This window comes from Calypte anna, chromosome 5A (assembly GCF_003957555.1).
Source record: "Calypte anna isolate BGI_N300 chromosome 5A, bCalAnn1_v1.p, whole genome shotgun sequence".
NCBI lineage: Eukaryota > Metazoa > Chordata > Aves > Apodiformes > Trochilidae > Calypte > Calypte anna.
The window spans coordinates 16,165,406-16,436,474 of NC_044251.1; the positions used below are offsets into that span (position 1 = coordinate 16,165,406).

The 271,069-nt window shown below is 37.2% G+C and overlaps 6 protein-coding genes across 25 annotated transcripts in view; 2 read left to right on the forward strand and 4 right to left on the reverse strand.

Annotated features, from left to right (window-relative positions):
- Positions 1-9,412, forward strand: part of COCH (cochlin) — a 21,135-nt gene extending 11,723 nt beyond the window's left edge. Inside the window, exons 4-11 of the mRNA XM_030452585.1 lie at positions 1,122-1,255; positions 2,196-2,258; positions 3,139-3,183; positions 3,270-3,417; positions 5,244-5,347; positions 6,142-6,368; positions 6,576-7,092; positions 7,808-9,412. Coding sequence (XP_030308445.1) covers positions 1,122-1,255; positions 2,196-2,258; positions 3,139-3,183; positions 3,270-3,417; positions 5,244-5,347; positions 6,142-6,368; positions 6,576-7,092; positions 7,808-7,983 — 1,414 coding nt within the window. The 3' untranslated portion in view covers positions 7,984-9,412. The remainder of the gene's footprint in view (positions 1-1,121; positions 1,256-2,195; positions 2,259-3,138; positions 3,184-3,269; positions 3,418-5,243; positions 5,348-6,141; positions 6,369-6,575; positions 7,093-7,807) is intronic.
- Positions 9,413-17,254: 7,842 nt separating this feature from the next.
- STRN3 (striatin 3) lies at positions 17,255-73,702 on the reverse strand. Of its 3 annotated transcripts, XM_030451612.1 has the most exons (18): positions 73,154-73,702; positions 54,327-54,430; positions 49,384-49,457; positions 48,797-48,878; positions 48,166-48,345; positions 47,593-47,725; positions 45,947-46,088; positions 40,801-40,911; positions 36,535-36,675; positions 31,342-31,475; positions 26,873-27,048; positions 26,695-26,742; positions 25,697-25,818; positions 24,102-24,269; positions 23,709-23,849; positions 22,242-22,349; positions 20,215-20,301; positions 17,255-20,118 (listed from the first exon to the last, which is right to left on the reverse strand). In XM_030451612.1, the coding sequence occupies exons 1-18, from the start codon at positions 73,469-73,471 to the stop codon at positions 19,949-19,951; spliced, it is 2,439 nt and encodes an 812-aa protein (XP_030307472.1). In that variant the 5' UTR covers positions 73,472-73,702; the 3' UTR covers positions 17,255-19,948. The 3 variants fall into 3 exon arrangements, with proteins under 3 accessions (XP_030307472.1, XP_030307470.1, XP_030307471.1); XM_030451610.1 differs by lacking the exon at positions 40,801-40,911; XM_030451611.1 differs by lacking the exons at positions 36,535-36,675; positions 40,801-40,911.
- AP4S1 (adaptor related protein complex 4 subunit sigma 1) lies at positions 72,625-92,378 on the forward strand. Of its 4 annotated transcripts, none has more exons than XM_030451614.1 (6): positions 72,625-72,984; positions 78,118-78,318; positions 79,737-79,823; positions 80,896-80,964; positions 84,050-84,061; positions 91,844-92,378. In XM_030451614.1, exons 2-6 carry the CDS (start codon positions 78,181-78,183, stop codon positions 91,970-91,972), a joined length of 435 nt encoding a protein of 144 aa, XP_030307474.1. In that variant the 5' UTR covers positions 72,625-72,984; positions 78,118-78,180; the 3' UTR covers positions 91,973-92,378. The 4 variants fall into 4 exon arrangements, with proteins under 4 accessions (XP_030307474.1, XP_030307473.1, XP_030307475.1 ...); XM_030451613.1 differs by lacking the exon at positions 72,625-72,984 and adding an exon at positions 73,699-73,808; XM_030451615.1 differs by lacking the exon at positions 72,625-72,984 and adding an exon at positions 73,866-74,271.
- A 1,299-nt stretch (positions 92,379-93,677) lies between these two features.
- On the reverse strand, positions 93,678-156,205 carry HECTD1 (HECT domain E3 ubiquitin protein ligase 1). Of its 10 annotated transcripts, none has more exons than XM_030452738.1 (43): positions 156,121-156,205; positions 153,588-153,874; positions 137,134-137,368; positions 136,021-136,248; positions 132,360-132,641; positions 131,835-132,105; positions 131,410-131,486; positions 131,212-131,310; positions 130,765-130,879; positions 129,981-130,155; positions 128,408-128,546; positions 128,070-128,240; positions 126,786-127,008; positions 126,653-126,697; positions 123,522-123,785; positions 123,327-123,403; positions 121,842-121,976; positions 121,473-121,619; positions 121,035-121,129; positions 120,556-120,661; positions 119,471-119,605; positions 119,246-119,385; positions 118,383-118,706; positions 117,772-117,938; positions 117,430-117,606; positions 113,932-114,768; positions 110,655-110,876; positions 108,857-108,990; positions 106,747-106,903; positions 105,780-106,002; positions 103,260-103,314; positions 102,839-103,021; positions 102,304-102,514; positions 102,136-102,221; positions 100,979-101,106; positions 99,415-99,616; positions 99,133-99,270; positions 98,276-98,883; positions 97,117-97,195; positions 96,912-97,005; positions 96,406-96,556; positions 95,038-95,182; positions 93,843-94,631 (listed from the first exon to the last, which is right to left on the reverse strand). In XM_030452738.1, exons 2-43 carry the CDS (start codon positions 153,725-153,727, stop codon positions 94,494-94,496), a joined length of 7,758 nt encoding a protein of 2,585 aa, XP_030308598.1. In that variant the 5' UTR covers positions 153,728-153,874; positions 156,121-156,205; the 3' UTR covers positions 93,843-94,493. The 10 variants fall into 10 exon arrangements, with proteins under 10 accessions (XP_030308603.1, XP_030308601.1, XP_030308598.1 ...); XM_030452742.1 differs by having other exon boundaries at positions 113,932-114,627; positions 131,835-132,123; XM_030452737.1 differs by having other exon boundaries at positions 131,835-132,123.
- Positions 156,206-170,317: 14,112 nt separating this feature from the next.
- Positions 170,318-232,698, reverse strand: HEATR5A (HEAT repeat containing 5A). 5 transcript variants are annotated; one of them, XM_030452240.1, is made up of 38 exons: positions 232,602-232,698; positions 223,548-223,631; positions 221,596-221,872; positions 220,291-220,502; positions 216,089-216,197; positions 215,399-215,548; positions 214,974-215,145; positions 212,818-212,978; positions 209,984-210,239; positions 208,757-208,912; positions 207,765-208,015; positions 204,723-204,834; positions 203,682-203,834; positions 202,309-202,408; positions 201,448-201,557; positions 197,402-197,565; positions 197,105-197,280; positions 195,835-195,940; positions 194,969-195,159; positions 194,399-194,558; positions 193,458-193,647; positions 192,746-192,915; positions 190,016-190,042; positions 188,052-188,190; positions 187,496-187,675; positions 186,435-186,674; positions 185,517-185,698; positions 183,862-183,930; positions 183,243-183,422; positions 181,628-181,862; positions 180,992-181,240; positions 180,247-180,374; positions 179,250-179,397; positions 178,282-178,554; positions 175,992-176,216; positions 173,950-174,098; positions 172,252-172,465; positions 170,318-171,979 (listed from the first exon to the last, which is right to left on the reverse strand). In XM_030452240.1, the coding sequence occupies exons 3-38, from the start codon at positions 221,719-221,721 to the stop codon at positions 171,678-171,680; spliced, it is 6,165 nt and encodes a 2,054-aa protein (XP_030308100.1). In that variant the 5' UTR covers positions 221,722-221,872; positions 223,548-223,631; positions 232,602-232,698; the 3' UTR covers positions 170,318-171,677. The 5 variants fall into 5 exon arrangements, with proteins under 5 accessions (XP_030308100.1, XP_030308099.1, XP_030308103.1 ...); XM_030452239.1 differs by having other exon boundaries at positions 170,339-171,979; positions 173,950-174,101; positions 221,596-221,743; XM_030452243.1 differs by lacking the exon at positions 190,016-190,042 and having other exon boundaries at positions 170,339-171,979; positions 221,596-221,743.
- Positions 232,699-241,365: 8,667 nt separating this feature from the next.
- On the reverse strand, positions 241,366-250,760 carry DTD2 (D-aminoacyl-tRNA deacylase 2). 2 transcript variants are annotated; one of them, XM_030452020.1, is made up of 3 exons: positions 250,619-250,760; positions 244,751-244,820; positions 241,366-242,678 (listed from the first exon to the last, which is right to left on the reverse strand). In XM_030452020.1, exons 1-3 carry the CDS (start codon positions 250,724-250,726, stop codon positions 242,425-242,427), a joined length of 432 nt encoding a protein of 143 aa, XP_030307880.1. In that variant the 5' UTR covers positions 250,727-250,760; the 3' UTR covers positions 241,366-242,424. The 2 variants fall into 2 exon arrangements, with proteins under 2 accessions (XP_030307880.1, XP_030307878.1); XM_030452018.1 differs by having other exon boundaries at positions 241,366-242,750.
- Positions 250,761-271,069: the final 20,309 nt, after the last annotated feature.

Sequence of the window (271,069 nt, forward strand, 5' to 3'; positions counted from 1 at the left end):
AAGATTTTCACGCTAGCTGGTCCTTCAGATGTTTCAGATGGCAGGACAGATGTGGTAGGCAATCTCAAAACCTCTGGACGCATGCCTAGAGTCTGGGTGTTGTAGGTTCAACACTTTTACTTTTAGAAAACTTCCTCCACAGATTTTGCTACAAGTTCTCTTGTCACTTCTAGATAATATATATGTCTAGATGACAGGTATCTGGACTGACCCTTCTAGTGAGACATTAAGAAGTATAATAGTCTTATGGTACTGAATATGACTTGTTAAGATGTATTAATCTGTAAGCTGCTTTGTATTTGTTCTATTTTTTTTAAAATCCATTTTAATTGTATATTAAGGGTGCATTGCAGGATGCTTAAACTAATGAAGATGACTGACTTGTTATTCCAAATTATGAAGCTGCAGTTTGGTACATTATTCTACATTTCTATCAGTGACAAGTTACACAGTTGAATTTTATCTACCGTTGATACATTTATCTCCAAGTCTAAGCTGAAGGCAACCTGGAATCTTACATGGATTGAATTAGTAACTTGCATTTAGTTATTTCACTCATTTCAGGTTGTGCATTTTAGACTTATTACAGGTCAAGAAGAAGAATAAGATGCCTTAGGCTCTTTCCTTAGAATTACTAGCAACCTGCTGGTTGCTCTCAGCAATGCCTACCATTTTTGACCTGTATAGCAAGATGTCCTGTGAATCCATTAATACTATAAGCAATAGTTTTTCATTTCAGTTTTCTTAGTTTTGGTAAATTTTTAGCTAATCAGACTGAATTTTGTTTCAGTCACAAATATTCCTGAGGTACAATGAGCTCAAAGATGTTTCTCTGGCACTATTTCCTTTAGGAACTGGTATGTCCTTGAACCAATCTGAACACTGCCAGAATTTTAGAATTCCTAACATTTTTTTTCCTGAGTCTATGTGGTGCTCTTCAGAACAGTTTCTTTTAAAAGTCTTTTCAGCAGTTTATAGCTTGTTTTAGCCTGAACACAACTGCCTGCCTATATGGCATCTTTTGGAGGAGGCTGGTGTCCAGTGTACTAATGATGTATAGTTGTATTGCCTTCTCTTGCAAGTAAAATGTCTGATTTATAACAACTCTTTTTGTATCTCAGGGGGGTGATCACCAATGCAGGAGGAGCTGTAAGGGTGCAGACTCTCCCAGGACAGGAAAACTACCCTGCTGTAAATGCCAATGGGATCCAGTCTCAAGTGCTCTCTAGATGGGCTTCATCTTTCTCAGTGACTCGTAGGTGGATCACACTTGGTATTTTGCAAACTACTTTTGAAATACTAACAGAACTCTAAGAAACTTCTTCAGTGCTCCTGTAGGCATTTAAAAAACAAAACAAAATAAAAAAGTAATTCCTATCTGAAGTGTAGTAACAAAAGTTTTCACTTTTAACTCATGCTTTTATCTTCCTTTTTCCACAATTTCCTTAAAATACTACTCCAGCCAGACTAGCTAGTCTGTAGCTATCCTGGCATTGCAGTCCTGTCCGCCTCCTGCTTCCAGCCAGACAGCCTTCTCTCCCCCTGCCTGCCTTCATGCAGGTGATAGGGCTTGTCAGGCCTTAAGCCAGTTATTCCATGTCACCTGGGAGAGGTTAAATCAACCTCATAACTCGTATAAAGCAACCTGCTAGTTAGATATGTTTTGGTAGTTTCAAAAAATATCAAAATGTGTGTGTTTTCTGGTATATTATTTCTAAATTTGGGAAACAGATCTCTCTAATCTCTCTTACTGTTTACATGGGTAAAATTCAGATTCCTGTCTCTAAGATACTAGTAATCCCCGTGTTGTGTCCTTTGCAAATTAGTAGCTAATTAATTGGAATTGCAGTTGGTGAGGGTGTAAGTGAAATTCACTTCTCCAGATCAAGTCCTGAATTTATCTGCTAGAAACAATGGCTGCTACAGCTCAAAACTTCTCATCAATTAGCCATGCTGCAGTTACTCAGCAGCTGCTAGTGTTTCAAATGGAGAAGCTCAGAGGAGAAGTTCATTGTCAGTAGAACAAGGGCTGCAACACTGTGGTACACCAAAGAGCCATCTAAGCCTGGGTCCTGCTCCCAGAGTAGCTAAGGGCAGACAATGAAGCAAGGCTATTAGAACTACAGTATTCTTCAAGAACTTGTAATTTCATCTAAATAGACTAAAATACAATAAAACTTCCAATGTTTTAACAGGCTCCAAGAACACAGCTCTCGAAGCTGTTGGACGGTCGGTGTCAACAGCGCGGCCTTCGACAGGTACCAGATCCCTGCCTCAGGGGAAGCCTCCACTGCTAGGATCTGCTGCAGTCTGTGAATCCCTGGCTAAAATGCCATGTTTCATAGGGTTAATTTGTTTTTAAAGAAGAAAACATATACAGTATTTGGTTTTGTAGTACGTCTTCATTCAGTAAAATGAGGAAACATTTGTAACTGGGCAGATTTATTTGGATTGCAGCAGTGTTCATGGAAGCAAAAAAACCTCCAACCTTGACTGGGTTATAGTTAGTAAAAGTAATTCAGGTAACACAAAGGAAAGAGTTCATGAGCTCTGAGGATAGTCACCCCTATTAAGTGTCAGAGAAGGTAGAGAGGTAAGTTAATACTTCTTACAGAACTACTCAGCTGAACGCTGTCAGGAATAACATAGCAGAAATCTAGAAGTTAATGGGAATTTCTCCACAGAAAATCCTGCCAGTAAAAGGCTAGATCAGTTTTTAAGAGAGTTAGTGCTATGTAAGTACTGGACTTGGATTTATTTTTTTTTAATAGGCCATTTGTTTTACAGTTTAAGTCATGGTTTGCTTCCAAAACATTAAAATTGTGCACTGTACAGCAAATTGATAACTGAAAAGTGGTAGAAGTTGGGATGGTGAGCTACAGCAATCAGGAATCCACCCCACGTTCTATATTTCTAATCAGCTTGGCAGGTGTGGAAAGGAAGGTTAACCTGTTTGGCTTGAAAAACAATGTTCTCTATGGATCAAAGCAACAGTAGTGAAAGTTTAATAATTAAACCAATTAGCAGTTCTTACTGCAGCTAGACTGCAATGTAATTCTTGGAATCTGAGGTTTTTCTGGATCAATTCTGGATGTTCATCTTGTTCTTAAATGAACTATGCTGTTTCCTTCATTGAAGGTAAAAGACCTAAGAAGCCACTTGATAAAAAGGCTGGGAACAAAGGTAGGAACTCACAGATTTAACTTTTGCAAAGTAAAATCCTAAAGCTTACTTGGTGTTAAGTAAGTCAATATTTTGGATATTCACAGACTGTAAAGCTGATATTGCATTTCTCATTGATGGAAGTTACAACATTGGCCAACGTAGATTCAATTTGCAGAAAAACTTTGTTGGAAAAGTGGCTGTGATGTTGGGAATTGGAACAGAAGGGCCTCATGTTGGAGTTGTACAAGCCAGGTAAGAACAGATTTATACAAAATAGAACTGAGTGATAAATAAGAGAAATATCACTTCCTGTTTTGCAGAACACTCAATAATGGTAAAAGAATGAATTGCTGAGAAATGAATAGCAAGAGAAAGGAAACTTTTTCTGGCTATAGCACTGTTTGCTCCATGCTGCATGGAGGTGTATGTCCACGTGAGAAGATCTGAAAAATTTTATTACCTTTTGCCTCTGTGGTACTTGATCTTTGGATAGAGAGAGCAGCAGGACTTCTTGCAGCCAATCTGCTGCTGGTAGTTTTGTAGTTCATCTTCCTAAAACAGCCGAAAGCATTCTGCAAAGGAGAGATTTTTTTCTAAAAAATTGTAGAGAACGATTTGCACAAATACACATGTACAAAATAAAACAAAAAAGAGGTTACTACAGCTAATATTTTCAAACTATAGATAGTCACTTTTTATTCTAAGACTTTTCGTACTGCTGTGTACATTTGCAGGCTGCAAAATAATCTGAAAGCCACTGCAATATCTAACATGTTAGAAGTTTTTTTAAGCCACAGCTCAGTTAGTGCTCAGCAGTAGCAGTTGTCCAAGGCTGAACCACTTTGACTATTGCTTGTGGAATAAAGGAAGTCCAAAGAAGCCTATAATTATCTTATTGCAAGAAGATAAAACATCTGTTAGATTAACACAAGGGTTCTCTATCACATCTGTCATCATTGAAGTCTGTTCCTCTCCCTTGCCTTTAGACAGCTGCAGAGTAGATGTCTGTATCTGACTGAATGCCCTAGGCTTGCTTTATGGTCACTAAACCACATTCATAGCACAAACCATATGAATTGCTTTGGGTGCCTCTTTTAGGATGTGATTGAATTCCACCTGAAAAATTCTGTAGGCATCAAAAGCTAGGGGAAATGAACCCCACTCTTGCTGCCTGGGTTTAAACACTATAAGGTGAGGAACAAGTCATGGAGCAATTCAGTAATCAGCTGAGCACCTTGAACATTCAGCTCCCCATCATTAGAGGAGTCAGTGCATCTTACAAGCAATCTTTAAACCTCAAAGTGTTCCATTTTAACAGTTATTCTACCATGAGATTCAGCACAGCAGACCAGCTCTGCTTGGCCTGGGCATTCATTCCAGTGATTCTGAGGCAGGATTAGACCATTTATTCACAGCAGCAGCTCTGTGCCTGCATATATTTTTCTACTCTCTGCATTGCAAAAAATAATTTCTTTTTGTTTTCCTCTCTAAATCAAGAGTGACATTTGAAAACTTAGCATAAGTACCTTATGCGAGGTACTCTAGGTGGCCCTGCTCTGGCAGGGGGGGTTGGACTAGATGATCTTTCGAGGTCCCTTCCAACCCCTATGATTCTATGATTCTATAACTAAAGGCTTTCGTTTCTTAAATGAAGTAAGTAGCTAATGTATCTTGAAACATCTCCAATTAAATAACTCAAACTGCATTTCATATAATTTTTAATAAAGAAAGCATTTCTCATACCAATAGAAGAAAAGCAGCCAGTTTTTCATTACACGACTAAACTTTATTTAACATGTGGCATGTTCATTTTTTTCTGTATATCTTTTCAACCTCATGTTTTTGGCTGCTTTGATAAGCCTAAAAATCAATCTGTTTGTAATTTACGTACCCAGGTCAATAATTCTTCTTGGTAAGGACTGTTAGAATTATTAAGTAAGGATCATACTTCTATTTTAGTAATTAAAAAACCAGAAAAGTATGTACATGACCAAGAAAAAAGTGATTAAAATTGTATTTTAGCTTGCTAATGCTATAGCAGTATGAAAAGAGACCTGTGTACTTCTATTATTCCACAGTGAACATCCAAAAATTGAATTCTATCTGAAAAACTTCACTGCTACAAAAGATGTTTTGTTTGCCATAAAGGAACTGGGGTTCAGAGGAGGCAATTCTAATACAGGTGAGTTCATGCTTCCATGGAAAGAGAAATTACTTCTTCACATATTTTTATATATATATATGTATATACATATATGTGCGTGTGTGTTTGTATCTACTCTAGTTCTTATCGTTCAGTTAGATTAGTTAACTGTCAACACTGATTTAAGTCAGGTTCAATATTTTTCTGTGAGACCTTTGCCATGTATTGTATTTCATTTCCCTGATATTAGAGTTGGTTATTACACATTTAATTGGAGTAGGACAAATACATCTTCCTGCTTTTAAATGGCAAATTATTTTTCACTAGTAACAGAATGATCTCCTGAGACAAATTCATATAAAAAAGGTTTAACATTTCTGTTGTGTTGAGTGCCTAATGAAGGAGTTAAAATAAACTCAGACTAAGTAGCAATGGTTGTGGAGAGATGTTTGCCGTGGGAGGGAACTGAGTGTTAAAAATGTTACATTTCATAAGCTAAATTTAGGTAGATCCTCAGCTTTCTTTCTTCCAGTACATTTGACAGGCACTTCCTAGTCTACTTCCTAGTAAAAACTAGACCTGTGAGTAAAGAAATTTCTGTGATTTTGTGGAGTTGTTTGATTTTAGTTTTTTGTATTGTTTTTTAACTTACAGGTTATTGTTCTCAGATTTTCTGGGACACTATTTTGCTTTTTACACTGGGTGAGACCTGTAATTGTAACAGAAAAAAATTGAAATCCAGCACAATTTCATACGTGGAACTGATGGCAAAAATTTACGTGCACAAACGTAATCACATTCATTCTTAATATTCTTTTTGTGTTCAAAACTAGGGAAAGCTTTGAAGCACACAGCTCAGAAATTCTTCTCCTTGGAAAATGGAGCACGCAAAGGAATTCCCAAAATCATTGTAGTGTTCCTAGATGGCTGGCCCTCAGATGATATAGAAGAAGCTGGCATAGTGGCCAGAGAATTTGGAGTCAATGTGTTCATTGTATCTGTGGCAAAACCCACAACAGAGGAGCTGGGAATGGTACAAGACATTGGTTTTGTTGACAAAGTAAGAAAAAAATATAATTGTTTTTCAGCCATGGCTATGATTCTGGAGAATTTACTGTTTCTTTAAAAACAAGAAAAACCCACCCCATACTCCTACCATCAGGCTCCATTCCTAACCTGCCTTTGAAAGAAAAATCCCATAGATGTCTGAGTATTATCCATAGAGCCACTCTGTCAGTATTCACCTGATGACTTTCTTTCCAAACAGGCAGTTTGTCGAAACAATGGATTTTTCTCTTACCAAATGCCCAGCTGGTTTGGTACTACCAAATACGTGAAACCTCTTGTGCAAAAGTTGTGTTCACACGAGCAGATGTTGTGTAGCAAGACGTGCTACAACTCTGTCAACATCGGCTTCTTGATAGATGGTTCCAGCAGCGTTGGGGAAAGCAACTTTCGCCTCATGCTTGAATTCATCAGCAATGTTGCAAAGGCCTTTGAGATCTCTGACATTGGTTCCAAGATTGCAGCCGTGCAGTTCACGTATGATCAGCGCACTGAGTTTGGCTTCACAGACTACACCACAAAAGAAAAGGTCCTGTCAGCCATCCGGAACATTCGCTACATGAGTGGTGGCACTGCTACTGGCGATGCCATTTCTTTCACAGTCAGAAATGTGTTTGGGCCAATGAAAGATGGAGCTAACAAAAATTTCCTTGTTGTTTTGACTGATGGCCAGTCTTACGATGATGTCAGAGGACCTTCTGCTGCTGCACAAAAAGCAGGTAAATGACAAAGCTTTAAAGTCAGTGGAAGTGAATTCATCTTGTTTATGATGGATTGTAAAGGTTAAGATTTTAAACAAAGATTGCAAATATAGCCCCAGTGAGTGAAAGAAGTACCCATAACTGTTTTAAACTCAGGAACATGTGAGCTCTAAGGAACTGTTTTCCATAGGATGAAAATCAGCTCTGTGAAGCCAGCTAGGGCTGGACCCACCTGTGGCAGCTTAGTTAGAAAGGTACACCCAGTCTTATTTTCATGGACAGGAAAGAAATAGTAGATTAAAGCTACAACCAATATAGCATTATTCCTGCACTCCATCATCATCTAGGAAGGAAATAAGCAGTTTTGACCAAAAAGCTTACTGGGCTGCTGATGCTTGAAAGCACTAAGCATACACAAAGGATCAAAAGGTATTTTCAAAATAATTGTACAAGATGTTATTTTTGTTTCAAGACTGACATTGTAACAGCTGTGTTCATGTGTGTCACTATAAAAAGACACTAGCCCTTAAGATACACCATTCTTACAAGATTCTTACCAAATCAAATTCCTGATATTTAGTGGCAAAATTTACTCACTGTTGACCAACTGCAGGTATTGAAACATGCTTTTTCCAGTCCAGATTAATAATGGATTTAGAAATGTCTCTTTTCTTGGATCCATAATCAAAATAGTCTTAACCATTTTTTTTCTTACTGTACTATTACATTGTAGGAATAACAGTCTTCTCTGTCGGTATTGCCTGGGCACCTCTGGATGATCTGAAAGACATGGCTTCTGAACCAAGGGAATCTCATACTTTCTTCACTAGGGAGTTCACAGGATTGGAGCAGATGGTTCCTGATGTTATCAGAGGCATCTGTAAAGATTTTTTGGATTCTAAACAATAAATTAAAAGTCTGCTGTTGGGTATTACTAATTTGAAACTGAAAGTCATGAAAGTGAAGTGATCTCTTGAAAGTATGGATGTTTTGTATATACTATCATAATGCAAGGGAAGAAGGGGGAGCTACTTTTTGTTTCTGTAGTCAGTCAAGAATTCTTGTGAGCTTGTTAGAAATTGCACTCAAATGCAGAACTTGGCCAACAGCTATAATTTTCAACACATATATAGTATCCTTAAGTTTAAAGCTATGCATATTGTGCACTTAAGGCTATCAGATATCAGGAAAAGAAACAGTACAGCTCTCTCACTTGCTAGATGTCTTATGATTTAATATTATAATTTTAAATACACTGTACTTATCTCCTATAGGCCTTCTGTAGCTTATGATTCTGTATCTTTTCAAGAAGTTGCAATGGGACGAAGTACTTGCAGTGCTTCAGTTGTGCAACATCCACTATTGACAGGCAGTTTAAAAAAAGGTATCACAGACTGTGGCTGAACAGAATCTTTAGTAGTTTAGGTTTTGCTGTTGTGAATTATACGGAAATTTGTGAATGATACTAAGCACTGGCAAAGTTTACACCAGAAGACATTGAACCCACAGATTTCTATTAATCTATGTTATTTGGAGTTTTAGGCAAAGATTTTGAAAGGTATTTAAGGCACAGCAGTTCTTTTTCAGAATCTGGATCCTAATATAATTAGCTGATACTGCTGCTTCCCACACCACTGAAGTCAAAAGTGATATTCCTAATATATCTGATAACCAGATTTTTTTTTCCTTTCTACTGTTTTGATTTTACAAAGTTGTTACTGGCTAAAAAGTTAAAGACTGGAAACTTGGGCAAAGAGATTGGACCACACACTGAGAACTGAAAATGTTAAAATTCAAAAGTACCTCAGACCTTGAAACATAAATTTATATCAGATTACGTGGTTAGAGAAGAAGAAAGTATGCAGACACTTATGTGGGTTTCAGTAGCTCACAGAATAACAGCTTTTTAATGCTAGTAAAAGCACCTTAAAAATGTGAGGGTCGTGGAAGACAAAAGAATAGTTTTCTTGAGAAATAGGCTTTGATTTGGTTACACACCTAGTAATATGTTGATATTCTTATACCTACATGCATGTGGTTAAAAGGCAATATTTCACTGAATTATTCCAGAATCATGGAGTACTCTTCATTTTTTTGCTAATAAAATATATAGTAGAAAAAACTCTCAGCACTTTCCCCATCAGTCTATGTCGTCCCCTTTTTCATACTGCTATTGATTGTAATTCATAATCGTTTTGGAGTGGCACAGAAGGGATTGTATTCACCAGGCTTTTGTTGTGCATTTTTAAAAAATAACTTATGACTGGCTATATATTACACTAAACATGGATGGCAGAGATGCCTTGTATTTTTCTATTAAATTCATATGCAATATCAACTTTGTGCAAAAGTTTAATTCATTCAGTTTTCTTGAATTCCTTGTAAAAATATATATTGCAAGAAAACTGGGACTGCTTCTATCTGGTTTAATGTCCTGTAATACAAAGGTCTTCTAATGATGAACCTCATGTAGTACAGCTTGAGTAAGTTGCATGTGATGTTTCCCAACTGTATGCATTAACTTAAACCCTAATTTGCAAATCATCTTCAAATAGCAAGGTTATTATTTATACAAATATTTTTTAATTTGAACGAGTCTATATCAAATTCTTAGTCATTGTTCATACTATATATAATGCTAGTTGAATCTTCTGAATATAAATCACACACCAGATACTAGACTCACATTTACTCTCCCACTTTGTTTCTACTATTGGAAAGGAAGGAAGTAGCTTTACTCCTATCATTCATTCATCAAGGAAAAAGCAGGTCTGGGCCTCTGGGACACTGAAATCTGCAGAGCTGAACATCCATGCTTCCATTTCACACAAATGGTGATGACACATTCCTTGCACCCTTCATTGAGTTTATGTGGGAGCCAGCATTTGTGAACACAGTTTGGATATGGAAAAACTGGTGGGTTACAGATAAAAACTTTGAAACCTGGTGAGATACTGAACCAAGGTAGAGAAGACGTGGACTTAGCTGTAACTAGAATGTAATTTTGGAGGAAGAACAGCATGGTAGAGGGTAGCAGACATGATCTGAAGTTCTGCTTTGAGTAAGAAGGTAGGTAAAGCCACAGCACAAGGGGTCAGCTTTATGTTGCTGTACAGCAGCACAAAGAATATGACTGAAGCTGTAGCAACCATTACTGTGTAAACTCCCTTTAGGAACATTGCTACAGATATCAATCAATACAGCCTGCAAGGGATCAGTTCTGGGCTCTAGGGAGACTCATGAAAACCTGTGCATGAAAATCATGTCAGGGAGGCTGGACTAGATGATACTTAAAGGTGCCTTCCAAGTCAAACTGGCCTGTGATTCTCTGTGCTTCCCTGGAAAATACTCACAAGGCTCAGGGCACCTTGAAGTTGCAACCTCACTGCTGATGATATACCAGGGCACTTTAAAAAGATTCCATCACTCAGAAAAGAACACAAGATTCTAAGCTTAGCAGTTTAGGTGATTCCTGCAGCTCCCAGAGCTATTTCTGAATTTTACATTCAATAATACTTAACACAGACCAAAGCTCATCCTTTCTTCCCAGTAGAGCTTCCAGGTCAATCTAAATGTACAAAATACCCTTATTATAATATTCTGAAGAAACTGAAATTACTTTTGTACCATGATAACTTCCAGTAGGACCTGCAACCTACAGCCACACATAGGCTATGAAACAGGCCTGAGCACTGCTATTGTGCACTGCCAGAAGACCAAGGAAGACACTTTTACATTTCTTGGGTGAATCATTTACTCATAGGATATTTTATAACTGGAAGATGGGCACAACTTCCTCTGACATTGGCAGTATGCCCTTCTCAGCCCTTGAATGAAATGCTACAAATGCTTATCTCCAGGATGAGCATCCAAGGCAGGGATTACATACACAGAAGCCATATTAGACAAATTTCCATGTTTGTTATTTTCTGCATCCTACTTCAGCAGGGAAGTGTAAACCTTGTGTATGTATAAAGTAGCTCCCTGTTGAACCTGCAGGTCATTCGTTGGCAATTTTTATCCCAGGGTGCTGGCATGGCCCCAGGGCTCTGCAGAGGATCCCTTGAGACCAGGCCAGGGTCTCATTCCAGATCCAAGGCACCTCACAAAAACCTTATGCATTTCAGTCCTCTCTGGACTACGAATCACCCTGTGTATACATCTCTTGCTTGCGTGATGCTGTCCAGCTGTACGCTTGTCTGACAAGTGCAGTAAAAAGGAAAAGCATGTACACAATCTAGGACTGAAGGTGAGTAAACTGCAGAGAAGTCTTCATACTGCCAGACCTGTGACCTGGTAGCAAAAATCCTTTATATTACCACCTCAGTCAGAGTGCAAGAACAACAACAGGTCTCAGAAGTCAACTTTTACCACTATTCGTGAAACTGCTAATACTGAACCAGCAATGAACAAGAAAAAAAAAAACAAAAAAACAAACTAAAAGTAAAACCATCCTAATATTTAGATAAAATAATAACTTTAAACATGTTTACTTTGCCTTTCAAATTCAGTGGCAATAAAGAAGAGCTCTCTAGTAACCAGCCAAAAAATACTTGCATCAGAAGCCAATGACTGCTCTACTCTACAACTTACAAAGGAATTTTGAGGTGGAAAGAGAGGAGTAAAAATGGGAATGGTTTAGCAAGAATGGAGTAGAATACCTTAATCAGAACAGCTGTTGATTTTAAAACATATTTCAAACGAGGCAACTCTCAATATCACTACCAAGTTCCACTGTTTTTAAATGCTCAGATTCTAGTTTTCTCAGCTCTTTTCTTTCTTCCTTTTATTAGTCTGAAGAGCAAGACAGCTCCAGAAAGCATTAAAACCACACACACAAACACAAAAAAAACCAACCCTACCAACCAAACCAAAACCAAAACCAGACCAAACCAGAAAATTTCTCTGTTGGATTCAAGTGCACAGAAGGCCTGAGCACATTGCTGAAGATGATCACCTTGTATCTATAACAAACTGCCTGGAAACTGGAGGCTTAGATTCACAGTCTAATAAAACAAAACAACACAAAACATCTTTACCTACAGGCTTCTGTTTGGACCTGGGATAGAAAACATAAAGGGTTTTCTTCAGAATCTGAAGCGGAATGTGTTTGAATAGCCATCATTCAAATACAGATATAAATATATGGAAACTTCCACTAAAGTTTGTAATTCAAGTATGAGTAACTTCCCAGTCCTGTGTCTATCAGCCTGAGCACACATTCCTTTGCCTGCTTTAGCTTCAACAGAACTTTTGCCCCTGGCTTAAACTGAAGGAGGAATAGGTCCTGAAAATTTGCAGTCTATGATAAAATCCAAGGGTTTAAGCTCTGCGTTGAAGCACACTGCCCACTTTAAGTTTAATTCATTAGGATTAAGATTGCCTTTCCTTTCAAACAATCAAGTTTGGTTAGTGAAGTATCTGTGATCATAAGCCCCTTTCATCACCTCAAGGGTATTTTATTACTCCAAAATTTCCACATTCAGCTCTGCCTACATACAAATGGATATTGTACCTTTACTATTTTTCTCTACATCCCCCCATGGAAGCAGTCTGCAAATGCTAGCAGGGTCACCTGAACTCTTGGCATCCCAGGATAATGAAAGGAACAGGGAGCATCACTTCCTGCCTGCTGAGAAGCCCCATCTCACCCTGAGGGCAGTGTCCGGGCAGCCAGGGGCTGTCACTCTGATTATACCCTCAGCCTCAGGGTATAACTGGACCTACAGCTGAACTTCTGAACCAGTTCCTAAGAGACCAGCATGAGAATCCTACATAAGTGCTTTTGCTAGCAAATGCTAACTAAACTTTCCTAACCTCTGCCGAGGCCAGATGTGGCCTTTACTTGTGGCCTTAATAGTGATCAGAATGTGGTAGAATGGAAGCAAAGGGATAAGAAATATTTTTCTGCCCTGGTGCATGTGATCAGATTACAAATATGATAAACAAATCACTGCCAAAGAACACAAGTTAGAGACAACAAGAAGTCAAAAGACTGGGAAAAGATTGGCAAGGTTTAGGAAAATAATTAGATAGAAGAGTAAATCATGTACTAAGTTAGTAGTACTTCTATTTTTTTTCTAACTTTCAAATTACACAAACTACCCCATTAATATTGTCTTTTTACATCAAAATCAAAGTCACAGTTGTCTAATTTCCAGAATTCTCTGACACCTACTCTTGGGTATTTTAATAATAGACTACCACTTTAGAAAACAAAGATGGGAAGAAAATGGCTTCTTTCCCTATCTAAATGGTTACAACTTTGTCCTGTTGGAACTAATTCTGACAAGAACTAGGATCCAATTCAGAAACAAAACAGAACTGGTTGGGTCAGCATGCTGATAGCAAATACATCAACAAGAACTTGACTCCTTAACGGTCTTATCTGCTTAAATTAAACAGAGACTAGACTAACACATGTAGCAAGACGAACCTCTTTTAGGGCATGGTGATCTGAAGTCCAACCAGGTGTTCCAGCAGAGACTCACAAATAGTGCTCAGAGCCTATAGCCCTCAGAGTTGACCAGCCTGGATCAGTGCTATTACTCCAAGAGCAGCCAATCTCTCTGCTGGCTTGCTCAGGACTGAGCTGAGCCTGTGTCTCAGGCCTCACCTTTTATTGGCCCCCTAATCCTGCTCATGCGCAGTGGGGGCCCGCCCTAATCAGGCACAGGTGGCCTTAACACAAGCTCATGCCCACTACCTGGTAATTAGTGGCACCTGGTTGCCTCATTTCACTGCAAACACACATAATCAAAAGAAAGTGACCATGATCAGTGGCCTCTGTAAGGCTAAATATCTGAAAAAAAACAGAACAAAACAAAAAAGAAGCTTGTGACAGTATGTAGTACTTATGTGCCATGGAAACTGTCAGGTTCCCTCAGACCGGGGAAAAATGTTTCCAGCCTCCAAGAAACTCTTTTGTACAGGAACTTTGTTAGCTCAATCACCTTAACTGAAAACTATATTTATTCAGACTGGTAGATTCAGTTACCCAGGTTATCAAAGGAAAAAGTAAATCACAGAATAATTAGAATTAGGGTTGGAAGGGACCTCTAAAGATCATCTAGTCCAACCCCCCTGCAGAAAGCAGGGACATCCTCAACCCGATCAGGTTGCTCAGAGCCTCATCAAGCCTCACCTTGAATATCTCCAGAGATGGGGCCTGAACTACCAGACACAGTTGGTGGCTCGCCCTGGGCAGCCTCCAGCCTCACCAGGATTTCTCCAGACTGGTGGCCAGAGGGGAAGCAAGAGTTCCCACCAGTCACATGGCAGTTCAAGATGCAAATGGTGGTGCAGGAGAAGCCCCAGTACATGCCCAAGGTGTGCCTGACCGACAGGGTATAACATGAACTCTCTCCCTCCACTGACATCAAAACAACTGCAAGCAAGAAGGGCAAGGCTCTCGCATCCTGCTTACTCACATCTTGCTGCTAGATTCCTGTGGCCCCACTGTCCCCAGTCCAGAAGCAGCCACCATCACCTTCCCCAGGTGGTACCACCAGGTGAGCCCCAATGGCTCCAACACGCCCACAGCAGGCAGGCCACAAGCCTCTCTGCACCAGTCTTAAAAAGTCATACACTCAAGAGCTCAAACAGACATTATTTCTGTAGATTACACATGGATTCATGACCTAACATTTCTGCTCTTTCCTCCTACAGGTTTCTCAAGGCCTCTAGAGTTTTCAAGAAAGGCCGAGTCTCAAGAAACAGGAGCAGATGGAGAAGGGAGTTAGCAAACCAAGTAGCACTAGTGACTGCTTAAAACTGAGAATTAAAAATTGTTAAAATCTTGTATAAAATGTTCAGCAGAAAAATGTTCCTCTTCACCTTATGTTGGAAAGGTTCTTTAAAAAAGTGGTTGCATAGCTGATCCTGTTTGTCAGAAAGCAACCTGAGGATAGAGCAGCAAATCACTCTCATAGTGATATTCTCTGACAGCCTCCAATACGCACAAGTCAGAGACATTCCAAAAGCACACTCCTTAATTACCAAGTGAAGTATTTATTCCAAGGTATTCAGTACCCTCTGAAGTAGAATGGAGCATTTCACCTTTAGAGGTTGTAAATCTCACCTTGTACCTTTTGTGATAGAAACAAACAATTCTACAAGCATAAAAATAATTAAGCTAACATTATCTTTATTTGAAAGACCACCACCTCTAGAAGGATTAACACTATTTGTAAAGAATGGGGTAGTATCAATACTCCTGAATTTCTAAAACTCTTACCTGTAGCCTCAGTTTTACTACTACACATACAAACTCACAGCACTGGCCTTTTAAGTTCAGGAACATTAAAATTCTGTATTAAATCCATTAACTTGAATCAAGTTAAAATGAGAGTATCAGAACCCTCACAGCACTGTCAAGATTTAAGTGACAGAACACTAAATATTCTGCGATGTAACTGAAGACAGCTCTGGATGTTATTTGTATATGAGGATACTAAAAGGTTAAAGTTGCTGCTTGTTATTTGAGGTCCATGGCACAACTGACATTTAGTGCTATGCAATGTTACATTATAGTACTACCTATCATCAATGCCTGAATTCTTCTCCTGCCAGATCCCAATGTCTCAGCACTGCTCCTAGATGCTCTCTGTGCTCAAATGGCTAAAGTTTGGACACCAGTTGGCTTCCCCAGTTATTTTGCTTCAGGAAAACTAGATCAAATCAGCTGGAACAGGATGTGACCTTCCAGGAGGAAGTATTATCAATAACAAATTCAAGATGTGTGGGAATTAATGGAGAGAAAATTAAAGATCTCCTAATAAGGTTCTAATAACAAAAACAGGTCTCGCTTTCAGCTTGATGTGCATCTAATAAACTAAACCTCAGCTACTCTTAAAGTACACATCAGCAACGTTCAGTTTACTGTCTGCAGCAGAGATTTTTGGTTCAATGTATTTTAATTACACTTATAGTGTTTTATAGATTAAAATAAATAGTTCAAGCTATTACTACAAGCCATTTAGTTTGCATAGGATTCAAGGATGTCCATTCTCTAGCTATCAACAGAGAAAATATTAAATAGGGAGCTTAAACCTTCATTCATGCTTACCTCAGATGCAGCATTTAAAACAATTCCAAAGCCTCCTGGTTTTGGTGGGGTTTTTTTGCTTTTCATATTTTGTATTTTTCTTATTTAAAAGAAAATCTTAAAAAAAGAACATTAAGTACGTATTTATATATACACACACAGACAAACTGTAGCAAAGCCAAACACAACTAAAAGATCAAGTCAGCCATTTTCCTACCATGTACCTTATCTCAGAGGAAAAAAAAGACTCATTTTCCCTGCAGGATTTATGTAGACCACCTTATCTATGTGCTTAGCTTCCCTATAAAAATAGGAATGCACTTTTATATGACATGGTAGTTAGAAGGGAGAGCAGTCAGCACTGTGTGATCAGTAAGCTTTCCAGTCATCTGAGATGGGAAGTGGTAGGGAAGCACATAAAAGTAAGAGCATGCTAGGACAGAGTGCCATCAGTTATAAAATAAATAAAGTAACACAAAACAGAAGAAACATACAGCCTCTGGTAATGTACTCTCACGCCCACAGAGTTTTTTCACTAGGAAGATCAATTATCTCCTGGCAAATAAATTCTTCCTTAGGATTTTTAAATTAGAGATGGTTATCCATCAGGGACTGTTACACCCTTTTGCACATACATTTGATATTTAAGGAGAAAAGATGCTGGACTTCAGTGACCACTCATCTGCTTAAAACAGTTTGTACAATTAAGAGCATGACGGGGAAAAAGTCTCTTAATATAATTAAGATAATAATTAATATAATTAATATAATGTATTATTAAATGCACTTTGATATCTTTCCATTCAGTCCAAGTCCTTTGGGTCTTACTTATAAAAGAGAAGTAAATGAGTTCTTTCTTAAGTTCAGGTGGTTTTGCTAAATGAAAATGTTTATTTCAGCACTATAACTTTTTCCCCATCACCAGCACTACAGCTCTTCTGTTCTAAAACAAAACAAATAAAGGTTTTAATATTATACCCCACAATAAATAAACTAAGACTTTATTAGAGACTAATGTCAGTACTCAATAAATGAAGCCTCACTACAGCATTTGATCCAGTATACATTAGAGAACTGAGATGACCAGTAAGATTTTAATTAAGGAAAATAAACAAGTTTTTTTTTTTGTTTTACCATTTCAATTTTAATACAATTAAAAAAAAAAAAAGGTAAATATTATGCATGGCAATGTTTATTAAACAATCACATTTCATTTAAGCATTAAAAAGCAGCAGTCTGGAAAAGCTGCCAGAAACAATGTTTGGCTTCAGAAAAGGCGATTATGAAATTAGTTCTAACAAAATTCAAATACTCTCTTTTCTGTTGATTAGTTGAATGCTTTAGACTGGAAGGAACAAAAAGTGCAAATCAGCTGAATATTACTTTGTTTAAAAGTAAAGTCTTAGAGTCTTAGTGTCCTACAAGCAGTTACCAAAAGGCCTCACCTCAGTCTTCATGATAAAGGACAAATATCTCCCATTTTTATACAATTATAATTTACTGCAATGTTTCAAACAATGCAACATCATTGAAACAAAACTAATTTCAGAATATAACTGCAGTATTCTGCCTACCATGAGCACCTTTTTTTCCTTTCTTTTTCAAAAACCTAATTTGCTTGACATGAGATCGCATGAGATACATTCTCACTGCAAAACTGGAAACTTACATGGAACAATGCAGTTACAACCACTTATAGGAACATGTTCCAGCTGAAGGTAACTTATACCTAAACTATGCTGCTTTTACATGAAAATCTAAGATACATACTGTGGTATTTTGCTGATACACTTTCAGGAGAGTCACTCGTCACAGAACAGCTTAGCCATTTGCAAAAAGACTGCCCTCTGGCACATCAATCATCTCTATGGGAGGACAAGTGAAGAAATGGATACAGATTAAGAAGTAACATTTGACATATGGGCAAAATTTAATTTTTTTTATTCTTAAATTCAACACAATGATTCAGTGGGCAGGTTGAAATAAAATCTTTCTGGCTCCTAAATCACTTGACATCATTTCATATACAGAGATAGTAAAAAACTTATAGATGCTCTAAGAATACATTTATTTTCAATTTGTAACTATCTTTTGGAAACATGTTCTTATATGTGGGTACTGCTGCCTGAAACTGAACAGTTGGTTGACATCCAGACAACTATTACAATTTTCCAAAAGCAAAGCAGCTTATAAGCATAATAAACAAATGGTCATTTTGCTAGAATTTAGACCTAATTTAGTAATTTGCAGAATGACACTTCCAAACTGTGCAACACAAAATAATGTAGCCAACAGTAACATACAGGTACACCATTTAATATTTATTATATGCATTTTATATACATTTTTTTAACAGCTGTACTTTTGCTATGTGGTACAATCTTAAAAATTTGCTGATTCATAGTTTGTAAAACAGAAACCTTACAAAACTCATCAAAACTCGCAAACTGATCAGAAAAGTTTTGTGGAAGACTAGAAAAAATACTTTATTGTATTAATCATGCATTACACAAACAAAATCTTTAGTTACACCATAAACTGAAGCACATCTGAAAATAAAATAAAAGCAGGGAATAACTAGTCAAAACACAGCAGATTTATGAATCTTGAATCAACTACTTTTGTACTCTATTTGAAACGCAAATAAAAATATTTTTCACTCCAAAAGTTCTGAAACAAGATTGCTTTTTGGAATCAACTCCACTCCAGGTACTTAGCAAGAGGAAAAAGAAATTCTTGTTTTGCAACTTTAGAATTATCAAATGTCCCATTTTTCTCATCTATTTTAGACTGTTCAAAGAGTGCCATAATAGATATACAGGGCCCTTTAACACACTACATAAAAGGATATAAAGACCAACAAAAAGTGAAATAAATAACAATAGGCCATTAGCAAGATGGGTAATCCTTGATAAATAAACTCGTAAATACAGTAAGATGTACAAAATATCACATAGTGATAGGATGCCAAGATTAATTTTTTTTTTTTTAAAGAGTTCATTCGGGGGTGTTAACCCCTCTGTGTTTCATCTGAACACATTTTACAGTCCTTTATTTATGAAGACAGTTATGCGATGATGATGAATTAGCATCCTTATGCAAGGACTTAGCTGAGCTGTATTAGGCAAAAGAAGGGAAGAGTGTGGTTACACGGCAGCGGGTCAGTGAGATCTCTGTGTTTTAGGGTTCTATAATGCAGAAAAACATTATCAATACAATCTTGAGCACTGTTGTGACAGGCTAAATATATAAAAAGACTTATAAAAACTAGAATTTTATCCAAATATTTGTGCAACTAATGCTAAAATATTTTAAGTTAAATTTCCTTTTCTTTAAAGCAAAATAAAAGTTTAAAAGGGGAATCTGTGGCATTCAACTGATAAACAGAAGATTACTAAGAGATGAAAAGAAAGCTACTCTTGGAGCTCACTTCCCCCCACAAGAGCACCACATTCCTAACCCTAAGGCAGCACACAGAGTCCAAAATAAAAGTCTTTTGTAAGATCAGACTCCACGTTTGCTTAAAGACACCTAAAGAACAGACATACGCTCAGTTCATATCCAGTCAAGGCTACAAATACTGGTTCTTTTTTGTATTTCTCCCCACCCCCCAAATACAGTAATTACAGTTAAATGAATGAGCCTGACATTGTTCAAGATGTGGTGACTTTTCACCAACTTATACCTTCCCCACATAAGAGCCTTCACCCAGGCAGATCAGATCAGATGTAGTGTCTTATCGGTAACCTTATCATTGATGGCAGTGACGCATTCCCTCTTTTTTGTCCAGACAGACCTGCTCCTGTGATGCAGGTTTGTTCTGCTGTGTCACACGAACACTTTGGCAAGGGCATCAGCTCCTGCACTGGCAATGTATGCTTTTGATGGATGAAATGCTACATCATAAATTGATTCATCCAGCTTTTTCCTATGAGCTGTTATTTCTTGCACACATGTCTTGCTGTCCAAATTCCATAACCTAATGGAACAATCATGGCCTGTTTAGGAAAAAAAGATAGTGATATTTTTCAGACACTGAAGTGCATCATAAATGCAAAATTTATAGAACATATATAAGATTAAAAATCCCTTACTTCCAGACATTAAATAGATTCCATTAGGATCTACAGCTAGACTTGTGACAGCATCCAAGTGAGCAACCATAGAATGGATCATTTTACCTAAAAGGAAAATAAGCAGTGAATTTCCTCTGAAGTACATTTATTTTAAACTAACGTTTCCACTGAATGCAATACAGAATAACAATTATTTAGATTTCAGTAACATCCAAATAACACAATTCCATTAGAAATTATTACATTCCAACTGCAGTCTCTTGCATATGGGTATGTGTAAATGGCACACAGCTCTCAAAAAGGCATCCCCATTATAAACACTCTTTGTATCTGTCTGGCATCTATATTGATAGCAATCATAATGAAGACAAATCCTAAAATGCCTGGGCAAGAACCCAAATTTTTAGTCCCTGAAATGTCTTAATAGCTGCCTCAGTTAGACAAAGTATTTGTGAAGCTTTGTAAGAAGAGGTTTACTGAGGAGTCATACCAAAGGGCTCTCTAATTTGGTCACTGCTAGGAGGGAGGCTACTGGTGGTAAGCCAGGGAAGAAAATATAACCAATACATGTAAGTGAGAGTTGCCCAGAATACTCTCCTGCTTCTAATAAATAACTGCTCAGTTTCTTCACAAACCAGAGGTTTTATCTCTGCATTTAATTAATCCTAATAAATTTCTTTTCAGTGATCCCCATTCCCAGACTCTTATTAACATCTTTTAGTATCTCATTACACTTTTTGGAAGGAGTTCCTAAATGTTTAACTCTACACTATAAGAACAACCACTTCTTTCTGTTTTGAACTTGTCCCTTGCTAGGGGTTATCAGCTGAACCTTAGTACGTGTATTGGAACAGGCAGAAAATAAATCACTGTAAGTCCATGCCTGACGTGAAGAAGGTATTATCAACTTTGCCCTGCTGTCTTCCTAAAGAATCTCAAGCTATTTAGTGTCTAAGATTCTTCACAAAGAAGTTAAAAGCTACTGAAGGTCTCTGATCATCTTAACCATTTTCTGAAACATTTTGATTTGGCTATATTCCTTCTTGAGATAAGGGAGACTGGAGTAACACAAATTGCACATGTGCATAATTCAAACAAAGGTATTAATTATTCTGGTTTTTATTCATTCCTTTCCCTCCCCTAACATTCATTTTGCTGTTTTGACTGCTAAGTGCCAAACTGATATTTTCATCCTACCTCTTATAATTCCAAGGTTTTACCTTGACGTCGGAGCAGTCAGCTCACTGATTATTATTTTTATAATATAAGGTCTGTTTTTCCTTATATGAATCATTTTGTATTTATACACATGGAATTTCATCTGCCTGCTCTTAAATCTATTAATATCTTCAATTCTTCCTCCTCAACCTTCACCTTGAATTCTTTAATAGTCTGAATTAATATACATCAGTAAACAGCCAACATACTGTACCCTATCCAGAAAATTCATACTATGTTGAACTACTGCTTCCTCCAGGACCTACTGATTTTTTATTTCAGAAAATGACCATTACCTTCTTTTTCCCATCTCTGACTCAACCATCTATTCATGCAATTTTGCTTCTTGTTCTACATTTTTGTTTCTTCACAGTAATAAGTTTTCATTTCAGGACAATCACAGCAACACATTCAATGATCACAATTCAAACACATGTACTCATGGAAGGTGAGAAGGGGAAAAACTTTTTTTTTCTTTTTAAAAACAAAAAACAAGAACACTACCCCCCACCCCACCCAAACCAAGCACACTTAAACCCACTGTATCGCACAGGACTTAAAGTCAGTTGTTTTTTTTTAATTCCAGTTTTATAGGGTAGCAAGCAGGATGTGATGGTTAATATGAATATGACAAATGGAAAATAAATGTTCCTAAATTCTTCCAACTTTGTCATGACAGGCTGTGCAGTTTTTCCCTATACTCTTACATTAAGTTCTCTTACGTAAAACCACATCACTAATAAGTTTTCTACAAACAGATTCTCCCAGATCCCAGATGTACAGATTTTGTGTATATATTCACATACACAAGTTATCTTTATCCTTACCCGTTTTGTTGTCAAAAAATTTGATGTGTCTATCTTCATGTGCTGTAATAGTTACAGGAAGTGTGGGATGACTTACTACCTTGTTAATATGATTATTTGATTGTACACCTGAAAATAAAATGAAAAAAAATTCACCTGCCTAAAGAAATAATTAAAAGGTAAGAATATTTTAGCATTACACTTTAGCTTAATACCTTAATGTTACATAAACATCATTTTAGGCAGAATATCAATGAATCTCCTAGGAAATAAATAACAGCTTCTTGCTTTAAAGATGGGGCTAAGCCAGGTACAATCTAGCCAATGTACTGTAAGGTCAAAACTGTACAAGCGGTCAATACATATGACAGATTCTTGAGAGATAGCAAATAAACCAGTCAAGTACTGTAGGGTAACACTAGCCAAGCAGAAACAAACTTTGGCATGCATAATATGTATTTAGCAGACACCTCTTATACACCACATCAAAAAACATTTAGCTTGGGGGGAAAAAAAAGACAGAATCCAAATAACTGAAGTCAACCTAGCTTACTAGATTGTCAGATACATTTATGACTTATTTCAACTTAAATAAACAAGGAATAGTTTAGAATATTTTTAGAAGCTTTTAGAACACTCTTCAAAGACATTTTCTTATCTTGATATGCCAGGCTTGTTCCCTTCATTTTTGTTCCTAGTTTTTGTTGATTCCATTTAAGATTTCCTCTTCAAACTAGGAAAGGTACTTCTCCAACTTCTGATGTTCTTTCTTGCTGTCAATGTCAGTCTTTGCATAAGCTACCTAGAATATAGCTTTTACATAGGTCTGTAACCTGTGCTGGAGTCTTCATACAAGGTACTTAATATTGCAAGTATAATCACTAAATAAACTGGCCTATCTGGAAGAGAGAAGCAAATTCTCCCCTTCCACTATTCTTTTAGATCTTGTTTCAAAGAAAGAAATGACCAGAAATGGGAAGTTTTCCTTAGGGAACGGTATCATATATTCAAGAAAAGAAAGTGTCTCTAGACAGGATTTATCAGATACATACACTTCTTAAAGAGCACCTTACTTGTAGTGACAGAATTTCTAATATTAAAGCTCCACATTAGATTGCTTAATCATAATCTGTGCAAAATTACACTGAACTAATATTATGCGCCATTCACTGATTTTATCTTATTATTCTCCATGTCAAAGTTACATAGTGAGAACTGTATTTTAATATGCAACTCGGACAACAATCTTCAGAAAACTTACAGAACAAAAAACTGTTTCTTTCACTACCTCTAATTACTTTCAAATCCTGATAGTCCACAAACTTTTCTATCATGTCTCTTCAAGCATCTTTAAGCATCTAACAAACTTTTAAATTGCAAGATGTAGGAGAGGAACAAAACCTTTTCATTTAATTCACCATTTAATAAAAACTTGGCTAAAGGTACTTCATACAATATGCATATTTAATGCAGAAGAGGTTTACTTACCAGATTCTATTTGTGATAAAAGCATTACCACTGACTGCGATGTTTCTAAATCATAGATGACTGTGCTGCCAGTGTTAAAAGATGCCACCATATGAGCAGGGTCACAACCTATGAAGTCAACTGATGTGGGTATACCATGCTCTAGAAAGAGGAAAAAATTGTCTTTTGAAGAATGAAACACCAAAACACTTAACAGTTCAATCTTAACAGTTTAAACATTAGGTTTGTTTTATGCTCATACTTTAAAGAAGGTGGCTTTTTTCTTTAGAGTAACCATAATTAGTCTATTAAAAGATCTCTTCCCCTGAAGTTCCTGTTACCGAGTTTTGATAAATGGATTTCAAGAGCCTGGACGCACCATCAGCTGCCTCATAACAGATTTTTAAAACTTACCTTTCTCTCCATTGTAAGTGCAAATACAGGGCATTTTTTCCGGTGGGTTCCATAATCTAATAGTGCCATCTGCTGAACAAGATAGTAAGTGATTCTTTACACCACTGTAAGCAAGACCCCAGACTGCATCTGTGTGAGCAACTAATGTGCCAGCTAGAACGTTTGGCTCTGGAAAAACAAAAGTTCAGAAAGTAAACCTTTTAGTGAAGAAACATAAGTAAATACTTCTTGTACCTCAATATAAATTAAATTCCACATAAAGCTGTCATATATCCCCCAGCCCCCCAGGGCTGTTTAAACAACAGTTAAAATTCTATATTTGAGCTAATTTTGCAGAACCCTTGCCAGCTTTCTGGAAAAAAAAAAACATCAAAAAACAAAAAACAACCAAACCAGACAAAACCAAAACCACCAAACACACAACAACCAAAATTCACAACCAACCAAGTTCCCTGTTCTAGAATATTACACACTTGTTACCACCTCTCCCCTGAGGTACTGAAAAAGTATTATTTCTGTTGTGGAACACGTAAACACATTCTTATCTTCTTCTCCCTGCTACCCTATAGTTGTCTTTTATAGAGGCTTTTTATTCCGTTCTCTACCAGGTTTTGAGTAGAGAAGTGAGAGAAAAAGATAAATGGAAAGGAGTAGGGCCAAATAAATCACCAAAATTCAGTTTTGAAGTAAATTAAACACAAGCTGGTCTTGCACCACAAAAACCTCCTAAGAAGCTTTAGAGAGGAAAAACATCCTATTAGAGATCTCTCATTTTTAAAAATAACTTTGTCATTTGAGCAGAGGCAGTCTGTCAGAGGCCTATGAAAACTACAGCAACAAGCCTACCTGCAGGAGCAAATTGGATAATTTCTAGTTATTAGACTATTCTGAATAAAGTTCTAGCAGAGAAGTACAATTTCAGCTGTCCCTTAGTTTTAAGCAACTGGGTGCAGTGGTCTTCCTAAACTGGTACAAGATAGCACTGTTTCCCATTTCTCTTCATTGTGCTGCCACAGATGAAGCAGCCTGGGTGCTGTACTGGCTCACTCATCACACTGACACAAGGGAGAGAGGAAAATATTTTTGACTCTGCCCCATTCACACTTCAGACAGCCAGGGACTGCACTCTTAGAAATACACTAAACACCTCCAATTGCAGGAGATTCATGCATAGTTTCCCAAGCAGACATTAGTTAAGGAAACTGAGATGAAAATCAGAAACAAAGGACAAAATTTGAGTGCAGTAATCTTAGTTTTCTGAGAATTTCCTATCGGAATAAATAAATAACCAACAATTAGGAATTTTGGTTCAAAGTAGTAAGCATGCTTCTTTAAAAAATAAGAGTTACGAATAATTTTTTCTTTTTAAACCTCAGAAATTGTCAGTCTTCCTATTACAGTTCCATACAAAGTATCCCACTAAGGGAAGTCAGAAGAAGTAATGTTTACCACACACAAAAAGTTGAAACCACACAACTGAGTTGATAAATGGCAGCTACAGTTCACAAAAGCCTTAGAAAACAGATTAATATCAAGCAGAAAAAATAATGTTGAAGACAATGGTCATGAGTTGTCTATCTTTAATAGGTACTTACCATAGGTATCATATGGATCCACGTTAGGACTAGGCATGTTCCACCACTGGATGGTTGCATCAATACCACCGCTGAAACACTGTTCTCCATTGGAACTAATTGCCAATGACAATACAGGTCCACTAATGGGAGAGATAAAAAGCTTACTGTTAATGCCTACAGGATAGATCTTTCCTTGTTTCAGACTAGTTCGTACAATCTGCTTTCCCAAGACCATGGGGTGAACCACAAGCAGAAATGAGAATATTTGCTAAGGTGTGTAATGAACTACCATCTGCACATGAAGCAGGCAAGCAAGAGACAGCAAAAGAGGAAGAGTTGACACTGCAAGAGAACTGACTGCAGCTATCAGAACTCAAGTATTAATCAACTTTTTGATTACCCCAACTATCTCACTGATTTCCAAGTTCCTGCAGGTGTGAGTGGCACATCTATGTGAATGGCACACCCATGCCCTATCTACTATTTTGGTCTATCCTGACCAGTTCTCTTATTCTTGTCAAGCTCCTAAGAGAATTCAAAACCCTTCTATTCACTTGCCTGATATTCTGAACTGTCCCTCACTAAATCTGCATTCAGTGGGGTGGGGTTTTTTGGGACCTGATGATTACATCTGTACTTTTAATTTCTCAGTCCTGCATCTGAAGATACTAGGCAAGACCAATAAGTTCTACTTTATTTATTTTCTTAACATACTATACATAAACTTCACAGTCAAAGACATGGACATCACTCAGGTGATTTCACTGTCCTCTTCTAGTCTCTCCTTTCCACTGTGACTAACCACCACAGTTCCTACTTCCTATTACTCTTGTTTTAACATTGACAGTGCAATTCCTGACATAGACTCAGTATTTACCAGTTTTTACGGAGGATAACAGACCTTTTCTGTATGATGCAAAACAGAATACATTTGTGGCTTTTGAACTGAAGTGTCTTATGGATTCACGAGTTGATGACAATAAATTTATCAAGCACTAATTGTGTCAAACACTTACATGTGGGCCCTAAATGTGTAGATGGGTTCTACATCTAAAGAGGCACTCCTGAAAGAGAAAGAAAGAGTTATTATGCTACTTGAAATCTCTACTGAAAAAGTGTGAAAACATTTAAGAGTTTAATCAATTTCAAAGGCATTTAAAACAATTGATGTTTTGTGAAAACCCATATACTTGCTTTTTGGCAGGAACCGTTTTCTGCAAATTCCAGAGTTTTAGAGTATGGTCCTCAGAGGCTGTAACCAGCACAGGCTCTACAGGATGAAAAGCTAATGCCCGCACTCCGTCAAAATGACTGCGTAGCGTATACTTCGGGTTCCATGTCTTTCGGAAGGCATCTTTATTAGCTGGCAGCTTAAAAAAAGAAAAAAAAAGAAATTTTATCTTGGGTTTAAAAATATGCATGATATATCTCTCCCTGCATTTTAGGAAAACGTGCTATTTTTGGTTCAGCTACAACATGCTCAATCTTTAGTTTGCATTCATCAACTGATCTTCTGATATGCATCTGTAACTTCCTCTCTGCATGCAAAGAAGCCAGAAAATCGTTTCTATTTTAAGAGTTTCTTTTGTCCCAGAGTGGAATGGAGTACAGTGCTGAATACACAGACAAGAAGCCTCAAATTTAAAAAACTAGTTTTAATACTTTTGTGTGAGGATACTTTCATTCTTCTTCCCGAAAGAAAGATAAAGGGGTTTCATTGCTTATTATGTTCTCTGCACCCAAAAAAGCAATTACAACTGTCAAAAGCTCAGTGAGGCACAACAAAAATGAGCTTCAGGTCTGTAGTGAGTGGTCTTTCTCACACAAGTAACTTGACTGAGAATAACAGCAATATATTAACATATTCTTAAATACTTCTACACAAGAAGGTACATACACAAAGCCAGGTAATATAAATTTCTGTACGTATTTGTAATTATTTTAAGCATACAATTAAATTTTTTTTAAGTCAGTAATGAATTAATATATTTGTAACACAATAACTTAATTACTTTGTGAAGCAATAAATACAAGCTTTACATTTATAAATTGTGAGTATCCAGTTCATATCTTAACCTAAAAAAGGCCTACAGCTGCTTAGCATTATTTATAGGTAACTCAAACATTATCACAAAACCCTCAAACTCGTCTAGTGACTGCAAGACACTGATATAGAGCTTTGAATAAAAATCATACTATGCAGATAGTAGACCCTTAAAAAGCTACATCCCACTTGCCCCAAGCCTCTATCATAAGGAGAAAAATATATGCAGGTACTTCTCTCTTCCTCTCAAGTAATTATAAAGTAAGTTTAGAAAACTGACTTTAGTTAGATAAGTGAAATTATCAAACACAGAATGAATGGAAACTAATCCTATCCTCTGCCCTACACTATCTAAAAAGCAGTTTCTCAACTGCAGGCCAGAATCACTTGGTATCCCAAGAGATACTTTCAGCAACACTATTCAGAGACTAAAATCTCCCATCACTAATAAAACCTTAGTACCTTATATCTGTCAGGACTGAAAGTAAATATATCATAACCTAACATATATTGTAATAATATCCTTGGACCAAACTTATATCCTGGACTGAATTACCTCTACTCTCTCAAACTAAATATGATTCTATATAATAAATACAAAAAGGAAGGCTCATACAATAAAATTTACTGAGTTACAGATGGGCAGACATTTGTTTTTCCTTTATATTAAGTGCAAACTATGCCAAATTCAGATTGCTATACCAGACATTTAACCTAGATTATTCTGATGGGTTGTTTGGTTTTTTTACCATCCAACAAATACATTTCATAACAAAGCATTTTGTTTCTAGTCGTCCTACTTCAGAGTATACTAAATACTGCAATATTTGAGATTTAAATTATTTAGCAGTATATAGCATATTATACACAAGCTTCATAAAATGAATAAACTTTTGTTTCAGGGCAGAGTGGAATTTTAAAGTTCTGCATTAAATGTGATTGATTTCAGCCCAGCCTGTGTTATTCACCTTGCTGATTCTCAAGTGGGTAAGAGAATGTGGGGAAAAAAAAAGAAAAATGAAAAAAAAAGTGTCTTCCTAGACAAGTCCTTCAGTATTCTAATCCTCATTATGTAATGAAATCAGCCAACTGGTTAACTCATGTTGCCTCATCCACCTGTGGTGGTCCTAGGCTTGGAGACATTAAAGCCACACAATTGGAAATGCCTGCTTTGTAACACTTACTCAGTCTAAGCCAATAAAAATCCCTTTTTGCCTTTGTTTTGTTTGCATAGGAACACAGGCAAGCAAACCTTTCACTCTCCTTTGTAAACCACCCAAAAAAAAAGTATACCTGAACTAAACAAACAAAACAAAAAACAAACAAAAAAGAAAACGAGGAGGGAGGAAAAAAGACACCAGGGCAGGAAGCTCTTCCTTGCTCCTGCAGTGAACACAATCCTTACAGCATAGTATGGGACATATTTCCCTATATCAACTATTCACTTATGCAAGCAGAGGAATTAGAAAGCCATAATAAGCAACTGTAGTCAGGCTTTTAATATTTCAATGCTGTTTATTTCTTGATAATGTTATGAGTGATGTGAGATTTCTTCATTTATGAGAGCATCTGAATTTGGACTTTTCATTTTGCAGCACAGAAAATAACCACCATTCCCTGCAGCTATGGAATCCAGGAATATACAATTGGGAGCATTTGATTTGGTAACAACATTACTCCCCCTCAGGGTACAAACAACTACATGCATTGACAGAAATATAAAAAAACAGATACTGACAAAGACAACTTGAGATGACTGTACTGTATTATAGTATCTAATGCTTAGTTGGCTGTGGACAACTTGTGCATTAAATCACTCACATAAAAAAGATTTCATCTATAGTTGAAAATCTTAAGACTTAAAACTTAATTCTCCATCTTGTCCACATGTCCTTTCCTTTTCAAACTACAACACTCATCAAGGAGTGATACATGAAAGATAGTGGAACCTTGCTGTGGCTTTATTTATTCATGTGCTATAATGGCTATTTGAAGAGCATGGACCTACTGGGCACAAAAGGCGAAAAGTGGGAATGTTAAGTCTTCTGGGGGTTTTTTGTTGTTTCACTTAAACATTAACATATTCTTCTTATCTGGAGGTTTACTGGAAAAAGAAGTGGCTGTGGATATGCTCACAGGTACAAGAGATTAAGATGCCCTTCAAGTACTGTTACAGATTCAAGGTTAAAATACTGTCTTATTGCAGTGCAGATTCACAATTATACAGAAACCATTTCAGAAATCAAGAACTACAGAGGAATTTTGAACCTGAAGAGACACTGTGATGGAAAACTAATAGCATCTGAATTTCAGTCTCTTCAGATTCACAACATCCCTTCTTAAATAAAGAAAATCCTTTCCATCTGTGGTGTTTGATGCTTTAAAAGTTATTCAGCCTCATAAATACTGCATTATGTAAAACGAACTCCAAATTCATAATTTCCAGGGGACTACTAGTTTGGAGTACTTGTTAGGCATCCAAGTCCTGGATGTTTCAAATTTAAGTAGGGCTAAACCAGTTACAAATGAAGCTTCTGAAAAAATTATTTGAAGTCTACTTGTTCCTAGATTTCATTGGAATCTTAAAAAAAAATGCTTAATTTTCTAAGCAATTGTACATGATCCTCAAGTCTTACACAAGAGATTCTGCTAGACATAAAACCAAAATCCTGAGGAAGTTAAAATGCAAAGACCTGAAGCTCAACTCTTCATATTATGTTATCTGGTTTCCCAGAAGTATTATGTCAATGAAATGAAACAGACAGCCTTAAAACTAACCTTTCACTATGAACAGGATGATATACAATACAGTTTTAGAAAGTATGCCAAATTAAATATTTTAAAAAGCCCTTTCATTAATTTTTATGCTAGTAATATATGACAGATAATTAACATTTTCATTTGTTATTCAAACAATAGAACTATGTAACTCAACAACTTGCAATAAAGGAGAAATCCAAATATTAAGTCTTATGTCATTACAGCAATTAACAAGAAAAAACAAGAGATGTACCTTAGAAATGACATTTTAAAAAACGCACACACACACACCCGAATCCACAAGACACTTTAAATACAATACAATTGCATTTAAATACATTACACTATGTAAGACTTACCTGAACATTTCCCTAACCAGACATCAGATGTTACCAGCCAATGAAAAATTCATGTAACGCTACTGGTAACAGCTTAATATAGTTAAAGGAATGCAAAAAAAACCCCAAAAAACCCCCAAAACAAAAAAAAACACGTCTGTATCAGTATTTGTAGATTATTCTGTGTTTTCTCAATACTCTGCTCATCAGTGTATAATTGACATTTTTATTCAAACACACTCATTTTAAGATATTAATTTGTATTTTAGGTCATTAAAAGATGTTCTCCCAGTGACAAAATTGCAGTTATCTATGCCAAAACCAAATCATTTCACTTGATTTCAATTACCCACATTACTTAGCCCATTCACAAAGTGCTCCCTCCTCCTTCCAAGTAATGGCTTTTGCTAATGAAACCTCTGGTCTCTTCATCTGTAACCCTCAGGGTGGGAGAAAGGAGACCCAACTATTATTGAGTCACTTTAAATATATAAAGAATATTAAAATGAAATTGAACTTACATCGTAACTGTAGTCTGCATCATTTGTTACTGTCAAGTCTGCAAGGTCTCCAAGGCCCAGTACACTTAGTAACACATCATCAGAACCCATAATAAATGACTTGCCTCCTCCAGGTGGAAATGTTATTGGCTCAGCTACAAAGAACAAAAACAGGTTCTTTAAGTCTCAATGTAATAATTCAAACATGAAAAACTGTATTATTCACCTCTCAAAGGTAAAGCAGAGTTTAAAATTGAACTTGAAGTACTATATACTACTCCAACTGAAGAAAAAAAGAGCATAATGACAACCACACAAATGGGCAAACACACATATATATTAAATTCCCAATTCTTATATCATGCTTTGACACTTCAATTTATTTTACAAAGGTGTTCAATACCACTGACAAGTGATTTCACTGACATTACACTGCAGTATTGAATGTACATCCCAGCTATCCAAATTTTCAGCAAAATATTTCATGTATTACACCATACTATCTGCCTTCTATCAAATTTGCAAATAAGTTTGTGCTTTAGGCTACTCAAGTATCTCTTCTTGCATGGATGAGTATTTCTCTCTCAGGCTTTAGGCCTCCTGCAAAACATCTTGTCTACTTTGATTTTTTAGATTTTAAAAAATGAAAAATCTATTACTTGTTAATTCCCTCTCATACTTTCCCAACAGGATCTTGGATTCTAATTTTAAAATATTCAATTGATACTTAGCAAGCTGTGCCTTCTGCAAGTTAAAACTTTAACAGTTATAATTTAGAATTAATACAAATTATATTTCTGAATTTATTTTATTTATTCTGAATTCACATCTAAATAAATAAGTTGCAAATATCTGGCTATGTTCTTTACACTGTTCAACAAATCTGTGTATCTTCTACCAACATATCAATTTGGCAATGGAGAACAGGAATAAAAATTTAAATATTGTAATACTTCAATGTATTTTAGAGGCTGTTTTTACATATCAGTATTGCTTTCTGTGCAAAAATCAGGACATTAGGTAGATTATTTCATCTTTACCTATGTGTGAATGTGAGCTTAATGCAAACATCTGGAAAAGATGCAAAATCTTATTTCACATCTTCAAAAATATAACTTACTTGACTTTTATATTTCACTAAGTTATGCTCTCACTTTAGCACCAACCTTTGATTCTAATCCTCTCAAAAAAACCTTGATACTCAGAGAAAAAGTTTCAGATCTCAAAAACATCGATATCCTGTTCTTTACCTTATAAAAACAGTTCTAAACAAGACTAATAACACATCCAACCTCAGTGTTCTGTATTGCCACTACATGAATGGCAACCTCATTATATTCCAATCCAGCTGAGGAAAGTCTAAGGCCACATACAAAGATACAGATGCCTGGCACTGCTGCATTTCTGTTATGGCTATGCAAAGAGGAGGCAGCCCAGCTGAATTTAAAAAATCAAGAATAAAACAAGTTCCAATGCTTTAGAACTACTGTACTGTTAAAAAAACCTAACATTATTAGCACAGGCAACACAACTGTACATGAGAATCTAAGACTACCATCCACATAAAAATAAAGACTGTTGTTCATACAGTGGAATAAAATGAGCAAATAATATTCTACCTATCCACAGTTAAATCTAATTAAAAACATTTATGATCTACGCAACATACATTTTTTATATATCCTTAACCTTTTTTAATTTCTGTTCATGTTTTACTAAAATTCTCCATTCAAGCATCTATTCCAAACCATCCATATTTCAGAAAAAAAATCTGTATTCCTAGAATGTACCTAACTATTTTCCCACATTTTTCTTATTATTTTGGGGGCTTTTTAGGAGGTGGTGTCCAGTCATCCATGCTTACTAGATGAACCCAGAATTTCTAAGGATGGGTATCTTAGTGAAAGGACATGAAACTGAGTATAAAAGGTGATACAAACAATATTTTATACTAAGCAAGAAATAAATAACATCACAAATATTCTCTGGGCACGCTTAAACTGTGAAATCCTCAACTGAATACGAATTAGGACCTCAGTTTTTCCTGATTCTTAATTGACAGAGAGTGGTAGGGGGGAAAAAAAGGCTATAAAAAAGACAGATGGTGTTTAAGTTTCGTTGTCATTGTTTGGTTGGTTTTTGCATTAGGTTTTTTTCCTTCTCTTTTGTCTCCCATAGAAAGACTCCCAACACTTTTATTTGTAATTTCCAAAACTGGCTCATCTCTATTGTCCCAGCCTCCTAAATATAAGTATCCATCTACAAACCTGCCAAGTCATTACAGAACAGAGCTGGTGACTGGGAAAAGGAGGCAATATCATAATTTTGAACTAGAGGACACTTCCCATCCCTGTTATGATGCTGGGACCCCTATTTGACCCTAAAGACAGGCACATAAGGTTTAAATAAGCCCTGAAGTTTTCGTACTAATCATTTGTCATCTTTCTGAAACATAAACTTTCATATGCTTTATATTAAAAATGAAACACAACCATAGAAAAACACATTAAGAATATATATTATAAATTTATATTGTGAATCTTAAATTTAGAAGCATATTTCTCAATGCTAAATTTGCCAATATATGTAAATGTGTATTTTCATTTATTTGTGCATCTTATTATTTTAAAATAAGATGTATTCAAATAAGTTTAAAAAATGGCTGCAAGCTGATTAAGCAAGGCAGAAAACTATTTCAATTATACTTGTGTGATGTTATAGCTACTAAAAACATGAGACCCACAACTACACATATCAAAACCAATGTATCAATAGTTATGCAAATGACACTTTTTACTGAATGCTTTTCAGCTTTAAAAAGAAAATCCAAGTTTTTTCTAACACACAGAGTACAATATTACCATCATAGCACTATATATGTTCCAATAAATACCAAGTAAAAATGTGATAGCAGTTTCTTTGTACATGAAACTAGGTGAAAAATGAAAAATGCAATGGCCAATCCTAACCAGAATTTTTCTCACCCTCAAGTTCTTGACATCATACAAAATTAAATCAAATTAAAGTGGTAATATTTGCACAAACTGAAACAGCTTTAATCTCTAATGTAATACCTATGTTCACATATGCTGTTGGTGTTTACTCTATGACAGGGACACTCAGATCTTGCTTTCCAGAAAGTTAGTATGTATGTGGTACACCCAATGCAGCAGTTAATGCCTGAGCAATTAGTAGCTATGGCTGGTTTTTCTGTCAGTCTACTGACTGACACCTCCATAATCTAAAGATATTAGAAAACCCATGGAAGCAGTAATTCTCTGAATACACTGGGTGGAGAATCCTGCTGCAGTTCATTCTGTTTCTGAAAGTCATGCAATATGGTGAAATGGAACCTCCAGTTTGTCATGGCCAAATCTATAAATTTACAGCATAAGAATTTTGTCACCTTACTTAAAAAGGCATAAAAAACCACAAGACCAACAACCACAACTTAAGAGTTACCAGATGATTCCCATATTTTACTTTCTTCCCTGAAACCACTTCTCCCCTCACTAAAAAAGAAAAAGGAGAGGAAAAAAAAAAGGGGGGGGGAGCTTAATAACACTTTGCTCTCTACACAAAGACAAAATAGCTGATGAAATGACAAAATTTACACACAAGTTTAAAAGGTAATGTACACTCAAGTTTAAAAGTTGAAAAGCTGACATTAGCAGATATGATGGTAGAGATATTCATACTACAAATCTTAATGAATAAAGCCCAAACTACACCAATAAATGAAAATATATGAACACATTAAATAACATGAAAATATAGTGCTGAGGGCATATTTTCTTTTAAAATAGTGTGGGCAATATTTATTAGAAGTGTAGCACTATGTTTGTTGTAAAAGAATCAGGCAATATAAGGCAGTGCCTATCAAATTCAAATTTAGCATCCATTAATTCAGAAATACTGTTTTGTCCAGTATTATCTTAGCTGTAAATTCTCTAAAAGAAGCAACGGCTACATGGCCTGTCCTTAACAACGAACATCTGTGTTCCTTTGCACAACATGTATGGCCTAAGAAAAATAGCCTAACAAAGACAGAGGGAACTGTAACTGCAGGGTCACATGTCCTTAATACCTTAACAAGGCTAAAAGGCAACATAAATCATCCGAACATAACACAACCTAAACATATGTCCACAAGTTTTAGCTACTGAATCTTCATCAGTAGGATTTATCAATTGCATTCCACAGCTAAATTTAATATTTGTTCATCTTTAAACCAAAACAAAGATAAAGATAAAAACAAAGATGAAGAAGAAGGTAGTAAAAGAGAAGAGGTGGCAAGAAAAAGCTTTTGTAAAAGAACTGTATGGAAGAGCAACAAAAAAAAAACTCCTAGAAAAACTTCTGTTTCTCTGCTTGCCTTATGACAGGCATTTGTGGGGGCAGGAATGAAGGAAAAATAGGAGAACCAACAGATTATCAGAATCAGTAATAACAAAAATTCCTTTCCCTTTTGATAGAGCTGGAACCCTGACAGGGTTTATGGGTCAAAGACCATAGTAAAGAAGACAAGCTTGAATTCATCTGAGTATTTCCAATAAATAGGTTCTGAGCAGAGGAGAGAATGTACATAGTGGTATTCTAACGTCAAAGTTAGTACAATGAAAATCATTCCTTTAAAGGAAAAAACTTAAAGCTGAATACAAGATTTTGGACTATTTAGGCAACAATTTGATACTAACTTCCATCGCTGAAGATAATCCTGAAATTTAAACCAATACTTCGTAAAGCAATACATAGTGCCTTCGTACACTTGTGTATATAGACCAAGAGAACTATAAAACTCGAACATTAAACTTAAGGCAAAGAGACAAATTAGTCTCACCTTTAAATTTTGTTTTGAAGTGCAAAATGTGCAGATGTTAACACTCACCTTTTTTCCTCCTCACTCAGTACCACCCTATTTGTAAAAGGTTTTGCTATCAGATGGGTCTGCAAACAGGGACTTAATAGTGAATAGTTTCAGAATACACTGCTGTACATCAAGTTGTTTAAAAATACTTATGAAATAACCCTGAGTTACAATATGCCACAAACTCAAACCATATTCTCATAAAACCATCTGGGAAGAACTGCAAATAAAATTGTAACGTGGCAGTCTGCAATTGCATTAAGCTTTATAGAGGGGACAGTGAATTACAGTGAGTGATTTCTGGAAGAAATCTCCTGCAATAAAATAAGTAGCTGAATTTTTTGTACCTTCCTCTGCTCTCGCACCTTCATGATCAGTCATTCTAGAAGAGGGTGACCTAGATTGATTAATGATTCCTGAAGGGATGTGGGGTATCTCATCATCGCCCAGATCAGCTATCATGTCGTGAAGTTTTGTCCTGTTGACTCCTGTAAATTAATGTCAGCAGCAAAGGTTCATTTGATTGCTACCGCTTGACTTGACTGAAGTCTAAAAATCCATTAAACTAATTAAACAAGAATAATTACTGATGGGACCTCCTTTAAAAAAAACAAACACAAGGCTTTGCTTTTGTCTTTGTATATTAATAAAATTGATCTTTTGGAAATCAAAAGGAGTTAATACATCAAATCTGAAAACTACATGCAAACAATTTTAATTCACTAAATTGAAGAATAAATCCTTTGCGTTCTGTAAATCTATTCTATAAGTTCCTGTGGGAGAGAGAAAAAAATATCTTAAAGCCCTACTGACAAGTCAAGCCAGATATTAAAAGAACATTAACTATTAAAACAAAATACAGGTGAATTAAACATTTGCTAATAATACTGCACAACTTTAACTATACTAAACAATTTAACAATGAAAAACAAAGCGCAAATTAAAATAAAGCTTAAAAACAAGGGAAAAAGTACAGACAACTCATAGCGGGGGTGCAACAAACAATTAACTTTCCCTGCTTTTGAATGGCTTTTAAATTGTATGAAGTACTTATTAAACACAAGTGCAAGAATGCTTTCACCACCTCTTAGAGACAATGCATACTGAACTGTATGTGCATTGCCTTCATGATGTAGACACTAACAAACAATAGTAGATTACTGTTTTTTTTTATAATTTCATTCCTGCTTCCACCTTGCAGCTCGCATCTCAAAAAGTCCAGCCTTGATCATAAAGTGAAATTTCAGTGACAGATTCTCTTTTAAAAAAATGACCCATAACAATACAAGACATAACCAGCTTTTAATTGATAAGAGCATCCTTCCTGGGACTGCAGACAGTTATACTGCAGAACATTTAACATGAATAAAACCATCATCCAGCCTCCAAAAACTATGCTTTTAAGTTTGCTAAAATATGTCTTTAGTATCGTTAAAAAGGCTTAAATCTAAGCTAAGCGATCTCAGCTAATGAAGTGAGTATAAAATAACAAAAAATGAGGAATGTCTCTTGCAACAACTCTTTTCTCTAAGAGCCCCCAGACTGACAGGATTTCATTTCAAAGGTACACTACTTTAATTCCATTTGGCTGTCAGCCAGCCACCCATAGCGATGTATTTGTCACAAAGCAGTCTAGAATAGGTTGTGGTTAGTTTATTTTCTAATACTTTTTTTTTTTATTGAAATGTAAGAATTCTTCAATAAATAGGTTTTGGGTTATTTTGCAATTGATATAAGAAGGGCCACTATAGTGTGGGTTATTTTTTGTTCAGTTCTGTTTTCCTTCCATAAAAAGAAAAAACAAACCCAGCCAAAAAAAAAGCCCCACAAACGAAACCCCTAATCAACAACAACAAAACCCCCTAACATGACAGAAGAAAACCAACAATTCCCCAAAACAACTACAACAGACTGTTACATTATGCAAATGTAAGTGCTGACAGAAGACGACTTAAATTAAGGTGTTCCACCCAAAAGAAAATAAGAATGCAAACTAGAGATGTATCAAAACAGAATCAAATCTACTTCTGTTCGCTTATTTATCTCTACATTTGGAAAGAAAGTAACCATACCTGGGCTATAAAGAACTTGTTACAAAGACAACAGCCTAAATGCAGATTATGGTAGTTACCAGATGAATATCCAACAAAAGAATGTCTGTCCTATTATGCTGTCTTCTGTTGTAAGAAGTGAGAGTCAATGCACATTTATTTACTCTTTGTGACTATATATATACTACTATACAGATAAATACTGATATTGGAAGAAATAAATTCTGACAGAGATCACTGCAGAGCAAAGTCAAAGATGAATATTCAGAGTGAAGTTCACAACTGGTAAGACATAAGATGCAGGAATAAACATGGCCCTTGACACTGTTTTCAATCTCAGAATGCTAGAGCTAAGAAAAAAAGTCTATGAATCAAATAAACAGAATTGTCCAGCCTTAAATACATACTTTTACTGATTGTGGAGTTCTCATTCAATTTGCTGATTTAGGGGCCATTTTTAAACCAGAAACTACTTTCATGAATGTGATGTAAACACAGAATTTGACAAACTGCCCTCTGACACTCTGTGTGAGCTCAGGGTTTCCCAAAGGAGAACCTAAAAGTAAAATGCAACAAATGGTGACCCCACAGTATTGTGATATGCAGTTGCTTCCTAAATAATCTGTTCTACGAACACAAGAATGTTTCAAAATTGCTTTAGATGAAGAACATACTCCTTTAAATTTTGATAGTGGAACACACATTGTCCAAAGACAAGATATATATATATATATATGCCAAATAATTGATGGTCAATCTGTCCTGCCATTCAGGGAACAAAACAATGTTACCTTGTTTTCAGCAACTTTAGGAAAGCAGACACGAAAGTTTTGATAATGTTGCAAAATTTTAAATTTTCCAACATTCCAGATAGAATAATTACTATTTTAAATGACGGTGACATCCAATTTAATCATCAGAATAGAACATTAAAATGCCTATTTTTGACAACGTAGTTATCTCTGATGGGTGAGAAATATGCTCCTCTCCTGGAAATTTTAGGACTTATAGATGGACAAAGATTATAGAAATCATTTATTGCTCAGCAGCCAAGGAAGCAACAGGTGCAGGAAAGACAAAATCTTTCTAGACAAGCTAAAATAATGTCAGTTAAAACACGTCTGGAGGCCTGAGAAGAGTTTCCATACAGGTTATAATGCTAGAACAACACTACTTGTCCCTGTTTTATAGCTCCTTAACTTGCACAAGGCAGAAAGTAGAAGCTAACTTGGGTGGTGTGTGTGAAAAGAAAAACAAAAATCCCCTCAAGATTTTATTTTGCCCACAGAATTCAGAACAGTTGTTGCGATTTTGCAGCCACTGTGATACCAGAAGTCTAAAATACTAAGTTTAATTAGAAAATTTCAAACAGAAGTCCACTTTAGTATTAAAAGGAGGATTCTAACCCTACAAAATACTACTTATGATTTTGGCATCAACTGCTGATGCCCATGTTAAATACGGATACCCATAAGCACCCAGATTACTATTCAAGTTCTAATTAAAACAAAGACAAGGTAAAAATCTTTACTTCAAAGATTTTCTATTTGATGTGTGTGTACGTGCAACTCATGCAAAACTGCTGAAAAAACAAACATGCACTGAATTTTCATTTGTTAGTTGTTAAAAAAGAAATTCAAATCTTAAACAATTCTTCATGAAGCATTATATTCTAACTTAGTTAGTACATAGCCACACAATTTCTGAAATCAAGAAAAAAATTTACTAAATTACTGCTAGAAGCTGTTACAATATACTTCCAAAATAGAAACAGGCAACAAGGAGCTTCTCTATGTTGACTTAATAACACTTTGTCAACTAGGAGCTTTGTGTAGTTAATGCTACAAGTTACAAAAGCACTTTTACCAGGTAGTTCTGTATTGAAGTTTGACTTAACTTAACTTACATAGTTCAAACAGGTCAACTGGTTTGAAAACTCTTAGAAAATAAAGAGGTATCAAAAAAAAAAAGTGGTAACTGCACAGAAAAGGGCAGCATAAAACAAAGCTTATATGCTAAACAAAGCCAAAAAAGACTTCGTATTTATTTTATAGTAATTTTTAAGTTCTCATTGCCTTAGATTGCCAAAATAATCACAAGCAATTATAAGTAGCAATTATAGCCTGATTCAAGATCACATAAAAAAAAAAAAAGAAAGAAAAACAACCCAACAGGAACCCCACCTACAATAGTACCTTAGTATTATACTTTCCCTACAAGAAGTTTAAATCTTTCAGAAAATTTCTCAGAGCAGAAGTACCCTCAAAATGCAAATATCTCATTATTTTTGCATTACACTTGAAAACATTTAGTTCTCTTCACCTACTTACCCTTAGATTTTTATGTTTTCAGTATTTCTCATATAGGAAAAGGCTGTCAAAGGTTTTGACATTCACATTCAGCAGGTAGAAAGTTAAAGTTAGTTGCCCCCATTACAGAAATTATGCTTAAAAACAACAAAAACAAACAAAAAAACAAAAAAACAACTTGTGAGAAAAAAATGTCTTCTATATAAGAAAGGCAAAGAAGCGTTGCATTACAAGATTCAGAATCTGCACTTACTCTTTACCCCTTTCTTCCCCTTTCGTTCCTTCTTGTACTGTTCCTTCAGCTTACTTATTAGTCCCTGGTCTACATCCCAAACCTCAGCAGTTGGGGACAGGTCATCTTTGTCTACATGCAGCATATTATTAAAAGAAAAAAAATCAGCAATTGGCAATGCAAGCTGTTGGCGACTTACTATCATAGCTGTATAAGAGCATTAATAAAAGTTCTTAATAAATCTTTACTTTAAAGGTGCAGTCTCAGTTTTAAGTTTACAAAACACTGTCTCGTTTCATAGTTTTGCAAAGTACTGTATAATAGCAGTCATAAATTTGAAAATTTTATGCAATTTTGTTACAAAGGAGCAAACAAATTCTGCTTCATAAGTAACTGTCTCTGTTAGATAATTCAAGATATAAAAAAGATCATTGGTTCAGAATTGATTACTGCATCTTTAGAAAGACAGTGTTAAGAAATTATTCAGCCAGTGTTGAATAAGCAAAAAAAAGTTTTCATGCTATATCTCTCCCAAAAATGCAAGCTGAGTAAGTCAGTGCCAGTTTATTCATGAAGACCACCATGCATCCTCTCACACTCATTCTACATGCACAAGAAGATACCTTGGTCCTACATACAATCAGAGAATTAAGTGTACAAATACAGCTTTTTACATAATGAAGGAAAGTAATTCGTGTAAGTGAATAAATTGACAACCCACTGCATTCCAGCCATAGAATTATAATTAGCAGAAGTACAACATTCAGTTTCAGATGTCTTTTTTTATTTGACAAATATTGCAGTCAATAATTCTCCAAGAAAAGTCAAGTCTGCTTTTCTAAACTGCCCATCTCAAACACTTCTGTAAACAAACAATAAATAAATTAAGACTTGTTTCTGAGACAAGGCAAATTAAATGGGCAGAAACACTTTTGCTAGAAGACAACTAGGCAGCAACCAAACTCGGTTTGTGTGCCAGTTAAGCACATGCTCACCAATTCTTTAGGCATATATAACAATGCCTCAGTATTTTCATAAACAGCAATTTTTGAAGGTATAACCATTACAATCACAAAACTGCACAAAAGGAGCCACAAACAGCAGACACAAAGAAACCCACATTTAGGATGTAAATCAGTAGGAGTTATTCCAAGTATGTGTTACATGACAAAAATATGGCAAACGAGAAGATTTCCTAGGATGCTGATGCATCTGCCAAGAGACCGTGATTTAAATCAGGACAATGACAGAACACAATCTTGATCAAAGAGGTGAAATATAGAAACTGCAAGAGTGCTGAAGGCATGAAATGGGCTACATAATGCCACAGTTCTGAGCTGTCCACTAAGAACTATAGAGAGAGGGATGTAACAACAGCATCCTACAATTAACTGCAGCTACAACTACGAAATTGCAAACACAACAAATTCCATCTTTATGATCACCAAACATCGACAGAGAAGAGTAGTGATTAGTCAGGAAATACAAGAGGCAGAGAAAGATAAGTCAGAGGATATACCCAACCAGAAGAGGAAGGAAATTAGAAAAAAAACAAACACAAAAAAACCACCCCAAAACCTAATGAAAGGCAATTCAGTTAAGAACAAAGTAAAATTAAAAAATCCAAAGCACTATTAATAAAACAAAAATATTCAGCTAGATTGTAGCACTTCAGAAAAGCATTTGGGAATGAAATACACCTAATATAAATGTAATGCTCTTTAAAAAAAGAAGCTACAACAAAACTGTCATTCTGATAATGTCAAAAGCCCACATAATTTACTAATGGTGATGACAAAATGGAAGTAATCTTTCCAGCCTGTGTTCTATACTAGAAGTTTAGAAAATGTCTGTAGATTGCAAAACAAACAAGGCATTTAAATATCATGACAAAGAATTTGAAGGAACTGGGCTCATTCAATCAAGAGAAAACAGGAAAAACGTAAGCCTGCTAACATAAATACTCAAAACAATGCTATCAGCTGCTGAAATGTAGCTCGTAAATAGAAAAATAATAAAATATTACCTAGTTAATCACAGAAGCTATGAAAGTTTCAATGAAGATTTTGAGGAAAACCCAAAATCTCTCAGGTATGCCTGGGCATGCTTAGCTATTTCAGAACACAGCCATAGAATTAGATGACCCTGGTAATTCCCTCCTCGTAGCAAACTTCCTCAAATTGCCTGCAGTGTTTGTAAGCCACACTAAACAGACATTAGGACAGTGCAGAGGATCCAAGATATCCAGTAAAATTTAACTGAGAAAGGAATTTTGTTTTTTTAATAGATACTTATTTATTTAAAAGATGACCTAAGATACACTGAATTCCAGTCACACTCTGCCACATAGAATTCTGGACACAATCTTTCATTCTCTGACTCACTGTCCATCCATAAGCAGAACTTGTGTTTCATGGAGAGGAGAAATTTAGTCATGAGGTCAAAGTTACTCATCGAAATCATAAGTAAAATAAAAAGACTTCATAATATGTTAAATCTGTAATATGAAACGTAATACATAATAATATGGATTTATTCTCATTTTGCTTAAGCAAAGTTCTATGTGCATCTTTTTCCTGATGGTACTCTGTCGTTAGAAGACATTTACAAATATTAAATCTACAACAGTTTTTGAATGCATAATTTTTTTATTTAACACTGTTTGAATTTGCTCATTTTTCATTATTTTGATAAGCTGTCTCTAAGTGAAGCATGTTGCATGACAGGACACTTTAAATCACAATGCCTGAAAAGAAACTAAGACTCAAAGTATATTAAATGAAGCACTTAAATTAAAAAAGGTGCTCATAAAAAGCTGAATTATAGGGAGGGAAAAAAGCAACCCGAACTTCCACATTCAATGACTCATTTCCAGAAGTCTCCAATAGCAAAAATGTAACTATAACTAATTAGCATATTTGAAGTTACATGTGAAGATAATACTCTGATAATCAATTAGATAAAGAAATAAAGAAGGAGTAGGCAATAGGTTTAGATTCTAAATAATAGGAGTTTGTTTCTAGATACTAAACAGAAGCCTTAAAGAAATCCACATGTAAACATACACATTTTTTTCAGAGAGCCTGAATCTTTTCAAGATTACGAAGTGACAAAACGATACCAATGACAGGACAACTAAAACAGGAAGAAAAAAATCTGAGAAGAAAACAGAACACACCAATTATCTACATTATGAAGATAAGAAAAATATAAATTATAATTGAAACGCTGAAGATGATGGATGATTTAGTTATTTAAAAAGTAGTATCAAGTACTAATTTAAGTGAAGTTGCCCATCTAAAGCCATAAAATGGATGGACCTGGAGATTGAGTAATAAGTTTCGTATAGTTCAAAATAATGTGACAGGCTAAACTAAGTTGTTTTAGACAATACATTATTTTATTTTAGAAGGCATTTAAGTGAGACAATACTGAATTGTTGTTTTTGATTGGTAATAAAATAATACTGACTTGAAATGTTTCAGATTTAGACACTGATCTTTAAAGAAATGACACATAACCCCAAGACCTGATAGGCTGCATCTTTAAACATCCATTTAAGAAAACAGCTGCTGTACTAAAATTTGTGACATATTATGAAAAAAGCATTGCTACTAGAGGTGGAAGTATGTCTTTTGACTCATTTAAATAGTGCACTGGTACAAAAGATACAACTTATGAATATTGTCTTGACATGGTAAAACCTAGAACACATCCTTTTAAAGGTGAAATCAGTTTTTTGTTTATTTCTTCCTCCCTGCTTCCTTGACTCTGACATGAACATTTTGCTAACAATGGAGTTACTGCAGTCAAACCAGTTGCAACAAGTGTGTACAAACTCCCAAAATGTTCTGCCTCACTCTTGCCACAGGCTTGCTTAAACTGTATTAAAAGGCTTTCACACTGTTCTCTGAAAAACAGGGGGGGCAAATTTGATTTTTTAAAATTGATTTAAAATTTTATTGTATTTTATTCCTACATTTGGGACAGCAACTCAACTGCTTGAAAACAAGGTTAAAAAAATTAACTTGCAACATCAGCATTGCAATAAATCAGTCTCTTTATTCTGGGTAAACACCTGAGAAGACAACAGAGCTCTAACAGGCTGGACGGTAATCTTGGAAAGCAGTAACTTGGAATTTCAACAGACAAGCTAATACAGCAAGTTTCAGCAGTCTGTTATGAAAAACAGATGAATCTTTGACTGCATGAATTACAGTATCAAGCTGTCTTTCCTCCTATACATGATATTGGTAAGACAGAAGCCAGAACTTCCTGCATGAGAGGATGCATGAAGGGATGCTGCACACTGGAAGTCAAAACCTTGGCTTCAGGGCCTAGGGAACATACCAAGTCACTTGCCTATTTGGTTAAATAGAAAGATGAGAAAGAAACTAACCAAATAACATCACCTTCAGAGAGGAACACCACTGAATAACTTCTAAATGCTTCTAAAAATAGATAGGCATTAGCAAAACTAAAAGTAACAGTTTGTCTGGCTTAGTCTTCCAACTAAAAATAAGTCTGAGTTTTTTTTAAAAACGGTGACTAACCCTTTGATACCAATTTTCAGGACAATGTCTTCTAATCCTTGGTACCTTCAAAATCAAGACTGGATGATTTTCCTGGAAGATGTCACAGTATTTTTACTTCTTTAGATCTTTATATTCTGTTTACTTACTGACATGTTTATCTAAGTATGATAAATTGTCTCAATGACATAAAATGGTCAGACAAGATGATCTAAGTGGCAATTTTTGGCCTTACAATGAAAGATTTACAGTATGCAACCACAAAATTGCTTATGTGTCAGTGCAGAATCATAGATGGTCAATATCTCATTTCAAGGGAGATGGGAGTTACTTGGTTTATTATTCCTTTTCTTGCCAAAATTCTACCCCTCTTTCAATCTCCTCTTTTGAAACATATAGGCTCCAGAAGTTTCTGTTTATTATATTTTGTTTCACATCAAGTTAATAACCTACTTTATTTTATTACAACTCTAAAATATATTGTTTCAGCATCCGATACACTATTATCTAGGTATCAGCATTTAATCATCACAATCATCCCACACATCCACAACCTCTTAGTAGCTATTGCACCTTTTATGTACTACCATGAACAAGTATACACTTATTTCTAAAAGATTTTGCCAGCAACTTACCCCACTCTGTTCCATCTCCTGAACTTCGAGCTTCTCCAGCTCCCTCACCATCTTCAGCTGTCACTAAAAAATCAAATTCTTTCAAAGCTTCTTCAGTATCAGGGTCATCTGTAAGGTCTGCAGCTAAACCTTCATTACCAATCTGCAAGCAGATAAACATTTTTTTTTGCATTTGAATCCAAGTTTTTTCTACTCAAATATTTAGAAGTGACACGGTCAGATCTAGAGCTGCTTATAAGAGAAAAAAAAAAAAGAGAGCAGTGCAGTTTAGTGATCATTAGGAAAAGAACTCTGACATTAGAGTTATCAACAACAAACCCCAAACATCCCATTTCTTATGTGAAGCATCAACTGGAAAATTTTATTAATTTTCTTACAATATCAATAGCTCTACAGAGAAGCTGTACAAACTGTTCTCTCTACTGCCTGCTTTTTTCTTTCTTTTCTTTTCCAGTCTTAAATTGCAAAATACAGCATTTTCAGAAAAGTGATTTTTAAATAGCTCTACCATACCTTCACCTCAAACAGAAACATCCCCCCTAAGCAAGGCACCATGAATAAGTTCACTTTCATTCTACAGGTGAATGAAAATTTCCATATGGCAGCCTTTGTCTATCTTATTTTTATGACTTAAGAATATACCTGCACTTTTGCAGAAAGAGACAGTGTACTATAAATGATCCTTCTGTGTTCTACACGAAAAAAAAAAAAAGTGTTGTCAAGAGTCAGTTAAAAAAAGAGGATAATGTTTTCATATGTGCTTGGAGATTTACAATATTTTTTCTCAGACTATCTGCTGCCTTAGAACACAAAAGATTCAAACAATTGCAATCTCTTTACCAGAAGTACCAGTTAAGGTATGGTGGAAGACTCTTCCTGACAAGTCAAGTCAGGAGATTAAGACTTGGACCAAGCCAAGGTAGTGCTTGTAGCTATTTGAGAAAACTCAGTAGAGCCAAAGGGGACACTATGCTACAGAATACTGAGAGAAAAGTACTGAAACTCTCGGTATGACGTGTGTAAGTCAACCTTTTAACATAAAGAATCCCTAAGGACAGGGAGAGTCTTCCGGTGCAAGACAAAAATAACTAAAAAGGAACAGGTAACAGTCTATCCTACTTAAAAATCAGAGTCTAAATAGAGAAAAATAGGAGCAAAAAACTTAATTGAACTTTAAACAGAAAATTACTGGACATAAGTGTCTTCTAGGTTCTTAACATATTAACTAAAAAGGAAGAATTAAACATATTTGGCATGGAACCCATTTTGTTTCCCATTTTATAATTTTGTTTCTTCTATGAAATCATTTCTACTGCCTCCAGAATTCAGACAGGGCACACATTGTATTGTACTAAATTTGCCTCATAAAGAGACTCAAGGTAGACAAGGAAGCTAAGATGGCTACACTAGTTATATTTTTCAGCACTTAAGTCATATTTGCAATCAGGTTGCTCGGGTTTTCTTAAAGCTTTCAAACAAAAAACTAAACCACCAAATTCACCAATAATGCATCTGCTTACAATCCATTCAAAGGTACAACAACAAGCATTTTAACATGACACAATCATAACCACCTGGGGAAAAAAAGAAATCCTGTTTTAAAGGGGACCTCAGATCTATATAAAAAAAATGAAAAAGTCTTTTACTTTGTGTTTCTTATTTATCCGGTGCTTTTCTTTTCCTTCTGCAATATCTTCTATCATGTCACTTTCTTCTTCTTCATCACTGTCATCTGCATTTTCTAAGAAGTTAAATGTTTCAAGAACATCACCAGAATTCCTACATGAATAAACACATTAACACAGAATGTTTTATTTGATTAAGAGATTTTACAACATTAATCAGATTAAATTGCTACCTAGCAGCTGAGGAGCTTTAAAATGAGCAAAACAAGAAAAAGCTGCATGAAGAAGTTTCTACAGCTTCTGCATTATTTATTAAAAATCTTTCCTTAAAATAACTAGAAAGTGATTCTATGACAAATTCAGCTTCAATACTCTGTGTATTTTCCTGCATATAATATGTCTGGAATATAGATACATATGTTCCTGTGCATAATCAACTTCACTTAAGTCCACAGGCATTTCCAGGCAGCTACACTAACAGGCATTCAGAGACTTAGTTTTGACATTTAGTTTTGAAAGTTCAGTGGGAACTGACCAGTACATATCAATGACTATGTAAAGCCTACTTTGTGCATTTCTTATCTCTTCACTTACCGTTTGATTTCCTGTCCCTTTTGTTTTGATGAAGGAGATTCACCCCCATTGAGGATCTGTTCTAAGTTCTTTGTCTCTACTGAACCATTTGGTTCTGAATTGGAGAGCCCAAGCAAAGACCTTACCCGCTGGGAACGTACATCCAATATTGTATCTGTATAACCTACTTCCTGAAGATACCTAGATGCATTAAGAGAAGAAAGAAAGGGGAAAGCATATTTGAGGGAAAAGGAAAGAAATTAGTATGGACTTCTAAAAATTAATGCCACTACTAAATCATCTATGGAAAATAAGCTCCATTGGTATCCCTCTTGTATAGAAAACTTACTCTCCACTGCTTATAGCTCAAGACTACGAAGTTCTGGAAAATGAACCACTTAGAATCATCATGGTTATAAAGGATCTTTAAGATCAAGTCCAACCATGAGTCCTACACCACCTAAACCACTAAAACCATCTCTCAAAGCACCACATCTACCCGTTTTTTTAAAAACCCCAAGGATAGTGACTCCATCACCTCTCTGGGCAACCAGTCTTCAGGGAAACACTGAATGTTACTTACAAGCCAACATAAATGTTAAAATGAAATGAAATACTGAATGTTACTTACAATATCAACAATGTTACTTACTGTCTTAGTAACTGTCTGCCTTGCTTCCAGGTCAACTGGCTATTCTGAGGTACTGCAGGAACCTCCATATCTTTGGTTTCTTCTGCAAGATACAGTATCACAGTTGAGAGGGGCTTTTTGTTCTGGGGGTTTGTGAGGTTTTTTAAAATTTCTTTTTTACAAGACACCACTGAAACTTAAAGCAAATCTTAACAAAAGCTTCAAATTAGATGCAGTCTTATGCAGCCTTTATTTCTTTCTAATTCTTTGCTGAAGCATCAAGCCAGTAATTTAACAGAATACAAACCGTTAAAAATCCTGACCCTTAACATGCAGCAATGGAATCAGAAAGATATTTAATTTGTACACAAAAAAAAAAATCCTGCCCTTATCAGCTGAAGTGTTACTGTTAATAAAACAGGCTCTCTCTTTCAAGCAGAGATGCTTAGAAAGCAACATAGAACATACAGTTAAAATAAGAGTAGTGACATATATCAGCGTTTTGAGAAAACAAATGTCAAATTTTTAAAAAATCCCATCAGTTTACTAACAATCAAAATCTAGACCCACTGCACTTTCACTGTTGTAGAAACAAAAAAAAAAGTTACCTGATTCAAAAGTTGGCATTTTCAAGTCACCTTGGTTCAGTTCTGTGCCATATTTTAATTTATGGTATTTTGCCCTGAAAAAGCATGCAATTGTTTAACTGTTAATTGTTTAACATTGTTTGTATCAACTCAAAACATGCTACTCTTCCCATATGAAACAACCACACTAACACAATACAATTTATCCAAATAAAATGTATGATAAATATCACATCATAAAATTACTTCTAGTCTTTAAAGAACAGTTTCAAGTAAACCTTCTTAAAATTACTCACAATTATCAAATAACTTATAGATGAGTTTAGTTTGTTCTCTGAGAACATGTTGGTTTTTTTTTTCCAATGTGTCAGCCACTAATAGAACCTTTCAAAAACCACGTGGTTCAATTTTTAGCACGCATTTTTTTTAGTTGTAGCACTGTCATAGTTAGTCAAGATGAATGAATCTCACATTTGGGATTCTTGTCTATATGTTACCTTCAATTTCTGCTTCAGTATCTCTCTTGCTCTTTCTTTGCTTATGATAGAAATCTTCCCCTCTGAAAAGGGAATGTTTGAGCGCTACATTTCCTCTTCGTGTGTTCTCTTACTGATTTTCTGTTCCTCATACTCATTGACTAGAGGTTTAGCATCCAATTACTTCTCAAATCAACTCCACAAACATGCCTCATTTCTTCCTATCTCCTGATCTCTGATGCCCTAACCTCTCCTTCCCTATCAATTTAAATTAAAAAATAAAATTTTAAAAAAATTAGTCTTAGTTTTGCAATTTCCATACACTTATGCATGAGCATTCCAGTCTTATTCTCTACCCAAAATAGCTCTCTTATTCTATATCAAAATATCTTCAGCTGCCTTTAGTTACAGGAATATCACATTAAGTACCTATAACTATATCCTGGAATTTTCTACCTTTATCTACACCTTTCATAATTTGACTTCTGCAGAAATGCCCAAAACCTCCAGGAAAGAACTCTTAGATGCTCTACAATTGATCCAAGGTGAAATATGTTTTAAAAAGTTAGCAGCCACATTTTATATAAGCCTCTATAAAATACAGCCATCTTCATAATTCTAAATCAAGCATTTGACAAAAGTTTTAAGAATAACTGAACCATATTTACCTCCCAATAATTTTAAAGACTATTCCCAAATAAGAAGCTTCTTGAGAAAAGACACATAACAGACCAAGTGCTGGACTAAACCAGGGATTTCCAACAAATCAGCCTGGCTGAGCCACTGCTGTAAGTTTTTTCAAATTGAAGGTAAAAGTTAATCTCAAATGTTGCCTGACAGACTTGGTGGTACAGAATATTTTTTTCTAAATTACCCAAGTTTCTGCTTAAATTACAATTAGGAACAGTCTCACCAACAAACTGTCAGTAGATGGCACTACTGACCCTTTAGATTAAGATAAAATCCTGTATTTCACAGCAATTACATTGTAACTGAAATACTGTCAGGCTCCTGAAGACTAGGTATTTTTGTGACCTGAACAGAACTGCCATTTAAATAGAATCATTATTTTGTAATCACTTATGACTATGTTCGTATTTCATCCGTGCACCAGTAAGGCTGTCTGCCAGTCGTGCTCTCTTTAAAGCAAGAGACAAACCCTTGTTCCACTTTGTAAAAGGTCAGTATTCCACAAAGTTATCCAGATAAAACATAAAAACTATGATTCCATACCCTACAAAGTACTGTACGTTTGTTGCTGTTTTATTTATTTTTTTTTAAAAGAAGAGGAAATCAGAAATGGTGAAGTAAAATAAAGCTGATGAAACATTTTTGGCTCAATTCATAAGTGAATTAAATAAAGCACTACAATTTCAAAGTCAACCCAAATTTGTTTGATGTAGAGTTATGGCAAATATTATTTAGGAGCAGTTGTTCCACTCTGGAGCTACAATTTCAAAACATGAATTATAATTCAGTTTGAATTGTTCATTAGAGAAGATAATGAGGTACCTGATCTAAAATTATACCAATAGCTAGTTACTACAAATAAGCCAAAATATTACTGTATATAATGAGATCAGTTGTCTTTCACATGATGCTCAAATTCAATTTTACAGTAGGAAATTAATCTTCTTAAATTCCAATAAAGTATGTATTTGCATACATATTGTCATACAAACAAGGGTAATCCCTAACAAGCTACATCCTTAATGACAAGTCAGTTACACTACTCCCCCACAGGACATGGTAACTGAATTGCCTACAAGAGTCATCTTTTGAATCCTTTGAGTATTGACTTGCTCTTCTTCTCAGGCTAGGTTTAAGTGAGTGTAAAGGCAGGAGGAGCAACAAAGGCTTCACCCCAAACCCCCTGAAGTCAAAATGTATCCAATATTTTTTAATCTGAGCAAGCTTTATTAATTTAAGCAGAACACTATGCTAATGAAGGTTGGAGTAAAGTGGCTCAGTGTACAGAAGAGAAAAGTCTTGGGTCTGCAAAGGGCCATGAAGGAATATCTAGTTGCTAAAAGCAAAAAATCCCCTAAATAACGACTTAAGACCTGATTTTACAACAAAAAGTCACACACCACTACCAAAATATTTAAGGAAATTAAAATAATAATCTTCTAAAACATCACACCTTTCATGCACATTCTTAGAGACAAACACCTGAAAGATCAATTTTTTTAACTATTACTGTATTTCATTTCATGTCCCATTTCACACCATTTTTCTGAGAAATCACAACAGTCGCCATTATCTGAATGTGTTTGACACCCTCTAATCTGGTATTTCATTGCATGAAACTTTTTGAGAGCATCAAGGAATTAGCAACAGAAGGAGAAAGGGGTGGAGGGAGTCAGGTGCAACACTGAAAACTGCTGTCAATCTGAAATTCTCAGAATTTATTTTGCCTTGGGGCTCGTTTCTTTTAATTAGTTGTCATTTTTCACTTAGAGGAACAACAGAGGAAAAAAAAAAGTCTAATATTCTGAATCCCTCATTCAGTGTAACAGCCAAGAAACTAACTTGCTATTATTCTTGGATGATTTACTGACAAGTCAGTCAGTAAAATGCTTTACTTACCCAATCCATCATACTTTTGTAATTAGATCCCCTCAAACTACTGGGCATTTGTAGAAAAAAAATAACAGAAAGCTTCCTTGTTGCCTCCTACACATTCACCAATCAAAGCCAAAGTTTCAATTCCTGTTTTTAGCAATCTTCATGACAATTCTGGCTGGGACTTAAGCAAGGATTGTCCTCTTGAAAACTATGCAGTGTTGGCTTGTACCCACTATCCACAAGAACTAAAGCAAACTGTTTACTTCTGCTGTTCTGCAGAACTGTACAAGTTCCTTGCCCATCAAATGAATTTCAGAATTTCATGGGAATTCAAACTATGAAGGCAGCTTCAAACTATGAAGTAGCAGGGGAAAGTAGGAATGAGTTTCCATCAATGCTATTCATCTTCAAATTCTGCTTTCTATTATACATCTTTATGCTTCAGCTGTAATTAACTGCCTATGATTTAGTCTCAGTAAGTAGGCAATCCTCACAGCCTCACAGTGTGCATCTGCAGAAAGTCTCTACGTGCAGCACACAGAGCTTATTATTGCCAAAGTAAGCAAAATGTTTTCTTCCAATTTCAGAAAGCTACTTATACACAAAATACCTGGGGGTCTGCCACAACAGCACATTATTCTTTTGGTACATTCAATGTGCTATAAAGTATGAATACAAACACAAAAACACCTCCCATACTTTTCATCTGTCTTGAATTCAGAGGGACTTTCACATTACCTGTGCCATACAACAATGTTACTTTCAGTCTAACACTGGCTGGACACCTGGAGTTTGAAACAGATCCTTTCTGCCTATTACTTCACCAGAAAAAACACAATGTGCTGATGCAGCTTTCTGTATGAACACATTGTTTCTGAAACACCTTTATAATGGACACTTCACACAGAGGGCAGCCATTCTTGCCAAAATGTTAGTTATTAATATGAAAACAGCTAATGTAGTTACTTCTGCACTAGCCAACTTAGTCATATGTACTATTTCAGTGTAAAATCTATTTAGACATACTTACTCGTGGACAACTAACTAAAAAAGCCCAGGGAAAGCCCCACAACCCTGTACTACAAAATTTTATGATTATTGTGTCAAAACTGTTCCCTTCAAAACAAAATAAAAAAGTAAAGGCTACCTATTTTGTTGCTTCATCCTCAAGTTATTTACACTATTGTTAAAGTTACTTTTTAAGTGCAAGAGGAAAGTATATTTAAAAATTGAGTCCACTAATGAAAGTATATGCACATGACAAGATTATTTTCCCAGTGTTTTTGCAAAATTAGCTACTGATTTTAGCAAGTGAAATAGCCAGGCAACAGAAGAGAATGTACATTTGAATTTGCCTGCATGGGCTGAATGGAATTTTAATTTTTAACTTTTAAAGCATTTAAATTACAGAAAGCATAGTTAGTAAGACTGAAAATTCTACCATCTAGCACATTAAAATAATATTTAATAACAACTTCTAAGAGATTCTGTTCTGTCACAAAATACCATGCATGTTTCCATCATGCAAAACAAAAATAGTTGAAGGGCTATCAAGAGAACAATGTATTTTCATTCTTTCACATTTCGTATCACTGCAGAGCAGGTAAAGTTATAGTAATATGGTATAACCATTTTTTGAACATTTGTCCTTGCTTACTATACTATTATCTCAGAAAAGAAAAACTCTGCAATTTGAACTTGGTGTTTAAGAAACTGGTCTGAACAATTCGAAAATTATGAAACTATTTGTTATAGCAGACACCAAAGTTTCAGAAACATAAAGAGGATCAACCATAAAGACAGTTTACATGAAGAAACTTTGGATTCATCCAGTGAGAACAGTTTACACAGTGTGACGAAACTCCTTTTAGTCTGTGAAATTTTCCAGGTTAGATAAAAGCTGAAAAACTGTATACATACCTTTCTTGTTTTAATGCATATTCTAACATTTTTATTCTTCTCACTAAATCTTTCTTCAAATTTTCTTGACCCTTTCTTTCCCCTTGTAAAAATGCTATCCGAGCCTGAAAACACAAAAAAACCCAAACGTAAGACAATGCATTTTATTCCATTCTATTTCCAAAACAAAGCAATGAAGTCTAGGTTGGGTGGAGAATAGGAAAAAAAAAAAGCAACTTATGTGGTAATCACTTCAGTCAGTCATTAACAAGATTACTTCTGCCTTACCATTAACAGATTACTTCTGTCCAAACCAGGACAGAGACCATGTATTGTTTTCTGTTAATAAACACTGGGGCTTTTGCTTTGAAATAAAGGTACTGAAGTTAGCATAGTAACTAAAAGAAGGAACAAACAACAATCACATGCAGATTTTACATACACGCACACATTTTTTCATGGCATTGTTAGCATGTTAAAAATTTTCTCACAGATAAAAAAAAAATTAAAGCAAGCACACAGAATACTTTTAAAAAATTCAGTTTTTAATGCCAGTACATTGAACAGATCAAGAAACTGATACATGAGTTCAAATAATTTAAACACGTCTCACAGTACCTGCCTAACTTACAAATAAGTAATGAAGCTTACCAGTTGCCTGCCAATTTAGTAGGCAACTATAAATTAAATAGAACATACAAGCTGTCTCTTTTAGTACAGAATTCTAGTGGAAAAGTAGTTTAGTTGAAAAATAAAAGTAGTAAGTTTATTGAGAAAAAAAGTAGCCACTTCACTTCTAAGTAAAAGGGCTGCTCATGCAATTTTCTCTCTATTCCTCCCCCAGCTGCCTGGCCTTGCTTCCATCCTCTATAGGCTTCCCTATTACATCTTGAGTTTGTCCTGAGCTCCATGTTCATCCATGCAGACCTCCTGGCCTCACCTGATGCATCCACATGACTATGAGCCCTAAGAATTAACACACAACTTCCCAACACTGACTTCTGAAAATGAGTAAATCTCTGCTTTGATAAAAACAGATAAAGTAAACAGACCAGTCTCCCTCGGGGTTGTTGTTCTGTTCCATTCACAAACACTTATGAAATGCTCTTGACATAACACAATTTTCTCAATCCTTCAGTATTCCTCTCCTTTGAAACAACTCAAGAGCATGAGATTCCATATGATTTGTAAGTATAGTGAAGATTCACTGTCACTAAAATGGGAAACAAATGGCACATAATTTGGTATTCACCTTCCTTCCCTCTCTCCCAGTTCTCACAGAATTCTTTCCACTGTCTTAAAACCAATTTTTAAGTTCCTGTGCTGATACTAAGAGAAGCAATCCTTCTCCTTGTATTTCTGTTCCTTCTACTGTGCTTAGATGCTTATGCTTAAGTCTACTGAGGAAATAATTTTATTTATTTTTTACTCTGTCCTGAATTACATCAGTTTCCTGATCCTACTCTGCATAGCCATTAGAGTACTTGGGCTGGCAGGGGATACAAACAGGAAACTGAAGTAACAGCTCCTTTCAGTGACAACATGGTCTTAGATCAGCCTAAACTGACCACGATATCATAACGTGTGTGTGGAGTGCACAAGAATTGAAGAAGGAAAGAGCAGAGACTAAGAAAGTCAAATACATGACAAATCTTAACCACTTTGAACAACAAATTTAATTAAAATGTATTTTTACAGTGTATTAGTAAGACTAAAAGGGGAAAAAGGTGTTATTTTACAGAGCATATAAAAAATACAAGTTCTTTAAGCAAAAATCTGGCCTCCTGTGGCTTTAAAAAAAAAAAAAAAAAACCATACCTAAATTTATTTAGTTGTAAAAAGATTCTCTTAAAGAGTATTTTTCCCCACAGACAGCACTATGCTTCATATTCTCCAAACAAGCTCAACCAGGAGCCTCCGTTTCAGGGCAGGTTCCTCCTCATCTACCAGTCTGTCCACTTTCATATTTATAGTATTTTCATGGATCTCTGAGATCCACGATCTTTGTACAAAATTCAGTGACACTTGGTGACTTTAAGCTCCCTGTACACCTTGGCCCTTAGCTGTAAATAGTACCACTACGTGAACTTTCCCAGTTTTATTATGAAAGCAAATTCAGGGAGCTCTGTGAAGCAGCAGTTAAAAATGACAGATACTTTGTATTTGTGCAAGGATGCATGACATAATGCCTGAAACTAGGCAAGATAGACTACTACGATAAAAAGAACTACTGAATAGCTACTTAAATAGTATAGATTCCCACGAAAACAAATTGTTCAAGATTAAATAACAAAATTATTAAAAATACTACATTTCACATAGAAGATAAATGAAAATTTAAATTACAAATGTTTTCTGGGAAGTAAACGAGGACTTTCCCCTCCTTTTTAAAGAAGCTTTGAAGGTCCTAAAATTTAGTTATTGCTCTACATTTCATACAGCACTACACCTAATGGCAGCATTCATATTAAAACAGCATTTTATTGCCTCAACTGTGCAGAAAAGCCTGACAAAGACAATGCTTCCGTTGATCAAACATATTTCTCTTACCCATGAAAGAAAAAGACAGGAAGTTTTACAGCATTTCAGACAGGTAAAACTGCATATGCAATTCTAAGGTAATTCAATCCTACATATTGAATTTCATAGTTTTATTTTACTAATAAATCCTGTTATGTAGTATTTGAAATATTCGACCAATGTCTCAAAGCTAGCAAAACATACCGAAGGGAAAAGTTTTGAAACCTGTACTATAAAGCATGTAAGATTAACTTTATCTTGCACTGTTGAAACACTAACACTCTCCTGTATATGTCAGACAATCAAATTCTAATGGATTTACCATGGATGCAGAGAACACACTCAGTAAGCGAGTAAACTTTCTTTCAATTTCAGTTGCAAAGACTGTTAACGCTCTCATTCTAGAAAAAAAAATCAGCTATATGTAAAGCAATGCCAGCTGCAATGCAATGCTTCTGTTGTTTTTTCTTCTCAAGCCCATTCAGCCTTCCAGAAGGAAGGAAGGAAATGTCTGAAGTATTTTTGAGAGAAATGCAATACACTGTAGCAGCTTGAATATATGTACCTAGCACACACAAGTGTGTGCTTATCCTCCTAGGGTGTATCATAAAACTCAGAACAATAGTCAGATTTTAAAAACCAAAATCAGTTTGGTTTAGCCACAAGACCAAACAAGATCACACAAAAAGAATAACAGTCTTCACTTTTAGATGTTTCTTATGCTGAAAATAAGGGGAATACGGGTTTGGAAAATTAAAAAATACTGGGGAAGTGGAAGATTTTACTCAGAACAGTAACTTAAGAGGGGACATACAGGTAGCTCCTAATGTTCTAGTTCCCATTCTCACACACACACACACACACACACACACACAAAAGGAAACTGAACAGAAGAGGAGAAACCTCTACCTTTCGTTTTCAACAAAGACTGAAATTTCATCATATTCAGAGCATCTGAACCACCATGTAAAAGCATTAGGCACTTGCTAATCAAGTAAATCCTTAGAGATCTCATTATGTCTGAATTTATTACAATTACAATTAATCCTTGGACTGTCAATTGAGGACCAAAAAATGATACCCTGACTACTCTAAAGAAATATATATATAAAAATAAAAATCAATATTCTGCAAATTGAAGTCTCAAGCAAGATTGTGTCTCTAATAAGCTGTGCAGTGAGATAGGTGTCACTGGTCATATCAGGAACATACATGTTTCAAAGATAGACCACTTTTTAAAATACTGTAGGATAAAAACAAATATTTGGAAGACTTACATTTAGAAACATCAGTTCTTGTATGTTAGGAGAATACCTTTACTTCATAGAAAACATCCGTGTTAAAAATGTGGAAAAAAAGATTTCTACAACTAATTAACACCAATGTCCATTTGAACAACATTTACAAACAAAGAAGATAATTTTCTGTGGAACCTTATAAGCAGTGAGTTAAATATCAGTTCAGTAACTACTGCACTTAAAGAGCAATGTTACTAAGATGTTTCCTGGAGGTTCCCTTTTTTACAGATCTTTTCCATTTGAGCTGATGATCATTTCTTGCTCCTCAGCTGATACTTTTTTTCAGAGACTCATCTCCCCTGACCACTTTCTTAAAACTTTGCAAAAGCAACTCCTGACCAGTGAATATGGTGTCACTGAAATGTGACTTTCTTGGGCAACTGTGCCACAAGAGTGGTAGAAACAAGAAACTCGGCTATCAGCAACCTGGCAACTTAGTAACACAACTAATAGATAGAAGAGTTTACTCATAGTTCAGTCCTGCAATAGGTATGGCAAAGAGCAGGCTAGCAAAACTTTCTCTTTCCCAAAATCTGTCCTCCCTATTTTCCACTACCACCATATCACCCCCAGTCATTATGATTCAAAAGCTTGCATCTATTTTCTACAAGGCCAAGTACTGTGATCAGCTTATTTGAACAACTTAAAGAAAACCCAGCCAATTTCCTATTTTTCTATGCTAGGGCCAAACTTCAATGCCATAATTTCAACTCAACCTAAGACTGCCTTCATTCTGACACCATTTTGTATAAGAATTTTTAAATGGAATGGTTTTTTTTCCTTGAGCTGGGATTTTTATAGCCACTCTCCTAAACAAAGAAGTATCTAGGAATACTAGAGTAACAAAAGTCATACTAAAGACACTTGTGTTTTAAAAGTCTTACACCCTCTAAATTTTATCATCTGGAAAATAAGTAAACCAACTGTATGTAGAAGACAGCAGCAGGGGGTGTGTGAAAAAGGAGTCAACTGAGAATATGAGAGTCCAAAGAAAGTTAGATGCTAAAAACAACGGATTCAAACAAAGAGCATTCTCTTCAAAGACAGAAATGTACACATCTTAGTACTGGAAACTAAACAAAACCTTTTTCTTTTTTTAATAACAAATGTTATGCCTTGCCTTCTAAGTTTATAATTCATTGGCCATTCTTGCATTCAAGTGCTCTTTATGCAATAGGCTTCTAAAACTTTGTTTCAGATCAAACCTTTTTATTTTTATTTTAGACCCAGAAGTAAGACTTCAGAAAGTAAGCTCCTGCCTAGGAATTTTTAAAAGAATTGTCACCTTCCTGAGAAGAGATTCTACTCTATAAGACTGAATGATGACAATAACTTCAGAAAAAGTGAATCTGGTCATCAACATAAGCATACTGCATAAAATGCTCATGCCACAGCATCAGGTTATCAGCCACTGTACCAATGTGCCAGCTCTGCTCCCCACACACCTGACAATTTCTGCAGGCATTTTATTTTAGCAACATTAAAGACTTCTCCACTAGCAAACTTTTTTTTGGCACCTCACACGCAAATCACCATGAATATCAAACAATCTAAGAAGACCCAAAATCCAGCAAATTTTAGCTGAAAGCCATTAAACAGCCATAATGATTTCTTTAATCAACTGTTTGTTAATAGGAGTGCTTGGAAATACTAAGCCTCATCACCAGACAAAAATGCTCATTCTGACCTCAAAAAATGCTCACTCATTTATAAATCAATAAATCAGTATCAACATAATCCTATTTGAGAAATTACAGTCTTTCCAAACAGTAAATTGAATGTCTTCACTCAAGACAAAAAAACAACTAAAACAGAAGCAGCCAAGAAATTTCTTACTTCTATGAAGAGTCTGGATAGCATACTTCAACTGCATTCCTTTAGCAGGCTGAATAATCTTGCATAGATTATTGTTTGAACACAAGCTCTCAAGACTCAGAGGCAGTCATGTTTCTAATAATGCAAACTAATGTAAATTATACACATAAACTAAGTCGTTTACAATTAGGACTGTTTGAGAAGATAGGCATGCTTCCTCAAGAAAGCATGTACTTCCTGAAGATCAAGTAATGTAAAACAAAACTGAAGAATTCTACATGCTTTCTTAACTTACTTGATATGGGACTTTGTTTCACATCAGCTTTCCAATAAATAAAGTATTAGTGATTACTTGCTTTTACAGATAAAAGACAATACAGCATGCTAAATAGTTCTACATATCAACATAGTTGCTTTCAATGAGACTACAGAAAACTGCCAGCACCTCAGTTACACAGATTAATCTACCATTAAGTAGTTTGGTCAATGCCAAAATTTAAGACAAAATGTATCCTACATTCATTTTCAGTTAGTGTTTCTTTACCTAGCAGGCCTCTGCCACAATATTCCCACTAGCATAATTATCCAAGTTAGCATTTGTTAACAACCAAAACGGATCACTGCTGAAAGCCTATCACAAATGAAGCAAGATTATACAAAGAAAATAAAAACAAAAAACCTCCCAAAGTTCTTTACCATTTAACACAGCAGAATCTGAGAGCACCTACTCAAACAAATCAGTTTCTTTAACACATCTTTCACAGTCTTAGTACCGTTTGTTGCTGTCTTAAAAGTTTTTATGAAGTCACACAATCTTTCACAAAATACTTCTACAAATAGAGGATATGAAAAATGTCCTGTATATTCACAGACTCAACACTACATTCTTTCTTTGCCACACACAGTAGCCAAAAATGAGTATTTTTTCACAGATGAAATAACTTTTTTTTTAGTAGACTACTGTTTGATAAGGATTATTGAAGTTTTACATTCTTAAAATCAATAAATTCACGGTATTTTCCAAATATCTGTGCTGGAAATAAACCACAACAAAATTGCAACACCGACGTCAAAAGCTGAACTCTTGCCAAAAATATCAGCTAGCAACTCTACGTTCTCCCTCCCTCAACTGTATATAGTAATTCCCAGGTAAACTTTTTATTTTGGAAAAATTTGTACCTTATTCCAGTATGAAATGCTTAAGGGAAACAAAGTTTGTGAGCAGTATCTTCTCTTTGGACAAACTAATGGAAACAGATATAGAAAAGCTTGTGGATAAGCAAGAGTCCAATCATGAGGTCTGAAACACAACAGCAAAATAAACTGTAACCACTGTTTAGATTGTATTTTAACCACTTAAGAAATACTTTTGACCATCACAGCTAAGACACCACAGTAGAGCAAGAGTTTTAAAGACATTTAGCATCACCATAGGTGCTAATAATGTAATGTTATATGTATGTAAAGCAATACTAAAATAATCCATAATTAGTCTCTCCCACAACCTTGAAGTCTCTGAAGTACTCTTCTGCCCAGATCTAAACTCTCATACATTCTTACTCATACCACAGTAATAAGAGATGCAAACTATACTGTTGAGATTGCAGAAGCACAGATATGCACATGGGTCGGGGCAGTCCCCAGTATCAAATACAGGCTGGGGGATGAAGGGATTGAGAGCAGCCCTGCTGAGAAGTACTCAGGGGAATGCTGGATGAAAAGCTGGACACTGTGAACAATGTGAACTCAGAGCTCAGAAAGGTTCCTGCATCCAGGAGGTCGAGGGAGGTGATTCTGCCCTTCTGCTCCACTGTTGTGAGACCCCACCTGGAGTACTGCATCCAGGTCTGGTGTCCTCAGCACAAGAAAAGACTGGAGTGGCTCCAGAAGAGGGCTATGAAGATGACCAGAGGGTTGGAGCACCTCTGCTATGGAACTCAGGCTGAGAGTTGGGGTTGTTCAGACTGGAGAAGGATTTGGGGAGACCTTATAGCAGCCTCCTGGTACTTAAAGCAGGCTTCTAAGAAAGACGAGGACAAACTTTTTAGGAGATCCTGTTGCAATAAGGCTTTAAACTAAAACAGGGTAGAGTTTGACTAGATGTAATTAAGAAATTCTCTACACTGAGGGTGGTGAAACACTGGAACGAGTTGCCCAGAGGGATGGCAGATGCCCCATTCCTGGAAACATTCACATTCAGGTTGGACAGAGCTCTGATCAACCTGGTCTAGTTGAAGACATATGTCCCTGCAGACTGAGGGGGGGGATGGACTAGTTGACCTTGAAAGGTCTGTGTCCCTGCCAACCTGAACTATTCTATGACTCTAGGATATACAAATGCTATAGCTAGGGCTGCAATTTACACACAATGCTACTTAGTATTTCTCACAGCACAAACTGATTGCAGATCACAAACTTCAGTGAAGTGCAATCAGAACAATTGTAAGAAAACTTAAGAAAGGTCACAATTATTTTACTATTGGAGGCCTTAGAGTTACACCACAAAGGTTTTTGTACATTTTCTTCTGATTTTAATTTTTCCTGTAAGAGTTTCTAGCCCTGGAAAAGTACAGGGCTCAACAACCCACCAACCCACCAAGCTACTAAACTACTGTACTCCAACACTAGCTACTGGTAATCTGATTAAATCTCTATTTCAATTAATAAATGAAAAGGCTGTGGCCTTTCTTAGCAGAAACCAACTATGCTAAGTACATTTCACCTATTACAGTACAAGTAGAGCTGGCTTCCTTTTCATTTAAGACAGCCACTCAATATTGTGAATATGATTATGAAAGATTAATCTATAGTACTCACATGATCCATTTCCTGCTTACTACTGCAGTTTTCTCCATAGTTGGATTAGAAAACACAAAGCCTAGGGAGTCATACTGAAAATAAGCAACTATGTATTTGTCTGGCTGTATGTATTCACACACACATTTTACTGGAATTTAATTTGGAGAATGTCTTTTCTATCCAAAGCAAGCAAGCAAGCACTTTGGTTTTCAATTATATAATTGAGATTCATGTGTGAACCAAAGTCAAGGTGCTAGAGAATTACGTTGTTTTACACAAGAGCATTCAACTAAAAATAAAATATAAATTTTGTCTTCCAGAACAACAGTCATACAGCTTCTCTAACAGGATAACTGGAGTGGGGGCAGGTAGGAAAGCATGTTTGAAACCAGTAATCATGTAACTAGTATTGATTCAAAAGACAAGAAAATCAATTAAAACAGTCTGACATTTACAAAGACGGTATTTTATTCAGTTACCTTGATACTGAATCAAATATCTGTGGTAAGATTTTTTTTTTTAAATTCTTACCACCAACAGAAAAAAATCCCCTAGTTCCTTCAGTATCTTGTTTCAAGCATCCAGTTCTTTATGACACCTTAAAAAAGGTATGGAAAGAACATATAGGCTTAACAGCAGTAGATTAGACTACAAAGTAGTCTATATGTCTGATTTTTAAGCTATTTAAATAGCTGTTTCATTTAAAATCCATTTAAATAGCTGGCTTATTTGAAATCCATTTATATTTCTGTGTCTTCATAAAGAAAGGATTCATAGTTTCTCACTGTACAAAATTTTTTTAGTATGTTGCCTAATTATTTCTTTAGCTGCTCTACAAAAGAAAAAAAACACCAAACAAAAAACCAGTTACTTAACTCTACATCTATGTCTGTCACACTATCTACACTCCTTTACTAGGAGAATTTTCTTTTTTTATAGTGAAGTTTCAGCCAGCTGCATTCTACCCCTTAAAATATCAGTTTTCTACTTGACACTAAAAAGCACATGAATAAATCTAGAATGCAAGAAAGCACCAAATAAGGCTACTTCTATCAATAAGACTGAACTGTATATGGATCACCCCTCAAGATGTTATTTCCAGCCCTCAAAATTTTATGTCAAATTTTCAGTGTTCTTTTCAATACTACTACTAAAGAGTAGGACTTCATATTGCAATGTTGACCTTGCCAGTTCTGCACAGATCACAAGACAGAAATCACTTCCCAATTTCTATATTTATAGCTCCCACTTACAAAGCCACAGATCATTCAGGGGTTTTACAAATTTCTTTTAGCAGGAAACTCACAGCAGCCCTGGAAGAAAGCAACTCAGAATATTTATTTCAGCACAAGTTTATCCTCAGATGAAGCTTCTCATTCTGTTATTACCATCTATATTTTCTACATTTTCTCCTAAATGCATAAACCTTCCAAGTAACATTTAATAAATATATATATAGTTACACAACTCACCCCATTTCTATCTAAAAAGATTCGTGTACAATTCTGAACTGATGGCTTTTTTGATGAACATAGCTCAATTTGTTAAAAAGTTATCTTTCCAGGAAAACAGGAAGACTAATGATATACTGGTGGTAAAACCAAAACAGAGTATTTGAATTTTATAAAATTTGAAGTATCTTTACTGACAGCATCACAGCAGTGGTTTATTACTCCATTAAGATGAAGTTACTTCGTTAAGTTATACAGCCAGTACTGAAATGCCAGAGTTAGAGCTTCATTAGACAGAATGCTACATAAAATTACAAACATTAAGCTTTTTCTCATTTCTTATTAGTTGTAGTTGTAGTACAAAAGCATAAAAATCAGAATACAGCTGTACACAGAATGAAGCTGTACACTTTGTATTGCAGCTGGTCCTTGGAAATGCTTTGAAGTGGAATGGGAAGAAAAAACTGCAGCATGGCGAACATCCTCAGGAATGTACATTTCCTTTCCAGAACTAGGAACACCTATGTATTATTTAGAAATACATAAGGGAAAAGTATAATCCCCAGCAGACTGTGAACACAGGTGACCTAAACTGGGATATACTGTTCTAGTGATGAACACTTATATCAAGTGTTCATCAGCTGCAGGTCAGTAGCACACATTCCCAAGGAACATACAAAAGAACACAAAAACTATTAAAGTACTAGAACCAGTATATAAGAAGCCATATATATATATTATATATATAAAATATATATAAGAACACAGTATCACAGAGCTGAAAGTGCTTTGCATCATTAAGGCAATGGTGATATTGAACATAAAACTGAATGAAAACCAAGTTCACATAAATAAAAGCTAGGAACAACAAGAGTAAGAGTTAAAATGAAGCTGTGTTTTCAGGAAGGTATCACAGAAAGTTGACAGAGAAATGCATATTTTGCACCTCTTAAATGTTAATCTAGCCTCCTGGCACAGAACAAGGTCAGTGCTCTCTAATTCAAACCACTTTATCAGAGAGTTAACACAGCCAATAGTCCTGCCTTCTGTCAGTTCAACTATATAAATAATCCTGCTAAATCTATGAAACAGAATTGGTCTTATAAAGCCTGTAAACATGTTCACATATCCCTGAATACTTCTGAGACCTATCCAAGAAGGACCTCTTCCTTTCCAAAAGTCTCTAGTGTATACCCAATATTCTGTTCCTGCATCTCAAGATCTGGGAGTCAAAGCACCTTATCTTCACAGAAAACAAACAATTTTAGCTTCACAACTCACAAACTGCTGAGTGCTTTAAAGAATTAAACTCATCTGGCTAGTTACCATGCCTTATTCTCTACTTAGATCTACTGTTGTTCCTGAAATTCACAGAAATGTACTGAAGCTGCTGACTGGTACACTTATTATCCAGCAAGAGATTGTAGTATTCACCCAGAAAGCTTTATTTTCAGAGAAAAAATATTCCACGTGGAAACAAACCACATTTTTTAGTTAAATACTAGAATTGAGCACCCTCTAACTTTTTTATAGAGCCAAGAAGGGGGTTTTGTGGTTTTTTTCTTCCTTCTAAAAGTACTACAGGATCTATAACCTCAAATTTGGTAGCAAATAGGAAGCGACCATTCTTAGAGTGAAGGGAAACCAAGGTAAGAAAATGGAAGATAGATAGATAGATAGATAGATAGATGGATAGATAGATAGATAGATAGATAGATAGATAGATAGATAGATAGATAGATATTCAAGAACAACTTCAAGTATTTGGAATTTCAGTAGTTTGTCCCCTATTTCAAGATCACTTAAATCAGCATTCAGAGAAGCAGTTTTCCAGAATGTTACAGTCAAGGTACACCAGATTTTTCATCACAAATACATACATAAACAAGCACGATGCCTTCAAAAAAGGATAAAAATGCACTCCATGTCTCAGTAACATTAAACAGAATTTGTTCTTAACCCAGAAAAATTTTTTACCCTTAGTAGCTAACAGCTGATTACCTCTAATCAGACAAGTGTAATAAAAATCCTATGGACAGAAAAAATTCACAATTCAGAACTCATCTTGAAGAAAGTCAGCTTCATCACTAGATCTTAATACCCCGTGGGGCTGCACAGATGAAGACAGAAAATACCATTAAACTCAATACCCTGCTGAGCCACTGCTTAGGATAAGTCAAGAACAGCCTGTGTGACAAAAATTAACAAGTGGTTATGCAGACAAAGCTCTTGAAGTTTGTACATTTGTCCTGAACATTTGTTAAATCAATGCAGGACACAACTTCCCTAGCCACTCTCTTCATCTTCAATCAGGATGAGATTATTACCACTTTCTCCCAGCTTCTTAAATGACAAAAGGATGAACACACACCACTACCTCAAAATTTCTTTTAACACTGAAAGTAGGTTATTATAATACCAGATACTTGACCTCTCCTCCCCAAAACATTCCTCAAAGTAAGGTTTCACAGAAAGCCATTAAATATGCATAGCTGTGATGGCAATGAAATTAACACGTCTAGTGTTAAAAAAAAAAAAAGTTATTCTTTACTAAAAAGTATTACATAATTATCTGCCAAATCTTTTCATGATGTGTCTAAAAGAAAAACCCACCAGAGAAATGTTATGAGGTAACAGTTCTGTGCACTGCTTCTAAAATAGTGACTATATTCCAAATAATTATTTATGAGTGATTATTACATAGTAAAAACACTTTCACCCTGACGGTTGATAGAAGGCCAATATTTAGGAACAGAAAAAAATACACAACTACTATACTGATCAATACATACCCATACATAAACCTCATAGCTATTCAAGTACTTCCTGTTCAGTTTCTACATGGATCTTTTTGCAACTCAACATCCTGCATTCTTTTATTGCATTTTGCCTCTATGAGGTGAATACTGCAAGAAAATTATATAGAAATATTAAAAGTCTCGATCAACTGTTTAAAAAATACGATTGGAAGAATGAAGCATAAACAGACAAGTGAAAACACCTAAGTTTTTTTACAATGAACACCCTAATCTTTTAGAGGCACAAACAGTATCTCAATTTTATAGTGAAAGAATTATTACCAATGGAACTACATTTTTTGCAGGAGAAAATCTCCTTATCCCTATTTGTCTTGAAAAATGTCCAGAATTCTCCTTAAAATTTGTGTGTTTATCTTTTAGAGTAAGCTCTGCTATATGGAAGTTGCCTTTTTATTTACAATCAGGTATTTTCTCCATAGGTTATTTATCCACAAAAAGGAAGCAACTCTGCACATTTTCAATTTTGAAGTCTTGCCAAGAAGCCTACGAGGACAGCAAGATCCTCATAGCAAGAACAGACTTTTAACCTTCAGTAAACAGCCACCTAAAGTTCTACCAGAGGCTATCTGTCTCTAATGCAGTTAACTAAACAGCTTATAGAAAACCACAGCAGGGAAACCCTTGATTATGTCTAATTGCCCTCTACACAGAACTCTCAGTTCAGTTCATTAAATTGCAGAGGGGACTTAACTCCACAAAATACATAGCTGTTTCCACCATTAATTTTGGAAAGTTACTAATGAACAAAAATGTCTGGTTTTTAACTTCTATGTGCACGCTACTTTATACTGAAAAATGTTTCATTAAAAAACAAAGGCATTCTTCATTATGTGACGAAACTACTTACTTGTGCAGAGGCATTTCTGCACCCTTGCTACAGCAAGCACCTCAACAGCTTGCACAAACAGAATTTAGTCACTTAAGATGTCCATCCTGTTCACAGACATCATGGCATTTAAAAGTAACACAAATACAAATGTTGATCAACTTTTTACAACCCACTTAATTTTAATTCTGATCAGTGTTGACTAAGTACCCTTTGGGTTTCTTCAAAGGTTTGCTTTAGTACTTAGGTGACCTTAATTTCAGAATAAATATTAAGCTATACCCGTAAGATCCAATGGAACAGCAATTTGTCAATTATTAATATTTTCCATCTTCAACCATCTAGAACTCAATAGATAAAACAATGCATGTGGTTAAAATATACAGTGCGTTTCACTACTGTAGCATCTGCGTTTCTCACCTGGAACCTTTGTGTGTTGTATCACAATTAATGACTCCTGATATAAATCAATGATTTTTGTATTTAAGCAAAACATTATCAACACAGCACTATGTTAATTTTCAGTCAATCACACCAAAACATTTAAAAGCTACCTCTCTGGTCATAAGAGCAAAAGAATGTCTATGTCTGGTCAGACCAACAGACTACTAACCTCAGTATCCCATTTCCAACCACAGGCAAACAGGTAACACCATAGGATTAGTATAAAACCAGAAGAATAAACGTCAGAAAACATTCCAAATCTCAAACTTGTAAATAAAAATTATCCTGAGTGAGAGGTCGTATATTTGAATTTAGGCACTCCCAGGGACTCTTCTCATGTGAAGTTATCTAAACACTTTATGAACTTTTAAAAATACTTCGTTTCCTAGCTGCTGAGACACACTGATTTTTCCCTAAGCAAACTACAGACCATACGACTACTCTCAGAACCACTTTCACTTCTAATCAAAGAAAATTGCCTGCTTGCCAAAAAGCAAAGTGAGGCCTATCAAGAATTGTTCCTCCAACTTTGGGAGAAACATTCCTGACACTATGTCCCTCTTCAAACCTGAAGCGAAGTAAAACAAGCTACATGCAGTCAGATACTTCAACAATTGATTTTTGCTATGCTTTTTAAATCCTGAGGCTTTGAAAAACGCTATGACATGGCACAAGTGTGTCTGCACTCTAAACATGGTCTCACCTAGTTCATAATATCAACATCTTTACACATGTTTACATATTTACATTTAGATGTAAAGTACTTAATTTAGTTTAGATAATAGATAATCACCTCACATCTAAAAGACATGCAAAAACATACACTTTAGGGTTTTGGGGTTTTTGGTGTTGTTTTTTTTAAAAGAATTATGATTGGGATATTAATCTGCAATATTAGATTCCTGAAAGGTTCATAAAACTCCTCTACTGAGGTGCAAAACACTTACATGAAGAACATAAAATGTTAGATAACTAAATAGTCCAAATTTGTCATTAAATAGTTGGGAAAAAGAGCATTCATAAAATTACATAAGCCAGAAACTTTAGTTGTATGCCACTGAAGTGATACTTTACCTGACAGAAAATGCTTTAACAACAATGCTTCATGTATATTTGAGTTACTTAAAAGGATACATATTGTTTATACTGAAATAGTATATCCTTTGTTACGCATATTTTTAATTCCTATTCCTATTTATTAAAATATTTGAAAGTATCATCTACTGTTAGTTTTCTCTCAAAACATTCTTGTGTACTCAATGTCGTTTTTACTAAGTTCAAAAAACATGAAGAAACTGCACAATTGTGAGCTTTAGTCCAGCCAAGCATTATCAGCCTGTACACCACAAAAGAAAGAACTCTATTGATTTTCTTCCAAAAGCTGCAAGCTTTCCTGTGACACTCCTTTTCAACACAACTTCATCTTCCTACTCTGAGTTTCTTTAGTGCATCTCCGAGTATTTTCCCATGCACACACTTTTAGGAGACTATGGACACACTTTCCTCCCAAAGGAAACAATTGTTTCTAACAAATACATAACATCCCACTGTATGGGCTTGTTGTAACTACGCTGAAGTACATAAATGTCTTAGAAAACAGGGACTGAATTTATTTCAGTATAAAAGCTACCAACATCAAGGTCATTACTTTGACAGATTAAAGTTACAGTTACAATTACACAACATTGTTACAGTGAAAATGATTCCTTCAGTTCACAGAATAAAGAACAGAACCAGTCTATCACTTCAGTTGATGGACACTCTGCAAGGCCAAACTATTTCCTTTCAACTCAGCAGTAAGTGCAGTAAGTGCTATAAAAGTTACTGTGGCAGCAAGTATTAACACTGAAATAAAAAAATGTACTACAGTTCAAGTACCACACTCCCAGTATTTGACATTTCTGTACTTGATTGATTGGTATACACAGATTTGGCAAATAACTAGGATGCTTCAATAGTACACACAGACATAACAGCCATGCACCTGAAGAGTTGTAAAATTATTAACATTTAATGTCTCATGGAAAAGAAGACTTAAGTCTACTACTACAGGACTTCTTTGGATCCAATGGGTTGAGACCCTTTGCCTGTCATTATGGCTGTGGTACAAACCCTGAGATGATGAAGTAACATGAATATGTAATCTAAATTAATCATAAAAAAATTTGTCCCATGAACAGGTAAAACAACAGAACAAGAAGTTCTATCATTTTCAAGATCATTTTCCATTGCACCATCATCCTCATAGGCAAAAAGCACTCTTACTAGGGGTGGGAAATTATTCCAATCATTTGAACTACAGAGTGAAAAAAGGGGTGGGTGGGGAAATCAGTCAGGAGTCCCACGAATTTCACATTGCAGGTAAGGATGAATCTTATTCTCTGGAAAAATAAGTCATAAATTCAGAACAAGTAATTAAAATCACACATACTGCTAACTCATTTTGTTTTCTACATATTTATAAAGTATCATTTGCAAAGTTATCTAGTTAACTTAAAAAGAAGTTGGAATTGCCAGCACTTAGAAACAATGTTTAGAGTTCACTACAATGCAGAGGAATGAAGAAAATGCCTGCATGTGGAAAGATGCATCTAAATGATACAACCCTCATACTTCTGTATTAATTACCTATTGTCAGGCTACATGTTGTTTTTTTTCCCTTCCAACCCACGAGGCTTCAATTGTCAAAAAAATCACACTTGCACACAGCATCACACAGATGAATAACACTCTCAGCCATTTCAATAGACAAAACTGTTATTTGGGACCCAAAATGTTGAAGCCTTATCAGTCACAAAACACCCTGGGACTTTACAACTTCAGTTGTAAACCACAGGTCTCATATCTTCCAAAAATATTCTGAACACATTCTCATCAGTCCTCACCACTGTACAGGTTGACATTTAAAATCCAAAGGTAACAAATGCCCTCTTCTCCTTCTATCCTGGGCTTCCCAAGTTATAAAAAAACCCTCCACCCTCATGGCTCTGCACTGTGCAGTCATGGTCACTGTCCCATGACCTAATGCACACACGAGGTAGAGTGAACCAACACATACACAGCCAGGATCAGAACTACTACAGTACCTTCAGCAATAAGCAATAGAAACAGTATGGCCATGGATGACAAACAGCAATTACAAACAAAAGCAGCAGACTTGGCAAGAACACATGATGGTGTCTAGAGGCCACATGAGTTCACAGAAGCACTTTTTCGTCCAGACAGCTTTCAAAGTCTCTGAACTGAGCTTTATGTTAGTGTACAGAATGAAGTATTTAAAGTAACAACTCTATACATAAAACAAATATTTCAGGATGGTTTTGTTTGTTAATGAAAGGCACCAAGTAACTTATTTATATATACAGTGCTATATTACTTAGACACTAGAGAAAACAAGAGAAACAGTCAGTTGCTCTCTGCTAAAAATGCCCACTGATGTCCAGCACAGTGAGTTTAAAAACAGCCATTCCTCAAGGCTTAAAATGATAAAACAGGCGGTAAGCAAAGGAAACAGTGAAACCTCTTTGTTTGTTTCTCTTGCAGTTTCATTTAAATTCTTTCTTTATCATAGCTGTAACAGGAATAGCACAGATTACATGCTTATTATAGAGATGAGAACCATACCAGGCTCAGGTTGGTTCTGAAAGTGAATCCACTGCAAATGTTGGCTGCTCTTGCAGCATGCTATTAAAAACCCTAATTACAGTGCAATTTGATGGAATACTGCTCCAAGGTTGTAAGCATTCGCTCAATACCAAAAAAATCACCAAAAATTCTTCAAAAGCCGTTAACCGTTATTGTCTACATTTCTGTTCATAAAAAGAACTACATGACTACTACACAAATACCTCACATTCCTGTGGATTTTGTAATCTGCACATAAACTTGTAAAAGCCTATGCGTGGTTTTATTTTTACTTGCAAAAGCTATTACTAGATTTATCCCTTCCATTACTAAAAGCAAACACTAATGGCAAGAGATCTAGACTGGAATTCCAACACTTGTTCTTTACTCTGAAAAGTTATTAAATTTTTTTTCCCGAGATGAAGTTCATACTTTCATGTACATTAAAATGACCACGCCGCAGACCCATTAACTCCTCGCTATTCTTCAGGGGTTGTTTCTCCCATCCGGAACCTCCAAAGCTCCATGACAGAAGTGAGCACAGGCTCGACCTGCCTCAAAGCAGAGTGCCTGGCCAAGACCTTTTACTCGAGATTCCTTGTCCTCTCCCGGGTCTGCAGACAGGCAACTCCTGCCTCTTCTCCCCTCAAGCCAACAGCTCGCTGACCTGCGGGGAGGCGCCAATCCTCCCAGGCCCGGGGGGCTCTTGCTCCCCACAACCCGGACCCCGGGCTGAGGAGACGGCCGACCCAGCGAGCCCCGAAGTCATTGTGCTGAGGGAAATGATCGCAGCCGTCAGGGCGCAGCTCGCCCTGCCGTGGGCCGGCAGGGAGGAGGGTCAAACAGCCCCGCGCCGCGGCAGTGCCTTCCCGCCCGCCCTTCCCCTGCCGTCCTCCGGGCCCCGCAGCTCGAGTACGGGCGAGAGGCCTGCGGAGCTGGGGCTGCCTCCGGAGCCAGGAGCCCAAGCGGGCGCCATGCTAAAAACCAAAATGGCTGCCCCAGGGAAAGGAGCCCAGCTCAGGCCGTGAGGGGCTGCGCCTCCGCCGGCCTGCGACGCCGCTTCGCCCGCCGGACCTCGCCCAGGTACCGTCCCCGAGTCACATCGACCGGCTCGGCCTCAGAGGCCCGAAAGGCTCCCCTCGCCCGGGCAGCTCTGCTCCCGCACCTCAAGCGCGGCCCGGTTGCCCGGAGCCCACCGAGCCGGTCCCAGCCCGCGCCTCGCTCCGAAAGGAGCCCGCCCTCGCCCCCGTACCTGAAGCTCGGCCCGCTCCACCTCCCAGTGCGCCCTCTCCATCTCGAAGCGAGCCCACTCGTGCTGGATGTAGTGCAGGATGCCCGGGATGGTGTAGTGCTGGGGCCGGGACAGCTCGGCGGGGCCCGCTGCCTCCTGACCAGCCGGGGCCGCGGGGCCCTGGGGCTGCTGCTGTTGCCCTCCTCCGCCGGCTCCGGCCCCCATGCAGCCCCCACCCGACTGCAGGTTCATGTTCCCACCCGCCTGCGGCAGCGGCTGCTGCGGTCTCGGGGAGGCCGCCATCCCACCGCCTCCTCCGGCTCCGGGGTGCTCGTCCATTGTCTGCGGGGAGCCCTCCTCCTCGTCCCGCGGCGGGGGCCTGGAGCAGGGGCCAGGGAGGGGGTGAGCGGAGCTGGCTGGGGCGGGGAGGAGGGGGGCGGGCCGGGCGCGGAGAGGGGGGTGCTGCGCCGAGCAGTATCCGGGTGTCAGAGCAGCGCCGAGCCGCCGCCAGCCGCCATTACAGCCGCCGAGCCGTCGGCCCACCCACCCGCGGCCGGGCAGGGAGGGGAGGGGGAGTGGCGCGGTGCATGCCGGGAAATCGCTCCCCTCTCCCTCAGGCCTCCTCCTCCCGGACGGGACGGGCCCGGCGGAGGAATGCGCATGTGCAGCAGGGGAGGTGAGAGCCGAACGCCGGGGGCGGCCCGGCAGCCCCCTCTGGGGGGGCGGCGGGGTTGGCGCAGCGCCCTTGGCACCGCCGGGGGCTGCCGCTGTCTGTCTCTTTTTCTGTCGTGCTGCCGACGCCCGCCTAAGGCCACCCCGCAGTCGGCGATCGGCGCCATGAGGAAGGGGCGGGCCCCGCACGGCTCACGGCCCGGCCCCGGCAGGGACGGTGTCGGGTATGGCGCTCCCGGGCCCGCCCGCCACAGGGGAGCGCAGCGCGGCCCGGCCCGGCCCGGCCGTTTCCGTCCGCTCCGAAGTGGAAAGCGGAAGCGGTGGTGTGTGGCGGGGACCCTCGGCTCCGCGCTGTCGGGAGTAGCGGAGGCCCTCGGCAGTCCGTGGGAGTGGTCCCGGGACGGGGTCTGCGAGTCAATACGCGCAGGTTGATAAAACTCTGCGCGGTGTCACGGTGCCTCGAGGAGGTGACTTTAGATTTTTTACAATGTGTAATATGTGGTATGTCTCTGGAAGTCGGCGGGGCCCTTTTCAAATAAATGGTCCTCTCCGTGGTGTCTCCATGGTAAAGGGGGATGCGTAGTGTATCCCCTCCGTGACGGGAAGGGACAGTGCAGGTTGTAAGGAAGGTTTTATTTCGGGTGCCTCGGTTTCATCCGTGACAGCGTTGCTGTGTTTGATTCTGGAGTTTGAATACGGTGACACTGTCTCAGTTGCAAAATGCTGGTCTGAAACGCAGTATTTTCAAATTGCCATCAGATTGTATTTGAAATGATCTGTAGGTCACAGGCTGCAAGTAAGGCAGGAGTTTGGTTTTGTCTCCCCAAATTATTTACATACTGTACTCATTCTTTAAAAACTGGACAGTATCCTAAACATGGATCATTACTGCCAGAACTGGAGTTTTGCTAATTGCTGAAAAAATAAATACTGCTTGTCTCAGTACTTGTGTTCCATTTCTGTACTAATCTCTTCTCAGGTTTCAGTTGTTTTATTTAGTCTTTCCTTTCTTCTCCATTAAATAATTTCCTTCTAAAATGTCATTCTACTTTCTTCCTGATTCCATATACATTAGCGAATCAACCAAATCAACTCCTTTCCACCTCATCTGATTTTTTTTTTTTTTGTTGTCTACTGACAGTATCAAATCATTACTCAAAATTAAAGCTTACCTCATACCCAGCTTAGTCTTTTGTTTAGTTCCAATCTTACAGGACATTCCTCATTCCTGAGTATATGGGAGTTACTGCAATTTAATTCCGTTACTATATTCAGCCAGCATCTTGACTACTCAACAGCAAAGGAAAACTTTTTTACTCTTTACTTCCTCCTTGACTTCCCTAGATTAGTAAGGTTGCTTTTCTAAAATCCTTGATCCTGAAGTTGAACGCTATTTTATTTCAAACCCACATAGAGGTTTTTGTTTCCTCTTCAGACAACTTAGAGTGTGTACAGTAACAAGATTTAGAGTACAAAAATAATTACTATTATGAATAAATATGAATAGCACTACACAGGATTTTTCCTAAAGCCTTGTCCATGATCCAAACAAAAGTAGAAAGAGCCAGGGTATCAGTTATGTGAGCAGTCTTCATTTGCTCCATACTTCTGTACATTAAATTCATAGCTAGGAAGCCCAATAGCCTAAAAATATTTGTCTACATCCTGTCACCAGCTCCTGCCTCTACCATTTTTTCCTTTTTATTAGAGTTTAGAGTTGGACAGTGCAGTAAACTATTGTCTTAAGAGTTCTATCTAACATTTATTTTTAATTCCCGAGAACTAAAAATTAAGCAGTTCTGTAGTAATGTAGCCATGCATTTCTTGCTTGCTGTTTGCTTAATAGCATTTTAGCCGAGAGCCCCACAATATTGCAAAACAGTGCAGCACAATAACTAAAGTGCTTCTAGATCTGTGGATGTTGAATGGAGTGGGTTTAGTGTGAGAGGCACACATCTAATTTGAATAACCAAACTGTAAGACATATCAAACTCAGGTCATATTTCTTTTTTTTATAGTTTATGTGTTAGTATATTATCAATATTGGTGAAATCTGACAAAGTACATTTATGTTGCATGCTTGTATCTCCTGAAAAAGTAATTACGATTTTATTTTAAAATATGTTTTGTATTACTGCATGTGTAATCTGCTGGGTTGGCCACGCTGGAGACTTTTTTTATCTGCAGAACAGGTATTTCAGGCTTTGCCTCTCTAAGAGGTCTCAACCAGTATCTGAAAAGACAGCATTTAGGGGTGTGACTCACAAACAGGGACAACTTCTTTGAGGTATCTTATGTGGTTATGCAGCCTACAGAGCTGGCATGTCCTGCCTGAACCATCATGGTTTCTGTTTCAGCATTTTGAAGCAAACCAAGCAGGTTTCAGTTTGTCTTGAAATACAAGGCTGGAGTTACCTGTACAGGCAGAGGGGATGACTCCGCCTGGGGACAGTAAAATCAAGAAGCATCTCTCTTCATCATCCTGGGTGGTTAGTCTCTTGTGTGTGCTGGTTTAGAATGAGTTAAAGCCATCGTATGGCACTCCCATCAGTCTACCAGTGGAGTAGGGAAGGCAGTCCTGCTACCAGGTTTCTGTCACAGGTACTTCCATGCAAAAGATATTTTAATGAGGGTGAGATACAACACAGCGTACCAGCGCGTATTTCAGTCACACTGTGTCATTAAATTGCATGTAGTTTCTGTGCATGCCAAATTACAGGAGAAATATGTTGTAAAGGAAGTAAAGGAGAGTGCTACGCAGTCACTCCAGAAGGTAATTTCTAGGAATTTCCTTCCTTTTGAAGGAAAGTTTGAAATTTCAAGACTTTTTACAACTCCAAGTGATACCTTCGAGGTTTTTGTTTCTAGGAAGTTTTCCTTCTCTCATGGGGTTCCATAGGTGTTTCGTAGATGGGGTATGCACAGAGCATACACTGTAGGCTATTCTGGACAAGATTTCTAATGCATGGTTGGCTGTGATAGGGAGAGCTGGACTTGACGGTCCATTGGGATCTGGGTAGCTCTTCCAGTCTTCTGTTCCTGGGCACATTTGTAATGCAGATAGTTGTCCAGTGACCTGGAATGAGACAGCCTATTCATTTCTGACAAACAGCCTTCAGAAAGTAATGTCTTTTCATTACTGAAATGAGCAAAATAATGGCAGAGATATGAAAGGCTTGCATCTTGTCACCAGTTCCCTTGAACCATTTGATTCTGTATGCATAAAGCATCGTAATTTGTGTGTTTGTGCATGGATACATGCAGACATGTGCGTGAGAATGCACAGAAAAGCACGTAAGAGTTGTGTCAGAAGAAAAGGACCCATCTTCCTAAGTAGGGTACTGGTAATTGATCATGAAAGGTAGCTTCTTAAGTACATAGAGGTTGGTGAAGGAATGAGTGTTTCCTCACCCATCAACATGCACAGATAGGCTTTTTGTTTATTATACTTCGCAGGATTCTTTACAATATATACATGCAAAACTAATTTTAACATGTTGTCTGTAACTGGAAGCCAAAAGGAAAGGAAAAGAAAGAAGTAACTCAGTAATTTCCTTTTTTTGCCTAAGTTGTGCAAGGAAATGCTTTTCTTTCTACAAGTTATTTCTAAGGGTTATTTTTAAAGGAAATAAAAATACCCATAAGAGGTATTTAACACTTATGTTTTTGTCAATGTCAGATTCCACAACTATGCTTGCATTCTGTCTTGGAGATGGTGGGAAAATACAGAAATGATGAGCAGTACCAGTGAACCTCTTTAGTACTGGTGTTAATCACCTACTCTAAAACTGGAAATAGTTATTGTGTCAGAAATGACAGATAATACATTTGAGTACTACTATGGCTCTACCTCCATTACAACACAATTCATTTTTTAAATATTTATTCTGGATGTGTGAGGATTTAAAAAAAAAAAATTGGTTGAAAGTATTTTCATATGTAAAACAATCCAGGCCACTCATAAGAATACATGTGGATACAATAGTCATAACATCAGAAAGAGATTAACTGAGTGGAAAGATTAGGTTAATAAAGGAATTATTTGGATTAGGGGCGAATCCTGCAATAGGATCTATACGTATTGATTCTTCATCTATTTTTTTTCATTATGCATTGCTTAACAGTAACTTGAAGTACAATAGGTCTGTCAGTGCTCCTGTTCTCAAATCCCACTTGACTATCTGCAGACCTGTCTTTAAGGTCCCTTCCAACCCATTCTATGATTATATGATATTATCATTATTATATGATTGTATTTTAAGCCTTTTGTAACTCCTATGTATATGCCTTTTGGTTTTTTTCTTTCCTACCAGAAATACTCTTCTTGAGTCCTGCACCCCCTATTCAAACTTAACGCTGAGACCAACAAACAAGAAATGATAAAATTTTTTCTTATGGTAAACAAACAAGGTCAAACAAGGCTCTCCAGATACTATGAGCACATTGAAATTAATAAACGGGCAATGCTGGAAGCTGAAGTAATCAAACACTGTCTCTCTCGTTCCAAGGATCAGGTAAGTTTTGTAGTTTTTTTCCCCTAGGCATTTTATTTTACCAACATCTCACAACTTTCATGTTGATAATTCAGAAAAAACATCAGTTTCCATTGTAAGTCATTATTTCATATGTACTCATGAAGAAAAAGGCTGTTTTTCTACCTGATGGGTTCAGTCTGTTGGACTCCTACTCAGCATTGAATAAATATGTTTTCCTGAGGTTTACAGAGATTTTTGAGTTTTGTATATCACTGTCATGATGATTTCTCCTATTTGTTTGAGGAAGCTCAGAAGCCCAGGAAGATTATTTTTTTTAAATCCTATTTTTACTTGTCTGGTAGAGATCAATGGAGAGATATTACTGCAGCTTTGCTGGTAGGTAATAGGGATGGTACTGACAGCTCCAAGTTTAAACAAAAAACTTCTGAGAGAGGCTTCCAAATCCTGAAAATACTGTGTAAAACAAGGGGGTGGGAGAGTTGGAAAGTTGAAACACAGATTGTTAAACCTCTGTATCAGGCATTTTTATTCTAAAAAATGTTCACACTTCTTGCAAGGAAGTCAAAATCTCAGAAGCTGGAAAATTTCTTAGATTAAATTTGAAATTTTCACAGCTCTCTTAATTGAGCCATTGGTTCTATAGCGAAGTACCAAACTTAGCAAAACTTTTGAGTAAAGTGACTTGCATTGGAGGAGAAATCTGTGACTTAGAATGTGAGTGGAGTTTTTTGGTTTGCATTCTGGTCAGCTTCTTTATTTTTCAATGGTTACATGTATTAGTGAACAATAGTCCTCATATATTTGGTTCTAGAAAACCTCAGAAGAAATAGCAGTTCTTATACAGTATCTGAGTACACAGACTTCTCAGTGGTTAAAGAAATTACCATGCCAGAACATCTCCAAACATACTTCCCCTAAAGAACTAACTGTGTACAGCCATTTCAAGGACTGAGCAAAATGATACTCAAAAAAGGAGGCAGCATGGTGTAAAGCACATTATAACAGCACCACCTGCTGGCTCCTGTCTTACTGTGAAAGACATGGGACTGGAAGTCAAATATGCATCATTTTTATTAAAATATCAATAATTTTTTAAATATAAAAATTACCTTCAGGTTGCACTTTTGGAAGTGCTTCAAAATGAAAATTTAAGGGAACTACTGACTGCCTTATAACCCTAAACAAGTAAGTTCAGTTCTCTATGTTCCAATTAAAAGCTGACAGCACGTTTTCTGCCAGGAGATGAAAAGTTCTATGTGGTGGTTACCCTACAAAATTCCTCTCAAGTCAAAATTACTTGGTGGATCTTGGGAAATCCATTTTCCTTTGTTCGCCTTACAAACATGAAAACTTTGTCTCTTTGAGCACTCTGTGCTTAATCGTGTTGTATGCTTAAATGGCAGTTATTATATTTGAGTCATTCTGTTTCTGCCTAGTGCTCTTTCATTGAGTATAAGGACTTCAAGCTGGTGTACAGACAGTATGCAGCCCTTTTTGTAGTTGTTGGAATCAACGAGACAGAGGTAAGGAATTGAATACCCTCTTGAAATGAAAGGTTGTAGTCATTATCACAGGAAAGCTCAAGTCTTCTTCAAGTATGGTATTTTGCAATAGCAATTAAAAAATTTCAAGGAGTCATTGCAAAAAATCCATGGTTTTATTTCTGTGAAGTAAAAAGATGCATAAAAGAAAATGTGTTTTACTTCAGTTTATATCTGTAGACTGAACTGTTATCATAAGGCAGTCTTACTGAGACTTATGCTGATTCTTCTTTATAAATTTATGTCTGATTCAGCATCAGTTTATATGTGGTGGGGTTTTCAACAAACGTTAGCATTACAGCCAGATCAGCTGTCTCATCAGTGGTGACTTCCCAGCTGCCCACTGTTTTTAACATCCTTGGCCAAAGGAAAAAAATCCTATACTGTCAGCTAGGAAGTGCCAATTTATTGTCTTTTTTAAAGAAAGGGAAACAAAAACGGTATCTGAAAAATGTTACTTCATGCACTCAGACTGAGCCTGCAAGGCTTTAGTGTTTGCACTGATTCCCAGTTCTCAGCAGTTAATTCAGAGCTTACTTTTGGAGACCTTAACAGGGTGGTGCAGAAGGTAGCTGCTGATTACCATGGGTTCTTCAAGTCAGGGTTGTAATGACTTGGGGCAAATTCTTCTGGCTTTGAGATTAACACACCCATCTGTACCCCAAAAGCAAAGCCTGGCTCTGTGCTGCAGCTGCCCAGGGTGACTTTAGCATGGGAAGGTGAAACCCAGTTAGCTGCATCAATCTGGCCAGCCTGGGTAATGGTGGAACAAAGGATGCAGTCGGCTGGCAGGAGCCCTGGTGAGACAAATCAATGGGGTACTGCAGTGTTGACTCCTCTGGCTCGCCTGAGGCTTCTGTGTCTGAGCACTCCCCTCCTCTCCCCACTGGATAACCACACCTCCTCTGGCTGGGATGGTCTGAGCCTCTGCACTTTACTGTAGCTCTTACTATGTGTTCTAGTTGGTTTTTGTACACTACATACTGAAATAACACAAAGAATGCTATTACATTTTCTAGCTATTAATTTAATATTAACGTGTTTTTAATTTCAGAATGAGATGGCAGTATATGAACTAATTCATAATTTTGTGGAAGTTTTGGACAAATACTTCAGCAGAGTGGTGAGTGTGATGTTGAATCTATTATGAAGTATTTCTCTTTCAAAACTAGTGAATATGTCATTTCATAGAATAAAGGAAAAATAATTTTTTTTATATTTGTAGGTTTTAATACTTTAGCATTAATATCACTTCTTAAAAAAGGGGAAAAAAAGCAAGGAAAAAAACAGGTTTAGACGTTTTTTTAGAAAAGTGAAAGTATGCATGGGTTATAAATCATCAGAGGAGGAATACTAGAAACATTCTAGAAAAGCATGTTTTTATGTGCTTATACTCAGGGGTTCTTTGAGTTATCTACTCTTAAAATAGCCACTGGCGTCTTATTCATTTTAAAGAAATAAAGAGCTTTTTCTTTACAGTTCTTTTCAGTTCATAGCACTACATCCCCCAGATGCACTTCATTCATGGTAAAGGTGGTGTAAGCATTAACCAGGGAGCTGATATTACTCTCACGGAACAAGAGCACAGGGATGGAGTGCAAATGAAACCTCAAAAACCAGTCTGTACTTGTGCTCCCCATATTGTTGTCATGCAGCAGTTGATATCTGATAAAACAGCTATTACAGGAAGAGATTTTGTTAAGAATTCAACATCAGGCATTGCTCCAGTTAAAATGACAGTGCTCCTTCTGGAGGGAGATTTTATTTGATTGTTTTTACAAAATGTGAAAATGCAGCATTACAGTCCTGGTTAGAACAAATGCCATTTAATATAGGATTTGTAATAGTCCTGTTATAAACAAATTTGCCTGAAATCACACTTCAGCACAATATCAGTTTGTCTATGCTGAAATGTGTTGGATATCCCTCCCAGAAAAGAGGACTGGATACAGTTCCCCCCATAGTCCATGTGCTTGAGGGAATTACACACAGAAGACATCAGTGTGCAGGGTCCACAGCAGACAAGGCAGAGCTCCCTCTGTGAATTCAAGGACATGCTCAAAAAAAGTCAGCTGCACCCTTCACTGTGTAGTGGCTGGCAAATATTATAGACTGTTATCTCAACTAACATTGCACCAGCCTGTTCAAACTTCTAATACTAAGTATATCACTTTCTGACAGTACTAAGTTTTTTTCTGACAGTACTAAGAATTTGTCTCTTAAAATTCTTGTGATTGAAGTTCCAAACCAAGCAGTGATAACCAAGAATGGAATTTGATCCCACGGCACAGGAATGCACAATAAAATTTAGTCACATCTTATTTATGTGATAGAACTAATAGTTGCCAACCCTTTCTCAAGTTTTATTTTCTTTATTTGAGGTGGAGCAAAAATACTATAAATGTAGTATATGTATATTACATATACTATATATATATATACACACATTATATATCTCTAATTCTTTGACCACATATGTAACCCAACCACTGATAATTAGAAATTTGCTGAATTCATCATACCGGAATTTGTTGTATTTTTCATAGCATTTAAGATTTGAAACTAGGGGTATCAAAAAGGGGGGTGGCTAAAGAAATCTCTTGCCATTCTGTGGTTCTGTTTTTAACAGCATATAACATGATAAACGGCACAGCACTGGAGAGCTATAATTCTAGGTGGGGCTTCTGGCAGAGAATACAGAGCAAGAAAGTCTGTACTGTTACAGATTAAAGTTTAGAATTTGAAAAATTCTAGCAGAATCCCAAGTTATGATGATGACAATCAAGACAAAACTCTGGGAAAGAACATCTGTCTTGCTCTAGAGGGAGCATCTGTTTTGTCATCTGTTATTTTTAGGCTTGTGAGCTTTAAACATTCTGACATGATCTATTTTTATCTAATGGGGTTTACAGAGCTTGAATTCAAATGTAAGAACAAACATTAACAGAATCGGGGGCAAAGCTTTCAAAGTTGCATGTGTTATAACTTTGAGTTCCCTTCACTTTTATAATGGCTACCCAGGGAAAACTGCAGACTGGTCAGAGTATATACTCCACTGTTTTCAACTCCTTTGTAATGCTAGGGGAATTTAAGCTGATCAGGCTCTTCAAAAAGTTTTTGTGATGTATAAAAATTTTCTAAATTAAAATCTCAGGGTCACTCAGTGGATGCCTACAGAATAGAACTTGTCCAGCTTAGAGCATCTTTAGACCACAGAAGTTGTAGCAGTTTCACCTGGGGGAAATCTGCCTAAAGCCAGGGGTAGACTGTGAATGGAAACCACATTAACAAACTGAATTCTCTCAGTAGCAGAAAAAGATTCCCTCTTTCAGCAGAGACTGGGGCAGCTCCACCCCATCTGTGCCAGATCTGAGCTGCTGAGGCCATGATTAATGGTTTCTAAGTTTAGACATTTAACTGAGGCACCCAAGTTAGAAGTTTGCTTGTCCTAAGCTCACGTTACTGGCTGTATCTCGAGAAAGTGACTCATGCCTCAAGTGTGTTGAGTCAACTGTTGAAGATACCCATCTCTTCTGATGGCTGCAGAGACCACAAGGGCTCCTCACTCAGATATCTTGCCTAAATGAATAAGATTACTTAGGGTAAATCCAGGCCAAGACTGGAGGGAAATGATGACAATGTGAAGAATTGTGTTGCGGGGGCTGGAGCAATAGTTAGAATTGCAGAGAGTCCAAAGTTTGGAGTTGCCTTCCCTCTCCTAATATATGCAGCTGCTCCTACTTGCAGCATTATACATTATACAGTCTCTAGGTTTTGCTGTGCAGCAGCATTTTAAACTGTGTTTTTATATATATTGTAAACTTGGCATTAACTTCCTGGTTTTGCAGGAGGAGGAAGAGAGAATATTTAGATGGAATTACCATTATTAGAGATGCTGGGTTTCCACCCAGTCATTGAGATGGCACTCCATATGTTCAAATTGTTAGTCGTGGGTGACCTCAGTGGGTAAAAATTTTAAGTAAAAATTTTAGAACATTAGCTTTTGTTATGTGGGCAGGTAACACATCAAAGGCAAAAGAGTGTTCCAGGAAAGAGCATGTAATTGTACAGTCCAGAACAGAAATCTGACTCACCCTAAAATTCTGTATATTTTGAAGCCTGTACCCTCTAAAGGGATGCATAATGTTTTATGACTATGAGACAAAAGATCAAACTGTAACTAATGGTTGTCTCTCTCTTCCTTGCAGAGTGAATTAGATGTATCCTTTCCAGTATCAAAAATCTATTTGGCTGTCTCTTTTCTGGCTATGTTCCAGCTCATACTGTTTTCATAGCACTGACTGTCAAACAGCCAAGAGAATTCAGATGTTTCACAAATTTTGCACTTACAGTAAGTAAGTATTTCTGAATGCATGGCTGAGGTTACTGAGGGTCATCTATTTAAATCCTCACTCATTAAGATAAGCCTGGTACTGTTTAAAGTAAGACAAAGACTGTTTCTAGGCTGTTTAAAGTAAGAGCTTGCATAGAGAGAACTAAGTTATATCAATGGAGAAACTAAATATTACTTTAGGGTTTTACCTTATTCTCTAACTTTACAAAAAAAAGATATTTAAATGACTAACAATAAGAATGGAATTTTACAGCTGTGTCAAGCTAAATAGCAGTGGGTTAGGGTAGGTTTGTGCTGTAATTTTGCTTTTTGAAAGTCTAGGCTAGTTTTACTTTATCAGTGGAAAGAGGGGAAGGCTTAGGAGAAGGAAATTTAGGAATCCAGGCATTGTCACATTCTTCCCTCTCCCCTTACACAGCTATATTTTCATGTAGAGTATTAATTAAAATATAACTTTTAAAATTAACTAAAATTAAATACAAACAAACAATAAATATAAAAATACAGTCCTGAACAATTATACACAAATAGCAAGTAAATGAAGTACAGTACTGAATTAGAAGAAAATTAAACCAGGAAAATGTAGTGCAAACAGTAATTTTCCTCCTCAGGTTTTCTTCCAATCCCACTGACTACTCCCTCTGCTCAAGCAATCATTATGCCTATGTTTGTAGTTGGTTAAATGCACCTCTGGTGCAAAGAGTTTTCAGTTATACACCTGAGATACATTTTCCAACCTGGAATCAAAACTTTAAAGTAATTTAGTTTATTTACCTTATTTAAAAATCAGTACATATGAAGAACATAAAAAGATTATGTATTTTTTCTTCTAATGGTGCTCACTTCACTGGAAAACAAAACACAAAAGGAAATAATTAATTTAACTTTTGTAAATGTTTTAATGCTTGCTCCATGCTGGAACTCTGTCCCATTTACTAAACTTAAAAACACTTGTATGTATATATACTGTCTCTTATGTCCTTTGTCAAATTCACAAAGTGCTGTGGTATTAACACTTCTAAATTAACTTCCATTATAAAAGACCACTAATGACATTTCATTATGAAGGGACTCTTAAGGTCTCTAAGCAATTGTATAGCAACATTTTTTGTATTTAGTTATTATAGTTAAGGGTTAGTTAGAACTGTGGGTACTTGTGTGTGAGCTTTGCTGATTTAGACACTGACCTGACCTATTCAGTAACTATGCATAGGAACAGCTCCACATGTTTCCTTACAGTGTACATAGAATCTACAATTACCTGATTCTTTTTATCTTTGATTGTTGGGAGTGCTGATGGTTCTGCCTGCCTGTGGTCATAGTTTTCATATGGTGAAGAATTTCTTGTAGTTACACACAGTTAGCACCAGTGAATTACTGAATGGCCAAGAAAGGCTCCTGCAAATCCAGGAAGTTTCTGCCCAGAGTACTTGTTAGCAGTGTTTGCAGAAGTTGCATTAGATGCTAACACTAACATTTGCAGTGGGTGCAATGTGGTATTTGAATGACTCCTGTAGAAATCAATCTTCTACATGGGTCTTCTCTGCAGGAGGGTGTGAATATAAATATTTGGAAAATAGGAATATACCTTAGTATCCCATTTGATAATACTGGAAATAATATTGGAAAAGCTCATGTATGATATTTCTCCTTAACACGTATGATATATTCATGATGTGCATAATTTTTCCATTCAAAAATACACTTCTATACATGATACATCTCAGGAACAATTTGTAAAAAAAAACATTTTCTTTCTAGATGTGTTCAAAATAATTCTCCCATTTAGGAGTTGAGTTTTTTGCAAGATGAGAGGGTACTTAAAATAGTTGAAATTCAGTGAGATTCCCTCAATATTAAAGCAGAGGTGTAATGATGAAGTGGACTGCTCAGGATTGTATTTATCTTTTACAATAGCTTGAATAGCAGGCCCAGAAGAACAACAGAAGATCTGGACTACAAGTGTCTTAGACAGATGTTAATGCAGTGTAAGCTGTGATCCATCAGTATGCCTTTCACAGTGTGTAAAGTAATATTCCCACCTGGGTTTAAACAATTTCCTTTGCCAAACAGTCTTAAACTAACTGTTATATTCAATGCAGGTATCTTGGATGCAAAATATCTGATGGAAGAAGTACTGTCTGAAGGTCTGCAACAGTGAGCACCAAGTAGTATTTACTGAGTCTGTATACAGAGTATCTGGTGGGAGACTATCATGATTTCCTGTCTCTGCACTATTATTTTTGTGTACAGATTCACAGGAAGTTTATTCCAAATATGATAGCAGATAGTCCATATAGAAAGTAGTGTTTACTAGAATGGAAAAAAAACTAGAAGATTACATGAAATCAGAAAAACATGAAAAACAGATCATAATCACTGTGTATGAAGTAAGTGGGTGGGATTTTCTGTAGTTCTAAAAACTCCAGATTTTGTGGTGTAGGAGCTACTGTCTTTGTGTGGTAATGACAAATAGGCTATAAAAACACGAGCAGCTTTGTAGGGAATGATATGCTGGTAAGTATGGGACTTTCTAAAGTTACAATAAGTTGACTTTTCTGTTGCTTCAACTGGTAAAGCAAAACAGAAGAAGCAGATATGTTCCACTTGTGAGAGGGGAGGGGGAAGACAGGGTGCTTTAGGACCAAAGCATGTGAAGAATGTTGTCTTGATCCAAAAAAACCATTGCATTCCATTGCAATGAGCTGCTGCTGCTCCTGGGATAGATAAAAAGCTCTGACAGAGGGAATACTTCATGAGAATCAACTGTCTTCTTCTCTCCCCTGTGGAACAGCACTTTCAGAACACAGTGCATTTAAGTAGTAAGAAAGTTGAATGAATAATTTATTCCAAGAATGTATAAGGACACACTTCTGTTTGTACTATGAAGTAAGTTGATGAAATGGAAACCTATAAGGACTAACTTAAAATTGTTCATAAAGGGAAAAGGTTCCTTTCACTTCTGTGATACAGGTTGACATATGTCAGGTAGATCAGCCACCTTACAAAATTTAGCAGAAATTCACCTCAATGTAGGTTTAAATATCCTAGAATATCACAGAGCTTGAAGGCAGCATTTGTTTCCTATTTAATGTCAGCATAGTTTTTTGAGGAAGAAATTGTCAGAAAGCATTAAATGGACTAATGGCATTAAATTCTAATACCATGAGATAGTCTAGAAATAACCTAAAGTAAATGTTAGGAAAGATAAAGTCAGAGTGTGTGTGACATTATATTAAAAAACAAAACAAAACAATTCCAACTCATCTTGAGCTGAAGATGAATGTCCAGGATGGAAATCAAAGTCTTCTAATGCTGTACATTCAGTAGCAAACCATTTGCCCTATAAGTAAGCAGGTTGTAATCTACAAAGCTTTTGTTTGAGCTCCTGGGTGTGTTACCTGATCACAAGGTGTTGGCTGCACTTTATCATCTCTCAAGCCTGTACACACCCTTAATTACTAGCCTGGAAAATCCTGAATGTCTCTACATGAAGAAGTTATTTATCATGTGCAAGTCGGAAATGTACCTTTCCCCCTTTCTTTCTCTTTCCCTTCTCCCCTGCTTAACTCTCTCTCTCTCTAATGTTTTGGAGAAGGAGATACAAGACTGTGTCACATTTACCTCATCTTAGTATGTACATGCCATAAAACCTCTTTGTGAAAGGAGAAAGTATTATCTATGTCTTTAATAAGGGCCAGCCCTTAAGTTACATATAAATACCAATTGGAGTAGGTGCCATTTAACTCTGCTGCTATGTATGCAACATTGACTGAAATCTGTAAACCAGACAGAAAGGGCTCACCTTTAGCTAGTCTTTCCTATCTGGGTACTCTGAAAACTTTTATTACAGACTTTTATCTAAAAATGCACAGATATGTTTTCTTCTGCACAGTTGTTTAAAAATGCCTGTTATCTTCTGCAGGGTTCTGATGAAAGTCCCTTAATCCTCTTTTGTGGGCAGCCAGGATTCTTACTGGAAGTAGGACCTTAAATGACAGCTCTGGGTAGTGCACATGGCAGCACACACACCCAGTGTAGCTTTTTCTCTGTTGCCAGTTGTTCAAACTGGTTTGCTTTGCTGCTTTTCAGCTGGGTGTGGAACTAGGGCTTCAGGGCTTTAAACTTAAAATTTGTGGTCACTTGCCAAATAAGTGACAGGTGGGGAGGATGAACCATGCTGAGGATCTGAGCTACATCTGCCTCATTGGGCAGGGCATTCAGATGTGACTGGATAAGCAGTGTGTGTAGGTCAAGCTGTAACCATGGAGTGTAATCATGAGACTTACAGGAAAGGGGAAAAGCCAAAGTTCCTCCCCGTGCATTGTGCTTGCCAAGATCAGCATAGTAAAGGGAGGTGGGAAGGGAACTGAAACAGGAAGCTGGGATGCTGAGGGTAAAGAATGCTTTTCGTACCTTCCAAAGTCAAGATGTGAGAGCTTTCCAGAGCAGTACTACTCCCCCTTCAAGCTGCAGGTGAATTTAGAGGATCTGGAATGATGACTGAGAGATTAAGAATTACAGATGGACAGAAACCACACCACTAAATTTTCTGGAATGGAGTAGACCAATTTTTACATAACCTGAAATGGCCCTGCAGGGGAACTGATGCCTCATTTAACCATATTGGGTCTGAGTGAAACATCTGCAAGATGCTTACTGGTATGTGTGCCATTTTCCATTGATGTGGTATGAGCTCTTTAGAAAATGCCACAGGGGAGAGAGCAATGATAAATGTTTTAAATGTTTTCTCAAACAAGGTGATGCAGAAGAATAAGGCAGGAGTGGCAAGTTGCTGCATCACACTGATCCTGGATGATCCAGTCTTCTGGATTTTAGATCCTTGAGACTACAGAAAGAGGACAGGAAACCACAGTTTGCTCTGCTGTGAAAACTGGAATGCTGTGAATCAGTGTTGGATAGGTAAAAGCCAGGAGCTGCCTTTATCACTCGGCTGAACCTGAATGCATTGTTATCTATCTCCAATTAAATATCCCCCTACCCTATGTAGAGCAGTGCTAAGGGTGAACTAAGAAGCAACACAAGTTGTCTTCCCAAAAATTCTCACTTCACTGGAATAAAGAAACCCTAACTTCTCAGATTGAAATATTTATGTAGAGACTGATATACTTTACAAGTATACCATAAGAAGAAATTAGTCTTAAGTGTTCAGCCAGCCAAAGCAAAACTTTTGTCTCAGGAACCATAGAGACAGGCTACTGAGGTTTTAAGGATAGGACTGCTCCTCAGTATTGAAAGACACAAGTCTGATCTTTAGGCCTACAGTCAAACCCAGGAAGAAGTCTGGTATTTAAAACACACCTTCAGAATTCAACTCGAGGGCTTAGCTTAGGCCGGCAGATCAGAAGCTATCTGATGAACCACAGACATAGACAAGATCCTGTTGATGGCTGTAGTTTCTCTTCCTCACATAACAGTGACAAGTAGTAAAGTTATCTGGGGGCCAGAATTTTGCTAATAGACCCACCTGGCCATGCTGTGCCCTTGGTAATGCAGAGTGCATTTGTTGGAGCAGAAATAAAAATGCTCACCCTTCTGCACAAATAAACAGTAGCACTGGGTTGAACCCAGTGAGAGCACTCACAGCAACTTGCAATAGCAGAGGAAAGTGATAGCTTCTAGCTGAATTCTTATTAACTTTACTATACAGGTTCATTCAGCAGTTCACCTTGACCACGTCCAAGCTTCCAACTTTTATCCCTTAGAAGGGTGGGCACACACACAAGGCTAACATGACATACTCTTATGCCGCTCTTGCTTTAATGTGTGTAATTTTAAGCTTCTCTTGTTACTGGCTTAGACTGTCATACTTAAGAACTTATACAGACAGCCGGAGAACCTTAAGTAGAAGGCAGCAGGTGCAGCTGCTACCAGCTCAGCTAAGCTTGCCCACAGAGGAAAGTTGGTTTGGAATTCCCCAGGATGAGAAAAAGCTCAGCCTCCTTCCTCTACAGGTTTCAGGTAGGCAGCATCTCTATTGGCTAAAAAACTAGGCATGGATATGTTCAGATTTACTTAAATCCATGTCTGTAATTTGTACCTAAGACTTCACTTTCTTGAACTCTTACCATTAGGACTCTGGTGGTTTAAGGTGTTGTCTCCTCACCACTTGCATTTACCAACTAGGAGGAACAAACAAAATGTTTGTAGAGCAGACTGCTCTAGTGACATCCATTAGAACTTGAAGACAAAGCAGTCCTCTTAAATGCCTGAGTCATGTTCAAAAAATAAGACTTGAGTTTCCATTACACTGAGAAGAAAATGCTGATGCTTTAATAAAACCTGTCTCTTGCAGCCCCACTGTTTAGAATGCCAGTCCACTAACAGAAATACAAGGCCTAGAGCAAAACCAAGCTGTCTTCCTGACCTGAAACCGTAGCATCAAATGTAGCATAATGGGGAGAAAAGGCACTCGAGACTCTCATCAAAGTGGGAAAGAAGTGCTGAAAGATGTATTTAGACTGTATTTTGCTAGCTACAGTGCAGTAGTCCTCAATACACAAGCAAGAACTAGAAGAAGCAAAGCTAAGCTGTTGAGCACAGTGAAAAACACATTTAAAGACCAGCAACAGGTGGAGAGCAAGGCAGATGAAGGGTTGTTCATGCCTGTGTGTGTGTGTGTGTGTGTGTGCGGGTCAGTTACCAGTAACAGATGTACCCAGCAGGCTCTTTGCTGTGAGCTTATTTCAGGTTATGGTGCTAAAGAAAAAAGACTCTGATGTTGCCATTTAAGTAACCCCCCTTTGCAGTTGTCCTGTGGATACAAAAACCACTGGTGTGTGCAGAAGAATGCCCACCACTTAATACCAGAGTAAAGGCTGCCATAATTGTTTTTGAGACAGGTGCTGTTAGGTAACATTAAGGATATGGTTATGGACAAATATAATGTTCTGCAACAGTATAAAATCATATTGCTTCAGATTATTTTCCTTTCGGTGAAAAGTAAAGATTGTAAGTATCTTTTAGAAAGTATTTTAAGTACAAACCATTTGTTTACTTTTACTGTCGTTTATATGATTTGGTTTTGGACCAGAGCCTCAACCGTACATCATCATATTCTCTTAGGAAGCTATTTTAAGGCAGGTCAAATAAATAATGTCAGTGACCTAGGGTAAAAGAAAACTGTATTTGAGCACCAAATTTTTGACTGATTTACAAAACTGACAATTACTTTGCTAAAAAGAAACACAGAATATGTGCATATTCATATACAAGGTTGCTATTCCTTGATAACATTTTATATTTGAGCAATGCAAGATAAAATTAGCCCCCTGTATCTAAGTTCAAGTTGACATTTCTTTTACTACTACATGGTAATTTTCCACGATAGGATCCTGCTGGTTGTTTAAATTCTCTGCTACAAACTTCTGATATGTCTGTAGCCACAAAGGAGTGTCAGTTGAACTGCTTGCTTAGCACTCTTAAAATAGGCAGTCAAATAAACTAGAATAAAATAAGAAATGCCTATTTTTGTAAACTTTTATTAAGGTGCCTAAGATTTTCTCTGAATTATATTCATGTTGTATATTATATTCATATATTATATGAATTATATTCATATTATTCATATATTATATTCATTTATTCATGAAGTATATTCAAAATACTTAACTTGGAATACTTCTAGATCATGTTCAATTTGGATAGAGTGCACATCATTCTAGATGAAATGGTGCTAAATGGCTGCATCGTGGAAACGAACAGGAACAGAATTCTTGCCCCTCTGCTTGTGCTTGACAAAGTGGCAGAAAGCTAGGAAGATGCAAGACTGATTACAGCATTTTACAAGTGGTGAAACCATCAAGAGAATGCCAACAGCACTCATCTGATATCCTAAGATCAACTCATGCAATACTCAAATTAGCTGGAAAGTATTTCCTGTTTCTCCTATACCCTACGTACCTAATGGGAAGATACAGCTAAACAAAGTGGAACCTTTCACTTCAGATGCAGCTTTTCTGACACAGCAGGCAGCTTTCTAGAACAGTCAACATTTCAAAAAAATCAACTGGGGTTAAGTAATGGCAACTTACACATGACCGTGTAGGTATCACTTGGAATCACATAGCTTTGTGCCAGACCCAGAAGAAGACAGAAAATGTGGAAATAAAACTCAGCTCTTCTATATAAAGTACAAAAATAAAGTTGATGCTTAAAAGGAAGCATTGAAACTCAGTTTGAATTTTTAAGTTCTGTAGCTTTAATGACTGTTTTCAAACTAGATTTATCCTGCAGCAAAAAGCTGGTTTCACTCCCTTTTCCATGGTAAGTCCTGGTTACAGAAGAAATGTAACCAACAGAAGGGCAGATGTATTCAGTGCTCCTGCGTAAGGTGCAAGTCATGACTAGGAAGTGTTTGACACTTGAATGTTATAATGATAACAAAAGATGGTAAACCCTTTTTATTTTACTTATCTTTTATCATGTTGGCTTCATAGATTACACAAAATCTCTTCTACTTTGTCACACACCAGTGTATTTTTTTCTCTTGTATATTCTATCCATGCATCATAATTAAAACATGTACAGATGATGAATAACACAAGATACACAAGTTTCTCCATACCAGCCAGGTACCAAATCAAATCTTCCTTCAGGAGTAGGAGGATATAGCTACAATATGCTGTTTCATACATCTATACTACACTTGTAAGTTACTCAAGATTCAGAAATCTAAGCTTACCTTAACTTCAGAATTCACTTACCTTTCCAGAATGACAGTATCTCTCTCCTTCTTCATAATGTGCACACCAGCAGCAGGTATAACTCAATGCTGAAAGAGTATGTACCTTGTGAGAAAGCACCTAACAGTCACATATAAATTGCACCTAGAACCCGGGGTCTAAGGAGCAGAGAGTGAAGTGTGGGAGAACAGTCTGCATGGCTTTAAAATAAAAACACTTCTAGCAAAACAAGCTGACATTGGATCTGGAGCAGACACTTGCACACAAGTTTTGTGCATCTGCGTTGTTGAAGCACAATAGTCACAGCAGGGGGAGGAGGAGGGTGGGAGACTTCCCTTCAGTTTTGAATAGGGGAAATTATTATTAGGCTTTCATTTTATCTTACTGTAAACCACTTTTTAATAATAAATACCCCCCTATGCTGAAAAACCAAGAGAGGCACTCCACATCAGGGAAAGCTAATCTGCCACACCATCTGAACCAATTTTTAGTCGAATTTAATATAAGAAATTAAGAAATATTACCTCAGGTCACGTGTGCCCACCGAAGTGCACCAAAAAGTGGCATGTGCAGTGTTGCTACTGCCAGTTCTTCAGAAGTTCCACTGTGCAATTCTGAAAAGATTTGAGAACAGAGATGAGTTTGTATGATGAATTATTGACATGTAGTTAGTACTTGAAATACTTTTCAACTTGAAAAAGCCATGACAAGTTGTTCAGAACACATACAGAGATTTAATAACAAAAGAAGTATTAATGAAGTACTCAGAGGAGACAGTTTTATATGTTGCAAACATTTTAATGATTACTTTTGAGCTTACACATTGGGTGGTTTTTTTTAAACTCCAAACTGCAACAAGTTAAATAAATGTTTATAATATACAAAGAAAATACAACCAAAAGTAAAACTTGCTTTAAGTGTGCCTTGCACTAGGAACCAGTGTTTAATAGCTTTATTGTTGAGCTGCACAAACACACTTAAGGATTTGATCTTTATAGCTGGGCATTTGAGAAATCAAAATATATTCCCACTTAAAAGAAAAAAAAAAAAGAAAAAAAAAAGGTTGTGCATGATTATATGCAAAAACCCACTAAAATACTCCAATAGTGCAGGCACCATTAAAAAAGAAAAAGCTGGAGATGCCCATTAAGTTTTAAGGAAGCAAGTTTCTGACCAGTTAGCTTAAAGCCAGCAAAACAGGGATCAGTGATGGCAACTGTAGTGTACAAGGTATTAAATGACAAACTTTACACAAATACACTGTTAGAAATTTGTATCAGTGAACACTGAAAATCTGATGATCTGTTCTTTGGAACAGTCAAACAGAACCACCTTAATTTCCAGTTGTGCAAGCCCTTGAAGCATCACACAGTGTTCTGTGCCAATTTCTTGCTGGCTGTGTAGTTACAAGAATTTATTTTGTCATTAGCAGCTAACAAACTTATTCCACATGTTCCTAAAGCCTCACAGGTGAAAAAAAAGGCAAGTCTCATCAGAGCACAGCGTGGAGATCATATTTTTTGCACACAAAACACAAGAGGCTTCGCTAGTATCAAAAAACACTTTCTCATGTCCCATATTGCAGTCAGTGGCTCAGTTGAGGTGGAAGCCTTTCTCCATGGTAGCAGCTAGCAGGCGCTCTCTCATAATCTCCTCAGAAGAATACTCAGGCAGCTTTAGATAATGCACACATGTATTCACAGATGGATAACTTGCATCTGTAGCATCAACCTGAGGAAAAGAATGTTTTTTACTGCAGCTGTTCACAGGGTTTGATGTGGAAGTTAAAACTTGTAAGATCCTTGAATTTGTGACATGCACTACATACATAGCACCAGATGCCAAGAAACAGGAGCATAAGGAGGACCTGCACACTGATTATTTATATATTCAAAAGAGACAGCAGGCCTTGCACAGAGGTTATTACTAAAAGCTTAACCAGTGTCATAAATTAAAAGCAAACAAACAAAATTAAAACAAGCAAAACATCTTCCACAAAACCCAAAACAAGCAACCACCCCCTCCATACACCCCCATCCCCCCTAGAGAAACACCCCCAAAAAAAAAATATCAGTGTTACTTCTTACTGTAGCAACCCAAGCCACCTGGTTTGAGGAACAACCTGAAGAAGCCGTACCTTGCGTACAACAGTGAGCCGGGGGTGCAGGTTTGCCAGTCCTCCTGGTGGGAGTGTTGAACAACCAGTAGTGAACTGGAGAAACGCCTTCCTTTCATCCGAAGACATACCACACAAGACTCTCACAAATCGAAGGAATCCAGGGCTTAAAATAAATTACAGTCATCAATTACAGTGACATTACAAGAGAGTGTTTCTTAGATTTCCCTTGAGATGGTACAATTATGATCTTTAGTTGTATGATACGTACAACCAGTTGTATGACTCTGGTGCCTGTTCAATACAGAGTTAATAATAAAACAACATAAAACACTTAAAAATACTTCATCTCCTTGCTCGGTATTATACAGAAAAATGTTGGTAAATATTGCCTGTTCTCCATACTTTTCTTGGAGTGTTATTCAACTATCTTGTATATGAGTAGAGAATAAGAGCTCAAATCTATAAGAACTCAACTGACTATAATCCTAAGACTTCTTCTGTACCACTTCTGCAGTACAATGCCACTTCACTTTATGTAGTGTTTCATTTCTATCCTGTTAAAAGACCCTCATGAGAAAACAAATAAAAAAACCCCACAAACCAAAACAAAACCAGGACAAATGTAACTGACTACAATAGATTTTCAAGGAATCCTCCAGATAACACTACTTTCATCCACACCAGCCCAGGAAATGACTGGGAAGAGAGGGCATGAAGAAAACACATTTTGCTGAAACACCCTCAGATATCAAGCACTGTAATCTCAGCTGCATCTCTACATGCTGAGCAGGGTCAGTAGAAGAATCACTCCACACAGCATTTTAAGACTGATGAGGACTCTTCAGCATACTTATACTAACACAGTTCCAGAAGTAGGTTGTATGTTATTTCTAACAACACAACAAGCAACGAAAAACCACAAACTGAAACTCCAAAACATCAGAACTACCTCCTGATAATCAGTCACCAGTTTATTTGTTCCTTCCATTTTCTTTTTTAATGACACTTGAAGAAAGAGGTCACGAAATAAAAGACAAATAACAACTATACCAAACTGAACCAAAACTATAATCATCACCAAAGATAAAAGTAAAAACTCTCCCGCACTGTTTTTAAAAGCCTGTACTAGTTACCTGTCATTACATTTCCATGTTCTTCACATTCTCATTTTTTTTAAATCTTCTCTCATCATAAAATCATCAAGCACCTTCTAACCTATCTGTTGTAACACATATGGTTATTTCATGCAGTTTCAGGCAATCACTCGCTCTTCTCTTCAATGACCAATCCCATCCAATTTGGCATCTCCATCTAATGGACATTATGGATATTTTGCCACTTAACATATCTTTTAGCTACTGTTTTAAAATGACAAAAAGTATGTACCTATCTCGTGTATATCCCAGTTTAGGTTCAGTATAATTGATTATATCTTCAGCTGCCCAAGAAGGTGATTGATTTCCACAAAGAATCATCTGAACTTCTTCATGGCTGAAGGAACTCAGTTTCTCCATTGGGAAGACTCTATTGAAGCCATCTATAATTTACACAAGATAAAGTAATAAACGTATGTAAAAAAGAAAATAATTATAAAATAAAGTCAGCATTTCAATTATATTGTTGTTCAATTAATCAAGCCAGAATCAATCAACAGTTTCTTGATTAGGGTAAATGGAACCCCTCCATGGTAAAAAATGGCATAGCTAATGCAAAAGTGTTATGAAATTAGCGTCCTATGTGTTGCATTCATAACCTAAAAGTTTGGTTTTGAAAGCCATGCTACCAACCACTTTAAACCAGCACACCCCAACTGTCAATTAGTCCACCTAACTACATATATTATTACTATTATTTTACTAACAACATACGTATTATGACATATTTAAAATTACCTCTGAATGCCTCCATCTGTTTTTGTATACCAGTATGCATGCAGAAGTCAAACATGAGATCTACATATTCCTCTGCATTATCCATTGTTACAGTCTGCAAAGACAACAGAGAAGTACTGTAAGAATTCACTTTGCATTATAGTCACTGCTGAGACAGTAAAAATTTAACTGCTGTCCAAATTGTAAAGGTAGGTTGTTTCCTTACCTCATCATCACCACCTGGCTTGAGATCCACAGCTGTAAACCCATATACTTTCGACGAAGGGCAAAACTGAAAATTTAGACTTCAAAATAGAAAGACACTTATTAACTGCAAGTCTGCTACTACTCTTGAGAATACAATAGATTTATAAACTAAACTACATGCCCCTGGAAGCATCTCACCCTTGCCTGTGGACTATTGTGTATATATTTTGTATATATATGTGAACAGTGGCACCACAGTATAGAACTACAATTACTAATGCACTGCACAGATAATACATATTTCAGATCTATGGTATTCACATGCATTTACTCCCCCATTATTTATTTGAATTTTGACAACCCTTGAAAATTTCATAGGGTTTGCCTGCTATCTCAAAGTTAATCAGCTTGAAAGCTACTCAAACTGTTTAATCCACCAACCCAGAAAATCCTTTATATCAATTTCCAGCACAAAGTTGCAGAGCCATTTACTATATTAAACATTTTGGCTCTTCAATGGTGCTACTTGCTTCTCTCCATAACAAGTCATGCTAAAGCCTGCAAAGCCATAAGCAATTACAGAAATCTGACTATACAATTCTTGTGGCACAACATAATTTTAACAAACAACTCATATTATTAATAGTAGAAAAACTACTGTTTCAAAAGAAGTAATTTTAAACTACAAAAGATGGCATCCTGACACAAGTTTACACAGACGAGTGCTTTTTAACATTTGCTAAAAGTTTAACACGGATTCAAATATTGCAATGCATTCCCATTATCACAATCTGAAATTTCAGCCCATCCTCTTTAAAAGCTCTCACAAAAATATTTAAATTTCAGTAGTTATCATAGCAATGCAAGGACAGATTCACACTTTTCTAAAGGTCTTTACCAGTATTTGAGTGTTTCTAGAGTCATACAGCATTGCAGTCCAGTCGCATTTATGTTTAAACATTAGGAAACTGAATAAATAAGAAAAGAAAAACCCTCCAACTAAGGTAACAAGAATAGAGGTACAGATGGCAAACTGGATCTTGCTGCATCTCTAATGATTCCTTCTTTCAATTATACTGTTTAAAATTAAGAAATCTTCATTTTTAATTATGTGTGTTAACATTTGTCTGTAACACAACATTGTTTGCATATTTATAAATAAATGCAAAAACGCTTACCCCAAATCCTCTATGCTAAGTGGAGGCCCTGAACCTGATGGATTCTTCAGCATTAGTTCCTGTAACTTTGTGTTCTTTTCATCTTCTGACAGACTTTTGTTGCTTAAAATTTGACGCCTTTTAATTGCAAGGTCCTTAATTTCTTTTAGAAACCTAGCTCTATGTGGATTTACTAACTCGAAGTCTTCCCATGTTAAAATTCCATTAAACCAGGCAGGTGGTTTAGGTTTTGGTGGATCAAGAATAAATTCTGATTTGGAATCTTCTTCCAGACTTCCTACTGACAAGGAATCGTGCCCTTCTTCTGTAGAAGCCTCTGACTGACTTTCAGTGCAGTGCAAGTCTCTGTCACCCCGTGATTCATATATCAACTTACTCATGTTACTTTTAATATCCCCCATACACATGAGTTTAAAGAAAGGCTTAGAAATGGGTAAATCCACAAGTCTATTGTCCTGAATGCATTTAGCCAAGAAAATTCCAAGGAAATGAAAGAGTTTGGTTATTCGTTCGAGTTCATCGCTATCTTGTGGGAATGGTGCTGTGAAGAGTCCACATGATCTCTGCACATAATAGCCAGGGGGTTTCAATCCACCACCAATATCAACCTGATTTAGGTGAGAAACACAAAAAAGTGATATAGTTAAAGGTCAATTTAATTATATATCTGTGCTGTTCAACATACTACACTCTACTTTGTTAAAAAGAGAAATCGGTCAGAAAGCAAGCTGCAGAGCAGCATTATCATTCTTGACCATGAGTACCTGCTCAGTAATCATGTGTTCTTCCCTTGCTGTACACCTAGCTCATTTTTCTTGTATGCAAGTACTCAGTTTTAAAAGCAAATTGAAATATACCTGACGAGACTCATCATCCGGGAAGTCATCATCACAAAGCCAAGCTCCCAAATCTGTCCTCTGAAATTCTGCTGCCACCAATGCATAAAATTCCAAGGTAGGACCTAGACCTGTTCCTTCCTCCCCTAAAAACTCAACCTAGAAAAACACAAGGAATGTTAATGACAAAACAAAATCCTAGTGAGACATTCATTGTTGGTTATGGAACAGGATATTCAATATCCCAGCCAGCGCATTAGAAATAGCTATCTAACCTCGCTCTGCTAGGCAGATATGCTTTACCTCTAGAACAGATTTCCTGTCTGCATGAATCTGCATGACATTTTCTGCCCATTCCATCAAGGATTCACCTCGCGGAACTTTCACTCTTTCATGTTTGAGACGTCCAACTCTAAACTCTCCCGGGTCATCACGTCGCACTGTGCTCGTCGTCCTGGTTCGTTCAACAGTGGCTTCACGCCTGTTCTGCAGCCATACTATTGCTCTGGAAAAAAAACAACAAACAGCTGCTTAAAACATTGGTGTCTACCACCATGAAAACTTGAAAGTAGATGATAAGAAAATTACCTTTTTAACTACTAATTACTTCTATTTTGTTTAAGATTACATACCATAGTATTTCTGAGACAAATGCCCAAATAAGTGTAACTCCTAAAATACAAAGCAGCCCAAGCTAAGTAATTTTTAATTACTATCAAGGGCCAGCCATAACTTTTGATGTAATAAATACTAACAATGAAAGGATACAATTATTGATCTGAATTACTGCAGTTCTCATATTAAAGTGGGATGAACAGAGGACAGCATTTACTGTGGTGCTTTTTAATCGCAGATGTTCAAAACTTTACAGCCACTTACTGCAACTTTCACTGTATACTGCAGTATGAGTTTTAAGAACTGTTTCCAATATTTAAAAAGCTTAAGAATGCTTACCAAGTAAATACCATGCAATGCTTCCTGAATGATCTCTTTACAACACAGTTTTTGTAAAACATTACCTTTTTTCGAAACAAAAACAAAACAACAAACAATACATGATCCAGTTTTCTGGACCATTTTTTCAAAGAACCTCAATTTTTCCATATTATGAAGACTTAAGGTGTCTTCCAAGACAACAGCTTTCCTTCTCTTCCTTTCTTTTTAAATGCCTTATTTTACACCCATACTGAAGCATTTCTACTGCATATTAAACACAAAAATAATTTTTACAAGTCACTGGCTACAGTTTTCTTGTAGCAAACAAAAAAAAGAAACAGCCAAGAAAACCCACAAAAACTTTCTTCATTCTCATTATATAAAAATAAGATGGCAAAAAGGTGTATACTGTCTACTCTCAAGGTAATACTGCTGCAATCAAAATATGAAGGATTTCTGGGTAACCAAACAAGTCAGAGGGTAAGCTTAAACATTTTAATGTCTGGGTTTATTACAGTTCCATTATGCAGCAAATACTAACTTTCAAAATAGCATCTACTTGTTAGCTTATGTCTATGTTGGTGAGATTTCAGTGAATTAAAAATAAACAAACCAAATCAAACAAGCACCAAACCACTGTTGGGACTATAAGATTAAAATATTTATACTTAGTGTGTGTTTTAAAAAAACATTTAATTCGCTTTTTTTTTCAGAATGTTTTAGTCTTGGTTAGTTACTCCTTCTTAGTCCTTTGCAAATCAAATTGCCTGATATGACATCCTATGCTAAAAGTACACAAGAAAGTCTTTAGATGAAGTTGAAAAATGAAATTTCTTCAAAGGAATTTTCCTAAACCATTATATATTTAAAAAAACAATATAAAAAAGAAAGAAAAAAAGGAAGCAGGCTTGAATATTTTATTTTTTTTTACCTTGAAGCTCCAAATGCTGTGCATGTGAAGTACAACTGCCTTGTTTCAAATGGAATTAAGAAAGGACACTTGCTTGTTAGCTGCTCACACCAGTCTGGCAAAGCTCCACTTGCTAGTGCCAAGGGTTCCTGTAGTTTAATGCAAAGAAGTATAAAAAGAGAAGTCTAACATTAGACTCAAATTGTCCCAGCAAATTTGTACCAAAGTACATAGAAACCAAATATATCCAAGCGTAGTTTTCACTTATGCTTGAGCAAGTTTCTTCCTTCTTAGCAATTGCTACTTTCCTTTTATTTTTAGATGCAATGTACATCTATGCAGGTAGCAGACCTCTGGGATATGTACTACCCAAAGGACTGTGGGGAGATCCTAATATACAATTAGCTAGAGAGAATTACTTCTGAGTTCTGCCCTCAGGTTATTAGATACTATCTCCTCAAAGCCCAAAAATTCTTTAAGACACTTAGTTGTAGTAAAGATTTCCCCCACTGATTTATTACTATAGTCTCTTCTATAATACAAATATAATAAAAAATATTGCAGATATTATTATTATTACAAAGATATTCAGGATGTCTGAAGAGGCTTTAAAAGAACATGAAAAACTGAACTTTTTTTTAAATGAATAATTAGGGCAATCTAACTGTAATTTAAAAAAAAAACATGCAAGAGCTGAGCAACTCAAGAATCACCATCTTTAAATCTTTGTTAAAGACAATGTAGTTCTACTGAAGAACTACATCTTAAACTTTTCCTTTCATCGCAGCTAACTGACCTAGTACCAAAATATGGTTTCTAAATGCCATTTTGAAAGCTTTATATAAATGTATAAACAAAGAATTTGTCAACCCTAAACAGAATTGCCATTTTTACAACAACATCAGGCAGACGTCAGTACACTACATGGTAACATTGATGTTTGATGAAGAAAGATACAATCCTATCACAACTTTTTTCTTGGTATATTTTTAGTCTTACTAGCCTCATCTTACAGAATTTACTTATCCAAAATATAAGGAAGTAAATATACAAAACAATTCAAAAGTCAAAGGGCAAAAAAGTAAATTATTTCAAACAGTCAAAGTAAAGAGGAGTTGAAGAGTCTTATAAAAAGAGTATTACATATACGAATTATGTGTAAGACATTTATGTAATACCTCAATCTGCTGCAGAATCTTTGTAGTAATTTTTTTGCTTGTGAATTCATCTGGTGGAAAGTTAAACTGAGGATGCTCATCTCCTTCTGAAAATACCAAAGACAAAATTTTTCCTTATTTTCTTTTTCTTTAAAACATTTAAGAAGTTCTGCTAGATAGCAAACTTACCTTCTTGAGAAGTTCGTGCTGTGTAAGGGTCACTGGCAACTATATACAATATGCGAAGTAACTGCAGAACATCTTCTACTCCACAGGAGTTCTGCCCACTGCCAGCTTTGGCCTGAGGTTGTTCCTTTGCCAAACTAAGGATATCAGAATTTTGAAGAGTAGAAATGGCTCCCTGACTTAATCCAGATTTTGATCCATGTTCACAAAAATCCTGGGGGTGGGGAGAGAAAGTTACTTGGAGTGCACAGTCCAGAAATATAAATTAATTGAAAAATCAGAATGGTTACTGTGATTAACCTCAACAGTTAAATTGTGGATGATTCAAATGCATTTATTTTACCATGGCCATATGTAACAAAAGACACTAAAAAATTTTTTTAAAAAAAAGGAAAAAAAACCACCTCAACTTGCTATCAGCATGTGAATATTTAACTTTCCTATTCATGTCATATCTGTTCTCCACAAGAATCTTTTAAGCTGCAAAACAAAGCACATAGCCATTCATAATAAAAAGAATTTGGATGCAGATGTATACCTTGTATGCAGCTATGAGCTGGGAACAATTTCTGTTTTTCCTAATACTTTTATTAGTGCCGGTTAATTTCCAGTGGCGCAGGAAAGCTGAGTCTGCATTCTTCTGCAGGTAGGTTATCAAGTCATTCTTTGGTAATTCGTCAGTGCCAAGGTACTGCTCCACATGCTCTACTGACCAGCAACCCTACAACAGGAACCACCAAATGTTGGCTTTTCCTGATTGTAAAGTCTTCACGATTTCACATGCATTACAAACTGTCTAGTTTTAAAGGAGCATGCATTTACAAATATACTCACAACCTTGAACTGAAAATGGTTAGTTTTTTTTTTAATGTGGCATTTTCAAAACTGCAGTAAGTTTTGTTTTGCTTTTGTTTAAACAGCCGTAACAACATACACAAAGGCAGAGAAATAAGTCTTACCATTTTTCCACTTTCCTTTTCTTTATCAGAATCCTTCATTTCTCTGTACATGATTCTAGATATCAAAACAATGAGTTAATATTTCATACTCATAGTATATCCTCTAAATTTTGAAGTTATGCATTGACCTGTTAGACAGCAATGACACATAGATGTAAACCAGCAACAGGAGCTGTTCTTTGCTGCACAGAACATCTGGCATACCTTGCTGCAGCAAAGCTCTTAAATGTACATTTAATTTTCATTATGTCAATGTTTACCTAGCAAATTATTTAATTTATGTTTCCGTAAGTGAGGCTTGAGTAATCAAACAACCTCCATTGTGCAAATTTCCCAAACCAATTTCAGGTTCTTTACCTGTACTACCTGTTTGAAATTTTTAAATTTTAGAGTAGTTTGCTGCATAATAACTTAGGAGACATGTACTTTAGCAACTATTTCTCATGTTTTCTAACAAGAAAACATTTTAGTTACAGCCTACAATTTTTGACCCAAGACAACTCAGAAAATAGGTGCAGCAGAGCTGAAATCTGAAATACAAAGTTAAAAAACCTGCAACTACCTTACTGCACTCTTGCTTTCATATAGTTTATTTTCATACATATATTTTCATATAGCTTTCTAGTATGACAGAAGTTACACTGATATAAGTGTATGAAAAATCACAGTCCTATGATTTCTGTCATTATAAAGTAAATAAGGTCAAATTAAGGTAGAGAGAATAGCTGAGTTTGAAAGGGACCTCTGGAGTCCAACACCTCTGCTCAGTGTTATGTTTTAATGGAATTTCCTGTATTATAATTCGAGTAATTTTTTAACATGCTCTATCTTCCTTACTTCCTCCCATCAGGTACTCATACACATTGGAAAGATCCCACAAGCCTTTCCTCCAGGCTAGACTCTCAGATTCCATTTGTATGAGAGGGGCTTCAAGCCCTTCAGTCATCTTAATGTCTCTTTGCTAGGGGCAGTGGAGCACCCCTGTCTCTCTTATACTGAGAAGCCTTGAACTGAACATATCACTAGAGATGTGTCTCACCACAGCAGAGGCTGCTGACCACCTCTGTTGTTAGGGTACATAGCTGGCTTGGATGTCCACCTGCATTCTCCGGGCTTTTTCTTAAAAGCTGTTTTCTAGCTAGCTGGTCCCCAGCCTGCACTGACAGCTTTCTCCCCAGCTGCTGCCCTCTGCATTTCCTTTTGTGAAATTTAATGAAGTTCCTGCGTCCCCATCTCTCCAGCCTGATGAGATTTCTCAGAACGGCAGCACAACTACAGTGCAACAATGACTCCTCCCAGTTTTGCCTTAAGCTTTCTGAGGGCCTGATCTGTCCCATTATACAGCACTGGACCCAGTACTGACCCTTGGAATACACCACTCATGACTGACTCCCAGATGGACTTCATACCAACAATCACAGCCATCTGAGTCTGGCAGTTCAGGCAGTTTTCAGTCAACAGCCTGAATACTTCTAGCTGCTGCCTAGTGCCAGTCTAGTGAAGCACTGACTGCCTAATCAATACTTCATGGGTTTGTCAGCAAGGGAGAAAGTGCTAAAAGCCTTGCTAAAGTTGAAGAAAATTGTATCTGCTGCTTTCTCCTCATTCACTGAGTTAGTCATCATAGAAGGCTATCAGATGGGTTTAGAATAATTTCCTCTTCATAAATACATGCCACCTACTCCCACTCACATTCTTGTCCTTCATTGTTTGGAAATGGTTTCCAGGAAATCATTTGGAAATTATTTCCATCACCTTTGCAGGGATGAAAGAGAGGGTGGCCAGTCTGTAGTTCCCAACATCTTTCTTGTGTTTCTTTCCCTCCCCACCTTCAGTGGTCAGAAATTACTCAAAATCATTATGACCTTTCAAAGACAATCACGAGTGGCCAGATCTTGAGAGTGCAACCCACTGGATCCCATGGACTTGTCTGTGCTCCACAACCTTTTGCTCTTCACTTCCCTCATCAGATTAAACTCCAGATGGGCTTTGGCTTTTCTAACCGCACACCCCAACACTGGATCAATGTCCCTATATTCCCTGCCCCAGTCACTGGACTATTGTTCCACCTCTTTTTATATTGGAAGTTCTGTTGGGAGTTTCTTCTTCACCCATGCAGATCTCCTACTGCCTCTTTCTGACTTTCCACACACTGAGAAAGATTGTTCTTGAGCCTGGCAGAAGTGATCCTTGAAACATCCATCATCTCTCCTGCATGGCTCTTGTCTGAATATTCCTGCATGATTCTTCCAAGTAGATATCACAAAGACCTAATTATGCTCTCTTGATCAATTGCTTGACTTGTGAAATATTAACAAGTCAAAGTTGAGCATCAGAAATTATGACTTTCTGGTTTGTAGTCACAGCACTAGTTTAAAAATGAGTAAGAATATCCAGAAGCAAATGGAAGCAAAACAGACTATAGCATTGCTTCCTACAGAGAAGTAGCAAAAGCAACATTGCTTCACACCAATTTTCTGACACCGCTCTCTACACAGAGCAACAAACTTGTGAGCTTACGTGTATGTTGGCTCCCAGATACGTCTAAGTTTGTCAGATTTCACATTGCCATTACAAGAAAGCTGTAACAATTTCTGTACATAGTAGAAAATGGTGGATCGGAAGTTTGTTAAGGGCAGTTCTACTTCTCGAGTTGTTCCAAGACCCGAAACTTTCAAGGTAAGTGCTAAACGTGGTGAAGGCATGCACTCAACCTCTTCCAAGAGTTCTGAATGAGGTGTACCTGTATTTGAAAAATCATTTGAGAGGCCATTAATACAAAATATATATTGCATGACAAGTTGGCTTAAACATTAATAAAGTGGCTCAATAAGGAAGTCTGAAGACTTTCTGCACACAGGCCAGACATGATACTGAGCCATAACTGTGAGCTATATTCCAAGGTCTTTAACTGCAGCATTTTTCTATGCAAATAAAGCTAACAAGAATTTTTTAAACCCCTATTGATTATGTTGTATTAAGTTGTTTCAGTTCATCAACATCATTCTCTTGTTTCATAACCTAATCCTACATATTCCTTTCTGTAATGGACACTGACTACTTCCACACTGCTAAACAAGAATGAACTTAGAAAGATCAGGTGCTACACTGCTGGTTGTACAGACTGCTCAGTCACTGTAGCAGCTTCTCCTTTGCCTCTGCTTTGGACTGTTTCAACAACCCCTCCCTAATCAAAGCTGTTCCAGGGAGCTCAACACACAGATGATTCCCTGCATGTAGAAACAAATATTGAAAGATATTTTATAACCAATCTACATTAATGATTATGCTTAATTTACACAGCATTTAATTTACTTTTCCTTACTAATGCTTGGACCTGCAGAGGTAGATGAACCTCTAACAGAGAAAGCCACATAGCCAGATAAAGCATGCTGGAATGGTGAATAGTGACAGTACCCTCAGAGCCAAATGGGCCCTTACCAGGGAGTATACAACCTAAAGTGTCACAAATGTCTCAACAGCATACCTGGTGGAGGGATTTCTAGGTCAGTGGTCTGTTGAACATTAGTACGACCAGGTCTTGGGTCAAAAGCAGGAACCAGAGCAGAAAACTGACGTTTCAATACATAATCATCATCCCATGTTCTTCTGCGGCCTCCTTTGGTTTCGTACTCCTCTTCTTCCTACCAAAAAAAAGAAGTAATCATGGTTTAGATTCTGAAAGAATCATTAATTCAATCAAAAAATTAATAATTATTTAGAGCAGTTATGTAAACTAAAATTGACAAAAAGATATCAAAGCTGGCACATAACAGTATTAGTACCATTTAACTGGTCAAGCAGGAATCAAAATTATCAAAACCACAACATTCAGAAATCAACAGGCTACATAAATAAGCTAACCTTACAACAAGTGTATTTAACAGTTTTTGGAAAAAATGGAACTTGCATGAAGCACCAGAACACAAGGAAATACACTGTATTTCACTGTAGACCAGTAAACTTAGTGTGTAGGTATTCTATGTATTCCTCAGACTTTGGAATACCAAAGATTCAAATATTTCAGTGGTGTCAAACTAAACACATTAGCTTTTCTGAAGCCAAGAACAGTTTTTTTTCAAAATGCATATGTATCTTGACAAGTAATGTCTATGTTTTATCCAGAAGTAAATAAATACCAAAATACCAGAACTACTATTGTGGGAAGAAATCTAATTTTCAATAAGCCTTAGCAAGCGTTAACTGCTTATAACTTCACTACAATTTTTTAATCTGTTCAACTCCTCACTGAGATGAACCACACAGTGTGTCAGAGAGTAAAGGACTGAAACCCAAGAAAGGATAATTTCTTTTCCAGATCTGACTCTTGCTGTGTAACTTTAAGCAAAGACTATTTTAACCATTTCTGCTTCTTCCCATGAACAACAGTAGTTCCACTTAATAATATCTGAAAAGTGATAAAAAAACTGCATGCTAAGGTTCCTGTTTGTACTGTAGATCCATTTAAGCAGTACTGGCTTTTCCATACCTAACTTCTTATCTTTGTGCAGAAGGTGGAGTAACACAGTGTTCAGTAATGTATCTAAGTTTCTATCAAAAGTATATCCACACTGTAAAAGAAGTGCTAAGTACTTTGGCTCAAATGACTAAAAGTTGTGTATATTAACTACAAGAGGAAATTTCTGTAATTCCATAAAACAGTATTTACATTTATTAAAAAAAAACAAGCAAACTATCATAAATGAAGTCTTTATTTTTATTTTGACACCTGGCAATAGGCATTCTGATCACTGCAATTGTGGTAAAAAACCCAAGCATTCAGTGTACCACCACTAAAGAAAAAACAAATGAAAAGCCAGAACTCAACCTAGTCAAGACCCATTTGAACCAAGTTGCTGTGTTTAGGTTTTTTCTTGTGTTTTTTGGTTTTGCTTTGTTTTATTTTGAGTTTTGGTTTGGTTTTTTTTTTCTTTTACACAGGTGTTTCCCCAGCATACTGAAATTATTTATTGCAGTTTGCTTCACACAGGTCTACAGTTAAAATGCATCCCAGAACTGTCTCAGTACAAAATTCAGCAGCCAGAGAATTAGTGATCCTTTATTGCTACTGTCTGTCACCCTGTTCCCAGGCTGTTAAGTGGTTAAGTTTGAGCTGCAAGGTCTCTGGGCATGCTGGTGGTCAAGAATATTTTTCTCTAGATTAAATATTGAAGGTGGTACAATCAAATTCATACAGAGAGGGGACTTTTCTGTAAGCAGTCCTATATCATAGGGTCTTGCAATTTTATAACACCCATTTGAATCCCAGAGAACACAGCTTTCTTAATGCTCAAAATACATTCAAGAATGGAAAAAAAGGACAATGAACTGTTTTCATAAAGCAGTATTCAGTTTGCAGCCTCCGAAAAGATAACATGATTGTAACTTTGGCATTTCATTTAGTGTCTTAATGGACAGGTACTCCTAACCAGTAGTCCTAAACCTAAACACATTTGTTTTAATTAATTGAATAGTTATAGCGAGGACCTTGGATTGCAAAAAACCCACCAAAAAAAACCCCAAAAAACCCCAACCCTGTGGATTTTCAATGCATCTGCTAGTCAATTAAGATATCATCTATGCTAATTATACTGTACCATAACTTCCTCGTATTCTTGATCCTCTTGATTATCATCTTCATTTTCATCATCTTCTTCATCTGGTTCAGGTAGATCCTCATCATCATCTAACTCTGCCAATAGAGTACTAGCTCGGCAGCTATCAAGAAAATCTATAATACATAAATATGTATTTACATACAGTATAAAAGAAAAAAAAGATTCTTTTAAAGCAAAATTTTAAAAAATAAAGAACAGGAGCATTGGGAAGAGTGAAATAACAAATCTCAAATAAGAAAGAGAGAATAAAAACATTGCTTATGGCATAATAAGATTAAAAGCTGTAATTAAAAGATACACCTGACAAAAAGTCCAGGGTCTAGTCAATAGCATAACTAGCAAAAAAAGCACTTAACATTTGCATAATTAAAAGTGATAAGCAGGAATGACCAGTTTCTTATTTACTTATATCAAACATTGCACAATTACACTTCTTTTAAATTACAAAAGATTACACAAAAATGCTACACAAATGTATTTTGTCTGATTCTATGTCTAATGAAATTTAGGTTAGTGATGGATTTTCCACTGTATGGCTGAGACCTCAAATTATATTGTAAAGGACATTCAAAATAAACATTTAGGAGTAATATTTTTAAAAGACTACATTCCTAATTAATTTCTGTAACAAGAAGCTGAAGACAGATATAAAGTTCAAGATCTCCCATCTAGTACTGAGACTTAAAAAGCAATTCCCCAAAACCAGAGAATAAGTTCACAGCAATCCAAAGTGGAGTGGGACTGATCTTCAAATTTTTCCATTTCTCTGTACACATATAAACTATGTGTACCACCCTAACAACCTCTGAATTGTTGTCAAGACCCCAAAAGAACCTTTAACATAACTCTGTTTGCCCAGTTCTTTATATTTTAAGACTTGATCACCCAAATAAAATTTCAAATGACTTAAAAATTAAATGAATAAAGGGAGATGGATTTGCAGCTGTCTTAATTGACTGCCTCCAAGCAGCTCAATTCCAATATTCAATTAAATTACCAGATAGTTTTCAAGCAATTTCAATAACCTATAAGAGAGGCAAAACAGAACACAATACAACCGAATTTTAAACAAATCTCTTCTTTCAAGAGTATCTTGCAATCCAATAAACTTTATATTAGGAAATATTTCTGGTTTTTGCCATATCTAGCCCAGATTTTCTTGACTCTGTTTCATCGGCTTAAATCCTAGGATAATAACCTTATAGTTAACTACAATTGGGTTTCAAAGTATTCATATCCTGCAAATCACTTAATGTCTTAGTGTACAGTGCCTATGGAACTCTGAATTTTGTTTTCCAAATCATAATTCCATTCTCCATGTCATTTTCATTTCTGTGTTCTTTTCCATTTTATGTGTATAATGTGCCTCATAGTGGATGCTTTTCAAGCCCTCAGTAATACAAGGTACCTCAGACCGAGCATGTAGCATGCCTATACAACACACTAAGAAATAACATTTTTATTTTAATTAAAGGTTCATATGCAAATGACATTAGATACTAAACATACTTGATTAAGGAAATTAAGTGCCTAAATAAACTATAGCGTGAACAACGTGAGATAGGAACTGCTGAAAATAAGTACTTGAAAAAAAGGAACTACTACTACATTAACATCATTTTACTTACTGCCTTACAAAACTAGTAACAAAAGAATAGCTTAACTTTCAAATGTTTTTCAGTAAATAAAATATTGCATGAAAAAGCGATAACAAGGGGAGAAAAGGAAAAATCATTAATGGGAAGTCTGCTTATGTTCATTTAAAAATGAAACTTACCATATAAAGAATATTCTGCCTCCTGACCTGTATCGCTCTCACTAGATGTTGATGTTAGGCTAGTAGTTAGGGTATTACTAAGCGACTGACCAACAGATAAAACTGTAGTTGCTGTAGCTACATTGCTGCTGCTAGTAACACTGGATGTAGACATGGTCACTGTTGATGTGGTACCAGTTGTAGTCAGATTAGGAAAACTTTGGGCACCCATAAGAGGAGAAGCTATAGATAAAGATATGGTAAGATAAAATAAATGATTTGATGACTTGAAGAGTACAATATACATGCATGAGCCCAGTGCTGAAAAATATATTTCGGGCTGAAAACTTATCAGATGTAAGGCGTTATATTTTACAATAAAAGGCAAACTAAAAGGAGAGGGTTTCCCAGTGTAAAAATGTACCCTACAATGCAGATGCTCACTGCTGAGCATATTCCCTTACATACATTTAAAACAACTTTATTAAATATATCCCCACACCCCTCTGGAAATCTGAAATTACTTAATTTCAAATACATGAAAAGTGTTTCTGAAGTCTGTTATTCCAATATTGTGCCTGTCTTTAAGTCTGAAATGTATTTTAATTTCTAAAAAATAGTATCATTAAGATTATATAGTTTAACTAAATATAAATGAACTGAAACAGAACATAACAAGAAAAATGTGATTTTTGTGCATTTTTCTAATTCTTAAAGCAGCTCTGACTTGCTATCTTTCACAAAACTGCTAACACATACATTCACAATGGGCTACAAAGCCCATCATGTTGGCAGTCCTGCAAAACATGTGACCGAACACCTTACTTATGTTAGATTACTTATATAAGTAACTTTCAGAATAAGCAAACAACAGCTATGAAGTTACCTTACTGCACATTGAAATAAAACACAGTAAAATGCATTTTAGTTAACAACTGAAACAAGACTGAATTCACTGTAAATTAACTGTAAACTCAATAGAAAAATTTCAGGTAATGGACACAGCTGAGAATGAGTTACACCTGTGTGCAAAAACACATTTACATCCCAGTCTTCAAAATATTTTCTCACATACCTATCTTCAAACACTTGAGGTTAATCATGTTTGCATGTGCAAATTCAGTAGGTCATCTATACTTAAATGTAAACCAAATGTTTTTCTATCTAGCTTTCCTAAAATTTATCAAATGCAAATTTTACAGTTTTAAATATTTACTTTATTACAGCTTATGTAAACTGAAGTGCTCCTTACCTAAATTTTAAAAAATAAACAAATAATCTATAGTCTGAATTCCAGACTATTGTTATAAATTTGCAAAGGTTACTACCCTTGAAGGAAGACACAATAGCACCACTCTTCCCCTAAGCTCATTTGGTAGTTTTCTGAGGAAATACAAATGTTACACTTCCTATTTTTCTTTGTCAGATACTCCTTTTTTTCTTTCCTTAGGAACATAGGTAACAGGTTGTAAATTAAAAACACAAAAAGAACCCTCCCCTCACCCACAAAAAACCAAACCAAACCAAACCAAACCAAAAACCCTAACAAACAGGAAATGTGACCTAAGCAGGTATGTATAGTGCTTGAAAGTGTTCCTATGCATGGGGAGGGAGAGAGTGAAATTTAAATTTAGGGTTGTTAATAAGCCTAACCTCATCTCTGAAAAATCATGGAATTCTTCCAATTCAGAGTTTTTCTTGTGTTAGGAACTTCAAGTGTGAGCATTTCATTTGCTCTGAATTCAAGAACACACTTAATTTGTCTACCCTGGACACCGCAACACTGATGGCAAATACTGGTATTTTTAACTGCAACTACTACAGCAAATCCAAGAGAGACTTGTACCATATCATGATTCAGACTTCTTTGAGAACTTCATTATTTATTTTTTTTTAAACCTGGACAGGCTAAACAAAAATTTTAAAAAAAGTTTTTAGAAGTCCAATCGTTTTACACCATAATATAACTTCAGTGAGATCTCTCATATTTAGTCTCTTGTCTCTTTTTGGGACACAAGTTCACAATTACAGTTTATATTTGCATAAAATGTATAAAACAAAATCATTCCTACATGAGGAACAATTTTAAATATATATATATTTTAATATTAAATCCTAATTTTAATTTGCCATATTCTATTTCCAATTTTAGCACTGTATGGGAACAATAAATGGATATCTTCCCTTCAGTATCTTATTTACATTTCCAATGTGGGCTACAAACTCTTCCCCCTAGTATCATAGGGCTAGGTAAAAAAAAAATTAACTCTTCAACAAAGTAGTAAACACTCGCTATTAAAAAAATCTGGAATCCTAAAATCAAGTACTGTTGGGCTTTTTTAAATATAGAAGCACAGAAGTCCTAGAGAAGCATGAAACCTTAACATGAAACTGAGTGCTTCTTTCTGCTTCAAATCATCTGACTTCTTCTAACTTGCCTACCTCATGAAATGAAACTCTGGGGTTAGAATACCACCGCCACCACTAAACAAAATACCTTACAAGGCAGGTTGAGGAACAGCTCTGAAGGGAGCATGCTGAAAATTCAGCAGAGTGAACTCACTCACAACAATCAGGTTTTGAACTCATCTGCTAAAACCTTGCTGCTACATATAATCTGAGAAGATGCAAATGTTAAAGCGTGCAGGTAATCGTATTTAAGTAGCTGTGACCTATAAGTTTCCTTACACTTAATATGCTTTAGCATTTTGCAAAATCTAAGCCTTAATGACCAGACCATCTTTAGAAAACACACACATCATTTAGAATACATTCAGCTATTCAGCCTCATTTAGGAATCTATTCAAGCTCCCTCATACAGCAGGTTATTTTTTCTATTGTACTCTTAGTTCCTAAGCTCAGAGACTTCACAATATGCAAAAAGTGCCTTTCCTCAGGAAACAAAAACAAACAAATAAAAAACAGATAAAGGGAGGTACAAGGTGAGTATGCAAAACCCCACAGAATCAAGAGTATCCCATGCTAGCTACTGCTGCTAGTCTTCCAGCTTATTGATCTAAACCATACTCTCTCTCTTCCCAAGCATGTAATAAACAAATTGGAATTATTTTCTATTTGATGGGTACCATAGTGTATTTTGACACTAAAGGGCAATGTAACATTTTCCAGTTAACAGAAACTCAGTGAGCTCTTCATGAGTTCTACAGGCACACAGAATGCTGAGGCTGTCCTAAGTCCTGTTCTGTATCAGGCCAACAGAATCCAAACTTCATTTACATGTAATGAAAGCCAAAGAAAGAACAAATGCTTTAACTCAGAATAAACATAGCTCACTTACTTGCAGTACTCATGACATTTCTTCCCAAAGTATTAGTATTGTTATCACTACTACTTCGGCTTAAATTCATGTTGTTTGTGGCATTGGTACGTGCTATGTTTGCCACTCTTCGTACAAAAGATTCCAAGCTGGAAGTTTCACGAGATGATAAATTAGGAACACTTGCACTGGAGCTCATCGGTGCCCCAGCAGCCAACAAAGAACTGACTGAGAGTCTGTTACTTGCTGAAGAGCTTAAAGGTCGTTGGGAAGCTGCTTCTTTATTAGTCAGTTCCGACACCGAACTCACATCAGGAGAGCTTACGCTAACAATTCCCATGGATATAGCACTGGACTCTCCAGGAGTACGTATTGAGTTATCAGGACCTAACTTCCTCTCTGCATTTTCGTTTCCCATGTCCGCTGTTAAGGTGCTGGTGCTTGCACTGGAAGAGGACCCTACTTCAGCCTGAGGCACACTATCAGCGGAAGACAGAACAACAATTGGTTCATGGACGTCAGTGCCTGAAACTATATTTTGCTCCATTACACTTTCTGATCTCCGCTCCATTTTGGTCGAACCCAAGCTGATGTCGCTGCTACTGGCCACGCTACACACAGAACTGCTGCTTCCTTTTCTACTTGAGGAGCCTGCAGCAGCAGTCGTCTTGTCTGGACAGTTGTTTTTCACCAAGCTGCTCCATGACTGCGTTGTGCCTGAAACAGTGGATGAAACAGGTTTGGGTGATGCCGCTGAATCAGGGTCGTACCCTGGTGCAAGCTTGAGGTCAAACTTTCCTTCTGCGCCCATACGGTAAGAGTTAGAGCCACCAGCATCCCAGGTGACATCAATCCAGCCTGGAAAGGGACAGGAGTTTGTGAGATCCAGCAGAAAGCAGACAGGAGCGTGTCAGACAGTAGCTCCACAACATGGGATCAGCTTCTCAAAAGGGCTGCGCATCTGAACTAATAAAAATCACTACATAACCCTTAATGCCAATTAAAAAGGAAGTGTTTGTGTCTAACTGATTTGGTATATTAAGCTACTGTTAACATTGAGGCAGTAAGAATGACCAGCCTCCATCTCCAGGGACCCAGAATCTCACCAAAAGTAGCTTCCTTCAGGAAGGAACCTGACCTACAAGGATCTCTCAATTTCGTTATTAGATTCTCTAACAACAGAAATTTATATTGACATGTAGCATTATAACCTTATTATTATTATTTGTCAAGAAACTATTAATTCTTGCAAGGAGATTACAGAATGTTTTCCTTTGTTGGATGCTTGTGGATAAGTATATTTATCCCACAGAAAACATTTAATGAAATTGATTATCCTGGGATTTCTTACTCTTCCCCTATCAAGTGAAATAATTTACTTACTGACTCAGCTTTTCAGTTCAGTAGTTTATGCAGACTCCATTATTTCTTATTACAGAAAGTCTTAGAGCACATGGGTAAGGACTACTTCAACTAAGATTTCAGGGTTCAAAAATAACACATTTCATAGAATGAAATACTATATACTGGGACCAAAATAACACTGAAAAGAGATGCTACTCTTCAATTCCTTTTAAAAATCATATTTAGAGTACCAGTATTTTTTAACAGTTAAGTGTAATAAATCTGCAATAATGAGGGTAACAAGCAAAGTTGACCTAACTAGGCCAGAAACAAGGGTAAAATAATTTATATTTGCTTGTCTGAGTATATGTTATAATCTCAGTCACCTAAAAGGATACCTTGTGGTATTTCTTATTCTATGTCAACTGTAATAAAACTTGGTGTCACTATTTTAATTGTTACACATTTTCTATAAAATGAAATCTCTAAATCTGAGTCATCTTCTGTAGCCTTAGACAGAAATTAAAAGTAAGATGTCAGCTCTAAATGTGCACATATATTTTTCTTTAATAAAATAGAAGAGAGCTAATTTGAACTAAAATATTATTTTCAGTACTCTCAGGTGCACTTTTACCTTACAACTATCCAAAAGTCATAACTTCTAGACCAAAACAGAAGATCACAGGCAATTTTCTAGTTAGAAATATTACTCTGGAGGAAGAGTATTTGAAATTGGGTAAAGTTTTCAGAAATTCTAGGTAGACATCTCATCCCCATATGAGCAGTTCTGGATCACATTTAGATCACTCAGTAGCTTCATGTCACTGAACTTTTGAAGGGTAAAAGCTGTGAAGCAAGTCCAATTTTTCTTTCTACAGTTTACTTGCCTTTCTTATCATACAAAAAGGTCCACGCTGTAGTTAAACTATCATTTCTCCCCTTTATGAGTATCTTAACCGGGTAACTTGTAAAGGCATAACTAAATAACTGTTCTTATTTTGCATAGTTCTTTTCCTAAAATACTAATCACAAACAGTTTTATATGTGCCTAATTTTCTAACGTATTATGTTTATAGACTTACTGCTCCCTCAAACAACTCAAGACTTGCCCAAATTTGTGAAGAATGACAAAAAAGTCAATTACATACTATTTTCAAAATTCTGTTTGAAAGACAAGTGTAGCAGGAATAAGAGTCTGCCAATAAAAATTTTGTATTATTTGGCATCACCATGTGCTTAAATGGGAAATTTTTACTGGAACATAGGAACTGATTCCATAGAATACTACTCACCATTAATACCTAAAGTCTTCAAAGTGAGAGAGTAGCTATGGATACTGTTGCATCTGACAAGAACAATATACAGATGATGGAAGACTACCCTGAAGACTATACTCAGTGGCTTAAGTAAGATTCAAAGATTTCAAAACACTTTAAGATACTGTACTTTGGAATTTTCTCCATTTTTGAGAGCTATTAACTCAACAAACTAAAAGAAATTTTAACATCTGGCTAAGAATGAGCCTAAGAGTGGCTGAAGATGCTTCAGAAATAAGGCAAGTCTTATATACCCCAAAATAGGAGGAGAGACAAGAAAAAGTAGAAAGAAGCATAACCAGCTGACAAGATCATCACCTCTTCTGAAGCATCTTCAACACCTTACCTTCCTGAGCACTGACTTCCCTGGCTTTTGCAGATTTTTATTTTGCTTGATAAGTTAATTACTTTCTATTCTTTTAAGAATATAACTTGATCCCAATGAAGCTAGCAAGGTAGGAAAGGTACAGGATGTAATAAAAGTCAAGAAAAATATTGCAAATGCTAAGCTAGAAGAAATGAAGAAGGTAATTATAGATTTTGCAGGCCCAAAGATTAATTAATCAGTTTGTACCAACCATCTTGATATGTTTTTTTCTTCCTTATAACAGATGTCTAAATAACAATTTGGTATTTTAATTAAGCAAAGCTCTACAAAAGTTTCATTTACAGCAAGATTTTTTTTTTCATGCATTAAAAAAATGGAATTTCACAAATGGACCCCAGCAGTTGTAGTATTTGGGTTCCTCCTCCCCAAAATATTTAAAATTTTACCAACCTCAAGACACTACAAAGTAAATACTTCAGTGCTACCCATTCATGCTACAGACATTAACAGACTCAGGGAATTTGTGCTCACCGTTATGCAATTCTCCTGTAACAGTGCCTTCCCCCTGGGGGCTCCCATCCTGATCTCTCCATTTCCAATCAATACCTCTGATCACACGAGCTCCTGGAACCATATATTTCAACACCTGAGAACGGACTAAACGTCGCTGCCTTCGCAGATTTGCTTCAGCTTCTTTAGCAGCTTTCCCTACAAGATAGGTAAATTGAAATTAAAAACTTAAAAGTATTGAATAGGGAGTAATTTTTAACTTAAGTTTCTAAACAAGTTCCACTGCAGAATTTTTTTTCCCACTATTGATTATTCATTACCATTTTAAGAGAACAAATAAGCTGAACACATTCTTTTCCTTACCCAGTTGATCTTCACATACTCCATTCACAGTGCCATAAAGTTCAAATCCAGACAGGGAGAGGTAGTGTGTTTGCCCACTGGCATTCTTTCCCATCTGTTTTATTCTAACATGTCTCCAACCTTGTTTCTCATCTTTTGGAGGATCTAAGGGCCATGTTGCTGTAGACCTTTAAATTTATTAGAAGGGGGGGAGAGGCCAAAAGAAAAAAGCAAAAGCAAAAAACCTTATTATCAAAGCAAACAAAATGATAATGCTGATCATGTACGGATCAATCAGAAAACTGACAAGGATATAAGATATAAAAAACCCTATTAACATTAGGAACAAACTGATGAGTGGTGGTGTTACTGTTTTCTCCAAAAAAAAAAAAAAAAAAAAAAAAAAAAAAATCAAATGTAAAATTTATATTGGTAAACACAAATGCTATTATGTGAACCACATGTAGAGCTTATTGCTTGTTTTTCAGCCTATCCTTGATAATTTAGATCACTTACTATATCTATAGAGTTTCATCATCACACTGACACTACACATTCTATTAGCCTAGAGCCACATACATTATAAAACTGAACTCAGTTTCATAAAAAAGTGATAAAACACACAGACATACCCTGGTTCATTGAGACTACAGTCATCAACATGAGTATACAAAGTGGTCCAGTTTTGTCCATCCTTAGATACCTGGAAAACCCAATTTCTGAGAGCAGATCGTCCATAGCCTCGAGCATGGCGTAAGGTGTAAGCTGATGGTACAACCCAAAGGCCAAGATCTATGGCAAACCAAGCATTCTTATCATCGTTAGTGTGACAATTGAGAGCTGAACTGTCACGGCTCAGGATGTCTTCTAAACGGCCGTAAGGCAGATTTCTTCCTTCTGAAGACGTAACCACTACTAACCCATAGGCTGCTGGATTTACCCACTCATATGCAGTTCTATATTAAAAAGAGAAATGCACTGTTCAATCACTACTTAATTAAAGAAAAACGTCTCACCTCTACTGTGAATTGTACACTGCAGCTGAGTTTACTACAAAGCAAACAACTAGTTTTACATAATTAGACAACTTTACAGATGTTCCAAACATCACTATACTACAACGTTTTAAAAAAGCAGTAACGTGCACACAAAAAACCCACCAACAAGAAATCCCCACACCAAACAAAACGAAACCACAGAAAACAAACAAACAAACAAAACCAGAAAAGAACCCAAAACCAACTTCCCTTTTCCTTCACTTCTTGCGTAGGCAAGCAAATTCTTAAATAAGACTTCACAATTAATATTTTTCTATTATATAAAATATAGCAAAAATAAACGCAACTCCATTAATCAACAGTAAAAGCAAAGATACCTCCAACTCCTAAAAAATTATAACTGATTTAATTTTGTTATTCTCTCTCTCCCCATTCCGCCGTATGGATCACGGTTTACTGTGTCAGCCTTCAAAATATTTAGCTTTGAAGCAACTTACTTTGCATTTGTCCCAATCCAGTAAATAATTCCATTTTCATCAAAATCATGTTGATGTCTAAATACAAATGTTTGGCCTTCACGTAGTTTTCGTACAAAAACAAACGAAGCCCTGTCGAAGTCGTACCACTGCTTTGCTACCTATAAATGCATGAAAAGAAATCAAGTAGCAGAGATGCAGAATGCAACCATTCCTTGTGAACTGTGTGTGTGGCAGGTTGCTCACCATTTTCAGGAGATATTGTTCTAGAGATTCAACAGTTGCCAGTGGCTCCATCTTCAGCATTCGACCAGTTCGATCTATCAAAGACGTCTCCCCTGAGGCACGTTCCAAACGAAACCTCAAGCGCCTTGTTAATATCTGAAAGAGCAGCTAAACGTTAATATAAGGCTTTTCTGTTTAGGTTTTATGATATTAAGAAAAGCACATGTATTTCACTACAACAGTTTTAGTGGTGTATTAAGCGTTTTTGTTGCAAATCTTCAGCTAACAATATTAAAATTCAGCACTTCAGGTACTCCAATAATTCCAGTTAACAATTCTTCCATGTGACATTCAATGTTTAAGTCAATCATGCATTCATCAAGCTAGTATTTTCCCACTCTTCTTGTCCTTTCATAGCTTTTATTTCCAAACTGTAGACTAGCAACTACAATATAAAAACTGAAAGTGCTTTTTCAATATATTCAATAGCAGCAGTGTATTTGTAACCTTCTGCAATTATTTTCTAATAGTTTTACATCAAAACAGAAATATTCACACACTGCAAAATCCTGAAGTGCACTTTAAAATAAAATTTAAAAAGAGTTCACACAACCTGAACAAAACCAAATAATATTTTTAGCCATATCACAGATTTCCTTCATAAGAAGCTGCTGATCTTGCAGGTGTCTTGTATTACCAAATGAGCACACAGATGTAGAGGGGACTTCTTTTAATCATTACATTAATCCATCCCTAGTCATCACAAATAAAAATGTCTTACAATTGTCCTCAACAAAATGCCAATTCAAGCAGTAAGGATACATACATATTCTCTTTATATGACAACAATACTTGAAGGCAAAAGAATGAAAACGTGATCTCTTCAATCTAAATTTACTTTGACTTTACACTGTAAAAGCAACAGCAGAGAAAACCCCAAACATTTAGTTTCAGTGCAAAAGAATATAACTTGTTCTTGTCTTAATTCTATCCACCTTTAAAATAACATGCTTCACACAGACTTAATGTGTGCAACTTGTCCTGAAAATCACAAAAGATTTCGTTGGCATCACTCACTGTGATACATTGTTATCACTGCATATTACCTGAAGATTATACGTAGATCCTGGTGTATCATACAAGTGGAGAGGTAGACGTTCAATAGATTCTAACACTGCTATCAACTTCCGAATTAATGCAACTGCTGGACGACTGAAAAAATGAAAATTTACTATGTCACCACACAACATCAAGAAAAAAATTCCATGGCATCTCAGAGAATGTAGCAAATATCTCATTGTGCTATCATCTGTTCTAGTGACATGATTACAGCACAGTGAGAAAAATAGTAACCTGCACAGTGATGAACAGGTAACCTTTGTATTTGTCAACACATGTACAGATAAAAGTAGCTCAGCAAAATTTTCGATTGCTATATTTCAATTGCAGGTGCTACTTAAATAGCAATTTTCTACTCCAGAGAAAGTCAAATGTAAACAAAAAGAACATTTCCTCTGTCTTTAAATTACTTTAAACATACTGTTTCACATATCCAAAGATTTTTTTGATTCAGTTTTGTTTTTACCTTTCATCATCTTCATTTTCACTGAATGCTGTTTTGAAAACATTTATTCTCTCTACCAGTTGACTACAGTCTTGTTTCACATCTAAATCGACATTCTAAGAGGAAAAAAATACACATTACTTCTAATAGAAAGCAATACATTCAATCTTTATACTGGCAAAAATATCTGTTTAGTCTTACTGAATTGTCTATTTAAAATCTATATGTGACAAGCTAAATTACATCATCCAATAAAACTGACCAGTGTAGATATAAAAAAGATTTTAATGCCTTATTTGAACTAAAGTCATCTACTGTGGTAGCATATGTTCAATGTGTAGACCAGAAACTGGAGATGGTAAAATCTGCATTTATAATAGATGTTTTGAATTAAAGCACAACTGTACTTTTTTTTTTTAAGAAAGTTTTTCTTCAAAGACTTACGTTCTGTAAACTCACATTATTTAAAACTGTAAGTAACGATTGAACTAAGCCACTACTGCACATTTCGTATGGAGAAATAGTATTCTCATCCTTCAACAGTACAATTAAGTTTTCCAGAGCAGTCTTCATTAAATCTCTCCAAGTATTTTCTCCTTCAATACACTGGAAGACAAAAAGACAATTCTAGTGAAATAAGGTAACAGTTTTTCCATTTCCTTCATTTGAAAAATGACATCGAGTGAAGTATGTAACTAGCAGTTACACAAATTTTGAACCCCCCACATTTCAGACAGACATACTGCAACTTCATGACAGACTAGTCTGAACATTAGCATGTGGTGTCCACTGACACCATACATTACAAATTAAAGGAGGTATACGTACCTGTCTGTTGGTATGAAGTTCCCATGCAGACTCTAACTGCGTTGCTATATTCCTGAGTGTTACAACTACTCCTCGGGGCATGCTTTCAACAGCTTTAAAATGATCATCATACAAATCTCTTGCCATAGTGCGTACCTGCAAATGGATTTTGATAAGCAGAGGGCATACCTTGCTGTCATAAGACTAACTGTTCTCCAGGGAATTAGAAACTTGGGTCATCCTTCTTAAAGGAGTCCCTAACAGATACAGAAAAGAACTGAAACCAATTGTACATCATGAAATGCGAAGGTTGTGAAAGGAGAAATAAATAGAAATACACAGAATCTTAATGAAACTTACAGAAACTAAGTTATCATCATATACTAAGTTAGAGCAGAGGATGGAGAAAATACAGGACTCTTAATCTGTTAATCTTTTTCTTTAGAATTGTATCATGGATCTGATAATATTTTAGAGGCAAGATTAGGTGGGTTTTATATAGTTTCTTACTGCTCTATTCACATTTGTTAGACCAATTCATACAAGTCTACATGTGACCTTAAACTAAGAATTATTTTTTTCCACAAAGTATGAATCGCAGTAGATACAGATTTTATAAAACAAACTATTATTAAAAAACATTTTCTTTATGAGGAATTTCAGAAATAATCTTTACTTTTCATTATCATCACATATCCCACAATAATGTTTCCCAAGCTTTGAAGCTACGCAGTGCAACCTCAGGTATGAAAGAGATTGCCTTCCTTGTATCATTCCATCTGTCTTCATCCATACAGTATTTTAACTTGAAATTCAGTGTCATATTGCCTCAGATGTAAGTTTCTTTACATGCTGCAGATTTTGGTACACAAACTATCAGCTGCACTGACAGAAACGGCAAGAGAGGTCAAGACTGACAATTAGCTTGAACCCTTGGCATCAGTTGGCCACAGAATGTAGTTATTTTATGGTTTTGTAAAAATCTTAATACTTGACTTCCTAGCTCCTCTTCTTTCCCCTCATTTTGAGGAGAAAAAGAAGAATTTTAAAGTCTAAAATAAGAGTATTTACACATTTTACTTCACCACCACTATTCTTCCCATACAGACTATGCACTTCCATCCCCCAATCAGTCAAAATATCCAGTAATCTAAAATTAGTATCTGAATGTAGTGAATATAAGTAACATATACTTCCCATAAAACTGTAGTATTGTTCATAACATCTTTTTCCTAAGAAAAACCTACAGAAATAGATAAATATACATCAGAAGGACTGGATTTGTTTTCCTCTAGAAGAGCAGAGTTTACAAAGGATATCTGGATAAGAGCCCCTGCAGAAGTGCTTTGTTCCACGTGAAGTTTTCCTCTTCAAGCCCAACATAAAATGCAGTTTAGTTGAAACCAGAAATTTTAATCCTTTAATAGGAAACTACAACTCCATAAGCCTGTTATAAAATAAAAAAATCTCAAACTCTAAGTAGAAAATTCACAAATGCTCACAAACCTTTTGCTTCGTCTTCTCCAGTTTGGATTTCAACTTTCTTCCCCTTTTGCCTGTCCAGCCAGTCACAAATTCTGACCCTACAACATATTTTCAGAAAAGTCACAATTTCTCACAGGTGTGGAGAAGCAACAAACAGAAAAACTACCTCATATACCCTTGCTCCTACCTGTCCTTAACACATACCTACATACTTACCCAAAGAGGTTTCAGCTGTAAACGAATGCTTTGTTCCTCTGTTAGATTCAAACACAAAGCCTGGTAGATCTTCTTTCAGTATTGTAGCTTGCTGACCATCAGAATTGTGAATAGCAATTTCTCCTTCTTTCAAACAGGTAAGTGACCAGTTTCCCACAGTAAGTTTAGTTGGCCCTGGTGCTGATAAAATTGGCTGGCTTGTGGTCGATGGTTTTACTTGGCTTCGAGCTCTTTGCAGCTTCTCAAGGAACTCACTTCTACTTTCTATAGAAAAAGAAAAAAAAAATTTTTTTTTCCTTCCAACAACTGAGTCCACCACATCTCAAACAATTTTTTAATTTTTTAAGAGCAAAACAACTCAGCACATTCAATGCAAAATTATATTTGAAATTAAGGGTCTTAAAGTGTTCTAAATTTCTTCCCACTATATATTTCTGTACTTCAACTGTGATTTATTCTATGATGGCATCAAAGTGGACAGACAATGGGACTCTTTCTGAATGGTCATATTGACAGATGTATTAATTCATCTTTATAATTCTAATGGGAAGATAAAAAAAAACTCATTATGAAATTTTAGTCTTGCAAAAATAATTTCTTATTATGGCCAGTATGAACTATTCTCAAAAGTAAGTTTTTAGAAATAGGAAGTTAAATTAATCCTCCAACAGGAAAACAGCAATCAACTTCATGGCTTAAAGCAAATGGAGAAAAGATGTCAAAGCCACATAAAACCATTGAAAAAATCCACAGAACTTTTGCAGAGACTGACAATTAACGTGTTAAAAGTAAATTTGTGCTGAGCTCAGATTAATTGTCACTAAGACACATACACACAAATTTTTAAGCTATACTAAAACTTCTGCTCATCTCCTTTGCAGAATCTCTACATTCAACTCAAAGAAAGTAAAAAAATAACATTTAGATTATTCAATACAGTGACATTATGTTAATTCAAGTGTGGGAATATGTTGGTAAACTAGTATGAAATTATTCCAACTACCTCAGCTTTAGCTAGACTTTGATATTGTACTAACTAAAAGGCTGCACATTATATTAGCATAATTCCAGCAAATTTGATGAGTTTATAATTTTTGTTTTTAAAATTCCATATAAAAATGCAATAATCTCAATGTAAAGATTACATCTCCATTACAAAGTTAACAAGTACCCTCATCTCTCAGCATATTGACTTGATAAATACAGCTTTGGTAGTCCATGCATTTGTAAAATTGCTGTTTTCCTTTTGCTGTAATGACTTGCACCCTATATTTTTCTTATTTGCCATTTTTCTTGTTGTGTAATACAAAATTAAGTAATTTCTATGCAAAAATATCTATTATCGAGGCATAAAATTCTTTATTGCTTAAGATACATAGAGTGAAGATTTATAAAATTAATTATGAAGATTCATATGCAAAACTAAAATTCTGCTAATGAAATCTTCCCAAAATTCCATAATTACATTGTAATAAATGTATTATAGAGCATATTCCACTGACAGCGTGATGATTATACATGGCTAGGAGTAAGTTCAGGTTCCCTTAGACAAAATTTTGAGACTCACGTAAAGCTTCAAAAGTACCATTGAATTTCAATTTTTGCATTGAACTTTATTTTTTTGTAAAAATTCAAACAAAACAAATATTAAGCTAACATGGAGAGGGGTGAGTACAGACCTTCCAGAGATGTTCATAGCATATGTATTTCCCCCCTCCTCCCGGGCCCAGCGTTCCATCATGCAATACACACAAATTCCATTACCCAGCCCTCTATATTCTTGCCAGTTGTGAAGTTACTAAAAAGTACACCACAAGATTATTCAGTAATGATTTAGGAAAGCAGAACATATAGTATAGTTCAGGACTTAAAGATAGTAATCTGAGTCCATACTATACTCTAGAAACTGTAACTGACGTTAACAAATGCTAGTTTCTTGTCTCCTAAATAAGAGAGAGGCTGCTGCACACACTTAGAGCTAATGATTAAAGAATTACACTGCAATGTCAACACTCTTAGATATCTATTTGACACCAATAAGATATGCAAGACTGCTGATTTAATCCTAGTTTAGCTCCTTCCCTCCCATAACATCCATGCTAGGTATTTTGTTCAAAAATGTGGGATTCATTCAATTTTTTTTTTAAAGACTGACATGAAGAGATACGTCTTCATTAATTCCCAATCTGATTTTTTTTTTATAGTTTTCTCAATTCCAAATTTATGTGATCCATTCCCATCTGATCCTTTAGAGAAATGGTCAAGTCCCATCCCCACACCCAGATCACTTGGAAGGAAGAAAGCAGAATTGGCATCAAGGGCCTAAAAGGATTTAAGAAATTGTTCTCACGAATCTTCTTTAAATTATATGAGATGATGAAGAAGAATCTCAGAACAGAAAATATTTATCTAAGGTATTAGCCTTGTTGAAAAGAATGCAAGGATGCATTTTCTGCCAAAAAAAAAACCCCAAAAAAACCAAGTTGTTTCCAGCTGTTATATAAATGTAAAAACACACTGTATCACATCTTATCTTTATTCCACAAAACTGATAGGCAAAATCATTGGCAGGCCATTTCTATCCTGAATCATATGTTCTGTTATTTCAATCTATGGCTTGTTGAAAATACAGTGTTACTGCATAAAATTTTATGTCTGCTAGTTCATAAATGCATGAACTGTTGCAAAAAGGATGAAACAATCATGGAGGGTTATTTCTGCATCCAGAACAAGCTTTGTATTCTGTACAGAAAATTAAATCCACCTGTGCATTGCCAGTGCATAAGGTCTGTTCCCTTATCCTCTCTCCAACAAACAATTAAGACACTGTAATCTGTTTCCCAGTCTCAATGAGAAACTTTCCATTACTTTGTCTTCAAACACATGCAATTTCATTCTGCTAGCTAGAAGCAAACAACAAACTGCCATTTCACCCTGCTTTTCCTGGGACGGCCACTACAAAGTGCTTTTAATGACTGGGGTGAAAAAATTAAGTATGCATGGAGAAGAATCAAAACAAAACAAAGTTAATACACTTTCACTGGCAAGATGTTTACTTAACACAATCCACCAAGGAAGTCAAGTTATGGTCACATGCTATCTGACAAAAAAAAGCATCACAATTAACTGACCACCTTCCACCTGTTTACATCCTTTACTATTTAGTAAGCCAATTCCTGCAAAAGAAAACAGCTCCAATCAAATTATATAAACAAACATAACAGTCTCAAAACTTAACTTGGACTTGAATTGTAAAGAAACTACCTGAACTATCAGATCCTCCCTCAGGGCTGCCACTGGAATACATCGTGGCCAGTTTTCCATCCAAGATAAATCTGAACCATCCATTACTACCATTAGATAGCTCCAGGGCTGCAGCATCACTCCAGATATACAGGCAGTCCCTTCCCCTAATGATTGACCAGTCTCTCCAGTGATACGGTTTACCCTGTTGCAGTTCTTTAGCATCCTCCTGTGGCTCATCCTCCTGTAATAAAATTGCATTAAATAACACAAACAAAAAACCCAAAACAAACAAAACAGCTCCCAAAACAGCTTATAAACCACAGACATTTTACAATTACTCAAACCAGAATTACAGGAACTATATTGCTTCTGTCAGCAAAAAATATCATTAAAAGTATTCTTTAATAGAATAACATACTTTGAAGAAGAAGCTTCCTTTCAGATACAGATTTATCTATTCAACAATAACAACAGATTACTGACTGGGACATCCACCTCTGTTGAATACTTGTATTGTGAGAAAAGAATCACAAAACACTTGAGGCTGGTGGTCACACAGTCCAAACCCCTGTTCAGGTAGAGCCACCCAGAGCCCACTGCTCAGGACCATGTTCAGATGGCTTTTTAAGAACTAAGCACTTTTTAAAAGAATACCAACTGAAAAACCCACCCCTCAAAAAAATCAAAACAACCAAACCAAAACCCACAGTAAAAAAAGCTTAACTATACACTGAAAGCTTAGCTACACAGCTTAACTGTATAGATAACAGGAGCAATCTGTTATCCACTCAGTTAATCTGAGTGGTCTGTAATGCCTAATGGAAACTGGCAAATAACTTCAATATGCACTTAAGGTTTTAATAGTCTAGAAAATAATTATATAAATATGTATTTATATACATATTTATATACATATTACATATATACATTATATTACATATTTATATACATAAAACATTCCCTAAAAATGGTTTTTAAAATTTCAATTCTTTGATGCATGTACATCCAAAGAGATGCACTCTTTTTGGAAAGGATTAATTTTTTTAGGAGTAATTTTGAAAACTGGACCAAAAGAGGTGTCAATCAATTTGACCACAGGTATGAACAGGAAAACTCTACAGATAAGAATGTGCTACCAATAAATGAAATTACAGAAAACAAGAAAAACAATTGCAACAAGTTGTGTACAAGAAGCATTAATTTAATAACCTAACTACCTTGGACATTTTCGTAAGAGTGAAAATAATAGCTGAATTGTTGGTTTTACAGGAACACAGCTATCTATTCCATATCCATACTTACCTTCTCAGGTTTAGACTCCTCTTCATTTTCATCATCAGATGAAGGCCCTGCCAGAGTTGACACTTTACTAATTACACCAAGTCTAGCCAGCTGGTCTAGGAAAAGATCACCACCTTTATCCACCAAATCCCTTATGATTTGCAAGGCTAGCAAATGGCCATCATCATCGTCCTGCAATACATTGGGATGGAAAGGAAATAACTTTATATGCTGAAATTCACACATGGTCACAGATGAATAAACCTTTAAGGATTAGCTGTTAACAAATATGTGGAATCAATAAGCATGACTCCCTTTTTTGCCCTGGTTTCAAAGGACAGTATTCTCTTTCTTCCTACCTCTTGATCAAGAACTGTAGCTGTTATCTCAACCAGTATTGTAGGCAAATTGTGGCCAGCATCAGAGTCACAAACCTCTTTCAGCAGTGCCTCAGAACAAAAGTGTATCATTTTTCTAATGAGGGCAAGACTTGCTTTCCTTTAAAAGAGATTAAAAAAAAACATTATTACAAAGGTAAAGCAAGCAGTAATCAAAGCAACAATTCAAGATAAAACGGCTTTTGCAACACATCTATGCATGCATTCAAAACAAAACAAATTTTTAAAGAATTTCAGCTCCTATTCTTGGAACCAAAACTAGGTACTGTTGATAAGCCCTACATTTACATCAAAGAGTAATTCACCTACTGATCTAGTTTATTTTTCTCTCCTCAATCCTTCTCTAGGTAAGCCTATTCTGCTCTGTCTTTATCCACTCCTAGTGATCACTATCACTTGATCACATACTTGATCTTCCTCCCAGGTATCCAGCCTTCAATAAATACTTCCTGTGTTTTGTTGAGATCCCTATAGTTTTAAAGTCTAAACTTGCTATTAGATCATGTAGCTTTCCACATTAAGAACTACAATTAATCTGGAAGCCAATCCCTTCTGCAGAGTTAAAGCTGAATTTTTTATTTGATAGACTTTTAAAACATTATTTCACAGAATCACACAGAATGACAGACTGTTAGGTTTACCTGATCCACAAAGAAAACTTTAAAATAGAGAGCCAACTACTTCTTCCCACAACCTCCAAACAATCACACACAGATTGTTAATACAGTTTATTTCTTTCATTTAAAATGGTCTAGTTTAAGCTTCCTATAATCAGCTCATGTAGAGTCTCTCTCCATTAAAGTCCATTTTTACTTTATATTTTCAACCCTCAAAGTACCTATAAACACTAGGAAAACAAACAAGAAACTAAGAAAATGTATTTGTAGTATAAAAGGCTGAGAGTTTATTGTCACACACAATTTATCACAACCATTTGCCACCCACAGTATTCCTTTTTACGTATTAAATTATATTACTTTCTTTTAATTCTCTCAGTAAGAAGCATCTTCCCCAGTGAATTAACACTTAAGCTGTCAAGAAGTCTTCTAAAACCTTCAAAAATAGCTTTTTTCCAGTCTTTCTGATATTCAAAGGAATCTTGATACCACTTCAATAGTTTACCTCTCCTAAATTAGTACTTTCATTATAGTGTCTGTAATCAAATATACAGTATACACTGACTATACAATGCACTATATGAAAACAGTGTTCTTTCATCATACTATAGTCAAGAGTAGACTTCTTTCTCCCATTTCTGAATAAGTAAACATATTTTTTAAGACACCACTTCTCCAGAAAGGAAAAAACACTACTTAAATACTAACTAAAAACCACTTGCTCTGAATAGAACCACTGCTACTCAAACAGAAGTATTTTTGTGTCACTTGGATTACTTACACTTCTAGATGTTATTTTTACTTTTAAAAAAACAACAAACCAAGAAACTAAACCAACAAACAAATCACCTTGGATTTTTTATGAGAATGTTTTAAAATTCAAAATATGCAGGGAAACTGACTGCCACAACTATTACCTTATTGAAGGCAACATAGTTTGTTGAAATGTTTGTGCAAACACAGGCAATAATCTTTTCAAGTATATGGGTGCCATTTCTGGGTCTCCTTTGGGTTCATTACATTCTTCCTCATCTTTGTTTGCATCTTTCTTTTTCTTCTCATCTCCTTTGTTGACAGGACACATCCAATCCCCTGGAAAATATTTTTTTCCCCAAAAATGTTCAATGACAAAAAACAACCAAGCAAAGAAGCCCTTTAAATAAATGTAAGAGCTTTCTTTACGAACATCTAAGTACCTGCATCCCTAAAAATATAATATTTAAACGTGCAAGAATTTTCATGAAGAGAACTGCTTCATAACAAGTGCCACCAAATACTGCTCACAAGAGAAGATCCAAATGCTTGAAAAGGCCTATATGAAGTCAGAAACCACCTGTAGCTAGAGTGCTACAAAAGCCTCACAAACAGCTGAAGTGCACTTCTCCCACTGAGAAAGAAAGGGTGTCAGAGAAGATACCAGGGCTGACATCCTCTGAATCCACAGCAAAATCCCAGTTTAGTCCTACTCCACAGCTAAAAAGCAGGACCATTGCCACTGCTCATGCACAGTCAGCTGTTTCTTTGATAAAGACATACAAAATACTATGGTTTTCTTATGTACTTTGCAGGTTAAGGAAGGTTGGCCATAAAATTCTATTTTTTAAAAATTAATCCTAATAGAGTAAGATTTGAATAATTGAATTACACAGTACATATACGCACTTCTACAGGCAAGGGTATGGAACTAAAAGCTGCACTCACCTGGAGACTGAAGAATAGCTACTACTTCACTGTGCCCCCTTTCACGAGCTTTATCTAAAGGGGTTTTCCCATCCTCATCTCTCAAATCAGGGTTTGCACCATGTCGTAAAAGAGTCTGAGAACAAAAATTTTTAAATATGAAAAAACAAAAATTCCTTCTTCCAAGGTGGTAAGCTTGTTTTTCATATATCTTTGCTTTCAAGAATCAGAAAAGTATAGGGAAGTTAACACATTATGCACTTTTTACATCTGTAGAGCTAATATAAATCTACTTTTATTCATATTACTGCCCTGTAACAAAAAAAAATATTGTATTTTGACAAACACTGTAAAGAACACGTAAATATCTGACAGTGCAGATGTTAAACATACTACAAAGACAGTTTGTACAGAACAAGACAAAAGTCAGTATGTGAGGGTTTCTAACATTATTAGTTTAAATCATACCTTTGCTACCTGAGGTCTTCCAAAACATGCTGCATAATGTAATGAGGATGACCTCTGACCTCTGTTAACATCAGCACCCCTTTCACAGAGGAATTCTACCTGTTAAATAAGAAAAAAGAAGCTTGTCTTTTTATCTTTTTTTTTGTTGTTGTTGTTACATAAATAGCCTAAGTTTAAGACTACGTAAAAATAATTTACCATTTCTTGAGTTCCAAAAGCTGAGGCCCAATTTAAAAGAGTTTGTCCTACATCATCCATAAAATTTACTTCAAAAGCTGAAAGATAATGAAATAAGAAAGTTAAAGTTCCCGGAATTATAAATGAAACTTCAATGTTCTTTAAATAAGTGTCAGGTCCTAATAAGAAAGTATGCCTCCTCCAGAAAGTAAGGAAACCAAGCCTCCTAATAAGAAAGTAAGCCTCCAGGGAATACTTTATGTCCCTAATTGCATTTTTTCTTTGAAGTAGCATAATAACAAATACTAACATGATCTGTTGTGTCTGTAACAAAATAAGTAAAATTGTATATCAAGAATTTCAAGTTACTGTCTAAGTATTTGTTACGACACCATAGATTATAAAAAGATAACTGGGTTTATCTCCTTTCAGAGTATTTTTCTTACCTCCTGTGTCAATAGCATCTATTAGTGCATCAGTGTCCTTACTGCGGATGCAGTCTATCAGCTGCCGATGGGAACGTTCCCCAGAACTGTCCAACCTTCTCAGTCCTGGGATCCTGCCCGTGGATCCAGCACTGGATTTTGGCAGAGCTTTTCTCCCTTCGAACAGTAGCACCAAAAGAAGATCTACTAACCGCATGGTATCCAGTACACATCTCTCATCACCCTGCAACGCACTTTCTATAGAATCTGGAAGTTCAGATCTTAGGAGATCCTGGAAATAATTAAAAGTCTGAACAATAAAAAATATACAGGGCTTTAGAAAATACTATCAGAACTGGGTTTCATTTCCATATGAAATGTTTCCTTTTTTTCCCCTCTTTACAAATAACCTATATGTATGTATGTGCATATATATATGTAAATAAAAATCTATATAAAACACTGACACAATCTTGCTTATATTGAAGTTAATGAAGGGAAAAACTTAGTAAGAACAAAAAGCTGTAGCATAAAAGGATTTCTTACATGTGTTACTACTGGAGAGCCTCTACACAGGGTTGACAACAGGCTTACAATAGTTGACACCTGATTACTTAATTTAGAGTCTGCAGCTGTAGATGGTGCTCCAGTGCTACTCCGTCCAGGTTTGCAAGCTGAAGATGGGCCTGATGCTGCCCCACCAGCAGCTGCCATTCGAGATAACAACTCCTCAGTTAATCCATGCTTAGCTAATGGGGCTGGGTCAACTCCACGCCGTGTGAATCTGTCAGCTAATGAAGCAAAACATCTCAGAGCTCCATCTGAAACCTAAGAAAGAAGTTCAAGAGCAAAGATGAAAGAACGGTTACTTAAGATGAGAAGATGCTAAGGGGATATTTACAAGAATACTGGACACACAGGAGAAGCCAATTTCCCCAGGTTCCCTTCAAAGACAAGGAACGCAAGAGACAGGGTTTTAAGTCAAAAACTCTGAGTACTCTGAATTCCTCATTGATGGACTGTACAGTTTGTTGTTGGGTTTCCCTCCCCTCTTTCTGTTGATGATATTTGGCAATCATTGAAGCTATTTTAATTTTGTTTATATCTCAGCATTGTGAAGATCATCTTCACTGTATGAGCAAAAACCCAAACCGATGTAGAAAAACACATTTATTAAATTACCAAATTAATTACCAGTCTAAAAAGTTTTTATTCTAGATACTGTTCCCTCGGTGAACAACTATTTGTAGTCCCCACTAGTAACTGTCCATTCTAAGAATAATATTAGAGAAAAACACAAAACAAAACAACCCATTCAACCAACCAAAAATCCAACAAAAATCCCCATAGCAGGGTACTAAAATATAACTGGTTGTTCTGATGCTAACTGTTAAGGCAGCTTTCTAGTAATAAAGCTTAAAAAAAAAAAAACATTCCAAAGAACCAAGAAAATGCACTATGAGGTTTTACTTCTTAATTTTCACACATTTACTGAATTTCAAATTTGTTCCTGAATGGACAATGAACACAACTTAAAAATTTCTTTACAATTTATTTTCCATATTTATGGGCTCTAAATATTCTAATGTTATAATTTGGTATAAGTAATATTATATGCTAATATTACAATATGTTTTATTAAATCAGTGCTTTTTATTAAACAGGATCAAACAAGGTGAGGCATGAACTCAGAACTACAAAAGCATTAAATTGACAGTGAAGTTTGACAATTAAAGTTGTATTTAAAGGTCTATGTAGGTCTCATAAGTAAAAGAAATTTTTCAACTTGACTGAGCCTAAAAATGGAACTGGGAAAATCCAATTTTACCCTCAGATAACCCAGGCTGTCCACTGAGAGCCTGACCCAGGGATATGTAAATATTTTTGTGACAATAAGATACACACTCCCAAATTTAGGTTTGTCACTTAAAAAAAAACCAAACAACTAACTGTGACACTGGGGAAACAAGGGTTACTGATGATCCTCTTAACAATCCAGCAAATAAGACTGCTGGACAAATGCCCAGGCCAACCTCTTTCTCATGTTGGTGTTGAAAAGAAGGGAGGTTTTGCTTTTAACACCTGTCCCATCTATAAACTAAAAGCATCATCATCTTTCAGATTAGAAGGTTTGCATGGGCATATGAATATGAAATCTTGCACATTTGCCTTTCTAGATGTATAAGAGCAAACCAGACTGGTGTTGAAATAGTTAAAAAACAAAAAGAAAAACAAAAGAAAACACAAAACAAACAAAAAAACACAAATAAAGACACCCCAAAAACCCAACCAAAACCCCAACAATATCTATTCTTTACCAAACTCTAAATCACCATAGTTTTTACCCTCTAAACTACCAGCTTCTATCACAGCTATCAGCTATCACATACCAAGAGACCTCAGAGACATTTACTCATCAACACAGAACAAGACATTTAGCCAGACTTCAAAGTCAAAATCTTAATTCTCCATTAAGTTTGCAAGGACTTGATAAACATTTCTCCTAAAGAAATGCAAACCATGCTGAAGTTCTGGCATGGACCCTGAATTCCAAGAATTCTGATTTATCAGTACAGTTTTGCAACAGTTTTTTCTTTAACTTGTAATAGTCCCTACTGGCATTTTGCTCCACTTCTTTAACAGAATGATGGCTAGACAATTCTGCCAATCTTTATGTAATCTGAATACACTTTATGCATTTTTTTTATCAGAAATACGCAAGTTCAGTGTATTTAACACATTAAATTAGTGGCATCAGTTTACAAAGCAAGAGAGCACTGTGGATGGTATCTACATTTCTTCACACCTACTGCAAGTTTAGTAGAAATGTTAGAAAACCAAACTTTCAGATAAACTGTTCTTGTGGCCACATATATCTTTTATTTTGTTTGACCTCTTCTCAACTGATGTTACTGACCAGCAGCCAAAAGCTGACCAACAGTGTAGAGGTAAGGTGGAGGGGGAAGGGGAAAAACAATACCTTACAAAGAAAGTTACTGGGCCAATCTGTAATACACACCAACATTCCTTGTGTATCCCAAGTCCTGTTTCACACAAAACATGTTTCTCAAGGATACCAGTTGAGATTTACTATCCCACTCATTCCAATCTCAAGCACATTTACCTAAGCCTTAGCTGCTAAATCAGTTTATCTGAACAGTCACTCATTCCATTCAGTTCACCAACAGCCCCACTGAATGTTTTCTTTCAAACATTATAAATTGGTAAACAGTTAAAATATTACAGACTTGTGGTCTAAATTTCAGGATTAGCTGGCCTGAGACGATCAGTGCATTAATAAAGTTACATAATGTCTAAAAAACATAACTTAATTGGTCTGAAATGACTAATGTGACAGTGCCCTGCTGGCTGGGTCTTTCAAAAAAAAATCTAAAAATACATTTAAAAAATTTACATCACAGGCCATAAAGATGTAGCCTCTCAAATACAACATGCTTAATAAATGGGACAAAGGGAAGGTTGGGGAGAAAGGTGGGAGGTGTAGACAGAGGAATGAGAACAAAGGTGGAGGTAAAATGGTATAGACAAGAAGCCTGGCCAGGGTACAGCAAGAATTTAGCTAAATAGCTATTGCAACGCACATTAGTATGACATACACAAAAGGCTATTACTACTAGGAAGATAATTCCTCTTGGATTCATTTTCTAGATTTTACAAGAAGTACCTCATCCCAAATTAATAAAGCTGCAATAAAGAAGTGCTGCTTTTATAGTAGGACCATTTAAACTGGCTTCCAAGATAATACTTCCAAGATAATAGCATTGACTATGGATGTTTTTATTACTTCTCTTATTTTGGAAAAAACAACAAACCAAATTGATTTTTGTTTCTTAATTATGCTCAATTTAATAGTGACTGCAGACATAGAGGTGCAGACATAGAATAATTAATTCCTTCAGGAAGTATTTCAAAACACAAAATGAAATAAGCTACAGGATATTTTTCAATAAAGTTTTCAGTGGTTAAATCAGATCATATTTACACAACAGTGGCTCCAGTAAAATGCTGAGCAGCATTTTTGTCCTTTTTTTTCCTGGACATCTGTAAAACTATAAAAATATCCAAATATATAACAACTACTATGTAAACATATAATTGTGGAGACTATATATAAATATCTAGCCATTCTTTTATTAAACATAATGGAGATACCATTCACAGCGTACAGACCCAACGATTACATTACCTGATGGTCTTCATGTTTTAATAAACTAGACAGTGATTCCACACAGATCTCTAATGAAGAATCCTGAGGCTCCATTTTGCCACAGAGTCTGGATACCACAGCCATAGCTGAATGTAAAGTATCTTTATGAACAAGGTGTCCACTGTCACGAATGAATGTCAGAACACAATTCAACCCTCCAGCTTCAAACACAGCTCCAGACTCACGGGTACAGATTAATTCTAACACCTAGGAAAAAATGAAGTTTCATTATAATGAAGTAAGCATAAAAAGGCATTTATTTGTTTATATCCATCTACAGAAATAACAGAACAAATAAACTCCTCTCTTCCTCATCACACAGAAAGGGCCAAAGCCTCCAGTCCTCTAGTAGCTACAGTTTTCTTCAAAAACACAGGAGTGAATCCAAGGACATCCATCAATAGCATGGCCATAACAGATGTTCATGAGAGACATCTAGGTAATAGTATCTTTTCCTGGGGGAATTAAGTCTTTGGACAAAACACGACTGAGAGCTTGGAAACTTCCAAGAGTACTCGTACTCCAGTGCTGCAGTGGATGTACTTATGAGTAGAGTAGAACTGGTAAATAGGAAATACATTCACTAAGTCTGATGCCAGGCTAATCAAGGTTTCAAACTGTATGTTATCACATAGACATGAGGGATGCTTTACACAAGAGATTTTAAGGGTTTGTAAATTTTTCTTAAGTCTTCACATGGGTGCAGAGGAACTGTATCCAGTGCCACTGAAGAGAGAGCAGACAACTCCCTTGCAGGATAAACATATATAAAAATACACATATGGAGCAGTTATATAAATGTGGAGCAATCATATATATTACATGTATGTATCTGGATATGCATGTATAAATATATATAAAGAGAACAATTCTTCATTTCTCGTTACTTTTTTTTTTTTTTTTTTTTTTTTACAAAATCTTGGCTTTGTAGAGCAGGAAACTGACACTAAAGACAAGTGGCACTTCTGGCATGTACACTTGTATAATACTCTGGTTTTGCTTCACATTCTAATAAAATAAATAGGAAAGTTTTTTTTAAACAGTAAATTTGCAGCTCCTTCATGAAAACAGAAGGTTCTTCAGAGTACATACCTTTACACATTGCTCAGCCAAATCTCTGCTGGTTCTGTTGTTAAGTTCAACAACTACTAAACGATTACAAAGTGCCTTGATAGCTCCATCCACTCCCACGATCCTACGAGTGCATTCGGCTGATACATCCAGATAATATGTTATGGCACGAGCTGTTACTTCTAATACATTGTCTGGAGCACTTTCATCAAGAAAAATTTTGCACAGTGCTGGTAAAAAAGTTCGAGGAGGGCAACTGTAGGAAAAAACCAACATAACAAAGTATTATTAATTGTGTGAGCTTTTCTACATCAAGTAATTTCACACACTTTCACATTAACAGACTGATGTTTTTCATATTGACATGATCTGATCAATTAGTTTATAGTTGGTTCAGAGCACTGAATCAGAATTTAGGCATCTCATACACACCTGTGAAATTCAAACCAGTAACCCAAAAAGATGCTGTAGTACAGGAGGAACTGCGCAGTAACAAATTTCAAAATTTTAAAACCACACAGGGAAAATTTATCCTCTTGAGAAATTATTTTAGGAATTAATATCACACCACCAAATAGAATGCTTTTTTTCTTAACAGAGCTTCAAGATTCAAGATGATAAATAGCTATTTATAATGAAATATTATATTTGATACGGAGACTAAAGATTTTGGTTTTGCTGTAAAACTTTAATTCTCTGAGTGCTGCTTCTTCCCTACATTGTCACTTACCTTTTTATTTTATTTCAGTTTCCTTCCCCTCACTTAATTCTTTTTCCTTAACCACACTGAAACATTTAATTCATTTAGCTTGCTTCTCTTGCAATTTCTCTTCATACCCAAAGCTCTCCTTTTAATTGTTAGCCTCATTTCCATATGCAAGGACATCCAAGAACATCCCCACAGCTTCATAACAGAACAAGCAAGCTGCAACAGTCGTCCTATCCTTCTTACACAATAGGATACAAATCAAAATGGACGGTCATGATAATGCTTTTCACAGTTATGGCAGCTGTGATTAAAACTGGTTTAGATCAAAAGTTCCAGGACACAGAGCCATACTTTAAGATAATTTATCTTCCAATAGTATACTTATCAATGAATAAATTAAAATATGAGTATGTACTACTATAGTGGTAGAAGACTTCCAAAGTGGTTGAGGTGAATTAAGGGAAGGTGATAAATGTTGTCACAGTAGTTGAAATAATTGGATAACTCACCCTTAGATGTAAGGGATCAGAACTACATCTACAAGATGCAAATACTGTAATTTTTTCTTAAACCAGGGTTTTGATTGCAAAAAAAGGCTTACAGCTTAATAATTTGAAACAACAAAACTAATAGCATGCTTTTTGGCCTAGAAGGCAGGTGAAGTATCTGCTGAGCCATCAGTGTGAAGACTAAACCTGAGGTCATTCAGTACCCATCTGCTATGCACAGTGACTCACACAAAGGCAGCAAATCCTGGGACAGGGAAGTGCTAACTGTTTCCTGGAAGATCTGGCAATGCTTCATGGAGTAATTAAATAATGCACTACCCAATGATCCTTAATACATAAATTAACAAGTGAAGCTTCACTAAAGGCTAAATCAAATACTTAATACTTACATTAGCCTATTCAGCCTATACTGTCTGCTGTTCTTAAGAAATTTGCTATTTAACTCCACATCTTGCTTAGGAAGAGTTTACACAGTAACTTTGCATTTTGAAGACATTAACCACTGGAAAAAAAGTCTGAAAACTGTACTCATTATTAGATGATTATCATACAATGATACAACAACCATTTCAGTACATAAAATCTAAATCAGATGGTGCTATCTCTTCAAGTGTTTTGGTATTGGATCTTTTACGCTGCATTTTATGCAACACTAGACAGAATACTAAAACATTGTTATAAGCAGTGTTCTTCAAACCTTATATAGCAAGGAAAAAAAAATACAGATAAGCACAAATCTTATAAAACAAAACCACACAAATAAGCAAGTAGAAGGTAAGGAGCTCCACTGTAATACTAGCAAGTAGCAGTAAACCATTTTTTCTTACATATCCAAAGATAGCAGCAGGAAAATAAAACTCTGGATTTTTGCAAAGAGTTAGAAGCAACACTTAGTAAATGTAACACATTTTTTTCTCTGGTTTAACAGTTTATAAAAACACACAGCACAAATGGAACTTGGCTGTAATTGTTGAAAATGGAAATTTTAAAACTTGGAAAAAATCCTATCCTTAAAACACCTGCCCACACGAGCCAATTACCCAGCAGATACAGCAAAAATACAAAGTTACTAAGAGTCTATAATTTATATTGAATTCTTTGCCAGCACACAAATGCCAGTGCACTGTAGCAGCAATGCTCTTCCTACAAAAGTACAGCTCACTGGCAAAAATTTTAGGGTTTATTTTTAAAAAAAAACTACTTTATTGCCAGAACTTCTAGCAACATTAGTCAGAGAACATACTCTTTCAATTAGGAGGGAAGTAACAACCTCTACTTGCTGTCAGGACATTTGTTTTCTGACTTGGAGGAACTCTTTCCAGTCCCTCAATAAGGAAGCCAAGTTGTATCATAAGGTTTCAGGAAGACACCTGTGTATTTGTCAGACACAGTGTGTGGGAATTACTTGTTTCTCAAAATAAAAAGCTACACGGGCTTTGAATTATTTTTTTTTAAACATGAGCTTTCACAGAAAATTCTTTCAAGCTACTTCAAACTTTGAACTCTATGCACTTGATGTCTGCTTCTTCTAACAGCCCAGTTTTGGGTTTAGTTGGTTTGTGGGGTTTTTTTAGGTGTTTTGGGTATTTTTAGTAACCAGGAAGTTGAGAGCTAGACTACACCATCTACAAGAGGCAGCAGAAACATTTAATAAAGATTTGTTAAAGCCGGTAATGGCAACTGGAGGGGAACAAAGGAAGAAAAAAGCTTAAACTAAAGTGCTACAAGAACTGAAGTTTTTTTCCCCCGCTTTTTCTTGCAGCAATTTAAGAAGCATAACATACAAAATCACAGGCTTGGAAGTAAAATAGATGAAAACACAACAAGCTTTGTGGCATAAACTTTTATGTACTATCCACTCCCAGCCACATGAATTTACTGTAAACTACACAATTGTGCTGTACATTATCTTTAATGTTTTTTCTTTTTAATACACATTTCATTGTGCTTCAATGCAGAAGACATTAAATAATTTTGAACAGCTGTGTGTCACCTAACAATGAAAAAAAGTATAGCCTTCTAACTGAATGCTCCTGACCACCTATATAAGCTAATCAACAAATCATATAATCAGTGTGTAAGAGAAAAATGCTTAGTAAAAAATGTAACAGCCAGGATGGTTTATGAAGAAGCAGTCATATGATGATGCATACAAAGATAACATGGAGTCTGATCATTATTAGAGCTCAAATTTACAAATTTAGAAGTAATAGAAGTGTAAACTTTGTTTTTCTCAGACATTGCTATCAGGAACATAGCCAAAAAAAACAAATAGAAAACCTAACTGGAATTTTTGTCTCAGTCTCCAAAGCAGTACATGAAAGCTGCTTCTAATTAATTTTAGCACGATACGTAAGTTGTGTCACCTTCTCCCTCATGTCTCTCTTAATTCAAACAATTTTGTTCAAGTTCTACACAATACAGTAATACAATTTAAGTTACTTTCCCTCAAGTCATACCAGGCAGTCAGATGCATAAAGAATTCAAAAGTATTTCTGAAAAAAGCAAAACAGACAGACCTGGATTAGATCAGCCCTGAGTCTCTGCCAGTGATACTGTCAAAAAGTATCTTTATTAAATATATTTTATGAACATGGCCTTAACAATCTATTGTAAATGGCTACTACCTTTGCAGAGAGGTCATGGCTTGACTTTCTCAAGCCACAAAGAATGACAGCAACACTGACATCAAATTTGAAAATAAAGTCATCAATTGTACTCTCAGATACCAGAGATACATTTGACAAAGCAGTCCACAATACACCAATTTGCTTAGATAGGGCCTCTACACTATAGAATCACAGAATGCACCCACAGTATGGAAGGGCTGGAAGGGACTCATGGGGGATCATCAAGTCCAGGTCCTGTCCCTCTGTAGGGCCCCCAAAAGAATGACACCATGTGCCTGAAAACACCATCCAAATGCTTCTTGAACTCAAGGCCATCTTGCCCACAGCTCTGTTGTATTATTTCAGGCCAATACATGGCTCTACTTGGCTTTAATTAGCACAGTTCTTTACAACTTTGAACTCATAATGACACCAGCCAAAAAAAAAAAAAAAAAAAAAAAAAAAAAATGCTTGCTATGCCACACAAGTACAAAAGGTTCATCAATGCTCACATGCAACAACAGCTTTTCTGGTAAACTACAAACTTTTTATAGGTCTATAAAAACACAATTATCAAGTTACATTTGTGTGCATTTCTTAAATACACCTCAGTAAACTATGCCCAAGCCTCTTCAGATACTTTTTCATTCTGGGTGTTAAGAGGTTGAGAGAAGACAAAAAGTCAGATTAGCAATATGTAAATTATTTCTTAGAATTAAAAGAGTATTCAAATTGTGCAGACTATGATGAATGAGATGGTATAAGTTTCTGTGTTGAACTAAGTGAAACAATCTAGTAGCAGGGGTTTCTTGTAGATGAATGTAATTGAGAGGCTTCATTAACATCACATAAGCAAGCAGGGAGTAACACATACACACAAGCACAGCCAGATCAAGAGGATCAACAAAGAGCACAACAGATCAAGAGGAGCCTAACTCAGGACTAGCTCTGAACTTCTCATTGCATTTTTTTCTCCTCTCCAGAGATATTCCTTATCAGTGTTTAGCACCTCCATCTCCTAATCTATTGACTGCAACATACCAGCCATTAGTATTTGTCACACTGGAGCAGCTGAGTGCTCCTGTCACAGATCAGGATCTCCCTGCACTCCCTCCACTATCAGAGTAAAACAGCAGATTCCATCCTAGAAAACCCAAACTATAATTGTACACATGAAGAGAACACAAACTAATCATCCTATTATCCTACCTTAATATCTCAACAGTTTTGAAAACTGCGATTTATTGCTTAGCATATCACATAATTACACTGATTCCACTTCCTCATGACTTTCAAAAACATTTTATTGTCAGTTAGCCCATCACCAGAATTTCCTGCTGTTTTAATAAAGATGTTCTAGGAAAGACAATTTTTTCATTCCAGCTTTCCCAAAAGCTATCAAGGGAATGAACTGCACTGCTGTCATTTCATCCACTATTGCTAAATTGCTGCTCTGAACATTCATTCAAAATGACCAGGTAAGAATGATGCTCTGCTTTGCTTTCATTGGAACAGTAATATTCAGAAGAAAAGAAGGATGTACAACCTAAAAGTGCTACTCTTACTGAAGGCTGCAGAAGAACTTTAACCTTGGTTGTGTAAAATCTAAAGATACATCCTTTGGAGAAATACTTGGTCAAGGCATTGGAATTGCCAGAAAGAACAGCAGCAGGTGAATAAAGGAAGAGCAAATTTTCTACACAACTACATAAACCACATGGATTGCTAGAGTTTTAAACAGATAGATAAACACACTCATCCTCGATAAGGTAATATCCTCAAAACAAAGCAAAAAAACCCAAACAAAATTCAATAGTCTGTAATAAAACATCACTGTGTTTATTTCACAGTGAAAACCATAAACTACTGTTCCAGTAGACAACAAATAGTGAGTTTTACAGGAACTCTTACAAGATGCACACAAGATGATGTTCATAAGCACGCACATATCATACAGGTAAATTCAGATTTTTGCCTGCTAAAATCCACTCAGACCTTAGCAGTCCCTGAAGTTCCTGCTAGCAGGGGGACAGAAAGCATCTGTTCTACCATTCACACACAGCCCAGATCAGAGACTGAGCCTCTAACAGCACTGGAGGTACCAACACAGCCCCAGTGCTCCAGCCAGGCTGCTAGAATGTTTACAGCTTAAAATTGTACAGTTGTCATTTTGAAGACTTTCAGTCATTATGTTGAAGTAACTTTACTATGAATAACTGTGTTCCAAACAGAAGTAGGCAGGTTAGCTTCACAGAGATCACCCTCTAATCCCAAAATCTGCACCAAGCAATTACGTGGGTCCCTTGTGGTTGAAACTATGAGCGTCTGCTCCAAAACAAGCATGTGTGAGTAGTGCCAGAGAAAGCACTAGAAGGGGTAGATGGGAACACCTGCACACAATGGAAGATGGAATGCAACACTGTCACAACCACATAGAAGGTGTCCAAAGTACGCCCCTCCCTTCTGTCACACAGCCCCACTCTTGATTTCTGTATGCTGGCTTTTGAACCTTATGAAAACAGGGAAGTCTTGTTGTTACTCAGTAGATTGTCTCTACACCTCAAAATTGTGCAAATGGCCTTTCAAAGTAGTCCTTGAGTATTCACCAGATCCAAGCCGGAGTAAAGGCAACTTGCTACTAAAGCGTAAGCAAAGGCAGTCACTGCTCAGATGGAAGCAATGATAGCAATCAGGTCCTCAGCAGAGCTACTTCTGAGGACCAGCCTCTCTTTTTAATGAAACACCAGACAAACAAACACAATCAAAACCAGCTGGAACCAAAGAGTGAGTCAGACAAATCGTGTTATATACGTGTCACTATTATACCTTAACAACATAGTAAATCCCTATTGGCTTCCTTTGGTCAAAAAAGATCAAAGGGACCAAAAACTGTTCCAAATACTTACCACAGAAGACTAGGTCTCATCAGTAACACAGACTCTAATGCTCTTCCAACCAAGACTATGCTCAGAACAGGTAGTGAAGCAAAGTATTTCAGGAGTGTCTGCAGCACAGTGGCTGCACCAGGGACAATCCTTTAGACAACCATCTTCATGGGAAATACAAGGCTGCCAACACTTCCCAGCTCAGCAGGGAGGCTGAAGGCAGAACTGCAGCACTGAATGAACTGGTATGACAGGACAGCAACTGGTGTGCAGCTTTTAGTGCACTTCCATCTACTAACAGATGATGCCTTTGATTTCCAAGAGAAAAGAACACAAATAAACCTTTCATCACTGCAGGCCTCAGCTCTCATCAAGGGGGAAAAAAAGGCAAAGTGCATAATTTCTAAACTTAAACATCCCAGTATCAAGATCAGTTTCACCATGTTGCTTTTGCCTCGATCATATATTAACTTAAAGAAGTAATATAACTCTCAAACAAAGAAATTACGACAGGAACAAAAACCCTGTTGCTGTATCCTCAGAGTTGGAGGGGTATGGAAATTACTCTGTTCACAATGACCTACTTGCAGTAAAACGAACAAAATACAGTGACTTTCTTTTAATACAGGAAAAAAAAACATCTTTAATGTTTTTTAAGTCTTTCAAAGTATAAAATAATGATTAACAGGAGCTAACAGGTAGTTCCAAAGTTCTAATTTCTATTTAGGCACTTCTAATGAATATGAAAATTAAAGGAAAATATTTTTAGATTTTAATTTCTAAGAAGCTCTATTAGCATCACATTAGGCACTTCCTAAAGTACTTTTAAAAGAGTCTGCTCAAGAAGAGTGATTAGGGACTGACTTAGTGAATTAATGAGGTCACCCTGTGTTACTCTTTAGTGAAAGATCAAGTTCAGTGAGTTAATGAGGTTACTCTGCGATCAATGTTACAGCTCTTGCTAATTACTCTAAGTCTCTCAGTTTTGGATGTCCACTCAACTTCATTTCTGTACTCTCAGAGCTCTGCTATTTATTATCTTGCAACTCTTCCACCCACCATGTTTCAAACGTCTTACAGGAAGATGTGTTTGCATATGATTGACTTTGAAAGGTCTGAAATAAATACTATTCAATATCAAGATTTAACCTTTATATTCTAATTTATTAGGGTTAGGGCAGTAGAGCACTCCCTGTTCCATGTAGAACATCAAGAAAAGAACTACACTGCATTAAAAACACGATTCTGCCCAGTTTCTGTTTTAAAATATTCATGCTTTCAGGTTTAAAATGAGATTTTTAGATTGTAAAGACCGTGATACACAAATTTTCTACTACAAATTCCTCCTCTGCAGATTTAATTGATCTGAAAACATTTGCTAATCATCAAAATCATATTAATGTCAAGAAGGGCTAGGGAAATTTACCAGTATAATTATATTACTAGAGCATTCACAGCATTATAATCAGCATAACAGCACATGCTGACACTCTTCTGAACCTTTCCATTCTCCCTGCTCTCCCTTTAGCAACAGAAGTATCCACAGGGATGCAACGTTCTTAAATAGCTACAGCAGTAAAGCCGCTGTCAGTGCCCTTAAATTCAAATGAAGTGACTCAGCAGATTTTCACAGCCAGTCAGCCTAAAAAGATAGCAAGATAGTAAAAAACAGGCACTGTAAACTCATCTCTGTAATTACACTTCATACTCTCAGTGGACAAAACAGCAACAGTAACAGGAGTTTAAAGGGTAATGTTGAGTTTAAACAACAGCCAAAAGAAGGAAAAGACAACCCCACTTCCTCCCGTGAATGGTGAACACAGTGAGTGCTAGCATTAGGGTGTGTCACTCCGTTCCAGAGGGCGGACCGGACTGGGTCGGTGCAGAGCCCCTGCCGTGTGACAGAGCCTTTGGCCCAAGACATGTGACTTGAGGCAGAAAACCAAGCTCAGCTGTCTGCCAGCACTTGTGCTGGATCTGGAATGCATTCCATCTGCTAGACCGGTTAAAAGTGGGGAAACAAGGAATTGGATGCGCCTACACTATTTAAATAACTACAATTTAAACAACTAATTTTAAAGAACTAAGATTTAAAATGCTGACTTTGAACCACATTAGGAACTCTTTTTCAGGAAAAATATACTAGTTAAATACCTATGTCACAAAATTTTAAGGTTTAAGAGAACATGCATCCTGCACAATTGATTTGTTCTTAAAACAACAGTAATTCAAACTTATTTTTTATTAGTGACTGGTTTTCCTTTCTGTAGTCCTTCCTATGAAAGGAAATCTCAGACTTTTCCTCATAATTTCCTTTGCTGAAATAGTGTTTTATTCCACCTATGAATCAAAAACACCAGCAGAGTAATCGAGATCATCTACAAGAGAACTGCCTGCACACCTGCATTGTCTATCAGTATTCTTCCAAAACATATTGTACAGTTTTCTGCTGCTACAGAATAAAGGTCAGAAAACATCCATTTATACAGAGTGCAAAGATACACCACTGTATTGTAAAGGTACAAAAAAGGTGCTAAAATTTAACCACTAATTTGGAAACTTTTCCACAATTACAAAATATTAAACTTTTACAACTATTAATCTCTACTCTTAACTGCACTCACAGTGCAGCTCAAACCAATAAAATGAGGGTGGTGAATTAAAAATCCATCCTGTAGCTATTCCAGCAGAAACATTGCATTATTACAAGTTGAAAGAAATAAATTTAAATTTTGACATTCAACATTTATAAACACTTGACGTTCCTTTTAGCTAAATAATAATAGACAAAGAGCTGAACCCTTTTCTTGAGAGTTCACTGTCAGAAGGGAACACATCATCTAGAGTAGACAATTCAATAGACATCAGTTGTGCAAAATGAAACAAAAGAAAAAATGCATAAAAAAACAGCCTCTACAGGGTAGGTGATTTCTAAATTTATCAACAAATTATTATTAACTTTGTTCTTGAATTTACAAAGGATGTGTTGGGCTGCCTTTTGCATTTTTTAGTATCTTATAAAAGATACTCAGAGTACTAATTCTACACATATTTGTTGTCCTATCTCCAGCATTTTGTATTTTGCAGAAACTTGGTCCACAAGAGCTGAGTAACTTGAAGTTACAGATATTTCTGCCAATAATTACTTTTCCATTAGTAGCAACCTCAATGGTTTGAGTATGCTTTACATCTGTTAACATTTCCAAATTAAATAAGTAACCAAAAAGTATGATTTTTTAAGTGTGCCTAAATAGGCACATCTCCCCACAAGCTTCTGCTGGGTTTCCAAGTGCTCAAAAAGAGAACCAACTAAAACAAGTAAAATTCCATTTCCCCATTAGCAATCTACTGACCATCCACACTTGATATGTAGTCACTTTGTAAGAGGCTGATATTTTAAATAATTTGACTAGTATTCATTCAAGAAAGGAAGTCTGCTATTTGAAATTCCTGCAGCATTTATTTTATTCATCCCATACAACCTATTATGAGATGGAATATTTGAAAGGTCATTCACTCACTGCCTTAAAATTCCACACCCATGTTTTCTGTGGTATTTGAAAGAATCACTTCAATTTTCTCTCACACAAAGCCCTGAACAAAAGAAAGGGTATTTAACGATACTAATGATAATACTAATAGTACTTTAATGGAAAAAATAACAGACTAACAAATAGTGGCACAGACAGTGTGATGACTTAGGCAGAATCGCCTGGACTACTCAGGAGCATGGGCTCATTTAAACAAAATGTCACACACCAAAAATGCACAGGTGCCAAGTTATAGTTCTTAGTTTAGATAATGCATGAAGCCATGCCTAAGAACTGAGCAATCATATCCTGGAAAGAAACTCTGAAAACAAATAACTAAAACCACACTTCCTGTACAGTGTTTTGGGAACATCTAACTAGATTTGGGATGTGTAACTGGTAACAGTTAAATGTTCTATCTTTAACATGCATGAAGCAAACACCGGAAAAAAATTCTGAAAAACTTGGAAACTGAAGAGTTGGAGAGGGGAAGATGATCAGGAGCTGAAAAGATCCTTGTGTGCAAGTACATTCACAAGTACATTCAAGTACATGGTACTGGCTTTTAATTCAATTGGAACAAGTGCACTGACTGCCCATCACAGAATGCTGAAGTCTGGCCTGTTCAAATAGAAAGGGGCATGCAAATTTCAACAACAAATGCAATGAGGCAGCAGAATAAGGAGCAAAACAGTGAGTAAAATCAGGTGGGATCAGCTATGGGAAGTATTAGCTACACATTATGTATCAAACAAGATGTTCAATCCAGTAATAACCAGGTAAAAGAGGATGTCCTAATCTTCTCTTCCGGCCTTTGCAGTCATTAAGATTCTCAAAACAACTAGAGAAGGCTAGTTAACCTCCAGTATCCCCAGTACAATGAAGCCATAATCCCCATTTCACAAAGAGCAATCAGAAAGACATTAGCGTGTTGAAACTCTTACTACTGCAAAAATCTCAACTGCCCAACAACAAAAAGCCTTAAAAATCAGAAATTGTTCTAAACATGCTTTAAGATAGCTCCTTGAAAAATACATGCACCCCTACTTCTAACTCAGAAACACACTCTATAGGATGCTGAAGTTCTCACTATATTGCTGTCCACAGAGAAAGTAAATGACTCCAGTGCTGACATTTCACTACTGCCACATTTTCTGCCTTCATTGAAAGGCAAAAGAGTTAGTTGGAATCACATGAATATCGTCACTGTAAAGCTTATAAAATTTCATTTGAGAGAGATGTCTGTGTTGTCCAAACCAATAATTTACTAAGAACATATGCTTTGCACGGTCTGAAATAATGAAAACCATAGTCTATTGTTGACAGAAATACCCTAATTTACTCATGGCTGCACTCCAGCACAGAACTGTAATAATGGCCTGGCTTTTTTTTTTCCATTTTCTTTCTTTCTTAAAATAACAAAATGAGCAAATCTGTAGGACTCAAACAGGAAACCACCTCACAGAATCACAGACTGTTAAAGTTTGGAAGGGACCTGGAGAGATCAAGTCCAACTCCTTCCCAGAGCAGGAACACCTGGTATAGGTCCCACAGGGACATGTCCAGGCAGGTTCTGAATGTCTCCAGAGAAGGAGATTCCACAACCCCACTGGGCACCCTGTGCCAGAGCTCTCATCTTCAACACTGACAGAGCTGTGCTCTCAGCCTGTCAGTTCTATCAGGATTGTTGTGTCTGTTAAAGGGCACTTTACCACTGGCTGAATTACAAAGATGCTTTTAAAGCCAGACCAAACTTTCAAAATAGGCCTGAAAACTACCACTTCTTATTCCTATCCCTATCTCTACAATAAAAACTGTTTTTCTATCTATATCTAATTTTGATTTACTGGAGTTATACAATACTGATAGCACAGGAGGCTGTAATTTTAAGCACTGAGGTGGAGGTAAAACTAAACTGTTCCACACTTCAACACAGTCTCTGCTTCACAGAAAAATGCCTTCTTACACTTGTAATTACATGTTAGCAAATCAAGGCACAGATAGAGCAGTGAGTACATATTTGAAAAAAAACAAGATTTAATGTAAATTAAAATAAATATATTTTATGTAAAAAATAAATATGAAGTATTTACCTTTTAAACATCAGAACCCTAAGTTATCATCCTTCCTACAATTTTTGGTTTTATTTTTCAAATAAACTAATAACACTTTGTAATTAATTGCTGAACAAATCTATTAATGCTAAATATACTGAGGTGACTTAGGGCACAACCAAAGAAGATTTGCTTCCTCTTTCTGATCATTAATAAGGCCTTTTCATCTGTATAGTGTATTAAAGATTCCACTCAAGTTTTACTTTACTTGTTACACTACTGCCTCATTCTACAAGTTTTCTTTGCAGTTAAGAAAAAATAATAAATTAAATCTTCCTTGCTAAATACTTTTCCCTCTAGCAAACAGGGTAAGACAATAGCAACACAAAGCCCAGATTTGAGGAGTTCTCATTTTATTTCAACAAAAATGAAGTTGGGGTAATAAAAAGATAAACTGAAACACCTGTGTGGCAAAGGAGTATATTAATGTGAGATTGTAACTAACAGCTCTATTTGTCTTGGAAATTACCTGTATCAATTTTAACACTACAAATATCACGTGTTTATATAATATGCATACTTAAACCTTCAGTTAAAGTTCACTAAATAACACATAGTTTAACTCTGATTTGGGATTAAAAAAAATCAACATGAGTTTATTTTACTCAAATTCAATTACTTAACAGAATGGATTCTACCCACTCATTAAGTTTCTGCAGTTCAAGCTACTGGATTTTGCTGCTGGTTAAATTTTAGCCATTCTTCATGCTAACTGACTAACCAGTCTCTGTGACTCATTATCATCAGGAGATGAATGTGCTGCTGATTTTTTTGAATGCTAACTTATGAGTAACATCAAAAATAATTTCATCATATGTAATAAGTAAATCTGGGGAGAAGTAAAGAAACACCAATTATTTGGCACCAGAACCTGTTATTGGCTGCATATCTGCTGTGATATTGCTACAACTTTGCTGGAACCCTACAAAATACATCACCATACATTTGTGCCTACTTCTGCTTTTCAGACATTACCAAAAACAATAGATTCAATATCCATGACTCTTGTAGAGAAACACGTTAATAGCTTTGAAATACACCATTTCCTTGAGAATATGTTTGCAAAGTAATCCTATTACTTTAATGCAATTATGAAGTACAAGATTCTGAATCCACCATTTCAATGCTTTTGTTGTTTTTCTTCAAGCTTGTGATCTTTCTTTGCTAAGTGAGACTATGTATAGACTTGACCTCCCTAAAAAAACAAAAAAACAAACCAAAACAAAAAAACCCCCCACCAGTCTGGAAACAGTGTTGTGCTTTTAAGGAAAATGCATAGCATTTCTCCCAGCATTTTTCTTTTTTTCATAGCTTTGCAAGTCCCTCATCATAGGCAGCTTTTATTCATCAGATTTACTTCACTAAAATGATACGCTTTTTCTTAGCTTACATCATAAGAGCAAACCATTTCTTATGTAAAAGTGGACTAATAATAATTAAAGTCACCCAAACTGATCCCTGCAAAACACCACATTTCATTTTCCAAGAAATTTACTGCATTAAGATTCCTCAGACAGATTTTCTTAAAGCTTCCTTAGTCAACATAATTAATAACCATAAACAATCCCAATATCTTGAAATAACATCTGCACACCAAACAAAAACTCAGGAATGCACTTCTTGCTTAACAGAGGAAAAATACATTGTTACATCTAGAAGTCAGTTTTCTTACCAACAGAAAAATGTCCACATAATAAATCAGGCATACACTGAAACCATTTTCAAGATGAGTTCCTGAAAAAAGTGTTTGGTAACACTTCTCTCACATACTAAATCTAGTTAAACAAGCAAAATTTCCTTAAAAACATTGCTGGAAAGCAATTTTAAAATATTATCAAAGTTTATTTTAGTTACACTCTCTCGGCATATGACAGTTTTGGCTACTTGGACTGTCATTTAGAAATATTTTAAAAATACTTTTCAAGACATCATTTATTCCTTACAAAGAGTTTCACAATAGTCACCCTAAAACACAGACCATGATATCACAGGCACCCAAGACAAAGAAGCGCCTGAGAAGTTACCCACTAAAGAGTGTATAGCTTTCCCTGCTTCTCCCATATTTCCAGTTATGCAGTTTTATTTCCAGTGCTCATCAGACACCTCTATAATCTCCTATAATTCACTGTAACAGCATAACAGCAGAAAACTAGCTAGTTTGTGACATGGGTTTAAAAAGGAGCTTGCTCATTTAGTGAATAAGGACTCCAGTAAGCCCTGACACTGGCATGAAGCAAGAAAATGGTTGGGAGGAATAAGAAAGAGCGAGTGATAATTTGGAAGAAGCAGCTTTCCCTTTTGAAGGTAATGAGATAACATGTCGGCTCATCAAATACTGCGAAACCAATGAATTCAGAGTGCCAAATAAACAGAAGTTTTAACTTTACAGTAAAATTACTTGAGCAGGCAGGGAACCTTGATAACTTTTCCCAATTTAAACTTAATTTTCTTCTGTTTGTCTCTGAGAGAAGCTTACAAAAGCCAGTAAGATCAGCAATTTGAAAGACCCATAAAATTAAATTACACCAGGGCTCAAAACAAAAAATGTCCAATGGTATTTTAAATGTTACTTGTTTCAGACATAAAAACTAATATTAAAACCACAACACTGCAATAGAGGATCCACTATCTATACTTTAAGAAAAAACAAAGCAGTTGGGCTATTTAATTAATTTCTACTAAGATGAAAGTCTGTCCTAAATAAAATGCATAAGCCCCATAACTGGTTTATATTTTCAAACCTGAACATTTCATTCCTACTTCTCAAATGCCCAGATATCCCTACAAATGTTTATGCCCAAGCCCTACTTCTGTACTAAATATACTGAATCAAGAAATTCACACAGATTTATCAGAAAAACCCCAACATTCTTAATTATCAAATTCTCTTCTATAACAGTAAATTAAGAAGTCAGTAAACCAGCTTTTCTGAGGCTGAGAACATAATGCTGCACCAGTATCATTACCATGAGGGACATATAGGAAAGTCAAATGCATCCCCCTTCAGTATGTTTTTCAAGCCAAAATTTTACCTGTAAGCTCACTGAGGCAAAGATGCAGCAATTCCAAATTCTGAAGTAGTGCACAAAACTCTGCTCACTGTTATGTAACTACTACAAACCCAAATTTTAGATATGTATGAATTTTACACTTCCTGTATTAACAGAAGTCATGAAAGATGAACAGATTTTAAGAGCTAAGTCTGAAAACTGTCCTTCTTTTTCAGGGCTGCAAAACTAACAACTGTAACAAAAATCTACCCTCTTAAATGCTTCTAAAGCCACACTCATAAGAAGCATGATTTGTAATAAAATCTCAAGTTTCAGAGTCACAGGGAGATTAAAAGAAAGGAAGGTGAGTGTAATGAAAAAAGATAAAAGAGTTTCAAAATAAGAAATGGAGAAACAAACAAGAAAAAAAATATACGAGATGTCAGATTTAAAAGTTGTGATTATTTACACTTCTGCTACCTCCTTTCTCATAGGCTCTGGGCCCTCACAGGAAGCATTGTAACACATGCTCAGCAACACTATTAAGTAACTGTTGTGGTTACATCAGCATTTAGTGCTGCAAGAAATACAAAGAGGACTGAGAGCTGGGACTCTACTATATGAATTGTACAAATGCAGCTGAGAAGGAGGGTAGCATGTACAGCAACACTCTTCAAAGGAGGGGCAACATATTTCTATAAACAATGGTTAATATCTATGGGCGTTGTATTTATAGACTCAGAAAAAGCTACTGCATCTCTTGAGAAAATTGTTGCAAGACTATGGACATTTAAATATATCGAGGTGATCATTATAGTTAGAATGTAAAAGAGTTTTCTTTTACTGTTAAACAGCTGGAACACCTCCACACTGCAGCTCTGAATGCAATTCTTTAAATTAAACCATCAGATTGTGTGTCAGAATGAGCACGACAGGTCACTCACATTTTTAATCAGACAACAATACTTCACCCAGCATTAACAAAAATACATTACTTCAGTTATCTACACTCACGTTGTCTGTAAAACCATTTTTGAAAGTTTCTAGTAATGTTAAATGCTATATACAGCTACCAAGAGAGTAAAATAGTAAAAATGACATTCCATAAACAAAACCTAAATCTACTTACGTTTCAAAACAGCGATCCACGTTGTCTGACATCAGCAGTAGCATGCATAGCTGCTCTAGTGCTATTAGCTGCATATCCCTTTCATCTCCCTGCCCCATCTGCAGCCATTCCAGCAACGTGTCTGGGTCCACATCTGCCATGGTGTTTGATTTTTAAAAAAAAAAAAAAAAAAAAAAAAAAGCCGCCTCCACTTAAAAAATACCAAAAATATCCTTTAATCGTTCAAGCCAGACTAACTTGAACACAGTATCTCTCTTCAGACAGCCCCAGGCTTTTGCAGTTTTCACCTGGAAAGAAAAAGGGAAAAAAAAAAGCATCATCATCATGATCACAATCTTGTCTAAACTTGTTAGATTTGCTCCTCCCTAGAATTTATAGCGTATTTTTGGGCTGACATTAAGAAAATTTCTACATACTTGAACAGTAATTTTTTTTTCAAATTTTATATATAAGAAAGCAGCGGTGAGTTTTTTCTGTTTCACTAGAAATAAATCCTTAGGAAAATAAATCTCTAGTTCCAGATGACAGGGCTTACTCTTATTTTAAGAGACACTCAAAATTAAAAGTTAGAGCAACTGTGCTTAACACTTTTCTATATTAAAGCCAATAAGACAAATAGTCCTGTTTTGCCTACCCTCTTTCCTTCAGTATCACTTCAAAATAGCATCCAACTTCCTGAACAATTAATTACCTCCTCACATAACTATTCAAGTATACAGAGACCTCAGATGTCACATTTTAAACACAAACCCACAAACAAAAAAAGAGATACACAACTAAAGACCTGGATAATGTTTTCAAAGATTTTATTAATACTTTGTCTTTTAAAAATAACCTTCAAATGTAAGGAAAATTTTTAAGTCAAAGAGCAAGACAGACAGACATCACTTCCATTTTCAAGAGCTTGTTGGGTTTTGTTTTGTAATTTTTAGGAAAAAAAAGTTATGCAATCCATAGCTTTTAAAACATGCAGTGAATAATTCAAATCATTCATGTACATATAAGGAAAACAACATTATTTGTTGGCCCAGTGCCACAGCTGTACATGTAAGCTGAAGACAAAAAAAGTCCTTTTTAAAGGTTAAAGGATTTTTTTTTTACTTGTGTGCTTGCTTTTTACTTTGTGCTTAAATGACAAATACTCAAATTCAGCTACCATGCCTAAGAACACAACAAAACATGACTATTTTCACATAAAAACTAGAACAAAGGCTACAAATGAGCCTCTCTAAATTCAACATACAACAAAAAATTAACTATTTCTTAAATATAGCTTATTTAAAAAAAAAAAAAAAGAGTTCACCAAACTTGCAAGTAAATATGAAATGCTGGACAGTGTGCCTACAAAGTGGGGGGTGAGGCAGGTAGGGGGAGAAACAGCTCAATCTGGACAAAGTCTGACTACTTGTTTACTTGCTACTTATGTGTTAACAGTTAAAAAATAACTCCACCAAGGACACATCTACAAAAGGGAATAAAAAAGTGGTATTACATAAAGAAATGTATACCTTCGCAGCAGTACTGTTTCACAACAGCTTTGAACTCAAAGATAAAACAAAAGTAGGACAGATATGATTATTTTATAATTTAGGACAATAATGACATTAGAGTTCTACTCAATTACTGCTGGCCACTTACATGGGGTTTTTTGATGGCTTCAGTCTTGCTGTAAAAGCTAATTCAAATGTGACTAAATTAATGATCTGTGCTTTAAACAATGCCTATGATCTTCTGAGCTGTTTACAGACTGTATTTCCTGTTCCAAGACTAAATAAAACTACTTTCAGCCAGCACAAGTGGGATCGTATTGTAAGCATGGTGCCTCTCTTTAACAAGACTAAATTATTAACTTCAGTTGGAGGGGGGGAGGAGCGCCGGAGAAGGGGGGAAGGCAACAGAAACAAAAAAATTGAGAGAGGTGAAAGTGGAGTAAGTTCAACACAGGCACCTGCCGTTCTCCCACCCCAGACAGGCTCTAACCAGACGGAAACGAACCACCGAGCAGAAAACAGAGCAATGCGAGAGGCCGGGGCTCCCAGGAGAGCCGCACCAGAAAAGGGGCCAGGCCACAGCTGAACTCATCCCCCACCGCCCGGGCCTACACACCCAGACACGGCGGAGGGGCCTCAGCACAGTCCGCGGGGATCAGGAGCCCCCTTCACGGCACCCGCCCTACCGGGGAAGGGGAGCCCTGGCACCGCCAGCCCCCTTCTCGCGACCCCCGCGCACAGGAGAGCCGGCGACGCGAGGGGCTCTCCGGCAGCACCGCTCCGCTCTGCCCTCCGTCCCCCACACGGAGGTGTTCCGGCACTCGCCTCCACCACCCCCTTCAGGGCTGCGGCCCGCAGTCGGGCCTCCCGGCCCGCTCCCTCCGGGCCTGGCGACACCGACCCGCCAGGCCCGGGCAGCGACGCTCGAGTTCCTGGCGAGCCGCAGGCCTCGCAGGGTGACCCGGCCTGGCGACTCAGGAAAGGCGCCGTCTCCCAAGCGCCAGCAGAAGCCGCCCCGCACCCTCACCGCCTCCGTCGCTCACCTCGGCCTCCCAGAGCCTCTTCGCCGGAGCCGACCCCTCCTCAGCGCCGCGGGGAGACAGGGGGAAAGGCGAGGAGACGGCGGCGACAACCCGAGCCCCGCAGCAGGCGGCGGCCAGCGGCATCCATGGCGCTCCGCCCGGCACGGGATTGGGTGGGAGGAGGGGGAAGGGAGCCTCGCCGCGGCCTCGGGGGGAGGAGCTGACGGCGGCCAAGCGGCCGCTGGGGGCGCTGCAGGAGCGGAGCGATAGAGGAGGGGCAGAGGAGGAGCAGATGAGGAGCGGGCTTTCGCCTCACGCTCCTCTCTCGCCTACACGGTGAGGGCACAGGAGGGGGAGCGGTGGGGCTCGGGGCGGCCGCGGGTTCCTCTTCTCCTTGGCGCTCCGCTGGCGGCTTCCTGGGGCGAGAGGGAAGCGAGAGGGCTCCGCGCTTCCGCACCCGTCTCGGGAGGGGCCGGAGCCGCCCACCTCAGCTCCGTGTTGGCCGCGCTCCCTTCGGGCGCGCCTTGCTGGCTCCAGCGGGACTCCTTCCGTCTGAGGGGAGCCTCTCTCCGCCCCCCAAGGGCCTCCTCGGGCAGGCAGCAGCCTCGGGAGCGGGCCCCGGCTCCCCAGGGAACCCCAGCCGCCCTCGACCATCAGGAGCGGGAGTTTGGGCTTGCCCAGCGTGTCTGTCGGCTCTCCTCAGACTTGGTGGGGGTCATACCTTGGCCACATCGGGATATTTTTACTGTTACAGTTAATTTTATTTCCTCCCATATTCTGGATATTTACTTCATTACAATAGTCTTTATGTTTAGGAAGAGGGGGTTTATGGCTTGCAGGCCCCACTTGGGTCCACTGCCAGCAGCTCTCGTATTAAAGGGGCGGTGGTGAACGGGTGGAAAGGTCCCATTAAAGGGGTCTCTCAGAGCAGAGGTTTTGCCTTCCCTTTGCCCTCTCCTGAGTTTGAGATACGGCAGCTGTAGTGGGCAGCCTGGGACACGTTTTGCAGGGGAGCAGCGCTCTGCCACCAGGCTGTGAAATACTGTGCGTTCATTTTTCATCTGATGAAAAAACAAAGGAACTAAACATAAATTTAAAACAAAGGACTGAAATTGCTATGAAGTTAAAGCGAAAGACCATCAAAATAATTTCCTCCTTTGTCAAATGACACACGTTTTTCTAAGGAATTTAAGCCTATTAATGTAAGTACAGTAAGTAAGATTATTGCACATTCGAATGTCACTCCTACCTACCTCATAGACATTTCCTGTCATTAGACTAGAACTACACAGAGGACAAAAAGGCAATAGCAGCTTGATCATCAGTTGAAACTCACCAAATGCAGAAATTTTAGTTGTTAGATGCTGTAATATCACCTAGGATAGGTGTGTGATAGGAACTGTTACCTTTACTGTTGTGGGATTTTTTTAGACTACAAGATCAGTAGTTCCTTTGTCTCTATTTCTGATTTCTAATGCAGCTTAGCCCTTCTGTCTAACAGTATTAATGTCTCTCTTAAGGGCTACTTGTTCTCAGCCCTGCTGAGATTTACACATGTATCCTTTGCCTATGCTTGTCCTTCAGAGGTCAGCAAGACTTCTTATATGCTTAAAATTAAGAACATGAAGCAGCAGGAAAACTGAGTCTGCAGTCTTTAAGTTTAGAAGCTTGATCTTCTTTCACTTTCACTGGGGCAGAAGCAGCAGCAGCAGAATTAGGCCAAATGTACAATAACTGCATCTGCTGAGTGACCTCGCACCTGCTGCATGATGCTACAACAGTTTTCTCTGCTTTTTAATGTGGAGAGGTAAGATTATTAATTTCTTTAGAAGGCCAAAACCAAGTGCTAATATTCAGCTGTAAAGACAAAAAAATGTTTCATTCTGTTCACATCAGCTGCAGTTTCAGCTTTGGATATCTTTGGAGAGATCTATGGTTATCCGTGGAGAAGATGAGGTTATCAAAATACAGATAATTTTAGGGTCAGAATCAAAAGTTTAGATATTATACAAGCAAGGAATAAAAATCGTGGATTTTAAATCCTATTAAGTATTCAAACTTAAAACACATTACAACACCTAAAAATACTGGACATAGCTTTCAGTGCTGTACATATTATTTTGAAATGGATAAACAAATAGTTCCATGTCCTCTTGCAATAGTTTCCCAATTTGATATATACTATATATATTTTTTTATATTAAAAGTGTATCAAGTAATCTTACTCATTTTTAAGTAAAGTTCTGTTTTTATACAGATCTCCTGGGCAGTATTCTTACTCTGAGAGTACTGTGCAGAGAATTCCCAAACTTAATCTCGCTGAATGTGTTGTTAAAAGAGAGAGATTAGAGGAGGAGGATTGGGCCCAGGTGCACTTGGGCTCCTCTCTGAAGCTGTTTAGGAAGCAAGGGGGTCCAGTTGGAATCTCCCTAGGCTGACCCCCACTCTGTGGGATGTGGGATATTTGGTTTGGTCCCCACATCTGGGGAGCTGTGCTCACACTGTGAGATGTGACAGTGCAGCACCCACCTTGTGGGTTGTGACACCAGCAAACAAGAGTACAGTTCAGTGATAACAAAGATACAAGAATTGCATCAGCCATTTTTATGGAATTACTTGCTTTAATTTGAATTTTCACATGAACAAAGCTGTGTTCAGAACCCCACATTCCCAGGTGTTGTCTGTCTATCACTTGGTTAGTGCTGGGCCTAAGCATAAGGAGGAAGAAGGACTTTACATGGATTAATGCAGCAAGACAGAGAAGGCACATAATGCCATACACCTGAAGTGTCGAGTAATGGCTCTTGAGGACTGTCATAGTTGCTTTGAAGAAAAGCACACTAAGTATTGAGTGAAACTTGCAAAACCAACTCCAGCTCCCCATAGCCTGTACAATGTACATATTATTCATTCAGTTAGAAAATGACCTAAATTCTAACACCAGCAGACACACACACACTTCATGTCTAACCTTGCCCTAATCCCTTAATCACTGGAAGTCTCCGTTTCCTCCTTTAAAAAAAAAAAAAAAAGTCCTAGCATTTATGCAACTATGAGTTGCTGAGGCATGCTACTATAATAAGTCTTAAACAATACTATAAAAAGGAATTCCTCTTTATGACTATGCTTCAGCAGACCACATGTGTAAGAGTGAGGATGCTCCTGGAAATTAGGTCATAGAGGGTCAACATAGACTGACCTTTGTAACATGTGATATTGCCCAATGATCAGCTTTTTTTCTGTATTTACTTGAAATTAAATCTTGCCTTTAAAAGGGGGAACATCAGTGCAATTCCTGACCTAGTTTCAGGAACACATGGACCACAGAGAAATGTGCTGTGAGGAGTAGCAGGGGTCAGGGGCTGCAGATGCAGAGAGATTCTGGAGACTTGTTAAAAAGGACACCCCACCTGAGACAGCTAGTCTGTAATCAAACATTACAGGTGTTCTCAGATGGGTTGGATTCTGTTTGAAAAGCAGTTATGTTCAAAATGTTCTTGGGACAGAAAAAAACCCCGCAATTTTTATTCACTTATAGCTCAAAAACCAGAATAGTTATTCCTGCTTTAGCATTATGTCCAGGCTTGTGTTTTCTACGTGGTTTCAGCTGACAGCAGAAGGAAAATCTATTCCTCTCTATATTTTTACTCCATACAGAAGCTAGAACCTGGTATAATTGATGCTTTGTTTAGCTGTACTACCCACTTCTGGACACATGCCAAGTTGATGTTTCCAAAAATATCACTCCTCTTGAGTAAATAGATCAGAGGGTGACATAAACAGACCTGAACATCTCCACAGATTTAATTGAGTAGTTTATGCTAGAGGCCAGCGCTGTGCCCAGCCAAACAAAAGATAGGATATTCGTGGATTATTTATCCTTCTGCTTTAACACTTTTTTCTCTGCCACCCACACAACAATGTAGTAGAAAACATTGAGAGTTCCTGCTTCTCCAGCAAGAAGTATGAATAAGTCCATATGTGTTTCATTTTCTTGGTGAATGTTCTAATTTTAAATAAAAGGTAATAAACATTGACTATGCATTTCACAGCAAGTGGTCAGATATTACAGAAACTTTCTTGCTGGATCAGGCAAGGTTTAGTTTTATAGAATTTTTCTGTTTAACCTAACGTACTTCTTAAATATATTGTTAATAAGATTTTATTCTGGAAAAGTTACTTTTTCATAAACAAAATGTAGTTGGCAAAAGCTTTTTTATTTTAATCCTCCTATGTTATCACGGTCTCTGCCACTTTCCTGTTGTCTCAGGGGCACAAACATGATGACAGTGTCCTGACTTCACAAGAGCCTGAGCTGGTTTTGGCGCCCCAGCAGTGACCCAAGAGTTCTGTGCCCGGCCCACAGGTGGAGGCTCAGGGAATCAGTGGAGCAGGTGCTGGGTGAGAAGGATTCTCCCTGGGAGCTGCAATGACACAGGTTGGTGTGGTGAGCACATGACTGATGCTGACGTGTGAGGGACATGCTGGTGGCTGCTGTTTATGGAGGTTCAGGGCTGAGTCACTGCTCTTCTTGGTAAGGCTCCTCCTCAGGAGAGTGACAGCTTCCTGGAAGGTTCTTATCCTCAGAGCTGAGTGAACGAACATGAGAATGTACAAAAGAGTGTGGTTTTCAGACACCTGACGATATTCCAAATGTGCCTTCTTGCTAAAATCATTATTCAGAATCATATAAATTATAGTGCTTTTTACTAAGTCCACTCACCTATATGGGAGATTTTTATTGATTTTTAATTTGTTTTAAGTAGAAGCTTAACTTTTCAGTGTTCCAGGCTGAGGTGTGAGAGGTGGGTAAACTTTATATCACTTCACTTCTTTTAGCTCAGTTAACTTCAGCTACATCACTTTTTTTGGACACTAAAAAGAAATAACTTGTCATCACAGCCTTCCCTCACTCATGTTCCTTACGCCTCTGACTGCCAAAAGGAAAGTGAGGCATGAATTAGGCAGCAGTTATCTACTTCAGGCTCTACTCTTATCTGTAGCCCATCCACCAGTACTACAGGCAAGAGCAGTAAACGTCAATCCAAGAACAAGGAAGGACCAGTAACTTGTAGTATCCGTACTTCTTTAAATGGCACAAATTCAGTTATAACTTTCTGAACAAGAAGATTAACCAAGATTAGGGACTTGTTCCTCCTTGTCTTGTGGGAGTAAACCACATGTAATCCTACCAAGCATCTGCTGTGGCTCCCAAAAATTTAAGTTGAGAATTATAAATTAATTCCCATCATCTGTGCTGATGAGAAGATTTAGAAGGAAGTATCTTGATCAGCAAATTATTATTCTGTACTCTGGAATTTAAAAATTCCAGCTACTTAGTTTTATTGGAAGGAGTGTAATTTTTACAGACTTAAAAGCTTACCAGTGCCTTTTACTGCTCTTGTAATGAAATTATGCCTTATTCAGCACTGCTGAATGTCTTGACATGCAAAAAGAAGAAACAGTCTTGAGCTCCTAAAACCTGAATTTCTGGATTAGTTGCTAGCTGCAGAGAGCCTTCATTCAAACTGAGAAAAATCAACAATAATATGATGGAGTTCAGTGTCAGTCCTGTCCTTGGGCACATGAGACAGACAATAAAAAATGGTGTCATTTACTAATGAAAAAGAAAAAAATTCTTGCCCTATTTGTGGTTCCTAGAAAAAATGGGAAAGTTATGTGATTCACTAATGGTTCTTTCATTCGGAAAATAATCTGTGCTCTCTGCACGCTGAGTTAAGACTTGAATTGTTTGGTTTGTGGGTAAGATGCCACTGAACCAATTTAAATCTTTGTTAGAAGTGATGAAATTACTTTATTTAGAATTGTAGTATAGAGATAAAACCAGTTTTCTGCAGATCCTCAAGTCTATATTTCTGCAAGGGAAGAGTACACATTCTTTAAGGAATATATTGCAAGTAGTAAACTGTTTATCTGATTTTATTTTAATTATTTTATATTAATAAATAAAGACCACTTTGTGCATGTGTTGGGGTTTGCCCTTCACTGTAACCTTTAGACTTATCCCCAGGCTACAAACTACATTAAATAGAACTGGCTGAAAATGGGAAAATGATTTTGCGAAGACAGATGAAGGACTTCTCATTTCAACAAAGCTTATTTTCATTCTTTTCCTGCTGCTAGTGGATGCAGTAAATGAGGTTGAGGGGATTTCTTAAGTTTTCTTAGCTTTTATTTTTATTTTCCCATTCTACTTTTTTATTAACTTTCTTTCAAATATTTTTTTAAAAACAAAACTAACCCCAAGGCTCAGAACCCTGAAATGCATCATTATGCTGAATACATGACACTTTATGCATGTTTACTGACCTGTTTCTGATGTTTCATCACCTGTGTTTTAACTGCATAGGAGTTCACAGATCCACATGATGAGTGAGTAGCACAGGTTAAATTATTCATACACATTTTTCTTTTTGTATTCTACATTTTACCTTTTAGAGACTCACTGACTTATGCCAGAAAGTTGGGATTTCAGTTCTTGGGTACTTGATACCGATAGCTTAAAAAATTAAGTTAGCTGTGAAGTAGTTACAATCGAATTCCAGCCCAAGTTGGTGCTGCTAAGCTTTTAACATTGGTCTCCTATTTGCATTGACTTTTAGTTACCTATGGTTAGACACCAGCAATATTTGGTTATGCAAGTATATTTTACATGATTTTCTGTGTTATAGGGTTTTATTTTTATACTGTAAAACATTAGCTCATGTTTTTTTGCTGTCTGTATAAATTTCTGTGTCAACACTGATCTCAATGGATATAGGTAACATTAAAATAACTTAGTATTGTGTGTCTGAGCCTGCATCAAAGCAAGAATGTACTCTACCCAGGTTCTGTTTTATTTTTTCATACAGTGCCAACCTTAAAATCAGCAAGCCAAATTATCTTTGTAAAGAAATACCATTCTACTGAAGTCAATAAGCCCTCACCAGTTCAGGCCAGCAGGCAATATGGCTCTAATATTAGCACCTTTTGTAAGAGTTTAGTCAAACTGAGTCTCCAGACACATGAAATACTGTACAAGTTTCTTAGCTTGTGTGATACTTAAGGTGAGACCCAAACACTGAAGCACCTGAATTAGAGATTTTGTGTCCAGTCCTATCTCCAACAGAAGTATTCCACGAGAGTCTGCCATATGGTAACTCTTTAATTAAGAATACAGTTCACAGAATCACAGAATTATCAGAGTTGGAAAGGACCTCTAAAGATCATCCAGTCCAACTCTCCCACTAAAGCAGGATCACCTAGAGCACATGACACAGGACTGCATCCAGGCAGGTTTATGTTTTCAGGATACTGTTTTGTTGTAGTCTTAACTACTGAGAATCTGTTTACCAGTTCTAGTCTAGTTAGTAGAATAGGAGTCAGCAGTGATTGATTGGTAGTTCAGCTAAGAAACGGAATGACCTTCAATTAGTAAATGGGAAAAAGTTGAAAAGATCCACTACTTCATAATCATAATTGTGCTGTGAAACAACTCTGTTATCGAGGTCAGTTCACTGATGTTGGTGTAGCTGTGAATTAATTCAAAGGCTTTGATTTCTAGAGAGCATTTACTACTGAGCAATTATTGGAACTTCTTAACCACATAACCTGCCCAACAAGTATCTTATTTGAATTACAATAGTTCAAGTGGCCTCAGTGTTTTTCTATCAAGGTCAACGTGCTCGGCACTTTGCAAATAATTAGACCCGCTCAGGGTAGGGTGGAGGCCCAAAAAAGGGGACAATAATGCCCAGGCTTCACTGAATGTTTCCTCTAGCATCTCCATGATTTGTTTCCATTTCCCCTCTCTTCCTAAAAGGGGGACAAGCACAGTTTTTTGCTTTTGAAAATCAGTTCTCCTCTTAGGCCCTAATTGGTGCCTAAAACCTACTGTTTTATCAGCAGCTTCCATTTCTTCAGAACAGGTAAGAACAAACTATAATTAAAGATTGAATGTATTTGCCCTCTCTTCCCTGCCCTGAGGAAACTGGGCTTTTGCCAGCCATTACAAGCACTGGGATCACAATAACCAGGAGCCAGTAAGTGCACTCTGGTCCATCTACCTGCCCCAGAAAAGCTCACCTGCCACTGTCACCTGCCAGTGACAAACAGTTCCCAACTCTTCCTGCATTCTTTCTGGCCCTTCCAGGAATGGTCTTAATTTCCAAAGACTACTCACACTTGAGGTTAAAATCCTGATCTAATAACAGTGATGAAAATTTTGTAATTTAAGTACCTCCTAATAAGCAATTTCAAATTTTTTTAGTCAAAATGTACACAGCAGGGGTGTTGTAACCATTGTTGAAAAACCAGTGGAAACCAGAGCACGTGTCTGCTCTTGCAGATGATGAGTTACAATCATTTCAGCCTTGTCTTCCTACTTCATGTACTGTTTAACTATTTTCTTCTTTTGAGTGGAACAAACACTGCTTTCTGATGAAGTTTCTGCCATTGTGGTGTTTTAATGATTTACTGCGAGATTGTGATCCAGCTGTGGCTGTTTTGCATATTTTGTTAACAAGTATAGATTTCCAGTATTGCAAGTGAATACCTTTGCTTTATTTTTATAGTAATGTCATTAACTTGTCTCATCCTGTGCTGCTAGAAGGTGTTTTGCTTTGATTTACATGGATGGGTGGCATCTCTTTTTTCCTGGTGATAAATAATGGGCAGTACAAACTGCAAAGCTTTACAAAAACTTTACAAAGCTTTACCAAACTTTACAAATCAGAGTAGTTTCATTTGTAAAATACCTTGTAGGATTCCAGTCAACTGCTAAGGTATGGCATCTCACACAGGCCATTTTGAAGTAAGGACTTAAGCAACTGGGATATCAGCATGAACAGGAACTCTTTTTAAATACTTGCTTGTTTGCCTCCATTCTTGCACTTACTAGAAATATGTAGATATGAAAAAAATGTTTAAAAGATTCAGTAGGTTTGGGAGCATTCTGTGTAGTCTAGGTACAGCTTCACAAGCCTAGAGAGTCAGAACAGAATCCCTCACAGTTCATATACTCAGTGCCCCTCAAAGGAGAAAACTATGGTAGTGAAAGCCATTCCTTAAGCCAGTAAAGAACAGAGCTTTAAATACCAACCACCAGCTGTAAAGTTGATCCAGCCAATAGACACTGCATCTTGGGACAGCTGGTTCCCAGAAGCAGCAGCAGGCATTTTGTGAGCTGCTGTGTCTCCTCTCCAGGATGTATCCAGGCCACTGGTAGTTTTTAGCAAATTTTATGTAATGGAAAAAAAATTCACCCAGCTATACAATGGTGGTGTCTCATATGCAGAGGTGTTGCAGGCATGTAGGGTCACTTCAAGCTTGACAGACCAGGATAGGTCCCTGCTCAGTCTCCCCTCCCCTGCTCATAGCAGCTTTGCAAGTGTTACCCTGTATTCCAAATCTGCTTCCGTGGTCTCTTTGCCCTAGAGCCAGGATGTCCAGCAGCCTTTGCTGTTCTGTCTTGGCCATAAACTACTCCAGGAGTACTTTTGTGATGACTGCTCCTTATCCCACATCATTTCAGTTTGTGGTTGTGAATGTTGCTGTAAGAGCACAGAACCAAGCAGGACACAGGATAAATACACAGGCAATGAGAGGCTGCAGCAGCTGCTGCTCTGAAGGATGTCAAGGACAAACATGCTTGCACTATGGCACAGCCTGGAGTTAAGAAGAGCTCACTTCTCTCTCTCATTTGCATTTAGCCACCAAGTTCACTTGCATTTGACTACCAACAGTCTCAGCACTGATCCAGGCCACCAGTAGTTCCTGAGGAACACAGATACACACAGCTCAGGGGTCCCGAGTGGTGGTAGCTCCATGGTCCAGTGTCATCCCAGAGCAGAGGTCTGTGTGAGCAGGTACTGAAAGAAATGTACTAGAAAATTGCCTACTTGGGAAAAAAAAAATGGTATTCACTCATAGCTTCCCCAGGTTCAGCTGGCCACAGGTGAATGGCTTGGGTAGTTCATACCATGCCCATAGACTGCCTCTCCTCCCTGTAGCTACAAGGTAGGGCTATGGCCTTTTGGCCATGGATCCAGGCAAAAAAACAGGAAAATCAGGATAGAAGGCTACCAGCCATAAAGCACTGAGGGTCTGTGTGTATCTATATTTACTGTTTGGTTTAGAGGGTGCCTGGAACTACAGATGGGTTGTGGTTCCTACTCAAGACTGCTTGTTCTTAAGTACTTCTATCCAACCAGCTTGCAAATTCTCATTTTACAAAAGTAAATTATTCCCAGATTTTTTTGCCTCAAAAGGCAACTAGGAGGAATATGGACTTAAAGAAGCCACCTACCCTCCCACTCTCCCCCAACCATGTCACTTGACTCCCTGACAGCTAAACAAAAGATTGCATTGTACCTCAGACTGGAGGTGAAAAACCATTTATGTGCATTGTCTCCTCTATTACCCCTCTCATTCCAGCCTTGCTCATTTAATAAATGTAGTTGATGAAGTGTCATAGAAGAAATTGTGATTTTTTCTTATAGACAAGTTCTTTTATTCCTCTGACTTGTTCCTGGGGTAAATTTGGTGGCAACAGCTTGAACCAGTTACCCTGGTATCTGTGTTTCCTCTAAAACATCCATACATCTGTGACATTGGTGTTTGCCACAAACCTTACATGAGGGAGGATGAGGTGAAAAGCATTTGCCTTCATAATGATAGGCTGCATTTTCAAATTGCATAACATTTCTACTTTTAGATATAAATCAAAATTGTTTCCAGAATTCCTGAGGTCTGTACTTCCACTTTCCATACAAAACCACCTTTTCTTGCAGAAAAGAATACTGAGAACTGAGGCACTAGGAAGAAAAAAACCCAAAACACAAAAATATAATAATAAAAATATTCCCCAGAGAAGGTTATAATAATAAAAAAAAAAATCCATGACAACAAGAAATCTCGGCAATTCTATACTGTCTCATTGGCAGTGAGACAATTCACATTCATTTTAATACATTATTATTACCATTGGCTTGAAGAACTGAAATAAGGCTGTAGGTTAGAATAGGATATTATTGATCTTTTCCATTCCTAAGTTTTGCTTCTTACCAACAACTTTCAGAAGCAGGGCTTACTTATCTGCAAACTTCTTTACATATATAAACAACACATTTTTCTGTGCAATAACTGGATGAATTGGCATATATACTAACAGGCACACCAGGAACAGGCTGTGCTGTGGCTGATCCCATCATCCCAGTTTGTTTTCAGTTGAGTGCCACCAGGAAACAGCTGGAGTGCAAGCACAGAGGAAGGGGATTTGATGCCTCATCCCACCTCCTAGACTTCTGACATTGCACTTCAGATAGTGGAGACCACAGAGGCAGGAACTGGACCATAAAGCAAAATTGATACTGGGCTGCTGAGTGAGTGGGTTTGGGGTAGTCTCCCACAGATTACTTCAGGAGGTCTTGGAAGCCTGCTATTGCTTTGACCTATTTCTCAAACAAAACCTTCAGCCCTACTTTTGCTACGTTTAGATGTGACTTCCCCCTTCATTAATAAACCATTTATTCTCCAGAGAATCCAAAGAACATTTTTAGAAAAAAAAAAAAAATTAAAAAATCCAGAACAATACATCAAAACCAAACTAAAAAACACACAACATTTTGAAGAGATGGCATAGCTCTGGCATCTTCAGTGGTCTCTTACAGAGAGAACACAATGTACCAAATGCATTTTTTTATTCTTTTCCACATAATCGACTTTCAATACTCATTACAAAAATTACACAAGGGGCAGGAAAATTGTGGCAAATATGCTTTTTAGTTTTACTGTCTTTGAAGCTCTGTCCCCGCAGTCATTAACCAGCTTGAGCAGCATTAGTAAAAGTGAATTCCTTGCTACATACTTCAAATTGAGGTCCTGGGTGAAATGTCTTCTACAGCAACAGCTCCAGTGCTGCTCAAATGAGAGTGCTACAGACAAATCTGAGTGCTGCTTTCAACACTTGGCTGCATTTTTAAGGATCAGAGGTTGGAACTCCACAACTATTTCATTATGTCTGCATTTTAAGAGCAACTTTACTAACCAATGGGTACTGAAGCCACAGGGGTTTCTCATGGGGAATAAGCAATGCCCGGGAATGCCCAAGGGATAAGGGCTGGCCAAGTAGGGATACTTTTAAGACACAAGGGAGTGACTCGTGTGTGTATTTTTACACCAGAGTGCAGAGAAACACAATAATCTACCTAACTCTATTCTTAAAAAGCTGAACACAAAGTACTAATTTTTTGAGAAATTATCTACTGATAATTTATCTACTGATAAAATGGAGTTATATTTCAGGAAGCTGAGAATAAAAAAAATGTATACCTAGCAGTTAAGATAAAGGATGAAGCTTTAGACAGGACTGTCACAGTGACCAGTCACACATTTTTGTTTCCACAGATGCATCCAACTTCATTCAAATTAAAACTATTGAAATGTAATTGAATTTGTTGCTCAATCCCTACTAAGCAGTATTACTGTGACTTCTGATAAACTTGCCAACTATCCTAAATCACTCCACCCCTCCTGCAATTGTCATGAGTCATTGTTACTGCTGTGGGAGTCCAACAGGAAAAATATCCCTTTGGAAATTCCAATTATCAACTGACTGTTACTAATAAAAAACCTGTTATGCTTCCTGTGCATTTGGTAATCCTATTTTATGGTGATACGTGCATCATTTGACTGATGTTTTTCTCAGCCTGAAGAGAGAACTTACAGCACCTTGGAACAAACCAGATCAGTCTCAGACTTACTCCAGCCTACACAAAACTATTAGAAATGCTGCTTACTCAGATGGAGTGCTACAGACTTGTACCCAATTAAAACCATAGTCTAACTGTGTGATGATTTTGCACTGTTTTGACTAATTCTGGTTTGCTGCAGTCAACAGAATGTTGTCTGCAAATCATTATTGCATAGCATGAAATACTGCATTCCATGAGGTACTGGTATTTATATATATATATATATATACACATATATACACACAAGGTTAGGCATAGGCAGGACCTTTTGCCACCCAAAACCATTTAACTTTAAATATAAACAGTGGAAAACACAAAATAAACATGCATGCAGGTCACATGCTTCATTGCAAAGATGTTTTACTGGATGAAAATTTACTGGAGCTTGTAGAGAGACAGCATGGAAAACAATCAGCAAGGAGACAAAGGACACAGAAAGCAGGATTGGTCCAAGCTAGACTTTGGTTTATGGCTAAACATATGTTTGGCTCTTCTTGTTTGGCTAAATGGAAAAGCCTGAATGCCAGGCATGCTTAAAAAAGAAGAATGGAATTAAAACCAGAACTGCTCTGAGGTCTTACTCATTTCTTCAGGAAAAAATACATCTATGCAAGTTCCTTGAAAAAAAAAGCAAGATTGTGTCAAAGATATCTGATATCTAAAAGCCAAATTCTTTTTATAACTGAAACAAGATTATATCTGTAAGACTAATTTAGAAAATATTATATGAATAGATTTACTTACAAGATTCAACTCATTATTTCAAATGTATATAATAAAGCACAATTCAGCACACAGTTATTTTCACTGTGGATAAATTAATTATCTGGATTAATTAAGCTCACACATATGTCTTAATTTACAGTAGTAATTAAGAGTTAGCAATGGTTCTCTTTACTGAGTCGTTTTTACTTCTGTATTTATAATACACAGATATGTTGAAAATAGTGCTTTTCCACATGTGGCTACACGACTTGACCAAGAAATGTCAAATCCCATAATTACAACACTTACCAATGACTCAGCTGGGAGCCAGTAGCCCTCCAAGAAGTCTAGGACTGAACTCTTCTGAACTTTATGTTTTGCCTTGCTTGGTGCTCTTGCAATTTGAGCATTCTTCTTACAAGTTTTTGAGCAAAGTAGGATTTCATCAGATTACATAATAAACACTAAAATATTGTAGTGAAAAAAAGGTTAATGATGTTCTTATATGTAACAGAAAATGGAAAAAGTAGGTCACATATACCTATTTTAACAACTAACTTTCTCAGGATTATTTTTGTGCACTTTGATAGTAAACATGGTATGAATTTCATGGAAAAGTTTCAAATGCTGTAGGAATCTATAATTTTCCAAAAGTAGCCTCAGAGGAAAAAAAAAAACCAAAACCCCACACATTTTCTTTCTGTTATGGAAGTCCTTGGAGCTCCTTTGCTATTTGGTAAAATTACTAAGACAAATCTTAAATGAAGAAAATTAGCTTTATTTATGTATATCAGAAAAATTAATTGTTAGAACTTTGGTCAAATGTTAATTCTGTACAATTTACAATTATATTTATATACAAAACTTATAATAAAATACAGTACATCACATTTTTCCTGAGTCCCGGTGTGTTTCTCAGTTATGTAAATATTTTCTTCTTCTTCTTCTTTCTTTTAAAGTAACTAAATTCAAGAAGTAAATACTATCCACAGTTTCATAGTGTTTGGTTTAGATAATACTGGTATTAAGAATGAAGTTAATACACTATATGTAGAAAATACTTCAGAACCATTGCAATTTTGGTTATCTTTCTATATTAAAATATGTTCCTTGATAAAAATGTTAATTAAATACTCCTTACTATGAGCTTGTTGCACTTTATTTGACACAAGACAAGCTGACTTTAAATATATCCATCTCTCATTCTAGAGATACATAGATTTAGGTGAGTTGCATGTGTAGATATCTGATCATCTAAAGATCAGGAAACATCCACCCAGCTAGAGCAGATGTCTGAATTGAGGCACAGTATCCCAAAACTGCTGTCCTGTCCTAGACAAGGTGTGTAAGCTTCAATTGCCTGCCTAGCACAATACAAAATTCACACAAAATGCATCCTGAAAAGTGGGACTATGCCAAGCAGGAAGGCATCAAGCCTGAGAATCCTTACTTAGGCACAAGAGTCCCACTGTGTAAAGCACTGTGGAGCCCTCAGAGAAGCAGCACTGTGGAGCTGTGTTTCACAGCATGTGCTAACTCCTGGCCAGCTGCAGTAGTTGTTAGGATTAAAGCTATCCATATCACCTTCACTGAGCTGAATTTTTTGTGATCAAAAATAATCTAGTCTAAGGCTTACAAGGATATTTAATCTGTTTACTTAATGATGCAGTGTGCTAAATTAGTAATTAGGATAGATTACAACCTGCAAGTAATTTATGCCCCAGTTAAATCCAAAAAACTATCGGGGTAACTTATTCCTGAAAAACATAGATTTAAAACAAAATTAATTTTATTTAATGGCTAAGTGTGGGCTGCTCCCAAATGCATGATAAAGCTCACTATTTTTTTTTTTTAATATAGCCATGTGCATTTCTGTTAATTTACTCTAAAATGAAGAGATAGAGGCTAGATGACCTGTGATAGATTTATTCATGGTGTTGAGAGGTGTTTAAGAAGCCTAACACCAACAGAAAGGTATATAGAGGTATGCTTTCTCTTAAATCTTTCTATAATTTTTCAGTGCAAACAGAAATCAAGTCATAGTGATCCTATCAGATTAGAAATTAAAAAGGACAATTTTTGCTATTGATACCAAATTGCATAAAGTAAAAATATGAGATTTTAAAGAAAATTTGTCTTTAGCTGAATGCTTGAACTTTTCCCAGGATTCTTTGCATGCTTAGCAGTCTTCACTTTGATGCTTTCTTGATTGCCTTTTACAGCTGACTCAAGCCTGGCTTTCATAGTTGGAGAAGAAGCCATTAGTTTTTTAAAAACTGATGAGTACTGTGGAACAATCTGCATCAGATTTTGCAAAGCAAACTCATGGAGATTTTTTGCTGAGTTTGTAGCAGAAACCAGGGCATTTTCATCCAAAAGAAAGGAAATAAGGATGGGAAGAAGGCAGGCCACCAAATGAGCACCTATAAACATTGAAAGCACAACTTAAACATACACTTTTAAAAACAGAGAAATACTTCTAGTGAGAATTTGAATCTAAGTTAATGTTAACTCAAACTATAAAACTGAAAATGTTATTTGAACTTAACAGTAAAAACCAAAATTCTCATTAGTGATTTTCTTAGCAATTAGTGTTCAGGATTGGATTCCTCGTGGTAGTTTGGTTTTAATTTGTTACCTATGGCAAATTTCAGCAGGTGTAATCCTTTGGATAAATGAAATGGAATTAACTTACGGTGCTCTTCCTCAGCAGTGGCTGTAAGAGCTGTAACCACCTTTATTCCCTCCTGAATGACTTGAAGTTCTGCAGCATTTTCAGGTTTTGCTTTTTCTGTTTCCTGCAATTTTCCTACAATGGATGGTGCTAAAGAATGAATATAAGGATATGACACAGTTTTGTTTGGATGCTGAAAGATGGAGTGCAGCAGCTGGTAGCATTTATACTGTACCTAAAGGGGAAAAAAAATTTCCAGTTACAATGTATTATACTTAAAAATACATGTCAGAGCATTTTAAAACTCATAGCTTGTCAGAAAAAAATTCAGGGAGGGAGAAAAAACATGCCTCACAGCTTGAAAATTCATCAGGATGTAAGCCTCTAATGAATAATACTCTGTACGAGCATTATAACTTGAAATCAAATTCTTAAGATAAACTAGATCATAGATCCTCTTTCTTTCCACAGAGTCCTGCCTCTTTCTACATTTTTGAGTTAAGGAAAAAAAAAAATTATTTTTGTTAAGATCATATCTTAGTACTGTCTTGAAAAATACAGCTGACTGAAAGTAGGAGCTTAAAATATAAGCATTACCTTTGTCAAACTGGAGCCACAATTTAAAAAGAGCCACAAACGCTGCAGTAGCTTCCATGTCACTTGAAGTTAATAGGATCAAAACTGTCAATTTCTTACACTATTTCTGAAAGTCTCTGATGTCAAAACACGTGTACATATGTTACAGATGTGTAAGAGTATATTACCATTTTCTTGCAGTAATATTTGCTGTCCCTATTTCCTATCAGCAGTAACCACTGTTAATAATACTAGAAATGTATTAATATGTTTAAAAGTATTTTTGAAGTATTTTAAAGCAATTTCTCAAGTTAAAGGTAACTTATTTTTTCATTACTACAAGGACATACACAGAGAAGATGCATTTTACAGTGAATTCTCTGTCAAACATGAAAACTATTGCACATAATTTTCAGAGCTGGACTTTGAGAGTAAGAAAGTCTCAACTCATAAAATAGTAACAGATAAGCTGTGGCACTATAATCCAAAGCAACTGTAAAAATACTCATGCTAGGTCAGAACAAAGCTTTTATCTAGTTCAATATGCTGCCTCCAGCAGTGGCCAAGAGCTGATTCATGGGACAGTACAAGTCAAGTACTTGCTCCAGCTCCCCAAGACCCACAGCTGAGGGAATTGTCTATACGACAAGGTAATACCTGTGTATTGAAGATAAAATGTACAAATAAAGTGAAAGAGGTGCCTGAAAAACTAGACATCTGTACTGATGTATAAAGGTCTGAGTCTGATGCAGTAAAAAAAGAAAAAAATTAAATCACAGGAATACAGAATTGTATTCAGAAAAAAAAAAGATGGAATGCAGTACTGGACATGTTCTTGCTAAATAATTCAAACTGTGTTTTAAAATACAACAGGTACAGTGAGTACAGTCTGGAGCCATGCAAAACCTTCCTGGGATGTGACCTGCTGTAGGTGACCCTGCTTTGGAAGGGGGGTTGGACTAGATGATCTTACAAGGTGCCTTACAACCCCTAATTTTCTCTGATTGTGTGACAGAATTAACTGGAATCAACACACAGAACAAGTAAAATGACCAAACCGAAAATAAGCTAAAATCCACTTAAGATAATACTGAAATTACTTACAAGTACTGATAATACTTACAAGAGGATTCTTATACTTACAAGAGGATCTTTTGAGGCAAGTGTTATTTTAAACTTTTCAATACAACGCTTTTGAAGGCACTCTAGTGTAGTAACTTCTGGATTGGTAGACATAATAAATACTGTAATAGCAGTAAGCAGGCTAACTTCATCAAATTCTAGAAGTCCATCTACTGTCAATAAAGTAAAGCAGTCTGTTAGATTTTAATTTAAAAAGTAATTCTATGAATTCAAGTGTTACAAGAGGTGGAATAGAAATACCAATGTCCACATTTTATCAGGAATGTCTTCTTTTAAATACATGACATTCTCTGGTGCACTGATTTGGACTTTTAGTGTAATAAAAGCCAAGGCCAAAGTGGGAATTCAGGAGTGGTTTTATGCATATTTAGAAGTAACAGCATACTCCTGTTCCATTGTTCCTCTGCATTAAGTACAATAAATGTATTTGAAGAGCTAGTATGACATACTAGGAGTGGCCAATAGCTTCATGTACAAATGGAGACTAGGGACAAGTGGAGTTCCTCAAGGGCTGGTACTGGGTCTGGTGCTTTTTAACATCTTTGTTGGAGACATGGACACTGCAACTGAGTGCTCCCTCAACAGTTTTGCTGATGACACCAAGCTGTGTGGTGTGGCTGACACGCTGGAGGGAAGGGACGCAATCCAGAGGGACCTTTACAGGCTTGAGAGTCAGGCCCATGCCAACCTCATGAAGTTCAACAAAGCCAAATGCAAGGTCCTTTACCTGGGTTCGGACAATCCCTAGCACAAATAGAGGATGGGTGGAGAAGGGATTAAGAACACTCTTGAGGAGAAGGATTTGGGGCTGTTGGTTGATGAGGAGCTCAACAGAAGCAGGCAATGTGCACTTGCAACTCAGAAAGCCAACTGTATCCTGGGCTGCATCAAAAGCAGCATATAGTCAGCAGTTTGAAGGAAGTGATTCTCCCTCTCTAGTCTGCTCTTGTGAGACCCAACTGGAGTACTGTGTCCAGTTCTGGAGCCACTGACATAGGATGGTCAAAAATATGATCGTAGGACTGGAGAACCACCTATGAGGACAGGCTAAGAAAGTTGGGGTTGTTCAGCCTGGAGAAGAGAAGGTTCCAAGGAAACCTTATAGTGGCCTTCCTGTATCTTGTGGGGGGCCTACAGGAAACCTGGGGACAAACTTTTTACAAAGGCATGTAATGATAGGATAAGGGGTAGTAGTTATTAAGATGATAGAGAGTAGATTCAGGATAGACACTAGGAAGAAAAATCTTTATTGGTAGAGTGGTGAGACACTGGAACAGGCTGACCAGGGACATAGTGGATGCCACCTCCCTGGAAGTGTTCACGCCCTGGTTGGATGGGGCTTTGAGCAACCTGGCCTAGCAGGAGGTGTCTCTGCCCATGCAGGGGGGTTGGATCTTTAAGATCCCTTCCAACCAAAACCATTCTATGATGATTTAAGTACAGCCTATTTTTAGAATTATATAAAATTTGTATTAGTAACATTTATTCTTTTGCTATAACTTAAAAAACCCAGTACTATAAACAAAAGTTCCTACAACAAATTATGACTTAGAGATTAAGTGTAAGGAATCAAAAGTGCTACACACTTGGGAAGCTGAAGAAGCAGAAACATAGAAAACTCACTTTAAGACAAAAATATTTTATCTTGAATTACTGTTTTAATACCCTTTGCTTCAACACAGACACTAATTCTTTGTGGAGAACCTGCCTGCAGTACAACTGCCTTTTATCCTAAGATGTACACTGAAGCCCTAACTTCTGCTTATTTCATTGTAGCAAGTAACTTCATTATATAATTGAAGAGTAAACTTGCTAACCTACATTTACACCTTTACAGATTATAACTTCTCATATGAACTGTAAGGATAAGACTGCAGTATGTTTTCAACAATGCAGTTCAACAATAGCCAAATAATTCTCCTGTGACTAAGACAAAGGTCTTTTTTTAAGACATGCATGAATTTAATTAAAATTAAAGCCAACATCCTTCCACCCAAGCATTTTTTGTTTTTTAAACACATAAACCCAAAGTTTGTGTTTACCTTGATCCCAACAGTCAAGCACTGTGACCAAAGCACTACGCAGAAGATCAGTCCAAGCAGTCCGACTCTTCTCTGCTCGAGCCATTGGAGAAGACAAGAGCCCTTTAAGAGCTTGTAGAGATGCAGCAACTGCCAGAGGTAACTGCCCATCTTGCAATTTCACAGCAGTTTCTTTAAGTACTCCAATAATTAGGTACAAGATAGTAGGAAGAACTGAAACACTTCCTGTAAAACAAAGCAAATTAATTTCACAGACTTTAAAAAAATTTGAAGCATTTTTTTCTATTACCTTTTTAATTTATGGCTTTTTTTTTTTTAATTGCCTATGTGAATGGAGGCACTGGTCATTGGAGTAAATGATTTGAAATACCATGTGACTTGCTATAGCAAACAAGAAGTCAGACTGCTTAAGTGAAGTTAAAACTTTTCTTCCTTTAAATTAGCACTGCATATCTTTTCCTTGATGATTTTACAATATGAAGTGTGAAATTATTTCATGTTCAGAGAAAAGCAAGAATGGAAAGATAAGAGTGACTGAGAAGTAGAAGAATCTATGGAAGTATACAAAGTACTGAATAGTAGAAAACAATTACAAGCATCTAAGCCTATTTTGCAACAAAGATAACACAGCGAAGGAAGTTAACAGATTGTTCAGCCTACTGAACAGATCTTCATCTCTCCCTGAGAATCTGATAGTTGACCTGTCATAATAAAAGATTACTATAAACATTATTTTTAAAAAATAATGGGAGTAACTTGGCATAGCATTTTTGTGTATCCTTATGTCTTTGAATCTACTAGTAATACAGAATTCACATGTTGGAGACCATCTAGAAACCTGCATACTTATGTGTTGCTCCTGCTTGAAGTTCTGATTTAGCAAAGCAGAGTTAAACTTATGGCTTAATATGCTTATGTCCTTCTCTAATCAGCAAAATGTTTATGTTCTTAAGATTTTAAGACACTGATGTTTTTGAGAGACCTGTTGAATAATGAGAGTCTCTGATATAGGCATAAGTGTCTTCTGAACTTGAGGCCATCTACCTTCTATTTATGAACAGTCAAGTCTCTGAAAATTGACTGTTGGAATTGATTAGAAAGTGCAGTTCATGAGCATCATTTATTTGAAAAATTTATTATGAATATATATCATGACAGGTGCCTGAAGTAAGAGACATGGCAGTCACAGGACTGTAAGTTAAGTTACATATTAAAGGAGAAAAACAATGCAATTCCACAAAAGAATACTCTCCTATTTGATTATATAAGTTGACTTTTGGAGAGGTTTCCTTATTCAACTGACTTTATAAGCAAGCTTAAGCTCCTCATTTTAGTCACCTGACTTAAATGCTTAATTTCTGAGTGCAATCTTCCCATCCTGTCTGACCCTGAAAAGTTAATAGTTTGTGAAATAACTTGAACAGCTAAAGACAAAAAGTACAACAGGGAGAAAAGAAAAATCACAGATTATTTTTAAAAAAAGACAGTTGCCCTTGAGTCTAAATGATGATGTGTTCATTTCCTTTTACTTTGAACTGATAAATAATGAGGTGCAGATTAAAAAAGGAAATCAGACCATCACTCTACAATGACAGCAAGAGCTGCCTGCTATTCCATTTGGTATCTCCAAAAGAAGAATCTTATAACGGAGAACAAGTTAAGAGAACAGAATAAATTTCCCGGGCTTGTAAATGCAAGAATTTGCATAGGGTGTAACACAAATTCCTAAGGTGGGGACAGAGGAGTAGGGCAGAAATGGTTTGTAGGTGTGGCTGTAAAGATCATATATATGACCACAATATTGAGGGGGGGCCAGGACAACCATCTTAAAGACCCAAAATGAATCACAAGTAAAAGTCAACTAATCTCAGAAATCAATCATAATTCTTTACAGTGGTTTCCTGATGTTCAAATGATGGTTTTAGTGAAAGGTAACATGATACATTTCCCTTTTAAATTTAACTTATATCTGCATTAAAAATTCCAGATTAGACAATTCAACTTGAATAGAATCATGTAGTTACTGTACACTTCCCTGTACAAAATGAATTTATTAATTGCACTGCTAGATGAAGGAGGAAAAGAAAAACGACTCCTTTAATTGCTTCAGTTTTGTTACTTGTTTTGTAATCTGACAGTCAGAAACATAATTAGAACAGCAAACTGTCACAAGCAAATCAACTAAACTTGCTGCCAGATTTATTCAGCTGAGAAAATCAGGTAATAACAAGGGGGCTCAGAAGAGCCCAATAATTTTACATTAATCTTTCAGTGTGATGAAACGGCATACCTTCAGGAGAGCAGATTGCAGGAACATCAGAGAGAATAACTAATGCTGCTGCTACTAGTCTGCTTCCATCTTCTGACAATAACAAATGATTTCCAGATTGAACAGCAGGGCTACAAGTTAATTTAGGGTTGAGCTGGGGGAGCTGTCTGACAAGAATACAGACACACAACTCCAGTGTAGCGAAGACCAACGATTTCCCAGGCACCAGCCCTCCTGTATCTTTGCCTTCTCCAAATTCTGGTAACGTTTCCTTTTCTGCAGCACCATCATCAACTAAAATAAAAAGAAGAAATAAGGCTGAAATCTGCAGGCATCCTTGTTTCCAGAAAGTTTACTACTTACGACTGCTTCATTGTCAACTGATAATCTTGGTACACATATCGTGTATGCACGTGTTCAAGTTTCTACTGGCAAACATCCATCCTTCTGAATAAGCAAATTTTGAACCGTCAAAGGAAAAAAGGTATATGCAATAGATTCAGATGTACAACATGCTGAGGCACCATGCCAATATGATTTGTCAGCTAATATAAGTGTTTTGTTTCTTTTCCCAGTTCTTTTCTTTTACAAAAAGAACTGCAGGAAGCTGCAAAGTAACTAGTGGTCTGGCTTGTACCAGCTGTGTGAGCTGAGTCTTTCCATTGCTCTGCCACAGCTGATGACAGCTTTTCACTAAGATTCCTCCATCCCTAACACCACAGAAGACTATGGCAACTGCAGTTTCTCCAGTTTTTCTCCTCATTTCATGCCCTCTAGTCACCACCAAAGCCTCCTGCTATCTACCATACTACCTGAATTTCTTATGTCAGGCACTTGAACTGACTTAGGTAAACTGAGGTGAGTCACTAACTGTTGAAATACTTCAATTAAGATGTATCTTGGAATACCATCTTCAAGAATCCACTTTTCCGAGACAGAATTGCTTTAATGCTGATAATATGTATTCAGCACCTCATACATTACGGTACCTTCTGCACTTCTCCGCTTTTCCTTCACATGTTCCTGAGCTGCAAAAACAATCAGCCGAACCACTTCGAGGGCAGCAAGCTGGATATCAGGTGATTCTCTGGTTAGTATCAGTCGATGTAAAACATTCAGCAGCTCTACACTTAACTCCTAGAGTAAGAAAAATGCTTAGTATATCCCCATTTTAATAACAGAAATTTTAGAAACATGGTAATATTTGTTAAAGCCAATGTATTCCTCTTACAATCTCACTGAACACAGTGTAACTGATACAAGCACACGAGATGGCGTTGCCTCCAACCTCTAGCTCCTAAGCTCCCTGTAGCAGCAGTCCTGCTCAATTCTCCCAGCAAAACATTAATCACACTAACTCAGAGATAAGGCACTTAAAACTACTGAAAACCCCAAGCAATCTTCATCTTATGGCTTTTTAACTCTTGAAGGTGGGGATAGTACATTGTATACCTCCTACATTATATGTATTTTCTTGGACAGAGCAACAGTATTCAGAAGAATTTAGGCAGGTCCACAGATTTTATCACTTTTGCTCCTGTTAGACAATTGCATGGCACAAAGAATGGCATAGAGTTTAATATAAAGGAAAAAAATGTAGGGATTTTTAAATGATTACATTGTTTTAGGATCACTGGGGTGTTGCAATTTTTTTGGTTTTGCTTTTCTTCCTCTACCTAATACCACTTTTATCATCTTCAAGATTTTCAACAGATTTAATTGAACTGTCCCTTGACAGAAAGATTACTCTCTGTAATTAATTCTTCCTGACAAAATGTCCCAAGTTCTGTGCCCCTCATTATCTTCTTACAGGTTCCATGTTGTGCTTTTTTTGCTCTTTTCCCTGTATAGCTTTGGATTTTTATAAAGAATATGATCTACCTACTACTTCTGTGTTATTCCTGGATGTATATTAGAAAGTAAAGGAACTGTTCGAACTAAAATTAGTCCTTAATTCTGGGGGGCTTTAGATCATTCAGACATTACCTGATCACCACCTATTTTTGACCTTGGCCACGGAACATCAAAGAGTGCCTGTAGGGCACGTAAGCAGGCAATAATGTTCTCCATTGCTGCATCGGATCGAGGAGAGCAGAGAAATTCCACGCTAATTCCTGTAAGCATCAGAAGAACAAAACATATACACTTGAAATTTTAAGATGTAGGTTTGTAGTATTTTTGGCTACTAACATAGATTTTAAAATAGAGCAATTTCAAAATAAAAACACAATGGCCAATGAATTGTAATGATTATGTAGCAGAAGATACGCCAAATCATACTGATTCATGTAGTAGAAGGAAATAACGAAGAGAGTAATATTAGTTCACAAACTCAAAGACTAAGGTTTTATCTTCCCGTTTACAAAAATGCTCAAGATCGCAGCTACCACAACTGCATCACCAGCAGGAAGTTATGTAAAACTAAGCTGTGACTGTAGTGCTACAAGCATGATAAAAATCCACCCCTAAACTTGGATTTTTATGAGCAGAGTAGCAAGCACTTGCTTAGGACTTGTTTAGCTCACACCAAGTGTTTTTTTCTGACCACATTTGGTAGAACATAGTACAGTTTTCTGACCAGGACTTAAAATTCTTCTGATTATATATTTTTTCTAAGAGACGCAATATTCAGTGATGCAGTTAAATGTAAATAATTAAATATTTGTTTGCTAACTTTTGTCTATTAATATGACATTTTGGGTTACAGCATCTAGACAGATTATGCACTTACCCAAAAGAAGATGAAATCTGTCAGTATTCACATCCTCAGGAGATTTCACCAAGGGCCTGGTAGAAGAATCTTGACACATTGTAGTTGGGGTGACAGGTCTAGAGAGATTAGTAACTCCCTCATCAGGATCAACAATGATGAAACCTGTGCTAGTAAGCCATAATGCTGTGGCATAAAGAATCAGGGCCCAGGAGTTGTAGTAGTGAGGTCTGGCACTTTCTATTGTCTCTGCTGTACAAAATGTACACCCTACAAGAAGAGAAGTTATAATTTTAAGGATGTAATTTATTTTCAGCTATTATGTTTTCTCATTCTTATAAATTCTCTCTTCATTGAAATTCTATATTTCCTTTATTTTATATATGACTATTTTTTTAAAACATGCAGTATTAAAATTCCAGCTAATGAGACTTCTTTGGATAGTACCTTTTTCTTCTTTCAACCATAAAATTAACCAACAAAGAATACCAAACAAACTACTTTTACACTACAGTGTTCATCTTTAGATAGGTACACAGGTATGCATACTCTCTGTACAATTTAATCTTAACTGTAATCTTAACACAAATCAGCTAGGACATTAATGATGTGTACTTACAAGTGACCTTTGAAAATACAATTGGTTTGCCCTCTTACCTTCAGCAGGAAGTCGTGATGCGTATTCTGAAGGCAAAGTTAAGAGAGCAAAATCTTGAAGTGCAGCAAGCCAGAGCTTGCTCAGTGTTCCAAGATCTGCCTGTACTAAGTCCAGAAGTCCACTGGCTGAAGATGTTACATCTCTGTAGCCTTCCTCTGCGGAGTTTGCAATGTTTAAATGGTGATTGTGTGCATCACTTTGACTTTTCTGCTTTTCAACTGCAACTATGTAAACCTGTTTATATATTTGGAAAAAAAAATTGTAAATATTAACACATAGAAAACTACTGTGACAATTTGCATCACTTTCAGTTGAATGGGCAGGAGGTTTCCTAAAACTTATTCCTCCTTCAAGTCCAGTAGGCATGTGAGAACAAGCATATATTTTCTAAACCTTCTCAATCCACTCCCTCTGCTAATCTTGATGCAAGAGTCCCAGTAAAGAGTCCTTACTAAAATTACAAAAAATAACAGCAGTAAATTTCCCTGCTTGTAAAAATTAATATATTACTTGCCTGGCTTCAGTTTCCAAACAAGCCCTGTTATAGCAAAAAGACTGAAGAACTAATTGACAAATAATATAATAATGGCCCTGAAACAAAAGTCAAATAATTCCTAACTCTTCTGTAAACTGTTATGACACATTACAGTTGCAACCAACTCCTCAAAACTATGTATTACTCTTTGATAGCAGTGAAGAATGAAGAGTACAGTGATGCATCATTTGCAAAATCTGGGTGTTACCATCAGTAGGGTAAGTCCAATGTGGTATTTCCCTAGATGCCTCTCTAGCTATTGAAAAATACAGATTTGAGAATGTTTCAGTCCAGCAGCCCTCTTTGGTCTCTCCAAAATGTCTCTGGAGGGAAGCTCTTCCCCTTAGCTATAAAAAAATCTCCACTTGCTAGCTTTTCTGCACAGGCTTTCCTATTTTGTGAATATCCTTTTTCAGGTATGGAAGCTAGAGTTTGGTACGTTTTTCTACAAATGTTCCCATAAAAGTTAACTATTGCCCACTTTCTTCTTCAAAGTAGCTCCCTAGTTATACGCAGAAATATCATATTAACTACAGAACATGCTCATATTTAGCTGGCTATCAATCAGCAACATGCAAGGTCATCATCAGTGCTTTCTAAGACACATCTTCTAGAGATTATGTATGTTGTTCACATTTTTTATTTTAAAATATCTAACCTTGCATTTACATATGTTAAAACAGGCATTCATGAGAGCTGACTTTAAGGCAGTTAACCAGTGCAGTAATGAACTGAACTTAAAAGAACTACCTATAACAAGTTAACTGCCAACAGACAAGGAGAAAAATTACACCTATTTAAAATGGTATGTTCAGCTGACCATCACCACACCCATTTATACCACACCATTTAAAACTAAATATTGGAATATCAGAACATGCTAAGAAATGAATTTTTCTTAAGTTCAATACAGTCTATCTAGCAGTGCCTTTGCCAAGTTTACAAAGTCCATGTACCGAAAAAAAGCAAAGGGCCAGCAAATTCTGAGTATAAGAAATTCCTGAAACCATTCAGTCTGAAAGGATCTAACTCACCTTCCAGATACCAAGCCTATCATTGCACAGTTGTTGTACACTAACCTCTGCCCATGCTTTAAGCACAGCCAGTATCTCCATAGTCGAGGTGCTTTCATTGTATTGTTGACTTAGTGCTTCTTTCCCAGCCTGCACTTTGACCAAAGATGACACAAGCAACTGGTGAACTCTTCGAAGGTCATTCAGATCACTTACTACCCCACTTGCTATCCAGGCACTACACACCTAATGTTGTAAAGAAGAAATAATGAGAAACAGAGCCAAACACCACTGGATACTCTTTTTGAAGTCCAGATTTAATTTCTACTGAGATACAGTTACTCACAAATAATAATGTTAAATGACATAATAGTAATACATACATATCTATGTATGTATATATATGTAAGTAATGAAATCCAAAAACATTAGAGGAATGTCATAAATAACAGCCAAAGCATCAACTGCTACAAAGTTCTTCAGAAGATTTTAAACTGCAATAAATCTTATAAAACAGAAGTATCATATATGTTCTTAATACAGAAGTAACATAGGTGACATTATTCTGTGTGCACTGAGGATTTGAGGCTAGATGAGTTATTTCATTTTTTTTGTGGGGCGTATCAAGCCAAAATAAAATTTGAGAGGGTCTGTTACCTAAGACTTTCAGACTTTCAACACTTGCCTGACATGCTTTTGCTGTGACATCAGGAGGAGTTTCAGGAGCAAAGGCAGGCCTAAGTGCTGCTCCAACCTACAGAGAAATTATACAAGATTCAATACATAACAAACAATTAACTAAATTATCACTTTTTATAAGCAAGCTCTGTTGCAGTTTTCCTCTATAAAGCATGGGTTCCTTTTCCTACTTCCACAGTTTCTTTCAGTGAAGGTAAAGAGCAGGGAGACAGTTAGAGTCACACTTTTATCGTTTTGTTTTGCTTACACTGGAGACATGATTCTCTTTGAGAGATGTTCAAAATTGATTCTATTTTTTGCAGTCTAAAACTGAAACAGAAGTCTCTCTTTCCTGAACTCTTGACTTGATGAGTAGCCCTCAAAAGAAAGAAAGTTTTCCAAACCAGTTTTCCAAAAGGCTTTCAAGACACCTAATGAGTGACATTTCCTTACTCAGAAAGAGCACAGACTTAAGGAAACAAACAATGGAAGTTGGTCAATTTTGCAAAGTGAATGAAGAGGAGAGCACAAACCCCATTTACCTAATAAAAAACACAAACATATACTTCCCAGGGTCCAGCCTGGAGAGCTAGGGTACCTACTCTCACTACTGAAAGCTATTTCACTAATGTCTAATGAAAATTGCCCTTGTTGCTTTAGCTGATACCCAAAAATGCAGAATTAAGTTTGACACTGTTTGGGATGAAAGTTCTGAGAGTAGCAAAAGTACTACAGGTATAGGTTTGTGAAAATAAGTGAAAAGTAGTTGTTTTCAACAACATTTAATGACAGTTTCTTATGACCCCCAAACCACAGACTTCCTTTAAAGAACTTGCTGGAAAATATATACCAGCTATTTTTGGTTATTGTTGTGGAAAAAAAAATTACAAGAAAAAGCCTAGATTTTAACTGCTTATTATCTCTTCAGCTTCTGTAAAACAGTTGATAAGATCTATGCATAGAATTAACAGAAACATTTTAAGGGTTGTGAAGTTTAAAAGGACAGTTATGAGCTCTACTTGTGACCTTGGTTTTGCACATGAAGGACAGAGGGTGTTATTTTTTTCCCTTGGTAGTTCCTGACTAGGTCAAGGCACTTCTTTTCCACTAAGAATAGAACTCCAATGGCAAAAGCAAGATAAAAGTGGATTAGAATATCTTCAGTGTCAGGATCTCTCAATTTCTATGAGAGAAAGTGATCTGACTTACTCCATGTCTGCTAGAAAGTAAAGAATGGGAGCCGGAGGAGGCTTAACGCAGCTGCCTGTCATATTTAGTGCAAGTGTAATCAAGAGTGCAAAATGATCATGATAACGTTTGTGTAAGTCTCAACCACAGACCTTGTGAGTACAGTCCATATTTTCACCTCCTCTAGTTTATTTATCGACCAAAATCTAGTATGACCTCTGGTGTGCAGACTACTTAATTCTAAATTGAGTTTTAAATGATTGTTGTTTCTAGTAATTCCTGGGGCTAAACCACTATATGCCTACTGAAAAGATGCTTTCTAAGAAAGTTCAGTCTGAAGAAATAAGTTACAGTTTCACTAACAAGCTCACTGAAACCAAACTCTAGCACTAAGCACTGCAAACACCGAATTTCTATCAGTGATTAACTGACTGTAACTCTAAGCTTTTCTGAGTTATTAGCAATGGTGCTTACATTGGCTTGATACTGCTCCAGAATGACATGACCTGGAAACTCTGGCTCTGGAACAGCTGCAAACTTCCGAACAACAATCAGCAATGTTTGAAGCCCAGAAAGACGAAGTTGATCACTGTGATCTGTGGCAGCCATAAAAGCCATACGGATCAAGTCAGCTAAATGCAATACCAAAAAGTCACCTGAAGAGAAAACAGAAATAAAAAAATAAAATAGCTTTATTAAATTCAGATTTAGACATATTACATTTTATAATATACATATATTTTCCAACATTCTCAAAAGGTGTATTGTAAATTTTACCTTACTGCATATCAAGGATTTACTCAAGGTGGATCTTACACATACAAGAACCTTACTGGACACCTTATGCTAGCTGATCTAGGCTCCTTTCCATTTGATTATGAAAAAAAAGTATTTAGAATGAAGTATAAATATATTTATGTGCAAGGTAATTTTCTAAAAAGAACTCTGAGGAAAACACCTCCTGATAAACAGAGCAAGGTACTGAAAATTGACATGGTGGTTCTACTGGGAGTTATGCAAATTATGGAAAGAAAAAAAAGTGGAGTTGTTTAGTCATATTCCCGTATATCAAACTATGATGCTGTAGGCTGATGCCAGCTACCGTTTCTGACTGCCAATGCTTATGCAGAAAAATTGCTTTCCTGTGCATATGCCCTGGTACTATAACCAGGAAGCCAGGAAAAGTGAGTTTAAATGCTGTGATGACACACTAATATTTTGGCAAATAAAAATTGCTAGACCTTAATAAATACAGTTTTCTAAACAGACTTACTAAAGGTTTCAATGTTTACAAACAACAAATTTATGATGGATTTTATTAAGATGCAGAGCTAACATTTATTTTAAGCATACTTTGTATTCTGTGAAATTCTTTCAGTGCTTAACACATACCTCTTGAATCACGTTGTTTTCTTTCCTGAGCCAAAGTTATGTCAAAATGTGCACTGCCTGCATTTTCACACTGGCTTATAATTTTACAAACACACTCTGCAGCAAAAACTCTGGTAGACCATCGTGGATTCCTGAATGGATGGAACCTCTCATCGCTGTCAGATGTTAGTACAGATATATCATCCCCTTTGGCAGTTTCCTCTTCTTGAGTGGTATCTACTGAAGCTACTGCATTGAAATCTGTATTTAGGACACAGGGCAGTGGGGAAGGGGAGAAGAAATAAAAATATTCTTATTGTAACTGAAAACTACAGTAGGTCTCTTGAGAAATTCTTCCCAAAGCCCATCTCTAGCCCCTGGCTCACTGTGATTCCCTTCAATCTCCATGTCTAAAAGTAAATGTTAGAATCAGAAGTAAAATATATTAAAAAAAAAAAATCATATGGTTGATATTACTTGTTGGAAGAAAAGTTCAGTACCATGAAGGTACATGAAGAAGAGGTGCAGTGAAAAAAGTGAAAGGAAAAAAAAACAAACCCAACCTTTAAGATCTAAATTAAAAAAGTTTTCCCCTTGTATTCCAGGCATAAGAAATAATTTTTTCCCACACAGTATTCTGCGTAGTAATTAATTTTATTGCTCAAGAGTTTCATCATGACATAGTGAGACTGCATAATTCCTATCATTAATAGGAGAGTCTAAATATTTTTCTTGTAGGTAATTGCACAGGGTTCACAGCTTAAATATAATCTGCACTTCCACTTCTGATATAGAAATAAGTTAATGTTAGGACTATAAATCAACAAGAATATGAACAGGCAAGCCATACTAAAATGTTTACAAAAGCTTGTTCAGTAGGGAAAAGGCAATAAGAAAGGACAAAATCATATTCTTTCTGAAAGAACTAAATCAGGGTGTCCAGTGTTTCAATATTAAGGATGACAATACACTTTTTAAATGTTAATCATTCAAGAAACAAGAATACTTTCCCTCAGTGACACACTGGACTGCTGCAGGCCTTATTTTCATTGTGATTTCAACTAAAGTGTATTAGGACTTACCAGCTGAGGCAGCAAGAACATCTTTACAAAGCTTCAGCCAGAAGGAGAGCTTTTCGACTGCCATTGAAGTAAGCATATGAGTCAGAGTTTCTTTGATATCTCTGCACAATCTTTGATCCAGCTCTTTGTCCAGCAGGCCCAGCAATGCCCCCTCCAGGCCTATTTCTCTGATGTTAACATCTGCTAAGAACAAAGTTTGTGAGCTGAATGCTGTACACCACAAAACTGCAGTAGCAACCACAGAAACCTCACTGAAGGTTGCATGCAGAGGATCTTGTGAACAATTACCTAGCTCTGAAATACTTTTGCAATAATAGCATTGTTTGCTTTAATACTGTATCTAAATAATCTGAATACAAAACATACTTTGAACTTTCATGGGAACATACTAACAACAGGAAGAAAATTACCCCAGGGGAAAACCAAATCGAATCCTCAAAGCCCCATCCAACCTGGCCTTGAACACTTCCGGGGAGGGTGTAGTTTTTATACCCATAGTAGAGTATGCTGAAAATTCACTACCAAGTTCTCTGATCTCTGAACTTCAATATATTACCTGGAGTAAAATCTTCTCTGCTTTCTTTAACCAATGCAACAGCATATTCCGATACCTCTGCAGCTTCTCTTTGCACCAGCTGACGCAAGCAAGCTACCACTGCACGCCTCAGTAACAAGTATGAGCTACAGAGATTCATCTGAAACATGCAAGAATAAAAAGTGAAAGGGGTAACAAACCTTCATAGTAATACCTCAGTAAGGCTGGTATTCTATGAATAATTGCTGTTATAACAAGTCTGTTAAGTCAGCATTGTGTAAGTGATGAATTGATGTTATTTTTGCTCAGCTTTTTTTTTTTTTTTTTTTCCCCAAGGTTATCAGTACTTTTAACATTTTCCCTCCAAGGGTAACTTATAAGTCTAGTTTGGGGCCAGATCTAGCTCCCATTCATACCAGTAGAAAGAACCCCATTAAGCAACAGCTGAATCTGTGATCCCAGGAAACAATTAACTCTTTTCTTTGACTACAAAGTATATACAATGGGATTGAAAACTCAGTGCAAGAGAAAATTTCTCAAATCACTCTCAGATTTAACTAGAGAAATGCCAGTGTGACCAAGGGTGTGACAGTCACCAGGCTCTAGTAAATCTGAACTCCATACATGAAAAGAAGTTTATAATAAAGGGCAGAGGGAACACTGCTGCAATTGCAATACAAAAAATATTGTAGACTGGGATTACATTAAATGGTATTTTAGGAGAGGTGAGAGGAAGGACTGAGAGCTACTGGTGAATGTATCACACTGAGACAGGTCAGCTCTCCTGAGCAGTTTCTAGCAAAAAAGTCTATAGCAGCACCCAATTTTAACATCACCAGGCCAGTATTTGGTTTTTTCATACTGAAAAATACAAGATAAAAGGCTCATTGCTACAGGAACAAGAAAAACACTTTAAAAATCCAAGATATAGTGGAGCTTTCTGATTTTTTTTTCCTTGCTTTACAATTCTAAGAACATTCTGAAGATGATCCAGAAGATACAGTGAACCAGATATGTAGCCAGGCAAGATGGCTACACCAGAGTTTATGCAGGGTTTGGTTTTTGTGGGTTTTTTTTAAATATATATATTAATCTTAGGCTATCATCAAAAAGATTATTCTCTAAAACTAAGCAATTGTGTATTCTAAGATGTCTCCACCCTTAAAATAGACAGGGCTGAGTGTCTGCTGCTGGGAAACCTTGCAATAAGATCATGCTCCTGATTTGTCAGAGGTCAATATATTTTAGTCAAAATGACTAATATAAATTAGTTTACATTCAGTTAAAAAGCACAACTTAAGGACAAAAAAGTTATTTCAGCTTTGTTACATTAACAAAACTCTTAATCTTCCAAATTTCTATGGATTCACATGAATCAACAATACTTAAAATTACATATTTAATACACATCAAGATTTTATCTCTGCATAATTCTTCTAAAAGAAAAGAAACCTGAATCAATAAGCATGTCTGCAAGACACTTTAATTGAAACTTTTAAAACAAGTGAGGCTTTTAATGCAACAACTATGAAAGCAGGCTACACATCTACTGCAAGTTGGACATGCATCAAATGCGTGCTCATTTTTAATAGGGAAAACCCAGATGATCCAATTCAGGATACTGAATAATGCAAGATGCACATTTTCCATCTCTCTCATTCTCTCATGTTCTAAGCAAGGGACAGGGCTAAACAACAGACAGAAAATGCAAGCATCACATACAAACTTAAAAGAACAAACAGTTCCCTTTCTGTACTCAACATGTTAAAAACAAAATTACACCCCACTAAGCACATAAATGAAATGTATGTCTGCCATCTGCAGATAGTTAGAAAGGTTCTGGTTAAGATGACAATCAAATGTCACTTGACATGCTAAAAGAAATTACATTTAAATGGTTAAAAGGAAAGAATAAAAGATGAAATAAATAAAACACACCACTGCAAGCTGCAGAAGTTTAGGATTAACAAGGCACAAGGACCTACCAACACAGAATAATCCAACAAGATTTCCTGCACAAAAACAAATGACAAACCAGTCATGACAAAACCATATACAGATATCAGTGATATCAACCACACAAAACCACATGTAAATTCACTATATACTTAAATTGAGAATCTTGCATAGTTTACTTATCTTGTATTTAATATTGAACACAGCTAAACTGCAAGCCAGCTGCCTCTAAAATTAGCAATTAAATAGTATTAAGACAACAGCACAGCATAATTACTGACATTGGATACTTATTGTGTTTCAAAATATCTTCAATGTCTTGCAGCTGAAAACTGGTGCTTGCTACATCATAAGCTTATACAGATAAGCTCTTTAGATGTCTGTGCTCACATAAGTTAGTTTTAAATACAATGCTAGGCATAATTAAAAGCATATGATTTCGGTTCTGCAGGAGCCAAGAATGTAACTGACAGGATAAGAATTCCAATGTCAGATGCAAAGCACTGTGAAAAAAAGTCCAGTTGACAAATAAGGAATACTTTCAGAGGATGAAGAAGGGAAGCTAGATATCGGCAGGAAAACGTACACAATTGGAAAAAAAAACACAAAAAAACAAGAGCTAATGAAGCTCTGTACCCATTGCTGGAGTCATGTTTTCTTAGTACTAGCATAGTCACAAACTGAATGGTCTAAATAGTTTGTGGACCTGAACCATACATTGCTCTAGGGGGTGGGAAGACAGGTGGAAGAGGCAGCTTTTGTGTTGGCACCCCTAAAGCTACACTAGTAAAGAGAAAGAAGAAGAGGGAAGAAAACAAGAGAGAAAAAAAATAGGGAGGGAAGAGAGGACAGTCACACTTTGTTTTGCACTTGCAGAAATTTAAATTTGTGGAGCATGACTTGCTAAAGGTCACCTTGCAAGGCAACCCACAGTCAAGAGCAGATTTCAGGTCCAGTCCAATAGTTCACTCTTCTTCCCTGGCAAGATGGTTATTCAGTGGGCAGAAACAATGTGGATGGATGGTGAATTTTACAAATGCAAAAGTCTGCTTGTGCAATGATCTTCTTGGAGACTTACAAAGCACCCTCTCAAAACCTGCTTTGTTTATGACACCTGTGGGAGATTTATAGACGTTTACTGAAATGTCAGTATCAACAAAATTGGCCACAGTTTTGTAACTGTTCATAATAATGAGAAAAGATCATCTATATAAGGCCACTGACTTTGGTGGACTCCTACCCTGTGAAGATCACAATTATTTCTGGAGTAGAGGTGAACATACACATAGAGACAGATGCACAAACATACACGCTCCAGCCATGAGCCATGCTTCCTTTAAATGAATATTATAAAGTTCATAAAGTACTGTTACTATGAGGTAATTTGTAAGACCAATAAAATCAGTAGTATCATATAGACAAGACAACTTTATCACAAGATCCTGTGTTATTAGTAGGCACTTGCTAGAAGGTAGAAAGATCATGTTTTACATGAACTTGTATATGATCCCAAATGCTAATACAGCTTCTAAGTAAGAGAGTGACTTACAGGACTTGTTGTGATTTTATCAGTGCAAGAAAAATTGAGTTTACCCAGAGAACAGAAAATCATAGCTGTTGCGTGTTAAAATAAAGAACATTTCAGATGAGTTTCAGTTCTTCTGCAACTAACACATCCATTCCTAACACATGAAAGATCTTTTCCTTCAATTTTTCTTGTCTCTCTCAGTCATGTTTCCAGTCAAACTGAATAAAATAAAGGAATCTAAACTTTATACAAAATCAATATGTGCTTACTAATATATACAAGTGCTACCTCAAGAAAAATGTGAATAAGAACTGTGTTAACAACAGAGATTAACAAAAAAACCACCATACCTTATTATCTGTTTTTTTGTTTCTCTCTGATTTACAGGGAGACTAGACAGCCTCATGAAAGAAAAAAAGCAAAAAAATGTCCCTCAAAATCCCTAGCTAGCCCTTGAAAACACACAAGGCTGATAACTACCAGAAAAATATTATCCTTTCCTCACAGAATTAAGAACTTTGGAAGAGCAGATAATCAAAGAGAAAGTTTGAGAGGAGGGGAACCAAACCGAAAAAAAAAAACCAACCAAAAACAAGCTCCAGCAAGCAAACACAAGCCCTCAACTCACTGTTGAATATGCTCGAAAGAGAATTTAAATTTTTTACAAAGACCTAGTCTAACTATTACTTACGTGCCAGAAATTTTTATACTGACTGAGAAGTCAATATACTGAAGCAGTCACGCTACTGAAACTTCAGGAGAGAGAAATGGACATTTTTTCACCATCATTAAAAAAGACAAACAATGAAATCAATTATCAGTAACTAGTACAATTTTTTTTTAAATCAATCCTTCACCTAAGGCATAAAAAGCAACAGAGGAAAAATATTGGTCCACATAAAAAATATCTGGTAAACATCCAGCACAAAGTTGTAGTGGGTGGTATATACTAAGGCCAGACAAGTGGCCTTAGTAAGCACAGCAGAATGCACTTGCAAGCAGACTGGAAGGCTAAATTTTTTACAGTATGTGCTCATCTTGTAAAGAGGAAGCAGAAACGGGGAAAAAAACCCTGAAAAAATAGAGGATACTTGCCTGTATGAGGATATAGAACACTTCATCCCTACATAATGATTGCTTTCTCTGGCTAAAAAAGCATCTGCATATTATAAGTGTTTCTGAACAAAATATTTTAAAACACAAGTGTATAGACCAGTAAATGTGTACTCACACATAGGCAGCTTACAAGGCTAGACAAGTTGACATGTCTAGGAGCAAACATGTGAAGCTGCTGAAGGCAAGAGATGGCTTGAGCCTGAACAAGACAGTCAGGATTATCCTGCATCACTGCACATCCAAGGAGGCAGGAAGTTCTTAAGGCTGAAATTGTTGTACTGCTGCCTGCATTTGGAAGAAGAAAGGTAATTTGTTGGGGTCTTTTTAACTATGTTTTTCAAAACACAATAACCTGTCATTTTCGTAGGCCACACATAACTCTCATCCTCTTGAAGATACTTTTTGTATCTATGTTATACTCTTTTATCAATGAGAAACAGTCACATCACTGTGTGGCAATTTCAGTGTCCAGGTATCGAAAAGTTGATTTAGAACAAATTTTCAACATCCGCAACATAACTAAGACATAAACTGTCTCCTATCTCTTGGAATTTTTATACCTTCTGTTTTCAAGCTAAATGTAAAAATTTTCTGCCCAAGGCTGAAACCTTAGAGAATACTTCAAACAAAGGAAAAGATGTCAAAAGGAGATACCACTTCTGTAAAACTAGCAGTCCTATCATCTTGATTGTACAAGCTCATGGCCAGCAAGATACTGTCTTACAAGGAAAAAACTTAGCATGCACTTATTTGATGATAAAACTTGAATTACACATTCAAAAAATGTTTAGCAAAAACCAAAGCTCACACTATTGTATACTGCATACCTTGCAACTCAGGGCCCAGAGTGGTAATAAGTGCATTTAAACAGCGACCAAGACTTTGGTGAACTTCAGCATAAGCAGGAGGCACAGTCAACAACAACATGAGAACAAGAGATAAGGTAGGTTCCACATGTGTGTGATATAAGGGGCCAGCTAAATCTACTATCAGTGACAGAGAATGTAGTGCCCATGCCTGTAAAATAAGAGAAGTCATGCTGATGTCTTTAGGATAACCATTTATAGTTCAAGTGAAATTCAGTCATTGAGTGCAATAAACTTTGCACTTCTAGGTTGCAAAGGGACAAAGAGAGAGATTACATAAAGAAGCTGTAAGAATCCAATGCTTAATAAGTAATATTTTGCAAGTATGTTCTGCAATGAACTATTTTAAATTTGTCACTGTTAATTAAAAAATAAGTAGCTAATACTAAATTAATTTAAAAGTGAATATTATTCCTCAAATACATTATACTTTCTGTAATTTTTTAATAGTTCCACAGGAAAGAACAAGTAGATTACAAAAAATAGAAGAGCTGCTGTTCATTACTACATAACCCTTTGACAAAAAATGCTGTGAAGTAAATTTCATATCAGAGACAAAAACTGACACAAACAAAAAACCTATGTTTGATCTAGTCAAGGTCAAGATATAGGTGAACATGAAATTTCTCAATTCCTAAAACATCAGATATTGGTTTTGAAGCCAGCATATATTTGCCTTATCAGCCCCATCAGCCATTAAGTAAGAAACTCCCATATCCCAAAATTCTTGCTTGGAAGGTGGATTTTGAGCAGACCCTATAGTTTTCATTGCTTTTTCTGCTCCAGCCATTACCTGAGCTAATGAGAAGTTGTGAAGTATTATTCTTACAAGAAAGAAAGTATGCTCCAGAATATGAATCAGTTAATTGGCAACATAATATTTTCAGGTAAATGGCAATTACCTGTACATCAGGAGAAGTACTATCCTGAGATAAAGTATAAAGGATTCCAACACATGCATTCAGGTGTTGAGTAGAACCTATTCCTCCTAGGTATCTATACAGACATCCCAGAGCCAAAGAATGACCTGTTCTTGATACCACATCCCTAGCAGATTTTAGCCTATTCAAAAAAGAAAGCAGTTAGTGTGATCACCAAGACTGATACTATGTAACATCTACAAATGGAAATTCTAGTACATAATCAGAAAAATACTTATTAAACACTGGTACATAGCAAAAATTCAATGTTCAGATATCATTTCTTGGCTAAAGGAAGTACCAAAAATACATTTCAATGATATTGAGAGAGCAGCAGCAAATTTGCTTTGAAAGTTTACATGCTTACTTAGACAGTCTTCTTAAAGACCAGCAAAACTAAGGAATACATGCAGAATTGAGGTGGTACTTTTCCCTGCTAATTTCTGAAGTGAAAGGATATCAGCTTTTAAAAATTACTATCATAATAGCCCCCATTATGTTTTCTCAGACATTTTCATTAGCTCACACACTTTTAACTTTTCCTGAACTTACTTGTCAAAACTGACTTGAGCTAATCCAGCAGTGAAGGCACTGTCAGAAACCACCTGTGCCAATCTGGCCAAACACTCTGCAGCAGCACATCTTAGGAGTGGACTATTGCTTTCCAAGGCACCTATTACCAATGTCAGGGCAGACCTTCTAACTTCTTCTGGACCTAAACTTCCCTTGCAGTTAGCCAAGTGCTAAAAATAGAAAATAAATATATTAAATAGCTAGACAGTAATCAGATTGTGTTTTTCCATCAGCCATGCGCAAATTACAAGACTGCAGAAGTTTCATTTTCTTCCTCTTTTATCTGAAAAATTCCTCTTGTTTTATTTCTGGAAGTTAAAAGTCTTAACTCTAGATAAGAGTACACACAGCACAACATTATAATAGCAACATTCTGATTTTAAGAAATACTGGATAGATTGCAGTAGAAAATAAATCAGCATAGCATAAAATTCAGGAAATAACATCAAGAAGAAAAACAGTGCATAATTACCAGAAAAATGACAGCAAGTAAGAAATATGGAAGAGACCAGATAAAGACAGAAATTATAAAAACAGACTTTTTCCATCTCTCTCCTATTTGAATTACAATAGTATGGATGCTACTATACTGCAGGGTGTTAGAATGGGTTTCCCTAACCTTTTTAACATTAAAAAAACCCCCAAAACTGTGATGCTTCAGCACTTAATAAAAGTATGACGTTAACAAAAAAAAATATACTGCCACAGAAAACAGGACTCATCATCACCCTGACTGTTAATCAAAATAAGAAATTCTGTGCAGACACATTTGAACCAACAGATGCCATGCTTTAGTAACAGAGAGAAAGAGAGAGAAACAAAGGTGGGAAACAAAGGAGCTTTACCTTTAAGGAAGTAGAAAAGGCTGACACAACATTGAGCTGTACTATTTGCTGCCGTGATCCTTTTGTTTTCTTTATTGAATTCAACAGCTGTTCTAGCACCTGGAGCCTTAAACAAAAACAGAAAAGAAACGACAGATTATAAATCAAGGAAACAAAAAAGCTTTTTTTTTAAATTGATTTTTTATTTTAAAACCCAAAACAAAGCCCATGTATTATAGAAACAGAAGTGAAACACATCTTTTATCCTAACTCTTGAGCATTTTCCTTCAACTGGCATCCATGTCTGCTACAAAAAAATATTTTTGTTTTCTATACCAGAATATGTAATTACTCTAAGAAAATGACTGTTACGCTTTTGTTTTCTTCCTTATAGCTTATATATTCAGAGATAATCATTTGTATCTAAATAACATTACACAGATGTTACATTAACAGAATTGTGAATAGGAATGATGCATTTTGGCTTGGCTTACAATTGAGAAAGGAGGAGGGAAAAGGAAAAGAAAAGGAAAATGCAGTTATCTGCAGCAATTAGATGAGGTCTTGAAAAAGAGATGAAGAAAACCAACGAGCAACCTGGCTACAGTAGGGGCAAAAAACCCTAGACAAAAAAAAAATACACACAGCAGCAGACAGAATAAGCAACAATATGCAAAATTTTTGAGGAATTTCATGCCTCAGAAATGGCTGTGTTTATAAACACGAAACAAAACAAAATGCCAAATGTGCAGTAGGAAGATAGATAAACACATACACAAAACTGAGAGAAGTCTGCAATCCCTTTCAAGCATTCTTGTACTTTGACAGCACTCTGCTAAGAGACTCACTCTTGTTTCCTCCCACCCATTTTTATAAAGAATGAAGCAGGATAAAGATTATATTTTACTACAGCCTCCCAGCTCTTTTGCTCCTCTTTGGTTCTAAAGCATTTAGTAACTATGTATTAAATGCTATAATAACTGTATAACATTTCTTAAAATAGCTTCTGTTTTGATCTGGCTATTTAAACAAAACATTTTTCTTGGTCAACAGAATGTATTGTAATGACAATAATCTCTCACTGCCTTTTTTGTAGAATTAACTATTTGTGACAAACTTCAAACAGAAATGCTAATAATCTGTTAGTCCGAATGATATTATTCAGATGGTTTACAGAATCCACTTATACAATTCATTATTTTTCCAGAATTGTTTGCTTGTGTTTTCACTGTGACCATCTTTTAGCATCTCCCAAATTCCCCAACAGTTACAGTCACAATTACCACTTTACCTGTGAGACTCTGCTACATGGGAAAAAATAACTCCAAAAAGACGAGATGCTGCACTGATAACAGACAATACAGGAGGTAGTGGTTTAGGTACTGAATCACCTTTTGCAACTTTCTCATAAATTGAGTATGGATCAAACTCCAGGCTGCCACCAGCTATGCTGTTACCTAGAAGGAGCTGTGAGAAGTAAAAAAAGTGACAATCATATTTTTGTCGATTAAGTCGAAACCAGCACTGACCCAAACATACAGAATTGTATGAAAATATAATTCTACCATTATACTAGATGGAAAAGTACCTGCTCTTCAATAAATCTGTGGTCACTCTCCTGCAGTAAGGGACCAAGTAAAAGGAGATCATTCTCATTACAAAGAGGTGGAAGCAAGAATGTAGAGGCATCAATCTGGCTATCTGGGACAGTCAAGTCAGCCACTAATTCTTTCAGAACAGCACAGAAGCTTCCTTTAAATTAAAGGAAAAAAATATTTAAAATTTTTTGTTAATTACTTGCCACAAGCAACTTTGGGAGCAAGGTTTTTGCACTGAAATAGCAACAGCTATCTAACATTTTTCTTAAGTCTTCAAATAGTTGAATGGAGAACTACCTAGGTTAAGCAAACTAAGCACACACAGCAATCTAGAAACTGAAAACCAGAAACCTTTTCCTTTACAGAAGGCATAATGCCATAAAACTGCTAACCCAGTAAATTAGTTACATTTAAAATTACAGGAAAAAAGGCAGTTTCAAGCACAGACATGTTTTATTCTATTTCCTGAAAATTAATGTTGTGGAACATATTACATAAACACACAGGAATACTTGGGCTTGGCCAGCTGTAATTTAAAACAGCCATAAGTCTGATAAATAACCAAAAGCTGCAGAACTTGCTCTCCTATTTGAGGTGTTTGGACTCAAAAAGCAAAGCATGAGAAGTTTGCTCTAAGTTACATTGCAATAACTTACACTGCTAGTTAAAACCTTTACATATTTTTGTACATAACATTTTAGATGAGATTGTACATTATACATAAACAAAACCATTTGGCATCCTGTTAGATTGTCATAGGTTATTAAAATAGTCCCAGCACTGAGAGAACAATTCCAGTGTGATCCACACATGACAAGAAAGCTCTGATTTATCTGATAGGTAAATTGTGCTGAAAAACACTGCTTAATTGATCTTAAAGAACATAATGCTCTTTCTGCAAATATAACATAAGAATTTACCTCCAGAGCACTAAGATGGTAAAGTCAAGTCCTCAGTAGCTGGGAAATATCAGCATTAAGGGGGGGCTTACCCCACATATCCACTTCTTTGCATTCAGTTTCATTGATAGATGATCATACAATTACTCCTTTGCTCATCATTTTTCAATGCCCAAAAGTTCCAAAAAGTGGGACAACACAGTTGCCAGCAGCTCATCATTAGAAGCAGAACCATTTCTACAGCTGGAGCTGGTAGCTGCAACCACCTATTTTACCCCTCCTGAACCTTGAATCTACTCTGAGATTTTCTCCCCCCGGCCCCCAACCTCCTGTCCTCATCAGCCTCTCTCTCTCCTCTGTAGGCATCTGTTGCTTTGCCTGCCTCCCTGACTAATTAGCAAGTATGTAATTTTTCCTCACATGCTTAACTCCAATCTAATGTAAAAGGTTAGCACTAACAAGTGTATTCCAAGATGCACAGACAGCACGTGAAAACGACAGAAATTGAGCCTTAAAAAATAATTTTTAAAACCAACTAGAAGCTGCTCTTTCATTAATTACTGTAGACCACAATTAAAAGAAAAAACTGAAAACCCCCCTTTCTTTGAAAACACATTTTCTGCTATAATTTAGTCGAGTTACTAAGCAGTTTTTAACTAACGTATCATTAATTTTAGCCCCAGAAACTTGTCCATCATGCCACATAATATTATAACAATGTACACCATTTCAAAATTTTGAGCCAGAATGCTGGGACAGCATTTTAGCTATTCATCTCATCCTATTAAGTAAGAAAAGTGAATGCTTGTATTCAATTTTATGGTTTAGACAGTGGAACATAACAAGCACAAAAAGCTGAAGAATGAAAAGAATCCTAATGAACTGTCTGACAAAATACATTATTTCAGACCACATGAAAGATCAACAAATGTAAGAATTAAAATTCAAACTACTGAAATGATTTGTATGAAATGATCAAATTAAACATTATAATAATTAAAATTTTTACATTAACTCACAGAAAAGAAATCTGTTAACCTGAAAAACATGAGTACATCAGCAATCAAAACTAATGAAAAGTGAAAATGATCAAGAATATAAATCATCATCTTAGAAACAGAATCTGCTCTTTGCAGGTTACGAAGTTCATGCTTTGCTCCAGCTAAAATTGCAAAGTCTTAATCATTCACACATGACAGAAGGCAGCAACTACAACACATTCAGTGTTCTTCCTTGATGTTCAAGTTAATCTAATACATTCTTCTCATAACAGTCATTGCTGAAATAATGCACAAAATCATCCACTACTCCTGCAAACTCATAGCAAGCCTTCACAATGCTGCTGTTGGAGACGATACTGATTTTTATTGATGACAGAGGGCAGCAAGAGAAACATCAGAGAGACAGAAAGCAAAAAGACAGAAACCAAGCAGACCCTAAACAAGTCCTGGGATTTCAGGCCTCAGAAATCTCAAGGTCTGAGTTGAGAAAGAGGATTAGAGCTATGAATAAAGAATCTGATTCCAATTTTTATTTTGGTGGGTATTTTGTTTTGTTCCTCTTCTGCTAAAAAGAAAAAAAGGTTTGAGCAATATTTAAAAGTTCTAAAAGCTTGAGTTACAACCCATGGTAAATGCCCCCATCACTGGATTTCTCAAAAAGAAACAACTTTTATGTTTCTAGCTTCCAGAAGCCAAAACGAAGAAAATTAAAGAAAAATAAATAAAACCATGAACTGGTGAAAGCTTCTCCTTCAGTTTGTCACTGAGCCATGCAAATTGTGCCAGGCTGTGCAAGTCAGGAGTACACCTATTATTTTTCCTAGTGATAATGACTAAAACCAGACATGGAAAAAAGCACCTTGGGTTCCCTAATAAATCTTGGTTTACCAAATAACCATTTTTTTGGTAAATCTTAGTATTTGCCTTGATATATTGTTTCTGCATGAAGTTGTCATACTGGAGATAATATGAAAAGAAATTCATTTGTTTCAAGCTTGACCTTAAAAACTTTTTGCAGCCTTGGAAAATACTCAATATATGCATTTCCATTCTTTCCTCATACTGCTGTACTAAAAACAGGTGAACAACTCGGACAACATCTGCCAAACTACGGTTTAGATTCTAAGGCTATTTAGAAAGCTTTCAGCAGGATGACCACTGATGTATAAGAAACCTTTTAAACTTTTATTCATTTATTGGTTCTACAGTGCAGAATTCTCAGCTAGGATGCTCTCTCACAAGATTAAGAATTGCAGGTGACACTGTAAAATACTGTCTATTTTTCAATAAAGTCAGACCATATGCAAAGATCCCAAAGCAAGAAATCACCAAGCCCATCCATACTCAAATATTCGTATTTTATGAAACATTGAACCTGTAGTAAAAGAACCCAAGAAATAACTTGCTGTAAGAGATGGAGGTGTCAGTTTCAGACTTTGAAGTCCAAGTCACAAGTAATATTACACATTATGCTCCAAGTGCTATATACAGACTTCTAGTGCAACATCGACTTGAAGGCAGAGGTAAGGGATTTGTCCTTACGAAGACTTACTTAGCAGTTACCACTAGATGGAGCAGAGTATTTGAGTAAGCATTCCCTACATGACACCGAGGAGCAGCCAATTCAGCGGCTGGCTCACCCCCGTTATCTCTGTCCTGATGCCCTGTACTGCTCCTCATCACTGTGAAACACTCTGCTTCCTGATTTAAGTCCAAGTAGTCGTCTATGGCAAACTATATTCACATGACAATCTCAAGATAACCGAGATATTAAATGTTTTAGTTAGACCTGTGTAACTGCAGTGCATAGTTACTGGATTAGAGAATTAGATTTTAAGTACTGCTAGTTACATTCTGCTTCTGAAAAATGATTTTATCCCCAGACTTTAATTTTTTTTCTTTAAATACAAATATTCTACCCACAACCTGCAATAAATCTACAAGAAGCAATTAAATTATTTTAATGGACTAGATTTAATTGGTTTATGCTAAAATTATACCTTGATTTAGGATTCAACGGAAAGTAAAATAAGCATCAAAGAAGGTAAATTCCTTGAGTGGGTTAAAATTGGTATTTTTAGCAAGTATCTCTCTGTTTATACATACATATATACATACATAAATGTTTATACATACCTTCATAGGTCTTTGGAGGCAATACTGCTAGTAATTCATAAAGTTTATGTCTGTAAACAGTTGATGATGTTTTTAAAGAATTTCCATATGATTTGCATATTGAAGAAAGCCTTAAAATAAAAAAAATCACATCAGAGATGTTAAAGACTAAACATTATACAACACTCCAGTTTCATTTGTAACACTCAACTGAATACTTGTAAAATCCATACATATTTTAAGTATAGTTTTAATATGCATTAATTACCAAGAGTAGAAGCAAAACAATTTATTTCACACATTCTGACAGAAGCTCTCTGTACCCCCTTCCCAGTCATTACTCTTAATTCACACTAGAAAAATAAAAAAGGTTTCTCATTGCCATTGTACCAATGAACTTTTTTGTGCCTATCTCTCTAAATTTGAATTTAGAGACCAAATACCTTAAATCTCTACATATTCTGAAGGCAAAAATTTAAAAATTATAAACCCCTTTCCAGCTTAGCTCTGAATCTATATTTAAACAATGCCCATCTATAAAACTTTTTGCCCGAGCATACTCTTGAACTTAGTTTTTAATTTTATAAAAAAATAATCCTACTTAAACACATATGTGCATGTTTAATTAAAAAAGCAGAATAAAAAATACTAACTTAACAATAGCATACAATAATTTCTTCTCTGGCATTTTCACATGAATCTGGAATCTTCAGGGCACATTCTGCCAGCTAAAGTCTTCATCTATACAGCTGAATTCTATTCCCTAATTTTTGTACTTTGAAAAGAATTTTTTTAGAAAGTGCACTAACTCAAATACAAGAAGATTGGTCTGTAGCTTTTCAAAACCAGAATCTCATTTAACAGTTCAATACACACACTTACTGTGTCAATAAATCGACAGCACTAGGGAGAGGAGGAAGAAGTCTCTGAACAACTTCATCCGTAAGAAGACCAGCACAGTGGGAAACAAAACTTTTGATAGCTAGAAAAGGAATTGGATTTTAAAAAAGAAAACAATGGAACAATGATGATGATCAGATGACCAACTGCTGACTTTGCTGGTTTTCTATTTAAATTTCACATAATTACTTCACTTTAAGGAATAGCTTACACATACTCGAGTATTTTCCATTTTTTACAGAAAATAAATCTTGAGGTAGTAGTTCAAAGAATACCTAGAGAGCTAGAGAGATTAGTGTAATTATTCTACCTATATTCAACTTATATTTGTTACATGAATTAGGAGGTTCATAGTACCCATGGCCAGGCACACAGTGAACAACAGTTTGGAGGATTAAGCTTCAGGATTTATAAAGTATTTGGTGATACAGGGGGATGTAAAGGCAGTTGTGCTATGGGTATACTAATCATAGTAAGATATTTCAGTGGTTTCACTGGTTCAAAATGGCCCCTTTACCCCTATCATAATAATAATGAAAGTTACAAATTTTATTTTATCATTATATAGAGTATTAAAGACCACTTTTCAAAAGGAAAAGAAGACTAATTGTGAAGATTAATTGCTTAGGTTACTCCTAAAATGATATTACTATTGAATTCCACACTGTCCAAAAGATTTTAGTAGTGAGAGAGAGAGAGGTGGTCGCTGTACTAGGTACTAGAACTGCAGAATGCATTAAGCATTTGAAGATCACTGGAGTCACCTCTTAGAAACCCAAGTTCACAGCATTTAATGAGAAAAAACTGCAACCTACTAGACAGCAGTCAAACACATGGTACTCTTTACTGACTGAGAATTGCAACTTCCTTACTGCAGTTTTTACATGAGTCTTCTCATTCTCACAATGTGTTTGACTGACTCAGCAATTCTGTTTTGCTTACATTAATTCAGCTATTAGGAAACAGAACTGCTATTTATGAACCATAATAAACTGGATAGTACCAACAGAGCATGTCCTGGTTCAGGTCCTCGTTCACTATTGTGATATGTATATTAAGCAAGAGAGGAGAAGTAACCTTCCTGATACCACTGACTATTTGGAAACTAACTGATTAGAAGTACAAGAAGAAAAACCCTCTTTGTTTTTTTCTGTGTTTGTTTCTTACAGAAATGAAACGTATATAGATACATAGGTAAACATATCTGTACAAGCACGTATGTTGGAGGGTGAACATATCCTTTACCATTCAGTGAAAAAAACCTAACATTAAGTATTGTTGTTCTTTCAGAAGGAAAACCAAACAAACATTCAAACTATAAATGTACAGAAGAAGACACAGTAAATCCCACCTACCACAGAGAGCACCAGCACGACCTTCCAGCGTTACTTGCCAGGTAAATGAATCTCCTCGTGTCTTCTCTGTTTCTAGGTCTTTAGGAGATGATGGGAAGATGCACTTCCACAGTAACAGCATTCGTGGCAGATGGTGTTGGACAACTGCAGGACCTGTAAGCAACATCAGTTGTCATGATAATGTAAGGGTTAATAAACTTGTATTTTCCTTTTTATTCTTTTATCTATGTCTGCAAAATCATTACAGCTGTGGAGAAAACGATGCTACTTTCCCATCTGTCTCATATATAATTTCTTAAATGTTTACAGTTTTGCTACTCCATTTTCATACATAACTACATACCCACTCAGACATTTACAAGTAACTCACAAAGCCAATTATAATTTCTGTTTTGTTAAGTACAGCCCCCATGGATCACCAGCATGAAAGAGATGTGATAATCAGTAGGGAGATTCAGAAAAGCAAACATTTGCTTTAGTTCAATGTACAAAGTATGTTTTCCCTAACCTAAGAAGAAAACTGGGAGCTCCTGGGCAGAAATAACAGCTGAAAACATGAAAGATGCTTAAAAATATGAACAAAACTGGTAACATACATTCCTCATGAGTAATAAATAATGGATCACAATCAATCTGACCACTGGTAGGTATCAGGAAGTTCTGTAAGGTTTCAAATGCTTGAGAAAAGTGAAATACAAGTTACTAACTCATTTTATTCTGGGATATAGCTTTAAAAAATATGAGTATAATTTTTCATGACAACAAAGACATTTTGTTAGATTGATTCCGAAGTTTATATTCTACGTTTTATTAATAGCAGTCCCACCCAGTAACGTTTTTCAGACATTGCTCCCAATGAACTAATAGCAAATTTGGAAGAAATTACATCTTATTTTGAGAAAGTTTTCCTAGATATTCTAATTTACATTGGTTTTTATGAGTTATTGGGTAGTGCTAAAATAAACAAAACACTGAAAGAACTGAAGTCAGAGAAAAAACAGAGAACAAATTATTTTAAGAAAAATTGTAGAAAGCTACTACCTAGTGTCATGAGGGCTGCTATCAACAGCCATCCAGCCTGTGTTCGCTGCAGTGAAAGGCGACTGTTCTGAGAAGCAGAGCACAACAAATCCTCTGCTACTGTCATGATTACCTTCAAAATTCAAGAGAAAAACAGAGATTCGGCATTTTAGAAACTACCAAATGTTTTTTCAATACTATTGCTGTGATACTTAATCCTATTTCAGTGTCCAAAATAGAAAGCCATCTTCTTACACTATGGCAAGAAACTGATGCTCATGAATTTGCAATGCCCAACTTCAATTCCAGTCTGGGACAGCTTCAGCAGTTCCTGTGGGGTACTAAACAAGTCACTTTGCTGCTGTGGTAATGATCACTTTATCCCTCTTTTAGAATAAGGTCTATCATTTTCTCTGACACTTTTAATCAACAAACGAGTTAGAATAGTATACAGTACAGTTAGAATTAATACTATTTTAGCTTCTCCACAATAACAGCATTTGCCCAAAATTCAGTGCTAAATGCAAGGTAACAATCTGAGCTTGTTACCCAAGCTCGAGCTACTCAGAATTTGCATGGAGGAGCACACAGTATGTCTATGATCAATTACCACAGTATGGCTATAGATCTAAAAAATATTCTGCAAATGGTTTGCTTCAATTATGCTTCACATATACCTCAAAAAGTATTTCCTACATCTTGCATTATGTCTGGTTGCCAAAATAAACAGCTTGAAAATTAGTATTACAAGTAAGAAGTGCCATTATCAATAGTATCCTTAAAAGACTTGGTATAGCAAATTTCCAGCTATAATATTTTACACAGTATAATTTATTTGGACAGTATAGACAGCATCCTCCTATACTTTATTTGGAAATAGGAAGGTTTGCAGATGAACTGTTGCTTCACAGAAGTTTTAAATCAGTACACTTCCAAAATATCAAGAAATATTAAGTCTGAAAATATTAGTTTTCACAATTCCATAATGCTATCAGAAGGCTGCAAATGAAGATATTTATTTTGACAGATTCTTCAAAGATTGAAATTATTTTACTCTAAAATTAAAATGCACCTTTATTAAATTATATTATTAAAATTTACTAACATCTTAGTATACTTAAATTACCTAACAAACAAGCATCCTAGAAAGGATTTAATTTAATGATTTCTGACAATTTTTCTTTCAATGTACTTGTCTTAATTTTGAAAGTTTTTTCCTGAAGTATAAGCACCAGTATGGAATGCTAAATATATATAAACCCACTAATTATTTTGTTCTCTTGAACAGGTTCCACCTGCAACTCTAACCATTCTCTCAAAGGAAAATGCATTAATATGAAAGAGCTTCTGTCCAGGTCACCACTGTCTATGTTTGGTATTTCCTTTTCAAAACTGCTCTGTTTAACACTGGTCTCTTTCAGCTCCTCAGAAGAGGAGCTAGTCTGGAATCTGGCAGTGTTCCTAGGAGAGAACGGAAAAGGGCTTTTGTCAGCTCCACTGTTCTCTGTGCTGCCAGCTTAGTACAGAATACAGTTTTTCTCCCACACTTTTCTGTGCCCTCCCATACCTCTTCCTGGCCTTGTTTTATGCTATTCTGTTCCTCTGAAAGAAATCTTTGTTAACAATTATGCTTCTCTGTTACAGAGAAACTTTAGCTTGGTTTAGGTGTATAGTTTTGGAATGGCACTTCTTATCTACAGAACCAGGCAGATAATTCTCATTTTGTTCTCTCCTCATGGTCTTTCAGCAATCACACACACAAAAAAAGTTTCTAAAGACTAAGAAAAACAGGCTTTTTTTTGTTGTTATATTTAAAATTTGTTTCATCATCAGTTGGGAGTTTGAATGTTGACAACTGTGACAAGCACTGTCTGGTAAGGAGTGGCATGGAACTGTGCTGATAGGGTGGGCTGGAATCACTGCAAGGAACATTCTTCCTCATGTACTAATGCATTCCTTTCATCCTAGAGTGCTGTAATAAAAAGAGGAAAAAAAAACAAAACACAAACTTTTTGTCAGGGTGTGCCAGTTCTTCTCTAATGCCAACTGGCTCTGTAACAGGTATTTTGAGAACTGAGAATGTAAATTTCTACATTATGAAGAAAATTAGCAGGTACTGCTGGTGCTTGTATTGCACCATGTTTTTGCAACTGTGAATAACTCCATGGATAAAGTTCTCACTGAGATGGAAACAGCTTCTTCTCCTGGTCTATATTTCTACATCTGCACATCCCTAAAACTTCAGAACACAGTGTATCCTATCTGCACTAGTGAATAGGTTTCTGTTAAATTCTGTAAAACAAAATGAAAGTGTGTATTTATCGGACAAAAGATTTTTCAAGATAATACACAAATACTGTTATTGATGTAAAGCATTGACTGAACCGTATACTGGAGAGTCATTGATGGGTCTGGAAAACATTAATTTGGCTTTAACTGTGTTTGAATGAGTTTCCTTACAGGAAACTTAATTCTAAGCATCACGGCATTCAACACATCTGTATGTATCCTCCTAATTACTTTTTATAAAAGTAAGATATTTTCCTTTGGCAAAGTCTTCTACATTTCAGTTGTATGCACTCCAGACCAGCCTTTTCTCACCATTAACACCACTGAAATGTCAGCTTTCTGATTTTATCCAATGTCAAACAGGACCAGAATTACAGAAGGCTTTTTCTTGCAGTAAGACTTTAGACTAAAATTCTGAAAAACATAACTCTACACAAGAAATTTTCTCTACTATTAAACCTTTTAGACTCTTCATTTTAAGTCCTTACAGCTTCACAGTATTGATCTCCCTCCCAAGACAACAAAATTCTCCCCAAACTTCCACATCAGAAAAAAGTAGCAGTCAGTGATATTTCCTGGGAAATTCACAATCCTGACACATGTGAGAAAAACACTTGCTTATCTGAATTGTGGTGTACTTTAGAAGACCCTTCCTGAGGAAGGAAAATACCTCATCAGTATACTGGGTTATACAATCCTGTCAGAAATAATACATGCAAATACTACTGTAAAACCATCAAAGAACTACCTGTAAGTAAGTTATTCAGACCATACCTTCCCTTTTCCATGTGGAATTCCTAAAGGACAGTCTTTTACTGCACCCAGCAAAGCAGCAACAGCAAAACTATAGCCAGTGACTGCTTCTGGGGAGGATTTCAATACACTAAGACGTTCGATGCAACGATCCAACAGGAGGGACACATAGGAGGGCAATGCTACTGCAATGCAGCGTAAGCACCACGCTGCCATTAGTCTGACTGAAATGCTGGGGTGAAGAATGACAGAAATAACTGCTTCCAGAACTCCTGAAAAACAAAATGAATAATCACACCTAAGAAGTAGGCAAGAAGATAGTCAAACAGGTAAAATATATGCAGAGGACTGGTGAATGTACCACTATATATTTTCTGTACTTCTCTTTAAAAAGTACTATTGATTTTTATTGTGAAACGTTTCTTATCAACTTGAAATATATCAACACTTTTTTTAAAAGTTACTCTAATAAAAAAAGAAACAACATTATGAAGAAAAGCTAGCATATTATGCAGTTATTCACCAACATGCATGAAAAATATCTGTAAGTATTCTCAAGGAAGCAAAAATCCATGCAGTGCAAACAGCTGTCCTCTTGAACCCATTAAAAAAAAATCCTATTGCAGCTAATTTAAAACAATAAAGGTAGAGGAAGATCTCTAGCTAAACCAAACTGATTAACTATAAACATTATGAAATGTTGGACTTTAAATACACAACTTGATGCAGTTAAACTTGATACTGAATATATTTTTTTAATTAACATACTAATACAGGACAGAGAAGACACCGACACCTTTGAGCAATGCCTGCAGATTTCCTACAGAAGGCAGAAAGAAAACAGAAGGACTAAAGAGGCCCAGGAGAGGAGACTGCACTTCAGAAGGAAAGTTGCTATAGTCAATGCCAAACAAAGAATCCCAACAGATTTGCCATAAGAAATCAGAGAATTGCACAGTGATCAAAGGAATATATTTTCTACTCTGGTTCACAAAAGAATTCAGGGCTTGTACCTGTACTGGAGTCTTGCAGTAATGGTGCTGCTGTAGTTCCTAAGCCATGGATGAGACTCCCGAGTTCCTGAAGCGCACACACGAGCAGGTGTTGACTCCCTGATGCATCTGTTGTACTCATTCTTGATTCCATGTTACTCTCACCCAATGCAGCATCTGATAATACAAAATGGGAAGGTCCCCATGAAATCATTACCAAAATTAAACAAAAATAGCAGAAAAGGATTTTTGCTATGGTAAGTTGTTTATATTACCAAATGAGATTTTATCATTACCATTTTTCATTATTTATCAGTATCCATAAAAGTTTATCTTCACTCAGAGAAGTACCTTTCTGTTACTCAAATGGATAGTCTAATACTGCCTGTCAAGGCAGGAGAGTAGATAAAATGAAAACTACCAAATTGCTTGTAATGGAGTAAGAAGCATGTTATTCTTAGCCTCAGCAGAACTGACTTGAAGAGGTCAAGCTTCAAATAACTTCCCAGATTTTACTCCATAGCAGTAAAAAAGAAAGGGTGAAACAGTGGTGAGAAAAATGGTAGGGCAGAGAATAAAGAAGGCAGCAAGAATGTGGCGTTTTTTGAAAGTTCAACTTTTGATACACAGTTGTGTTATTTTAGACATTTAATAGTTAGATACTTAACTAGGATACAGTATGCAACTGTACTGGCTATGTCCAGCATTCTCTTTCTTTTACCCTACAAGTGGTGGTAACTGGTGGGAGATCAGCAGCTCTTGTTTAAAGTTGTGTATGAGACTATTTCATACAAGAGATCTGTTTTCTCCAGGAGAAATGCTCATTTTGTCAATTGGGAACATCAGTGTGCTTTTGAACCACCGTTAGCTGCTCTGTACAGGAAGGCAAAATCTGGCTGTTTATTAACTGCCAATTTAACTTATTCTACAGTATGGTCTATCTTTCATTATTGCATATATTCATTATTTCATTGTATTTGTAATTGGTTAAAATTATATTGGTCAGGGAAGAAGTGTTAAAAATATGTTTACACTTGTGTGGGTACAGCATGCAGAGACACAGATACATGCAAACAAATAACCAGCCCAAGTTAAAAACAAAGCAGTCCATCAAAAGCCCTCTACATTATTATGGTAATAAATCAGCACTATATATTCTATTTCTGCAGTCTCCGGATTAGGAAGTTGGACAATCACTTAGAAAAGGGAAAATAGAAGCTCCAATGGATAATCTTGTTAGACCCATACCCACAACTTTCTTCAGTTTCCAGATGGCCTGACAAATCTCTTTGGCAGCTGCAATTTGAGCTTTTTCCCCAAGAAGGCCTCCAACTGTAGCTCGAAGGATGAATGAAACACAGCGGCGACAGCCGATAGCATCCATCTGACTCTGAACAGCCTTAGGGTGAGACTGAGACATCAGATCTAGAATATGGGAAAGGAAGGTAGAGAAGTTCCTTTCAAGCCATTGTGCTCCTAATGTAGAGACAAATACCACATAAGCCTGGAAAAGATTTGAAAAGAAGCCATGTTTTAGAGCAAAATCATCTGGAAAAACCACTGACAGCAATCCCACATACATTTTTTATTTTTTTAATCTTGCATATTGCCAAAACTAGAGCATCGCTGAACTGAGATTATTTATCCATTTATGCATTTAGAAATCATGTATGTTCTCACTTTTAGGTATATGCAATTTTTTGTAATCTCTTAGAATCATTTGATTTGAGTCACTACTAGAACTGTACAAGTAGTATTGCAGCCTCCTTTGAGTACAAGTTAATTCAAGCTGTTTGCCCATGTTATTCCATTCCAGAGTGTGAGAAGTGGCAGGTTACCCTGCTCAGGCACTTGTTATGTAAAACATTGTGTTTGGTCTCACTGAACAACAGCTTCCAGCTATTTAACATTCTGCACACAGAACCCAAATTTAATGTATGAATGCATTTCAAGAACTACTGTTTTACAAAACTATAACCTATAAACCTGAGAGAACTTTGTTATTTCATGCTTTGAATTAGGGAATATTGGCACCCCTCAAGCACTGCTCCTTTGCCTTGCAATGGAGGTACAACAGAGAAAGATGTTGCACTTTACAAATCTAATCACCACAAAACTTTTTATTTTGCCACATCCCTTACAAAAATCTTCTATGTACAAGTGTTAGAATTTTTTTAACTTAGCAGATATTCTACCATTGAGAAAAAAGCACATAAAAATGAGAATATCCAAACAAACACACAAAATTCCTCACAAGAGGGTTCATAACTACTACCCATATCAACACAGATCTATATTTTCGTTATGCATACCATATGTCTCCTGTCTAATATTAACAATTAAATGATTCATGTAAAATGAAGTACTGTAGATGGAGAAAGTGCAGTATTACATCTTGTTAGCATTTAGTAGTTCTTGAAAAACCCTACTTTGGCCTCATAATGTACCACTAAATTAGGTCTCTTTTACAGATTTGAAAACTGAGGAATTTAACAGGATAAACAGACTTGTGAAGTGTCATACTGCCATGGCTACATTTTGAACTACATCTGGAACCTGTCTGTCTTGAACAAATATAAATTACTTTTCTGTAAGTAAGAAGTCATCTTACAGTATTTTTAATATATAATCACAGAACGACAGAATGTTAGGGGTTAGACGAGACCTTGAAAGATCATCAAGCCCAACCCCCCCTGCCAGAGCAGGAACACCTGATGTACTTCAAGCTACTGTACAGCCAATGTAGGACTGGCTTCTTCGCCTGTCCTATGATGAAATTGGGTAACCAGCTTTTGTAGGTGCAATTCATATAATAAGTAATAAATTTTATAAATGCAACTTTTTCTGTTAACAAGCACTGATATACATATAATTCTGGAAGTTTTTCTTATAGAAACATTGAACTATTTCAACTGTCTTGGTACAGTCAGAGTGCACCATCTAGCATAGGTACTATTGTGTTAATAGAGTAAGGCATGAAAAAGGAGACAAACTCCAAAAACCAGTACAAATAGTCAGAACAGCGAACTGAAATACCTATTACTGGAAAACTAATAAAAGCACCATGTACATAAAGCATGCTAGGAGTCTGGCATGCATTTTCTAGGCAAATAACTGTCAAGGTATTTCTGTTCCCCAGCTTTTCTGTCTCTCTGCCAGAAATTATTGCTTACACCCAGCATGATGTGAGCATAGAAGACAATTTGTGAGCACCTTCTAGCTGTTTCAGTACAATGCCTGGCAGCTCCTATCAGTAATTCAAGCTAATTTACAGACTTGGCACTGCAGAAGTTGAATTGCACTGAAAATGTCCCCTACTGGCAAAGAGGACATATCAAAGAGGTGTGGGGACCATAACATATTACAATAATCACAGCTATTTGATACGTAAATGTACACCATGACCTTTAGGTCTTGATTCACAGATGTAATATTTGAATATCTAGGTGTCAGCAAGTAAATGGCATTTAAGGTAATATTTACAGCAAGAAGCCAATCTGATATTATTTGAAAAAAAGTATTATGTATTTACTAGCACGGACTGGGTATATGGTCTCACTTCAGACCTGCTCAGTCAACAAGACTCTATTCTCTAGCGGAACACCCTGGAATACAGCAAAGAGATACTTGGGTTTTTTGTACAAATTCTGTTTTTCTTATTTGTCACCCACTTACTCAAAGTTGAGCCATTCTTTCAGAATGGGACTACCAATGTCCCTATATAGAAGGGAATTATTCCCCGTTCAAAGAATTCTTGTAACTTCTCCCTTTCAGTTATTTGACATTAAGCTCAATTTAAAATTTTCTGGAAAATACTTAATGATATCACTTACTTGAAATTCACACCATTTGAGGCTTTCTTAAGTAATACATATTTAATTTTGAAAATTTCAAACTATCAGGTAAGATAAGAAACATCAGAAACATTTTGTCTTTTCTTCCTAGCAGAACTCAAGATGCAAATACTTATTTTAAACTGCAAACATTTCCTTACAGGTGAAGTAAAAGATATACGGAAAGCAAAACATTTACTATAGCACTGTTCAGCAATCTCAGAAAATCATAAGTGGTGTAATCCAAACCTGGGTGACACCAACTCTGACATCTCTGCTGACTGAACTGGTCCCTTTCAACATATCACCACTGGCTCGTAGAAACCCACAACTTCCACGCAGAAATCCAGTCCCCAGCAGTTCCAACACTTCTTCCAAAGAGATTCTGCGGAAGTTATGCCTGTTGGATGCTAAGAATAGATATATATTTTTATCAGTGTAGCTCTGTAAAACATTTTTATATTATAGAAGAAAAATTTCAAGTCCAATTGTTTTAGAAACAACAACTTGCACAAATTCAGTAGCAAAATCAAATCCAAAAGCTGTTGGAGCACAGCTTCCTAACAAAACCCAAGATATTTTAGGATCCAGTACTCCAGTGAACCACAATATTTCTCAAGTTTTTCTGCTTCAGCTATCTTTAAATACTTTAGACCATCAAATAATATGTATACATATATTTACACACACTCTCAGTATTTACCATCTAATCTAAGCTCCTTTTGCAAAAAGGTCTGTATGGCCAACTCCTATGACCTGAAGCTTCATGAAAACCCTGACTCCAACTCATTCCAAGCTTACCACTATATTTCATCTCCAGACAAGGCACACTGACTTTCTGCTATGTTTAGCCAGATAACAGCACAGCCACAGGTTGTCTTAGAAACAAAAGCATCTCACATTATCATTAAATTAGCTCTCCAAAAGAATATGCACAATAGAATATGTTTATGATCTTCTAGGAAAATTATTCCCTTGCTTTATTTCTGGAAAGAAAATTAATTTAAAATACAGGCTGGGATTGTATTTGCAAACATATTAATTTAAAATACAGGCTGGGATTGTATTTGCAAAAATTTGTATTGTATGTGCAAACTTAGCATGATGACTGCACACACAACTCGGTGACCTGAAATTATCACTGCGTTTTTCATTCTCTTCCAAGTATTGAAATGGGAAAAGGAATGAGAGGATTTGAGATAATGTCCAAAAGAGCCCATAAAAAAACCCTAACCCAATATCAGCAGATCATCAGATACAATGGAGAAACTTCAGGACTACGCATCTCTTCATGTACTGCTCCCTCCACCTCCACCTCCCCCTTCTAGCCCCCAATTAGTTTGTCTCACTCTTAGCTCTTAACTTCTTTTTAACTAAAAATACCAAAACAAAAATAACTAAAACCAATGAAACAGTTGATGAGCTGCTTCTATAAACTCAGCACTTTAGAAATACAACTACATTGCTTACAAAGATTAAAGAAAACTACTGAGTCTATAAAGAGGTCACAGTATTTATATATTTTTTTACTTTATTGGGAAAAGATAAGTGCTGGTCATTTTCTGCAACACAGTAATTATCTCCAATATTCTTAGAAAAATACATAATAAATCAAAACTAAAGAGCCTCCAACACAAATATACATCCTTTAAGAATGGAGGATTAAGTTGGGCTTAAAGGCATGCACTTTTGTCATTTGCTGCTTATTGCACTGAAGGTCATCTATGATGCCATGAAATGTAGAACAAACTGCCTGAATGACACTTACTCCACAATCTATTATATTTTGCTCAGGTTACAGTTAGATATTTAGCTTTGAGCTCCAAAGATGGGACTAAAAATGCCCAGTCTGAATGACAACAAAGACTGGAGATGTTAATTTCATGTCAGGATACTTCAGTTAGATCAAGTACTGTTAACATGGTCTGTTTAGTGAACAAAACTGCATTCTCAGTTATCCTTCTGACTACATTTGTACTGCTAGACAATCCAGATGTGGTATTGATGGTTATGGAAAAACAGCTTGAAAAAATCACCTTAACTCTTCAGTTTGACACTCCCACAAATCTTAGTGCTATCTCCACTGCAGAAATTAATCTTGCCTTTAATTTTTTTAGGCTACTAATTTCTCTCCATACATTGTTACATCTTGTAACAACAAAGCATAATTTTAACAAATATTTTTTCTTGTGCATTGTTGTTTTTATATATACCTATGTGTATGTTAACAGAATGAAAAACACAGCACTCCACAAGAAAAACATTACAAAAAAAGGCCAAACCAGAAATATGAAAACAAAGCTTACATTGTGATTTTGCTTCAGGCCTCAACAGAATTTAAGCATTTCTGATCATCTGACAGATTTTTACAGATTATGAATCAGCAAACAAAGTATATGCTTTACCTGGTGATTGTTTAGATGTTAGGGCTCTAGCCAATACTGTGCCTAAAAGTTTTGAGACTGCTAACCGTACATCATAATTGGAACCTTCAAAGGATTTAAAACACAAGGTCACAACACTATCCAGGTCTGTAGTCCACATAAATACTGCTTCATTCTGAAGCTCAAGAAGACACTAGACAAAAAGAGGAAATAAAAAAATTTTTATGTGGAAAAGCACTCAGTATGAATCTTTGTTTGCTACATAATAGACTTCTCCTTAACAAAATAAGCACGTTGCTTCTTATTAAAATTACTTGAATTTTTGTTGCCAAGGCTGTATCAACGAAACAAAGATAAACAAACACTGTATTTAGTGCTGTGTTCACCAGCCAGTAGGATTTGATTTGGAGAGCTTTCTTAATAAAAGCAGCTATTAGAGCATTTACCTTTGCAGCAGCACAGCGGACGGCCATGGATCGATCTGTCAAACAGGATCGGGCAGCTTTGTAAATATCTCTGTGACAGGGGATAGCAGCAGCTCCCAAACCTTTTAACATATTTTGCAAACTAAGCATGATTTCATAACGACCTTGAGACTGAAAAATGAAGAAGAGAAATGTTAAAGTTTTGTCAACCTAAGCTTCTTGGAAATACAAAATGCCGCCTACTGAAACAGGTAAACTATGGCTTGGGTCTCTTAAGCTTTTAGAGACCATTTTATGGGGAAGTGACTTAAAACAGGTAACTTGCTATATAACACTATAAGCAAGTGAAAACAGTAATTCTGTGTTCTACTGGGAAGTACTCAATAGCAGTTTAAAACTCAAAATATGACTCAAAATGTGTAGTACAAGCTGGAACTTATTCCTATTAATTCTCCTTAATAGGGCAATTACATTTTCTACTTAATCAAGTTATTTCATAAAATCAGCTTGAGAAGAGCTATGATCCATCCTTTAGTAATCCTTAACTTTCTAGTAACTCTTTGGAATTTAGATACTGATTTTTCTTCAGTGAGTCTCCACAATTTTTTCATATTTTGGTATCATGCACTTTCTCCTATTCGTTGGTCCAGCTGACAACAGTAAACATCAATTATTTTTTCCAATCATTTTTTAAACATGCTGTTCCAATACCTCTGCATTCTTCATTGCTTTAAGCACATTCCCAACGGTGTCAGTAAAACTGTTTCCCAAAATTCTTCCCAATTTTTTGTATAAAGAGCCCAAGCATACCACCGCAGCACTAAAACAAAAGCAAATCCAAAGATGGGTGAAAATGGATGCAGTAATAGATGGAAGGGGTTAAGACGACTAAGGTAACCAATGAGCAAGTAACAAAACAACTAAACATAATGTTTCAAAAATATAAGCAGCTTATCAAAAGGAAAGCAGGGAAAAAAAGAAAGAAAAAAAAGGTCTGTGTGTGGTAAATACTCATACTCTATGCAGATGCAAGGCTTGAGAAATTACGTGGCATTACTTGGATAATATAAGAATTCAGGTAACACAATCTTCCATTAAATCTTAAGATGGGAATACAGTTTTCCTATGCAACTTTAAATGTTAACATGAATTTCTAACTAAGTATGCCCTGCACCATGCAGCCTACTGCAGATGCTGCCAGTAGTAGTCAGGCACATGTTTATTTACAATTCAATTGTTTATTTACAATTCAGTGATCAACAGTAGACTGCAAATGGCTAGTTATTAAAATTCTGGCATTTATGTATAATAATATCTAATAAGGGAACCCCTAGAAGGAAATAAAAAGGTAAATCCATGTCCTTTTCACAGCACACAGTTTCCAGATGAAACACTGACAACTGGAATCTGTGCTCATTTGCATCTCCTTTAGGAAAAGCAAAAATTGCTAAATATTGAGCAATAATAATAATGAAATAAAGAAAGACTTGCTTAATTAAAGTGTTTTCCTTTGAATAACTAATTAAGAAAAAACCTTTTCTTTTTATTTAAAAATCTGTAACTAAACCAATTAATTTTGGTTTTTTGTTAATTAAAAATATTAACATATTAGAAAAAAACCCCCACAACTAACAAGAAGTCAGACCAAAACTACTTCATTATATCATGACATAACCTGCAAACACTTTTTTTTCCTAAAAAATTGGCAATATTTGTCAATGAGTAACACCCAGGCAACTAAAAAAGAGAATCCAGATGCTTCTGTACATCAATAATTAAGTTTCTATAAAATTTAGGAAGCATTTCTGACAGCCTTCTAGGATTGTATTATGACTCTACTTGTCTATTTTTTTCACAAATGTTTCTTTATTAGGTCCAAACTGTATTAACTACAGAGTCACTCTATCTGTGAAATTACAAACAACAGCCAGAAGTTTCCAAGGAAGCCTGGGAATTTCTACAAGTTTTGCAGAAAAAAGCCTCTCTGCCCATGTTTTTTCCTCCCTGGCAGCACACCTTCATCTTGATGCACAACTCTATATTTAAGTTGTTTTATCTCAAATTTTGCATTAACAATAGTACTTTGAGAGGTCCCAAAAAAATGCAGAACTAGGATGCTTAACATCTAACTAAAACAGCACTGAGATCAGCTACTAAAGTTTGCTGGCCAATCAAATGCTTTTGAAATGCTCATGGTTTATAAACAATTCTAGTGCAAAACTTTGTAATTTGAAGTACAGTAACAAGTGCATTCACATTATATAAACTGTTTTTCCAATCTGATAGAGCATTCACATGACACTCAATTTTAACAGTAGATGCGAACCTAACTTGTGTTCTCCTTAAAATGCTTGCTTTAAATATTTCAGTCTCCCACTTATATGAGAGAAGAAAAATTATTATTTATGAGATAACAGAACAATTCACTGGAATCTGTATTTAAGAGTTTCCATGTGAACCAACATATTGTGAACACTGATGGTGAAGTGTTGCTACCAGACAACATGGGCATTATGCTAATATGGACAGATGGCAAACAAAGACAACACATCTATCAAGATTTAAAAAAAAACCAAACCACACAAACAAAACAATACAAACAAAAGAAAACAACAACAAAACCAAGTCTTTCTTCACTGAACACCAAGTATTCTTGGTATTCTTGCTGGTATTCCTGTAGTTCAAGATGAAAGATAGTGCTTAATAAAGAGTTCAGTAGTTTCAATTACGCCTCTGTAGCCTGGTGTCTCAGTTTCAGTACTGCAAGAAATTCATTTTCCAAACCTTATTTTGAACTAAGAAATATTACTGCTACCTTTTTCTCCATTTCATCTCTTATCTTCTCCCCATACTTTCATACCAAGCAGGATTCTAAACATCACCTTCTTTCTTCTCCCCCAGCTACCTCTCTGCTTCTGTGTCTGGATATCTGCCATTTCTGTCTGGTTTTGCCACTTCTGCCTTATGGATAATGGACTCTACCATCCCTTCTTGCTATGCTGACATCATCCCACTTCTTCCCACGTGGAATCTAGCAGCCAAAGCAAGGAAGACCCACAGAACTCTGTCCCATACTACAACCCACTATGATGTTAATGCATCTCACTGTTGAGAAGCCAGTAGTAAGTTATTTTGCAGGACTTAGATTCATCAAAGCAACCTTACTCTTAACTCAAAAGGCTGCAGAAAAGGTCAACTGGAATAAGAAGAAAACAAAAAATACTATGGCATTTGAAAAATGCAACTGACTCCTTGAAAAAATGTATTTTCAGGAAACTTCACTTGGATTGTCAGAAAGGATTAGCATGTGAAGCAAAGCAGGAATACATTCTCTTCTGCTTTGTATACTGTATCATTAATGCACAATGATGTTTTACTATCTCTATTTTTATCTTTAATTTTCTTCACAACAGTGTAAGATGTGCAGAGATGAAGGTTATTCATAATATTTCACCTTAAGATTTAGTTCCATATCCTGAAATAAGAGTTCATAGTTCTCTGTTCTGTTGGCTAGGCTTTAGGCGTTCAGTTACAAATATTTCAGATATTTCTCACTAATGGCATTCTGTTTCCCAGCTAGATTAAGAAACTTACTCAATAATAGCATTTTGTTGTAGTTGCCTGTAGTTGTACTTGCCTGTTTTACTGTTCTTCTCAGAATTATTTTTACCTTGTCCTTGTCACTCAAACACCTGCCCCTTCTTAACCCTGTTACTGGTTTTCTCTCTGGCCTGATTTTCAATTGTTTGGCTTGAGATCACCAGGTGTATTCTACTCTTCTGGTTCCTGATACACACATACAATATGTAATACTACCATAATACTTGTTTTATTTTGCATCCTGTGGCAGTGAACTCAGACACATCATGTAGGGTAAATATTTTTTTTTCTTTTACTAATGTTAAATGTTATTTATGAAAAGCTTTCCTAACCTTTTTTGTAAAAACCAGCATCTGTCCGAGTTGTAGTAGAGCATGGTTTATTCAATAAAGAGCAGTATGTATTGCAAACTGGCTTTGTACCCTCACTGAACAAAAACCCAGCCTCAGTTTACTCTTTTGCCTTAAAGCACACTATGGTCGTTACAGTTCCAAATGATAGCAGCAAGTTTAGCTTCCCTACACTCCTAAATAAATTACTTTACCTTAGCTTTCAAATAACTGGAGGTATTTTTTTCCAGTGGATCCAGTAAATACTAGGCAGCTAGACAGGAGAAATTTTGTTTTAAGTATGCAACCTACACTGACTCTCATCAGCCACCAAATTGTGTCTGTGCTAAATGTTTCAAAAGTAATGTGATTTTAAAGTGTTTTAACACAATTCATTTTAATTATATTTTTGTGAATCATAACAAGAAACTTCCAAACATGGAAGAAAAATATATTTCAAGCTCACATAAATTAGAACGTAAGTTGCTCTTGAGAGACTATTAATCTTGAAAGTTACCTGACTTTTTTCCCCCCACAACATGCAGCTGAACTTCCTTCTAAAACTTGCCAGTTAAGACAGAGAAAGGAATATATAAAATGCTCTAAAATACTGAACCACTCACTATTTTGCTTGGAAGGCAACATACAATTAAAATAAAATTGTTATAATACCTAGAGGCTAGGAAGCAATTTGAATTTGCTTTCAGGTTTCAGGTGAAGGCAGTTTCTCTTTGTAATATTTGTCTAATAATTTTTGATACTAAATATAAAAAAAAAATCAATTTTTACAATTGGATACACCCACGATAATTATACTAATCAGGGGGGGCTCCCAAATTACATGTGTTATATGGCACAAAGCTTTTACTGCACAATGGGCAGAAATGAGGAAGCAAACCCTTTCCTATAATAACTTCTCACCATGTAAAGGTACCTCTCTTCTTATGACTGGATTTAAAGTTTGGGGTTAAAAAAATGACTTACAGTTTTGTAGGCAGATAACTTGGTGAATCATCTTTACTGCGAATTAGTTCATTGCATTTGTCAATTGTTTGGTAAACAGACAAAGTCTCTCCAGTGCTATAAAGTACAGCTAAATTCTTGGCAACAAGCCGTCTGGTAGGAGGTCCTGGTGAACTGTTTAGTAAAGAAGTCAATTGTTCAACCAGTTTCTTCTGATTTTCCCTTATATCAGCCTGGAAACAAAATCAGTAACCAGTTACATTTCACCAAAATTTTCAAGGTAGTTAAAGATAATTCTCTTTATTTTTCATTATTACCATTCGCATACTCTGACATACTTAGTCAAAATTAACATTTTATTGCACTGTTCTACTTAAAGAAAAAACATCTCAAATATGTGATTATTTTATTCTTATTTTGAAAAAGAAATCATACTTTTCAGAGCATAATTTCTTCTAGCAGCATTTCAGGAATATTTTTCCCTGTGGCATCCGAACAGTTATATTTTGCTGGAAAAAAAATTGCCATTTCCTGCTTATTTTATGCCTGTTCTAAAAGAAAATGATTCACAAAAAATGTAGTAATTTAAATAGAAAAGAAAAGCTGTATCAGACTTTCAAGAAGTTGAGCATTACAAAGGAAAGATCTTCCCTTAAAATAATAACCTATTTTAGTCCTATCTCAATTTTAAAAGCTCTTTAAAAAAATATAAATTAAGAGCCTGGCAGAGTACTTCTTTTGTATGTTGTAACACAAATAATGTAACTCTTAAATAGCACTATCTAGGTTGCTTTACTGTTAAATATCCATGTATGCCAATTAACATACACTAAACAGTGGCTCAATAGTTGGCTGGATACAGATCGTTTAGGATTCAATTAGGAAAATAAAAAACAAAGAGAAGGATGTTACATTTCTGCTTGCTAGAGAACAACTAAATAATTGTGCCAGGCTGAGTGGAAGCATGACTGCTTATCATGGGATTGCAAAATCATGTAGTAATAATCTGAGTTTAAAAAAAAATTGTATCCCCTAATACTTATTTCTCCAATTCTTTTCACTGCACAAGTGGCTCTGCCACTTGAAGGACTGTGACCAAATACCTGTAAACATTTAGAAAGTTACCTACGACTAACACTGAACATACTTTCATTATGTGTACATGAAAAGACACCAGGCAAATGAAATTGAATATTGGTCTTTATTTCTAAAGAAAATAACAAATAGACAGATATATACTATTGTATATATACTATACAGATAATAACAAATAGACAGAGACACAGCTCTGTAATGTGGTTGTTTTTCAAGTCTCCTAATACTTACTTTGCTAGTGACTGGTAAAAGTCTTTCCAAAAACTGTAGCCATTCAAAAACAAACTCTGCTTTTTGAAATTCACCAAGCTGGCCATACACTTCTTCATTAAGTAGTAAACTGTGAGCTAACTCCATTCCTTGAAATTTCCTCAAATCTCTCCTCAAACACCGTGGAAGTAAAAAAAAAAAACAACAAAAAAAAAACCAAACAAACTACCAGATGTGTTAATCAGTCACATTTTCTTCCCCATATAATAAGCGGTGATTGAATAAGAAGTTTAAACACCTAAACAGAAAAAGAAAAAATTACTAGAGAGTCAGCAACCATATTGTGTTTATACTTGACTTATTAAAACTTTCAAATAGGTTAGATATTAGAAAGAATTTCTTCACGGAGAGGGTGATTAGGCTATGGAATGGACTGCCCGGTGAGGTGGTGGATTCTCCGTCCCTGGAGACATTTAAAATAAGACTGGATGTGGCACTCAGTGCCATGGTCTAGCAACTGCTCCGGTGGGTCAAGGGTTGGACTAGATGATCTCTGAGGTCCCTTCCAACCCGGCTAATTCTATGATTCTATGATTCAAAGGAAAACCTAAAATTAAAAAAAAAGAACACTGAAGTACATTTATTTAGGTGGCTTCAGTAATATTTCATGGGTTAGATAATTATATCGACATAATAAACAAATTAAATTTAAATATACTTGAAGGGTTCTCACTGAACCACTATCTTTTTTCATCTTGTTTTGCATGAAGTGATATACCTGAAAGTAATGATCAGCTGGCCACAAATACAATGACTTTTGCAATCTAGAACTATGTGCAGCAATAGCTGTAACCTACACCTAGCAAATTCATGTTAATTATCCTCACAAATAGATAACCTCATGTCTTATTCAAACACTTGCTTTACTGAACACCAAACAAGGCATAAAGAAAAAACAATTTTGTTGCTGAACAAACCTCTAACGCTGCCTTTTTTTTTCCCCAGAAATAAAACCCACACCCAAAAAAGGCATGTTTCAAAAACTCATAAGTTATATCTTAAATATGCCTCCCAGACTATTTTGGGAATTTCCACATTGTCAATAGGCATAACTAGAAGCAAATCAAGATTAAAATACTTCTGATGATAATCTTTTTGTCCACTATGTAAGTGCCATATAGCCTCAAACTACAAAATATAATATTCTGCAGACTTTGCCAACAAAAACAGTCAAGGAGATTCTGGTAAAATGTCTAGCCATCTTTTAAAACTCCCAAACAAGTTATCCTTTTCAGAGGCCACAGAGACTGCTGAAAAGAATTTTTTTTCCTATGCAGTTACAATATTATAGTGTAAAATGATCCACCAAACGGTAAATGGACAATACAAAGCAATGGTAAATAATTCAGTACTTGGTTTGTCATCAAACGCTCAGTAGAAGGTTACCTTTACTACTTTCTACACATTTTTAATGTGAAATTTTCTCACAAAGGAAATTAGCTATATCTGATTTACTATAATGAACTGCCACTTCAAATTTACCTAAAATACCAGGCAGCTTGACACAGCACCACACTATAAAATGACAGCGAGAGATAAATATACATACCTAAGTATATCTATATATATTTTATCTGCCGAGGTACACAGAGGTTCACACTTTACTACTTAGGTCACTCCTTGATTATTCACAGAATTTAGCTCTATCCTCACATTTTTTTAAACACAAAAAAAGTAGGATTACATCTTTCCTTGAATATTTGTGAAAGGTTTCCTCACTGCTCAGCATGGAAGTTACATGTAGAGTTCACAAGCCCTCCTTTTTACTGCACCCAAGGCTTGCCCCAGTGTCCTACCTACTGCCACAGCAACTGATTCAGTTTACATACAGAGCTGAGGATTACAACTCACAGCTGTTTTTCCAACCAAAATAGATCACAAGTAGTTGTCACACATTGTCACACTTAACTTACCTAACAGATAATTTTTCCTCATTGTAAAAACCGTCTCTCTGATACTCCAGGTTCTTAGATAAAGGATATCAGGAGCTGATTTTTCTAGAAAAGGAGTTAACACAAAAATCAACTTTTTAAAAAGCATCAGAAATAAAAGCATCTTTTCTATTAAAAAAAAAAAACCACAAACCAAAGAATTTCAAAGGCTTGCATACTGACAATTTTTATTAGCTAACATCTTACCAAAAGCCACTGAACTGGAGCTACATAAATATTACTAGCTGTTTACATGTCACATTTGAATTGCGCAGACTCATCACATTCACCATACAAATTGGTTCATTTCATACTGAAACTGCCTTTCTTAATTCTCTTCTGTGAACTCAGATTAATTCTAAATCAGAGCAAGTAAGTATAGTAAATAAAAAAGCATGATACAATTATTATATTACATTACATATATCTAAAAAAACATAGGTGGAAAATATTTATTGTATTAATCTGAAATACTATGATAAACAACTACGTCCTTATCATTAAATCATAAACAATACAACAGCATTTGTGCCTAAATCAACAACCAGCAGAGCTGGCAAAGGCAGCTCAACTGTTCTGAGATATTCATGTACATTACAATCAGTAAAAAAAGACAGGATTATCAGTCCATTCTTCCAGCTCTCAGATATCATTTTAATATTAATATCACTGGGCAAAACCACTTCCTGTCAAACCTCAACCAACTTGAACTTAGTGTGGCAGGACATGAAACACAAGTTATATGCTACTTTACATGTAATCAGGTTTCTACCTGTCTTTAAGAGAATGAAGTTGAGAACAATTTAAAACACAGGGTAGATTTTAAAAAATTCTACACTTGGGCAATTGGGGTTTAATAAGGTGAAGAAAGGGCTCAGGGGAACCCAATAGCATCCTTGACATGGGAAGATTACCAAGATGAAAACAGGTTCTTCACTGAAGTGTACGGGAGGGAATACTACCAGAAGTATCATAAATTGAAATGGGGAAGGTTCCAACTGGGTAGAAGAGAAAAAGATTTTCATTGTAAGGATTATAAACCACTGGGACAGATGCTGAGCCCGCAGAACACTCTCTAGGGGTTTCTAAGACTAGGCTGGAAGAAACACTAAGCAACCTGGTCTCAACTCAGAGTTAACCCAAACTGAAGACAAAAGTTGGACAAAAAGACCTCTTAAGGCCCCTGACAAGCTGGATGAGTCTACATTTTGTCAGCTAGCTTGCCCACAGCTCACACTGCCAACATACATTCTTCTGGTAATGTTAGTCAAAATAAAAGTTTAATTTGTTCCCCTGAAGTTATTATTGAAATGTTTCTACATATATGACACTTTTATTATATAAGCAAATATTTGCTAATATCAACTGGATTTTTTAATTATTATTTGTGTCATCTAAATTAAAAAATAAAAATATTATGGTGTTGCTAACCATCTTAATAATGAACACCAGGCAGTATGGCTAGTAATATTAATATTCCTCAGAGGAAAGCTTCTGTCATTTCTGAATTACAGAGGCTGATTGCCCATTATGCAATATTTAGTTTTCTAGAAACAAGAGAACAAACCATCCAGGAAAAAAAACAAAAAAAAACAAAAAACCACAACACCACAGACCTGATCCTTCCAGTACTGGTGTATTCACTGCTCCAAAAACAACTGTCTACTACTGAGACTGCCTTTAATGAGTTCTCAGCCTGCACACCAGAGATACCTATAAAGGTCCAAAAATAATGATAAAAGAAGAACACAGGCATACAGACTTCTAAGAAGGTGCAAACACAGGGAATCAAGTTTTTACTGCAGCATGTTGGTTTTGCTGTCAGATTGGAGAGCACCTCAGTGCTAAAAAAGCTATGCAAAACAGAACATGAGCACAGAATGTGGAGACAAGTTGGTTTGATTAATATTAAACATGTCCCTGTTATACACACAAGATGTTACCAGGCTATTTCTAAGTGCAGAAGGAAACATCAAACCTAGACACATACTGTCCAGACATGGGTGACACCCTATTTAGAGGCCTAGCGTAGCCAGGTGGTGTGCCAGGAAAGCACCATAAAGACTGTGACTGTTTCATCAGCCATTGCTGATACTGCATTTTCTTGAAGGCTCTCACACAATCGTAAATGGATGCAAGTACAGGCTAAGTATGTAAAGTTGCACCTATTTTTACATGAAAACCAAACTTGAAAATCCCCTTCTTTTGGTGGTACAATTTTGATTCTTCTCAATCTGAAAAAGAAATCTGGAAAAATAAATATGTGTCTCACTGAAAGAAACATGAACTATGACAACAACAAAAATGGAAAAGTATATGTGACTGATAAAAATCTGAATTTTCTAGCTTGCATGACACACCATCCTTTTGGTTTTGTCTTTAGATAACTGAAGTAATTAAAAGACTTACTTTGACCATCAGTGCTACAAAAACAGATCAATCAAAATTCCCTTTTTTTTCTACAAGGTAGCTTTATTTTACATTTATACTCTGCTACAAAACTGTCAAAAAGATTTCTTAGACAAGGCAGAAGTTATTCCTACTTATTACTGATAAAAAGTTTTTCATTTTCTGAGCGTCTATTTGGCAAGCAGGATCGTTCAAGACTGATCAGAAAAGAGCTCAGAAAAGCTCTTAGAATATTGCCCCGTAAATTGAAAGGAATATAGGTTGAATCAAGCATTAAAAGGAAACAGCAACTGAGTTTCTAAACTTCCTGACAAACCACAAAGAGAAAAAGGGACTCGGTCTTTTTTTTTTTTTTTAAATAAAAAGGTGACTGAACTGGAGTAAGAGAGATCTGCATAGCTGTCTTCAGCAAATGTGAGATATGAGAAATGTGAGAACTAACAAACCACCCATGAAAGTTATAAGAGAGACAAAAAAACCCAAGCAGATCTATTATGTGTATCATGTTTGCTCTGTGATAGCTTATCTACTCAGGCAGGAAAAGCTGAGGGAAGTAGTTCACAGATTCTTGTACTTACTTCTCTTGAAGTCTAAGACAAAAATTAATATGCAACAAATGAAAAGAAATTAGCAAAAGTGGCAACTTAATGAATTTTACTTTTCCTTTTAGCCCATGGCATATTTTGTCTCTGCATTAAAAAACAACGAACAAACAAAAAACAGAACAAAGAAATAAACTGCAATAAAGCAGTCTCCTAACTGATCTCTCACTAATAAAATTAAGCCTCATTTTTATGAGGCTCAGAATTATGACTCATCATTTCAAGGAACATCAGCACAAGTAATGGAAACTACCACACAAATCAAATATGTACTCACAAATTTATTTTCTTTTCTCGTATTTGATCTCTCATTGTTCCAGTTTCACAGAACCCTAGAATCATGGAATGGTTGAGGTTGGAAGAGACCCTAAATATCACCTAGTTCCAACGCCCCTGCATGGGCAGGGACACCATCCACTAGATCAGGTTGCTCAAAGTCCTGTCCAGTCTGGCCTTGAACACTTCCAGGGATGGGAACAAGTACTGCTCAAATACAAGTCAGATCAACTTCAGCTCTCTAAGCATGATATTCAGATGAGGATCTTGTGGACTATGGAGGCCCCTTACATCTACTACATAGTGAAGAAAATAAAGTGCTGTTTAACTTATCTCAATAATAATTGCTTATATTTTTCCCAATTCCACAAGTTTTACAACAAATCTGTATTAAATCTGATATAAAACTAATGATTCAATTTTGTACCAAACACTAGTCTAGCAGAGAAGCACAAAGGACCTTATTCTTCTAAAAAGTTTCACTGTTACTCATTGCCAGTACTGAGTAATAGTAAAAAAAATGAGTAATTGTAACAAGTTAAATTTTAAAATTAACAGTAATAGTTACCAGTGTTTTCATAAGAGCTGACATTTGACTGACTCAATTTTGTAACCATCACATTACTGAAAAACAGCTGAAGCATGTTCATAGCTTCAAGTTGACCTTCACTGCATCACAGTGTTATTTTAACTTCCTTTAAATTCATGGTGGGTTTTTTTCCTCAGAAAGCAAGATTTATTATCATCTATCTATCTAACAAGTGACCCAATACATTTAAGAGAAGCCTTCCAGCCTGACATGTTTAGCTCTAATCATTAGCAGTTCAGATCAATGTTACTCCTGCAGCACTGTTTTAAAAGTTTAATGGGATGATCATTACCCATGCATCCGAGCTGACTGCATGGGAAGAAGATCGATGTTTAAGCCTGTGCTAAGCCCTTACACATACTTGTTTAAAGTGTCTCCAAAAATCAACAAAACTTCTGCCCAACTCCCATGGGCTTACTTCTGACAAGAGAAACTGAGTATGATACTCTTTTTACCAGCTGGCTAGAAAACCACCTTGAAAAACCAGTCAAATTCAACTATAGATGAATGAAACCTAGATCAAAATCCAACAGTTACAGTGCATCATTTAATGATTGGAGACAAACAGAAGGAGGAACAGAGGTCTGGAGAAGGCAAGAAAGCAAGATCACACTCCCAGCAACATCAGATAGGAGACTCGATTGCCCAGGGAATGAATGAAGGATTGAGTTATTCCCAGCAGGAATCCTAGCTGGAATTTATAGCACTCACAGAAATAATCTAGCTTCAATAAACTACAATAAAAGAATCTTACTAACTTGATAACAAATAAAAAAAGAATTTAAATTCCAGCTCAGATGCAGTTGGAGTTTAGACACTGCAAATATACTGAAGTGGGAATATTCAAGAGCTAGACAAAGATATTTCTTATTACTCCAAAGACAGGAGAGCCTTTCTTTACTTATTGACTTCCACACACTAAATAGCAATAAAGTCTGCCTCAGGACCTTCAGTAAGAGAAGGCAAAGCTGAATAAAAGTTGTCAGCATAAACACATCATTACTCCAACATCCCTTGTGTGCCAGAAACCTCAGCATCTTGTGCTTTTTGTCTATATACAGAAGCCTTAAATTTCTCACCCTGCAGAGCCATGTGAAACAATGTGAGGTTAACACTGACCCTCTGCATCTGCAGTGCTGATCACCGATGGTCTCTCATTCAACTGAAAAAAACCTGAGAATGTCATGTGCACTTTGCTTTCCTGAATATAGGAATATTTTGGAATATACATAATATATTCCTATAAAATATTTCTATAGAATAAAGGAATAATTTGGTCAGCAGCAGGGAAATTTGAAGCCAAGAATGTAAAAGACAGGACTAACAGCGATGTTTGAAAGCAGTTTTGTAAGAACAAGACAAAAGAGAAAGTAATCAAAAGACTACAAGCCAGAGAACTTGGAAAAAGAATACCTGGATACAGAGCAGAAGGTCCAAGATTTTAAGACTTTTAAATCAAGCAGAACTGTAACTTCATTAGCAGTTTTTAAAGTGCAATAACATATGAAAAACACACCAGACAGTAAATCTCACAGTTGAGTACTTTTATCTTTTATTGTATATTCTGTGTTGTGATGGGATTCAATTCCACTCACAAATCAAGCTACCTTCCTTTTAGAAGAAAAAAATGTACACACTTGCATGCTTATCTCAAACAGCAAAAAGCAATGAAGAATGCTTGACTAAGAACAACAAAAAATTACCAGATTGTTACACAACCATCCATTTCCTCTAATTACTGCTGAAGATTTCAGACTCAACTTCCACTTACGTTATATTTTTGTATGCAATTATCCAGCTTAGAAACATGACTTTGAAATCCTAGATATTGAAACAAGACCCCTTGTTTCATACTGTGTTCCTGATGAAGCACTTTGCCCCAGGAAAACTGTACTTCTCTTCTATCATTGAAATTTGCTAGAATTTATGCAGGTACTTGTTAAAAGATGTATTGCATCTTCATATATTGCACCTTCCATGTAGGTCTTGCCATGTTCACACAGCATTTCACATTGTGTTAAAGAACAGATACCATGCTGCCCAACCAGAATTCTTGTTAAGTTTCTCAGCTACTTTGAACTGTGTTGCAAAACAAAAGGGATGGATTTTGATGCTTTGTGGACAATGATGCTGAGACAAAGTACTTGTTTATTCCCACAGGAATAGTTCCAAATGACCAGTTTTTCTAGCAAAATGCTTATCAAATACTATTGATTTCCAAGTTTTAGAAGAATCACCACCTATCCGAAAAAGCAGCAAATCTTAAAGGCAATAAATGCCTATGTGAAATCTATCACAATCCTTGCTCTGCGCTTGCTAGTTTAAAAAATATTCACACAAAGAATGTGACCACCCACAACCTTCATACATAACAGCGACATTGATAAGAACTACAACACAATATACATTTGCTGAAGTGTGAAAGAATTGACAAGACAATGTCTTCAGGGAATGTTTAACGACTTTGCTGAGGTTTTGAGGACAAAGCTTGCCTAACTAGACAAAAAATACTATGAAAAAATGTGTCTGGAAATGTATTAACTGTTTTAGCAATGCAAAAGCATTCAAGACACTTTTAAAAGCTCAAATTTTTGATTCATGGTGTTAAAAAGTACATATACTATGCGTTCATGTTTCTTATCATAACTTTAATCTTTATCTCCACATGAGAAGAACTATTCCAGGAAACAAGAAACAGCTACATTCAGTTATTGAGAAATATGAACCAGCCATTTCCTGAGCACCACAGCAGGCTCTACTGGCATGTTCTGTCCCCTCCAGCATCAACCTCTTGAATATTATTTAGGTTGGTTTCTGAAAGTTTTAAGTCAAAAGATAAACTTGACTCCATTACCTCAGAGCAACCTCAGAACATTACTTTCTTTAAAGGCAACCTGGCAAACTGCATTTGAATAGGTGACCAACGCTTCTAATAGTAAGAAAAAAACAGTATCATATCTAGAAATCTGATTTTAACAAAGCGGATCTAAATTATTCTACTTCCTCCCCCCAAAACTGACTAACTAAACTTCAAAATGCAATATAACTAGCTTCGATCTGAACTAAAATGCATAAAATGTTTTAGGTTTTTTCAGTTTGCAGGTTTAAAAACTGGTGTGATAGCAAGTCAAGGATTTTTCCTGAAAATCATTGTGGCTATCATCATACTAGCTTCACTAGTAGTATGACCACATTTCAACTGCATTGAAATACACCAACACAGAAATTCAGCAGCAGAAACCCTCACAGGTGCAGACTCTGCAGGAGACTTGTTTGGCAGATGACAGACAACAATCCAGGCATAAATCACTGACATACCTCACCATGATTCTCTAGACATTTTAAATGGCTGCTCCCCAAAGAAAACTCAGAGATAGTTCAAAAAATGCAGCTAGAAAAAAATGCAGTATAGAGACTGCATTATTTTTTCTTGCAATGTAGATGTGGACATACTTCATGCCTTTTCTGAGATCCTGCTTCTTTTAAAGGGTAAAAATTGCAAGGGTAAGAAGCAAACAGAACAAACATCCTGCAACCTGAAAATGTTCTTGTGAGAGGTGTTTCTAACCTCCTGCCTCATTAGGATGTTCTGAAATTTAAAATAGAAGATCATTCTGCATTGACTAACAGTTTTTACATGTTGGTACAAAACCTCACAAGCTAGTCAGTAATTCTGCTATTTTGCTGACAATAAAAACAATCTTCTATACAAGAATGAAGCACAAGCTTTCACTGTACAGCTAGACTTGGTGTAATATTAAACCGCCTTCTTCCCTCCCCCACCTCTGTTTCATTGTGTCAAACCAGGAAAAGGAAAAGAAATCTGGACTCCATTCAGTACACAACCAGAACTAATCTATTTTCTGAGTCTTATTATTTCATACCTGAGTTGAGAATATTACATATCATGTAGCAAAACATTAAAAAATACAGTGTAGCTTGTCTATTCTGAAGACATGGAAAATATTTCTGGTGTGAGATGGAAATAAGGTTTAGTTTATATATAGTCACAACTATAAATAATTAATTCTGCTAAATCAAAACTCAAACATAAACACTATAAATAATTAATCCATAGTTCAAAAAATATCCAGTTTCATTTATAGAAGCACAAAGCTGAACTAAGGTTATCTGCCTTCCTTCTCTTATCACCCTTCCACCCATATCTCACTAAACTTTACTCTTAAATAAACTTAGGATGCCTTTACCTCATTCCAAAATGTCAACCCTAACAGCTTCACTGGATTTACATCCCTGTGCAAAGCTTTTACCCGTTATTTATTGTAGACTTGGTCAGTGCCCTACCTGGACAGTCAGAAATTCAAACGGCCTGCAACAACATTTCTGCACTCGAGAATTTCCAATAGCTCTACCCTTCCCCCAAAACATACTTAATTATAAAGTCTTATTAAATAAAAAGAGAAAAACAGCCCCTAAAAGCATGCACACTCGCTTGCAAGTGAGTGCCAAACCTGTCCCTGCAGTATGAAGATCTGTACCGACCCGTACCGGGCAAACTCCCACCCTCGCCCACTCTGCTCCCCATTCCAGGGGACCCCAGACCCGGGGGCCCGGCCGCCCCCCGCCCCTCCCTGTGACCCCCAGACCCGGGGTCCCGGCGGGGAACACTGGGCGGGGGCACCCCACGACTTTGCTTCACCCCCCTCACCCCCCCCTCCAGGAGCCGTTTCTCCGCTCCCCTCATGGGACGCCCGGGGACAGGCTCTGCCGAGGGAGCTCGGGAGCCGCCTGCCCGTGCGCTTTACAGCCGGCTCCGCTGCCTCACCCACGGAGAGGGCTCGGGGGGTGATGGAGCACTTTGCAGGCGCAGGCCTCGAGGAGCCCCAAGCCCCGCAGCGAGCTCCCCGGCTCCCCTCGGCCCTTCCGACCGCCTTCCCTCAACTCTGCGCCCCGCGCCGACCCCGGGCATACCCTCCCGCTCGGCTGGGGAACTGGCACCCCGTTCTCTTAGGGTCATCCCACCTCAGTGGCTCCATGCCCCCCTCCAGGCCTTCGCGCCCTCACCCAGACTGACGCCTTGGGCTCCCCGCGCCCCCTTCCTCGCCCTCCCGGACGCCCACTCTCCCGCCTGCCCCGCGGGCTGGGAGGACAGAACCGGCGCCTTCAGCCCCTCCCTCCCTCTCTGCCCGCCTGAGGTACCTGGCCGGCACGGTGCGGTTCGGACCGCCGCAAGGCTCCCGCGCCGCTCTGCGGGGTGGCGGCGGCGCTGCGGGTCTCGGTTCCGTCCGTCCGCCCTCCTCCGGCGCGGGGGGGGAGGAGGGGGCGGCGGGGCCTGCGCCCGGGTCGCTGCCGCCCGCCGGCGGGTGAGGGCGGGGAGGGAGGAGGTCTCCACTGTCGCTCAGGGCTGTGCAATCGGGCCCGGAGCCATCGAGCGCCCGAGGTGGCCTCCGCGCTTCAGGGTACGGGAGCGGCCCGGGAAGCGCGGAGCCCCGGGGCGGGAGCTGTGGCGAGGTGTCCGGTGTCGAGTGTTGGGTGCCGGAGCACACGCAGTCAGCGCCCCGAGGTCGCTCCGTGGTTCTGCAGCCACCGGAGCGCCGATGCGGGGAATCTGCTCCGTGCTGCTCCCGCTCTCTGCAGCAGTGTCAGGGAGGCACAGCCAGGACTAATTAGGGCCCTTGCCTCCAAAACAGGAACAACAAAGGCTGAGGTAGCTCGTTTGAGACCCAGTTCTGATCCGACCCTGTCATGAGTTCTGATTGTCACTCCACCCTACCGGCACCCGTCTGTACGTGCTGGACAGGGCCCTAGCACTGCACCAGTACAATAGCAGAAACACCACACTGATATTCCTACCTGTTTGTCAAACTCAACATCTGTTAAGTCCCCTGTACTCAGCGCTGGTGAGGCCACACCTCGAGTACTGTGTCCAGTTCTGGGCCCATCAATTCAGGAAGGATACTGAGGTCCTGGAGCAGGTCCAAAGGAGGGCAACCAGGCTGGTGAAGGGACTCCAGCACAAGTCCTGTGAAGAGAGGCTGAGGGAGCTGGGGCTGTTCAGCCTGGAGAAGAGGAGGCTCAGGGGAGACCTCATCGCTCTGTACAACTCCCTGAAAGGAGGGTGTAACCAGGTGGGGGTTGGTCTCTTTTCCCAGGCAACTCTCAGCAAGACAAGAGGGCACGGTCTTAAGTTGTGCCAGGGGAGGTTTAGGCTGGATATTAGAAAGAATTTCTTTATGGAGAGGGTGATCAGACATTGGAATGAGCTGCCCAGGGAAGTAGTGGATTCTCTGTCCCTGGAGATATTTAAAAAGAGTCTGGATGTGGCACTTAGTGCCATGGTCTGGTAACCACAGCAGTAGTGGATCAAGGGTTGGACTTGATGATCTAAGAGGTCCTTTCCAATCCAGCTCCTTCTATGATTCTATGATCTGTAAAAGTTGTTAGACTTGGGTTTTGCCAGGGTAAGCTTTGGGCTCAAACTGAGATGGCATCTCAAGTCACCAAACCATTCTATGTCTTACTGGGAAGGTCAGACATGGGCTTCTCTGGGTTTTTTACCTATTTTCTTTCAACTGCATAGGTGCTCCAATGGCAAGAGGTTGCTATATTGTCAGGAATTACTTGTGCCCTTGGAAATCATAAGAGAATTCAATGATCATGAGAAAATTTCTGTTGGGGGGATTTTCTTTTCTAGATTCTGTCATCAGAATTTAGGTTCTGTCTTAGTAAGGGGAAAATATATGTCTCTCAGCCATTTTTTAGTTTAAAAATAAACCAGCAATAATATTACTGTATTTTTGTAGCTGATGCGCAGCCATGTATGGATAGTTTGTGTCTCCTACTTAGCAGAGCAAATTGGAAGACAGACATTAGGTCCAGTTTCTGACAGCAAGAAGTTAGCTTGGTGGGATTGAGATCTGTTTTAATTCTGCTCCCTTAGCTGCTGCTACAAAGTTGATGATGAAATAATGTTTTCAGGAATTAAAGACTAGACAACAAACCTTAAAGATGATATTTTGTCTTTTTATTTCCACAAGGCAACGTTGGTTAAACCTCTGAGTGGAAAACTACAATTCCCCTCCACAAACTGAGTTATCTGGGGCCATCTTCTTTCTTCTTCCCCACCTTCTATGGGTAGGGAGTAATTCCTGGGATATATACACATAGGAGCTTAAATCATGTCTAACCCTTACATAAACTTGTAAATTCATTTCAAATAGGTTCAGTATGTAAGGTTTGCATACAGTGTGATTCTCTGTTAACATCTGTGTTCAGTCATGTAGATGATAACACTGAGGAATATTTCAACGAGTGCACATGCAACTGCCTGGTTACACTTTACTGGAGATGCCAAGAGCACCCGGCTGTGTTACCGTATATGGACGCTGGTTTCATTTTCACTAAACTGCCTGTCATAAAGAAACATGAGAACTGATGAAATGACCTTTTACAGGAAAAGTCTGCCAATGGATATGGTAATGAAGAATATACAAATGCCTCATACCTGAAGCAGGAAACTATTTCCATAGTATGTTTCACAGAAATCAACTCTACAAACTCCTACAGATGTAAGGGTGTTAACCCCTGGTATCAAAAAGAATGTACATCCCCAGAAAATAGTTATTTGCTCTGTTAACATTACTTTAATCAGAAGATGAGTCACTGCTGGTCAACATAAAGTGGTCTGCAGTTCAACCCACAAGAAATGTCAGCAGAATGACTGTTGCTGATACGATATTTTCCATAACGAACTCCAGAAAAACAGTCTGCTATATTGGATAGTCCTGAGGTAAGAGAAAGACTTGGTAATAGTTGCAAATGATTGATCATGTTTAGCTCAGAAACAAATCAAGAAAACCAAATCTAGAATATTTTTTACAAGATTATGGCATCTATTCTTGTTATTATACCTGTTACTCACTCTGTTGTGGTAACAGGCAGACACCCACTCAAGATTAGCATCTAGTAATGCTGAATGATAAAGGGCAAGACAAAACATTGTCAGTAAGAAATGCATGCTATCGTGCTCAGTTCTTCCCAAGAATGATCTCTCTCAGCCCCCAAAGTACATGCTGTCAGCTTTAAGTAATGCTGTGTTAGTGCTCAACTTAGATGAATCAGATGCAGCTTGCTCCTTTCATTTCCAGGTACATTGGCTTTAGGGTTGCTTTAGGGTGCCAGCAGCACTTACATGAATGTAAGAATTTGTTTTTATTGGATTTATAGCTAACATTGATTCCTTAGTATGTTGGTTTTGGGTTTTTTCCCCCTAAATTGGCTGACTGGGTGTTAAACATGCGCTGATTCAGTTAGCATTTATTTCAGCAGTAGTGCATGTCTTTCCCCTTTTCAATCTGATATAAAAATTTTTGTCATGAAAGTTTATAGTATTCTGTTGTGCTAGGCAAAAATAGGACACTTAAATGTATTCACCATGTATTAATTCAATTTCCCCTGTCCCCATTAGTCCAGACTGAGCTTCAATAGCAAATTACTTAATAAAATAAGCAACTGGCAAATAATTACAATGCACAAACCGACTGATTAGTCTTCTCATTAGTTAGTCTATTTTGGTAAAGTGGGTTGACTTATTTAGAGCATGAATCAGTTCTGCCATACAAATTCCAGACATTGTAGAACATCTATAGAGTCACATATGCCTCTGAGCTAAATATTTTCTTTCTTACAGTTTCATAATCCTCATTGACTCTAGAGGAACAGAAAAGAACATATTCCTTTGAATTCAGTGGGACTATCTATGCATGAGTGAGAATCACAGGACTAGGTGCCTAATTTAAAGTAGATGAAACATCATCAATTGCATAGCAAGAAAAAACAAATTGCATTATATTTTAAAATCAGTTAGAATGTCTTTATATTAATTACAGGATTCATATTAAGCATAAGATTAAACACTTATTTTTATTTTATTTTTGCAACTATGAAGTCAATAAATTCATTTAAGTATAGAGTCAGACTGTTAAGGTCTGATTCAGTGAACCACCATCACCAGAGAATTTAAATTTGGCTTTACTCTGAATAAGGTTCTTAATCTGCCTATAAACATGCTAACATGCTTATTTCTAGATCTGCTTCAGCACTTCCCATCCGTGGCTGTCCACCAGTTCTCCCCCAGTTGTTGAGACAAGAACTATGTAAAAGGGCTTCTAATCCCTGAGGTGAAACATTCAGGTCCCTGGTGTAGCTGCCTTCTGGAGGTATGCAGAATTCAACAGTTTGGTCTACCCTAGCTTTCCCAAAGCCTTAGTTATGAATCTTTCTTTTTACACATCTTAAATAATATATAGTTTAATTGCATGCTTAGATACTGCTAGACTTCCTTCTATTCTCAACACAGTTGTTTTTTGTACTATCACAACATACAAGGCCTGAATTCCCACCAAGCTGTTGCACAGTCCTGCTATTATTTTTAATCCAAAAACGTAAGTGAAAGTATTACGGATGCCTAGACAATGTTAGATACAGCTACCAAAATGCAAGTGGGAAATAAGGAAGGGAAATGAATCCTATCAAAACCATGCCACATAAATATCAAACGTTTCTTCAACATGAAGAAATGATCAATCTTCCATGGTAAATATAAATAATACACTTTTGTAAATTTCTGAACTAAATACCTGAGGAATCTTGGATAAAGTTCTTGGATAAAGAATTAGCTGCACATTAATGAGATACAGGATAGAATGCCAACTGAATAGGTTCCAAAGAACCTTTTGCTTTCAACCCTACCTTACAATCTCTTGCCTAATGAAGCACATTTAAATAGCTTTCAGCTTATCTGCACATTTTTAATACACACCAATGTAACAGGAAATATATTGCAGCACTTACACCATTAAAGGCAAATACAATTAAAATGAATAGAAAGCAATCTTAAATTCACAATACCAAGATACATAAATATATATGAACTACAACAGGAACACCATTTACTTTCCCATGCTGTCTGGGTCATTCCTATTTTAGAAATAATATGGGGTGCAACTGTAGTGATACCATGCTGTTCACTGAGGTACTTAAGTCATGTTTGTGAGACACAAACTAAGGTAGGAGATAGAAGAAAGGCAAACTCCTATAGCTCCAACAAAGGTGAAGAGAGGTGAGAGTGTACTGCCTTCTGATGCACAGAGGAAAAAAAAGCAGAGGTTTAAAACCTCTTTTCCTCCATTTTTCACTCTATCTCTGTCTCTCAGATGGAAAAAATGGAGCAGAAAATCACTTTGTCCAAAGCCACACATTGACAGTAATTGAACTAGCAGATAGCATTGGTTTAAATAGAAAAAGTGCAATATATTCATACTACTCAGGCCATTCTAACTGCTGTTTCTTTCTCTTGTCTACATATGCTGTTTACTTTTCAACCATAGTTGCACAGCACTTCTGCTAGCAGAATCTCCATAAAGATTCCCAAATTTTGAGTGGCTTTCAAGGAACTTCAGGAAAGTAAGAAAGAATCAGAGATACCAAAAGCACTAAGTTATTAAAGACAGTCTCTCAGATTTTGGATGCTTTTCCCAAGAAAGAGATTAAGAAGACAGCTCTGATTTCCGTTCTCATCCAGAAGTTGTGACCCAGATTTCTAACATAAAGCAGTTGGTGGATCTTGTGGAGAGTCCAGCCTCTGTGTAAGAGACTAAACTGTGACAGTCATTGTTTTGATCAACGTAGTCTTAAGTAGTGACACACTGAAAACAAATCAATACTCATTTATTAGATGAGAACTGAGACACAAAGAAGTTAAGAAATCACACAGGGATAAAAAGTCACATAGGGATTTGGTGGCAGACCTCAGGCAATGCCTGTGTGTTTCTGGAGACCACTCTAGCCCCTTGGCATAGTGCCTGTCCAGCTTTGGAAGACAGACAATGTGCTTGAAGGACACCTTACAGCAAGGAGGAGCAGGTTAAAGACTAAAAGCACAAAACAGCAGAAGCTTAAAAGATGCATACCTCCTTCTCCAAATAAGATGGAGAAGGTGGTGATTATCACAGAGGTGATATTGAGGTTCACTAAATCGTACTTATAAATCCAAGTAGACTCCTCAGACTGATGGAATTGATAAAGAGCATAAAGAGCAGTGGCTGCATTAAGTTACAATGAAGAAAGAAACTTTTATGCAGCTCCTGTGGTAAACAAGATCAGGCATCAGAGCTACATGAAAGAACTTGGTGAAAATCACCACAAAGGCAGGCTACTATCCAGCAGCCCATCATCATAGGGAACCAAGAGTCTGTAGGCAGGAACTATTATGTGCAAAATCTTGCTGTGGGCAAAAAGAAACCCACCCTTTGTGAAAAGGCACACTAGAATTCTAATTGGTAGTATAACTGCAACCTTAGCAGTCCAATAATAATGGAGAATTATTATTAGTCAGATTTATTGCAGAAAAATAAAGGAAAAAGAAATAGTATAAAAATTCTCAATAATAATAATACAGTTAAAATTGTCATGCACACACTACCTACCCTTTCTGCTGGTGTAATGCTTACCCCTTCACCTCCCTCTGGCTCCTAACACTGATGGTTGTTCTCTGGTGGAGAGAGAATCAGCATCCAGAGTTCTGTGCCAGTAGGAGTATGATGTTGGTGTTTATGGTTTCTTCTTTCTCTCCTTTTTCCTCTTTTAGAAATTGTTTCCACCAGGGTTATTTGTACATGTTTTCTAATATAATTGTACACTTTGCCTTTTTTTTCACTGGTCTGCAACAGTATATTTTGCATTATATTTATCCTAAATAGTTCTTTCATCTTTCTTTTTTATCCCTAAACCTAGTTTTGTCCAGCTCCATGTCCACATGTCTTTAACCAATGACTGGCAAATTGTTTATAGCCTTGGGGTCTCCAGTGTCTCCTGTGTCCCACCTCTTCTCACCCCGTGCCTCTACTCTACGCTGCACCTGGTTCCTTCACTTTGCAAAGCTGCTGCTGTTCTAACAGGCTTTCATTTCTCTACACTTTAATGTTGTATTAGTCATAATAATTAGTTATGTTAGTCATAGTAACTACTATGAGTATCAGTATAAAAATTTTTTATGGTTGTGTACAAAAATAAAAACCACACAAAGCAAAAGTAAAACAAATTAGCTATAGTCTTCTGTCACTAGAAAAATTGTTGCTATAGCTAAATGAAGTAAAACCAAAGCACCAAGAAGATCAGGGAAAGTTCACACAAAATACATGTTCAGTTCTGAGGTCTTGTAAATGCAGGATAAAGCCTGTGGACTGATACTAGCAATAGTAACACAGCTGCAGCATACTGGCCTACATGATGTTTACTATCTTGAAATTCTGGATTAGTATTTATATATTCCATATATATATATGCAGCAGCAGAGAAAAGTATTTGCAGAAAGGGCATGGGAAGGAAGCAGGAATACTGCTGACTAGAACACAAGCTATTGCACCTGAACTCATTAGTTTCATGATCACAGTTCACAGTCCATGCATGCTCAGCTTAGACACTCTGGGTGTGTATGCTGCAAACAAGGTCGCAAAAATCCAACATAACAATAGCGTGGGACCCATGAACTGGAGGTCACGCTAGAATAGCATAATAATAACTCCTGATTTTATAGTATATTTCAAGGAAGTGGGGAATACTAAGTATTCTCTTGAGTACACAACAGGATAATTATTTGAGCTTCTGCTTAGTCATAGAATAGAAACTATTTAAAGAAGTGTCAGGTCATGTGTTTAAAGCCCATAATCATGGCAGAAAGAGAAGAGTATTTGGCTTTGCAATAATAATTTTAATCAATTTTTTCATCAGTATGGTCCATCATGTTGTTCAGAAATGGCTTCTTTCAATAAGTGGATTGTGAATCAACAGCCGATATAAATAAAGCTCATTCAAGATGCTGCCAGTTGTTGGAGCAGAAGATGGCAGAAATCAGTATCCCAAGATGGATACACAAATAAATCAGAAATGGGCAGATGATACACAAAGATGCTGCCTTTTTACAGAAACTCCAGAGTTCTGTCTTGTCCCAAGAACCATAGAAATATAAGTAAGTTTACATGTTTCATATATAAGAGGTCAGTACAAAATGGAATTTGGTCTGAAGTCCATCTTATAGGCTGTCAAAGATCTTTCTGGAGACAGGAAAAAAAATAATATAAAAACTGCAGTCTTTATATTATACCTCAAAAGATCATCCCTTGAGATATACTGATTACCCACGATTCCTGTAAGGTCACTGAAAAGTGGTATTGCTCAGTACTTTTCTAGTATTTGGCCTTCCTTCAACAGAAAAAGGATTAAAAATGTCTTTTCAAGCTCACAGACCATAATGAATTTGTATTAGTTATTCACATCAGGATAGACTTATTTAAATGTCATTAGTAAGAACTTAGAACATGACTCATATCGTGTCTATCATAACTGTTAATTATTAATGAATAAATATGCCATTTGGGACGTAGCTAATGTGCCCAGTCCATTTGTGTGAATAGTTGTTTTCAACTGTGAGAGACTGCCAATTGCTTAGAATTAATCATCTGTAGGTATTTCATAATTATTTCATAATTACTAAGTATACATTATGATATTCTAAAAAAACTCATTATTCTCTCATCAAAACTTTTTAATTGTTAAAAATGTGATTCTCATAGAGTATTTTGAGCCTGCAGATCACATGTTCAGTTATGTTATTTTTCAAAATAAAGGGCAGAACATTTGTAACTACTGATAACAAGACTGCACAAGCTGACATGCTTTCTAGCCATGAGGTTTTACATCTTTTTTGAGATTAATTTATTACTTAGATGGGAATTCTGGGTAATTACTGCAAACCATATAATTGTCCAGTTTCACTTTGAACTCTTATGAATTACTGGTGTAAAAAACCCAGGATGCTGCAGTAAAAGAGAAACTTGACTCCCAGGGTGAATACACTTGAATTAGTTTGAATTTGTCACATTTCAGTGTAGCTGTTCTGATCTTACTGCCTTAAAGACAAATTTTCTCATTGTATCTTTCCAATACTTCCTGTTAACATTTACTACAATACTGCATAGGGGACCAGCTGGGAATGGGGCCCCAAATGTGCAGACACTGCATATAAAAGATATATAAGCTGGTCTCTGCCTGGTGGATTGAACAGACAAAAAGCTGGAAGGAAGTAACAGGGGCAGGGGGAATGAGATGGCAGCATACATTGTATCATTTTTATTTTGTTTTCATTTGAATATTTCAGTTACTTTTCCTGAGGCTTTGTTATGAAAGAATTGAGCAGACAACAAGACCAAGGTAACAAGGACACAGACCAAGCTAGAGCAGGCAGGCTATCAAAACACATCAGGGGAGATTCAGATTGCAACCTTCAAGAAAGCAATTCAGTGGTACTGCCTTAACTTCAGTTACTAGTTATACACTTTTCTGGCCTGTATAGCCCATGTTCAGACCTAGTATTTACCCTAAGTGTCCCACCATTTCACACTCTAGATGAGGGGGATGGACTTCCTTACTTAGTACCTACACTTCAAAAGGCTAAAAATTCAGTGAATTTGTGCTTTCAACTTATTTCTTCTCAAGAAAGCATTGTTACTTCATGGATTCAAAGCAGAAAGACAAAAATTGTCTGATCCAGGAAATCTGGGAAAAAGTAAGTACCTCTACAGCATTCCCTCTTTAAATCTCTAAACTTAATTTCCTTGAACATACCTTATAATAGCTAATATACACAGAACTTTTGTCACTGTTCTGCACTGCAAAACATATGCACTACCCTGTTTTTAAAATAAAACCTCCCAAATTATGCATCTTTATTGATGAATCTTAACAATTATTTTGGGCCAATTATTAGGGACATAAACCACACTCATGATTACAAAGCAGTCTCAGGTGTCTTTCTATTTGATATGGTTTGCAGCATCAGTGTGGACAAGCAAAAGTCTTTTTTATGCTGTACTTCCCAAGCCATTTAAGCACATTAATGTTTAGAAATTAAAAAAAAAAATTACAACAGTTGCAAGCCAGAATGGTAACCAGGATATTTTTTTTTTCAAAATTCAATCAGATGAGTGTAAGGTCCATTTGTATCCAGTTTTAGCACTTGTCTGTTTCCATATGTGCCGTGCTTGACGAGAGTACCTGCTTTCATGCATTTGGCATTGGCAGCCAGTTCTTTTTCACACAAAGTCACAAGCTGAGAATAAAGCTTCAGACCTTTTTCTTTTTCAATGTTTGCATGGTACTGCATCTTTTTTCCCTTCAGTTTACCTCCCAGGGTAGCTTGTGGTATGATTAGCACATCGCCCGGCAAATCAAGAAGAGAAACGTACTCACCACTTTCATTTTCACTTAATTTAACATTCAACAGCATATTGACTGCAAATAAAAACAAGAGTTAGTGTAACTAAAGTAAATTAAATAGGTCCTAACCTAACATCATTAACAAAATTCAACAATTATTGCGATGCATGACAAGCTATTCAAGTAAAAGAAACAGCTTATGATTCAAGTGAAACATGGACAGTCAATAAAAACTATTAACCAACTAAGATGCCTGAGTAGTGTGTAAAATGTAAAGGATATTTATAATAATCTAATAAGTATAAAGAGGATTTTTGTGGGACATGTATGGCCATCTGAAATCCTAAAGCTGATTTTAGTTAGACACCCAAAGGAACCCAGGATCCAATTAGTGATGTTAGATTTATTTCCTGACACTCAAATAGGCAACATTTTCACCACACTACATATTGCAGGAGAGTACACCATGGTCAGTGTTCTCACCATGGAGAAGTTTCTGCCCTGACTCTCTTTCCATTCTGGTTGCAGTAGTTCTCAGCACAGCACTGATCTGTGCTGAAGCCACAGCTCAGCAGTTTGGTGTCAGGCAGAGGGAGTACTCTTCAACATTCCACTTTGAGAAGTGCAGATGCCAGCTTGTCTTTTGAGATAGGAAGTGGGCAGGAAGGTCAGAGATGCAATTTGGCCCACAAGCCATAATTCAACTTGCAACCAATGCATTTATTAGCATTATATTTCCCAATGTTTCTACACCAAATCAAATCATTCTCCAAAAGCTTCCTCCAATTCTGTAGAAGTTGTAAGGATACTAGTCATGCATCCAAACCTGTAAAAGTTTTATGTTCAAACCAGGAAGAGCTGAGTTGTCAATCAGGAACTGAAACCACTAATCTATGCAATGCCAAAATATATTTAGGAAAAATATTCTGTACGACAGACACTTAAGGATGATGATCATAGATAAATTTAAAAGGAAACAGAACATACTTTTTCTGGCCTCTCTCAGCTGCCACACAGCTGAAAAGGTCATTATTCTTAAGTAACACTCTCTTGAAACTCCCACAAGCACACAATCAATTTTTGTATCGTAGCTTTAAGTTTTCACCTTTGTTTAGCATCACAGAAAGACTGTGCCCTCCAAGACCAAAACAGAACCCCCCAGGATCTGCTCTCAGCATTTTCCATAGCACCTGTGCTTGTGCAGTGCCAGGTCTTTCTGCTGGCCCCAGCAAATAGCTTGAAATAGACTATTGTTATATGACCTTTTGCAAAACCACTAATATCAGACATCTACAGGAAAGCAAAGGGGCACATTATTCTGGAATATGTGGCATCATGGAATTTCCCAGGTGATCCAGTGCTATTGATGAAGGAAAGGAGGGAAATGAAACTAAATAAAAGTAAAAAAGAAAACAGAACCAAAACAAAGAAATCAACAGTGGATGAAAACAGAAATCACTACCATTTGACCTTATCCACATCTTCTCTGCTTTGATGTAAATGTTAAAGGGCATGTGGAGAGCCAGGAAAGAACTACAGATATTGCAGTTTTAACTTCTGAACCAGAAAACTGTATTTGAAATGCTAACAGTGTATATAGTAGTTCTGGAATGCAATGGGAAGGATGCTGTTTACCCACCAAACTCCCTCTACTGGCTATAATTTTAAATATCCTGTACATGCAGTGAGATCAGTGTTAAAATATGCCATGAATTATGAAGCCATGAATTATTTGAGAACTGTGTTCACTGAATTCGGTTCTGTCTATAACTCAACCTGTTGCTAGATAGATAGAGCAAACAGCAGATGCAGCACTTTTTCTGTTTGTTAGAAAGTTATCATAATGAGAATTGATTTTCTAACAGGTTGATCATGAGCAGATGGACAGAGTGAGAGGTATGGACAACTGTCAAAAGAAACAAGAGTGATCTAGCTGTTTTTTCAGCCAGGTGATTGATTTGGAATGATGCTATCTGTTGGATTTCTTCTTATTTCAAATGGTTGCTGCCTTCTCTGCCTCTGCTGCTTTTCTTCTTTTTCAATTAATACAAGGATGTATAAGGATTATATCATACCAATTTTTGGAACAAGATCCTCATCAGCACCTTTGAAGAAGCAGATGTAGATAACAAGCCCTCTTTGGATCTACAAAAGATTAGAGAAAAAATATGTCAATGTTTCTCATTGTCTACTATGCACACTTATTAAGAGTGGTGCAAAAAATGACAAAATTACACAACCAAAAGGCTTCTGAGAGTAGTTTTAGTAATTTAGTATAGCTTCAGAAATCGAGTTTATATACCACACTGTGGAAACTTATGAGATATACACTGATTACCTGCACAAACATTCCACGTGCAATTAAGCCATTTTATTACCTCCATGTGAAGCCAAATTTAGTTGCACAATGTACAGTATTAACATACACAAGGTGACAGGATGAATCAGGGTACTTATATCCAGCAAAGGAAATAATTTAAGCTTTCTTCCTATCAAACATACAGATAAAACAATTTTCAGCATGAATTACAAGTTTATTTCCAATTACAAAACATGAAAGACACCACAGGACTTGTCAGTGAACTGAACTATATTTTATCTAGTACAAGTTAATTCTGGAAAAAAAAACCCAAGTCTATTAATTAAATATTTATACATGATGAAAAATTTAAATATGATAACCAACAACTATGAAATTATTCAGAGTATTTTAAAGTTGTTCAAAACATTATTTATCAGTTTGAGATAAATCTTTTTGGTGAAATGGGACCTTTCCCCTGATTTTTATACAGGATATGCCACTACTTTAGAAGTTCAGAGAGACTATCTGTAAGAACTATCTACTGGAGGGAAGAGTTAGCTCTGTCCTGAGGAGAAAGCACAGGCAATTCTTGTGAAGATTTTCTGCACTCTTTGTTAAGTTCATAAGGAATGTGTGTGCAACAAGCAGTCCTTAATTAAGACAAACATAGGCTCTGCAACCAGCAGGAATTTTGTCTCATAATTCAGTATACCTGAATGGTTTAACTTATTCAGGACAGAAAAGGGAATACAACATCCACAGGCAGTATCTAATAATATCCTCATCACTGCTTTTTCAAAAATAAGCATCTTTATGTTTTTATTAGAATAAAAATAAATGTCAGCATATGAAATACCACCCAGGAGATGCTAACTATATTGAGGAAGGGTCATTAATAATCATGTTATCAAAGCAGGATAAAAAAATATTAATAGTTTCTTAAAAATACCTAATTTTTTCTCCTCTCCCCCATTTCTTGAAAAGAGAACATTTTTTGGTGAAGAAAACTTAGCTATACACAAGAGGTTTTATCCCTTTTTTATTTAGAGATTAAACAAAATGCTCAAGGCAACAACTGAGAAGAGCTACGCGTTCTCAACTATTTTTCAAGTGGCTAACTTCTGGAAAAAGAGACTGACTGCTCTTTGTAGCCAAAAATCACATGCTGAGATCTTTCAAAAGCTTTAAATGGCTCCTTTCAAAAGCCATATTGACTACTGCAGAATATTATACAGGTTCCCAAATGACTGCCATACTTCATAAACACTGGAAGAAATTTGCTGGCCTGAACCTCAGCTGACATTTCAAACCATCTGATTGAATAAGGGAGAGAAATGCAGGCTGCCAAATGGTAGATACCCTTTACATGCTGAGGTAAATATTTGTTCCAGAAACACAGCAGCACCAGGATATTAACGGAGAGTAATGATGTACACATACCTTCCAATAAAAAAACATGATAAAATTGGCCAAACACCTTCATACTGCATACATCTGCCCACTGCATCAGAAATCAGTGAACCTGCTGTATAGCACATATCACAGAAGACCATGCTAGTTCTGAGATTTGTGACGGTATTTTTGCAGTCTCACATACAGAAATTAGAATATTCTGTAGGCAGCTCATTTAAATGATGAAAAGGTAAATAAATTGACATATAAATAAATTGACATCTGCATGTCCTAAGGCCAAACAGCTAAAGGTTAAATGAAAACATTCATTATTTTTCCAGCCTCTCTCATGATGAGATGCCTATTTTTAACTATACTTTTTATCACAAGATGAGAAATACATATTGAGGGAAATTAGAATGACTGCAAGTTATATGGAAAAAAAAAACAACTCAGAGACTAGTTAAAGCTGCTAGAGGATGGTTCTTTTATATTGCATTTTTATGATTTTTTAGAACGCCTTTCAACCACATTAGAGTTTAAAACTATTCAATTATTTGTAAGTAACTATTTGGTCAGATTACTAAATACTCTGGTTGAACGTTATTTTCAACATGTGCAACCATTCTGAACTGAACAGAAGATATAAAACTGAATGCAATTTTGAGAACTGACCTAATAATAATAATAATGCATGCCAGTCCTCTGATCTCATATCAGTGTTTCAGGTATCCCAAAACTTACGCTTCTTGCCAATGCAAGGGGAAAGTATAAACCTCTTGAACCAAAGCAAAAACATTGCTGTTGCTGAAAGTCTTCTGTATCCCATCAGTCTTGTTTAACATGGGAAAAATCAATCAAAATATCACAAATTAGCAGGTTACAAATTCAACATGCTGATGTGCAAACAGCCACTGCAAGGAACAGTGACAGGCAATCTGAGCAGGGAAACTGCTCTATGTGGATTTACTGTCAGTAGTAAAATGCCTACACAAATAAAACAGCAAAGCATGTTACTTTGCAACACTGGTATTTATTATACAACCGTCCTAAGTAATTATCAGTCCAGGCAACCTGGACCCACCCCCGAAGTCCTTACAGCCAGCCTTAGCAATGCTGCCTCCAAATACTTGTTTTTAGTTCTTTTGTAGGAAAAACAAATAACTAAAACCTCCCTCGCCCTCCTGACTAAATATATTTATCTGAATTTTGCAGGATTTCATTAGCAAACCCCTAATTCTGCAAAATAATATCTCAACTCTGCCATTTTTTCAGGAAAATATAATGCAACTGATAATGAAAACAGATATAATTTGTGAAACTAATTTATATAAATTTGATATTCTGTTTTAAGTTCCGATTTAGTACCCTCTGAGAAGATTTCTTTGTATTTCATACATTCAGCTGCAACACAGAGAGATTACATTATTTACCACAGGTTACACAGAAATCTTTGCTTGGTATTTTGCATTTCTTTTTGCTATATTAACCAGAGGACAAATCAAGGGAAATGAGATAAGGGAGACAGTTTTCACTGCATAAAGTGCAAGCAGTTATACTTTTTGGATGAATAATCATTTTTATGTTTTTTTTTTTCTCCCATAGTTGTGAAATACACCAAATCTCACCTTGTTTCTCCCCTGTGTTAGAAAAGGAGAAATTTTAATTTTCCTCTTAAGTATTTTGCTGTATAAATAAAGCAACGATGGCTGCTATCTAACCAACATTTCTATGTAAACAGGATATCTCATCACCAGTAATACTCAACAGGCCAGAACTCAATTATGAAAATGCAACAAACAGAAATGATTCATGTATAGATAAAAGAACACTCCTAACCTTTTTACAGATAAAGAACATCCAGCCTATAAAGTTCCTGAAGTATCTAGAGGGGACTTTTAAAGCTCAGCAGCTATTCAAAGCCACCTAGATAGGGCGCTAATTATAGTACAGGAAAGATTTCTCAAGGTGAGGACCTACATTTAAGCTGTTATAGATCAATGGAAAGAGACTCATTTATGTAAATAATAGTTTGTGAGGTTTATATTTTTTAAATTTTCATACTGATATACCTATATAGGAAATAGCATCACCTCACCAAAGATCAGCAAAGATTTCTTCCAATGACCCCTGAAGTAGTCATACTAAAGAAACTATGAAAAACTATAGTTTTTTTGTTTCACAGTCACTCGCTCTTGTTACAGTAGATTTCTCATAAAAAGACCAGAAAAGATTTCTAAATGCCTATAACAAATATTAGTAAGGTTCATGTCTGAAAAATAACTGCTGCTGAGACCACCCAAATGTCTCACAGATTTATTTAGTGCAATCTACTACTTTCACAGTGATTTTGGTTAAGCCACTTAAAACTTCAAATAAGAGATATAAACGGCATAAGTTTCTAGAAATGGAGTTAGCTATATCTCTAAACGATAACACTTGCCTCTTCTTCGATACTTTAAAATACAGCCAGCACAATAACATTTCAGCTTTTATTTACTAGTTCTACAATTACTTCTGAGACTAGCAAGCTAGAAATAGGATATTTCTCCTGAAGATAATCGATGCTGTGCTGAGCAACTTTCACTATAATTAACCTTCCACTGCATGGCTAATAATGCAACACACAGAGATGCAGTTCAGGCAAACACAGTATCTGTGAGATGACATATTTCCTCTAAGTAAAACATTCTGGTTTCCTAGACCATGCTGTAGAATCTGGGTTTTACAGATCCACCTGCCTCTTCCAAACGAGTAAAGAAATGTTTTTAAGAATGGTAGAAGTCAAACACTGGAGACACTATGGGACAGGCATTTTTGAAACTCTCTTCAGATCTATTGAAATCATAAGCCCTTTAAATCCACTAAAATTTTTACTCTTAAATAAAAAGTGGTGTGACAATATATGTAGGCCCTCCTGTTGTAGTCTTTAAGATAGGCGAAAGAGAACAACAACAACAAAAACAAAACCAAGATTTAAGTAGTTGACACTTGCACAGATGCATTATTCTAGTGTAGGTAACCCTTAAATAGTGGCAGTGCATCCCAAAGGGCAGCCCTCATGCTTTGGTAAATAGTCCTGGGCTGCATGCATAGCACATGGGCAAATGCAGGCCTACCTACTTCTTCCAACAGAAGACTATGGGAAGAAAAGCAGGAAATCAAAAGTTTCCCTCAAGCTTTGTGGTGTTCCACATCCTCAATAACACTTTTGGTTAGTGGTCTAGAAAAAAAAACAACCCAATATTATTGCTGCTATAGTTCCATTGGTCTGTATGGCCTCCCTTCTCCAAGTGTACACTACCACACAATCTGCGAGATACACAGCTGAGCCAGTCAGCCAAATTTGTAGCACCTCTGTGAGCGTGTATTAAAGAAGGAGCAGAAAATGCTAGAGTTAAACAATAGTGCTAAACAACAAAATTACAGGGGAAGGAAGTGGTCCAAGGTTGAGCAGCCACCCTCCTGAAGGGATGGCAGCCTGCAGAAGCAGCATCCTGGACAGACGGCAAGAATGAGAAGGAACAGCAGAGAGAAACTTCCATGCACTGCCTCCAACCTCCTGTGCTGCCTGGCAGGAGGGAGGTGGCACAGCTGCGGTAGTGAGGGTGTAAACACAGGGCTCAAACGGGAACCAGGAAGACGGGGAAACATGCATGCCTGAAATGGAGCTCAGCCTCGAAAAGGAGGGGTGTTTTCCTTAAATGTCTCAATAATTGGGGGTTTTTATTTTCTTTTTCCCCCAATACCCAAGTATCTAATTGAACCTTTATATTAACTGACAACAAATTAACTTTAATTCCCCCAGTCAAGTCTGCTTTGCCCGTGACAGTAACCGGTTCCCCGACTTTTTTCTTACTCCTTTCGCTCTATTCCCCCCCCCCCGGCCGTGGTGGAGAAGCGGCTGGAGTGGCGCTGGGCTTCCCGCCGGGGACAGTCCGCCCCCCGGGGCTGCTTGCAAAGCAGCCAGCGCTCAGGAGCGAACCTCAGCAGAGACGAACAGCAAGTTCCGAGGAGGAATACAAGCAACCAGCCAAGCTGGGAGCTCCTGAAGCTCCATGGGCATTGCTGCAGGCGCCACCGAGATAACCACGCACGAGCCCGCCCACCCGCTCGCCCCGCCAGCGCCTGCGCGCAGCAGACGGAGCGTTTTCCGCCCGTCCCGGAGCAGCCCGTGCTGCTGCCTCCCTCCTCGCCAAAGGAGAAAGGGGCGATACTGAGGAGGGAGGCGGCCCGCGGAAGACGTTACCTCCACCCACTCGGCCTCGGAGCCGCTGTCGGGTGGCTTCACTTGCAGGCGGGCGGACACGCACTGCTGCAGCAGGGCCCGTGCCACCACCGGCCGCGCCGCCGCCATGACGGACCCCCCACGCCTGAGGGTGGGGACAGGCGGGGGCGGTTGGGCCGCCCGGTAACGCCTTCCCCCCCTCCCACGCTGCTCGGTTCGGTGGCTGTGGGCACGGCGAAGGGCGAGGTTCCTCCTCTCTGGGAGCCCGCGGGGCGCAGGCGGCTAGGAGAGGCAGGACGGGGCACGGAAGGGCGGGCGTGTCAGCAGCGCGGAGGGAGAGGGAAGCCCCGGGGGGCTGCAGGGCGGCTTCGCGCTGCAGATAGTTAAAAGCACCTTATGAGACGTGAGGTCCGTAACGAAGGGCCTTGCTAAAGATGTGAGAAAACCAGCAGATACTTTGTGCTTTCTGCAAAAACTAAAAGAGGGCTTGTGGTCTGCCAGTGACCTCTGAGAAGGGGCGGGCAGTGAACGTACAAGCTTTGAAACAGAATAAAAGAAGCATTTCTGCAGTTCAACCTTCAGGTGCCCTACAGGTGGCAGAAAGCGGGTTTCTGAGGGGGTTTTTTGGGGTTGTTTTTGTGTGTGTGTGTGGTTTGCTTTGCTTTGCTTTTTTGTTTGTTTTGGGGGGTTTGCGTGTTTGGTTTTTTGTAAGAAATGAAAAATGTTTTGTCTCCTGGAGGGGCAATGTTACCCCCAAGAATAGAGTTTCTGGATGAAAACGAAAATTACTAATCAGAATATTGTGTGTCACTTGCTTCCTTAAAAACAGTGTTTCTGTTTCAGGTGACTTGAGATGAACCTACCAAGTTGGAACGTTTCAATTACTCTGTTTTGGAGCTGAGGGGACAGAAAGTGATGCAGCTAAAAGGCATATCTGGGCATTGAAAACATGACCTAAGAAGTGCATAGTTTGGAAATGAGATCCCATTGCTAATGCAAAAGTACTTTAGTATTTCAGCTTCTTATTTTACTATATTTCGGGTTAGTAAATTAGAAGAGTTGTGCCTTTCCCCCATGCATAAATTCTGACAGATACAAGTTTTGAATAGCATTGGCTTCTGCTAAATTGGGATAGAGTAGTGCAGAATTTGATATCTCTACCTGAGGTCATTCTAAGACTGAACGTTTTGTTGGTTGTTGTTTTTTGGGGGTTTGGTTTTGTTTTTTTAAACATAGTGTAAAAATATGTAATACAAAGCAATGTGGGTAAGAAGCCAAATTTTATTACCTATCCTCAGTCATAGAGTACTGAAGATTACTATTGCACAGCAAAGGACAATGTACACTCATGAATAGTCAATGCTACACATAGGGGGGTTATATTAATCTTCTGTTATTTTAAAATAACATTCTTTTGCACTAGTATTCAATGAAGTTGCTTTTCCTAAAGCAACCCTTTATGAGAGATCGTAGTAGGTGGTTAGTGCATAAACCAGCTCATTTTTGCTAGCTGCAGGGAACTGTTAAGTATGAGCTGTTTTTACTTAAACTCAGCTAATTTTATTTAAAATACCTTCTGTTCATTTAGTCTAAAGCTATATTCCCAGACTCATTAAGAAAAGTTTAATGAGGTAGAAATCAATGTAAAATGAGGGGGTTTCTTTCCATATATATTTGTGATATAAATTGATTGTTAAAGAAAATGGATTATACTACAGTCTGAGCAAGTAATGGAAACAGATTATAAAGGGATATTAATATACATGGATATTGATTGTTCTTTGTTGCAATACCACCAGGATTTGATATTGATGTGCAAGTTTCAACACAAATGCCGATGAAACAATGTATAGATAAATTAGTAGGATATCATTGTTTATTAATGGATTCTTGGTGGGGTGATGTCATACTTTCATTGGGAAGTCAAATTAATTTTGTTGTAATGCACCTTGAATTTCTTGAATCTTAATGGCCCATAATTAGGTTAAGGCTAATTTGTATGCCAGAGAATGATAGATTTTTTTTATTAAATCTTACATGAGAGTTTGGATTTGACTGTATTTTTTATAGAGAGGAAGACCTCCTGATATCTAAAGAATATACCTATGTGTAAAATATACTGATATTTTTATCAGTTTTCATATAAAGACATTTTTTTGCATGTTTTGAGTTTGACAGCTGTCCCAGAATATTTCTTGTATCCTCTTGGCTTGTTGTCACTGTAGCAGAGAGAACGTATTTTGAGAATGGTATCCAGAAGACATTTCTGGTTATTTTCACATCTGTCTTTCAGAAGGGCAGATGGCAGTATGAGCCATTTCATACAAATTTCAGTGGATATGTGTTTTTTCCTTACCCTTTGTGTGAATAGTCATGCATATTTTATGTATGTTTAATGGACTGAATTCATTTGTGAAGTGGGGTGTGGGTGCTGGGAGCTCTGCCTCTTGCATCTGAGGATACTTGACTTCTTTTTTATCAGAGGATGAAATGCTAGAGGTCTCTCTTTACCAAAATGATCTCAAAAGGTCTTGAATTCTTCTGTGGTGATGACTTTTTTTTTTTTTTTTCATGTTAGCTTTAAGTTTGGTGTTGCATACCATTTGGCAGAAACGGTAGTTGACTGGAACTTTGAAGTGGTAAGATGTGTCTTGGATGTTACTCCTTTGTCTGAAACTATGGTCAGAGATCTTCCAGGCAGCTCTAACATCAACAGAGTGCCCCTAGGCAGTGTCATACAGTTTTGAAGAGAAACTATACAAAGCTGCAGTGGCACTTAGATAGCTACGTTACAAAATAGGTTGCTGATAAGGGTTATCTTGGTAGAACTACCTCTTGAGGGACAGACAGAGCTTAAAGGCTGCAGAGTGTCAAGGGAAGAATTAGATTTCAATGATTTATTTTCCTCATTGTACAATGTGGAACTCTCTTCTCACCCATACAGAGATTTAAAATAAAAAAGAAAGAAGACAAGTAGCAGGGCACATGCAAGGAAAGAAAGAGTACTTAGTTAAATCACTTAGAAGCATTTAGTAAAGAAGCACAGGTGGATGCCACTACTGCTGTGAAGGATGAGACAGAACTGATGGCCTCTGCTGCGCTGGCTAGTAGAAGTGCTGTTAGAATATGCTTTCATCATCAGAGATAGCCTGGAAAGTGGAATTTGCAGCAGTGAATTGCAAATTTCCATCACAAGATAAAAATAAAATGCACAGAATACTTTGTAAGCTGGGATTAATGTTTAAATAAAGGACACTTTTTAAAGAAAGACAAAAAGATACTGCATATCACTAGTCTAAGATGTGAAAACTGCCACAAGGCAGCTCAGAATGATAGTATGTTTTGAAGTTATGTTTATTATCTTGCATCCTGAACTGATTTAATTCCTTTTTTGCTTTCTGTTGAAAGATCATCCCTTTTTCTTCTCTTTTGCTCCCAGTTTACTTAGTCTGCTTCAGTTTTTTAAGATACTTGTCCAGCTTGTGCTGTGATGAACTGTCTGGCTCTTTGTATTTGGTCGTTCTTTTTTTGTCTCCTGTTTCTCAATTTAGTTCAAGACCCAGTTAAGCTTTCTTCTTTCCACATTACCGGCTGAAATGCTAATTAGTTGGAAGATAGAAGATACTGCTGGACAGTGTGGCTATAGAGAGGATTAGGTGGTGGTGGCATCATTTTATTGTCTAAGTAGCAGACACATATTGACGACTGTATGTAGTACTGACTTGTCTCATATTCAAAACACTGTCCTGAAATTAAGGTCAGGAGTATGTTTGCCTCCCAGCCATCCTCCTCCTTCCTCCAGAGGTATTTAAATAAGGAAAGCAGAGAGATAGCATCAAGAATTTTCCTGGTACAAGTTGAGCAGCCGAAACAAGATAGAATGGCAGTACAGCCACTCCATGACCATAACACAGTGCCTATGTGAAGCTGCCAGAAGTAGCTCTTTTGAGAGAAGACAGGTGGTGAACACTATCATCAGCTTTGCCTTCAGAACAGCCCCTCAGTTCTGTTTAGCATTCAGAAGCAGCACTGCAGGCTTCTAGGGGAAGATGATTGAGAGGAAGAGATCCTGTGATATGAGCAGTTGATTTCATGCATGTTTAAAGCACGCCGCAAAAATAAATAAACTTAAAAATAGATTACTGTTTTCTTTAGTCCTTCATACAGCTACAAAACAGATACTGAAATGTGTTAGAGTAATTAAAAGTTACAGATTCGGTGTGAAGGCTGTGTCGAGTACAATTACAACTTTCCTAAGCAGAAATTTGGCTCTGCTGAGGGTAGGGGGAAAGGTAGGTGGATAAAGACAGACAGTTTGCTTGCTTACCATGATTACTTAAATAACACTGTTCACAGTTTTTCTCTACAGGTGTCAGGCATGTTCATTTGCCTGTGACATTTTCACTACTGTTTTTTTTCCCTGCTTGGGCATTTCTAGTACCAAGCCTTTGTCTGCATGATTGACAGACATGTTAAAAGGACTTCTGTATCCTGCTCCAATTAAATCAGCAGAGCAAAGCCTACCTACAGTATGTACCATAGGGGCTGATTGTAATGCTTCATTCAGGTTAGAAGCAATACAATTTTTTTCTCAAAACTGAGCTAATCTACTAAACTATAGTCTTGAACCTTTTAAGTGCAGAACCAATCTTGAGTTTCAACATAGCACTTTCCATTGTGGAATTCAGATGGAGGTTGTACAGAGCCACCAAACTGACTGGGAAGAGCCCCTTTAAGGTCAGCAGTTTTCTGCTCTTGTTTAGGGATGGTACTGCCAGCTCCAGGCTGATCCTTGTCTCTGTACTAGTTTCCCCAGTCTCCCAAGTTTGGGATCTGGGTTCTACACAGCAGGGGTGCATGGAAGCAACTTGGATATAGAACTACCTGAAGCAGTGGTGAGGGAAAAAGCACCTACCTTGCTATAAAAGGTTAACCACATGGCTGTAGAGACTGGAGCAAATAGGGAGGAATGAGTGCTGAATGAGTCTGCAGCTGTACTGACTGTTTGCCATCTCTGAGGAAGTGTGGTGTACCCACTCAGGCCAGCTTTGAGCAGTGAAACTCAGCCTCGTGTGCTGCTGACCACATCTGCACAGAGCCTGGCACTGGTCTGGTAGTATGGTGGTTATGTGTGGAATAGGTGGTTGTTCTGCTTGGCTCCAAGCCACTGAGCCTGACTGATCATGCCTAACTGATTCCAATGGGTGTTGCAAGATGAGTTCCTCCTAATGGAGGACATACTTAGCCTGGACCCTGTTTTAGGCACTGTGGATCACACATCCTATATTCTTTGTCCTAGATCCAGGCCCGGTTTGGTGCAGACCCAAGGTAACTCCACCAACTGTGCTGTGCTCCATAGTCCCTGTATAACTGGTCCCTGTTATGCTGGATACTGTCCTCTACTATTGTTATGTGAGGAATTAAAATCTGTTCACTTTCCTAGGTATTGCTGCATCACTGCTCTCTCCACTTCATTAACACTTTTGCAATAGCAATTAGTACTGCAGAGGTATTTTGAGGTTAGTTAATCTCTCCTTTTTTTTTTTCTCTCTCTCATTCTGGCGAGAAATTTTGATGCTAATGTAGGGATGTTGCTAAGTCAAAAATGCATTAATATCTTCTAGGAATTAGAACTTGAGTTTCCACATTTTCAATAGATATTTTCAATATCAGAGTATTGGCATAGAGCTTCATGTTAAAATATACATTGATTGAATGTATAGGCTCTTTCTATTCCTTTCACAAACAATATGAAAGGTCATATATTATTCTCTATGTACCTGGAGGACTCCTTGCCTCCAGTTACTCTTGAGTGTACAGGCATAATCAGGCTGCATGTCCTTTTTTGCATTTGTGTGGATGACTTTCAAAGTAAAACTCTTAGCACATCTTCAGGCCAAAAGCTTTCTCCTTGAGCCACAGCTCCTATAATTTTTATTTCCACACCCTCCCTCAGGCATTCTGATCCTTAGTTAGGCAGGAAAGCATGTCCACAAATGATAGGTCATTAGGAAATTCTCTGAATAGCAAACCTCTGAAGTCATCCCAATTGCTATTTGCATCATGATAAAACTGTGTGCGTTTTAGAAGGCACTAATTATATGCTTCATCTGTCATTTATCAGTTGTTGGAGCTGTTGTTCCCAGAACACAGCAACCTCTTCCATGGCACAGTTCAAAAGGATTGCCAGAGCTCAATGAGCCAAGCAGGGTTGACAGATTTTGGCATTTTATTCCCACCAGTTTCAGAGCATTGCACAATAATGCAAATGAGCATCTCGCTTTGCCATAGCACAGCATCATATACATATACAGTAATGATGATCTATGGACTTTCCTTAAAACTCCCTTTGGGGAACTTTTTCCCCTTAGACCAAGTGGTAACTGTGAGACTTTAATTTGCCATCAGCCTTTAGTTTTTGATGGCTTGTTTCAGTTAATACAACAGTATGTACATAATCCTTTCATGATTTTAACCATCATAAATAGAAGGTGATCTTGTTTCCCCTTAGGTCTTGTGGGGAAATAAAAGCAGATGTTTAATGCAGTGAGCAAAATAATAGCAGATAGTAAATTCTTATGAATATTCATCTAGTCAACTAGGATAATGGGCCCACGTGCCCAGAAATTATGTGGTTTCCTGCTATGACTTCCAGTGTGGCTTAACTTGTTTCAAAGAGCTTCCAGTGTTAAGAATCAGTTTTTAATATTTAATTTTCACAGTTTCTTAAAGCACATTTTTTTAATACATGTTTTTGAACTCATTTGAGGTGATAGTAATCATTATTTGATATCTTGGAAGTACTGAAATGATGAAAAGGGGATTTTTCATATAATCTTTGATTGTTTTCAGTTTTTTAAGCTGCCAAAAGGTCACAGTTTCTTTCTTTTACAATAGATGCTAAATGGCTCCTACAGACTGGAAGTAAAATACTTTATCTTCAGTATTTGATGTTTTAACAGAATAGAAAAACGGAATTTAGTATAACTTTCTTAAAGAGCCTTTTATTTCACAGATAATTCTTGAAACTGCTGGGGGCTTACATTTTCATGAATAACTGGATAAAACAATTACTTTGTAGCTTGGGATATTTTAATAAGTTTAATTACAGATATTTATCTTTCCCTGGATACTCTCATAGAATCATAGAATCGGCTGGGTTGGAAGGGACCTCTGAGATCATCAAGTCCAACCCTTGATCCACTGCCACTGTGGTTACTAGACCATGGCACTGAGTGCCACATCCAGTCTCTTTTTAAATATCTCCAGGGACAGAGAATCCACCACCTCCCTGGGCAGCCCATTCCAATGTCTGATCACCCTCTCCGTAAAGAAATTCTTTCTAATCTCCAACCGAAACCTCCCCTGGCACAACTTAAGACCGTGCCCTCTTGTCTTGCTGAGAGTTGCCTGGGAAAAGAGACCAACCCCCCCCTGGCTACAACCTCCTTTCAGGTAGTTGTAGAGAGTGATGAGGTCTCCTCTGAGCCTGATCTTCTCCAGGCTGAACAGCCCCAGCTCCCTCAGCCTCACCTCACAGGACTTGTGCTGGAGTCCCTTCACCAGCCTCGTTGCCCTCCTTTGGACTCACTCCAGGAGCTCAATATCCTTCCTGAACTGAGGGGCCCAGAACTGGACACAGTACTCGAGGTGTGGCCTCACCAGCGCTGAGTACAGGGGGAGAATCACTTCCTTGGGCCTGCTGGTGACGCTGTTCCTGATCCAGGCCAGGATGCCATTGGCCTTCTTGGCCACCTGGGCACACTGCTGGCTCATGTTCAGCTTCCTGTCAATCCAGACTCCCAGGTCCCTTTCTGCCTGGCTGCTCTCAGCCACTCTGTGCCCAGCCTGTAGTGCTGCATGGGGTTGTTGTGGCCAAAGTGCAGGACCCAGCACTTGGCCTTGTTGAACTTCATCCCATTGGAATCAGCCCAACTCTCCAGTCTGTCCAGGCTCCATCCCTGGTAGGCTCATTTACCAGCTGGAGCACGAAATTATCCTCTATACACTCTATGAATCTCCTAGACTGCCTCCTCTCTGCTGTGTGGAGTTCCCAGCGGATGTCCAGCAGGTTAAAGTCACCCATGAGAACAAGGGCTGACAATTTTGAAACATCTGCCAGTTGCTTGTAGAATAATTCATCACCCTCATCATCCTGATTGGGTAGCCTGTAACAGACTCCCACCAGGATATCAGCCTTGTTGGCCTTCCCCCTAATTCTGATCCACAGGCACTCAAGCTTATCATTACTGACTTCAGCTTCTACAGTGTCAAGAGACTCTCTAACATATAGAGCTACCCCTCCACCTCTCCTACCCTGTCTGTCCCATCTGAAGAGCCTGTAGCCACCCTTGGCAGGACTCCAGTCATGGGAGCCATCCCACCACTTTTCCGTGATAGTGACCACATCATAGCTTTCCTGCTGCACGATGGCTTTCGGCTCCTCCTGTTTGTTGCCCATGCTGCATGCATTGGTGTACATGCACTTCAGCTGGGCTGCTGATCTGGCTCTTAACTTGGGCTGTCCACCCTTGGGCTCCTTTCTGGAGAGCCCAGTTTCAACCCCATCTCCCTTCAAACCTAGTTTAAAGCCCTCCTTATCAGCCCCGCCAACTTATAGGCTAGAGTCCTTTTGCCCTTGCTAGATAGATGAAGCCCATCTGATTTGAAGAGACTAGGTTTGGTGACATTTGGACCATGGTCAAAAAACCCAAAGTTCCACCAGTGGCACCAATCCTTTAGCCACCTATTGATGTGATAGGTTTTCCTACTCCTCTCCTCATTCATCTCTGCTACTGCAGGAATTGAGGCAAACGCCACCTGTGCTCCTGACTCATCAACTAAACGACCCAGTGCCTTGAAGTCCTTTTTAATTGTCTTAGTACTTCTCCCATTAATGTCATCACTGCCAGCCTGGACTACCAACACTGGATAATAATCAGAGGGCCAAATTAGCTGGGGGAGTCTCCTACTAATATCCCTCACCCGGGCCCCAGGAAGGCAGCAGACCTCCCTGTGGGATTGGTCTGGTGGACAATATAGGGCCCTCAGTTCCCCTCAGAAGGGAGTCACCAACTGCAACTGCCCTTCTTTTTTTTCTTTGTAGCTGTAGTTGTAACCCATCTGGTAGACGGGGGGTGAACAGGAGACCTTCCAGACAGATCTTCCTCTTGTCTGTCCTCTGCCTGATTCTCTGAGTCCAGGGCCTCATATCTGTTCTCTAAGGGCACCTGGGGGGATGGTAGGGGTTGGAAGGGGATTCTTTTGCCTCTCCAATGAGGGACCCATTCCATTCCCTCCCATCCACCTGGTTTGCTCCAACTGCCTGATGGCAGGGGGGGCAGGGCTTCACCATCTCCTTCTGGACTTCTTTTGGGTTAAAAAGAGTGTGACTCCACCAGTCAATTTCCCTTTCACTGTCCCTAATACTTCTTAGTCTCTCTACCTCCTCCTTGAGCTCTGCCACCAGGCATAGCAAGTCATTCACCTGCTCACATCGCACACAGACCCCACTAAAACCATCCCTTGGTGCTAACACGAGGCTCAGACACTCTACACAGCCAGAGGCCTGAACAGCTACATCTCTCTTGCTGTCCCTCTTCAGGGGTTCCGTCTGTGTGAACACACCCTGCTTCTTAACAGACCCGGGTTTTGCTTTTTGGAGACCATTGCTCCTTCAAGAGAGCTGGAAGGTGGCCATGCTCCTCCAGCTTACCCTGCCTGCGTGAACTGCCTCACTAACTGCCATGCCATGTTCCTGTTTGCCTCCTGTTCGCCGCACCCCGGGTCGCTGGCGCTCCTCGCAGCCCATTATAACCCTCTTGGGCAGTGCTGGGTGCTGCCCACTTATCAGCTGATTGGCCTCACCTGGGATCACTGACAGAAGGCAGGGCAGCTCTGCCCAGCCCTTTATATCCCTCTTGGCAGTGCAGGGTGCTACCCCCCTTATTGGCCTCACCTGAGACCACTGGCGGAAGGCAGGGCAGCTCTGTGCAGCCCTTTATAACCCTCTGGGCACTGCTGTATACCACCCCCTTATCAGCTGATTGGCCTCACCTGAGAACACTGGCAGAAGGTGGGGCAGCTCTGCCCAGCCATTTATAGCCTTCTGGGCACTGCTGGGTGCCCTGATAGGGGCATAGCTGATAGCTACCTGCTTATCAGGTCATTGGCCTCACCTGAGACCACTGGTGGAAGGCAGACAGCTCTTTGCAGCCCTTTATATCCCTCTCAGCAGTGCTGGGTGCTGCCCCCCTTATTGGCCTCACCTGAGACCACTGGCGGAAGGCCAGGCAGCTCTGTGCAGCCCTTTATATCCATCTTAGCAGTGCTGGGGGCCTCCCCCTACAAGGTGATCGACCTCACCTGAGACCACCAGCGGAAGGTGGGGCAGCTCTGCGCAGCCCTTTTTATCTCTCTTGGCAGTGCTGGGTGCTGGCCCCTTATCAGGTGATTGGCCTCAGCTGAGACCACTGTCAGAAAGCGGGGCAGCTCTGTGCAGCCCTTTATAGCCCTCTGGGCACTGCTGCATGCCACACCCTTATCAGCTGATTGGCCTCACCTGACACCACTAGAGAATGGCGGGGAAGCTCTGTGCAGCACTTTATAGCCCTCTCAGCAGTGCTGGGTGCCGCCCCCTTATCAGGTGAGTGCCCACACTTGAGACCACCGGTGGAAGGTGAGGCAGCTCTGTGCAGCCCCTTATATCTTTCTCAGCAGTGCAGGGTGCTGTCCCCCTTAGTGGCCTCATCTGAGACCACCAGCAGTAGGTGGGGCAGCTCTGCCCAGCCATTTATAGCCTTCTGGGCACTGCTGTGTGCCACCCGCTTATCAGGTCATTGGCCTCACCTGAGACCACCGGCGGAAGGCAGACAGCTCTTTGCAGCCCTTTATATCCCTCTCGCTAGTGCTGGGTGCATCCCGCTTGTCAGGTCATTGGTCTAACCTGAGACCACTGGCGGAATGCGGGCAGTTCTGTGCAGCCCTTTATAGCCCTCTGCTGCGTGCCACACCCTTATCAGCTGATTGGCGTCATCTGAGACCACCAGTGGAAGGCGGGGCAGCTCTGCACAGCCCTTTATATCTCTCTCAACAGTGCTGGGGGCCACCCCCTATAAGGTGATTGGCCTCACCTGAGACCACTGGCAGAAGGCAGGGCAGCTCTGCGCAGCCCTTTATATCCCTCTCGACAGTGCTGGGCACCTCACGATTATCAGGTGATTGGTCTCACCTGAGACCACTGGCAGAAGGCGGGGCAACTCTGTACAGGCCTTTATGTCTCAGCAGTGCGGGGGGGGGGGGGAAGGGGGGGGGAAGGGGGGGGCCCCCTATAAGGTGACTGGCCTCACCTGAGACCACCGGTGGAAGGCGGGGCAGCTCTGTGCAGCCCTTTATATCCCTTTCAGCAGTGCTGGGGGCCGCCCCCTTATCAGGTCATTGGCCTCACCTGAGACCACCGGCAGAGGCAGGGCAGCTCTGCACAGCCCTTTTTATCCCTTTCAGCAGTGCTGGGTGCAGCCCCCTTATCATGTGATTGGCCTCACCTGAGACCACCAGTGGAAGGCGGGGCAGCTCTGCACAGCCCTTTATATCCCTGTCAGCAGTGCTGGGTGCCACCCCCTTATCAGGTGATTGGCCTCACCTGAGACCACTGGCAGAAGGTGGTGCAGCTTTGTGCAGCCCTTTTCAGTCCTCTCTGCACTGCTGCATGCCACCCCCTTATCAGGTGTTTGGCCTCACCTGAGACCACCAGCGGAAGGCAGGGCAGCTTTGTGCAGTGCTTTATATCTCTCTCAGCAGTGCTGGGGGCCGCCCCCTTATCAGGTCATGGTCCACACCTGAGACCACTGGCAGAAGGTGGGGCAGCTCTGTGCAGCCGTTTATATCCCTGTCAGTAGTGCTGGGTGCCACCCTCCTATAAGGTGATTGGCCTCACCTGAGACCACCAGCGGAAGGCGGAGCAGCTCTGCACAGCCCTTTATATCCCTCTTGGCAGTGCTGTGCCCCCTTATCAGGTCATTGGCCTCACCTGATACCACTGTCAGAAGGCGGGGCAGCTCTGTGCAGCCCTTTATATCCATCTTAGCAGTGCTGGGGGCCTCCCCCTTATCAGGTCATTGGCCTCACCTGATACCACTGTCAGAAGGCGGGGCAGCTCTGCACAGCCCTTTTTATCCCTCTGGACAGTGCTGGGTGCATCCCCCTTATCAGCTGATTGGCCTCAGCTGAGATCACCTCTTTTGCCCCTAGGGCAAAAAAATAATTGTGTCCTTATTGTGACAGTCTGAGTTAAGTCCACACCCACGATTTTGGAGCCCACGAATGAATTCCAGCACAAATATGAGGTGGTTTAGCTTGTGTTACAGAAAATACAGATCCAATGAACTTTCAAGCTTTGAGAATGACTCAGCTCACCTCCAGGTGAACCCCTGGGCTACATCTGTGCTAGGAAATTAATGAAAAGAAATATTCTTGGACATTGCATGTTATCTTCTTGTGGTTCCTCACATACTTTTGGCCTAGGCTCACTCACTAAGAAAAAAAATCTGGTACTGCTTCAGCGCTTAAGATGGGCCAGAGCCAATTCTCAACAGGTTGGTTGCACCGCCCTGTTCTGCAAACTTTCTTTCCCTAATGACTTATGAAAGTCATAAGTGTCAGCTAATAAGCCAAGCACTGAAATCAACCAACACCTAATGTCAAAACAATTTTCTGTTTTCTACCAATAGTCCTTCTATTTCCTGTAATACTGTTATACTTCCTCCTGTCAAAATTTGATTAAACTGGTATTTTAAAATGTACAGTATAGTCCTTTAGTGGTAGTAATTACAAGAATCCAAATTACATTTATTTCTGTTATAAAGTTGGTTTTAAGATTTTAGTTTCAAGATCCATAGGCCAAGAGCTTTCATGAAGAATTCGCCAGAAAACAACCTTCCTCTGAACCAGTTACAATGAGAAACCATGTTACTTAGTTGTAGGGAGCCATGAACCCAGCCTATCTGTCCTTCATGCATGGGATGGAAAAGAAAGTAAAGATCAGTTCTTTGAATTGAGCGTAACTTGTAAAAGTTGAACTTCAAAGGTGCTCTGCTTTAGGCTGGTCTTTCCTTGGTCAAAGCTTCCTGCAACAGAGAAAATAGGCAAGTAAAATTAATTAACATGCCTCATGCCTGTCTTAGCTCTCTGTGCGTGGAGCATCAGTTGGCTCTATTCTGCCTAAAACAGCCTGGTGGCCTCCTTTTGACATTAAAGGACACTAACATATGAGGCACTTTTTTTTTTTTTTTTTTTTTTTAATGATGGTAGTAAATCAATAGCAGTAATTCTAATAGTAATTTAGAAATCAGGAGCCCCAGATTATATTCCTGGATCTACTTCTCAATCAATTTAACACTCTGAAGAAGAATTACTTTCCTTCATAGCTGAAGATTTTAGCAGAGGATTGCATTCCAAGCATCAGCTTCTCTGGCTTCACAATGGTGGTTTGCCTCAGTTTCCCCTGAAATTGGTTCAAGCAGGGTGCACAGACACAAAAAGTGTTCTTAGATCACATTTATTTCCAGCCAAGATTGGTCCTTGCACACTGACACACTCTGGAGTATCACAGAATTGTTCCAGTTGGAAAAGACCTGTTAAGATCATTTGGTACAACCATTACCTTAACTCTACCAAGTCCAGTGCTTAAACTACGTTCATAAGCATCACATCTGTAAGTCTTTTAAACACCTCTAGGGATGGTGATTTAACCACCTTCCTGGGCAGCCTATTCCAGTGTTTAATTACCCTTTCAGTGAAGAAGTCCCTTCTAATAGCTAATTTAAACCTCCCCTGGTGCAATTTGAAGACATTTCCTCTTGTATCACTGGTTACTTGGGAGAAGAGACCAGCAGCCACCTCACTACAATCTCCTTTAAGGTAATCATAGAGAGAAATAAGTCTCCCCCCACCCTCCTCCAGGCTAAACCCCCTCAATTTCTTCAGACACTCCTCATAAGGCTTGTGCTCTAGATCCTTCACTATCTTTGTTGCCCTTCTCTGGACTCCAGGGCAGTTGAGCAGGGGAACATTCTTCTCAGGGAGAGAGCACAGCACCCATCCTGCCTGAGTTCAAGAAGTGTTTGGATGACACTCTCAGGCACATGGTGTGATCCTGGGGGTGCCCTACACAGGGACAGGAATTGGACTTGGTGATCCTGATGGGTCCCTTCCAAGTCGGCAGACTCTATGATTCCAGTAATTCAAATGTCCTTCTGGTAGTAAGTGGCCCCAAACTGAACATAATGTTTGAGGTGCAGCCTCACCAGTACAAAGTATGGGGAAACAGTCCTAGTGGTCACACTGTTCCTGATACAAGCCAGGATGCTGGTGGCCTTCTTGGCCACCTGGGCACACTGCTGGCTCATGTCCAGCTGGCTGTCAATCAACACCCCCAGCTCCTTTTCCTCTGGGCAGCTTTCCAGCCACTCTTCCCTAAGTCTGTAGCAGTGCCTGGGATTGTTTTGGCCCAGGTGCGGGCAGCTCTTTATTCAGCCATGCAAAGTCTTCTTCCAGGCTGCTTAGTCTTTCGGCACAAGGGGCCAGTCTGCTCCTGTGCCTTTAAGACTTCCTTCTTGGATAAAGTCCGGCCTTCCTGGACTTCTTTACCCTCCAGGACCGCCTCACAAGGGACTCTGTTAACCAGTCTGTGATAAAGCTCGAAGTCTGCCCACCAGAAGTCCAAGGTGGCAGTTCTACTGACCCTTCTCCTTCTCCAATAATAGAGAACTCTTATCAATAATTTTGTGTTTGCTTTGCCCAAGACAGCCTCCAACTGTGTCACATCCTCCACAGCCCATCTCTGTTGACAAGCAGCCGGTCTGGCAGGGTGTCTCCCCTGGTACGGTCCCTCATCAGCTGTGTTAGGAAGTTACCCCCTACACACCCTAGGAACCTCTGGGGCTGGTCTGTCTCGGCTGTATTTTGTTTCCAGCAGATATCCGGGAAGTTAAAAGTCTCCAATGAAAACAAGGACAAGAGATTGAGAGACTACTAAGATGTCTGTAGAATATTTTGTCTGTCTCTTCATCCTGGTGGGGTGGTCTCTAACAGACTCCCAACACGGTATCAGCCTTGCTGGGCTTCCCCCTCATCCTTACTTATACACATTCAGCACTGTTGTTGCTGTCATTAACATTCAGGCATTTGTAGCATTCCCTACCATACAGGCTGACCCCACCACCTGTTGTTGCTTATCCCTTCCAAAGAGCTTGTAGTCACTGACTGCAGCACTCCACTCATGTGTGACATCCCACTGCATTTCTGCAAAATTTTACTGCTGTACATTGGCTTCCAGTTCCTCTTGTTTGTTGCCCATGCTGCATGCCTTTATGGTCCCATCTTTTTGTGAGAAGACCTAATTCCCAGCTGGCTGTTCTCAGGCACTTCCATGGGAATTAACTGACCAGTGACCCTTGCATCTTTTTTGCCATATGAAGCTCCATTCCCTACCTCTGTTGAGATGGCAGACTGAAAGACCTCACTAGCACACCAGCAAACATTTGTGTGCTGGCCTCAGGCTTATTTCTAGTAAGCACATTCAATGTGCACTGGTGCCCTTCTGAAAAATCTGGCATTGCTAACATATTAGGAATTATGAGACATGTAGTGAATGGCCATGCAGCAAAACTGAACTGGTTTGGAACATGGCCCACATTAAGAAAATAATTGCTGAACACCAAAAGCACTAGAAGTTGAGGTAATGTCTCAATTGGCCTCATCAGTCAAATAAGATTAATTTGCTACAGAGAACTCATTTAGGCTCAAGGTCCTGATGTTAACAATGCTTCCTGTAAAGCATAGGCTCATTACTGAGAAAAACGAATGAAGAGCAGAATTAGAAAGTTTTCAGAAACTGAAACTCTTACTGAAAGCCATTATGACTCAGACCAATGGTGTCAAAACAGTTTACTGAGGCTATTAGGACAGTGACCATCTATTTTATTCTGTATTTGTACAATGTGTAATACAACAGGGCTCTTTCTGCTCCTGGGACTCGTGTCATTGCAGTTCATCTCCATTACTGGAAAAAAAAAAAAAGAAGGCAAAGAACAAATAAAGGAAATGCTAGTTTTCCTTCAATGCTTGTATATGCCAAAGATAATGAATACTTTATAAAAAATTAAAACCTTTGTTTTTCTCTTTTCTTCTACTATAGAAATGCTAATGGAAATGTTAATTGGAGTTAATTCCATTAATGCAAAGAATATTTATATTTCAGGTACCTGAGGAAAATGATGTGGCTTTGTTACTGAAGGGCACGTTCAACAAAATAAATCTCTTCATTTTCTGCACCACTTGCTTAAGGCTGGAAAAATTGCTGTAATATCAGCTGCATCTTCACTGTGATGTGACTATTACTACAGTAAGCAATATTAGCCTGAAGAACTTGATGACTGACTTGAGAAGAATCTAGCAATAATTTAAATAAGGTTTTCATCTCTTCTTGACTGTGAAGGACTGCACTGATTAAAATACCCATACGAAAGCAATACACAAACTAAACTGGGCTCAATTCTGCCAGACCTCTTTCCTCATTTATCAAAACAGAACTAAAGAACATGAATTAATGTCTTTCTCCATTTAAGGACTGGCAAAGCATTCACAGAGGATGAAGCTACTTCTGTGGTCTTATATTTATTGAAACTATCAATACACATGATAAAAAAAAGAATACATTATTACTGTTTATTATGTGTTTTCATTGTGCATGTTAAGATGTTGAAGTTTCAAGTACTGTTGTATATAATGAACAAGGTTTGCTTCTTAAACAAGGTCATATTCCATATCAGAGGACAGTTAAACCTCATTTTGCATGAATATTTGAAATAATAATTTGAAATAATAATCTGCTAAAATCTTGGCCAAATTTTCTTTGCAATGAGTGGGCACCACTGCACTGACATCAGTGACGTCAGCCTTGGTATCTAAGCCTAAAAGCAAACAGATGTAACAAAAATTGCAGTGAACAAGAGAGATGCAATCAATAGTGTGACACATAAGGACTCTCCTCATACAGACCTGCAGTTTATTTCCCCTCTCATGCCTGAAATACCCAACTTACATGCTTTTGAGGTGTGCCTAGAGCCCACTACCCGCAAGTAGGGTACTGAGCCCACATGCATGAGCCCTGCCAAGTCAGCACTGGTCTGTGCAGGACCACATCTCAGCATTAAGTACAGCAACCTGCAAGTTGCTTTAACTTACATGAGAGCATAGGAAAGATAAGCAAAGAACTCACACTGGGTAGGCATTTTGGCTTGGTTTATTTTGCAGCCTGGTCTAGTTTGTCAGCTCTGCAGGAGAACGATAGACTGTCAAGAGCTACGAGAGCAGTGCTTGGTCTCAGAGCTGCAAAAGGGAGGAGGTGGCAGCCACCCTGAGACACAGTGCATGGGCTGAGCCAAGAGGTAACTCAAGAGCCTAAGGCTCAGAAATGAGGGCAGGGATGAAAAGCACTGTGTGCCAAAAGTTTTTGGGTAAGAGTACAAGAAGTCACAGAGGATTACCATTTTTTCCAGATTAGTCTTAGCTTTAAAAAAGCTTGGGAACAACAGCTCCAGTTTAAGAAGCAGGGAACAAAAGTAATGTGATGATCCTAAGTGTCCTCCTTGCTCTCCAGCAGTGTGAGGCTCAGATGACAATTTCTCCAGAAGTGCCACAACTTCCATAACTCTTTTTAAGGTCATTGTATCTTATTTTAGTATATAGAAATAAAATGGCAGATTATTTCATTATTTACTGTGTAATTTAAATTTCTTAATCATACAACATCAGCCTCATTATCAATTACATGAGCTTTGATAACTGGCCTATAACTGGCCTAACTTGCATTTCTTTTCTTCATGAATCAAGTACTTATCACTATGTGGACAAGAAAGATAAAACCCAACATTTTAACCTTCTTTATCTTAATGTGCCAGGGCTGGCTGACCAGCCAGGAAAGAACTAGAACTGGTGATATCCATGTTATATGCACTTGCCCTGGTAAACTATGGCATCCCCCTGCAGCCAAAGATTCCAGGCCCAGTCATGAAGTTAAAATGATCTCTTAGTTTTAAAGAATGGTGATGGTTGGAAGGTGATCTAGAGATCACCTAGTCCAGCACCCCCTGCTAAAGCAGGTTCACCTAGAGCAGGTGGAATAGGATGGCATTCAGGTGGTGCTGAATATCTCCAGAGGAGAATCCACAGCATATGTGCATAGCCTGTTTCAGTGCTCTGTCGCTCTCAAAGTAAAGTTTTTTCTTATGTTCAGATGAACTTCCCATGTTCCAGTTTCTGCCAGTTACCCCTTGTCCTGTTCTGGGCACCAGTGAAAAAAGTTTGTCTCCATCCTCCTGACACCCACCCTATAAAAGCATTAAGACTCAGATCTCCTCTCAGTCTTCTCTTCTCTGGGCTAAACAGACTCAGGTCTCTCAGCCTTTCCTCACAAGAGAGACGCTCCAGTCCCCTCATCATCTTTGTAGCCCTCTGCTGAACCCTCTCCAGTAGTTGTCTGTCTTTCTTTAACTGGAGAGCCCAGAATTGGACAAAGTATTCCAGAGGTGACCTCACCAGGGCAGAGTAGAGGGGTTGTATAACCTTCCTCAACCTGCTGGCCATACTTCTTAAGAACATTTAATTTATATTATTTCTAGTTTAAATTGTGACCAAAATGGAAGGCTGATATAAGTAAGAGTACCAGCGTGTTCCTACCTTAATAAATGATTAATATAGTCCTATGAAGACACCCAGAAATTAGGCTCAATCAGCCTTGAAAACTTACAGTCTTAATAATATACTCTTTTTTTCAGCTGCTTACTTCCTATTGCTCACAAATCAATCTAATTATATATGATATCATTTTTCAAATGTTAATTAATTTTTAAAACTTGGAGTCATATAGCAACAAATCTCTCCTTCCTATACCTGGATACTCTTAATTCATTTTGGATGGAGAAAGAATACATTTAAACACAAGACAATCTAATTTCAGGCAAAAATCAATTATGTTTTTATCATGTTATGGTTCAGGCTGAATAGCAATTTAGAAACATTTTCTTGCACTTAAAGTCTTATCAGTTTGCATTAAAATTAAATGTTGTGTTTTTCATTCTGTTGAACTATTGAAAAGTTTGAAGTGGAATTTTCTGAATGATGCAGGAATTTCTCATGGTTTCCATAAAGACGTAAGTCTGGCAGTAAAATCTTTGTTAATTTTTGATTGCATTTTCTAAGACTCATATTTTAGCTCTGCATGTGGACTGAAATGAAATGTTGGCCAAACAACTTAGACTAACACTTCAAATGTTAAAATTTAAATAGGAAGCTAAAAGCAATTATGAGAAGTGTATAATCCATAAAACTGGCTTTGCAATTAGTAGAGACGGTGGAATACTACTCATTTAAACTGTAAGGGATTTTTCCACTATTAAAATTCAAGGTATTTTTAACACCGCCTGCTTTAGTGATGAGCAAATTTAATCCCTTTCTAATGGCCAAATCCCAAGTTTTATATTCATAGTCAATGTAACCTACTGCTGTATTAGCTCCCCTACTATTATCAAATCACTGGTAAAAGAAATTCTCAGAACTAGAAATACTGAGAATTGTTCTTTCTTAGATGACAGTCAGGAAAACTCCTTCAGTCTACTCTTCTGAAAATAAGTATTTGTGAGTATTAGAGCTATTCTCAGAACCAAAGAGTGTAGGATAAACTTTTTTGCTCTTTTATTTTCTTTGCATAGACTTCGAAGTGATGGTTATCTGAACTGTGTGTCTACCAGTGCTATTGCAGTACCAATTTATTTCCTGTAAGATAGAGAGCATTTTATACTTAAACACTGCCTCCAACTGCTCAAGGTAGGAAAACCAATTACACTAATTTCTTGCAAGGCAAAAGGTAATCTGGTTTCCTGAGGCAGTGAGCAAAGGCCCTGGAAGTAGATCTGTAATACAGTTTCAAGATGAAGTGGCTCATTGGTTTTCAGTGTACTTTTGCATTTTGATTTGGCAGTAGGGTAAATTCTTGGGAAACTGATCTCTTCAGGTGTCTGTGCTAGCTATGCAAAATATGCTCACGTGGGCACAACAAAAGAGAAAGATTAAACAAAAGTCTCATAAAGGATAGCAAAAAGTTTATTTTTATAGTTGTAATTTTTAAAGGTAGCTGAGCACTGGAGTAAGCCTTTAAAAATGGTGTGTTTTAGCAAAATGCTTGACTAGAACTTTTAAAAATACAAATAAAAAAAACCCCATTTAAAATAGTGTTGAAAATTCTGCTCACTGTGAAGGAGAGGAAATTTTTAGAATAATACTTTAAACTAATTTATAATCTTCTGATCCATTACATACTACAACACATACCAACAAGGGACACTATCTACACTGCAGTGTATCTTTGAAAACTGATGGCCTGAAACTGCCAAGTTCTTAATTAGTTCTGTAATA

What these genes read in the sequence shown, in the direction of transcription:
- HECTD1 (XM_030452737.1), bottom strand. Translation starts at nt 153,727, where the DNA reads ATGGCAGATGTGGACCCAGACACGTTGCTGGAATGGCTGCAGATGGGG. An exon ending in AACAATATCTCCTGAAAATG is followed by an intron (nt 119,386 to 119,470) that starts GTGAGCAACCTG and finishes ATGCATTTATAG; the next exon opens with GTAGCAAAGCAGTGGTACGA. An exon ending in CTTAGCATAGAGGATTTGGG is followed by an intron (nt 97,196 to 98,275) that starts GTAAGCGTTTTT and finishes TCTATTTTGAAG; the next exon opens with TCTAAATTTTCAGTTTTGCC.
- AP4S1 (XM_030451614.1), top strand. Translation starts at nt 78,181, where the DNA reads ATGATAAAATTTTTTCTTATGGTAAACAAACAAGGTCAAACAAGGCTC. An exon ending in TCTCTCGTTCCAAGGATCAG is followed by an intron (nt 78,319 to 79,736) that starts GTAAGTTTTGTA and finishes GTTTCTGCCTAG; the next exon opens with TGCTCTTTCATTGAGTATAA. An exon ending in TTGGAATCAACGAGACAGAG is followed by an intron (nt 79,824 to 80,895) that starts GTAAGGAATTGA and finishes TTTTAATTTCAG; the next exon opens with AATGAGATGGCAGTATATGA.
- STRN3 (XM_030451612.1), bottom strand. Translation starts at nt 73,471, where the DNA reads ATGGACGAGCACCCCGGAGCCGGAGGAGGCGGTGGGATGGCGGCCTCC. An exon ending in TATGCATTAAAACAAGAAAG is followed by an intron (nt 49,458 to 54,326) that starts GTATGTATACAG and finishes ATGCTTTTTCAG; the next exon opens with GGCAAAATACCATAAATTAA. An exon ending in GGATCCATATGATACCTATG is followed by an intron (nt 24,270 to 25,696) that starts GTAAGTACCTAT and finishes TTGTTTTTCCAG; the next exon opens with AGCCAAACGTTCTAGCTGGC.
- DTD2 (XM_030452018.1), bottom strand. Translation starts at nt 250,726, where the DNA reads ATGGCGGCGGCGCGGCCGGTGGTGGCACGGGCCCTGCTGCAGCAGTGC. An exon ending in CCGAGGCCGAGTGGGTGGAG is followed by an intron (nt 244,821 to 250,618) that starts GTAACGTCTTCC and finishes AATCTTTTGTAG; the next exon opens with ATCCAAAGAGGGCTTGTTAT. An exon ending in GGATCTTGTTCCAAAAATTG is followed by an intron (nt 242,751 to 244,750) that starts GTATGATATAAT and finishes TTTTATTTGCAG; the next exon opens with TCAATATGCTGTTGAATGTT.
- HEATR5A (XM_030452239.1), bottom strand. Translation starts at nt 221,721, where the DNA reads ATGGAGTTAGCTCACAGTTTACTACTTAATGAAGAAGTGTATGGCCAG. An exon ending in ACAGATTTATTGAAGAGCAG is followed by an intron (nt 197,281 to 197,401) that starts GTACTTTTCCAT and finishes TACTTCTCACAG; the next exon opens with CTCCTTCTAGGTAACAGCAT. An exon ending in CAGAGAAGATTTTACTCCAG is followed by an intron (nt 187,676 to 188,051) that starts GTAATATATTGA and finishes TGTTCTTAGCAG; the next exon opens with ATGTTAACATCAGAGAAATA.